General features: G+C 45.8%; 7 protein-coding genes, 1 long non-coding RNA gene and 1 pseudogene across 17 annotated transcripts; 4 read left to right on the top strand and 5 right to left on the bottom strand.

Annotated features, from left to right (window-relative positions):
- Window positions 1–33,210: 33,210 nt before the first annotated feature.
- On the top strand, window positions 33,211–49,676 carry LOC311597257 (primary cilium assembly protein FAM149B1-like; annotated as a pseudogene). Its single transcript has 4 exons — window positions 33,211–33,328; window positions 34,288–34,818; window positions 34,981–35,153; window positions 49,534–49,676. The product of its transcript is annotated as a primary cilium assembly protein FAM149B1-like (transcript).
- VANGL2 (VANGL planar cell polarity protein 2) lies at window positions 48,486–73,703 on the bottom strand. Of its 6 annotated transcripts, XM_084792312.1 has the most exons (10): window positions 73,403–73,703; window positions 68,630–68,746; window positions 59,617–59,728; window positions 59,231–59,493; window positions 58,984–59,104; window positions 55,479–56,086; window positions 54,342–54,478; window positions 53,714–53,849; window positions 52,096–52,327; window positions 48,486–51,059 (listed from the first exon to the last, which is right to left on the bottom strand). In XM_084792312.1, exons 4-10 carry the CDS (start codon window positions 59,299–59,301, stop codon window positions 50,799–50,801), a joined length of 1,566 nt encoding a protein of 521 aa, XP_084648438.1. In that variant the 5' UTR covers window positions 59,302–59,493; window positions 59,617–59,728; window positions 68,630–68,746; window positions 73,403–73,703; the 3' UTR covers window positions 48,486–50,798. The 6 variants fall into 6 exon arrangements, with proteins under 6 accessions (XP_084648438.1, XP_084648437.1, XP_084648442.1 ...); XM_084792311.1 differs by lacking the exon at window positions 59,617–59,728; XM_084792316.1 differs by lacking the exon at window positions 68,630–68,746.
- Window positions 73,704–102,670: 28,967 nt separating this feature from the next.
- NHLH1 (nescient helix-loop-helix 1) lies at window positions 102,671–106,725 on the bottom strand. Its single transcript, XM_084771694.1, has 2 exons — window positions 106,458–106,725; window positions 102,671–103,484 (listed from the first exon to the last, which is right to left on the bottom strand). Exon 2 carries the CDS (start codon window positions 103,310–103,312, stop codon window positions 102,911–102,913), a length of 402 nt encoding a protein of 133 aa, XP_084627820.1. The 5' UTR covers window positions 103,313–103,484; window positions 106,458–106,725; the 3' UTR covers window positions 102,671–102,910.
- A 7,926-nt stretch (window positions 106,726–114,651) lies between these two features.
- On the bottom strand, window positions 114,652–132,897 carry NCSTN (nicastrin). The gene is made up of 17 exons (XM_084782438.1): window positions 132,741–132,897; window positions 131,337–131,441; window positions 125,029–125,152; window positions 124,574–124,695; window positions 124,009–124,154; window positions 122,082–122,232; window positions 121,672–121,781; window positions 121,287–121,439; window positions 120,421–120,525; window positions 120,210–120,287; window positions 118,922–119,094; window positions 117,504–117,606; window positions 117,300–117,395; window positions 116,942–117,029; window positions 116,533–116,687; window positions 116,061–116,273; window positions 114,652–115,450 (listed from the first exon to the last, which is right to left on the bottom strand). The coding sequence occupies exons 1-17, from the start codon at window positions 132,820–132,822 to the stop codon at window positions 115,328–115,330; spliced, it is 2,127 nt and encodes a 708-aa protein (XP_084638564.1). The 5' UTR covers window positions 132,823–132,897; the 3' UTR covers window positions 114,652–115,327.
- A 32-nt stretch (window positions 132,898–132,929) lies between these two features.
- COPA (COPI coat complex subunit alpha) lies at window positions 132,930–183,860 on the top strand. 2 transcript variants are annotated; one of them, XM_084782404.1, is made up of 33 exons: window positions 132,930–133,087; window positions 138,361–138,474; window positions 140,552–140,625; window positions 142,887–142,967; window positions 144,747–144,823; window positions 146,001–146,110; window positions 151,267–151,376; window positions 153,458–153,557; window positions 154,597–154,732; window positions 156,656–156,738; window positions 162,373–162,523; window positions 163,430–163,496; window positions 164,555–164,630; window positions 166,508–166,590; window positions 168,274–168,413; window positions 169,182–169,267; window positions 169,371–169,509; window positions 170,382–170,544; window positions 170,643–170,789; window positions 171,360–171,549; window positions 171,669–171,764; window positions 175,268–175,356; window positions 175,548–175,671; window positions 178,417–178,506; window positions 178,658–178,767; window positions 179,328–179,405; window positions 179,568–179,636; window positions 180,163–180,299; window positions 180,567–180,753; window positions 180,834–180,944; window positions 181,201–181,362; window positions 182,743–182,937; window positions 183,228–183,860. In XM_084782404.1, the coding sequence occupies exons 1-33, from the start codon at window positions 133,048–133,050 to the stop codon at window positions 183,285–183,287; spliced, it is 3,675 nt and encodes a 1,224-aa protein (XP_084638530.1). In that variant the 5' UTR covers window positions 132,930–133,047; the 3' UTR covers window positions 183,288–183,860. The 2 variants fall into 2 exon arrangements, with proteins under 2 accessions (XP_084638530.1, XP_084638529.1); XM_084782403.1 differs by having other exon boundaries at window positions 169,344–169,509.
- A 5,775-nt stretch (window positions 183,861–189,635) lies between these two features.
- PEX19 (peroxisomal biogenesis factor 19) lies at window positions 189,636–197,540 on the top strand. The gene is made up of 8 exons (XM_084759209.1): window positions 189,636–189,778; window positions 191,287–191,396; window positions 191,815–191,980; window positions 192,968–193,053; window positions 193,254–193,415; window positions 195,839–196,015; window positions 196,238–196,282; window positions 196,443–197,540. Exons 1-8 carry the CDS (start codon window positions 189,709–189,711, stop codon window positions 196,524–196,526), a joined length of 900 nt encoding a protein of 299 aa, XP_084615335.1. The 5' UTR covers window positions 189,636–189,708; the 3' UTR covers window positions 196,527–197,540.
- Window positions 197,541–198,963: 1,423 nt separating this feature from the next.
- LOC311584836 lies at window positions 198,964–213,550 on the bottom strand. The gene is made up of 2 exons (XR_014775013.1): window positions 213,022–213,550; window positions 198,964–202,455 (listed from the first exon to the last, which is right to left on the bottom strand). It is a non-coding gene; the product is annotated as an uncharacterized lncRNA (long non-coding RNA).
- Window positions 212,335–261,791, top strand: DCAF8 (DDB1 and CUL4 associated factor 8). Of its 2 annotated transcripts, none has more exons than XM_084758987.1 (14): window positions 212,335–212,479; window positions 213,558–213,631; window positions 230,817–230,887; window positions 238,477–239,114; window positions 240,283–240,423; window positions 242,179–242,273; window positions 243,462–243,572; window positions 250,668–250,740; window positions 251,402–251,459; window positions 251,943–252,050; window positions 253,382–253,512; window positions 258,409–258,528; window positions 259,116–259,232; window positions 259,849–261,791. In XM_084758987.1, exons 3-14 carry the CDS (start codon window positions 230,839–230,841, stop codon window positions 259,963–259,965), a joined length of 1,758 nt encoding a protein of 585 aa, XP_084615113.1. In that variant the 5' UTR covers window positions 212,335–212,479; window positions 213,558–213,631; window positions 230,817–230,838; the 3' UTR covers window positions 259,966–261,791. The 2 variants fall into 2 exon arrangements, with proteins under 2 accessions (XP_084615113.1, XP_084615112.1); XM_084758986.1 differs by having other exon boundaries at window positions 212,415–212,649.
- A 493-nt stretch (window positions 261,792–262,284) lies between these two features.
- Window positions 262,285–272,230, bottom strand: PEA15 (proliferation and apoptosis adaptor protein 15). 2 transcript variants are annotated; one of them, XM_084759312.1, is made up of 5 exons: window positions 272,071–272,225; window positions 266,004–266,062; window positions 265,676–265,849; window positions 264,288–264,443; window positions 262,285–264,137 (listed from the first exon to the last, which is right to left on the bottom strand). In XM_084759312.1, exons 3-5 carry the CDS (start codon window positions 265,845–265,847, stop codon window positions 264,073–264,075), a joined length of 393 nt encoding a protein of 130 aa, XP_084615438.1. In that variant the 5' UTR covers window positions 265,848–265,849; window positions 266,004–266,062; window positions 272,071–272,225; the 3' UTR covers window positions 262,285–264,072. The 2 variants fall into 2 exon arrangements, with proteins under 2 accessions (XP_084615438.1, XP_084615437.1); XM_084759311.1 differs by lacking the exon at window positions 266,004–266,062 and having other exon boundaries at window positions 272,071–272,230.
- Window positions 272,231–275,018: the final 2,788 nt, after the last annotated feature.

The following is a 275,018-nucleotide window of genomic DNA, read 5'->3' as shown; positions in this document are numbered from 1 at the left end:
TTTTATGGTCCCGACTCCCACACTTCACACATGCAAACACAATCTGTTGGTTTCCTACTATTTGCTAAGACACAGAGCTGCCTTGTCTTTCTAATGTAAATAAATACAAACTCAATGACTTTATCATTATGAACCTATTAAGTGTCAGTTACTGATGTAATAGGCGAGTGTAATTATATTTCTCTTCTCACACAATCTTTTGTTTTTCTTAGAGTTAATAGTTACCTTATTTTTCATTGCTCGGTTTCCAGTAGACTTACATCTTTCTACATCCTCTATTAACTACATAAAATGGTCCTCAATGTAACTCTCCACTTAGTCAAGGGTATTAACTGTCTTACAGAGACACCCTCCTGGAACACGTCTTTCTAGTACATTCTAAGCTGGTTACTTTCTATGCCTGTAGTGTAACAACTACCTTGAGACTTTTTTTTGCATCGCCTTAGACAATCCATTAAGACTCTTTGACTCTAAGATATTCTAATTTTTATTTCTTCTACATGTGCATAAAATACTTAAATTATTACAATACAAAGCATTATTCTGTTGGTCTTTAAAAACAAATTTTCATTTTAAATCACTTTGCTTTTTATTTTTAATTGTTTAATGTTTGAAATTGAAATATGATTATATCACTTCCATGCATCCCCCACCATCATTTTCCTCCAAGACTTCCCAGCTAACCTCCTTCCAACCCTTCCCATGGCTTCCAACAATTCTTTTTCCTTTTCCGTCTTTCTTCTTTCTTTCTTTCTTTCTTTTTTCTTTCTTTCTTTCTTTCTTCTTTCTCTATCTCTCTCTCTTGTTTGTTTGTTTGTTTGTTTGTTTTTTGAGACAAGGTTTCTCTGTGTAGCCTTGACCGTCCTAAAACTTGCTTTACAGACCAAGCTGTCCTTGAACTCACATAGATCTGCCTGCTTCTCTCTCCCAAGTGGCGGGACTAAAGGCATGTGCCACCAAGCCCAGCTGCCCTCAACTCTCAGGTTGATAGCCTCTTTTTTTTTTTATTTGTTACATACATACATCTATATGTACTTATGAATGCTACATACATAATGTATATGAATACACAAATATATTTTTTTAATTAAGCATAAAAATTCAAATACCCCGGTGCTGTCAGAAGCAGCTCATGTAAAGAACAGATCTCAAGATGCCACGATTCAAGGATGGTGGATCAGAGTAGAAAGAACTAAAATGATGCCTGCAAACAACAGAAGGAGAAAACACAATTTATTAAAGTTAGGTCTTCTTTATTTTGGTTTTTAGATCATTTGAGACAAGGTCTCCTATAGCCTGGACTAGCCTTGAGTTCACTGTATGGACTGTTGATCCTCCTGCCTCCACCTCCCCAGGGCTAACGTTATAAATGTATCTTAAGTACTGGATACTAATGACATTGTCAGCTAAGACAATAGAGTAAGACAGAGAACAGTTTGTCAGGAAGAAAACGGGACCTCGGAAGTAGTCACGGAGGCTTCAAGGAAGAGAAAAGACAATCACTTCACTTGTAAGTCCTTACAAGGTGTCGTAAAGCATGGAAGATGTCCCACTGGACAGAGATAAGTGCTTGACTTTACCTTTTATATTTATGTGTGTACATAGGGTATGGGGGAGGGTGTGGTAAGAGGATGTCTTAGTTAGAGCTACTATTTCTGTGTGGGAACACTATAACCAAAGAGCAAGTTGGGGAGGAAAGGGTTTATTTGGCTCAAAGTTGAACATCAGTAGCTCATCACCAAAGTCAGGACAGGAACTCAAACAGGGCAGAAACCTGGAGGCAGGAGCTAATACAGAGGCTGTGGAGGGATGCTGCTTACTAGCTTACATCTCGTGGCTTGCTCAGCCTGCTTTGCTAAAGAACTCAGGACCACCAGCCCAGGCATGGAACAATGCAGAATAGACTGGGCCCTCCCCTGCCGATCACTAATTGAGAAAATGCCTTGCAGGTCTGCCTATAACCCTAGCCTATAACCCATTTCCTTAACTGAGGTTTCCTCCACTCATATGACTGCAGCTTGTGTCAAATTGGCATCAAACTCCCAGCACAGAAGACAACTGAAGGGAATTGGGTCTCTCCTCCCACCATGTGGATCACAGGAGCTGAGCTGCCGGGTGTGGCTGCAGGTGCCTCAGCCTGCTAGCCTTCCCACAGCCCCTGAAGTGTCCAAGTATTCAAAAAATAATACATCACAAGACATCCAGTGACCCTCACAGAGATAGAAGAAATCTATAAAGTTGGGGAAGCAACAGACTTAAGCCTATGTCTTGGAAAAGACCATCTAACCTTCTAGAACAGGCTATCACACCCTAGCTTAACGTCTAGACTAAACTGGCCAGATTGCAACTGAAACAAAAAGAAGAAACATCTCTACAAGTGTCTAAAGGCTAGGAAACTGTGTAAGAATGACTGAGGTTAGGTTTCACAAAAGACCAAGTAATGAAATGGGGCTTCCTGACCCAGCCCTTCCTTCCTTCTTACAAGCCTTCACCCACCTGCCGATGCCACAACCTCATCTACTGGCCTCCATGACGCTGCATTTTCTTGGCTTGCCTCCTTCGCTTCTGGCTCTTTCTCAGGCTCCTCACTGAGCTGCCTCTTCTATTGCAGAACTCACAAAGAAGGTTTGCACTCGGGCTAAGACTCAAGAGGTTCTCTTCGCCTCCATCTTCCTGTCCTGTTCTGGTGTGATCATAGCCATTGTCTTAACACCGCCTTGTCTGCTAATGGTCACAAACTAATGTCTTCATCCCTAGCCTCCCAGCTGATACCAAGTGCCTTTTGTCATCTCCACTCACATACTTAGTAATGTGTATCAAAGTATGTCTGAATCAAAACTCTTGATTTTTTTTTCTCCATCCAACTCTTTTCTTCTGTTCATCTTCACATCAGCCGATGATACTTCATTAGATCGCCTTGGCCATGCCTGAAGCTCACATGGAACTCCAAACATAATTCATCATTTTCTTTTCTTGGAAGAAACAAGTGGCTTTAACCAACTGTAACTTTGTCCTTAAGACCCAGGTGCTTTACTCCCAAAACACAAAGCAAGCATTACAAACAAGAAAGAAAACTCCATTGGTCACATGCTCCTATGGAAAAAAATAGTAATTTTAGCCTTTCCTGAGCAGCTATAGGCAGTTAAGGTCACAGGGGAGGGGAAGTCCTACTCCTCAGGGGTACAGCCACAGGCACATTCACGGATATTCTCAACATCTGCTCATGCAGATGACTCTAATTAAATCTCTCTCTCTCTCTCTCTCTCTCTCTCTCTCTCTCTCTCTCTCTCTCTCTCTCTCTCTCTCACACACACACACACACACACACACACACACACACACACACACACACACACCAGCTATGCCCCCAGCATACATTACTTGCCACCTCCTGTCCCCACAGAACTCACATCCAGCTCTCTCTCCCCCTTCCTTCCTCATTTATCATTGTTTTCTCTTCCCTCCTCATCCCCTGGCCCTGAGAGAAGTAGGCAGATGAGTGATGCTATATAAATGTGAGTGAGGAAAGAGGATGACTTTGTCCGCTGAGATTAAGGTTCCCAAGTCCACAAATACACCATCAATCTTCTTTTCAAGCAGTGAGGAACAAACACCAGCCCACCGGAAAGATTAATTTACTCTTATAGTACCCTTATCTACTCTATATGCAAAGGCAAATGTTCTTTTTTTTTCCCCTCTTAGGAATTACAGAATGCTGTCGCCCCAGCTCTGGCTTAGATGAATGAAATCAGTATGTCTCTGGAGATTGAACACTGCCATTTGCACTTTCGAAAGCTTCCTAGGTGGCTTTGAGATGCCAGGAGGCTGAGTCGTTATAATAGGGTGGGTTGATTAGGAATATGTAAGGTAGAGAGAAAGTCTGGAATAGTGAAAGTATCATTGAAGGGGATAATGGACCAAAGACAAGTAGAATAGGTTTGTGTCGTGCGGCACAGTTCTGTGATTTCTTTAGGATGGGGGTTGAAGGGGCCTCTAAGTTGGCACAGAACATACCCAGACACCAATTTCTCAACATATAGGAGATGTATTACCCTTGAGGAACAAACAGATTGGCTGAAGGGGGGCAGCGGGGGGGGGGATGGACAAAGACAGCAAAGACAGGAGATGTTTCTGGAGGAGTGGCTTTTAAGGAGAAAAGGGGGAATCTGCGCAAGGATGGCTTGATAAGTCTTGATTTGACTTGCTAATCAATGCAGCCAAATAATGACTTTCGATTGCTGGGCCTTGATGTTTTGGTAGCTGGACCTTGGAATTTTAGTCAGGAATAAGCAAATGGCCAAATAAGGAATGGATCTCAGGGGGCTAACTTTAGGACTGTAATCTAACGGTTTAGCAAGGGAGAGGAAACAGAGGAGGGCAAGACCTGCTGGTGCCATGTTTTCAATGCGTGGGAGTGTTAGAGAGTCCTTCCGGGGTAGGGAATCCTTTTGGGATTGGATATTGGCCCAGCGAGGATAAAGCTGAAGAAGAGTGTATATAGTGTGTCAATAATGGCTTTGCTGGTCTGCGAACAAGAAATGAAAGATGGCCAGATAGAGGCTATACCCAAGGGTACATACAGGGAGAGTGGAAGGAAGAAGGAAAGAGGTAGTTTCAAACTTGAGATTTCAGCAGCATGTCAGGTCGCTGTAGGAAAGGCCCGGGATTTGTCCTCCTGGCATTTAGCTCCCCAGTTGTTCTATTACTGGCATCAGGGGAAACTGGAAGAACTCACCTGGAGCTTCCGTCAAGCTGGAACCATGTTGCCACAGCGTGCCAATGACCTGAAAAGGACTGGTCCTATTCTAAATGGGACTCTGTCTCTCCATCCCTCCTATGGCCTTTCACTCATATCATATCTACCCAGTCCCTAAAACTATTTACATGCCCAATATCTATCTTTGCTGTACCTTTACCGGTCAAAAGAGTACACTAGCCGCTCTCAAAATAGCGGTGTCTAATCCCTTTGTTGCATGACATAATTTCTTAGCTGCACACCTTGGCAGAGGCCACCAAGGTACCCCTACCTTTGCAGTATTATCCTATCAGTCCGTATCTATCATGTTATGGTCATATTCAGCTTTTCCCTTTCCCTGGTCTTTTCCTTGCCCTTCCCTAAATTGTCCCTCTATTACTTTTAAGAGTATTATTCTTTTTTTATAAAATATAAATTACCTGGGTATAATAGCACGTATACCTATAACCCCAAAAACTTCAGAGACAGGGTCAGAGCAGATCAGAAGTTCAAGGCCACATTTGGTTATGTAACAAGTCCAAGCCAAACCTAGATTACAGGAGATCCTTGCTCAAGAAAGCCAAGTGAAGGGAGGAGACGTAAATTTTACCTTTTAAAAAACGAATCCCTATGGAGCTAGAGAGACAGCTGTATGCTTAAGAGTCCTTACTGCGCTTACAGAGAACCTGGGTTTGACTCCCAGAAGCCACCTGGCAATTCATGACTCTGTAACTTCAACCCCAGGGAATCCGGTGCCCTTTTCTAGTCTCCACAAGCACCAGGCCTGCATGTGATTGTGGGAGGCATGGCTTAAAGAAAGCACTGGAGAAACCAGACTTGTTAAACACATGAGCCTGTTTAATCAAAGGAAAAACCAATGGCTGACTCCTGATCTGCCGAAGGCTAGGAGTGAATGTTGCCGAACAAGCTGGAAACCTGTATGCTGTTGTATGAAGCCAGCCTTCCTCAATCCCCCAATATCCTGAGCATTGTTTAGGCCCTTATCCTAAGTATTTTGCATCTTCCATCAGTAGAATACATCCTTAAGCTTATTACAAATCCTTCTTCCTTAGGCCCTTGCCTTAAGCAAAGGGCTCCTTCTTACGGCAAATATCATGGGTGCTTTGCTGCTTGCCTAGGGGGGTTTGCTATGTAGCCATGCTTAAAGCCATGCTTAAATGTTGTGATCATTGTCATCTGGTAACCTTTGCCCAAACTCTTACTGTGTTCAAATAGGTAAGAGAAATAAAGCCTGAGATCAGAGCCTGGAAGTTTTGACCCAGCACCTGCAGATGTGGTGCTGACTCAAGTTTCATTCTTCACCTCCCAAGGATCATTTCCCTGCCGAGTGTGATAACTGAGTGTCTCTGGCATGTGGTGTGCAAGCATACATGTAGGTGGCATGTGGTGTGCAAGCATATGTGTAGGCAAAACACTCAAACACATAAAATTAAGAAAAACTCTTTCTAATCCATCCTACCAATATTTTATTTAACAAGTGCTTGTCGTATAAATATTTATACATTTACTTAACATGTAACTTCCACTACGGTTCAGCAAGTACTGAAGTGACCTTGAGTATCATGGACATGGCCCCAGTCATCAGGAATCTTCAAACAACATACAGCAAGCAAACATGCAAACCAGGCGATGTGGCTCATACCTGTAATCCCAGTACTTAGGATGCTAAGGCAAGAAGATTGCCATGATTTTGAGACCGATCTGGGTCACACAGTGAATTCCAGCACAAAACCAAACTAGTATGTAATAGCTATAAATCGGTAAATAGGTAAACAGAAATAACAGATAATTACCCCTATTGTAAGTCCTATAAATAATCCAGGGACGCTGATTGTGTCTTTGCACGAGCCAAGATTATACTACCTCAGGGCCCTCAGGCTTGCTGCTCTCATTTCATAGCTAGCTTCCTTCCATTGCTCACATACTAAATAATTCAACTTTTAAAAAAGGTGGGATGCTTTCCCTGACATCTCACCTGAAATGATTCCTTGCCTCCTGCGCCACCCCCCACCCCCGACTCATTCTTGGCCTTTGTTTCTTCATAGCACTGACCGCTACTGGAAAATACCTTTTGTTTCTTTTTTCCCCCTCAAAGGATGTGAATTTTATTTATGCAGCTTACATGGTTTAGAGGATGTAACTCAGAGTTTCCACCATACTGGGCAAGCTACATCCCAGTCACACTGTTCATTCCTGTAGAGTTTCTTACCTGCCATTCGCTGCTCCATCCCATCCCATCCCGTCCCCCCCCCACCCCACCCCCGACATACACACACACTGCAGTGCTTATCCTTGATTGTCAACTTGATGGAATCTAAACTCACCATGGAAACACATCTCTGGGCATGTCTGTGAAGGGTTATCCAGACTAGGGTCATCGAGGTGGGAAGACTAACCTCAAAGTATGTATGGTAATCATTCTATGGGCTGGGGATCCAGGCTAATGCAGAGCAGGAAGCAAGCTGAGCACAAGCATCTGTTGCCCTGGTTCCTGACTGCAGTGACGAGCCAGCCTCCTATTCCATTCTGTGATGCCATCATGACAGAATGTATCCCCTCCCCCAAGCCCCCAGAATAAACTGTTCTTTCCTTAGATTGCTTCTTGTCAGATTTCGTTACCATTACAAAGAACTGATGCACCCACTTTCCTCTAAGTTCAAGAAAGGGGGCATTTTGTCATTGCTACATTCCTAGAACACAGAATGTATTGCTTAACACAGATATTTCAACATCTATAAACAAAGACATGATTAATGCTACAAAGAAGCCTATGGGGACTACTTCTCTGAGATGGGGACTTCTTTATTGTTTCCATTTTTATTTACAGTGATAAACTACAGCTATAACCTTTTATTTCATTTGGAGTCATAGAGTGATTTTCAAACTATAACATGTCACATATCTGAATCATAGAGTATAGTGGGATGATACTTCACATCTGTACAATATTCTATTTACCTGATTTTATCTTTTCTTTTTTTAATTTTATGAGCCAGGGTCTTGTTATAAAGCTCAAGATAGCCTCACCATCCTGTAACAGCCTCCCAAGTGTGTCACCATACTCAAATCCATTGTGCTGCAGGAATTAATATAGGATAAAGTGTATTTTCTAGCTTTTTATGAAGCGAGATAAATGCCTCTTTGTTTTTTGTTTGTTTGTTTGTTTGTTACTTAACAGAGAAAAAGGGTTAGATTCGATGAGTGTTGTTGACATTTCAGAAATAGAATTCATATTTCTCAAGCAGAATCCACAAGCTTGGGAAATTACTTAGTGGGCAAAACACTGCATAGGCATAAAGACCTGACTCTACATCCCCAGAATCCAAGGCAAAGCCAAGAGCAGAAATGCACATCTGCCACCCAGCATCCTCCAGAGAGATGAGAGGGAAAGGCAGAAAAATAAATCCCTAGAAGTCTGTGGGCCAGCTAGCCTGGTGTGTGTGTGTGTGTGTGTGTGTGTGTGTGTGTGTGTGTACAGATGTATGGAAATGCCTATGGAGTCCAGAAGAGGGCACATGGTTTCTTAGAGCTGGAGTTATAGGTGCTTGTGAGTTGCCTGATGCAGGGACCAAACTTGGATCTTCTGGAAGAGCAGCAAGCGCTCTCAATCACCAAGTCATCTCTCCACCCTCTCTAAAACAAGGTGGAAGGCAAGGACCAACACCTTAGGGTGTCTTCCATCCTACATGCACTCAACAAGGCAAGTGCATGCCCAAACTCACACGTGCACGCACACATAGACACACAAAAAAATAGAATCCGCAGGAATCGGTGGCTGAGTGCATATGGGAGATGAGGATAGACTACGATAAGGCAAAACACCTTTGTGATTGGCTGAAATTTAAAAATGAAGAGAGGGAACTGGAAAACATAACTGAGCCCCAGTAACTGAGGTACCCGGAGGACATCTTAAGGCTGTTTGTGGAGCATTCACGAATACAGCAGGGGAACAAAGGAACTCAGAGGGGGGCTGGCAATGAAGATACGGGGGTCGTATGCATTTGAGTAGCACACGAAGAGAGGAAAGAAGATGTAGGAAACATGGGGTAACCTCAATGAGTAAAAAAAAAGTTCCCAAGTTGAAGGGAAAAAAAAAAAAAGACATTGTCCTGAAAGGTAGGAAAACAAACAGATCCCAGGACTGTAACTTTTCAAGAAAATACAAATAATTGAAGGTGAGAGTGCTATCCAGGATTAGACAATCATATGTGTACAACCGACAATCCCAGCACTCACTGAGGTAGGAGAACTGTAAGTTCGAGGCCAGCCTGAACTACATAGCAAGACTTGAATTTTTTTTTCAATAAGGAATTAAAAAGAAGGAAGGGTGAAAGCAAAGAACCAAAGAAAGAATAAGAGAAAAGGAGAAGTGATGACGAATTCTGAAGAAGACTTCAGATAAAACTTTAGTAAGAAGGCGATCGCGCATGGCCAAAGGGTGGGTGGTTTTAGACTGCCCCACCCTGCTCTTCCTGTTGTGGTCACCATTCCCCATCGACGGAAGTGCGCAACCCCCAGCTGACTTTCAGTGTTCTACACCTTTCGAGTAGTTGGCCATTGGCCTCCCCTCCAGTGACCCTGTCCTTCATTCCTTTACGAGCCTTTCACACATTCACTGCGCTCCTCCATAATCTTCATTTTGAGCACCCCAATGTCTCTAATCAACACCTTCTCAATCGTGTTCATTCTGTCTTACCCCCCAACACCAACAGACCTTTAACTTCCTCTGGAGTCTACAGGTCAGGTCACGCTCCCCGTCTTATCATTTTCCTCCTACACTCTTCTTTATCCAACTACCTCAACACTTCCACACTAAATCCTCTTTAATGTATTAATCAGTACAAGCAGACACCCACCAAGCCTCCCCACAACTTGTCTTGGCCACGGTGTTCCCCCGCTCGGTAAATTGCAACTCCACCTTTCCAGCTGCGGGACAAAAACACTGGAGTCGTCCTTTCTCCCCCCCCCCCCCCCCAATCTGTGGTCGCATGGTATTGGCTCTCCCTTTAATACAGATGTGTAACCAGCTGCTCCCCTGCTGTTCCCCCGGTCCAGAACACCATCAACACCAGAACTGTGCACCAGGGACTGTGCTAGCTTCCAGCTTTAAAACGGTCCATAAGGCCTACGTGGCTTGACCCCTCACAATTGCATCTCTGTCATCATTTGCTACTAATGTCCAACCTTTCAGCTCCATCCTCACTGACTTCCTTGTCATGCTTTGTATACGTAAGTACACTCCTACTTCTGAGAGAGAGAGAGAGAATAAATACAATTTTAAATTATTTTTAAAGATCTACAGTAAGTAAATAACAGAGGGAAACAATAAAACTAAGAACAGTTCTACATGCCTATATGATATTAAATGCCACTAATTTGGAGAAGCTATTGTCTCCAAGTTTGTGCCCTTTAGCTAACACTCTTTAAAATATGGAAAGATCTGTATAAATCAGAGGAATCTAAAGGCTTGCGAGTGAGGGGAAGAGATATAACCCAAGTTCCTAACTTGAGTTTTCACATTTCTAACTCTTTTTCCCTTTGCCTACCCCTAACAAGGAGACAGTAAAAACCCAAACATTCCACCCCCAGCTTCTCTGCAGCTGGAAGAAGCCATCCGATGCGCTTCTAGCCAATAAGGCACGCCATAGGTTTGAAAAATGCCATGACTTGTCTGTCCAGCTCTGGACCCGACCTGACTGGGATGATGAGGGGGTGAAGAGAGAGCAGACACGCACACGTTGAGAAGCTGGGACCGAGGGGCCATGCACTCTCTGTCAGAGACACAACAGCAGCAACCTGGAAACTCAACACATGTATGATGCAAGGCTGACACAAAGAGGTGAGCTTATTATATACAGCTGGTGAGAAGATAGGTGAGGAGGTAGGAGATACATCTCATCTCCGTAAAGGGTTGACTGTCTCGGGCAGTAGTTTCCTGGGAGGAGGAAGCTGTGGTTGATATCTTTTGTAGGCTCTTTCAACATACATACCCAGGCTAGGAGAAGGCTTTGCCATTCATGGGGCTGCCTGAGGCTTTGGAGCTCTTGATATGGCCAAACCCCTGTCAACAGCACACACTCACTAAGGATTTCATTCGTTTCCCATTTATCTCCCCTTTTTTCTGATTTTTTTATTGATAATATTCATATTACATCTCAATTGTTATCCCATCCCTTATATCCTCCATTCCTCCCTCCCTCCCGCTTTCACCCTATTCCCCTCCCCTATGACTGTGACTGAGGGGGACCTCCTCCCCCTGTATATGATCCTAGGGTATCAAGTCTCTTCTTGGCAGCCTGTTATCCTTCCTCTGAGTGCCACCAGGCCTCCCCATCAATGAGACGTGGTCAAATATGGGGCCCCAGAGTTCGGCCCAGGGGTTCTGCTCAAACTATGGCACCAACCAAGGATAATACGTGCAGTAAGCATCAAAACCCTACCCAGATCCAGCCAATGGACAGGACATTCTCCACAGTTAAGTGGAAAGTGGGGACTGACTTTCACGTGAACTCTGGTGCCCCATATCTCTCCGTTCTTATTTCTTCAATGTTCCTGATGCATCTTGGTTCCAGTCCTGCAAAGCTCTAGTCTCTGGAGCCCAACTGAGAAGAGCTGTGGCCTCAGGCCTGGGGAGTTTGGCTCATCCTGTCCAAAAGCACTAGAAAAACTAAAAACATAGTAAGATCCTCCCCCTCCAATGAGATTCCTCTGGGCTGCTGGAAGACCTGGGCCCCAAAGTCCAGTACAATTCTTCTAGACCTTGTCAAATCTCAGTTAGTGACAAAGTTTTTATTCCCCCTCTGTATGGCAATTCTCTGCATTTCTTCAATTTGTTGTAAGCTTGCCAGCCTCAAACAGTTGAGTGGAACCCACTGAAGCTTCAGGCAGTTAAAGAAATGGCCTCTAAAAGTAGAGGGAATTATTTGTATAAAAAGATATGAAGGATGTAACCAAGCCACTGAATGAAAAATAAAAAAGTATAGATTTTTTTGTCTCCCCTGACTGGATTTACCTGTATGGATACAATTATCAGACACACCAAAAATATAGCTTCCATGTTACTTCCCAAACCCAAGACTCATGCTCTCTCCTCTGTCATTTGCATCAGCCTCATTATCTGACCCCATGCTGGTGATGACATCTTCCTTGTAGTTTGTGCAAGAGTTGACCAGCTTCAAGGGCCACGCTTTCAATCTCTCTGTGGACTCTGGTCTCAGCCAGAGTCCTTCGTACCTGGAATCAGGCTCTTTACTGAATCAGTATATCTTTATCTGTTTTGAAGGTACCCAAAGTGGCAGTCCTGCACCTTCAGGGCCTTCATGCAATACACATGCATACCTTTACTCCCACATTATAATGAGAGATGGACCAAACCATTTTCTGCATTGGTATCATTTCATAAGACCTTATGTGTTACCCCCCTGTCCTTTGGCAACCAGTGCTGTTCTACAGTCCCTCAAAGTCTCCTTCAAAGCACTAACATACAGCTACTTAGATTCTGCTTGTCCCAGGTTTTGCACTCATTGCTTAGAAATGCCCTCCCATTCACCTTTATTTGAGAGTGTCTCGCTGAAGTATTCCCTCCCTGGACCAATGTGCACTCCCAGTAGTCAAGGTCCTTGTTCAGGTGCCACCTGCAGCAACCTGCACAGCTTTGGGCTTGACCTGACTGGTGTGATGGGAAAAGGAAGAAAGGAAAAACACGCAGACACAGACATGTAGGCATAAAATTACTGCGTATTTAAATGCTGATTTCCATATCTCTCATATCTGGTTGTAATCTTTGTTCTGATAATCTCCTGTTTTAATGCTGTGTGAACACAGCTCCCAGTTGTCCCCCAGTACGCCAATAAAGCATCTTACAGCCAATTGTTGAGCAGGGGAGAGAATAGGGCTTAACTTCCTGCCAGCCAGGGAATGAGGAGTTAGAGGAGGAAGTAGGGGATTCAGCCTTGGGGAGAGGTCCAAGGAAGATCAGGAGGAAGGAGCTGGAGCTGAGGAAAGCTACAAAGTGCAAGTAGTGCTGGGCGTAAGACAAAAATAGCATAGAGGGTGGAGAACAGACTTAAACGGCTCAGATTGTGTTCTGAAGCCTTGTATTATAAAAAGAGTCTCAATTATTTGTGTGATAGCCAGGTTAAGAAATAAGCTAAGAGAAACAAACACTGTTTTATAAAAATAACTTCAACACCGACACCTACAGAAAAGCTAGGATCAGGTAAACCGCGTAGTTTCTAATGGATCAGCAGCAACCTGGACAACCCAGAGAGCTTATTATATAGCACTGAACAAGGAGGCGGGTTTATTATATACAACTAAGTGGGGAGGTAGGTTATCTCCTCTTCACAGGGAGTCTTTGCAGGGGAGCATTCTCAGCTGTGGTTGACACTGTCTACAAGCTCTCCAGACCAGGAGAAGGCCTTGCCAGCCCCGAGGGTCATAGGCATTAGGGTCATCCACATGGTGTGGCTATGTCAGCCATGCACACTCATTGGTTGGTTGGTTGGTTGGTTGGTTGGTTGGTTTGGGTTTTTGGTTTTTGGTTTGTTTTGCTTTGTTGGCTTCTGTAACCTGCTTATGCAGACATTCAAGGACTATTTTGAAGTCACCTTGACTACCTATTCTCGACTTGCTTGTGCAGACACTCAAGGTCTTCTTGTGGTTTTAGCCTTTAAATATCTTTCCCTCATTTCCCTTTGAGATAGATAGATAGATAGATAGATAGATAGATAGATAGATAGGTCATGCTTAAGTTCAAAAACCTAGAAAGTACAACTAGAGTGTCACCAAGGTTTGGGAGGGAGAAACATGAGAAGAAAACACAAAGGGCCAGCCCAACCAACAGACCTTCATCAGGACTGCAAGGACTGTGCATGAGAATGGGAAAGCTTTCAAGCATCAATCCAGGGCACCTCACCTGAGAACTGTGAGACAAAAACAGAGGCTCAAAGCTGTGAACAGGAAGTAGACTTCAGCGAACTTGTGTTTTGGTTGTAAATAAATTGAAAATGAGATAAGAGCGGAGCAGTAAGCGGAAAAGTACAGCTAGAGACGCAGCACAGAGATGCTTTCGTTTATATTATTGTACAATAACATAAACAAATCTGGAAAATCAGAAGAGTGGCTACAGGAGTGTTTTAGAACTCAAATTATTTTTTAAAAAACGAATAGATCTGCCTTTATACAGTGCCCTTAAGGAACAACATGACTGATTCACAAATTGTTTTTCAGAACCTCTTCAGCAACTCCTTTGGTAGTCATGTCATGAAAACCATCAACAGACTGCCCTTTCACCATTTCCTGGTGAATCATGTTTGTCACTGTGGCTATTAATTACCACACTTTATCAGGGCTCTCTATCAGATCCTGCCCTATCGAGAGTATACTAATTACTTGTTTTACAAGAGCCTCTCACAACCCCCAGTGCCTTCCAACCAGCCATTTCACTTTTGCTGTGTTCCAAGGACACAGTTGCCACTGCTTCTCTGTGAACAAAGGGCCAAGAGACTGCCCAAGACCCTCTCTTACAGAGCTCTCTTTTTAGTACTTAAACTCTTCTTAACATTTCTCTAAGTCTGAGGATGTCTATGTAATAACTTGACTGCCATGGCTTTTGCGTCATACTTTCCATACGTATGCCCTGCCGTCCCTACAGTCCAGAAAGGAATCAGAATGGAAAGGTGGCACGTGCGTACATACGCGCTTCCGAATTAGCACGCTTCTTCCTTTACCTAATAATGGCAGGACCGGCAAGGTGGTTCAGTAGGTAAAGGCACCCATCACTAAGTTGGATGGCCTGAATTCAATCCCCAGGACCCACATGGTGCAAGGAGAGAACCAACTCCTAAAACCAATGACAATAGTGACCCAAAACTTCCTGTGCCACACTTGTTTACTTAAGCCACATTAATATAAATATTTCTTAAATATATAAATGAAATTTTCTGTATCTTTTGCCTTCTGAGGTAAAAGACTTTCCTTTCATCTGACGTCTAAATAAAATTCTCTCCAGGCCTTTGAGTACTCCATTGAGAGTCTGCGTTTCTGAAGCTTTCTCGGATTGGGAAGAGGTGGAGCTTACTTTCTCCTTGTGTCCTCTCCAAGCTTCTGTGACTGCCGACGTTCCCATCCCTGCTGCCATCTCACCTCCTACAGGTGTTCTCGCCTTGCTGTTCCATCTTAAACTCAGGCCCCTCCAAAGACCACTGATACAAGTCTGTGTGTCTGTGTGCCTGTCTCACTTTCACTTGAAGATTTCAGGGCGACGGCAGGAACCTAAAGCACCCTACAGGATAGGAAGCACGGGGCTGGGGAGACTGCCCTGGTGGTAAAGTGCTGGCCGAACAAGCATGAGGGCTTGAGCTCAGAGCCCCTGCATCCAGGCATGGCATAGCATGTGTGCATCTGTGACCCTAGTGCTGGGGACAGAGGAGTGAAGGGCAGATACTCAGAGCTTACTGGCTAGCCAGGCTAGTCAATTAATGAGCCCCAGACTCACGGAGAAACCCCATCTCAAAAAAAAAAAAATAGGGTAAGTAATAAAAGAAGACACTCTACATCAGCCTCTGGTCTCCATATAGATATAAAAAGTCAATAATTTTTTAAATAACAAGAAACATTAAAATTAAGTGCTCTGAGTTGCTGTGCTCAGAACTCCTTGGTCACTCCTGCACAGGGACATCCTTACTATCATTTCCTCAAGCCCCTAAAACCATTCTTTATTGACACCTACTGTCACTCTAGAAGTTATTTATATCTGTTTGCCTTATAATGAAATGCTATATACCAGTGGGCATCTTTTTCCTGTAACTTGGTACCAATGCTTCTACAGAAATTAGCAGCTGCTATGAATGAACCGAAGTTTTTATCTTTTTCTTTCTTTCTTTTTTTTTTAACCTAGCACAGCACCCTTTCACCTTACCCACCTTAGGAAACTGAAACACAATGATTACTCTAAAATTCAGAGCAATTCCAATGCTTTTTAAACAGCTGTTCCCATTTCAGAACAGGCTCCGGGGCCTACGTCTGAGCAAAAGCAGCCCACTGAGGCGTTCCTAAGACCAAGAGCCTTCTCCTTCTCAAAGCTAAGCAAGTGTGAACAGTTTCTGACCACTCTGTGAGCAGATCTTCCCCCTCGGTCACTGTTTTCATCAATAGCGATAAATACTAAACAACACATTCAGAACAAGGATGGCTCACCAGGAGTTAAAATGGAAGATAAGGTCAGGAGGTCTGTGGTGTCTTTGGAAAAGATGATGATGCTCCCTCACCAAGGGATTTGGGAGGCTAAAGGAAACTCTCTTCTCTGTGAGGAGGAGTTAATAAAAACGAGAGAGCAACCCCGGGGCCTCCTTTGTGAGTCATTTCCATCTTAGTGCTTCCTGTTTGTCCTCGGTTGTTCCTCAGACAATTGTTGAGCCTACCTTCCACCCTCAGCTCCCCTCCCCAGCATGGTTTTCACAGCTCAATGTTGAGTGAGTCTACTGCCCGCCTGTAAAGCCTTTGATGTTGAAAACTGTTAGGAAGCCAGAAACTTGACTTCTGAATTTGCAAACTTTCCAGCCACTGTGAGCCTGTCTTGATTAAGCAGGTAGATACGAGCTCCAAACCCAGTTCTGCTCATGTGTGTGTGTGTGTGTGTGTGTGCTCGCCCCCTCCCGCCCACCTCCCTCTCTCTCTCCCCCCCCACTTCCTTCCCTCCATCTCTCCTCCCCTCTTCACGATCTTCTTTCCCTCCTCCCCCTTTTTTTTTTTACTTTTCTTGGGTGTTGTTTTCGTAGCTTAAAGGCACTTGGACCAGGGATGCTATCACAAGGACAGGAAATAAAGCTTGGTTGTTTGTTTTGTTTTGGGAAAGGGCTTCTCTATAAGAGACACTACCTCTGTCAACCAGGCTGGCCTTGAACTCAGAAATCCCCTGCCTCTGCCTTCCAAGTGCCAAGATGAAAAGTGTGTGCCACCACATCTAACAGGAAGTAAAGCTTTAGAAATTTTTTGACGTTTCTACTTGAATTCTGAGTTGGTCTACTAGACACATAAGAAATAAAGTTTTTTTTTTCAAGGAGAAAAACCCAGATGTGTTTTTGAAAAGGTAGCCATAAGAGGATGGAGCAACCATCTCAAAGGTTAAAAGCACTGACTGCTCTTCCAGAGGATCAGGGTTCAATTCCCAGCACCCACTTGTCAGCTCACAAACATCTCTAACTACAGTTCCAGATTCCATGCCTTCTTATGACTTTAAGAGCACCAGGTACAAGGTACACACATGGTACACAGACATATATTCAGGGGAAACACTTATAAATATAAAATAAAAGTAAATAAATCTTTAAAAAGAAAGAAAGAGTAACCGTAGAGATGGAGCTTCTTAGCTTTGTTTTTCCTTGTCCAAGCGGCATCAACATGGCTGCTTCTGACAGTGCGAGCCTTTGTGTGTGGCTACTTTTTCTAAAGTGTTCAAGTAATCAGCAAGAGGACAGACTTAGCTGTGGGATGACTCTAAGAATAAAGGCTGGCCTTTCCCACTGACCAGCTTTGGGTAAGGCACTTGGCCTATCCCAGCAATCTTCATCAGCACAGCACTACTGTTAGGACCCTTAGTGGCCAGTGCCATCTTAATTGTGTACGATGACTACACTGTACCAGCTGCATATATTATAAGCTCTGAATAAATTAAGTATTGTGTGTAAAAACCTATCATAGAGCTTACCCAACACATAATTGTAGATGTTCAATAAATGGTAGTCCTTCTAATGTGGTTTTTTTTCCTACCCACCCATCTGCAAACCTCATCATCAATGCAGTTCTGTTGGGAAACAGATTGTTTTTTTAAGTATTAGTCTAATGTTCCACATCCTACAAAAAGGAAAACAGACACAGAGATGAATAGACTAAGGACACAATACTGAGTCAGAGGCTCCAATATAAGGCGGCGTATGCCAATTCAGAACATAAACCAAAGACTCCAGGTCCAGGACTCTACAGGAATCAGTTTATGGTTAGCAAGAGAAAAAGAGCTCAAACTTTGAAACCAAAGAGACCTGGGTTCAGTCTCTGTTCAGCCAGTTACTATTGTGTGATCTCAAACAAGCCACTTGACCTCAATTTTCCTGGGTGCAAAATGGCACCACCATACCTAAATGATTACGAGGGATAGTCCATGTGCAAGAGAAATTTGAAATGGGATTCTTTCTCATTTTGCTTGAACTGGTGCTCCAAAAACCAGAATCTAAGCTATAAATTTTCCCTGAATCCAAAGCTTGGGCATTCATTTGAGGATTTACAAAGGACAATTAAAATTGGTGTGACTGACCAGGTGTGGTGGCGCACGCCTTTAATCCCAGGACTCAGGAGGCAGAGGCAGGTGAATCTCTGTGAGTTTGAGGCTGGCCTGGTCTACAAAGCGAGTCTAAGACAGCCAGGACTCCAAGTGAAACCTTGTCTTAAAAAACAAAAGCAAGGGCTAGAGAGATGGCTCAGTTGTTAAGAGCAGTGGCTGCTCTTTCAGAGGTCCTGAGTTCAATTCCCAGCAACCACATGGCAGCTCACACCCATCTATAATGAGATCTGGTGCCCTATTCTGGCATGTAGGTGTACATGCAGCTAGAGCATTCATATACATAAAATAATAAAAATTTAAAAATTGTAAAAAGAAAAACAAAAACTGGTGTGACTGTTGGCACATCACCTACATCAGGAATTGAAGTTGACAAGAAGGGGGAAAGGATATCTTTGACAGGACATTTTGGAATGTTGTGTTATATTCCTCTTCCCTCTGGGCAAAGAAATCTCCCATCATCTCAAGTCAATAGACAGGCTTCAGCAGAAAAACCAGCAAGTCATTCAGAGAGGCATAGACAGAAGGAGAGAGACTGTGGTGGATGTGCTTGAGAGCACAGAGCTGAGAGATAGACCATCCACACACAGTAGAACGGGCATACACTACTGTTTTTACAGCTCAGTATAAGCATCCTGAGGTGGAATCAGTTTGGAAGTGCACCACTCTGTGGCAGTCTAGGAATAGTTCAATGCAAAGACTGCAGTTATATTTTTAAAAATTTTTAAAAACCCAGCCAGCAGGTAAGGGGCATCACCAATAATATCCAAGGTATCAGTTCCCAGCAGAGGAATCTTCGGAGAACCTAAAGTATATTCCATGGGAGAAATAGCCTTCCATTTCATATGTGATACATTTCACATCACAGTCAGATGTAAGATGTATTCCAGCTGTTACCAAAGTCCTAGGCTATAAAGGACCTGACTTTGGGGTGTCCCAACAGATTAGGCCTGACCACTCACTCCAGAAGCCAAAGAGAAAAAGTAATAGTACACGGGGGAAGGGTTGTCAATATACTTAGAAAACAAAAGAAGTTGATGCATTCCAACCCTAGCTTTTCAAGTACTTGACGAGCTTTAGGTTTGATGAAGGAATGACTGAGGCATAAGGGCAGGAGGAACGCATAAGTCAGTGGCCCGGGTCAAACCCTGGTCTTGTTGATCCTTATCTCAAGTCTTGCTCTATTAGGTGGGCCCAGAGAAGTCATTGTCATAGCAACCAAGGGCTCACTTCTGTTCCCATCGGAGATGATTGTACCTCTGCTTCTGGAGTAGGATACTTGCCTTTGCCTGGTGGGAGCAGTCTCATCAAGAAGTTGTCTGCCTCCCAGGTTCCCCTGTAGCGAGAATTCAACACGACTGCAGATTTAACTCAACATCAGAAACTTTCAGATACATTTTCAGGGGTCGGCAAGAGGTTTTGTAAAAAGCCAGCAGTAAAGTGCCTTAGTTGCTTTTGTTTTTCGATACCTTGCATGTTGAATGGTGGGACAGATTAGGTGACTGTGAAGCCAACCAAGAAAAACAAATAAAAATACAACATTTGAGGCTAAGCAGCCTCGTGTCACCAGCATTTGCATGGGCACTGCTTAAGTGATTGGCATGCCTGTATGCCGAGCAGAATAGAATCTGAATAAGGGCCAGACACAAAAGAAGCAAAGAGGCGTTAAGCTTTACTCTGCCTTTAACTACTCATCTGCAGGCCCAAGTGAGAAGTCATGTGCCTCTTCTGGTTTAGAAATGAAACTCCTCCAGAAAGATTCATATGTTGAAACTTTAGTGTCCAGTTTGTGGATCCAGTCATTGAGCAGGGATTGGATCATGATAACTCTAACCTGATCAACTGTCTAGTCTTTTTAGCGACTGACTGTTATTTATTATTGGGTATTTTCATACCTATATACTATATTTTGATCATATTGACACACATCCATGTTACCTTCTCTTATCTGTGTCCCATTTTCTCTGCACCTTCACCTCTTTTTTCCCCATCCTATCTTTATTTGTTGTTACTGTTGTTATTGTTGTTTTTAATGACTCACTAATTTTAATTAGTGTTGCTTCCATGAGCATACGTGTGTAGTTATTTACTAGAGCATGGGCAACTTACCAATAGCTTCATCATTGGGGAAAGATGACTTCTCCTTCTTTAGCCTCTATTAACTACCAAAAGCACCTAATCGGTAGGTATAAACATTTAAGAGACATTGTGATAATACATCCATTTGGCAAAGGCATCAGTAATTAGTGTTCCTTCCTCATCCATGGCCTTTTGACCAGATTTACAGTACCAGTCCTGAACTCCCTTCTGTGGGGCAGGTCTCTGACCTAAACCAAATGCAATTGATTGTCTTCATAACAAACATGCCACTAGCACACCAACAGGCACATCTCAGCTGGTAGGCTGGCACTGTAGTTCAAAGGGCTCACAGCTAAGAGTGTTGATGGCCGTTCTCCTTCAGCCGCCTGCCTAGCACCTTCCAGCTCTGTGAAAGCTAGCCAACAGGGAAGACGCTTCCAACTCAGTTCCTGTTTGATTTCTCCATGGCCTACAACCGAAGTGTGTGGTATCTTAGCAACACGGTCTGACCATCTAGTTCTTACGGGGGACTTAGCTCCCGATGGGATGGCTGGAGGTAGTGAGAAATGGAGCCGAGTTGGAGGAAGCAATAGGGAAATGTCTTTGAAAGGTATTTTGTTCCTCCTCTGCAGCCAACACACACACACACACACACACACACACACACACACACACACACACACACACACCTTTCCCTACATGGACTTCTACCTTGTCTCAGGACCACAGTGATGGATCCAACTACACTTTGGGCTACTGAGGCCTCTAAAATCATGATCTGAAAAAAAAACTTTCCTCTTTTAAGTTGTCTTTCTGAACTGTTTGCCACAGTTATGAAAAAAGTTGACTAATAACAGTGGTTCTTTTTTTTTTTTTTTCCAAAATCAGCTTTTGAGTTCTAGTCACACAGTTTCCATTCTCGACCTATGGTATTCCAATGTCTTCTTCCAGGGTGAAGTTCACGGTCACTCCAGCTCTAAATTCTTACTTCTGATTGATTACTTTAATTTATAAAACATTAGCGACCCACTTTATTTATTTGTTTGTTCATTTGTTTTTATTCTTCTGTGCATTGCAAGTATGTCTGGGTGAGGGTGTCATATCTTGGAGCTAACAGACAGTTGTGAGCTGCCATGTGGGTGCTGGGACTCGAACTCGGGTCCTCTGGAAGAGTTGTTGGTGCTTTTAACCTCTGAGCCATTTCTCCAGCCCCTAGCAACCCACTTTCATTTGCCTTCCCAAGCACCTTAAACGGGGTATTCTACCTCACACCTTGTGTCTCCTGATGGTTTCTGTTCCTTTGCTTTTCTTTGTTGTTGATGTTTTGTTTCTTCTTAAGGTCAAAACTAGATATTTTTTTTCCTTTTCCTGTACAGAAAAATCCAACCACATCTATTTTTTTTTTCCTCAGAGCTAGAAAGATGACTCAGAAGTTAAGAACACTGGCTGGTCTTCCAGAGGGCCTGAATTATTTCCAGCACCCACATGGCAGCTCACAAGCATGTAAATCTAGTTGCAGGGGATTGGATACCTTCTTCTTGCCTCTGCACACCTGTGGTGCACAGACATACATGCAGGCCAAGCACCCATGCACAAAATAAATTTAAAAAATAAAATAAAATTTTTACCTGACTATGTGGTTCCTAAATTCTTTGTCTTCGGGTCATTTCTTCCATCATGAGTGTTTTATTGGGTGTTTTCTTAATGACAGTTCAAGAAAAATGTCTTAGGAGTGGTAGTACACATGTATATAATCATAGCACTTGGGAAATAGAAACAGCAGAGTTAGGGGTTCAATATCAGCACCTGTACATGAAAGAAAGGGTACAGAGCAAGTTAGAGGACCGCCCAGGCCACCTGAACTTTTATTAAAAAGAAGGGGGAGAGCAAAGCAGTGGTGGTGCTCACTTTAATCCCAGTACTCAAGAGGCAGAGACAGGGGATCTCTGAGTCCAAGGCCAGCCTGGTCTATACGGGAAGTTCCAGGACAGCCAGGGCTACACAGAGAAACCCTGTCTCCAAAAAGGAGGGGGCAAAGGGAGCTGAAATAAAGCTCAGTGGCAGAGGGCTTATCAGCATATTTTAAATTCAGTTATAAACACTGTAGAGAGGGGTTGGGGGGATTCGAAACACTTGTTGCAACTTCAAGAAATAATTTAAACCCAGAGGCTTTCCCCCTAATAAATTTCTGGATAATTGGTCAGGTAAATTAATTTTCTTCATCTATAGACTTATAAATAGATGAGCTAGCCTGGCCTCTTTAATAAGGTTAAGGAAACCAAGTGGATTGCCTAACTTATAAAGAAGTTGGCAGTGATACAAAAATTGGGATTCTCAATTTTTGTGGAGATTCTTAGGTTTCCCTGAAATGACCCAAAACACACACACACACACACACACACACACACACACACACACACACACACACAAAGCCTTTATGGCTTGACTATTACCAAAATATAGGTTGTTTTAGGTGTAAAAGTCAGTTCACGAGGGACCCTGGCCTGCAGGGGGATGGGAATGGTAGAAGAATTACCATTCCATGAAAACAGAGTTGGGAAACAGTGGCGGCATCAAGGTTTAAACAAGGATGGGAGCAGAGGAAGAGAGCAGGTGCGGGAAAAGAGCTAAGCAAAACTAACATGTAGACAGGAATCATCTTGGAATGTGCTACTTTATACAACAATTTTTTTTAAAAAAAGACTTTGAGTAGAGAGGGAATGCTGGTTAAGTAGTGCCAATCCCGGAAACCACGAGTCTCACTGCCAGGTGCAGGCCACCCCCCCCCCAGGAGTTGCTGTCTAGGAAGCCTCCAGAGGCCCCCAAAACTATGCAGGCTACCGCCATTCATTGCCCTTGCTTGCCCACCAGGTCTGGATGGTGAGATCCTCCTGCTTAAAACCCCATACAGCTTAGTTACAGAACACAGAGAAACCGTGCTGGAACGGAGCAGGAAGCTGTCTCTGCCGGCTGGCCTGCGTAGGCCCAAAAGTTGTCAGGAAGGCTGTTGAGAAAGAAAGGCTATCAATAATAGCCTTTCTTAGCTTTAGACTTGGCAAGCTAGCATACCAACTCTCCAGGTAAGAAGTGCTTATTGGCACAGTAAGGGAATGACTGTTACAGGGTTTATCATTTGGGGTTGCGTCTGAGGCCCACGCCATAAAAGGGAGTTCATTCCCAATACTGTAGTTCTGGTCAAAGGCCCATGGCTGGGGAGGTCATAGACACTAGGAGTAAAGCTAGTATTTGTTTTGCCTCATAAACATGCTGTTGAGCTGCCCCCTAAATATTTATATCCTTGAACTAGCGGAAGCCTCAGCCTTCATCAAAGAAGCTTCTCTTTGCAATGAAGAGCAGTTAATACAGAGACCAGTGGCTGGTCGGAGTGCAGGGGGAGAGTGACAGTTGAGTGCCCAGTCTCAGATGGGACAACCACATCACTCCCTTCAAGCTTCTAGTAAAGTTGTAGAAAAGGGAGCCGAAGGCTATCAAACAATGTCTCATGTGCATGGCGTAGCCAGAGCTGTGTACTCACAACGTTGTAGTTTACAAAGGGCCCAGACAAGACTGAGCCATAAGCATGCAGTCAATGCTACAACCACCCCACCCAGGGGACCTAATGGCAATCTAGGGCTACTGAGGACAGAAGAAATTACTGTCTTCAATGAGGAAGCGACAGGACAATTACCCATATTCCTGTGGGTGGCTTCACACCTGGGATCATTTGCGTAGCCCTGGTTAAATGCAATGGGTCACCAAACAAGCACCGAAACAAAACAAAAGGATGTAGGAAGAACCAGTAAGGTGTCTCTGCCGTTGAAGGCGCTTGCTGCTAAGCACGCTGACCTGGGTTTGATCCCACGACCCACTGGGCAGAAGGAGAATTAACTCCTGAAAGTTGTTATCTCACACGCACAGTTGCTATACAAGCTTCTCCCGACACACATACAAAATTCATTAACTCATTAACTAATTAATGGATAAAGGCAAAACAAAAAGACATGAAAGTGAGGTGGGGACTTGGTAAAAGTGGGAAAATGGTGAGAAAACAATATAAGAGAGAGGAACAGAAATAGTGTGACCAGAATGTATTATATGAGTGAAACTGTCAAAGAATAAATTAACTTTAAAAGTTCATTAATTAAAAGGCCCTCTGCCGTGTACTCCCTCAACCTTAAAGCAATGAAAAGTAGATCACCAGTCTTCAAATACCAATCTGGAAACCCTTCTTCCGACTATAAGTAAAAACAAAATAATCACAATAATAAATAGATTAATTTGGGTCCTCCAGGAAGCAGATGCCAAAGATATGTTGAGAAAATGCCTGTGAAAGAAAAAGTAATCGGAGCTGGAGAGAGCAGGAGCCAGTGGCATAGCTCTGACCCCTGGGAAAAGGAGAGCAAAGAATTAGATTAGCTGGGTCTTACACTGCTGTGCCAGCCAGGCCACTGGAGAGTCATCCAGTCAAAGTCACCCATCAAAGGAGTCTGCATCTTGCAGGCAAAGGCCTGCATTAATATTCACTCCACACTCCATCACTGGCTAGGAAAGCCCATTAAAAATGCAAACACAATGGTGATTTCAGAGAACAGCTGCTAGGTCATCCATCACTTAGACTTTCTCAAAACAAAGGATTTGAGTAGTGTCCTTTTATTGAGCTGCCTCAATAAAAAGATTTTAAAAGCAGAAGTCACTTTTTTTGGGGGGGTGGTGTGTGTGTGTGTGTGTGTGTGTGTGTGTGTGTGTGTGTGTGTGTGTGTGTAATAATAATTATATACATAATTATATTTCTACATCCCTCCTCATTCCGTTTGTGGAAAACAAACTAAGCTGTACTGAAAATACAGCATCTGAAATACTGGGTTAACGGGCGCAGAAGATGAACAACAGTAGACTTGATGGCATTCAATACAACCCATCTAAATTATGAATAAAGAAAAAACACTATTAATGAAGTGAGGCACTGTTAACAGCATACTATAAATGGAATCAGAAACCACCACCCCCCAAAAAAGAGGAAGGAGCAAAAAAAGAATTGGAACTATTAATAGCTTCAAGTCGTTCAAATTTGATAAAGCTCCAAATGCAGAGATCCAAGGTGCTCAGTGAGCCTCAGATAAGGGAAACAAAATGTGAACTGCACCAAGTAATAAGACCAAGTTGAAAAAAAGAATGCCTAAAAAGAAAGTCATAAAAGTAATCTAAGAAAAGAGAAAACACAGGGAACAGAGAGGGGCTTGCTACAAAATTCTAGTAAAGTGCAATGGCCATCCAGAAGATAAACAGCATCTTTAAAGTCTTGAGAAGATGGTAAAAAAAATAAAACCACTAAATCTAAAGTTCTGTCCAAAGAAAACATGTCAGGAAAGCAAGTAAAGCTTTTGCATAGAAATCAAAAGAATTTGGCCAGAAGACATACATTATATGAAATGTTAAAGGAAGTTCTTAAGGCCAAAATTAAAGATTCTGGATATCAGTGCAGATAGATACAAACGAATTAAGAGCTCTGAGTCTACTCTCACCCAGCACAACTTAAAAACACACAAATCTCAAAGTGGTAAACAATTTCCAAGCAAATAAGTTTTACACACAACACTCAGAAGTATTAGGAGGAATGCAAAAACTTCAAATGTAAATATTGATATTGTCGCAGTATCTGATACCCAATACATGGGGCTGGCCAGGTGGCTCAGTGGTTAGGAGCACATACTGCTCCCCCAGAGGACTCTATTTCCCAGCACCCACATTAGGCAGCTCAGAACTGTCTATAACTCCAGCTCCAGGGGATCCAGTGCTCTCTTCTGGACTCTACAGGTGCCTACCTACAGCACTCACATGCAAATATCCTCACCCCCCTCATACACACACACATGCATACAATTAAAAATAAAATAAGGGTTTTTTTTTCCTTCTTAAAAAGAAAAATGTTTAGTGACTGTTAGGATTCCGCTTTAGCTTGCCTAACTACCTGTGATGTCATTGCCTATTTGCCTCAGGGGCATGGCCCTGTCCAAGGCCATATAAAAAGATAAAGCCTCCATGTGGCTCTCTCTCTTACTTATTTTCTCATTTTTTAAATCATTACAGTGGCCAGAGGGAAAAAGCATAGGAAGTACAAAGGAAGAAAAACAAGAGAGACAGCTGATTTCCCCCTGCCTAAAAATTTATTTATTTATGTATTTTTATATATGAGTGGAGTGCTCTATATCTGCACACATGCCTGCATGCCAGAAGAAGGCATCAGATCCCAGTATAGATGTGGTTTCTGGGAACTGAACTCAGAACCTCTGGAAGAGCAGACAATGCTCTTAACCACTGAGCCATCTCCCCAACCCTGGAGATAACTTTCAAAAAGAACTTTCATACATGCACAAAACCAAAGAGAACTCGTCATTAGCATATCAACACTATGAAGAATGTTATAGGAAACTCTTCAGATATGGAAGGATCCAGAGGGTCCTAGAAACCTACAAGAAGAACATCGTGATCGGTGGATGAGGGACCAGGGGGTTCTGCTCAAACTATTGCACTAACCAAGGACAACACAAGTAGTAAACATCGAACCCCTACTCTGATCTAGCCAGTGGACAGGACATTCTCCACAGTTATGTGGAGAGTGGGGACTGACTCTGACATGAACTCTGGTGCCCCATATTTGACCACCTTCCCTTGGTAGGGAGGCCTGATGGCACTCAGAGAAAGGATAAGCAGGCTACCAAGATGAGACTTGATAGCCTATGACCATATAGTGGGGGAGGAGGTCCCCTCCGTCATAGACCTAGGGGAGGGGAATAGGGTGAAAGCGGGAGGGAGGGAGGAATGGGAGGATACAAGTGATGGGATAACAATTTAGTTGTAATATGAATAAATTAATTAAATACAAAAAATAAATGTCAGAAAAAGAATGAAAATGGTAGCAGGTGCTTTCATCTCACCTTCCCCGAAGCACCCCAAGTAGGGACTTGGGGGGGGGGAGATACTTAAGGAATCTTCAGACCCACGTCCTTGGTCTCCCATTGGAAGCGCTGTTTGGAGAGGTTTAGGAGACTCCGCCTTGCTGGAGGGAGTGTGTCACTAGAGAGGGACTTTTCACTTCTAGCTGCTGCCTCTGCTTCGTGTGTTAGTCCAAGCTGCGAGTTCTCGGCTTCCTGCTGCAGTTGCCATGCCCCCCCCCCTTCATGATAGATTCCTATGCCTCCGGAGCCATAAGCCTAAAGGACCTTCTGGAAGTTGCTTCTGGTCTTAGCTTTTTATCACAGAAATAAAAACGCAACTAGGGCGATAATGAGTTATGGTTTTATGATGCAGATATTAACAAAAACTTAGTGAGATGATAATACAGAACTATTTTTTTCTAATACTCATGGTATATACCAAATGTTGTTAAAAATAAGTAGTAATTCAGGGATATTGTGAGGGAAGGAGAAGGAGGCAGAATTTTTGCAAGAACTTGGTCAGAGAAAAAAGATGACAAGGAAAATCTCAGCAGTAGTAGCCAAAAGCGTAATGAAGTCGACACCATGAGAAGGAGTGCTAGGGAATTCCCTTCTTGGCCAGTTATGTAAATTTGGGGCTCTTCTCCTCTGAATCTCAGTTTCTTTATATGTAGAGCTGGGGTGCGGCTGACTCTGAGGCCTGTGAGTCTATGAATCTGATGAAGGGGACTAATGCTCTCCTCTGACCACTTTATTCCCTTCTCAGTCTGAGGAGGTGACAGCAGAAAAATCCCCACAATCCCAAAATAGCCGTTACTTGTGTAATTCAAAAATTAAAACTCATGTCTTGCATTTGAAAATCTCCTCAAGACAAAGCATGGTGGTCCATGCCTTTTAATGCCAGTACTTGAGGAGCAGAGACAGGAGGATCTCCGTGAGTTCGAGGCCAGCTTGTTCTATATAGCAACTTCCGGGGCAGCCAAACCGACAAAGAGAGACCCTGCTTCAAAAAAAGAAAGAGAAGAAGAGGAGGAGGAAGAAGGAAGGAAGGAAGGAAGGAAGGAAGGAAGGAAGGAAGGAAAGAAGGAAGAAAAGAAAATCTCTTCAAAAGATGTGATGCCACACAAGCCTTGAGTGAGTGTGTAAAGAACCGATGAAGTTCTGAGTGAGTGTGTTTGACATGAGCACAATCATGTCAAGGACCCAGTGTCTTACACTTGTGGCAATGGCAAAGCCTTACCCCGAGTGTGAGTCTCAGAGGTATGGCACAACCTTCCTGTGGTCCAAGTGTGAATGTTGGCATTGGTCCAAGTGCGAATGTTGACAGTGTGTGCAAGCATGAGCATTTATAAATGATTGACCAGAGTGTGCAAAAAGGAGCAACTTGCAGGTTCCTCATCCCAGATGTTCACAGCCTGAAACTGCTGCCTGCAGAGACCTCCTCCCCAGAATAGCTAACTTCTCTCTCTGTGCTGTACACAACGAAAATGCTGAAGCCAGTTACAGGTTGATGGGGGCAGGGGGGGTTCCTCTCCATCTGCGTGTGCATGCCCCACCTCACCCCAACTTTTCTGTATCTGTGTCTGTCTGTCCTTCATTCTTTCCCTCACCACCCCTATTCCCAGGCCCAAGTCACACAGGATGCAGTAGCCAGATAAAAGTCTCAATGGGTAAAAGCACATGACGTCATGCAAGCTCAATGATGTGAGTTTGATGCCTATAACATACAGTGGAAAAGAGAACTAACTCTACAAAGATGTGTTCTAACCTCCACACATGCACACACATGGCACACATGTGTTTCTCTCTCCCCCTCTCCCTCCCTCCCTCTCTCTCCCTTTCTCCCTCTCTCTCTCTCTCTCTCTCTCTCTCTCTCTCTCTCTCTCTCTCACACACACACACACACACACACACACACACACACACACACACCAAAAAAATAAATGATAACAAATAAAAGAAAAAGACCACATTTTCAAAATGTACATATAATACATTGTCCTAGAACATACAAAATTATTGTTCAGAGAATTGAGTAGGGTTTAGGGATGAGAAAGGGGCTTAACTAAACATTGGTATCATGGAGAGCTTTTTTAAAATTTTTTTTAGGATATCACTCACTACGTAACCTGAGCTGACCTCAGGCTCACTACCCTCCTATCCGCCTGCTGAGTACTGGGATTCCCAGTGTGTAGCATCAGGGCAGGCCCGCGTGGGCACTTCTTAGTGTGGTAGAGTTGCTCTGTATCTTGATTATAAGAGTGGTTTTATAGCTGTATTCTTTTGTGAAAACTGGTAAAAACTACAACCTGGATTTCAATGGGTTGCAATTTCAAGTTAACAGTATTTTTGAACAAACAGAGTGGCAGTCCAGGGCTGACTCACAGTACACCCTAGATAACTCTCCAGGTAAGTTTCCAGAAGTAGGTTTAACTTCTACTTTAAACATTTAGTCTCTTAAGAGAATCTCAATTACTTTAAACATAAAAGTGTATGCTGTAAAATAAACACACTATTTTAAAAATATGATCGTGGTGGTTTTAAGAAGCACTATGGTACTGGAGAGAGGGCTCAGCGTTTGTTAGCACCGATTGCTCTTCCAGAAGAGGACCCACATGACAGCTCCCAACCATCTGTAAGTCCAGTTCCAGCGGATTTTAATGCCTTCTTCTGGTCTCTGCAGGCACCGTGCCCACATGAGATGCACAGACATACCTTCAGACAAGGCATTTGTACACAGAAAATAAAAAGAAATGCCTTTAAAAGTCACTATTAGAAGCACCTATTGAGTCATAAATTACATACCGTATAATTCACCACACAGAGTTGAGTGATTTTGTTTTTTGCTTTTTTAGAAAAGTTAGAGTTGTATTATCACCGTCTCAATTTAACTATTGGTCACTTCACCCTATACGGTCCGCATGCCCATTTTCAGTTTAACAGATTTTCAAAAAGAAAAAAAAAACAGAAAAAACAAGCAGGTAACTGCAACAGTAACATTTATTCGCCTGATACAATTGTCACAGAGGCTTACGGCTAGCTTGTTCTATCTCTGCAACCTGTCTCTGTACAACTGTCCTGGTAAAACTGCCTCCTCTCTTTCTCCTTTGTCTTCTTTCTCTTGTCCCTTCTGGTGAGAGTTGGATGTCTTCTATCTCTGACTCATTCTGTCAAATCTTTCTCTGAACATCACTTTGTCTGCCTCTCAATTAGACAACACCTTCAAGCATGGTTGCTTCCTTCTACAAACTAACTTTACCCTCATAGTTTGGGATTAAAGGTATGTGCGCTAAGGGCATGTCCGTATTCCAGCCAGAGCTGCCATGTTGCTGGATTGCCTGTAGAGACAGGTCACCCAATGACAAACTTGCTATCATGGGATGGCCCGATCCTAGTCCCAGACGACCCTAGGCAGCCAGCCTTGTGCTTCTTCTGCGCTATATCCGATGAGCTGTTACCAACCTTAGTTATACAACATTCAGTGATGAGTAAATGACCACATCATGTAACAGCTCGCTTCATAGCTGTCCGGGCCCATACATCACACAACTAATTTCTCTTCGCCTTAAAACACTGAAGCTTCCCTAGCCCCCCCTCATATGCCCCAACATCAAACAATCCCAAACCCCAGCACTCTTAAGACTTTTGTAAAACTCAAAAGTAGCTTTGTTCACAGGAAAGGGGGCGGGGTGGGGGTGGTGGATGCAGATGACAATTTCTAGGATTGAAGATTATGCTAGCAAGCAAGGAAAACAGAAAGTTGAGGCAAGTGGGGAAAAAAAAAAGCAGACAGCATTAAAGTAGCAGAGAAGCCAAAGAATAAAGCTTTGCTTTCAAGACAGCGGAAGCTGGAGTACAGCCAGGAGCATGTCAGGGTAGAAAACAAAGGACAGCCGAGTAAGGAGTTAGGTGACATTGGTGAGAATGTCCAGGAGACTGCTTAGAGCCACTTGAGGGAGGGGTGTGTGTGTGTGTGTGTGTGTGTGTGTGTGTGTGTGTGTGTGTGTGTGTGACCTGAGTCAAGATAAGCTAGCAGTGAAGTAAAGCAATGCTACTGCTGCGTAATTAAAAAGGAATATAAAACAAGGATTGCTTACGTAATCCCATCTAATGAAGGCCACACTTTTCTTACTAAGTGCCTAATAACTTGCTTGGCTGCCTCTTGTGTACTGCCTAGACGTATGAAAAAGACCAGGGCAAGTTCCTTCAATCCGCAAGCCGCCAAAGGCTTCAAGGAGAGCAGATACACTGGGTGTCGGGGAATTGCCGTCTGGGAACAAAATTGCTAGGTCTGGAATCATGGCCTTGAGACATATATTATTATTACATGGCGTCTGTTGTCACTCTCTCCTGAAGCCGACTGTGAGACCCATTCATGCTGGGGAGTCAGAGACAAGGACAGTAGCAATGGGCACGCACCACATTTGTACAGCCTCATCGGGTTTGAAAGTCGTTTCACACACCTCTCATTTGACCTTTACAATCGACTTCTTAAAAAAGAAAAAAAGACATTATCTTTCCCATGTGTGTCCAAGCTTATTGCTCTGTTGCTGCGATACAAACATCAACCAAAAGCAGCTTGGGGGAGGGAAAGGTTTCTCTGACCTACAGGTTAGAGGTTCCATCCAGGGAAACCAAGGCAGAAGCTCAAAGCAAGAACTGGAGCAGAGACCGTGGAGGAACGCTGCTTTCTGCCGTGCTCTCCATGGCTTGGTCAGCTTGCTTTGAACTCAGGACCACCTGCCTAGGGTTGGTGCTGCCTACAGTGGGTTGGGCCCTCCCACATCAATCATTAACCAAGAAAGTTCCCCACAGGCCAATGTGATGGAGGTAATTCCTCAGTTGAGGGCCCCATTTCCCAGCTTAGTCTAGATTGAGTCAAGTTGACAAACAAACAAACAACAACAGCAACAACAAAAACCTAGCCAGCTCACCATGCTTTATTTTACAAACACAAAAGCTCATGTTTGAAGAAACTCGGGAGACAGGCTTCTTGCTTGCAGTCCAGGGGCTCACTAGCCACCCCAGGCTTACCTCTAGGGAAGTTAAGAGCCCAACCGTGAGCTGCTTGAGGCTAACGTCATATGTTATATGGTATAGCACGACCAGAGCAGGTACCAAATGAGTGTCTATAAAATTGCTTCTGTTTTTTAAATACTCTTGTTTTAGGGGGTGGGGGCAGTAGTGAATATTAAACCCAGGGCCTCAGGACCTCACACTGCCAGGCGTGCCCTCTACTACTGAGCTGCTCTAGCACCCCACTTTATCATTTGCATAACTATTACCTCATTTGAACCTCCCAACAAATATAATAAACAAAACTGCTATTTTGCTGCCCTTATTTGCAAGTGAAAGAGTCGTGTTTGCAGCGGTCCTCGTCTTGGCCTCGGGCATCACAGTGACTCCTAAAGGAGACCACGTGGACAATCGCCCGTGCTTCTCCGCTCTCCGTTCATCCTATGCAGGAGGCTTCCTTTCCTGTTTCTCCTTAGGTGCTTTGGACAATTCTCCCCAAAGCAGAAAAAAAATAAAAATGAAACCTGGTTTGAGCACTCAGTCTAAACAGGTGCTACAAGAAAATCTGGAGCAATAGGGAAAAAAAAAACCAAAGAATGCTTAGATTCCTGTATCCACACAGAAAGATGGGAACACGGTCCTGTTGTATTTTAGAAGTCAGAAAGACACTGGAGTTCAGGTGGTCCAACACTTAAACAAAACTTGGTCACATACACACACACACACACACACACACACACACACACACACACACAAATATATATATATGTTAAAAAAGACCTGGCTTTTCATGTCTCTATGACCAGTAGTCAACTTCTAAAGGCACTACTCACTGGTTTGCTGTCACAATTCTTTGCATGGTGACCTAAATTATCCCTTCTAGTTCTTAAAATATCACAAAGCAGGTGACTGTCATTTGTTTGACTTGATGTCAGTTTGCAAACAGTATGAAAGGGAACTTTCAGGTCCTCGTGATCCCAATGATTTGCCTCAAGCTACCTCAAGGGAGTTCAGAAGTACTGGGTCCTGGGTGTGTGGAAGTGTCTTCACTGTGCCAGAACGGTAAAATCATCACACAGAGACAACAAATGGGGAAGAAGGAAGAGCAGACATCCCAAGTTCATAACTCCATTACTCTCACTTTTGGACGGGGAACACTGGTGATTCAGACTGGAAAAATCAACAGGAAACTAATAAACAGCAGAGGTAACAGTGAGGTGGCTATTTTTTTGTTTTGTTTTGTTTTGTTTAATAAATTATTTTAAAAGAATTAAATCTCCCTCTATGCTACTTGTCACCACCCATAACACTGAATTCCAGGAATTCTGACAAAACAATCACCTGAAAGACACTATATATGATCTTAAAAGACATTTTAAAGATGTGTCAATTAAAATAAAAAACACTAACTGTTCATTCAATTCTTAAAAATCTGCTCACCTAGGGGGGAAAAAAAAAACCAAAGAAAGTGAAAAAGCCAAGCTACAAACTGGGAGACAATTTTGACTACAAAAATGACTGACAAAGGACCACTATGCAGAAACATAGAATGAATTGAGAAAGAATAAAATAAAGGCAAGCATGCCAGGCATGGTAGCACACACCTTTAATCCCAGCACTCAGGAGGCAGAAGCAGGCAGATCTCTGAGAATCCGAGGCCAGCCTGGTCTACAAAGTGAGTCCAGAACAGCCAAGGCTACACAAACTCTGTCTCAAAAAAATAAAATAAGATAGGATAAGATAAAATAGACAAACAAGTGAACTGGCATTTCCAAAAGCACAAAGGGGAAATCCAGCTAATCACTCAAGACATGAAAAATGCTCAACTTCTTTAACAGTCTAGAAATGCAAATCAAAACTACCGAAATGCCATCATACACCCCAAATAACAAAACTACCGAGTCAGTAAAGATAAATATCAAATATAAGAGAGGACATGAGGTCCTTGTACTCCTGAGCAAGATGGAGGCAGGAAACAAGAGAACCCCCAAAAGTTGATTAGCTAGCAAGCCTGCTTACATAACAGCAAGCAACAAAGAGATCCTGCCCCAGCCAAGGAGGAGGAAAGGGACTAACATTCATGGCTGTCCTCTGTTCTCCAGATCCACCTGAAAAAAAAAATCCACCTGAAAGATGAGCATAGTGGGCTCGCCTCGGCCACGGAGGAGAAAAAAGGAAGATAATTTCCAGATATACTTGGAAGGCCATGCCACAGAGCATGGAGCTGAAAGGACTAACCAAGCATGTGGCCTTAACCATCATCCCCTTCCAGAACAGCTGGATGGCATTTCCTCAGGCACAAGTTCTCAAAGCAAGTCTGACATCACCCAAGAATCACCCTTTTAACATCGACTGACACTGGGAATTCGTGTTCTGCTTTTCCAAGCTGTGCAGGCACAGGGATCTCTACAGAAGGCAGCTCCGCCTTCTCTTGGCGATATGGTGAACTTGACCAACGTGCCACTGAGAAAGCCCGAGCAATGTCCACAGCCGTCGACGAGCTCCTGCGTGAGCAGAAGCTGAGCGTGTGCACACACACAGTCTGCAGGAGGAATGTCAGCAGTGGGCATCCGGCTTCTCTCACCTCAGGATTCTGACTCCGAGTGAAGGCTTCGGATGATACCCTAGGTCCCCTCCTCCTGTGCCAGCCTCACATGAAGCAACCTTGTCTCAAGAAAGAGATTCTACCATATTTGGTATAAGGGGAAAGAAGTGACATTTTTCATCTTCTTACAAAGCATCTCTCACCATCAAACCCTCCGGCTTGTCTGCCACGGGAGGAGAGGAGGCCGACTGTATGACCTCTTCTGAAGGAATAGTTGAGGGGTACCTGGCTTTTGACCACATCGATTTGGAAGAGGGATTTCATGGATAAGCAGCTACAGAGAAACAGAAAGTAGGGTACCCTCCCATTGCTCCATTTTACTGCATGAAGAGGATGTTCTTGCTTATGTGTTTGGTAACGTGTGGAGCAAGGTTGTGGGCTGTATGGAGCAGTTGACACATAGTCACCGGGAGGGATTTGCTTCTGGTAAGGATCCCCATGAAACCAATGTGAAAAATAATTACTTATGATTTACAAATCTAAAACAAAAAACAATGATGAGCCTAGTGGCACATGCCTGTAATTCTAGCTCTTAGTCAGCTGAGGTAGGAAATAGGGAGTTAACAGACAGTTTTGGATAATTATCAAAGTCCTGTCCAAAAGGGGATGCGAGAGGAAGAGAAGGAAGACAAGGAGGGAAGAGGGTAAGATAAGAAAGGAGGGGAGGGAAGGGTGAGAGGGAAGAAAAGAAAAAAGAAAAGAAGAGACATAAAGAGAGAAAAGAGAAAAATGTCACTTTCAAATCAGCCAATGCCACCTCCTGGATTCACAGATAAAGGCAAGGTGTGGCCACATGAGACTTCCTGGGCAACAGGAGCAGCAGCAGGAGTCATCAAGGTCCCTTTCCTGACACCTGCACACTGCTTTCTGCCAGCGGGGATTTCTGCCTCACCAGGGCTAGCAAATAGTTTGGTTGGTCTACTCTAAAACAACTAAAAACAGCAATAACAAACAAGCAAACAAAAACCCTCAACATTTCCCAAACTATTTCTGTAACATAGAGGAAATAGGAGGTACCTGCTAACAGGATGGGGTATAACAACAGTGCCCACGCCACCCCTGAAACTACCCCACCCCCACTACATTAGCAAGACACACAAAAGGCTGGAAGTACAGAAGAATAAGAAAAGTTACCATCCCTGGTCTCAACAAGCTTAATCTTAAAACAAAAGGAACAAAATATAAAGTATGTTTGAAAATGTTGCATTAAACCCCGTCACTTTGTATTCTGGCTAAAAGAAGAAAAAAAAAAGAGTTATGTTGCCAGGTGTGATGGTGGTTCTGTGAGACTGAGACCTCTAGAGAGATCTCCAGTCTATTCCCAGAGATGCCACTAAGAGACGGACTCCTTTGTCCATGCAAATGCATAGGAATAGGAATTTATTGAGCCATCTCAATGGGGTCCTCCAGCTCTTTCAAGCTGCAGACCCCAAGAAACAGAGGCATGGGCCTTTTATAGGTTTTAGACAAAGAAATGATTGTCTACAGTATGTGATTGGTTGGCATTTGGGCAGAAAAGCTGTGAGCAGGGAGTTAGAAGTCTTGGCATTTGGTTATTGGATAATGGGTGGATGGGCAAGTCAACCTATGGAAAAGATTGGTTGAAGCAGTCACAGGGGGCTTTTAGGAACTTTTTCAGTTGGGGAGGGGTAGTGGAAATTTTAAACACAGCTGGTTGTCCTTGAGTCCAGCTGGACCCTGAGCACAGACTGAGACCTTGAGTCAAGTTGGACTCTTCAAGGTTTTTCCTGTCCCTGCCACACACACACACAGTGATCTGATATCTGTCTGTCCTTGGTTCAAGCTGGACCCTCTAGAAATTTACATGCTTTGGCCTTAATGGGGATCTTTAAGGGAGGACTGAGTAGGCCAACTTTTACATTTTCCCAGACTTTGGCCTTAATGGGGGGTCCTTAAGGGGGCTGATTCCTTCAGTTCATGCCTTTAATTCTAGCACTGGAGGAGGCAGAGCCAGGTAGATCTCTGTGACTTCCAGACCAGCCAGTGTTTTAAGTCATCATTGTCCCAAAGGCAGTGGTTCTCAACCTTTAGTTCATGACCTGCTTTGGGGATAAATGACCTTTTCACAGGGGTCACCTGAGACCATCTGTATATCAGATGTTTATATTACAAATCATAATAGTACCAAATTATAATTATGAAGTAGCAACAAAATAATTTTATGGTTGGAGGTCACCACAATATAAATAACTGTATTAAAGAGTTGCAGCATTCGAAAGATTAGGAACCACTTACGGCCTAAGTTATAATGCCACAGATATCTAATCTAATTTCTGAATTTTGAGGGGTTACCCCTTTATTGATAAGAAAATTACCCCTGGAAGTTTCCACCATAAGTTCTGATCAAATATGGTTCTTCTTTCTTGAAACTCAAAATTAATAAAATGAGAACAAAATAAAAATAAATTCTAAAGGCCAGGAATGGTAGTGCATGCCTTTAATCCCAGCACTGGAGAGGCAGAGACAGGTGGATCTCTGTGAGTTCCAGGCCAGCCTGGTCTACAAAGTGAGTACCAGGACAGTTGGAGTTACATAGTGCGATCTTGGTTAAAAAGAAGGTAGAAGAGAGGGCTAGAGAGATGGTTCAGAGGCTAAGAGCACTGGCTGCTCTTCTAGAGGTCCTGAGTTCAATTCCTACCATCCACGTGGTAGCTTATAAACATCTATAATGAGATTTGGTGCCCTCTTCTGGCATGTGGGTGTATATGTAGGCAGAACACTATATGCATAATAAATAAATCTTTTTTTAAAGTCTATAAATAAATCCTAAAGCTGAGTGTGTACATTACTCTATTCTCGCTTAATTTCTATTTTCGTTTATGCAGAGGATCCTCCTTCCAGACTTCTGTGGAAATACATGTGACTCTCTATAAAGTGGCTTGACTTACCACAAATAATTACTGTCTTTTGTGGTAACTCAGGTGAGCTCTAGAAAGTGTGGTCCAGCAGGACAAACCTCTTAGTGTTCTGTCTACTGTTGACCAATAGTCATGACCCAGCCACAGACCCAGCCTCAATATCACATGAAGCACTCTTTTTGAACACAGGGTCTCATGTATCATAGGCTCACCCAGAATCATTACATTATGCAAGGACAACTTTGCATTTCTGATCCTCCTGCCCCACCTCTTCAGTGCCGGATGACAAGCGTGTGCCACCGAGACTGGCTTATATGGTGTTGGGGATCAAATCCAGAGTCTAGCTGTATTGGCTGGTTTTGTGTGTTCAACTTGACCTAAGTTAGAGTCATCAGAGAGAAAAGGAGCCTCAGATGAGGAACCACCTCCATGAGGTCCAGCTGGAAGGCATTTTGTCAATTAGTGATCTGTGAGGGAGGAGTCATCCCATTGTGGGCGGGGCCATCCCTGGGCTGGAGGTTCTGGGTTCTATAAGAAAACAAGCCACGGGAAACCAGCCAGTAAGCAGTACTCCTCCAAGATCTCTGCATCAGCTCCTGCCTTCAGGACCCTGCCCCGCTTGAGTTTGGTCCTGACATCCTTTGGGGATGAACAGCATTGTGAATGTGGAAGCTGAATAAACCCTTTCCTCCCCAACTTGCTTTTTTGTTACGATGTTTCATAGCAGTATTAGAAACCCTAACTAAGACACTAGGCGAGCACATTCTCATTTAGCAATCAAAAAATCCTAAATTTATTCTTAGATAGCAATAGTGAAGATAACTTTGAGACACATCACCCTATTAGTCACCTGAGAGGATCTAGCTGTGACCTTGGAGTAACAAGTTGTCAGCAATGGGAAACCTGAAAAACATTAATGATCGCTTGCTTGGTCCTCTTCAGGGATCTCATGGCTGCCTGCACTATTATTTTGACCTAATAATTACCCTGCAGTGGATGAGGGCCACAGTGGTAGTTAAGGTTTTAAACCATAATTATTAAATAAAACACCAACCTGCTCAGCCCTCCTGTCTGTGATGCATCGCTCCCCCATGGGGCTTACACTGTTGAATTCTTATACAGCAAAACTTACTGAGGTTCCCAGGAAAAACCCTGCCCCTTGCTGCAAGAACAAAGTTTTTCCTGAAGGAAGTCTTGGCCTTTTGTATCTCTTCCCTGAAAGCTAGCTTCAAGCTCCAGACTTCTGCATTTCTGCTGTGGCCTGATGGTGAAAGGGAAAGTCACAAACATCTCGCCTTAGCATCTCTCTCTTTCCAGCAGCGCATCAGCACAGGATGAGTACGCCATCTCTGCTCTTAATAACACCCCACTCTTAGTACTAACCCCAAGAAATCTTTAAGCAACTTTATAAGGCCCAGTGACTTCTATGATCACTCCTTAGCAACTCTCACAGTTACATCAAGGAACAGAAAGGATAAGGTCTCTTTGACCAAAGAGGGTGGGGTTTTTTTGGTTGTTTTGTTTTGTTTTGTTGAGACAGGGTTTCCCGGCTGTCCTGGCTTCACTATGTAGACCAGGCTGGCCTCGAACTCACAGAGATCTGCCTGCCTCATTTTGTTGTTTTAATCTCTCTCTCTCTCTCTCTCTCTCTCTCTCTCTCTCTCTCTCTCTCTCTTTCTCTCTCTCTCTGTGTGTGTGTGTGTGTGTGTGTGTCTGTGTGTCTGTGTCTATGTGTGTCTGTGTGTCTATGTGTGTGTCTGTGTGTGTTTCTGTGTGTGTCTGTGTGTGCGCATCTGTGCATACATTTATGTATATGAGTGCAAGTGTGCTCATACCAGGGTGCACACATGCCATGGTGCACATGTGATCACAGAAAATTTTCAGGAATCTGTCTTCACCTTCCATTTTGCTTATCTTGGTTAAGGCAAAGTCTCTTCTTGTTTGGTTGGTTGGAAGGGGGTGCAGTTTTGTGAGACAGGGTTTCTCTGTGTAGCCCTGGCTGTCCTGGAACCTCTTATGTAGATCAGCTTGACCTCAAACTCACAGATATCCACCTGCCTCTGCCTCCCAAGTGCTAGGATTAAATGCATGGGCCACCACTGCCCAGCAGCAAGGTCTTTTCTTGTTTTCCCACTATGTCTCTGTCTACTTTCACTCTATCCAGAGTGTGTCAAAGCGTCGTATCTGGGACTCTCTAAACATAGCAGAAGCTCTAAATATCCTTTGCTTTATCAGTAGTGTTGACAGGAACTTTCTAGCAGAAGATAATTAATTCATACAGTATGCAAGCTGCTGCTTTAATTTCTTGGCATTTTTTTAAGATTTATTTTTAACTTTTTAAAGTGTGTGTGTGTGTGTGTGTGTGTGTGTGTGTGTGTATACTTGGGTATGTGCATGTGAGTGCAGTGCCTATGGAAGCCAGAGGAAGATGTCAGATTCCCCTGGACTAGAGTTCTAGGTAGTTGTAAGCTGCTATATGTGGATGCTAATATCCTAACTCAGGTCCTTTGGAGGAGCAGGGGATTTTATTGATAAAGGTCAGCATCACCATGGCTCTTGCTTAGATCATTTATACCAAGAGGTCCACTGCTCTTGCATGTAAGGCCATCTCAGAATATACTATTTAAAAGTCTTGCAGAAACCACAATTTGATACATATACACAATCATTACACAAGTAACAATGACTTTAACAAGATATTTGTTTAGTCATGAAGTTTATTTCTAGTCATTTTTGTTGAGACGGGCTCTCACTGTGTAGACCAGGCTGTCCTGGAAGACATTGTGCAGTGTTGTTCCTGCCTCTCAGTGTCTCAAGAGCTGAGCTCACAGGTGTGTGCACCACCACACGCCACCGCAAACGATTTTGATCTCTTGCATCAAATAGTCTTTCTTGTTTCTTTTCTTGCTTTCTTCTTTCTTCCTTTCTTCAAGTGGGTAGTGCTTAGCACTGAATGTGCAGAGAGCATCCACAACATGCTGGAAGCAAGGAATTTCCCACAGGGAAGCTTCCTTTGGTTTTGGTTTTGATTTTCACTATGTGGCCTGGGCTGTCCTGGGACTCACTCTGTAGACCAGGCTGGCCTCGAACTCACAGCGATCTGCCTGCCTCTGCCTCTCAAGTGCTGGGATAAAAGGCATGTGCCACCCCTGCCCAGTTTAAGTATTATTTCTTGATAAGGCATGTATGGACACCTTAAACTTCATGGGTATATAAACTTTCTCGTAGGGGCTTGCTACTCCAAGTAGCTGATCAGTACCTGCAAGGACTCCTAGCACTGTAGACTGAATTATGTCCTCAGAACTCAGATGCTGAAGCCTCACTTAATTCCATGTGCCTTGAGAAGAAACTGGGGTAAGATGAGGGCATGAAAGCGGAGCCTCATCACGGCATTACTGACCTGGTTAGAAATCAGAAACCTAATTTATCTCTCTCCCTCTCCAGCCCCAATGTGATGTCACAGTAAGAGAGAAGCTGCCAGGGCTGGAGAGATGGCTCAGAGGTTAAGAGCACCAACTGCTCGTCCAGACGTCCTGAGTTCAATTCCCAACAAGCACATGGTGGGTCACAACCATCTATAATGAGATCTAATGTCCTCTTCTGGCATGCAGATGTACAGGTAGACAGAGCACTGTATACATAATAAATAAAATAATTTTTTAAAAAAATCCTTTCTTAAAACGGAAGTTGCCTCCACTCAAGAGTCTTCCCCAGATCCTAGCCATGTAAACCTTGGGTTTTAACTCCCAGAACAATAAAAAAATAAAAGTAAATAAAAAGAAGTTCTGTTAAGTCATCCAATCTGTGGTACTTTATCACCCCAAGCTACTAAGACACCAACCCTTCCAAACATATACTCTAAGCCTGACAGAGGTGACGCATGCCTTTAATCCCTGAGGCAGAGGCTTCTGGATCTCTGAGTTGGAGGCCAGCCTGGTCTACAGAGTGAGTTCCAGGACATCCAGGGTGACACAGAGATGCCCAGGGCTTATACCAGACCAGCCAAATCGGAATCTGCATTTCTAGAAAGTGCTTGAGTGACCGGCACACTTGTCATAAGCACAGTGACAGGTGAAGAAGCTCTATTTGGAGGGGGGGAATAAAATCACCTGAACATTCCAGTCCTAAAAAGAATGTCCAGTTAGTTAGCACACTCTGAACCAAGGGGTACTGGATTTCATAGCAGTCCTTGCAAATGAAATCTCACAGTTAGCTGTATCTGCTTTCTTTCCACCTCACACTCCATCTTTGTGGGGGAAGGTACTGTGTTAGGAGATCAGAGCAGAGACAGAAGCTAACAATTCTTCCAATAGAGTTTCATCTAGACTGTAAAAATTCCCCAGTCTATTCCACCCCAAAATTACACGTTAGGGCGTCAGTGGGAACTAACGTTAACAGATACTTGTAAGGAGCAAAACTCACCCCTAATCTATCTCCAGGCACAGTGAAACTCCTGCACATTTTTGGCATCTGTGATAGATCACAAAGCCCCTCCCTTTTCTCTTCAGATTTTTTTTTGGGGGGGGGGTCACAATTCCACCTTTTTAAAACCAAAACCTTAAGCACCACACTTGTGCTTTTATTGTTCAGTTTAATGTCTAAAACTACATATGGCTGTACTTGGTATTTGGCTTAAGGTTTTGTTTACTGTTTGTTTTATATATACAAACTTCATTTTTCTAAGTGTTGTGGTTTCCCAAGAAAACTGAATCTAATGCTTGGAGATTTTCCTTACTACCCACCATCCCCCACCGGATCCCTCACACGCACAGCCTCCTCCATTATCAGCACCCTGCGTGGAGTGGGACATTGGTCACAACTGCTAAACCCACGATCATGCACATTATCAAAGTCCACAACTGACATTAGGGTTCAGTCTTGGTAAGGTACATTGTGGCTTTGAACAAACTACGATACTATTCACTACCAGAGTAATACACATAGCTCCCTGCCCTCGCAGCCTACCTTTCCAGTTTAGAGCACATATTTGGCCAGGTTAAGCAACAAGTGGCACAGGCTAGTTTTGTCCAAAAGCAAGAGTGAATAAGACACAACTATATTCAAAAAAATTTTTTTCCAACCACAGATGGTCTTGCAGGATATCAGAGTACAGACAGCCTTTTGAGTAGTGGCTTGAAAAATAGTGTACTCACTCACAAGCTGCTCGCTTCAGCCTGTCCCTTGCCAATCCCATAGACCTCTAAGGGGAGTCTACATATTTCCTTAGGTGTCAACAGTAGGAGACACCTTATCCTGCCTGTCCTGCCCTTTGTACTGTGTGCCTTCAAGCATGTCTTTCCTTCTCTCCCTCCCTTCCTCCCTCCTTTCTGTCACTTTACAATGCACTAATGCTGCAATGGCTTTCTAAAAGCTGACTTCCCCCGACCCAAGTTTCCCAGCAACTGTAAGAGCCTGTCCACCACTTGCTTAGACTAATAAATAAAACCAGGATCTATTTTAAGTAGCCGGCTTTCTTTTTATTTTGGTTTTTCGAGACAGGGTCTCTCTGTGTTAGCCTTGGCTGTCCTGGACTCGCTTTGTAGACCAGGCTGGCCTTGAACTCAGTGATCTGCCTGCCTCTGCCTCCCGAGTGCTGGGATTAAAGGCGTGCGCCACCACGCCTGGCTTGGTAGCTGGCTTTCAATTCTGTAGATTGAACTGTCCATCTCTCCCAAAAAAAGCTAGTAACAAATCTCAAAGAACAGAGTGTAACAAACATTGTGTCACTTCGCCAAGAGCCACAGCCCGCAGTCACATTGCAAAGCCAAAGGCTAATCGCATTTGAGCAACAATGTCACGAAGTCTTAGTCATGACCCTGACAATCCACTAAGCTGAGTCCCTATCTTCCTCAGTGATAGGTGACTGTGCTTCCAACTGTACCTTCTCAGTCATAGGTTGCAAATACCCTTTGTTACATGGCAAAAGATTGTGAGGGGAACTGAAGACAACAAATAGAAGCCCTCTTCCACAAGCCTAAGCCTAACTACAAAGAGGACAGGGGTGTTGTTACAAGACAAGTATTTTTGTGCCCCCTCCAAAAAAAAAAAAAAAACAAAACAAAACTTTAAGATGAGCGTAGTGATGAGCCTGTAATCCCAGCACTAAGGGAGGCAGAGGCAGGTGGATCTCTGTGAGTCCAGCCTGGTCTACAAAGTGAGTACATAGTACTACACAGAGGAAACTATGGGCGTGCGGTGTGGGTGGGGAAGAAACAAAGAAAGCTTTAAAGGCAAAGCAAGGGGCTGTGCTGTAACTCAACTGGTAGAGTGCTTGCCTAGTATGCAGGAAAGCCCTGAGTTTAATCCCTAGCTCCACCTTCATTGACTGTGGTTGTGCAGGTTTATAAACACAGCACTTGGGAGGTTGAAGATCATCCCCAGGACAGCCTGGGATACGTGAGACCCTATCTCAAAACAAAACAACAAAAGCTAAGGGGTCTATGTGTCGTGTGTGTGTGTGTGTGTGTGTGTAGATGGTGTCTTCCTTGATTTATGCCTTTTTTTTTTTTGAGACAGGGTGGGGCTTGTTGATTTAGCTAACCTGGCTGGCCAATGAGCTCCAGGGATCTGTCTGTTTCCCTTCCTCCCATGCAAACCCACTGTGGCTACCCAGCTTTTATACAAGTGCTGGCGATTTCAACTCAGGTCCCCATGCTTGTGTAGCAGGCACTTTACTGACTGAGCCGCCTTTCCTGTCTTTATCATGTTAATCTAACCCATTATTCATTTAGGAAAAAAAATTGTTTTGTTTTTGGAGACAGGGTTTCTCTGTGTAGCCTTGGCTGTCCTGGACTCACTTTGTAGACCAGGTTGGCCTCGAACTCACAGAGATCCACCTGCCTCTGCCTCCTGAGTGCTGGGATTAAAGGCATGCACCACCACCACCACCCCACAGAGATTCTTTTTTTTTCTTTTTCTTTTTTTTTTAGATTTTTAGATTTTTATTTATTTATTACATATATACGCCAGAAGAGGGCACCAGATCTCATCATGGATGGCTGTGAGCTGAACTCAGGACCTCTGGAAGAATAGACAGAGCTCTTAACTTCTGAGCCATCTCTCCAGCCCCAGAGATTAATTTTTAATCCAGCACTCTGAATGCTGAGGGAGAAGAATCTCAGGAACCCAGGAATTCAAAGCCAGCTTGGGGTCCATACTAAGACTGCCTCCCTCTTAAGATTTTCTTTCGAACATTTATTTGTTTCTCAGCCATTTCAGATTCCTCTATCAAGAATTCTGTTTAAATCTGTACCCCATTTTTAATTGGATTATTTCGTGTATTTATGTCTAGTTTCTTGAGTTCTTTATATATATTTGGATATTAGCCCTCTATCAGATGTAGAATTGATGAAAATATTTTCCCATTCTATAGGCTCCCATTTTGAGCTATTGGCCGTGTTTTTTGCTTTATAGGTTTTCAGTTTCATGAGATACCATTTATTAATTGTTGATCTTAGTGACTGAGCTGTTGGTGTTCTGTTCAGAAAGTTGTCTCCTGTGCCAGAGAGTTCAAGGCTATTCCCTGCTTTCTGTTTGTTTGTTTGTTTGTTTGTTTGTTTTTTGAGACAGGGTCTCTCTGTGTTAGCTTTGGCTGTCCTGGACTCGTTTTGTAGACCAGGCTGACCTCGAACTCACAGCAATCCACCTGCCTCTGCCTCATGAGTGCTGAGATTAAAGGTGTGCGCCACCACGCCCAGCTTTCTACTTTCTCTTCTATGAGGCTCAGTGTATCTGGTTTTATGTTGAGGTCTTTGATCCACTTAGACTTGAGTTTTGTGTAGGGTGATAAATATGGGCCTATTGGTATTCTTCCCCATGTAGTTAGACCAGCACCATTTACTGAAGACGCTTTCTTTTTTTCCATTGTGTATTTCTGGCTCCTTTATCAAAAATCAGGTGTCCATAGATGTGTGGGTTTATGTATGGTTCTCTAATTCTATTCCATTGATCAATGTGTCTGTTTTTTAGGAAATGCAAATCAAAAACTACTTTGAGATTCCATTTTATACCCATCAGAACAGCTAAGATCAATAACACAAGTGACAGCTCATGCTGGCAAGGATGTGGACAAGGGGAATACTCCTCCACTGCTGGTGGGAGTGCAAATTTGTACAACCACTAGGGAAATCAATACAGCAGTTCCTCAGAAAATGGAATCGATCTACCTCAAGCTATACCCCCAGCTATACCACTCCTGGGCATACACCCAAAAGACACTCCATCCTACCACAAAGACACTTGCTCAACTATGTTCACAGCAGCTTTATTCATAATAGCCAGAAACTGGAAACAACCTAGATGTCCCTAAACCAAAGAATAGATAAAGAAAATGTAGTACATTTACACAATGGAGTATTACTCAACCGTTAAAAAAAATATAACATCATGAAGTTTGTAGGCAAATGAGCTGAACTAGGAAAAAAAAATCATCCTGAGTGAGGCAACCCAGACCCAGAACGGCAAACACAATCAGGGCGTAGCCCAAACGTCACCAGAGAGGCTTCCTCTGGCAGGTGATGGGAGCAGATGCAGAGACCCACAACCAAACATTAGGTGGAGCTTGAGGAAGCCCACAGAAGAGGCGAAGGATTCTAGGAGTCAGAGAATTATGCAAAGGAGAACACGGCATCAACCAAGCAGGGCTCATAGCCTGGAGCAGCAACTACAGAGCCTGCTTGGGTCTGTGTGACATCCTCTACATGAGTTAGGGTTTAGCTTGGTCTTCTTGTGGGACCCCGAACAGTGGAAGCGAGCGTGTCTCTGACTCTTTCGTCTGCTCTTGGGATCCATTTCCTCCTCCTCGGTTGCCTCAACCAGCCTTGACATGAGGGTTTGTACCAAGTCTTATTGCATCTTGTTACTATGCTCAGTCTATCTCTCTGAGAGGCCTGCTCTTTCTTGAAGGGAAACAGAAAAGCAGTGGAACTGGGGGTGGGGAAGGGGGAAGAGTAAAGGGAGGAAAACTGAGATCAGGATGTATTGTATGAGAGAGAAAGAAAAAAGAAAATATGCTTTTATATGAAATGTAGATTTCATAAAAAGTAAATATCCTTTTATATGAAATATATACTTCATATACATGAAATATAAATTTCATACACACACACACACATATATATATACATATATGAAAAATCTTCTTATATGCATGTGAATGTTGTTCCCAGAGGCCAGAAGAGGGCACCAGATCACCTGCAGCTGGAGTTTCAGGCCTTTATGAGTCACTGCCTATGTAAGCGCTGGGAACTGAACTGGGGTCCCCCGTAATGGCAACAAGTCCTTTTAACACTGAGCCACCTCTCCAGCCCCAGGACCCCATCTTTTAAAAATAAATGTAAAACCAGAAGTAAAGTTTGGGGATTTTTATAAATGAAACGTGACGAGCCAGTCATGTCAGCATTTTCTGGTCCAGAGAGCCCACTCCTGTCCTTTACTTGGAGGCCAGGCACACACAGGCTTACTAGGGAAGACACAGGCTGAAAGTAATCCTCCTGTCCCCCATCCTGATGATCACCCTGGAAGATTAACCATCACAGCTCTCTTGCTGCCTCAGAATCAGGGCTAACAGCAAACAGTCTCATTTTCCCACTGCCTGGAGCCAGTGGCATGGCAAGGCTCACACTGCCCCCTGCTGTCCAGTCACATATTGTCTCTTCCTTGACCATCTTTAGCTCCCACTATGAAAAAAGAAAAGCAACAGAATGCCCCCACAAAAGTCAAATGTCTTTATTTTATATAAAAAAAATTTTGTACAGTTTTAGTTCCTATGTTTAAGAAAAAAAAATCCCTAAAATTGCCATAATGTTTAATTCACTGCAAACTGTAAAAACAAGCTTTTTATATATTAAAAAAAATTTACATTTTACAATTTTCTACACGCATGCACAAGGTCTCAGCTCTGTAACAAAAAACAAAAGCCCAAAAATAAAAAGAAAGAAGATAAAAAATAAAAAGGACAAAAGAAGAAAAAGAAAAGGGGAAGAAAAAAAGGAATTAAAAAAAATCTAGATCCAATAATGGAAAATTCTACATTTACAATCTCACTTGGAAGAGATTTAAAAAGCTCCTTCCTTTTGGACACAGAAGAACATATTACAACAATCACACATCAGAACAGAATCCATCAGTAGATGCTGCCCCCCACAGGGAGAACAGAGGATAGAAAAGAGAAGGACAGACACCAGAAAGGGCCAAGGCAGAACTAGGCGCAACCACCAGGGAAAGCCCAGACCCTGGGAAACAGACACTGGGCAGGAGGCTGTTGCAAGATCTGGCCTCCTTACCTTTTAAGTCAGGGCTTACAGTGGGAATGCTGGGGCAACGGCAATGCTGGGAGCAAAAGCACAAGGGCAGAGACAGAAGGAAGCAGGAAGAAGCAAGAGGCTGGAGGGACATAAATAAAAACAGAACAAAAACACAAGCTTAGGAGAAAGTAGAAAGGGACCAATGGGGAGAGTGAGCATGGCGAGGTAGGTGAAGGACCGAGGCACGCTGTCCTGGTGTGGAGGGGAAAGAGCCAAGAGCTCCGAGGTCATGAAAACCAAGGCCAAGTTGTGCGGTGGGGATGAGGGATGAGCTGGGATGCCACATAGCCAGAGCAACAAGGGCCCTGAGTAGCCCAGCACAGCATCCCCTACGGAGACAGTGCTGACAGCGCTGAGCTGGGTAGCCACATTCCCACAGTGGAAGAATCAGAAAGCAAGTGAGTGGTGGGACAGAACTGGTTGGGGAAACTTCTCAGAGGGACCGAGTCAGCTGCCCACCCGTAGCAGTTCACAGCATGAAGACAACTTCCCGTCCTGGAGAAGCAAGACAGACAGACAGACAGACAGAAACAGACCCACACACGCACACAGGCGCACACACACACAAACACACAGCCATACACCTGGCAATTCAAAAAAAAAATAATAATAATAACAACCAAAGTAGACGAAGATACCACAGTTCTGACACAAAGGACCAAAATGTTACCATCCTTAGTCACAGCCCTTAGTGCTTTAGACAGAGTCGGGGAGACGTTTTCTTTTTCGTTTTAGGAAAAAGGAATGGAAATATCACAGTGATTAAAAAACATGGCAGGTTCTTAAAAATAAACGCTCCTGTGCCCCTAACCTAGGGCATCAACTAAGATCCCAAATATTTTCCTTCTGCCCACCCCACCCACGGCTAAAACCAACACCACACCCCATTCTTGCTCGCAAAGGCAACACCCCCAATCACCATCCAGGTCCTGCTTGCCAGGATAGTGAGGTGTTTATGTGACCCAAGAGGTTTTCTTCTGAAAGCTGATTTGTCATTGTTGTTGTTGTTGTTGTTTTAAAGAAAAGATACCATCCCATGACCCAGTGGCATTAATTTCACTGGAATCTAGCCAGGCACCTCTACCACAGCCCTAAGCTAAGCTTGAGGCCCTGCATTCAGTCAGCTCCAAACACCATTCCTATGGGAACAAAGCAAGCACTAATGGGCAAGCCCCTCAGCAAGTGATGGGCAGGCTCCTGCACAGCCGCACGGTGAGATCAGTGGGTACCTCATCTAGGAGTGGGCTTTGCACAGCAGATACCAGCAAAATTTCCAAGGAAGTGAAGGGCCTAAGCAGGGGCTCTGGGAGTTGTTTAGAGAAGTGGTCCAGGGGCATCGCTCCATCCCAGCCATAAACACCATCTCCACACGGATCCCGGAAGGATGTGTGGGTACGTCCTATTTCTATTCCTTATGGTATAAAAAAAATTTTTTTAGAAGTGTCTGATCTAAAGGCTCACATCTGCTCTGAAAATATCCATTAGGAGGGTTAGTGAATCCTGCTCAAAAATGAGCTTTAAATTACTGAGATTCAGATTTGGTGCAAAGGCTATGTTAGTTAAAGTAGGGTGAGGAGCTAATACCCACAAAAGGCAGTAATCCTTGGTCCCTCGCCCTGATAGAGAGCCCAGAAAGCGAGGCGGAAAGAGAAGAGGATGGGACCCTGGAAGAGGCCATGGGAAAGAGACCCCTGAGGCAAAGAACTGGACTTAAGGCAGGGGATGAGAAGGAGCTGCTGGCCCCTCCCCTGAAGAAGAAGAGATGAGGCCACAGGTCTCTGGAGCTAGAAGTCAGCAGGACTGGGGGTAGCTGGTGCAGAAAATGCCCTGGACCACAGGGTTGGGCGGGGTCTGCACACCATATAGTCCTTACAGAAGTCAACATGCATCCTTCACAGGTAAGGGTGAGAATGAATGGCTCAGAAGGACAGGGGTCAGTGGGTTCAGAGGGACAGGGGTCAGGGCAAGGGTCTCTCCAACCTCAGGGGTCTGTGTATCCTGCCTGTCTGTCTATCCTGTCTTTCAGGAGTTGTCCCAAGAAAGACACACTGGACCTCCCGCACAGCCCTGGTAGAGTGGTCAAAGAGGTTTCATCTCAGTTGGCCTATGACTGTGTGACCATACAAGTCAGAAACAGCAGTGAAGACTTCTGGGTAGAAGAAGAAAGCACTTCCCCGTGTGTGTGTGTGTGTGTGTGTGTGTGTGTGTGTGTGTGTGTGTGTACACCAGAGAGTACAGCTGTAACAGTGGAAAGCAAGCAACACTGCAGGGAGAATCCTAACTCTGAGACTGTTACAGGTGCTTCCTTGCCCAGGGACTCAGGGCTATAGCTGGGGACAGGGGATAGGGTTAGCTGCTGTCCCACAAGAATTTGGCACCATGGTTCTCTAGGATCAGAGCTGTGCCCTCCCCTAAAGAAACCCTATCGGGGCCACTAGAGAGAGTGGCACTAAGAACTTCGGTTTATAAGGGTACAATCAGAAAGGCCCTGCATCTCTCAGAAGGGACTCACATCCAGGAGACATTTGGGGAAAGAACGGGGTATGAGGCACTGTTTCCTGCAGGGCCTGCAGTGATAACAAAACTGGGGAGCAGGGTGGTTCCCAGGTATTGTTAAAGCAAGATGGTCTCTCCAGATTTACATGGGGGGAAACTGAGGAGGAGAGGCGGAGACCGGGTACAGGATAAGTTAATTCAAGTAAAAGAGAGAGAGAGAGAAAGAGAGAGAGAGAGAGAGAGAGAGAGAGAGAGAGAGAGAGAGAGAAACAAAGCAAAACAAAAACAAGAGCAAGAGCAAGTAGGATGGCAGAGATGTGACGGGCCCAGAGAACCCAGCCATTCCCACCTGCAGGAACTCCCACATGCCCCCTGCCCCTGCTGCCGGAAAGTCACACAGAGGTCTCCGACTGCAGCCGCATGACGAACTTGTGTGACTTGGGATCAACAAATTCCTCAGAAAGTTTGAAGAATGGCACCTTCTTGGTGCTCACGACCAGGCTGAAGTCCTGGCGTTTTAAGAGGAAAACGATGCCGTCCTTCAGCCCATTGGTCACCGGCTCCTCGCTCACCAAGGTCCACTGTTTGGCCAGCCAACGTTCCTTGTGGTACTGGATGGTGGGTCCAGCTGCCAAATATCGCTCCAGGAAGGCCTGAGGAAGAGAGAGAGAACTCTGTCTAGGCATCTCTCCCGCCCACCTCTCCTTCAGGCTCTGAGACACAGCTTTCAAAGATAGATGCTTCTGAGCTTATTATAGAATGAACTGGTGTCTTCAAACGTGAGAGCAGAGGAGAGTCTGAGAGACGCCTGACGTACATATGGCACGATGACACGCACAGAAGTGGCACAGCTCCAGTCAGCACCAGAATTCACCCCCCATCCTTCACTCTGTTCCTTGCACCAGGCCAACTCGGAACCTTAGTCTTTCTTTTTTCTTCCTTCCCTTCAATACAGCTGCTATGATTAGAGCCATGGAGGGCTGCCCCAAGAGGGAAGTGGGCCAAGCAAAGATTCATGTGCAACATTGTGTGTGTGTATGTGTGCGTACATGAGTATACAGGCATGTATGTGTGCATGTACATGTATGTGTGTGTGCATGTGTGCATATATGCATGTATGTGTGTGTGTATGTGTGCATGTACAGGTTTTGCTGGTAACTGAAATCAAGAACTCAGGCCTGATCTAGCACTGAGTTACTTTCCCAGCCTCAAAGTACAGCCTCTTTATCACTTGCTCACCAAGAAAGCTATACTAGGAAGCTGGCAGCTGGGGTGAGGTAAGCAATGGCTAAAAGTAAGCACAGGCAAAAAAGCTTTCTTTGGGGGTGAAAGGGGTCAGGAAGGCAAAGGTGAGACTTGGAATGTAGACATTGTAAAGATGAGAAACTGGCCTCTGACATCCCCCAAATAGTTCAGAAGCCTACGCTTGCCTCCTCCACTCCACACATGCATGCAAGACAGACAGAACAGGAAAAGAGATCTGAAAGAAGAGACGAAGAAGGGGTGAAGAGAAGGCAGAGGAGTGAGGTGAAAACAAAAGGGACTGGAAAGTGGACCCAGAGGAAGGCCTACGCAGCAGGACACGGCGGCAGGACACGGCGGCAGGACACGGCGGCAGGACACGGCGGCAGGACACGGTGGCAGGACACGGCGGCAGGACACGGCGGCAGGACACGGCAGCAGGCCTACCTTGGGCGTCATGTCGTGGGTGATGCAGAACTCCAGGTGCTGAAGGATGCTCTCCATGGTGTGGTAGGGCTGCTGTTTGGTGGTCCGAAGGTACTTCTGCATGGCACGGGCCATGGATGCGAAGATGGCTTGGGCTGCTTCCCGGGGGTCCATCACCTCCCTGGGGTTCTTCTGTTCCTCCTCCTGCAGCCGCTTAATGTGAGTGAAGGCCTCTTCCACGGCCACCACGAGCCTGGGAGACAGGCAGTATCTGCACCAGATGCCCACGGCTCATCCTACCCTCTACCCATGGGCTCTGACTGCTGCAGCCAGAGCGAGGTCAGGCCGCTAGGCTCTCCCTGAAGTAACAGAAGCCCGTGTGGAGCCAAGTGCCTGGGGATTAAGAGACAGGAGCTGCTTTCCTCACAGGCAGCAAGAACAGTTGTACTCAGTGGAATCGGATTAGGGACTTAACATAAATGAGCCTAGCATCAAATCCAGAAAGTCGCCTAGGAACTAAGCTACAGAAAACGCCAAGTAGCCCATCAGACCCTAGGAAAAGACTCCACATCACACTACACTATGTAAAAAAATCATAAGTATGACTAAAGGGACATGATTCATTACTACTACTACTATTTTTTTTTTAACTTATTGGGGGAGACATGCACACACCTTCTGTGGGGTTAGGTACAGTCTCTCCTTCTAACATATGGATTCTGAGGATTGAACTCAGGTCATCGGGCTTGGCAGGGCTCCTGGCCCTGAAAACAGCATTTCTATTCAGCCACAACAGCATATGCAATGTGACGCCTGACTGGTGTAGGAGCATATATGCAGCAGCTGAAGACCAGCCTGATCTCCATAGTGAGTTCCAGGCCAGCCAGGACCCTGTCTCAAAAAAATGGAAATGAAAAAATCCAAGTATAGTGGCCTGTACTTTTAATCCCAGCACTAGGGACGCAGAGACAGGCATATCCTTGGGACCTGGTGGCCGGCCAGCTGAGTCTAACCTACTTGGTGAGCTCCAGGGCAACAAAGTGAACGACACCCAAGAAACAATAGCAGAGACTGTCCTTTGGCCTACACACACACACACACACACACACACACACACACACACACACACACAAATTATCCCATTGGACCTGAAAACCAGTCTTTTCTGTAGGTGGAAAATGCCAGAAAGAGCTGCCTCCTGTCAGAAAAAGCCAACTAGCACGCTGAAAACTGTGGGGTAGCATGACGTGGAGGTGATCCCATCCAAAGCCAGGGAGCTTGAAAGGGAAACCCGGGCACAATGGGATTTGCACAGATTTTAGCCTACAGGGTCCAGGCAGACGGTCTAGCAAGCCTGAACCTGACTCACGGAACAGAGCAATAATAAGCGTGTTGTTTTACAGCTGTGGTAGTCAGTCGTGGCAGCACTAGGGAACGAATATACAAACTCTATTTCATGCCTGTTTTGTATCCTCGCCCCAGCTCATCCCACAGGCTCCCTCCCTGAGGTCTCCACTTAGCCCTGAACTCATGCAGCCAGCGCTCACCTGGCCCTGCGCCTGCGCACTCTGCGCTCATGCAGCCCATACCCACCTGGTCCTGCGCTTGCGCACTCTGCGCTCATGGAGCCCGTACCCACCTGGCCCTGCGCTTGCGCACTCTGCGCTCTTGCTCGGCTTCCTCATAGTAGTATTCATTGTGGCTGTTGTCCCGCCTCCGTGCCGCTGCCGCAATCACAGCCCTCGACTGGCCAGTGGAGTTATTGGTGCTGTTTTCTGCACAGGAGCAGGATAGAGGAGACGGTCAAAAATAAAAAAATAAAAAATAAAAAAAGCGCGTAGCCTCTGCACTCCGTTGGAGCTCTGGGAACATGGCCTGACACATCCAGAGGATGCGTCCCCCACCACCCAGCAGTGCCTCCCAGTCCCAACCCTCCTGGCCACCTCTCTGGGAGAAACTGTAGGAAAGCAACCAGAAAGGCATCGGAAAAGGCAGGAGTCCTGTATATATGCCTCGCGATGCAGGAGATTTTGCAGCACACGGCCAAAGGGTAGAGACCGGGGCTAAGAGCAGACCCAGGAGCTAAATCAAACATAAAAATCATAACGTAAGAAGGATCAGCAGCTAAGAGCAGCTACCTGAAGTCAAGGGAAATGACAGAACAGAAGGGGCTGGGACACAGGCCAGAGAAAGGAAAAGGCTAGGGAAGTAGCTTGGAGCCCCGCTCAGGAAGAGGCCGGGAGGGGTGGAGGAGCAGGGCCGCTCACCCTCTCCGAGAGAATACACCTTGAAGCCAGACACTTTCTTGGCCAGGACGGACTTGGGCAGGTTGAGGAGGGCGGGGTTGTAGACAGGGAAGTCATGGTAATACTTCTCCAGGATCCACACTGCCACTCGCTGGATGCTGTTGGGGGAGACGGCAGGAGGGGGTAGGGAGAAGGGACAGACAAGGGGGCGGGGGAAGGGACACATCAGGGCAGGTCGGCAGGGCTGGAGGGGACATACGACAGGGACAAGCTGCTTCCAGGAAGCCCGGCTCAAGCCTGAGGCCTATACTTAGCAGGCCCCTAACCTTTCCCACTGCTGGGTCTGTTAGCCGTTTTGCCTGCGCTACAGCCCAGGGGTAAATGGGCCCCAGCCAAAGGTCTCGTCCCCTATCGCACATTCTCCCAAGGTTTCTGATAGGACCTGGGAGGTGCCACTGACGCTCTTCACAGCCTGGGGGTAAGGAGGGACACATCCTGCCCACAAGCCCTTGGAGGCTGACTTTCTTTTCTTTTTTTCTTTTTTCTTTTTCTTTTTCTTTTCTTGTTTTGTTTTGTTTTGTTTTGTTCTGAGACAAGGTTTCTCTGTGTAGCTGTGGCTATCCTAGACTCGCTTTGTAGACCAGGCTGGCCTCGAACTCACAGTGATCCACGTGCCTCTGCCTCCCCAGTGCTGGGATTAAAGGCGTGCGCCACCACCGCCCGGCTGGGAGCTGACTTTCTATCTCTTCCTCAGGCTGTCCTTTCTCGGGCTGGCTCATCTCAGCATCATTCATTAACTACTCACAAGAAACTGGGCCTCTAAGAAAAGGCTAGAGACCTTCTGCTTACCCCCCATGCCTCGCTCCTCCTTGGTCCATCCTCCTCTAAGATTCCTGACTTCGAATTGTTTCTATCACCCCCAGTTCACAGCTCCCACTGACATCTTGCCCACAATCCTACCTTATGGCTTCGCACTTAGGCTGAGAACATCACCGAACTCTTTATTGTGTGCACACTTCCCTTCCACCCAGGCCCTCTAGCCCGTCCCTTATTAACCCCACCGTCAAACCCTTTCCTTCCCCTCCCCCCACCCCCAAACCCTTTCGGGTCTCATCTTTGCCCTGTGCAAGTCCCACTTACAGTCTCGCACGCCCATACCTGAGATGGCCGACATTGTAGAAGCGGCTGGCCCCATCTGTGGATCGCACGACCTTGAGTGTGAACTGGGGCTGGAGCTGCCGGAGCTCCAGCAGGACCACAGCCAGATAGTGTACAAAGAGGAGGGCATCCACTAACGAAACAGCAAACTGAACCACGCCCTGGTAGCTGCGCTCCCGGGCATCCAAGATGCGAACGCCGTAGAAGAGCCAGTAGGAGATAACGAGGAGGAAGACGAGCACCATGAGCAGGGCACGTAACACGAAGACTCGGGGCAGTGAGGCCTTGGGCCGGCGGAAGAACAGGGCCCAGCTGCCCAACAGGAGGATGAGCAGCTTGAAGGCCACAGAGATGAAGAGGCCCTCACAGGCTGTCCCACACGGTTCCAGCTCCTCGCGCCACAGGAGTGGGGGCAGCAGCAGGAAAGCCAGCGGGGTGAGGAAAGAGAGCAGTGCCAGAGTGGCCCCTGCTGCCACACCCAGGTGGCGTGAACAATCCAGAGGGACACTGTCCTCCATGTCCTTGGCGATGCGTGTGAGGTCATCGTGGGAGATGCTGTGCTCGGAAGTGCCTGTCACTACCGTGGTTGTTTCTCCCCAGTTGTCATCCTAAAGTCAGGAGGGGGGGGGGGAATGAAGAGGAAAGGATAAGCAGAGAAGACAGGAGGGCATGGGAAAGGAGACGGGGAGAAAGGGGACGTCGGCAAAGATGCAATCATCGGAGAAGTTACGGAGCTTCACCGCGTGCCCGTCTTAACGCTGCAGAAATTGCAATCTAAAAACCCAAGTCCCTGGGGAGCTAGCTGCACAGAGATTGGGGAGGGAAAACACCGTGTGGGCAGCGATGACCCTCAAGAAAACAGAGCACAGGACAATTGTCTAGGGAGCTGCTCGGGCAGTGACGATGACCCAAGGGCAGGCTTGCCAGGCAAAACAGGCAGCATGCAGAGAGTGACAGGGCCCAAGCTGACCCCCAGCGGCGGGTGACATGCAAAAGCTCATCTGAATTAGTGGTTCCCAACCCCAGCTGTGCACATTAGAATCACCTAGGGAGCTTGGAAAACATACCAATTATGCAAAGTGAGATCCGCTTGTCAACCTTTTTTTAAAAAAGCTCCCCAGATGATTATAATGTTCAGCCAAGATTGGGAACTCTGAACTGAGTGATCTCTAGGGGCCGCTAGTCAGAATGCGCCCCGAGGACCAGCAGTGTGGAAAATCACCTGGGAGCGTGTGAGAAACGCAGAACCACAGGCCCACCCCACATTTAACCAAGCCACAATCTGCACTTAAACAAGATGCCCGTCCACTGTCCCAACATTCAAGTTCTAGAAGGGGTCTCCCAGGTTTTTTCCAGTTTTTTGTGGAAGTCCGTGATCTCAGCAGAAGCTAGAGACAGACATTCAGGGCAGAGACTCATGAGCCAAGGCACCCACAAAAATGAGAGAGCTGGAGTGGGGGTGTCCAAGTGCAGAGTGGCTAGGAAAGGGAAGTAAAAGCCACCTAGGCAGGCCATGTGGCAATGCCAGGAGGATCGTGGGGGCAGTGGTATGTGCCTGTAATCCTAGCACTTAGGAGGTGGAGGAAGAAAGACCAGAGGTTCAAAACCATCCTCAGTTACATCAGTAACTTTAAGGCTAGCCTGAGCTACATGAGACCTTGCCTTTAAAAAAAAAAATCATCTAAGGCCGGGCATGGTGGCTCACGCCTTTAATCCCAGCACTTGGGAGGCAGAGGCAGATGGATCGATGTGAGTTCGAGGCCAGTCTGGTCTACAAAGCGAGTCTAGGACAGCCACAGCTACACAGAGAAACCCTGTCTCAAAAAAAAAAAAAAACAAAAAAACAAAAAAAAAATCATCTATCCTCCAACCATGAGGGGCTACTGTACTTTTCTCATTAAGGGAGAAGAGGGGACAGAGAGACCAAAATGAACGCTCTAATTAAAATACAGGAAACATGTTGCAGACTCAGGGTCACCGTAGGTCTCTGCAAAGCTACCTGTGCTGGGGTCCATCTCAACAACCACGGTACAGGGTATGTGGAAGGAAGCATGGGCAGGCTGGGCTCCCCCACTGCCCTTTCAGAGTGAGGTCTGCTCAACCCTGTTTACCTGCTGTGGCTCGAGAGAAGCCCCAAGACCACCAGCACTTTGAGTACCCACAATCCTCTTCCCGCCTGAACGTACGGAGTCCTACCCTAAAACCCAGAGGATGCAAGCTACAGGACTGAGCCACGCAGTGCATTGTGGGAGGCAGCCTAGAAGTGACTAGAGAGCTGAGGGATCTCCTCTCCCGGGGATGGGAGAAGAATCCCATCTGAATACAGAAGGCAGAAGAGCCGGCCACTGTCAGCTGTGGGACCGCAACCACACCCTCACCCAGTGACCCCAGATACACTGCCTACCCTCTCAAACATCAAGGCCTGGGGAACCCCACCAAACAGGACCTGAGTTAATCGTATCTCAAGGTCACTTCAAAAATCCACGAAGCCTGGTATCACAGAAAGGAGAGAGTTCCCAATGTCAGACTGGTCCCCTCCATCGCCGACCCACACCCCCGACCTCTAAACAAGAAATTAAAAATCTCCATTGCCTACCATACTCCCACAAAGAAAGAACAGGAATAATAAGGCTTGAGCGATCTTAGTGTCCTGGCAAATCCTGTCCCTCCTACATTCCAGGACTGTGTTCTGCCTACTGTCCTCTCTACCCAGGGAGGGAGTGCAAAGGACCAGAAGTTAAGAAAGAAGCAGCTGCTCACTCTGTCCTGAAGAATTCTTCTCTTTTACAAGGTGCCCCCTTTTAACTGCTCAAGCTCGCTTCTCTCAGGCCCTGAATGCTTGTGTCCATGGACACCTCCCAAACCTCTTTTCCCTAGGACCTAAGTGATGCTGTTCCATAAAATGACAGCAGAGGGCGTAGGTCTGCGACTGAAGGAAACCTGCAGCCTGCACCAGCCTGACTGGCTGACAGTAGCTTCCAAGTAGCAGGGACATTTCTCCTTACTCAGCTGAACTGCCTCTGCCTCTTGAGATCAGGTAGAAACTGGTACCTCCAAAGGGGTTTTCACTGGAATTCAGGGAATTCCAGTGCAACAAGGCCCCGCCTTGGGACACTAAATAAAGGAAAGACATAGCGCACAACTGTGCTTCCCTTCATGTGGGACTCAGAGACAGTCTGGCATAGTGGTGCACACCTTTTAAATCCAGCACTCAGTAGGCAGGGGTAGGCAGATCTCTGTGAGTTCGATGCTAATCGGGGCAACACTGTGAGACCCTGTCTCACAACAGAAACAAACAAGCAAAAAACAAAACAAAAAACAACCAACCAAACCCCACAAAACAAGTCTGGGCTACATAAGGAGATCCTGTCTCGAAAAACAAACAAAAGGATGCCCTTCTGTATGTTGGGGCTGTGCCCTTCCCTTGCCTAATGGTGACTTCCACCTGCTCCCCGCCCCCCAAGGGACCAGAAAATGTCTGACCTAAACCATCCCCAACGCTCACCCGCTCATCCCCTCTGGTGGACTCATTGTCCAGCAGGGGCTCTCCTGGAGCCTGGATCGTCACTGATTTATCTCCACGGCTCCCATCCCGGCTCTTAGAGCGGTGTCGGTCCCGGCGGTCCCTGCGGCAGGAAGCCAGAGAAACAGTAACAAAAGGTCAAAGAGGGGAGTTAAGGTCCCCTCAGCAGCCCCTACCCCACCACCTCGGCATACACCCGATCCCTCTCCACCGCTCCAGGCTTACCCACCTGTGCTTTCGGGAGCTTCGGGAGTGGCCCGACTTATAGGAATATCCCGAGTACTGGGACTCGGTGTCCATGGCGTCGGAACGCCGTGCCTTGTAGCGCTCCAGGGCCGCGGGCTGGGGCCTCTTGGGGGGCCCCACAGCCACCTCCTTCAGCACAGGCTTCTTTAGGCCAAGAGGCACCTTTAGGAAGTCAACCGTCACCCTGAGGGACTCTATTTTGCTGGACGAGTGGGCTTATCTCAGAGAAATTCAAGCGACAGCTCCCTGAGAGGACGAAACATTTGCTTAGGAGTAGCTCAGGATGCCCGTGGATCAGGACACAGGGGAAAAAAACATCCCCAAATGCCACTAGAACCTCATGTAAGCCCAGCCACTCTCTGAGAATACCTCGTTCTTGGTTCCTGTTCTGTCCAACGGGTTCAGCTCCTCCAGCTACAAAGACCCTCCACCCACAGTATGCCCAGTATTCAGGGCTGGGAAAGAAGCTGACACAGGCTCCCTGGGCAAGAAGGACATCCATTGGGTTCCCCCATTGGGAAGAATCAAGGCACTACTTTCTTATTCTCAGCCAGGAAAACAAGACTTGGAAACACAAGCACATCCAAACAAGCTTGGGAGCACAGTCAATCTCTCTCTCTTCCTCTCTTCCTCTCTTCCTCTCTTCCTCTCTCTCTCTCTCTCTCTCTCTCTCTCTCTCTCTCATATTAATAAGTGGATGGGGGTACAGCAAAAACACAAAGAAAAAGCATCCTCTGAAAGCCTAAAGCCCCTGGAGACAAGCAAGACGAAAGTCCCCCTCTACTCAGGGCTTCATCTACACTGCACATCTAACTCTGCAGCAGAGGACAGCATCTCCTCCCCGACTTTCCAAGTGCTAACCCATCATCCTTCAGAGGCCAGCCCCAGCTCGCACAGAAGCCCTGGCTACTCTAGCAACCAAGGGCATCTTCACTGATGCTGCCGACGTATCTCAAGTCATCACCATGCCCTGAGCACTTCCTGCCCTCAAATCTGTCTAACTCACCTACTTCACACCGTATACTTTACTCTGCCCTCCACAGTATGGTGTAACTGACTCTGAGTTTAGGGTCTGGGGGAGAGTGTACACTAAACAGCTAAGCCTGTAAATACAAGCAGCCAAAGTGTCAGTGTGGGGAAAGAAAAAAGAACAAGAGGTTACATGACCTGTACATTTATTACCGACATTGATACATTTGTTAACAGACAGATGAATCAGGGACTGAACGTTGTACTCTAAGCAAATGCTCTACCACTGAGCTAGCTACATCCCCACCCCCATGGAAGATACATTAAACAGAGTGTCTGGGAGCCTTGAATGTGCCCAAGAAAGGAAGAAAAAGCCCAGGGAAGGGAAGGAGTGACACCACACCAAGGAGGGCCATGTCAAGAAAAGGCTCCATGCATTTAAGGAACAAGAAACAAGGCTGGGGAGATGGCTCAGCAGTTCAGAACATCGCTTGTTCTTCCAGAGAACCCGAGTTTGATTCCCAGTGTCCACATGGTTCCTCACAACTATCTGTAACCCCAGTTTCAGTGGATCCAATCTCTCAGAAATTCAGGCAAAATACCACTGTACAGAAAATGAACAAAAAAATAATAATAATAATTAAAGAACAAGCAACAAAGCTGAGGCCAAGAGAGGGTGGCTGAAGCAGCGGGGAGCCAATTGAAGAGGTCTGGTTTTATTTGCAGGTTACCAAGAAGTCTATTTAGCTGTGCAGATACGGATTGGAAAAAAAGAAAAAGCAGAAATGGAGAGATCCATGAGAAGGTCCCACAGCTGGAAGACTTGGCCATTAGAACTCAAGGAAGAAGTAAGAAATGGACTCACAGAACCAACCAGGCCTGATGAGGGGGCTGACTAGGGGGTGCCGGGTGGGCTAGGGAACACCAAAAACACCCAGTCAAGCCCACAAAAACAAGCAAGTAAAGTGTAATCAAAATGAAAATGCCTAGGGGAGAAGATGCTGAGCCTCTGTAAGGCAAGGAACTTACGAAGGGAGGATCAAGTGTGTGAGGGAGCGTGTGTGGGGAAGAGGGAGCTTGTGGGAGCCAGCTCTGACTCCTGTTCTCCATTCACAAAGCTCACGGCTGTGAGGAACCAGCAGTTGGGCAGCCAAGGAGCTGGAGGCAAGAGGGAAGAGCAAGGGAAGAAACTAAGAAGGAGAGACCGGAAAGGCCTGTAGAGTGTAATCTCAAGACAGCCAATAAGACAAGTGGACTTCCCCAGATGAATAAACCCAACCAGGCCCAACACACACTGCTGAGAGGTTCATCTGTCAAGCGCTGAAACAGACTTGCTTTGTGAAGTTACTCCGGCTACTTTCAATCACCAGCAGCTGGAGAATGAGCGAGCGATACATATTTGCATCCATCTGCCCTCCTGTGGGTACAGGCCAAGTAACTGAGACCCACCTCGTAAATGAATACGCCTGTCTGTCAGAGAGAGAAACTGCCGTTGTGGGGGAGATAAGAATCGATGTGAAATCCATTCGTTTCTCCTCCTAACAGAGCCACGCAGAGGCAAGATCCACGAGCCAGTGATTTCAATACCCTCCCCCTCCCCCACCCCAATCAAAGCGACATGTGATAAGAGACATACTTTGGGGGGTAGGGGGCAGATATACTTCAACCCAAACCTGAACCTCGCTAAAACAGGGCCACAAACAGGGCCCGTCCCATGTTCACCCCTCTGTCTGCAAATTACATGTTGGGCTCCTCTTACCCGTGCCCTAGGAACCCACTCTACTGGTTTCCTCCTCCGTACGGCTCAGACGTCGCAGCTGCGCCACTTTTGATGTGGCTCCCATCTATCCTTTCTAGTTCTCCTCTTAAAAACTCAACTTTGCCAAGAGGTTCCGAGACCAACAGACTACAGGAGCAGGTGATGGAGTAAAAGGACAAAAAAAAAAGTGCTACGGATTTGATCCAGACAGACAGCAGTGCCCCCCTCTCCTACCTCATCCTCCACCCCAAATACCTGCAGAGAGCCAACAGCAAAGAGAGCCTGGGATTTACACCAAGATCCAGGTTTGAAACCTGGCTCTCCCACGGCTGAGCTGTGCCACTGTGGGCAAGGTACGGCCCCTGTTGTGCCTGTGGCCTGGTGGGCCTTCTGGTAAAACAAGAGGCGAGGATACCTCCTTCATGGAGTAGCTGCAAGGAAATGCAGGGATGAAAGAAGTGCTTTCATAGGCAGTACGGCTACTAATAGTTAAGCAATTAATAAGCTCTCAAACTCCAGCCCCCAACCACTTCCTCTGAAACCAGGGAAGGCGGTGGTATAAATACATTGTAGGACTAAATAAAGAACGAGCTCGTGCACACACACACAACACACACACACACACACACACACACCATCCTGACCCACTACTTCAAACACACCCGGATGTGAGGTGAAGCCATTCTGTTTCCCCTGCAGATAAATTTCAAGCCACACAGGGTGCCAGTCATCTCTCAACTCTTTGTTCCGAGCCTGGAACCCCCTGCCTTCCTCTTCCCCCCCTTTCCCCCCCCTTCCCCCCCCTCCCCCCCCCCCCCGGCAAAAGACAGACCCTGCAGCCCTGGCATAACACAGGGCTGCCCAAAAATGCAGCAAAACATGCTTCTCCCTCAGCCACCAAACACAGGGGGCACAGAGGACCACAACTTCTGAAGCCTTTGCCTTCTGTCCCTCTGGGTACCCAAGAGAGCTCAATCCCGGCCCTGGGAAGGGATAAAAGGTAGGCGAAGAGATGGGTAGAAGGTCCCCTTACATAATCAGTCTCAAGAATCAGGTTTGGAGGGGTCTCCCGGGTGGGCAGCGTTCCCAGGAAACGAGGTGGGGGAGGGGAGCAGTGGATGGAAATCAACAAGTAGAAATGAGACAGGAGGGAAGTCTGGGCTTGGCACAGGGCAGAGAGCTACACCCGGCTGAGGGGCAGAGGCAGAAGAAAGCAAGTGTGTCCCCACTGTTGTTCAACTCACCCCCACCCCTCAAGACACAACCACAGGCACGGAGTCCCCTTCCTCAAACCAGCCATGGATTATGTGGGGTTAAAAGGAGGCCAAAGAGGAGAGAGGGAGAGCAGAGAGAACCCGGCACAAAAAGGAGACCCTTCTCCCCTCCAAAGGCCTTTCAGAAATAAAATTAATGGAATGTGTCTCAGTATCATCCCAAGGGAATTGGGAGGAGGGCTGAAGGGAATGTGGGGGCTTTTGTCCCGGCTGCCCAGCTTCTCCCACATTGATCACCATAGCAACCAAAGCCCCCTGTTGCCTAGGTGATGGCAGCCAGGTCCTGGAACCCGTACCCAGCATCCAAAGCGAGAAAGGTTATAGAGGTGGGGGAATAGGATAGAGGGGGAAAGAATGGGGTTTCTCCTCTGGCAGCCCCAGCTTTTGTCTGAGCTTGGGATCAAGTTTCTTCAGGAAACAATTGGAGGCCTCTAGAAAATATAAACTGAAAACCTGGCAAGAGGCAGAGAGAGCAAGGCCCTGGGGTACGTGGTATGTGGGTGGGTAGGGGTGCCGGGGACCAGGGCCAACTGACCCTTCCTCATCCGCCACTCACAGGAGTAGCTGAGTGGATAGCCAAGTGCTGTGTGGTGCTGTGTGTGTGTGTGTGTGTGTGTGCGCACGCGCACGTGCATGCACCCATGCATGCGCGCACACACATGTGCGTACATAGCCACTTGCAGGTGTGCACACACATAGGCACCCCACATGTGGCAGGTGCTGAGGACAACAACCAGGCAATAGGAGTCCCTGGTCACCATCTTTTGCCACTGCTGTAGCCCTGCAGTGCAATTCAGGTCTTCAGACCTAGGGTGGAGACCTGAGACAGGACACGATGAGGTTGTACCTAGGAAAACAGAAGCCAGGGTGGCTCAGCTAGAGGAGAAAGTAGGGAAGGGACAGATCACATGTGCACACCTGGGGGGGGGGGCCCTAACTCTCCTTCATCTGCACCGTATGACAGGGTGACGGCAGCAGGCCTGTGGGGCAGAGGTGCCTGGGTTTCATGTGAGAGGCGACTTTGGCCAGAAAAAGATGAAGATGGGAAAATGGACAAGAAGCTAAAGTTTGGCTTGGACCGGGGTCTGCCTCTGTTAGGTCCCACTTCCTCTTCTCAGCTGAGGACCAGGAAGGGTAGTCGTGCCTGGGTGTGTGTTATTCCTCCAATGTGTGTTATAACTCCGAAGTTACTCCTTCCGAGCCCTCCTGAAGAGGCATCCATCTGCGGGCCTGTTACAACCCTCTGAATCCTACACAAGAACCAGGTCTCCCCACATCCGGCCTTCCCCCACATCTGCACCACAACCCATGGTTAGGTGACTCCTAGGTTGCTATCTCAACTGCTGAGTACCTACTTTGGGTCGGGGTGGGGGTTTGGGGAGCACCTAGTCATAAGGCTGATCACCAAGAAACAGAACAAAGGTTCAGAGGTTTAGCATTCGCCTACACTACACTGTTCCCTGAGTCCAATCAGGTAACCCTGTGAGGCAGCAACGGAGACTTGGAGCTGTAAAGAAAGTGGTGGAGCTCTCGGAAACTGCCCTTCACTCTCCTTCACTGGCCCACCCAACTCTCGGCAGCTGTGAGCCTTAGCTGAAAGGTAATTCAGCCATAAAAATCAACCCGGGTTTACAGATAATAAATGACTGGCCAGTGGTCACTACTTCCGGGACAGCCCATTCTGGCCTCTTACTGCTTGGAAAACCTTGCTAGCACTTGGGTTTGACGGGACCTCCTGAAAGGTGAGTAGACTCTTCCACAGACCACTCTCTGCCTCTGGTTCTTTCTGGACCCAACCAGCCACCACTCCAAAGAACTCGAACACTCCTTCATGTGTCCCCATCCAGCCTTGGACTCGGCCAAGCTACCCATGCCAAGAGGCTCACACTAGGTCCTTCCTATCACAGAAAGAACCAAGAATGGGCAAAGGACCACAACCACCCTAAGCCTATAAAAATGGGCTCCCTGACGCACTCTTTATACCCTCAAAAAAAAAAAAAACCACAAAACCCAGTGACTGTAGTGAGACCCAAGAGGCCAAAGAAGACAGCTGGACCTCAGGGGGCCCAGTGGGAAAGCTGCAGGACCAGGTGCCCAGGAGCTGGCACCGGGTGCCCCACCCCCATACTGCTAACCAAGCACTCTTCTTAGGAGGGCCAGACGTGAGCTCACCATCCTCACAGCCCCAGGGTGGGAGCAGGATCCTTCTCCTAGCAGGGGAGGGGCGGAGTAGCAGGGGAAGAGCCCACAAATGGCCTCCTGCCACCGGTACACGATACTAACTAGAAAGGAGCTAGAAAGCAGAGCCACACCCCTTTCCACCTTCTGTAAATTTTCCCTCAGTGTAAACCAGGGAGTGGGGAGGGTACCCTCCAATCCAGACACTGAAAGACTGATACACACACACACACACACACACACACACACACACACACACACGTGCATCTAGTTCCCCTTCTGAAACCTGGAATGGTTCCTACCCGCCCCACCCAGCTCCACCCACCCTGGCTAGGCAGGTTCTGTAGAGACCTGTTCTGCTCTCTCTGGCACCCCCACCCCCATCCGGGCTCTCAAAGTCCCTGCCCCCAATCTGGCACACGCACACATGCTCACACACAAACACATGCTCAACCCATTGCATCCCAACCTCTAGTTTTCTCTAGCCCCATCCCTGGTCAATCTCGGGCAGGATGCTGAGGGATGAATATTCCCTTTGGCATCTTTCCCAGGCGGAGGCTGTAGGGAGAGAGAGGACACAGAACTTAGGCAGAGGCAACCAGGACTGAAATGCCAGGATGCTCTATTTCATTTTCAGCACCCGCAGGGCTTTGAGCTACTGCCTCCCAGGCTGTGGCAGAAGAGGTCCCTCCCCCACATACCAGCTGAGGTATGGAAGGACTATGAAGGAAAATGGGAAAAGGACAATAGGAAGTAGGTGAGCTGTGCTGACCAACATGCCCACTTCCTGAACACACACAGTCAAACAGATCCGCCTCCCTGCCTTGCTGTGTTACGTGGGCCTCAACTGTCCCTGACCCCAAGGGACCTCAAAGCCTGCTCCTCAGCCAGGCCCTGCCTCAAGGCAAGGAAGAATTATTTAGGAAGAGGAAGTCAGCCAACCTCAGGCTGACAATGTGGACCAGGAGAGCTGAGATGTGGGGAAGGAGTGTGTGGGGGAAGAAAGACATATGGGACACTGTGGGTGAAGGCTGGATTGTATGAGGAAGCAATAGAGCAAGCCTCAAGGTGTGAGACGCAATGGGGGGGGTGAGGGGGGAGGGCAGCCAGAGTGGCAGGCCTGGGTTTCTCCATAAAAACTCCTTCTACCTCAGTCCAGGGCCACTCATATCGAGGAACACTGAGAAAGCCAAAAGGCCTTCCAATCAGCTCCTCCCTCCTGACAACACCCGCCTCCCTCGCCCTTTCAGCAAACTATCAACTCCCCCGGCCTTATATCTGCCACTTCCATTCCTGGAGTAAAGCAGGTGACAAAATACGCGTTTCTGTTCACACTTGCTGGGTTTTGAGTTACCATATCACACCTCAGGCTCAGCACCTGTTCCTGTCTGATCTCCACCCCCCCCCCTCCATTACCCTAAAAAGCCAGAGCCCCCATTCACAAACCCCCCTCTTGCCTTCTGTCCAGGCTAGGGGAGCCAGGCACTGGTGAGAGCAGAACCTGAAATACTACAGTTAAGACTGTGGGAAAATCCGATGACAGTGGCGGCCGGGTCCCTCTCCACACAAGACACAGCCGTGAGCTATGATGGTGAAGCTGTAGCTCCTTGTCCACACAGAAGGGAAGACCTCAGCTCCAACAGGAGCCCTGCCATGGCTTAGACAATGAGTTGCTCCTCTTGGGGAAGGACTGGGCTCCTCCATAAGACCCCCCATCTTGGAGCTGGAGAGATGGCTTAGTGGGTAAGAGCACTGTCTTGCTCTTCCAGAGGTCCTGAGTTCAATTCCCAGCAACCACATGGTGGCTCACAACCATCTATAACGAGATCTGATGCCCTCTTCTGTCATGCAGATATACATGCAGATAGAGCACTCATATACATTTACATAAGTAAATATTTTTTTAAAGACCCCATCTGGTTCTCATCCTTAAGAGCTAAACACATTAGCTTTCCAAGGGGAAAGAGGACTTAGTCACATTCAAGATTAAAGCCAAGAATGTACAACCACACAGAATTGGGGTGACAGAACGGAAAGATGAAGCAAGTATGAAGCAAGTACTCTGAAAAAAGGAAAACCAACAAGCAAAAAAAATCGCAGAGACCAAGAACAACGTTTAGAAGCTACACCATCTATGAAGACTTTCTTGCCTTCTCCAAGCTTATCTTCCTGTCTGTAAAATGGGGACAATAGTTTTCTATATAATAATGTATCCAAAAATCACAGAAGTTGTAACCTGCAAGATGCTTAATAGGACAGTGTGATGGCCACATGCCTTTGTGATCCCAGCACTTGGAAGGCATAGGCAGGCAGATCTCTGTGAGTTTGAGGCTAAGCTGGTCTACAGAGCACTTTGTTCTAGGCCAGTCAAAGCCACACAGTGAGACCATGTCTCAAAAATAAATAAATAAATAAAAAATAAAGGTAAGTAGGTAGATGAATAGATGGACAGATGAAAAACTGATGCTCAGTAAATGTTGGTTCCCCAGCTCTTTTAGGTACTGCACAGCCAATCCTTCTACTTCTTTTCCTATAGCTTCCTTCTAAAAAGGAGATTCCACTCAGAGTAAGGAGGAGTGCAGGGGTGGCTCCTCCCCAACAGGAGCATGGACCAGGAACTAATCCCACACTGATCATTTCCTCGGCAACTTGGGTCCACCGCACCCCCCACCCCCAACCTCACGTCTCTCTTCTTCCTCAGTGAGGTCAAGCCTAGGATCCAATGGCTTCCCCATCTTTTCCAGGCTCTCCCCCTAGCTATTCCATCAATGGGCAGGGAAAGAGGCCCCAAGCCTCCTGCCCCACCCCAGCCCCCAGACACTGCCCACTCTCCCCACTCAGGGCCCCACCCTGATTACCAGGATAGGCCCAGTGCTGCTGATTCTAAGCTGGCTTTTCCCAAACCCATTCCCAGCTGTCTTGTCTATAATTACCAACCTTGCCAGGGGCAGAAGACTGGCACCACAACAGCTCATTTCCAAAGGGCCCCACCGGAGAAGCCTCTGCCTCCCACTCGGTACCAAGCAGAGGGGGTTAAAAAAAAAAAAAAGGGAGATGCAAAGATTCTGCCTGACACACTGGGGTTCTAGCCAGATCCCAGCAGAGAAGCTGAGAGCGGGCTACCAAAGGCCAAACAGGATAGAGAGAGTCTGTCTATCTGCACCTCTGCCATGAGCATCACATGGCACAGAGGATTACCCACCTGTGGAGAGAGAGAGGTTTCTGGTCAACTCAGAGTGAGAGAAAGTTGATTGGAGGCAAAGCAGGAAGATGAATCACACAAGGATGAGAGGAGAGGCACACAGCACACAGGTGGGAGCTGCAAGAGAAAGGAGAAAAGGGGAGGATTTAAAAAAAAAATATATATATATATATATACATACACAAACGACAATACTATCCCAGCCTCTCCTCTCCCTGATGCCTCCACAAACACCACAGGACAGGACAGAAAAAAAGATCATTAATTTTGTTTTACAGCTAGGGAAACTGAAGCCAAATCTCCACTTCATGTTTTAAGGTCCCTCAGTAGCACACACCCCACACTTTTTCTTGCTCATGCTCAGCAGCCTCAAGCAACAACCCCTCGATTGCCTCCCCGTCTTCCTGTCCTTTAAGAATGGTTAAGAAGAGTCAGGCAGCAAACGTAGCTAGAGGCGCATACCTTTAATCCCAGCACTCGGGAAGCAGAGGCAGGCGGATCGCTGTGAGTTCGAGGCCAGCCTGGTCTACAAAGTAAGTCTAGGACAGCCAAGGCTACACAGAGAAACCTTGTCTCGGAAAGAAAAAAACAAAACAAAAAAAAAAAAAAAAACAAAGAAGAAGAAGGGCCAGGTGTGATGGAACAGAACGTTAATCCCAAAGTTCTAGGCCAGCCTAGTCTACACAGCAAGTTCCAAAGATAAAAAGCAAATCCTTGTCCCAAAATAACTATATTTATTGGCACACGAAGAAGTAGGATCAGCTAAGGAATATGCATGTAGTAGAATATTACTAGGCCGTAAAAAAGGGGTGAAGTACATACATGAATGCGCCTTGCAAACATTCTGAGAGGAAGCTGGACATAAAATGATGGAATTTAGAGGAAAGAGCCAGAACAGGTAACTTCACATAGACAGAATACAGGCTGGCAGTGACACGGTGGGAGGGATCGGACACAACACGGACACACACGACACACACACACACACGTGACGACACACACCGAGGATGAACAAGGACCAAACAAGAGAGCACTGGAAACAACAGCTTAATGTGTCTACAGTTCCTTCAGGGCTAGCGAAAATGCTCCAAAACTAGGCAGACGTGGCCAAACGGTATTGTGTGCGCACTAAACTCCATTCTCTTTAAGGAAATTCACTTCATGTTCACTTCTTTAAAAAAAAAAAAATCCAGTGGCCAACACATCTCCTTCAGGATCCTCGCCCAATGCTCTACCTCAGAACCAAAGTCTATGCTTCACGGGCCTCCAGAATACACCTCCGTACGGCGCTGGGGGGTTACGGGGATAGACGTGTCCAAGCACGTTTCACCTGTGAACAGTATCTTCCCCCCCCCCCCACCCATCCCCCGTGTTTCACACAGCACCTGGCAGGAAGTGGACTGTGATGAATGTGGTCTCCCTCACTCGCCTGCCCTACTGCCCAGCCCTCGGGCCCTTACTACATCCTCGGATTAAAATCCAAGCCACAAAAACCAAGAGTTACTAAGTCATTTCCCCTGTGCCAGGCACTGAGGAACACGCTCTTCCCAGATTATTTCACTTGGTCCTCATAAACCTAAGAGGTGCGGCCCAGCGCCAACTCCATGTAACAGGTGAGGCTTTCAAAAGCCATCCCGTTTCGTCTGAGGTCACAGAACTTGGACGTTCAGACCAAACTGTTAACAAAGGGGACCGGTCTCAGTGCGGGGTGGGGGACCTGGGGATTCCTTGCGGATGGGTCTGGTGTAGGCTTGGCTTGGCTTCAAACACCCAGAAGGCTGCGGGAGCGGAGCTGTACGACACGCATCAGGTCACACTGCACTCAGCACTAAGCGAATCTGTCTGAGTCTTCCTCGTGGCCTCATGATGGAAGAGCCAGCAAAGGAGCAAACTGGAGTCCCTAAGACTCAGAGGGAATGCAGGTCCGGGGAAGAAGAAGATCTCCCTCCTCAAGACCTACAGGGAGGTGAGGGGAGCAGAAGACATCAAGGAAGGAAGGCCGTGGGGAACTGAGAGAAAGTAGAAAGCAGGACCAACACAATAGAGAAGGAGGGGCCAATGTGGCCAATGGCTCCCAGTCTGGAAGTACTCTTTGAAATGGTACCTCCTATTGTCTGGCAGCAATTCCTTCTCCTAGGAGGGTAACTCCTCCTGATAGGTATACCAGAAAACCAGAGCACTGACAGAGGGGACCTGCAGGCCCTGGGAAGAACCATCTGATAGGTGTCCGATTTGAAGGAATGAAAACACTGGGTGGGGAAAAAAAGAATCTAGCCTACTCCTACCCTGTTCCTATTCCTACTCTGACATTTTCTAAAGCTCTCCCCTCCTCTCCCCAGGCTTTATGAAGGGTAGGGAGCTCTGAGGGCTAAAGATGGAACATTCCAACTGCACATGCCCATTGGAGACCGACATTCCAGCTGCAATTACCCAGGACCCTAATGGGCATGTGCAACTACAGCCTCTGCCTTAAAGCCAGTGGCTCCACCTAACTAACCTCTGGCAGCAACAGGAAAATAGTTGAGAACCTGCAGCTGGGTCCCACAGGAGGAGGACCACCCCTCTCTCTTCCCATCACCCCAAAAAGAGAACAAACAAGAGCAAAGAGAGAAAGAAGGTAGCTGCTACTTCTCAGAGAGGAAGAAATGTCTTTTTTGTTTTGTTTTTGTTTTTGTTTTGTTTTTTGAAACAGGGCTTGACTGTCCTGGACTCACTTTGTAGACCAGGCTAGCCTCAAACTCAGAGCATTCCGTCTGCCTCTGCCTCAAGAGTGCTGGGATTAAAGGTGTGCTCCACCGAGCTCGACTGCCCAGCCACTCTCATGAAGATAAATACAGACCCTTTCTCCACCATGTGCACATCTGGCCTCTCCACTACACACACACACACACACACACACACACACACACACACACGCACGCACAAATTCACACACACAGAAACACAGTCACACGCGCTTGAGCACGAGCACACCCACAAATTTATGCACAAACGACACACATGCACACAAAAACACACTCACGTACACAAGTTGGAACACAAGCATACTCGCACATGCAAACTCACACAAGCACACATTCATGAACACACACATAAACACACCCTCCATCCAAAGAGTGCCGCCTCTCATCTAGAAACTGTAGGGTAAACTACCTGGACACACTTGCAGAAACTCCCAGAGAAGCACTCCGCGTCACTTTCTCAATCCCACGGCTCCCTACCAGGTAACTGGGGCAGAGAACCAAGCGCAAAGCATCAAAGAGCACCGAAGCCCACTGAGAAAGGGTCACTACTCTCACTGTGTCCTTGACTCCGCCAACCCTCAAAACCCATGAGTGCCCTTCCACCTCCCCTGAACCTATTCCCCATTCTCCACACAGCCATCTTCCAGAAAAGTCCATCTCCCCAAATAAGCACCTCCTAAGACAACTCACTACATCCGCCCCGCCCCACCCCCCTTCAGCCCGTGCCCAGATGCACAATCCCCATTAGGAGGGTCTCAGATACCCAAGACACTGCCATTCAAATCCTGCAGACAGCCTTCCCTGTGGGCCTGCTGCCAGGAAAATCTGCCTGTAGAGACAAGAGTACCCCCCCCCCAATAACCACTCAAAAATACCCACCCATCAGTACAGGTTACTCACAAGGCAATAGCTTCACACACACACACACACACACACACACACACACACACACACACATTCCCACCACGCAGGTGCACACACCTATCCATATATACCCACCACCCATTCTGCTCTTGTAAACCCACCTTCTCTAATACCTTACTCATCTCTTTCCCATAAGCCCCTCTCTCAGCACAGACACACACAGACACACACCCCTTCCCTTGAGTATACCCGCAAATACATACCCAAACACACAGCAGATGTATGGTCAGCTGGGGCGCTCCCCCCCCCTCTCCTTACACACACACACCTACACATCCCACGGCCCACCTGCAGGAACACGCAGCACGTCAAGGCGTGCACACATACACACACACACACACACACACACACACACACACACACACACAAAGAATCACGCATACTGATCCCCCAACTAACCCTTTAAAACTCACTGTGACCAGGTCCTTCGAGGAGTAAATAGGACGAGGGAAAGAGAAGATGTCGTCGGTTAGTCGGTTACCCCCCCACACCCACCCCGACACACATTCCCCGGTATCGCCGCAAGTCTCATCCTTGGGCTACACATACACACACACACACACACACACACACACACACACACACACACACACACACACACTCAGAACCATCTCTCAGGGATCCGCTCTACACCCCAAACATATACCTGCCCCTTCCCTCCGCACTCTCCAGGGGTGTGTATGCATCCCTACATACCTTCAGCTTCCAACAGCTCCAGCCTCCGATCCTTCCACGGCCTCTCCCACCACCTCCAACACACGCTTCCCAATCCCCGGCTTCAATGGGTTCCCTTGGGATCGTTCAGGCGCCCGCCCCGGGCCCCCTGGCCCAGGAAAGTCCCCGGCTCTTAAGGCCTGGGCTCCGCCCCTTGCCCAAGCGCCCCTTCCCCTCCCCAAAGTTGGGGGTACTCTGCTGTGCAGTGGAGAACAGACCGGAAGGGGGTTTCCTCAAGCCCCCCTTCCCCCAGAAGCCACCCCGCTTTCTCCAGGGCCGGGCGCTCCCTGGTCCTTTACATGATTTCCTTCTTTTTTTCTGCTGCTTTCTTTCTTTCCTTTTTTTTTTTTTTTTTCAAACTTTGCCCGCGCCCCCGCGGCCCGCCACTCACCCGCCGCTGCGAACAGCCGGGTGGACTAGGCGCACGCCCCGCTCCGCGCCTTTGTATCCGCAGCGCACCGGGTCGTTCCGAACTCCGCGCTCTAGGACGGGCAGCGCGGGCGATGGGGGTTGGCGAGGGGGACTCCTGAGGTCGCTCACCCCGGCTCCGTCCCAGACCACTCGCCTCTTTTCCCCCTCGAGGCCCCGGGGGCAGGGGGCCGGGGGGACTGCAGGGCACTCAGGCTCCCATGGCGGGACCGGAGGACCAAGCAATCGGGGATCAGGAATCAGATCTGGAGCCGGCGGCGGAGGGGGGGGAGGGGACAGAGGGGGAGGGGACCGGAGGGGGGCAGGGGGCGGGGAGCGAGCTCCCAGGTGCCGCCTCCCGGCTGTTCCCGCAGCCACCGCCCCTCCCGCTGCTGCGTCCATTGTCTGCGGCCCGGCTCTTCCCCGAGTCGCGGCACCCCCAGCCCTGCGCCTGGCCATGCCCTGCGCCCTCGGGATCCTGGGAATCCGCGCCCGGTTTGCGGACCTGTCCAGGAAGGTGTGCTTGATGCTGCCTCGGTTCTTGGCGTTGGTCCATTGGAGCTGTCCTCTTCGACTCCCTGTTGAAGACCTTTCCCCTAGGCCCTGATGCTGGCCATATTCTCTTCTTTGGGACCACAAACCCTGCCACACAAAATCCAATGGAATCTGAGATGTGGAAAGGTTGATTCCGCCCCCTACCCCACCCCACTCCGGCCCAGAGCTGCAAAAAGGGTCATCCTGATATTAATTAGTGACAAGAGACCGGCCCCTCTCTTATGTATACGGGAGTTCCCTGACACTATACCCCCCTTCTTCCAAAAATAATTTAATTACTCAGTGTTCTAGCTGTGAGCGAAGACCGCCTAGTCAGACTGGGACGCTCACTCATTAACACGTTTTCCTCCCCTCTGGTTTGAGTGTTGGGATTAATTACAAAGGGAATCCTGCCCTAGGGGAAGGGGAGGGGGGAGAAGACTAGGACGGGGCGGGGTGAGGATGGGGGCTGCGACTTTGGGCGGCGGAGGAGAAGAGAGCTTCTCCCAGGAAGCCTAGGGTATTTTTTTTTTTTTAATAAATAAAAATGCCTGGGTCGGGGCGGAACTACTAGCTCTCCACCCTGGCTAGGACTTTGGGGTAGTTTAGCTTTGCAGACAGGACCTAGGGAGTGTAGGTTAGCACAAAATATCTGGCACATTTAAGGCATTTTCACTTCAGAGCACACTAGGAAACAAACCAGCTAGAGTCCCTAAAGTGACTAGGAATCCAACAGGGGTAAGCCCACCATAAAGTAGCTGTGGGAAGGCTGAGTTGCCCTCATAGTGAGTGAAAAGCAAAGTATTATTACGCCGCTGCTAGTAGTGTTTACCCTGTAACCTGCCACTTACCTAGAACAGTCCCGCTTCAAAAGCATCTTCACACACACGTCTCAACACCCCCACGGTCTCCACCTTTCAATTCTGATACCTACCCTCCAAACCCTGTGATTAAGAAATCCCAGAGAAGGCGACTCCCAGCCTCCGTTCCTTTCTCTGACGGAGTCTTCGCTAAAACGCAGCCTCATCTCTGCTATACGTTCTAACCTGTCCCCAAATGAGGACAGACTGTCTTTGTTAGTGTCCAAACAAACGCTTCCCTTCTGCTTTGCCCAGACCCTTGCGTTTCCTCAGTCACCGTTCCCACGTGGGTTAGCTAAGAACCTAGCACCAAGACTGCATGAAATACAGTCATATTTCAAGTACCACAGACTGTGCAAACATACTGACCCTCAGTCACCTACGACGATCATGTGCCAGGCACGGGGCTGCTTTAGGGGTCCCGTGACCACACCAGAGATGTGAGGGAAGGACAAGGAGGGCAGGAGACAGTAAAAGGAGATAGGAAAGACATCAGAGTCCCCTGTCCTGCCCAAAGCACGCCTCCAACGTTGAGCCCATGTCACTGGCAGGTTCTCTTTTATGTTTAGTGTACAGTATAGTCGCATTCTGCCAGCTTGTTTCCCAGACCCGAGGAGGCCCCCAAAGAATTGGAAATGAGTTTCTGACGTCAGAATTACAAATGATTTTTGTAGACTGGCCCCAGCTAAAGCTTGAATTGTAAGTCAAGATGTGTAAATAGAGGCTTTAGGGTTAATGGCTGTTAAGCATGGGACTGGGATACACTCCATTCTTCCTGTCCTCTGAGGATGAGATGTAGTTTCTCAACGACATCTGCAATGAAAGTAGTCTTACAGAGGTATTCGACATTAAATGTAATTGTTCCAGTGTGTCCTATCCAACGGCCCTCTGGACAGCCCTCCGCTCTCACCCTTACGATGAATTTCACACATCCTCAAATCGCAGAGTAGAGAAGCCAGGACCTAAAGACAAGGGTGATTCTATGCCTTTGGGAGGCCAAAGGACTTAGCCTAATTCTTTAGAAAGAAGAGGACTGAGGAAGGTGACATCTAACCTGGGAGGACAGCCTGCAGAGGTAGAAGACGGCTAGAAACGTGTGAGGCCAGGGACCTGAAGGAATACGTACTGGGACAAATTGAACTTTGGGATGGGGGGGGGGGAGGACAGGTTGTTTGTTTATTTGTTTGTTTCATCATATAGTCCAGATCCCTCTTTGTTGTTGTTGTTGTTGTTGTTTTGGCTTTGGGTTTTTGTTTGTTTGTTTGTTTTCGAGACAGGGTTTCTCTGTGTAGCCTTGGCTGTCCTGGACTCACTTTGTAGACAAGGCTGGCCTCCAACTCGCAGAGGTCCCACCTGCCTCTGCCTCCCCTGAGTGCTGGGATAAAAGTCATGTGTCACCATATCCAGCTTAGTCCGGGTTTTTTTTTTTAATGGTCAGGCTGCCTTGCAATATAAGACCCTCCTGTCTCAGGCTCCCAAACACCACTGTGTCTGGCTTACCATTCTTGGATGTTGAATGCACAGACAACTTACTTATTTCTTCGAACCTCACTTCTACTCATGTAAAACGTAGTAACGAGGTCACAGAAGCAGACCCTCCTCATATCCACAGTAAATTTCCAGTCAAGCTTCCTGTCTTTCCCTGCTCCATGCTTCTTTCAGGAAGTGTTCAGGGAGGGAGGCTCCTAGTCCAAGGAGCCAAGGCCTTCAGAAAAGACTCGCTGAACTCCTCGCTAGTTCATGGACTTGGGCAGCAAGGATGGAGCAGGAAGACATCCCAGAGGTACCTTAGAAATCATGGGTGGTTTTGTCTATCAGGGAAGATTAACAAGCTCTACAATTGAGTGGAACTTCTTGTCTTAGGGTTTTATTGTTGTGAAGAGACACCATGAGTATGGCAACTCTTATACAAGAGCACATGTGATTGGGGCAAGCTTTCAGTTCAGAGGCTTAGTCCATCATCGTTGTTGTGGGAAATACGGCAGGCAGACGCGGTGCTGGAGGAGCTGAGAGTTCTACAGCGCCATCTGCAGGCAGCAGGCAGAGAACAGGCTTGAGCTTCTCAGACCTCAAAACCTACTTCTCAGTGACAAACTTCCTCCAACGAGGCCACACCTACTCCAACAAGACCACACCTACTCCAACAAGGCCACACCTCTCTTTTTCTTTTTCTTTTTTCTTTTTTTCTTTTTTCTTTTTTCTTTTCTAAGGATTTATTTTTTTATTTTATGAGTGTTCTATCTGCATGTACATCCGCATGCCAGAAGGGGGCATCAGATCTCATTATATATAGATGGTTGTGAGCCACCATGTGAGTTGCTAGGAATTGAACTCAGGACCTCTGGAAGAACAGTCAGTGCCCTTAACCTCTGAGCCATCTCTCCAGCCACAAAGCCACACCTCTTAATAGTGCCACTCCCTATAGATCAAGTATTCAAACACATAAATCTACGGGAGCCAGTCTTATTCAAATCACCACACTTCTCATTAAGAGGACAGACAGTACAGGCTATAGAAAACTCCCTGCTTCCTGTGTCAGTAAAGCTGTTCCTGGATATTATGGTCCTTGTCCTCATGGTAAAGACTAGGTCTTCTGCTTTAATGAAAAATAGGATTTTTTTTTAAAAAATAGTATTGCTCTTTAAAAAAAGATGTATGATTTTTATTTTATGTGCATGAGTGTTTTGCCTGCATATGTGTATGTGTACAACATGTGTGCCTGATGTCCAAGGAGGCCAGGAGAAAGTGTCAGATCCCCTGTAACTAAAGTTAGAGGCAGTTATGGGCCACCATTAAATACTAGAAAAACAAAGTGTTTTCAATGTGACTGCCTAGAAAGTTCAGTTACCTATCAAGTGTGGTGACCACAATAAGGTACCCACAGGCCAGGCTGTAGCCACCACCTTCTTCCTATTCTGTGGATAAATCTAGGGGCAAGATAATTAGAGCTCCTCCCAGCCCTTGCCCACCTTCCTGGAAGGGCTGTTCTTAACCCTTACACAAGTATTTGTAAACCGGAATGATGACACACTCGGCGTTCCAGAGGTAGAAGCAGAAGGACGGAGACATTTCGAGGCTCGCTTGAGCCACACACCAAGCTCCAGGTGACCTTGACTTACATGACGGGATCCCATCTCAGAAAAAACCAGGGCTTAGGGCCACGGCGCCATGATTGACACAACCTATGTGGGGCTCTCTGTTGGACCCACCATATATGTGGGGATTTCCAAATCCAACCTACACTGCAGAATTTCTAATGCCTTGTCTTTTAATGAAAAGGAGGAGGAGGAGGAAGAGGAGGAGGAGGAGGAAGAGAGAACAACAAAACCATTAACTGGTCAAGAACAATTCTACAGCTCCGTAGCACAGGTGCGAAGTGCCTCTCTCACAGAAGAGCCTGATCTCTTTAAGATGAAGGGCTCAGCTGGAATGTGCCAGGACACATCTTTAGCTCCAGTGGACCTCCATGATTTCAGAGTCAGCCTGGTCTACATAGAGAGCTCTTGGCAAGCCAGGGCTACATGATGAAACTCAGTCTCAAACAAAACAAAACAAAAGCGGAAGAGGAAGGAGGGAAGGAGGCAGCGAGAAGGACTGAGCGGCATCGTTTCTAGACCTCTGAAGTAAGAAAGCTATTAGGTTGCTAACTGGTCCCTTCCTTCTAACTTTTTCTTTCTCCATTTCTGATCCATCTCGAACTTTTGTGGCTCTCTGCTCCTTCAGCGTTCCTTAATTGTATGTTTCCTTGAATCCAATTCCATTATCGCCAATCTAAAAACGTTACCTACAAATTAAACCGATGGTTCTCAACCTTAATCCCAGATTACAATCTCTCATGAGACTTTGAAAATATAGCAATGCCCAAGGCTCATCCCAGACCAATTAAACCAGAAACTTCCAAGGTGTTGTCCAACTATTGACTTTTTTTTTTTTTTAAGCTACCTCAGTGATGATTCTAATGCAAGAATCACTGAATCACTACATAACTTCCATTTGGTTTCTTTTCTGTTCCTGTGATAAAACACCATGACCAAAGCAATTTATAGGAAGAAGGGTTTATTTGGCTTACGGTTCCAGAAGGATGGGAGTCCATCATGGTGGCGCCATGGGGCAGGAAACAGCGGACAAGGTGGCTGGAGCAGAAGCTGGGGCTCACATCACAGTAGGAAGAAGAAAAAGTGGAGTTGAAATGGTACCAGGATATAGAATCTTAAAGCCCACCTCCAGCGACATTCCTTCTCCAATAAGGCCGTATCCAGAGCCTCTCCAAAGAGCGCCACCTACTGGGGACAAATACATTCAAATGCCAGAGGGTAAGAGACCATCCCACTCCCCACCACTAACTTTTTGATTTCCTGTCTCCTCTCTGGGAAAAGAAAAGACTGCCCTACCTCTCTTGGGACTAACCCCTCGGGAGGCTTTTTACCACTTCTCTGTTACCCCTAGTCTCTCCCAAACCTGATTTTGACCTCTTCACTCACCCGCATCTCACATATCAAACTCAAATACTTCCCTCCTCCCCTCAGGACCCATGTTTGCCTCAATTTTCCCTTCCTTCTCATTCTACCTTCTTCCCTGACCCAACACAACTGTGTAGAAGTTCAAGGATGACCTTGAACTTCTGACCTTCCTGCTCCACCTCTGAAGTGCTAAGTGCTGGGATTGCTGCTATGTGCCATGACGTCCAGGTTAGATGGTGACGGGGACTGAGCTCAGGGTGTCATGCACGCTCGGTGAGCTAAGGCACAGTCTCACCTGACCTTCTTAAAGGAATAGATTCCTCACCCGTATCCTTCCTTCTACCTTCACTATGAAGCTCCCTGAGATACCCTTCCGCCTCTTAAATGCCTAGAGTCCATCCCTGTGCTATTTACTCTTCACCTTGATCTCTCAAAACAATGTCATTCTCTCCTGTCAATTCACTCAGTGCTCACTTGCTGATGCTGCAGACTCCAAGTCTCTCATCTAAGCATCACATTCACGTGTCCAACTTCCTACTAGGCATTTAGATGTGGATATTCTTTGGGTGCCTGTACTAGTTAAGGTTACTATTGCTGTAATGGAACACCGTGACCAAAAGCAGGTTGAGGAAAAAAAAAAGAAAAAAGGTTTATCTGGCTTACGCATCCACAGCACTGTTCATCATCAAAGGAATTCAGGACAGAAACTCAAGTAGGGAAGGCACCTGGAGGCAGGGGCTGCTACAGAGGTCATGGAGGAGTGCTGCTCATTGGCTTGATCTCCATGGCTTGCCCAGCCTGTTGTTTTGTTTTGTTTTTGTTTGTTTGTTTGCTTGCTTTTCATGACAGGCTTTCTCTGTGTAGCCTTGGCTTTCCTAGACTCACTTTGTAGACCAGGCTGGCCTCGAACTCATTAGCAAGCTGCCTGCCTCTGCCTCCTGAATGCTGGGATTAAAGGCGTGCGCCACCACACCCGGCCCTGATTTCTTATAGAACCCAGGAATAGCAGTTCAGGGGTGGCTCCACCCACAACTGGCTGGGCCTCCTGTGTCAATGACTGCATAAGAAAATTAAGCTATAAGTTTGCCTGCAGCTCAATTTCATAGAGGCATTTTCTCCACTGAGGCTCCCTCCTCTCCAGTGACTCGATCCTGTGTCAAGTTGACATAAGACTAGCCAGCACAGGAACTAAAATGTAAACATTTCCAAAGAAATGCATAATCCTCCTCCACTGCCCATGCCCAACTTGATGTACTCAGAACTTTGCCACGCGCAACCCCATCTCATCCCCTCCAGCCTGTCCTGCTATTCCTTGCCAATGTGATTTTTCTTTCCTTAAGAAAAGATTTATTTTTAGTTTTTTTATGTGCATTATGTGTGTGCATGTATGAGGGTATGCCGTGAGTGTGCAAGTGCCCGCAGAGGCAAGACGAGAGTGTTGGATCTTCTAGAGTTGGTCACAGTGCCCAGTGTGAATGCTGAGAACCAAACTCCAGTGCTCTGGGAGAGCAGCAAGCACTCTTAAGCCAGGAGACGTCTCTCTAGACCCTCCATGTAAACTCTTCTACAAACATGAGGCAGGAGAAATAATTCCTAGCTCATTTTATGAAGACAGACCAATTCAGAGAAACCAAATTTGGCCAGGCTCAGTAGTACAAGCCTGTTATCTTAGCTCTTCTGGAAGCTGAAGCAGAAGGATTTCTAGTTCAGGCTATAGAGTGGTCTCAAGGCCAGTTTGGGCAACTTAGCAAAACCTTGTCTCACAATAAAAAGTAAAAACAAGTGGGGCATGCATATTCAGACATCACACAGAGTGACAATGGCAGAGTACTTGTGTAATATGTGCAAAGCCCTTCATTAAAATCCCAAAGATGGAGGGGAGTCAATTATTTCTACACTAAGACATTACTTATCTTAGTGTCCTATGGTGGCAATCCTAAAAATTACCACAGACTGTGATGTCAAGGAGCCTGTTTCCAAGCAAGGTCAAATTTACAAACACCAAAGGTTAGAACTTCAATGGAGTTCTCTCTGTCTCTCTGCCTCTCTCTCTCTCTCTCTCTCTCTCTCTCTCTCTCTCTCTCTCTCTCTGTCTCTGTCTGTCTGTCTGTCTCTCTCTCTCTCTCTTTCTCTCTCTCTGTTTATATGTATACACACACACACACATATGAGTGTTTTGCCTACATGCATGTCTGTACCTCTTATTTGATGTTTAAAGAGGTCAACAGAGGGCATCAAATAACCCAGAAGTGAAGTTACAAACAGTTGCAAACTGCCATGTAGGTGCTAGAATCAAATCCAGAACTTCCCATGCTCTTAATCTGAGCCATCTCTCTAACCCCCAAGAGATCTCTCCTCTCTCTCTCTCTCTTTTTTTTTAAGATTTATTTATTATTATGTATGCAATGTTGTCTGCTTGTACACCTGCAGGCCAGAAGAGGGCATCAAGTTAAATTACATGGTGAGCCAACATGTGGTTGCTGGAAATTGAACTCAGGAACTTTGGAAGAGCAGGTGGTGCTCTTAACCACTGAGCCATCTCTCCAGCCCAGAACACAACACAACCCTTAACATTAGCAATGAATGTATGCACAATGAAAGAATACAGTTTCGTTGGGTACAATGTTGCAAGCCTGTGTTCCCAACCACTTCAGAGACTATGTCAAAAGGATGGCTGGAGTCTAGGAGTGCAAGACCAGCCTAGAGGCCATAACAGCAAGACCTCGACTCAAAAGCAGGAAGGTAAGGAGGTTTGAAGATGTAACCCAGTGGCAGAGGTCATGAGGCCTTGGAATAGGTCACAATACTATAAACAAATACTATTTATAAGAGCATAAAACATATACAATGTGAACACAATAACATGTTTAGAGCCACATCTAACAAAAGGTGTTCAAGTTCACTGAAAACTGCAAACACTGATCAGAATAATCGAGGGGGATCTAAATGAATGGAATGGTGGACACACTCATGGCTTGAAAGGCTCAGTAATATTAAGATTTCCATTTTCAGCTGAGTGTGATGGAGCACACTGGAAATCCCAGCATGTGGGCGGCCAAAGAAAGAGGACCACAGCAAGTTCAAGGCCAGCCAGGGGTAGAGTGAGAACTTGTCTCAAAGTATTACAGAGAGAGAGAGAGGGAGGGAGGGAGGGAGGGAGGGAGAGAGAGAGAGAGAGAGAGAGAGAGAGAGAGAGAGAGAGAGAGAGATTTTCATTCTCCCCAAATTGGATCTATAGATTAAATTCAATACAAATAAAATCATAACACTCCTTTAAAACAAATAGAAATTGTAGAGAGAAGGGAAACTTCAGTTGGGATGTAATATATGAGAGAAGAATAGAAAGAAAGAAAGAAAGAAAGAAAGAAAGAAAGAAAGAAAGAAAGAAAGAAAGATTGCCCAGCATGGTGGCACACACCTTTAACCTTGGGAGGCAGAGGCAGGTGGATCCCTGTGAGTTCAAGGTCAGTCTGATCTACAAAACAAGTTCAGGAAAACCAAGGCTACACAAAGAAACCCTGTCTTGAGAGAGAGAGAAAAAAAGACAGGAAGATTGCCATAAGTTCAGGACTACATAGTAAGTTCCAGGCTAGCCTGGGCTATAAAGTGAGACTCTGTTTCAGAAGGGCAGGGTTGGGGGAAGCTGGGGAGGGGTAGGTGGTTCAGTAGTTAAGAGAACTGACTGTTCTTCCAGAAGATTTGGGGTTTAATTCTCAGCAGCTCACAACCGTCTGTAAATCCAGTTCCAGGGGATCTGATGTCCTCTGCGGGCACTAGGCACACAGATGGCACAGAGGCATGCATGTAAGCCGAACAACTACACACATAAAATATGTTGGCTGGAGAGATGGCTCAGAAGAGCACTGGCTGACCTTCCAGAAGTTGTGGATTCCATTCCCAGTACCCACATAGCAACTCACAACTGCCTGTAACTCCTGTTCCAGAAAATCTAAGAACACCTGTACATACATGTGCAGAGCCGCACAAACACCCACAAATAGTTGAAAACTAAAAATAGTTTGTACACACAATTGACAAATAGTCTAAAAATAAATAAATATAAACAAAGCAGGACAAGGGGGAAGGAAGATATCGGCAAGATGATTCTAAACATCACATAGAAATTCAAAGGACCCTAGTGGCTCACGTCTTTAGTGCCAGCACTAGGGAGGCAGAGGTAGGCAGACCTCTGTCAGTTTGAGGCTAACCTGGTCTACAAAATGAGTCCAGATCAGCCAGGGCTATTACACAGAGAAACCCTGTCTCAAAAAAACCAAAAAAAAAAAAAAAAAACCAAACAAACAAACAAAAAGATTTTTGAGCCAGGCGTAGTGGCCTTTAGTCCCAGCACTCAGGAAGGTAGATGCAGGCAAATCTCTGTGAGTTCAAGGCCAGCCTGGTCTACAAAGGGAGTCCAGGACAGCCAAGGTTGCATAGAGAAACCTTGTCTCAGGGTAACCAGAAAAGAAAAGAGAAGGAAAGATTTTCTATTTTCAAGCTGGCCAATGGTAGCACTCAAGAGGGAGAGACAGGCAGATCTCTGAGTTCAAGGCTAGCCTGTACAGATGGAGTTCCAGGACAGCCAGGGCTACACAGAGAAATTCTGTCTTGAAAAACAACAATAACAAAATATTTTCTCAAGATATTTGTTTTGTTTGTTTATCTTGAGACACTATGTGTCCTTAACTGGCCTGGAACTCCCTTTGTGGATCAGGCTGCCTTCAAACTCTTAGAGATCCATCTGCCTTTGCCTCATGAGTGCTGAGATTGAGACACTTTTAATTAACTGCAGGTGAGGGAGAAAATAAGTGAAGAGTATATATTTAATAAAGAGTTTGTTACTGAGTTATTAAAAATAATTCTTAATGACCAGTGAAATGGCTCAGCAAGTAAGGGTGCTAAGTTACTGTTTCTGTTGCTGTGATGAAACACCATGACCAAAGCAACTTGGGGAGGAAAGGGAGTTTATTTAATTTATGCTTCCACATCACTACTCATCATCAAAGGAAGTCAGGGAAGAATAAAAATCATTGTAACTTTGGGAACCTAGAGGCAAGAACTGACCCAGAGGCCATGGAGGGGTGCTGCTTACTGGCTTGCTCAGCATGCTTTCTCATAGACCCCAGGACCACTAGCCTAGGCAAGGATGGCCCCACCCACAATGGGCTGGGCCATACGCCATCAATCACTAATTAAGAAAATGCCCTATCTTAGAAAGGCATTTTAGTGAATGCTTACAGCTGCATCTCTTAGTGAAGCATTTTCTTAATTGAGATCCCCTCCTCTCAGATGACTTTAGCTTATGTCAAGTTGACACAAAACCATCCAGCACAGGAGCTTACTACAAAGCCTGATGACCTGCATTTGATGGAACCTACGTGAAGAAAGTGAGGAGAATGGACCCTAAGTTGTCTGATCACAACTCTGGGTTTGGCCTCCAGTATGAAAGGACAAAAAAAAAAAAAAAAAAAACAGAATAACTATTAGAACATACAGGGTTTGGGGTTTATTTTTGTTTGTTTTTGGTTTTTTCTGTTATAAATTTAGAGCAGAGAAGACTAAAACCCAAGATGCAAACATTCTCTTCATAAACTGGGACTGGTAACTCTAGCCTGTCACCCAGCTGCTCAGGCAGGTGGGTCTCCTGTTCAAGTCCTAGCTGGCCTCCTAAGTCCCATCCGGGGAAAGTGGTAAGACCTTGTCTCAAAATACAAAGTGAAAACAGGACTGGATAGCTACTTCAGTGACAGAGCACTTGTCTATCCCTGGTTTAATCCCTAGCAACACAAAAATTAGTTAACTAGCTAAACCTAGCATGGCAAAAGTTATCATCTATAGCCCCATGGCTGCTGCAATCGTGTCTAAAGATCTTAGAGTGAGTTAGAACATTCCAGACAATCAAACAGAAAATTAATATCTTTCCCATTACATCACTTTGCCCAAGTAGTACAATTTAACAGTTGGATAATATAAAATGTTAATGAAGTCTTCCTACCAAGGAAATGGAACTCAACATGAGCTACTGGTGTGGATATAAATCTGTGTGTTTTATAGGACACTTTAGCAGTCTCTACTAAAACTGAGTATGTGTATAGTCTATGATCCAGTTCCATTTTTAGGAATATATTATCAACTAACCCTGCAAACGATACACAAAATAGCATAATCAAGGATGTTTATTGTAGAATAGAGGGGACTCTTACATGACAGGTTGCAGAGTATTCACATAGCATGTGTAGAAATAAAAGATGAATTATATGCCATACCTTGCATTTGAGATTACACCCTCTGTACAAAAGTAGAACAGTTGGGCTAAGACTGCTCTCCTCAAGATCTGTAGACTATGTAATAAAAACCCCAACACCAGATGTGAGAAGCCTCTCAGAGGTGAAAGGTAAGTCCCTATTGCTGAAGACACATAGGCTTCTTTGGACACAGGACTCAGAGGACCTGGGCTGGATCTGACCTGAAAGTCTATTCCTTGAGGAACAGCTTTCATGGCTCCCAAAGGTATCATGTAAGCTTCCAAGAGAGGGAAGCAACCAACAGTCCTGCCCAGCTATGATGCCTGTGATCCAACATGTCAGAATAAGAGTGCAATAGTGGCACACATACCTTAGAGGTAACCAACAGCCCTCTAATTGGATTTAGGGACTCATCAGAAAGAGGAAAAATCATAGCCAACAACCCAGGGCTAGAGAAATCGTGGATCTTGGAAGAGAACCTAAAAACGGCTTTACTAAACCAACATAATCCCTAACTGTAGCCTAAATATTTACCCTTATACCCACAGATAAATGTAGTTCTCACCCCTTGCCAATTAAGCTTCTGCTTGCGTCAGAAAAGCCCCACAACTGATCAAAATGTAAAGAAGAAGAACCCATGTGGTACCCAGGCCCGGCTGATACACCTTCAGCACAATTCTGGCATCTAAGACTTTGGGGATCATTGCAAAAGAAGGGTCAGAAAGACTGTAAGAGCCAAATGAACAGAAAGTTGGCTGTGAGATTATGTCCCCTAGAAATGTCCGCGAGGTTACACTCATGAAATCTCACCAACATGGCCGCCTAAACAGGATCTGAACAATGGCACCAAATAGACACGCTAACATGGAAGGGGAAAGCTCAAGAGGCCTCCACTCCAGACAAAGAACAGCAGGCAAACTAAGGAATGCTAGGAGCTGGAGAAAGACTCATTCCAAGGAGGAGCACACCAATTTGTTAACCAATACCAAGCAGTCAGCCCTGAAATAATATACATGCAAGTAACATTATATGGACCGAGTAAGATATATATGTATATCAGCAATTAAAGAAAATGAGGCCATGAGTTTGAAAGAGAGAAAAGGGTGGTTATGGGATGGTTAGAGAAGGAAAGTTAAGGGAGGGAGTGATGTAATTATAATTCCAGAAGCTAAAAATTAATATAATTATTAAGCCGGGCGTGGTGGCACACGCCTTTAATCCCAGCACTCGGGAGGCAGAGGCAGGTGGATCGATGTGAGTTCAAGGCCAACCTGGTCTACAAAGTGAGTCCAGGACAGCCAAGGCTTCACAGAGAAACCCTGTCTTGAAAAACCAAAAAATAAAAAAATAAAAATAAAAAATAAAAATTAATATAATTATTAAAAGAATAAAATGTTGGGGGGGGGAGAGATGCCTTAGTGGTTAAGAACTCTGACTGCTCTTCCAGAGGACCGGGGTTCAAATCCCAGCACCCACATGGCAGCTCACAACTGTCTGTAACTCCAAGATCTGACACCCTCATACAGACACACATGCAAGCAAAGCACAGTGTACATAAAATAAAAATAAATGTTAAAAAAGAATAAAACATTAAAAATAAGAATGTTCATGTTCAATAAGAAGAAAAAAGGAAGGAGAAGAAAGTCATTATGAAATGTACAATATAATATTGTTTGAAATGTAAGATTACAGACTAATGCATTTACTATTGGTATATATAAATAGAGAAAGGAAAAGACTTAAAAGCATGCACTAAATAAATGTGTAGATGTTTATGGGAAGGTGACTAGGGTCAGAGATGGGACAGAGAAAGCAAAAAAAAAAGTGTGAGATGTAAGAGATATATGTCATTTATAGCAGTTACATTATAAACAAGAAATTTTTATACTATAAATTTTAAAAATGGAGCTGGCAAGATGGCTCTATTGCCTGAGGACTTGAGTTTCATCCTAGGGACTCATGTGAAATTAAAAGAGAGGACTGTGTTGGGTGTGGTGGTGTACACCTTTAATCCCAGTGCTCCAGAGGCAAAGGCAGGCCAGCCTGGTCTACAAAGTGAATCCAAGACAGCCAAGGCTACACAGAGAAAACCTGTCTCAAAAACCCAAGAGAGAGAGAGACAGAGAGAGAGAGAGAGAGAGGGAGAGAGGGAGGGAGGGAGGGAGGGAGGGAAAGAGACAGACAGAGACAGAGACACAGAGACACAGAGACAGAGACAGAGACGGGGACCAACTTCACAAGGTTGTCTTCTGGCTTCCATGTGCACACCATGGCGCATGTGCATCAACATCCACGCACACCCAGCACACACTCACACACACACAATAACATCAAACCTAAAAGGGATTTAGGAGCCAGTGAGATGACTTAGCCACCAAACCCTGATGACCCAAGGGTGCCATCCTGGGATCTACATATAGAAAGGAAGAACCAGCTACGGGACACTGTCCTCTGACGTCTACACATGTGCAGTGGCATGTGCATGTGTTCTCATGCCTACACACACAATGCAGAGATAGTAGCAAATGAATAGATATAATAAGTATATACACAGGGATAATACTACATGAATAAATGTAATTTTTTAACTCTCAAAAAAAAATTATATGTAGGGATCAACCCCAGGACCTGGTACATACTGTGCAAGCGCTCTACCATTGTGCTATATCCCAAGTCGTTTAAAACCATGTTCATTCTAATCTTTATTTATGTGTGTGAGTGAGTGTATGTTCACAAGCCTGTGAAGGCCAGAAGAGGGCATTGGATCCCTCAGAGCTGGAGTTATAGGTGCTTGTGAGCCACCTAATGTGGGTGATAGGATCTAGACTTCAGTCTTCCTGACAGAGCAGTGAGTGCTCTTCACACTGACTGAACAACATCTCCAGCCCCTCTGCAGGCCTTTGTAAATTATTACTTTGAGACAGGGTCTTGTTAAATTGAGCCATCTGGCTTGAACTCACTCTACAACCCAACCAGGCCTTAGACTTGCACTCCTTTTTCCTCAGCCATCTGAGTAGCTAGAACTACGGACCTATGGCATTAGGCCTGACTACACTGTTTGTCTGTCTGTCTGTCTATTTGTTTGTTTGAAGACAGAGTCTCACTGTGTAGACTCCTTGGCTGGCCTGGAACTTCCTTTGTAAACCAGGCTGGACTCATAGGTAGAGCTCCATCTGCCTCTGCCTCTCTGCCTCTGCCTCTGCTTTCAAAGTGCTAGGACTAAAGTTAGACTAAACTTCGTTTTAAAAGACTGAAACAAAAATTTCATCAAGCCAAGGATACATAGAAGAAATAAAAATATGCATAAATACATCAACTTCAAACAAAATTTTCAGCAAGCCAGGGATATATAGAAAAAAAATTTTAAATGCACACCAACTTCAAATAACAAGAAAAACAAATCTGTTATTTTTTCTTGCAAATTGGCAATATAAAAAAGAATGACAGTATTTGTAGGATGAACATATAGAGGAATTTCAACCTTCACCTGTGGTTCAAAGTAGAAGACATATAAGCTGGCATGGTGGCACATGCCTGTGATCTCAGCACGTGGGAGGCAGAGGCAAGAAGCAACACTGCAAGTCCGAAGCTGTCCAGTGCTAGATAGTGAGACCCTGACTCAGAAAAAAATAATAATAAATAATATTGTCCTTTCTAATGAACAATTGTCAGTACCTATCAAAATGCTAAATGTGGGATCAGGAAATTGGCCAACAAAATGTAGGAAGTGCAGAGTACCAATGAAATCTACAAATATGACAAAACAAAACAAAAAAGAAAGACAGTGAGAGATCCTGGTGGCGAAACCCTGGACTAAGGATCACTGTTACTTTAAATATTGCAAAATCTCAGCATTGGCTCTACTGAAAATGGTGATGCTTGCCAGATCAGGAGGCAACTTGGAAGGATGGATGGGTCCGATGCTGGGGAAAGTGGATGGTGAGGCCATGACACTGAAGCCCGAGTAATTGGCTGGTACCAGAGCCACCCTGGTAATGGCTGCTGGCTCTCTGGGATTGACGTCAGTACACAGATGCTTAGCCAGTAATTCCAGGAACCATTTGTAGCAGTGGAGATTGACCCAGCCAGAACAATATCTACAGGAAAAGTGGAACTTGGTGCCTTCAGGACACACGCAAAGGGCTACAAACCTCCATATGAAGAACCTTTTGGTGTGCACTGCAGACAGTATTATGCATTAGAAGTCTCATATTTCAACTCCTCTGGTTCATAAACTGCTTGAGCTCTTGTGGAGTAAATGCTGGGTGAACACCCCTGAGTTCCTCCAGCTGACTAACTGATGCACACCATATCACTGGTCAGGTGCTTGATTTGTCTGAAAAGCTAGAGCAGTTGGAAGCCCATGGGAGATTCACGTCGGGTTTAGAAGCACGTGACCAGAAGTCAGAAGACAAACTTGCCAGAGCTCCTAGAGACAGCTGTAACACTACCATAGAAGCCATCCATGGACTGACATCTCCGGCTATAAAGGATAAACCATTCAATCAAATTAATTTCGCTTAGTTACCACTGACTACTTTTTCCTGAAAGTTGGTATGTGGAAGGAAAAAAAGCTCAAGTAACGCTTTAACCCAGTTACCAAAACTCATATTAGAAGACTAAGTGCTGTCTCCAGTGTCCTGAGCATGGCCATAAAACTAGTGTGTGCCTGTGTGTGTGCGTGTGTGTGTGCGTGTGAGACACACACACACACACACACACACACACAAGATAAGTAACCTGTAGATTCCAGTCAAGTGGAAAAAACTAGACACAGCTTTGGAGGAAATAACTTGTGAAAGGCCCATCTGAAACGTGCATTGGAAAAGAAACAAACCCATGCCTGGCGTTGGTGGCGCACACCTTTAATCCCAGCACTTGGGAGGCAGAGGTAGGCGTATTACTATGAGTTGAGGCCAGCCTGGTCTTCTCAAAGTGGATGGCAACAGGCAGGTGAGGAGCCAACTCAATAATTAGAGAAAGCATTAATTACAGCTGGGTGTGGTGGCACTTGTCTTTAATCATTCAGGGAGGCTGAGACAGGCGGACTCCGTGCGTTGCCTGGTCTACAAAGTGAGTCCAAGACAGCCAAGGCAGCACAAAGAAAGCCTGTCTCAAAAAACAAAACAAAAATAAAAGACATTAATTAGCACTTATTGAGCACTGTTGTACACCAGCATAGGGCTGTATGTGTCACCTCTGATAAGGAAATAGACGCTCAGAGATTTTTTTTTTAATGATTTATTCCAGTTCACACAGAAATCCATGTGAGAGTACAGAGTGCAATAAAACTCCACGCAGAGAGGGTTACCATGAGACAAGCATGCACAGAGAAGGAGCACAGTGGAGCGGGCTCTGGCTTGGGGCTATCAGAGGAACATGCCACATCTAAGAGGGTTCTGTAAGACCTACTCAGATGAGCAGAGCGCGGGAGGTCTCAGGCAAAGACAGAGCACCTAGGCTCCCAGGTAAGGGCTGGAGAGAAATGCACATGCGCGTGTGACACAAAAAAACGTAGAAAATGTTTAGAGCATGCCAGAGAGTGCTGAGCTCATGAGAACTGCCAGATCATAAAATACAAGGATGGAACGCCATCTAAGCCTGGGCAGAGTGGCAGGAGAGGCGTCATCAAGGAATTTTCATCCTAAGTTAAGGAATGTGAGTTTTAGTCTGGAAATAATGAGGAACCATGAAAAGACCTGGTCACAGAAGTACCCTGGTTAGATTTTGCATTGTGGTTGGGTACGTCTGACGTCAGACTGCACAGTGGACTAGAGCAGAGGGGCCCCAGGAAGTAAGGGAGGCGTCTAAGCAACTGCTAGGGCTCTGTGGAAAGAAAACAGAGGCACTGGTGGCCATACAGGACGACAGTTCAACCTCTTTTAGGAGGTAACAGGCTTCTGGTGGGAGGAGAGAGAAGCAAGGTGGATAGCCAGGGCAACGGAAGGCTGGCGGGGCACTGTCCGCACCCGTGGGGGACATCGAGAGACGTGCAGGGGTGGCGGGGGAGCAGGAAGAAGATGAGATAGCCTCGTCAGGATATGTAGAGTTGGAGATTTCTGGAATGGTCTCTCGTAAAGAGACAGAGTTCTTCAGCTACAAACCAAGAGGCAAGTCTCCTTCTAGACAGCGCTATATAAGGAGCCTCCGAGGTTGGTTGGTTGTCCAGCTTGCTCTCCAGCCGTCACTACTGCCACCATGCCTGTCACAAAGCTTCTCCTCCTTTCTGATCTACTTTCCAAAGTGGAAAACCTGGGCTGGAGAGATGGCTCAGAAGTTTAGAGCACTGACTGGTCTTCCAGAGGGTCCTGAGTTCAATTCCCAGCAACCATACAGCGGCTCACAATCATCTATAATGTGATCTGATGCCCTCTTCTGGCCTGCAGGTGTACATACAGGCAGAGCACTCTGCATAATAATAAATAAATAAATCTTTAAAAACAAAAAAGAAAAGAAAAGAAAAAGAAAAAGAAAGAAAGAAAAGAAAAGTGAAAACCTACTTCCTCCAGCTGCCCTTGCTAGAAGTCTGGGAGTTCTCTTCCACCATACCTGTAGACTAAGTTACCAAAACCTGTTGATTCGCCATTTACAGAGCTTTCTTAAACCTGTTTCCTCTTCCCCATAGCCACTGCCCAAATACCAACCCTTACACAATTGTAACAGCTGCCTAAAACCGCTCCCTACCTAAGTGTAACCCCTATAGCTGTGTGTGTTCATGTGTGCATCTGTATGTGTCATATATCACAATATTTTGCAATATTTCTCTACATTTCATTTTATACGTAATACATAGAACTATATATGTGATATAAATGGATGAATAAGTATCCATTTTCTTATATACAAACTTTTATGTTTAATAATAAGAGACAAGGCAGTAAGATAATATGACACCAGGCAGCAGATATTAGATTATATGAGGTTTATTAAATGAGCCTGGGGAGAGAAGGAAATGGGGGGAGGGGTGCCCCAGAGACAGAGACAGAGGAAGAGGAAGAGAGAGTAAAAGTAAGAGAGAGAGAGGGGTGAGGTAGGCCCGTCTGAGACACCCCATCCTTTTCAGGCTTTCTCTGACCTGACCACCCTCTGGCAGAGTTTCTTTCCTTCTTTGCTCCTGCAGGAAAATTCCACCCTCTCACCAGGCACAGCGACTGAGCCCTTTTGTTCTCCCTGGTCTGGTGTTCCTCGCCTTCCAGGCACTTCTACTTCCACCTGATATTTTTCCAACTGCTCCGTCTTGATTGAGACAGATTATAGGAAGAAGAAAAAGAAAAACCAGAAAAAAAAAAAAAAAACCCTGGGGGAGCAAAGCAGAGGGCAGCCCAGTGGAAGCAATTGCAATAAGTTTTTTTGCTGGCATCTTGGGGGAAAAAAAAAGATTCATTCCTTCTTCCTCTGCCATTTTCTCTATGGCATTTGAAGTCAGGTCTCCCGTTCCGCCTAACCCTATGCCTGGGCACCACTTGTAGCTGGCGTTTGCTACTTTGTGGGCTGCTTTCTCTCTGCCACCCCTTTACTTCTTCCCTTTCAGCCTCCTAACACTAGATAGGACAAAAAGGATAGAGGGGACAGGGGCATCATTGTCATTAGATGACTTCCTGCTGATTAGATTGACTTCCTGTCAAGTTCTTTAAGGCCAGTTTGAGTTTCACTCTGGATATCTATTTTTTTTTCTTTTTCTTTTTTCTTTCTTTCTTTCTTTTTTTTCCTTCTTATTTCCTTGTGCTCAACTACCTGACAAAGTGCAACCAACAGCAAACAACCACCAACCAGCCACACAGCTATCAGGGCTCTAGCACATATAGAGCCACATAAAAGTCCCCAGAATTCCAAATGTCACACACTCACAGAAACTATTGGCAGCTGGCACAACCACACCCCTACTAGAGCACAAGGCGAACCATAGTCAGCTGCTGCAAAGCAGCCCTGTGTCCCGACACCTAGGATTAAAATGAAGGTATTTCCATAGCATGTCTGTGGTTTTCAGAGAAACCAATTTTTCCACTATAACTCTGACCAAAGCAACTCATAAAAGAAACCATTTCGTTGGGGGCTGGCTTACAGTTTCAGACAGTAGAGTCCATGACCATCATGGGATGGGGGTGAGGTGGAGCATGGCAGCAGCCAGGCAGGCATGGTACTGGAACGGTAACTGAGAGATTACATCTGAGTCATAAATAAGAGGTTGAGAAAGAAAAAGCCAACTGGAATGGCATAAGCTTTTTGGATACCTCAAAACTCCACCCCGCCAGCCCCCCCCCCCCCCCCCGCCGTGTACATCTCCAAGAAGGCCACACCTTCTAATCCTTCCCAAACAGTTCCACCAACTAGGGACCAAACATTCAAACATACGAGCTAAGGAGCCCACTCGCATTCAAATCACCATACTTGCTATGTATCCCAGGCCAGCCTTAAACTCAAACCCAAGATCTTTTGAGTACCAGGGTTACAGGAGTGCATCAGTATGCTTGCCCTAAAAGTGATATATTTTTTTAATTTTTTTACTTTATTTTTAACTGTGTGTATGTGCATACAAATGCAGTGCCTTTGGAGGTCAGCAGAGGACATCAAATCCCCCGGAGCTGCTTTCTCTTCTCTGAAGGGCTCTTCTTACAGGCAGTTGTGAGCCTGGGTGGGTGCTGGGAACAGAATTTGGGTTCCTCTGCAAGAGCGGTATGTACTCTTAACTGTTGAACCATCTTTCCAGACCCTTAAAGTGACATTTTTAACATGCAAAGTGATGATGACACCTGTGTGCTCTGTGATAGCTTGTCCACTGGTTTCCCATCGGTGCGTAGCAAAGAACTGGATACTATCTGCCTTACCTGACCATCCTGCATCCCTCCCCTGTCCATCCTGCATCCCTCCCCTGTCCACCAGCCCCTGGCATTTCTGTGTCCGTAATACCAAACTGCTCAGTAAGCCTTCTCAGAGCTCCACACCCTCACATCAATAAGGCCTGGAATATTGCTGTTGCAGGGAGAATTCCCCGGGAATCTGTGTTGTTTGTTTGGGTTTTTTTTGTTTTTGTTTTGTTGTTGTTGTTGTTGTTCGTTTGTTTGTTTCCCTTAGCTTCAGAAGAAGTTGTCCACATCCTGCTAAAATACTGCTTTATTTTGGTTTTGCTCTGTGTTTTCTGCCTGTTATCTTCATTTCTGGAGATGGGACCCAGAGCCTCGCACAGACGTGGTGAGTGAGCGTTCTATTACTGAGCCACATCCACAGAGGGAACTGGATTCTCTGATCCTGACACTGGACTCAGACTAGTGCTCCCAGCCAGGAGTGAACTTGTTAGGCATATGAGGTAATCACAGGATTAGTTCAGAGCCTCTGGTGCTCCCACGAGGATGCTCAGGCTGCGATAGCCCACATCAACCAGTCACTGCATGCAGATGCCTCTGGGAGAGAGCTTTCTCCCTCCCAAGGCAAGTCCGGAGAGAACGCTCTGTGAGTCAGCCCTCCCACACATGGAAAGAGAGTGCCTTTGTCCAGGGAAGAAGGGAACCTGTGAAGAGGTTTCTTGGCAGCATGCTACAGCAGTCACTATAATCACCTTGCTGACCTTGGGAGCCCAGGCGCCTTCAGAATCCAGCTTGGATCTTACCAGTTCCTGCCCTCACCAGCCTTTCCTTGTACCACTTATATTCCTGACAGGCAACTCACATGTTAGCGTATCTTTGCCCCCACGTCCCATCCTAAGTAGATTTGAGAGCAGTGGGGCTGAGCCTGTATTAGGACCTGTGGCAGTGCTGGACGCACATGAGTTTTCCATAGATATGTATTCCATCGAATGGACTATAATCCTCTAAGATTATAAAAGGGAAGGCTGGCAGCTGGAGAGGTGGCTCAGCGGTTAAGAGCACTGACTGCTCTTCCAGAGGTCATGAGTTCAATTCCCAGCAACCACATGGTGGCTCACCGCCATCTATAATGTGATCTGATGCCCTCTTCAGCGCTGTATACATAATAAGTAAATAAATAAATCTTTAAAAAAAATAAGTCAAAGGGGAGGCTGGACTTGACTGTTGTTGAAAATAAAAGGAAAAAAAAAAGGTAGATGGCAGACAGGCTGTGACCTCGGACACTTACCTTTCTTTCCCCTTGCTTTTCTTGGAAGACCCAACTGTTCCATGTTAGAGACAAGCATGTATCTGGGCTGAGAATGAAGTGGGGCGGTAACCAGAAGACACGAAAAACTGCAACACGCAAACAACCATGTGCTGATGGAGCTGAAAGGAAAATTTAAAACTCAGAGGGAAAGAAGAGCCCTTCAGAGAAGAGAAAGCAGCTCCTTGTTCTTGCTGCCTATTGGAAGCTGCCACCCGGACTCCTACATAAAGAAGGGCACGAGGGACAGTGGCCCAGAGGGCAGAGTTTGGTTTCCAACACTCACATCAGGCGGCTCACCATCACCTGTGACTCTAGCTCCAGGACATCACCTGCACCTGTGTGTGTGTGTGTGTGTGTGTGTGTGTGTGTGTGTGTGTGTGTGTGTGTGTGTGCACAATTAAAAATGAAATAAATCTTTGTATGGAGCACAAGAAGCAAGCATCAAGGTACAGTTGCATACACACATCAAATGAAACAGCCACAGGCAAAAAAGATTTGAAAATATCAAAGTCTGGTCTATGTACCTAGTCTGCACCCCACCGTCCCTCATCTTCCAGGAACAGAATTCTGGCCTGCACTCCCCACCAGCAATTCCTCTGCCCTTTTTGTCCTGAGACTGGAGAATTCTTCCCCCGACTTTTTAGTCTCTCAGAGGCTCCACCATGAAAATTGAAGACCATCTCTGCTAGTGGCCAGCAGGGGGCGGTGTTCAACAAGCAATGATCAGGATTTACAGAAAGGGAGGGACTAAAGAAGGAAGCCAAAGAAAACCGTCCTTACTCTCCTGATTCCCTACTCGGTTTTTCAAGCCCCACCCACTCCTTAGCTATAATTTCTCCAGTCTTAGTTTAGTATATCTCACAGACTCCTTATGGCCAACTCTCCAAAGATGATTGACTCCTGACCAGTTTTAAGGAACCCATAGGAGAGGCTTGAATCCAGGGCCTTTTCTCTGAGGATGTATACATCCTCCTTAGAGCATAGCTGGTCTGGTGGGAGAGGAGTTGAATGTCAGGCCCTTTTGCTGCTGTTACCTTGTACAGTGAACAAGCAGGTTGGCCCTGCTACTGGCCACCCCGAGGTTTCATTTGATGAACATTCTCTTTCTCCCTCTCTCTCTCTCTCTCTCTCTCTCTCTCTCTCTCTCTCTCTCTCTCTCCCACACACACACACCTTTCTTTCTTTCTTTTATTGAGACACGGTTTCTTTGTGTAGCCCTAGCTGTCCTAGGATGTCCTCTCTATAAACCAGGCTGGCCTCGAACTCAGAGATCTGCCTGCCTCTGCCTTCCGAATGAATGCTGGGATTAAAGACCAGCAGCACCACCACTGGCCGGCATGTGGAACGTGGTCAAGTAAATCTCATTTAATCCTTCTAGGACTCCAACAGGTCTTAATTCTCTTCCCGCTTTATGGATGAAGAAGTTGACAGCAGAGCAGGCAGTGTGTTTGCTGGATAAGGAGTAAAAGTCAAGCAGGTGTGATGGCCCACACCTGTATGTAATCCCCGCACTCAGAAGGCTGAGGCAGCAGGATTGCAGCAAACTCACGTTAGCCTGGGCTGAATAGTGAGAGGCTCTGTCTCAAAAATACCAATAGAAAGAGGAGAAAAAGGAGGAGGAAGAGGAGGAGGAGGAGGGAGGGAGGGAGGGAATAAGGGGGGGAGGAAACTGGGTCACCACCAGTCTCTGGCTGCAAGGTACGGGCTAGGCTTCTCTTCCTCTAGTACAATGCTGCTGCTGCTGCTGCTGCTGCTGCTGCTGCTGCTGCTGCTGCTGCTGCTGTTGTTGCCTGAGCCTGCTTCTTCCCCCACCCCATACCTTCCAATCTTACAGAGCAATGGGTTTCTGTGTTCTTCTCCTGTGTTAATGACCTGTGGTGGAAACTTTCTTGTTAGCTCAGCTTTGGCACCTGGTCAAATTAAAAGCATGGGAAAGGTCAGTAGAAAGAAGTAGAAAGGTAAAGGATGGGCACTTCCTGGAAGAGGAAGAAGAGGAGGCAAGGAAGAGAAGTCCTCCACGGGACATGGAGAAGGAAGGGGTGGGTGAGCTGAGCGGGAGAGAAACACCCGCATTCTATGCCCAGGCTGGAAAGGGGCACAAATAGGGGCCCATTGTGTGGGCACAAAGGAACCATATGTCTGCCAGGCTACTGCAGTGTGTGTATGTGTGTGTGTGTGTGTGTGTGTGTGTGTGTGTGTGTGTGTGTAGGGAGGACTAGCTTAGAGACCCATTTGGAAGCCTTTGAGGCCTTGCCTTCTGGGGTCACTGAGTTAAAGCTGTCTCCGATAGAAGGCAGAGGAGCAATTATTGTAGCAGACAGGACTAGAAGATCAGGGGCTGAGGTCACCATGGCATGTGCAGCTGAAAAAGGCGGCACTCTATGCACGGGAGCTAGAAGAGGACGGAAGGGATGATGTGACACATCACCTCTCACCTGGGTCCCTAATTTAACCTCGCCTCCTACCCGACATCCCCTTCCACTCACACCCTGCTGGCTCTGGATTTAGGATTTTTCAGTCTTTGTCTTGTCATGTCTTTCACTGTTTCTTCTTTTGGTTTTTTGAGACAGGGTCTTGCTATGTGACCCCGGTTGGCCCAGAACTCTCTACATAACTAAGCCTGGCCTCGAACTTAGAGGCATCCTCTCAGCTCTGCCTTCTTAGTGCTGGGACTCCAGGCACGTGTCCCCATGCTCTGGTTTGGAGCTGGGTTCTGGAGCCTTGTGAAATGAACTGCGGTGTTCCGTGCCTTTCCTCTCCCCCTGCCTGTATGCACCCCCACTTTTCTCTCCTTCCTTCAGCAGGAAGACTGACATCTCCCTCATTGCTCCACTTTGGCCCCTCCCCCTCCCTGTCTCCATGCCCTTCCCCCCTCTCATTTTCTGCCTCCTTCCCTGTCCTGCCATGCAGAGCAGAGCGGCAGCGAGGCCAATTGATTATCTGAAGAAATTTGGAGTTAGCAACAGAACAGCTGCAGCCGTCCTGCTCACCACCCTCAGGCCCTGAGGGACCGGTGAGGGGAGGGGCCCCTAACCCTTCTGCTCCCCAGCCTGGGAGGGGCAGAGATGGTCCCCAAGCACAGAGGCATAGTGCACTTAGAATCACACCCAGGACCCTGAGACTTGGGTTATAAACCCAGTCATCATCATAATGGGTCACGTCACCTTTCTGGCTAGTCACCTGGCTTTAAAACAAAGGTTGTTAGTAGGCACGGTGGCACACACATGTAATCCAAGCTGTCTGGAAGCAGAAACAGGTAGATGGCAAGTTAAAGGCTGGCCTGAGCTATTTGGTGTGATTTTTGTCTCAAAATAATAAATAGATATATAGCGGCTGGGTGGTGGCGCACGCCTTTAATCCCAGCACTCAGGAGGCAGAGGCAGGTGGATCTCTGTGAGTTGAAGGCCTGGTCTACAGAAAGAGCTCCAGGACAGCCAAGGTTACACAGAGAAACCCTGTCTCGAACCTCCCCCACAAAAGATAGATAGATAGATAGATAGATAGATAGATAGACAGACAGACAGATGGATAATCAAAGGCGTTAGCCATAGACAATGGTGCACCCTTGTAATTCTAGCACTGGGGAGACTGGGGCAGGAGAATGGTGAGTCAGATCCTCACCAATGATACCTGGTCTTGAATTTTTTATAAAATTTAAAAAAGGAATGGAAAGAGGAAGAGGAAGAGAGGCAGGGGCCAAGGCCAGGGAAGCTGGGCGCAGTGATCTTCCAGAGTCCTTCCAACACTGGTCTCCAGCAGTTCTCAGACTTCTGGCCTCGGTTCAGCTCACTCTTTTGCCAGGCTGTAGGCCCAGGATATCTCATTTAACTCACGCGCAGGAGAGACAGCATCACATCCTGGGAGTTCCTTTCCAGCTCTCCAGCAAGCTCCTCTTGCTGACGGCAGGCTGTAGTCATCCTTCAAGCAGACTCTTTCCACTGCTTTTACCTTCAACTATTTTACACAGCCTTACCCAAGGTCCCAAGCCAGAGTTCCAACTGAAGTGGCAATGTCCTCCAAATGTCTCTGTATAGACTAGATTCTCCAGCCCCTCTGCTTGAATTCCTCTCTGTTGGGGCAAGTGTTTCTAAGGCTGAACAGTTCCAGGTACTGAAGACCATGAAGTTTTTCTTGCAATTAAAAATCTATTATCGGGGCTGGAGAGATGGCTCAGAGGTTAAGAGCACTGACTGCTCTTCCAGAGGTCCTGAGTTCAATTCCCAGCAACCACATGGTGGCTCACAACCATCTATGATGAAGCCTGATGCCCCCTTCTGGCCTGCAGGTGTATATGTGTACCACTGTATAAACAATAAATAAATCTTTTTTTAAAAAAATCTATTATCTTACAGCCTCGACTCAGTGACTGTGATTGTAACATCTGGCGCCAAACAGGACGTCCAGTTTTGTTTCCTCGACTAGTGTTTGAAGATGCAGATGCCTTGACTTCTAAATCTACTCTTTGCTTACTTTGTTTTTGAGGTGGGCTCTCACATTTCTTCCCAGGGTGGCCTCAACTGTAGCTGAGAATAACTTTGATCCAACTGCCTCCACCTTAGGGTGGGTCATTTTAGGGAGGCCAGAAACAGTGGTAAATGCCTGTGATTCCAACACTTGGGAGGTTATCATTTGGGAAGATCTCAAATTTAAGATCACTCTTAGCAGACCCAGACTGGCCGTTGCACACCCAAGAGAGACGCAGGCGGAGGAGAGAGGAGAAGGCTGCAGTTTTTGGAGCAGGATCGCACGTGGATTTGGGGAGAGACCAGCTTACAGGCCAGACCAGCGTGAAGGCCAGAGACACCTGGGGATCCATCCCATGGAACAGATACAGGAAGGTTTATTCTTGGTTCCCTTTAACCCTTTTTCCTTCTTGTATAGGATTGTTGGATTGTATAATAAAGTCTAATTGTTAAGAAGCAGAGCCAACAGGACTAGAGCCCCTGTTGCCTTTTAACATTAAAAGAAAAATCACTGTTAGCTTTATGTCAAGTTTAAGGACAGCCTGAGTACCTGAGACCCTATCTTCAATCCAACCTACCCACCCACCCCCAAGAAGAAACTGTATCTGATTCTGAGTCTTAACTGTGTCCCTAATAGCTGTGTGACCTTGGGCAAGGTGTTCTCTGGGCTTAAATGTCTTTATAAAATATGATTTGGAGGGCTTTTCTAGAACCTGGTGCCAGTTTAGCACCTTTCTCCCTTTGGTGGTTTTGGGCTGGATCTCTGGCTAGATTAAGTTCTAGTCCAGACTTGAATCCACGACTGCCTGACTCAGCCTTACAGGCCAGGTCACTTAGCACCCCCCACGCCACCTTACTTTCTCCTTCTCTCAGTAGCATGTCCTCCACCAGGGCAGGAGTTGCTGTTTCAAGTAATTTTGACCTAGCCTGGAGATGATAAAAGAAAAGGCAATGCCTCAATTTTCTCAATTTTATGTCATGGCTTTCTCCAGCAGCATGGACCCACAGACACAGGTTTGTTTAACGTGGGTTCTGTTAGGACACTCACTGCCTTCTCTCCAAACCAGGAGGAGGAGGGTCTGAGAAATGGCACGTGTCACTCAGTGAATGCCAAGGTGGATGCACGGGACCGCTTTTTCTCTGTAGCCTCTCTTCTCTGTCTTTATTTATTTACCACAGGAAGCCCTGATGTAGCAGACATTCCGAAGAGGCTTCAACACCTAGGGCCCGAGAGAGATCCATCCTACATGACCTTCCGGCCAGCTTCCCAACACAAAGGAGCCACAGCCATATCTGGTACTAGATCGAGGTCACTTTAATTTTTCTTTCTTGTAGGAAATTAGGAATGCAACCAGAAAGAGACTTGCACACAGGACACCAGACACAGACCCTGAGGGCTGTTCTTGGTGGTATTGGGAAAGGCCGGTAAGAGGGAGGCAGTAGATAGGCCTGGAGTGGGATTGTCTCGGGGGAGGGGGAGGGTTAGGAGGGCACCCAGAAGCTAGGAGGCTGGGGAGGGGGGCACTGTTCCAGAGGAAAAGGGATGGGGGCAGATGAAGCTGAGGGAGAGGTATGGTATGGTGGGGGAAGGGATCCCCACACATACCTGCATTGGAGAAGGAACAAGAAAAGGAAAGAAGAAACCAGGAAGAAAGCAAGAGGCTCCCAGTAGGGAGCCCCCCCCCCTCGCCCTACCGCAAAGTGCATAACTCGGTAATAAATAGTAATGTTTATAAATAAATAAATAAACGAATAAATACATAAATAAATACATAAATAAATATTCTTGTAGAGCTAGGAGTTTGGTGTGGGGTATACGGAGCATGGAAAAGCAGTGAGTTTGGTTCCTCTATCGGGATTCTAAGGCCCATCCACTCCCGTGGCACAGGCTACAATGGGCAGGTTGGGCTCAGCAGCATGGGCGGGGCACCTTCCTTTCCACGACAGTTTAAAAAAGGGAAAAAAAAAAGGTAATAAGAGGGCCCTAGAGCATTCATAGAGGGCAGTAGCAGGCATCCCCTTGCTTCTGAGGGAGGAGCTCATGAGGCTTGCATGTTTGCAGGGTCCTCTGGGATGGAAGCAGCTGCTGTTGGGCTGCCCCACCCAGGTCCCCAGCCTTCTGCAAGGTGCCCTAGGCTATTTGGAGATGTCGTCCTTATGGCAGGACTGAAGTTTTCCTCTTTCTAGCTGGCACAGGGAAACGGAGAAGGCTGGGGTGGCAGAAGCAGGAAAGGACAGCCAGACAGCTCCAAAAAGGCACTCACTACCAAGATAGATCTGAGGTCTGTATATGCTAAGCCTCAAGAACAAGATAGACAAAAGAAAGGCAAGATTTTGCGATAATCCCTGGCGACCCAGGAGTCGCCTCACTCACATCTCTGTGTTCTAAGATCCCATCCCTCCCCCCTGGGCATGGGTAGATAACCCACTCCCCACTCTACCGCTAGCCGTTTCCGAGAGTCGGGGTCTGGGGTCTCTGAAAACTTGAACATAGGGCAGGAGAGGTGGCAGCTGAGTAAGCTACTCGTAGTAACAGCCCCACCCCCACCCCCCCACACACACACACACAAGGACTCCATTCTGACCACTCTGACAAGCAACTCTGACCAGTGAGGCCTGACCAATTCTCTGAAGGAACCCGCGAGAACATCCCCCTTATGCCTGGGCCAATGAGAAGAAGGTGGCCTTCGGGACTAGCAGTGTGTGCCGGGTCCTCTGGGATGGGAAAGAGCCGGCCATTTTAAGTAATGTGTGGTGACTGGGGGCCCGGGACAGGCCCCGAGAGAAGGGGAGAATCCAGGGCGGGAGGCGGGCTCAGTTCAGACGTCCAGCACATGGTTCAGGTACGAGATATAACAGATGGCCAGACGTAGAATTTCAATCTTGGATAGCTTCTTGTCCGGGGGCAGAGTGGGCAGCAGCTTGCGCAGCTCGGCGAAGGCCAGATTAAACGCCTCGACGCGGATGCGCTCCCGCGTGGCGTGTGCCGTGCGGTACTTGGCGGTGGCGCGGCGCCGGCGCCGGCGCTCCTCACGGCTCAGGTGCTGCAGGTCTTTGCGGCCAGACTCTCCGAGCTCTGAGCTCCGGACCTGGCCCACTCCGGGATCCCCCGACCCAGCACCATCCGGGCCCAGCCCGCCCCCACAGTCGCTAAAGCCCGACTCAGTCTCCGAGTGGGTGGGAGGCAGGTCCAGCTCCATAGTGTCGGAGTTGAGCATCATGGTGGAAACCCCACTGCCTAGTGAAATCCGTATCTCCTCCCCACCCCTCCCTCTTGGAGCTTGAAAGTGGCCTGTGGGAGAGGCAGGAAGGGCTTGGGAGGGCTAGGGTCTGCCACTGAGCTCTGGAAAGCAGTCACTTCAAGGTTCCATGGTCAAGATTCCAGCCTGGAGCCTGAAATACAGAAAGGAGAATTATTGACCGCTGAAGGGGTGGGCAGCTCGGGGCGGGGAAGTGAGTTGGGCGGTCTGGTAAAGAAGAGCTGAAACTTGGCGTGAGAGCTGGAGGGATTTGCAGGTGTGGGAGCTAAAATAGAGGAAGAGACAGTGCTAGGAAGGACAGAGCAGGCAAGTGCTGAACAAGAGACTGAAGACCTACAACAGCGGAACTCCTAGAAGAAAACGGAGGGCAAGTCCTTCACGACATTGAACTTGGCAGTCATTTCTTGATAAGAGAACAGAAGCAAAAGTCTACACCAAACTTAACTGTAGTGCACTAAAGAGAACAGCCACCACGGTGAAAATTCAACCTATGCAACGAGGAAGCAATCACAAACCATATATCTGATAATAGGTTAATAACCAAAGCATATGAAGTTCTCAGCCAGGTGTGGCAGCATATGCCCGTGAAGCCCTAGCACTCAGAAGGCTGAGGCAGGAGGATTGTGGATTTGAGACTATCCTGGATACATAGCGACACTTAATCTCAAAAAAAAAAAAAGAATGTCTGAAATAACTAAAAATATCGGGAAAAAAAAACTTGAACAGACATTTCTCCAAAGATAATGCACAAATGGCCAGCATACATATGAAAATACATGGCATATCACAGATACTAAACATGCAAATTAAAACCACAGTGAAACATGACCCCACATCCACTAGAGACAGTTTATTAAAAAAAAAAAAAAAACAACCTAAATCAGTATTGGCAAGAATGTGAAGAAATAGAAACCCTTGTTTGTAGTATTATAAAGTGGTACGGCCACCGTAGAAGATAGCCTGGATGGGCCTCAAAAAAACTAACTCTGAACCAGGCATGATGGCGCACGCCTTTAATCCCAGAACTCGAGAGGCAGAGGCAGGTGGATTGCTGTGAGTTCGAGGCCATCCTGGTCTACAAAGCAAGTCCAGAACAGGAAAGATAACATAGAGAAACCCTGTCTCCGGAAAACAAAAACAAAAACAAAAAACAAAAAACCAAAAAAACCTAACTGGAAATACAGTATGTTCCAGCACTTGTGAGACATTGGCACACCAATGTCCCTAGCAGTGGCAGAAGCAACTCAAATATTCACCAGGATGTAAATACTATGTATACATAATAATAAACTGAGAGTCTGGAACAGGAAGGGGCTCCTGCCACACTGCAACATAGATGAAGCCTTGCGAACATTATTCTACATGAAGTAAGTCATCACACACACACACACACACACACACACACACACACACACACACACAAAATACTATGACTCCATTTACTTAAGCTTCTAAAGTAGTCTAATTCATAAAAACAGAAACTGGAATGGTGGTTGCCAGAGGCTGGAAGAAAGAGTATAGAATTTCACATTCGCAAGATGAAAAAGTTCTGGAGATCAATTTCACATAACGAGAATATACGTAATACTCTCCGGCTCTCCCCTTATTTGTTGTGGTAGCATATTTTGTTATGTGGTGGGTTTGGGTTTTTTTTTTTTTGCATATTAATAATTAAGAGTGAAGGCAGAGCAACAGCCCCAAGGGAGCGAGGGAGAACTGCAAGCCTCAGCTTTGGGACTTTCTGCACCCTTATTTCTTACAGGGACAGAGGGCCAAGGACAGAGATGGCCGTTGTTGAGTGGACTAGGATATATGGAGCTTGGCACAGGTACCTTAGTTCAGTCCCTCAGGATCCCTCAACTTCCTCAGCATCATCACTGTAGACATTAGGCCCTATATCCCTGCCCATGAGAACCAAAGAAAGGTATTTCTCCCTGCTCAGGACCACCAGCTCCCTCAGCTCTGTCTTTAGCCCTTGCTATTCCCTGCCCCTCCTGGTGATTCTGCAAGGTCGAATTGAGAAACTCACCCAGGGCCTATGACATACCCTGCAGAGGAAGACATAACAGCTTCTCAGAGCTAGCTGCCTTTCTGGAGCTCAGTTAAGTTTGCCAGTCTCAGAATCACTGTGTGTGTGTGTGTGTGTGTGTGTGTGTGTGTGTGTGTGTGTGTGTGTGTTTTCTCCCCCAGTGAGCTCAGCCTTGATAGAGACAGAAACAGCGAGGCTTCTTCCCAGTCATCATCCCCTTTATCCCCAGCCCGGGCTCTCCAGCTGACAGCTGACAGACCCTCTCACAGGAGCCACCCTTTCTCCTAGCCTTGCCCCACCCTACCTCACAGAACACAGGGTTCAGACCAGAGCAGCTCCTAAGCTCTTAAGGGATCGAACAATCACCAGCATCTGATGGTGGAGAGACATTTACACATGGACCGAGACATGAAACAGGAGCTGGTTAATGCTGAAGTGATGAACTTCCTTCATATTCTAGGGACCAAAGGAAGAGAAGAGGGCAGCAATGGTGTGGGGTGCTGCGGGGGGGGGGGGGGCATTTCCAGGTACATGTTCAGGGTCCCTAACTCCCCACTGCCAAGGTGGACTACAACCAAGAGTTCAGCCTTAGGGTTCCCCGGACATCGATCACAACTGGATTCCCTCTCCGTCCAGTCCCCATGTTCCTGCATCCTCCATCACTCTCTGGTGTCCTCCCTTTCTCTCTCCTGCTCCCCATCTGTCACGACCCATCTCCACCTGCCCCTCCCTCCCTCTCCCCACTCCTGGGCAGCAGCTTTTATTTTCACAAGGAGAGTCTTTCCTCCATCCCCATCTGGTCTGAAAGTCTCAGGCAAGCAACAATTCCAAGCATCCGAGATAGAAAGTCCTACCTAACTTCCTCCAGCTCCAGCTAACAGAGGTTGCCCAAAGAATCTGAAAGAAGTGGGCAAGAGAGAAGAGGGGCAGAGATGGAGAGAGAGAGAGAGAGAGAGAGAGAGAGAGAGAGAGAGAGAGAGAGAGAGCACTAGAGGAAGGTTCTGGGAGGAGACTCCAGCCAGAGATGAGGAGGAGCAGAGCGGGCCCACCCTTCTGCAGCCCATGGTGTCCCCTTACCTAGAAGGACTCTGCCAAGGGATCCAAGCTGGCAGTCGAGGGGGACAGCGTAGAGAGCCCCAGTCTCTTCTTGCTGCTCAAGGGTCATCTGTCTGCAAAGTTAGGGACAGTTTCTAGAGCTCTTGGGGGCAGCTTGTCGTGGCTGAACAGGCTCCAGGACAGATAAGAGGGGTACACATGGTGAAGAGGTAAGGCCTAGGCGGAAGAGGTGGTCTTAGTCCAATACCTGGGTTACTCACACTCACACTCATACATACACACACACATACACTCACAGATACATACACACACCTGAGCTGGCCCGGCCTTATGTGTGTATATATATGGAGACACACATACACACACCCCCAGCTCTCTATTGGCTGGCCCAGGCACCCCCGCCCCTCATCAATATTAAACAGCCAGGCCAGGCAGCCATTGGCAGAGGGATGTGGGAACCCCTTGGGAGCTGGGGGGCGGGGGCTGGCCCTGAGGGGGGGCAGGGAGTGGGGGAGCCGGGACATCTGTTCTCCATGCATATTTCATAAGCAAGAAATAGAGAGCTGGGGAAGGGGTGGGGCTGGGGCGAGAGCCAGGGCGGGACCACAGATGAACCCCCCTCAGTCTCCCACACTAGAGGTAGCCGGGCAGAGACTCCAAAGAAGCCGGATTTAAACATCATAGTTCCATTCTGAGTCCTAGAGTGGCCTTCACAGCCCTTTCTCCATAGCTCTCTTCTCCCGGAAGAAGGCTCTCCAAAGTACCAACAGCAAAAACTATGAAAAGATAAAGTGACCAGCACTAAAACGTGGAAGAAAACCCAACTGTCCTTTCCTTAAGTAAGTTCTCATACAAATAGTATCCCCAGCTTAACTGGCTGCCTCTCGCTACTGTTCAGGTCCTAGCCCCTGTTCATCCTGGGACTCAAGCACCCGATAGTCTCTCTTACACTCTCCATTTTCCTGCCTTCCCCATCACCAGACTAGGAGTGGGATCAGATTCTGGATGGAGACCCCCCCACAGACATGGAGTTTTTCTAGGCTGGCCAGCCCATGCTGATCCATGGGGAGGGGTGGGGGCAAAGTTGGGGGTGGGGTAGGGGCTTGGGAGGAAAGAGGTGACAGGAAAGGAAGGAGGAGATCCAAGAAAGGCGGAGCAGAGGTCGGAAAGACTCTGGGAGAAAAGGGCAGAGCAGGCCAGGCCGCCTTGAGTGTGCAGGCCATCAAATGAGCAACAAGAAAAGTAAGACACAAAATTATGTGCAAATGAGCGCTGATTACGTCCACATCACTAACTCCACCGCCTCCAGGGTCTGTGCCTGTGCATATGCGTGTGTCTGTGTCTGTGTGGGTGTGTCGCAGGGTGGCCTGAGAGGGAAGTGAGTTTCTGGGGCTAAGGGAAGCACACGACGCGGAGTAGCAGACGGCTGGTTTCCTGCAAGGAAATTCTCCCGTTTATTCAGATGCATGGCGTGTTCATTGAGCCTCAGCAAGTATCAGAAACAAACTATGGCTGGAGAGACTCCAGCCAGGCACAGCGAGCTACAGCGAAAGGGCTCTGCTTACTGTACGGCCTTGGATGAGTCCTGACCTTTGAGCCTCAGTGTCTTTTTTCTTTAAAATGGCATAAGTTATAACTGTTTGGGTTGCCGTGGGGACCAAGTGTGATAATGCTGGTAATAAGTGCAGACCCTAGTAGGAGCACAGGCTGTGGGAGGGCTTTGCCACTTCACTGGGCCTTCTCAACCTTTTCTGGGCTTTCTCCAGGGCGAGGCTTTCCCTAAAGGGAGTCCTATAATTCCTCCCCAAGCTCACCCTTCTCTCCCCACCCCCAGGCCTGGGAGGTGCCAACTCCCACCTGGGCAGGCCCAGACAGGTGCCCAGGCGCCAGCAGATGGGCTGAGCTGGAGGGGAAAGAAGGCCTGAGGAGGGGGTGGGGGGGGGCGGGGGATCAGGTGGCGCCTTGGTTCTTGCATCATCATTGCCATGGTGCTGATTAAAAAGCAATCTCCACCTAATGAGCCCCCAGCAACAACAGTCCTGCTTCCCCCACCCTCCTGCCCTTCAACCCATCCAAGAAACTGGAAGACTGAGACTTGGGAGAAAGTGCCATGGGGGGGGGGGGGGATGAGAGAACAGTAGGGAGACACAGGAAAATGGTGGTGGTGGTGGGGACAAGAGGAGACGCTGGGTCATGGAGGAGACACGGAGAAGTGGGAAGATGTGGTCACAGAGTGACAGAGACATAGGGGAGACAGAGATGAGATAGAGGAGGAGGAGGGCGGGGCCAGGATGCAGGTGCAGGTGTGGAGGAACTCAGGGACTGGGGGGTGGTGTTGATATGAGGAAATCTGAGAGAAATCTGAGAGAAGGCCCAAGGCAGAAGGGAGATGGAAACAGGAAGGAAGCAGAGAACAGGCAGCTCTCATGAAGAGAAAAATTCTGGCCGCTAAGGTGGGGAGACAGGAGAATCAACTATAAGGTATCACCAAAACGGGGGACCAGATGCCAAAGTCACTGAGGAACACGGAAGAACCTCGAGAGACCACAGAGCAGAAAGGAATGGCAGAGGAGGTTGGACACTGGGAACCGGAAGTAAACTCCTGCTGCCTGCCTCTCCCCTTACAGGCTGTTTGGTTCAGATTCTTTCAGCCCTGCGAGCCCTGTGCCTGAAGCATCCAGCCTTAGCTGTCCCATGTACTCTAGGGACCATTTCTTCCTCCTCCGCATCTGTCATCCCAAGATCTTAGGCTCTGGGGATTCCCTAGTCCCCGGCCTCACTCAGGGATTCAGTTTTTACGTCTCAGGGCAGTAGCTGAAAAGACCACACACAAGTCACAAACAAGAGCTAACAGCACAGAACTGTAAAAAAAATAAAACGCTGTATCTACTGAACCCAGAGTCAACTGGTCCTGGGTCCCGGTCCTGGTGACCTTGGACAAGTCATGTAACATTCACTGGCTTCCTTTTGCCATCTGTGATGTGGGCATAGTGTTACCCAAGCACAGGGCTCTTGTGACACCCAGTGAAACAGTCTGTGGGAGACTGCTGAGCGAACTGCAGAGTGTTCACCCTCAACTGCCTACATCTGCAGGGTAGTTAAAAGGGCACAGGCAGTTTTATCCATATATGTATGGTAGGAAATATGACCGAAGGATGCTGAGGAGAGAGGTCTTCGTATTGGGAACTGTGTGTGTGTGTGTGTGTGTGTGTGTGTGTGTACGCACACACGCCATCTTCCCTGCAAGGAAGACAAGAGGAGCAAGCCTTAGGGATAGAGAAAATGATTATGCCTCTGTGGTTGTTATTTTGTATTTTATAGGCATTCACTTCTTCAGATGTGGCTCACAAGTTTCTATCCTCGAGCAGCCTGTGAGGTTCTGGGGCTGGGCGGGACATTGGAGGGTAGGTAGGTTAGACACAGGGGCTGGGAGTAGTCCTTGAGGGTAAGGGGAGGGCCTGGAGAAACTGGGAAGCAGTGGGCTTGGCAGGAGAGGGGGTGACATATGTGGGGAGCCCTGGGGACCCAACCAGGCAAACAGGCTGGCAGGGAGAGCAGGCAGTGTTAACTCTTGCTGTGCCACGCCGCCTGACCCTTCTCTAAGTGTGGCTGTGGTTGAGGGGCTAGATTGTCAGGAATTGGAGATGTGTTAGGTCACAGCAGGCAAGGCAGGCAAGAGAAGCCTGTGCAGGAGCTACCATCACTTAGAAATGGTAGCAGCACATTAGTGTCTTCCTTGCTTTCCATATGGTCTCTTGTCAGTCTGTCTTTCTCTGTCTCTACCCCTCTGTGCCTCTAGGAGGTGACAGCGGGGTCTCCACTCTGGCTAACTACGCAATCTGTCACTCTTGATGCTGCCAGCCCAGCTGGATGCCCCTCCCCCCCCCACCCCTCTCAGCACCCAGCCCAAGCCCTCTGCCCCTGGCCCCCTAGGCCTTCTCCCCTTTGTCTCCTATGGCGGCCTCCCCTTTCTTCTTCCTCTTCACTCACCTCTCCTCAGTTCAGAGCCCATTTCCAATCTCATTACAGCCTGGGCCTTGCAACCCCTGCACCACCCCCGCCCCTCCCCCACCCATCTGTCTTCCCTGAAGCTCTCCTCTTTGTACCCTCCCATCTGTCACCACCAGCACTGGGCCTACTCCCCTCCGGGCCACACCCGCCAGCCTGGCCTTTCTCCCCTTGGGCTCAGTTCCCTCCCTTTCCCCTTCCTCCTTCAGGCCCGGCTAAGAACCCTACTTCCTCTGTTTCCTTTCACAGTCTTGGTTTTTCAGGATGTTCTCCCTCACTTCCGTTTTTTAATCCTACCCCTCTAGGATCTCTGGCCATTCCTCACTTGTGAGTTGGGGGGCAAAGAGCGAGGACTCCAGGGTCCCAGCCCCTAACCCCCTGAGCAACCACTTAGGCTGGTAATGTTGGCTCAGGGTTGCATCACCTCAGGGGAGTGACTTCTCCTCAGGCTCCTGAGATGGCCTTCCACTTTTGCTCACGTGTCCCTGTTTGGGGCCCAGGGCTTCCTCTGCCCTTTTCCACCAAGTAAGTGTGAGAGGCTCCTGTACCTTCTGAGTTTCCATTCATGGAGACTTTACCCAGAAGCCCATTGGGATCGCTGGCCTTCCACAGCTCCAGCTTTCCCCAGCCTCTGCCTCTCTACCTCCTTCCTTCCCTTCCCCTTCCTTTCTTTGGAGGAAATGATGGTATTTTCCCCTCAATCTCTACTGTTCCTGGGCTAGGGGACAATAGTGTCCCTTTGAAGAGTTGATCCTTGCGCTGTCTCTGAGAGTTCATGAATTGATCATCTTTTCAAACGGCCCCTGCCTGGAGCGAGCTAGGGAGACGAAGAGGCTAGGAGCCCTAGTTGTTCCTTCATAGAACCAGACATAGCCAGTGTGGAGCAGCGAGAGCAGCCCCTCCTCAGAGTCCCCACTCTACAGAGAACACTGCCCTCCCCACGCGAGGCTCTTCTCCATTGGCCTTTGCCTGAAGCAAACCCATTGTCCTCTGAACATGGGTAGAACTCGTCTAGGTCTGGCTTGGTGCGGAGCATGCGCACAGCTTTGCTGGGTCATCTTGTGTCATGTCGCTGGCCTCTATCCAAACTTTGGAGTCTTAAAGAAAAGATGCCATCTCTCTCTTATGCTTTTACCATACACGGACAAAGCTCTTCCCCTGTAGCCATGCTCAGCAAATGTCTATTACTGCTATGGCTGTTGGCACAGATATGAGACATGGTCTAGTCTCACCTCAGGCTCTCCCTTATTGTATGTGTCTGGGCCAGCAGCATCACTCCTCTGTGCTGATTTTCCCCATTTCCCAAATCAAATGAGTTGAGGATCTGTAGTTCCAGTATTCAGGACACGGGGGGGGGGGGGGGGCAGGAATGATTGAGCTTGAGGCTAACCTGGGCTACCCAGAAAAACCTTGTCTCAAAAAAGAAAAGAAAAAATGCACATGATTTCTAAGGTTTTAGCTATTATTATAAGTCCCTGGATACAGGGCCTATGGGAAAAAGTAATGGGTGAAGAGAAAGATAACACATATATATGAAAATGACACAATCAAGTTGCTTTGTATGCTAGCTTAAAAAAAAAAATTGGCTGTGGCATACTCCTTAAATCCTACCATTCAGAATGTAGAGGTAAATGGGTCTCTGCGAGTTTGAAGTCTGCCTATTCTACATAATAAATGCCAGGCCAGCCAGGGCTACATAGTGAAACTCTGCCCGAAAATTATTTAAATAAGGTGGAATTTATATAGAGCTAAAAGGTTCTTAGACTGGGCTGGAGCGATGGCTCAGCGGTTAAGGGCACTGACTGCTTTCCCAGAGGCAGTTCATAGCTGTCTGTAACTCCAAGATCTGACACTCTCACATAGGCAGACACACAGGCACAACACCAATGCACATAAAATAAAGGTAAATAAAATTTAAAAGTTCTATTAATTAAAAAAAAAAAAGAATCTTGGGGAGTGGGCTCGAAAGATAGCTCAGAGGTTAAGAGTACTGGCTGCTCTTGCAGAGGTCCTGAGTTCAATTCCCAGCAACCACATGGTGACTCACAACCATCTATAATGTGATCTCATGCCCTCTTCAGGCGTGCAGGCATACATGCAGGCAGAGTACTGTATAATAAATAAATAAATAAATAAATAAATAAATAAATAAAAAATCTCTGACCATTTGATTCCTGGGTCCCATGATAGGAAAGAATTGCCTGCCCAAAGCTGTCCTCTGATCATACACACACTGTGGCACACACACACATTCACACACACACACACACATTCACACACACACACACACACACACACACACACACTGTGGCACACAGATTCACACACACACACACACACACACACACACACACACAGAGAGAGAGAGAGAGAGAGAGAGAGAGAGAGAGAGAGAGAGAGAGAGATACGTAAATGTCTCTTCCTAGCACATACCTTTGGACAGCAACCCAAGACGTTAAAATGAGAAAATAGTAACCTTCTTTATTCAATAGACTGGTAAAGACATCAGGTGGAGCAAAGCCTTCCGGTTACTTGAGGGAGGAGGTATCGCAGTGGGCAGTGACGCTGGTACTGAGGAAGGGGGCCATTCCTTCAACTTTCTACCAGAGTTGGAAGAGGAGAGCCAATATGAACTGGCAAGAGTAGGGAAGGAGGAAAGCCCTTAGGGAAGGAGAAGGGACAGGCAATGACGGTTTCAGAAGGCACAGGGAGAATGAGGTCTAGCTAGGGGACAAAGGAAAGCTAAGAGATTACAAGGTATGTGGCCCCTAAGATGCTGCAGGCCACAAGGGGGTACCTTTTGAGGGGCCAGCATACTGGTCTGAGAGGAGTGTCTGGGAGTCCCTGAAGGTCAGTCTGGGTGGCTGTGGTCCTTCTACAGAGCCAGGCCTCTGCAAAACCGTGAAGAGCTGGGTTCTGCTGTAGTTGGCACAGGGCTTGGGTGGGTAGGGAGCAGGGCAATACAGAGTAAGGGAGCACGGAAGACAGAAGACCAGCTTGTATTCTGTGTTCTTCTCTAAGAACAGGAGACATCCTGTCCCCTTCTGTCCGCCCCTCCACCCCCACCCGAATCCCTGACTCTGCCCAAGCCCCTGTTTCTCTGTTTAGCCCCCTCTCTGGTACCCAGCCACGTCCCCGCTTCCGGAAACTGCCAGCAGGATGAGGGAGTTTACTGCTCTGTCCGCTGGGAGACCTGTTGGCCAAGGGAGGCATGGAGCCGGCCCAGATGATGGTGGCAGCTGTGCTCGGCTCCCACCAGTGCCAGCACAACACACAGCGTTTCCAGCTCCAACTGGGGGCTGGCAGGAGGGGAGCAGCGGGGTATGTTTCCTATCTCAGAACCCTCAACATGCCTCCTTCAGGGAGCCCGGAGAGAAAGCTGGAGGAAAACCATCTCCTCTCAGCAGGATTCTCAGAAAGGTAGAACGCGGCTCAACCAAGGAACACGGAGTGTTTAAACTGTGAAAACAGCCAGTTTTCCATCTCTCTGGTCTTTAGGCTTGTGTGAGCAACAGCCTCCAGGCTCCTGCTGAGGACTCCACCCCTGCCGGTCTCTTCTCCCACCCTGTCTCAGCCGCTGCCCACTTTCACTTGCAGCTCTGCTCTGCCCTACAGTCTGGACTCCGTGGAGATGCAGGGCAGGTTTTTTTCCCCAATAGCCACGCTTCCTTCTGAAGAAGTCCCAGACCACTCTTGTGCTGACTTACAAAAAAGCCCACAGTTTATGGAGGGCTCAAACTCCTTAGCATGCCCTCCAAGAAGCTTCGGGTGTGACCCCATCCTCACCACTTCCTGCTTCTCCTCAGGGTGTAACTTAGGGCCTTTGCTTGCTGTGCTTCTTCTCCACGTGGCGAATCCTAAACCCTAACCCTGTCACTTCCGTTGCCCCAGCTGGAGCACAGGGCAGCGCTTCTGTCTGTTACACTAGGTATTACACCTAGTTGTGCGTCTTTTTCACTCATGCCAACCCTGAGCTCCCCGAGGCTAAGGGTTGCGACTGTTTCATCTCTGTACCAGCTTGGAGTGAATAAAGGGCGGAAGCTATGCTGGGGCTGTTGTGAGAGGGGCGGTAGGGCTGTCAGGCCCTTCTTCGTTTCACCTGCGTTTTTACAGGATCTCCCTTCTGGAGAGCGAGGCAGCATACACTGGGGTCTAGTCCAGGGTCACTGGACATGGTGACCTGGGACGAATACCAAACAAGTACAAGTTGTATGGGATAATTTTAATGAAACTTCTATTTATATAATTTACAAAAAAAGAAAAAGAAAAAGAAAAGAAGGAAAAAAAAACCCCAACAAAAATAGATATTATAGTTTAATAATAAAAAGTACGACTGAGCACTGTGGGCTAGAGGTGGGATACCCACCTAACAGCATGCCCACCCTAACATGCCATCTGGAGACCTGGAGAAAGGACAGTGGGAAAGAGACTGCTGGCTCAGCCAGAGACCCACTCTTTCCCTACGGGTCTGGAGTAGTTTGATCCCAACGCTCAATCCTTCCCATCCTTCTTCCTGGTCCAGCAGGTGGTTGGGTGCAGGGGTGGGGATAAGGTGACAGTGGGATCAGACAGAGGGACAGGGCAGGATGGAAAGACCCGAGAAAGGGCAGGTGAGGACGGGCAGCGGGGGCGTTAAGCAGGAGTAGGAAGCTTCTATCATAATGCCTGGTATCAGAGAAGGAGAAACAAACGGGAAAGGGGGAGCTGAGAAGGGGAGGCGACTCATTCATGTCTCCCTGTCTCCACTCAGTTCCAGTCCATGGGTCATCCCGGTCTAAGACAGGCCCAGAGACAGTCCAGTGACAAATCAGTGGTTTGTTCCCAGCGAGACAACCGGCCTGGGAAGTAACATCCGAAGCTGGCAGGAAAAGCTGCCGTCCTCTTCAGTAAGACACAGCTCCTGGCTCTCGGGGAGTGACGAAGAGGATGTCAGCTTTGGCGTTGATGCAGTAAGTGACGATGAGAGAGAAGACGAGGATGCCGAAGCCCACAATCAGGGTGATAAACTGCAGGGAAGAAGGTGTAGGCAGTGAAGAAAAATGTTCTCAGAATACCACAGCCTTAGGCAACCCAGGAAGAAACCCCCCTCAGAATTCTGGCACTAGATTCAAGCACCAAGAACAAGCAACAGCCACGGGCAGCATCTTCCCAATTAGCAGACTGGGCTCTCCTCAGGGGAAAGGTGTCTGTGTATCTTTGCTTAAGTGATTTGCAGACAGGCAGGACCCGCAGCTTTGGTTCTCTGGTGTCTTGGTAAGTCATGGTATGCTCATAACTTACTTATAACACGGGCTCAATAACTATTTGACTGAATCCTCCAGCTGAGTCAGAGAGTAGACGCTGGGTAGGAGCGGGAAACACAGAAGACCTTTTCAGGTCCCAACGGGTCTCTCCTAAGTAACTGTGCATTCAAATCATCAGCACAGAGAGACCTCCTAATGGGATACAATGCACTGGCAGACCAGGGACAGATTTGCACTGGTTTTGCTATGGATCTGGGACAAATGAGAAACAGCCAAAAGGAGCCTAACAGAACTGAGGCAAGAGATACTGAAAAGAGCGTGTGCCCACCCCAACCAACAGAACCGTATCACCTCCCTTTCAGTCCAGTCTTACCTCAAGCTCTTTGCTGGCGATTAGGAATATCCGAGCTTGGATGTCTTTCCAGCGGCTCTCAGCCCACGTGGAATATTCCGTGGAGCTCCACTGACTCAGTTCAAAGGCAGGGGACAAGGCCCTGGCCAGCCGTACTGTGGAGCGCACACACCGTGGGAGCCGCTCTGTCTTGTTGGAATTCAAAGGACCCTGCACCCATGAGTACTCATACAGCTGCACAGGAAGACAGGTAGCAGCACAAGGCTGAGGTGACATTCGTCTCACTTGCTCCCTGTGCCCTAGTGGCACCGTATCCCAGCCAACCTCATCAACTGCTTGACGACACTTCATCCCACGGGTGGGCTGATTTCTCTCAGGCCACTACTTCCTCAATACTCGGGTTCCTAGGACTAAACCCCATGCCAATCCTCACATCTGCCCAGGAGATCCCCAACTTCTCCAGGGGACACCTCCAACACCCATCGCCACTCACATCCTTGCTTTCACTTGGGACCTGACTGGGATCCTGGCATTGCTCTCGGGTGAGGTTGGTCACCTTGCCGGTCAGGTTTGCCAAGGCATGCTGCACAACATAAGTCGTGTTGGTAGGGCTGGAGACAGCGATGTAGTGTTGAAGGGGCCCATCATCTGGTTGCAGGCCAAAGGGAAAGGGGGATTTAGAAGGTGAGGTCAAGGGGGGCGGGGCAGAAACAGAAAGAACGCAGCACTGGCAGGAGCCAGAAGGGAGCATGGTAAGAGAAGAGGGTCCAGCGATGAAAGCACGGGGGTGGGGTGGGGGGTGGGGTGGGGTGGGGGGAAGAGTAAGGATTAAGGCAAACTGACGCTCTTTTCTCTACACATTTTGTCAGGTAGGGTTCCCCCTCCTCACAGCCGATGCTTACCCAGATAGGACCTTAGGTCATGTCTGAGGATAGACTGAAACCACGAGTTGTTGGCTCTAACCAGGAACCCATAGAGCAGACGCGTAACCTAGGGTTGGGACACAGAGAAGACGACCAGGGAAACAAAAGGCAGAGACCAGTTTATAAGACAGGAACTCTACTGGGGCTGGGAGACTGTAGCCAATGCACACAAATGTAGAGGACACCCACTCAAGAATTCCCAGGGCTATCATCCTCACAGGCAGGAAGAGGCATGCTAAATTCCACAGTTTAGGAAGCTGGCAAAGACCACTGAGGAGGGGGTGAGAGGGGCAGTATTAACAGAAACAGGAAGGACCAGGGGCTCATCTTTTCTTACTGTCTGAGGATCAGCCTGAATGGAGTCTTGGAACTTGACTCCTCCTGCAAGCTCATACAGCGCCCGTGCCAGCACCGTGGCCACATTCGCCAGTGCCTGCAGCAGATGAGGAGAAGGCCTGGCTGGCTCAGCTGCCTCTCAGCCTTCGCTTGTATCATTTCTGATGCGTTTCCCACGCTCCCACCCAGCCCAGGTCAGTGCTACCTTGGCAGTGTCTGTCACAAAGTTCAGATCCTCTTCTGGGCTCTGCCACTCAGGATAGGTGACGTTAATGTTCTCAGCAGTGTCATAAATGCTCTGGTAATACCTGCCCGGAAAGTCAGCGTGAGGCCTAGCTGTACAGAGTCACGTCCTTGTCCCCTCTCCTACCTAAACTTCCTTCATGTGGGAACTTGCTATCTTATTTTTCATCATCCAGTGGGAAAAGAGGAAAGAAAATTGGAGTCCATTATTAAAGAGGTCCAGGAAGCGGGCAAGTAGGAATGTGGGTGGGGTAAAGAAATTTGAAGCCACTGCTGATGGACAGAGTATTAAAGGAAGGCAAACCCTAAGCACTGCAGACTAATTGTTCGGGCTGCACACACAGACAACTGCCACGAATGGATGCTTACAGTGAGAGAGGGGAAACGGTGAGGTACTAAGGTCAGACACACACACACAGACACACACACACAGACACACACACACACACACACACACACGCACGCACACACGCACGCACGCACGCACGCACGCACGCACACACACACACACACAGATACTTTGGATCAAATCACCGTGATGGTCCCCAAGATTTTAAAAGAGCACCCTTAGCTTTCCTACTCAAATGTCGCTTGTGCAGGAATAGATTGTTGTCCCATACAGCGCCAATGCCAAGTCAGCTAACAATCAGGTGAATTATCTCTTACCTCAAAGTACCACAAAAGATTTAGAAAGCTGACAGTAATTGACAACTGCCACTCCCTTGAATGAGGGAGAAACGATCTTTGCTAGGGTCAGAGAATCAGTTTAGGGATTTTATTTTAAAAGCTCATTTGGCCCCAAGCTGAAGAGAGAGCCATCTAGCCTGAGTGAGAGTCCCCTGTTGTCCCTGCCTGAGTGAGAGTCCCCTGTTGTCCCTGGCCTCAGGTTAGGAGCAGCACAAGGGCCTCAGAACCAGGACAGGGGTAACTAACAGTGCCTTCTTGTCTTCAGCCTTCCCTGGTACACATGGCCACATGTACCTACCATGGGATGGGAACGTGTCACATTGTACAAAGTAAGAACACTGCTTGTGGACCCAGAAAGGGACCACTCTTGTCCTCCAGCCAAGAAACTACCCTCTACCGTCCTATGCTTTGTCTTGAGACGATGCCCTCTGTGGCAGCCCTTGGGAACTCAGGTACCAGGCAAACCTGGGAGAAGTGGAGCTGCAGCAGAGGACAGTTGTAGTAGGCGGTGCTGAGTAAGGGTTGAGAACCAGGGTTCCAGGCCTCCTGTGAATAGGCCCCTGGGTAAAGAAGCTGAACGTTCTGGAGTTTCTGGAGGCAGCGTGTGGGGTGGGAGATGAGAGTGATCTGCCTCCTAGGCTACAGAATAGTCTGCCTCTGAGAACGAAGAGGGCACAGGGCCAGGTGACTCACCGGTTATGGAAGGAACCGGAGTGGTCAGCCAGAACTACGCCAGAGACGTTTCGAGCCCGAAGAAATCGTTGTAGAGATGATGGTGGAAGGGCCTGGGACTGATTCTGTCTCCTCAGGACAACTTCCGGGACCGAAGCACCAGTCTTCTCCAGAGTGGCCAGAAGGTCCTGCACCTGAGGAAGCCAAGCAGCAGACTGACGGGAGGCAGGAGTGTGGGCAGGAGGGCTCTCTCAGCCTTGTGCTCTCCTAGACAGAGCCTGCTGCCAGTCTGGACCAAGACTCTGACTTCCCTACAGTCCCCATGGTTCTTCCTACAGTCAGAAGATTAAAGCACAAAGAGGCCGGGTTTCGCCACATTTATAGGCTAGCTCTGTCCTCAGGGTCCAGCCTTATCCTCGGTGGCTCTTTCACTATCATCTGTTGTGCGGAATTGGAGGGGGCCCATCAACAATGGATGGCAGCTAAGGAATTCTCTAAGTACCACAGGAGTCCCAGGCAGGGATAACAGCAAAGGCTGCTGGGGCAGCAAGAGCACTCCAAGGACAAAGGCAGGCTTAGAGCTGCACTTGGTAGGGAGGAAGAACCTTGAATAAACATTAAGAAAGTGGAGGGCAGGGCCTGGCGAGATGGCTCAGTGGTTAAGAACACTTTTTGCTCTTGCAGAAGACCCAGGTTCGTTCCTCAGTGCCCACATGGTGGTTTACAAACATCTGTATTGCCAGTTCTAAGGGATCTGCCTCTTCCAACCTCCTTGGGCACCAGGCACAAAAATGTGGGCAAATACTTAGACATATAAGATAAAATAAATCTATGCTACCCCGCCCCCCCCCCCCACCAATAAAGTGGAAGGCAGTTTGGGCAGGAGCCTGATACAGGCAGGACTCTGGCAAGCAGCCTTGACAACTGGGTCCATGGGACAGCAAAACTAGAAGGAGCAAGTCATGCTGGGAGTGGTGGCGCATGCCTTTAATCCCAGCCCTCAGGAGGCAGGGCCTGGTGGATCTCTGAGTTCAGGATGGACTGGTTTACAGAGCGAGTCCTAAGAAAGCCAAGGCTACACAGAAACTCTGTCACACACATACACACACAAAACCCAAAAAACAAACAAAAAAGAAAGAAGCAACCAGTTCCCGTCGTTAATGAGTAGTGGCAGTATTTAAGTGCTACAGGATCACTGAGAACTACTTATTCCAGGGAACCCCCGGGAGGTTATGATTCTTCTCACAAAGCAGTGGTGCTCATCTCTAGCCAATACCTAAGTCTATTCTTTCTCTTGTCTGTAGGTTACCTGGTTCTTCACAGATTCGTTTTTCTGAGACATGGGATCTGTGTGCATCCAGAGCTCCAGTGATGTTCTTAAGGCCACCTGGGAGGGATGAGGAACAACACGTAGGACCTGTCTCCGGCTGTGACCCATGCCGGAGAGACGGATGTCAAGGGGAGAGCCGGGCGGGACTGCAGCACAGGCCGCCGAGCAGGAAGGGGAGAGAGGCTCGCACCTGCCCCAGCTCCACGAATGAGTCGATGTTCTCCAGGCGCACCGGGAACTTGCCGTTCTCCATGTCATAGACCATTCTTGAGCTGCCAATGTAGTCAAAGGTTTCCTGAGGGGTGGAGACAGGAGAAGCCCCCAAGGACCAGGGCAGTTTGAGGGCAACAAAATGGGCTGCTTTCTTGAGTCATCTCAGCCGCTAGTCAGCTAGTCAACTTATAGCCACGTGATCTACCAGCCCCTCCCCCCCCCAACAACCTATCCAGCTGTTTCTCACATGCATGCATCATGGGATTTCTTGAGCCTAGAAATGGGGAGAGCAGCCTTTGTAAGGGCTCAAAGCAAACACCGGCCATTACACACTTGCTTCTTGGCTCTTCCTCTTTCTGTACAGCTCTGGCCGCTCTTACCTTACACTACAGCCAGGCTGTCGCAACACAGGGACCAGGCCAATAAATATGAAAGGAAGCCTCAAATAGATCTTATCAATGGGGGAGGGAAGGAGACATCTTTTTAGGGAATAGAAGCTTCCTTAAAAACATAAAAATAAAAAAATAAAATAAAATAAAATAAAGACTGGGTGTGGTGGCACACGCCTTTAATCCTAGCACTTGGGAGGCAGAGGCAGGTGGATCGCTGTGAGTTCAAGGCCAGCCTGGTCTACAAAGCAAGTCCAGGACAGGCAAGATAACATAGAGAAACCCTGTCTTGAAAAAAATAAAAACAAAAAACAACAAAAACAAAAGGATTCTAAAGGGGAAACAGACACATGCAGAAACTCTGAGTGGCAGCTCAGGTCAGTGATTCCTCTCCTGCCATTGCCCCTCCCCTCCCCCACTCCTTGCCACCGTTCCCTGGGGAAAAAGCCCTTACCCCCTGGAAGAAGACAAACATCACATTTTGGGGTAGTTCGGTCACATTAGGTGCCTTGTGCAAAGCTTCGGCTGCAGCCAGCTGAGTGACAAAGGAGGCTACAGCACTCTCTGCCCCTGGAGCCACATTCCAGAAGAAGGACCGGCTATCCATCTGGAATAGCAGAATGCAGGATGGGGTGGTGCACTTGAAAACTGGACCAGCAGAGCCAAGCCCAGGCGCCCTCTCTCCTGCTCCAGGAGGACCCACGTATGTTGGGACCAGGACAGGAGCCAAGGAGTCCAACAGCCCAGCTCCCTCTCCACTTAGGGCTCCCCAGCATGTTCACTCTGAAGTCAGACACGTCTAAAGAGCCCCGCCCATGCTGCAGGGGGGCAACACTCACCCGGGTGGCCACAACCACAACCCTGTCCTCAGGATCTAATGCCCCGGATGTATTTATGGGCTTAAGCATGCTCCATACGTTGAAGTCGGATAAGGGGTCACAGACGATTTCTGAGTAGGACACAAACAATGAGCGAGCAATAGGACTAAGGGAGAGGGTAGTAAGAGAGCCTTCAAGACCATTCGGACTCTGTCCCCACACACCCCAGGACCATTCCTCCACCTTCAACTGTTCTAGCTCTGGCTCTCTGGCACCATCCACTTCAGGGGGCAGGCTGCCTCATCTCTTCAGAATTCTCTCATCCAGTGCTTGCTGCCTGGGCCCACACCCTCCCTGGGTATCACACCGACCTCCCTGACTGGGTCCACCTCCTTCGGCGCAGCCCACCTGCATGGACTGGCTCTGCCTACCTGGGTTGATGCTGAAGGTGCTCTGGATGAAGCTGCGCCGCATGCAGGTGGCAGTGCTGATGACAGCATGCATGTGTGAGAAGAGCTGCATGGCGCACAGTGGGAAGCTTGGCGCAGAGCCATTGTGACCCAGGTTGTGATCTTGATAGCACTGGAAAGGAGACGGACCCTACTGAGAGAGCTAGCTGTGGAGGCCCTCTCTCGCTTTCCAGGAAGGGGAAGGCCCAGCTTCATTCTTAAGCCACTCCCTTTTGGGGAGACATAAGTCCCCAAGCTACAGGTGTCCTGGGATAACCATATAAAGTCAAAGAGAAAAATTCCTCCATCGGTACAAATGGCATGGACTCAACAGACTGGCTAGAGCAGATGAACTCATCCAATTCGGCCACCATAGGGTCTTGCTACGCAGTTTACAATGGCCTCAAACTCATAATCCTGTTTCAGCCTTCCAAGCATTGGCAGTACAGGTGTGTGTTACCATGCCTGCCTTCAGCCACTGTTCTGAGTGTGACTTGCTATAAGGAGCACTGGCTAGAAATTAAAAAATAAAAATGACGACAGCTTGGCAAGTCTGTCAATTGATCTTAAAACGAAGATGCTAGACCAGACAGAGTCAGGATAAATTAGAGCTGTAAACAACTGATCCAAGGGGCCGTAGAGATGGCTCAGTGGGTAAGAGTGTTTGCTGTGCAGATTATGATGAGCCATGTTCCAACCTCAGCACCCACATAAAAAGCAGAGCATGGATCTGTAACCCCAGTGATGCTGGGAGAAAAGGCAAGAGGATTGTGGGTGCTGGCTGGCTGCCAGCCTAGCTCCAGGATTCCTGTCTCAAGGGAGTAAGGTAGACAGTGCTAGAATAGGATGTCCTTCTCTGGTCTTTACATCATATACCCAAGCACACACATGTGTACACACACAGACAGACAGACACACACACACACAGAGACAGACAGACAAGACACACAGACACAGAGACAGACAGACAGACAGACAGACAGACAGACAGACACAGACACAGACAGACACACACACACACACACTCAGGGATTTACTGAACTCTACCTCTCAACTCCTAGTGATCTCACTCTGTCGCTCAGGCTGGCCTACAACAACAGCCTTAAATGTCTGGCAATCTTCCTGCCTGTGCCTAGGACTGAGCATGAGGCATCATGCTTGTTCCAATGTTCCCTACCACAAGCCTTGGCTTTTTCAAAATAGGGTTTCTCTATATACCCTGGCTGCCCTAGAACTTGATTTGTAGACCAGGCTGGCCTCAAACTCACAGAGATCTGCCTGCCTCTGCCTCCTCAGTGCTGGGATTAAAGATGTGCACCACCATGCCCAGCCCACTGTTCTTTTTATCTGGTTCTTTTTGTTGTTGTTCTTTTTTTTTTTTGCTTTTGAGACAGGGTTTCTCTGTGTAGCCTTGGCTGTCCTGGACTCGCTTTGTAGACCAGGCTGGCCTCGAACTCACAGCAATCTGCCTGCCTCTGCTTCCCAAGTGCTGGGATTAAAGGCGTGAGCCACCACACCTGGCTTCTTTTTATCTGGTTCTTAACCATATTTTATATCATAACATCTTGTTTTATATTCTTCTTCCATGTATTTCTGCCCAGCCTAATGCTTTCATTTCCGTATCAGACAGGAAAGAAACGGTCGAGGGAAATGTCAGGGCACTGGATGATAAACTTCTGCGTTCTTGTTTTGTTTGTGAGACAGGGCCTTGCTATGTCACCCTGGTTGGTCTGGAACATGCTGTCTCTACCTCCTGAGTCCTGGGATTCAAGCACGCACCATCACACTTGACCAAACTCCTTGGTGGTTGTTTTAGGAAGCCATTTTTCAAGATGTGAACAAACAGGATGAGAGCATGAAAACAATCCTGTTTCTCAGTGGAATTGCCAGGAGCTGGCCGAGGCAGTACCTGCTTGATGACCTTGGTTTCGTTCTCATCTTCAAGAAGAAAGATGGGGAAACTAAAGTCTTCATAAGCCAAGCCGTTGCCCAGTTCATTCCACAGCGTTTTTTTGCAATGGGCAAACTCTGACCCGTAGGAGTTGGAGTAAATACCTGGAGGGAGGAAGCAGGGAGGGGAGCAGGGGACCGTTTAATGAGGCACCAAGCAGGCAGGGAGCAGGGGAAGTAGGAAGGTTAGGGTATCAGGGTCCGGGGCCAAGAGTACGAAAAGAGGCAGTGACTCTAAGAAGCATCATGGGTCTATCGCCAGCCCTGCTAAAGCAGAGAAACTGGTACGGAGGAAGTCTAGGCGGGCAGATTTGGTGTCTGGGCTTGTGACAAGAACGGACGGTAGAAGAGGAAGGGGAAAAGAAGATGAAGTGCAGTGGGCTGGCGTGCGGGGAGTGGGAAGGAATCAGTTGTTCACAGTCCACACAGACACACGCCAGGCCCCCTGCCCTTGAAACCTGGCACTGGAGCAACAATTAGCCTCATACAGTAAGAAGGTTCTCGTGAACTTCTGAGGCTCTTACCAAACCCATCATTTGGGCACTGCACACTAGGAGAGAAGCTTGAGGTCGAATCGGGCTTGGCTGGAGTCACGGCAAGACCGGCAATTCTGCTGGCTCTCCCCTTCAGCTTTTCCATTATATCCCTGGAATGGAGAGAGGGACACGAGAGAAGACAGGACGACATCAGACAGATTACTAGCCGGGGTGGAAACAAGCGGAGGGCCAGCCACGCAGAACCAGCACTCAGCTCTCTATGGGGGCTGACCTTCTGAGTCTGGACCACGGTCCGACCTGAGCTCAGGGTGTCATCTGCCTTGTCCCTGAGTGATTTGGGAACCAGTCCCTCTTCCCTGAAGATAGTGTCTCCTCTTCTCTGAATACAAACCCTGCTCCCTATTCTCCAGGAGACTCATCAGTGTAAGACCCAAATCTTTCTTTCTCACACATAGTTCCAGGAAGACACACCCAGTTCTTACCTCGTGAAGAGCTTGCCCTCCAGTAGAACCATGTAAGGGGGGTTGGGGCCGTCGGTCAACACCCACTGCAGATCTTCTTCTTTCTCCACTACGTGGATAACCCCTGTATCCCCACTAATTGAAGCTGCCGGGACAGAATGGGTCAAATTAAAGCTCCCACAGTTGACAATTCTGCAGGGTTTTTTTTGTTTGTTTTTGTTTTTTAAAAACAGGATCTCACTATGTAACCCTGGCTGACCTGAACTGACTGTGTAGACCAGGCTGGCCTTGAATTTGCAGTGATCCTCCTGCCTCTGCTTTCCAAGTGCTGTGATTCAAGGCCACCACATCCAGCTTCGGCAGATCTTTTATCTCTAAAGATGTCACAAAATATTAGGGTAAACACTGCCACTTCTAGACTTGAAGAGCTGCATTACCCCAGCTCCATTATAGGAGGAAAAGGAGAAGAGCCCAAGCGGACTCATTAGAGGTCTTTCTGATTTTATTTTATTTACTTATTTATTTTGTCAAGTTTGAACTTGCGTCATCAGGTTTGTTGTTGTTGTTGTTTTGTTTTGTTTCTGTTTTTCCAGACAGGGTTTCTAGGTATAGCCTTGGCTGTCCTGGACTCCCTTCATAGACCAGACTGGCCTTCAACTCATCATCTGCCTCTGCCTCCCAAGTGCTGGGATTAAAGACGTGAGCTGCCACGCCCAGCCACGCCCAGCCAGGATCATCAGGGTTTTTGTTTTGTTTTGTTTTGTTTTTTTAGTTTTTCAAGACAGGGTCTCTCTGTGTCGCCTTGGCTGTCCTGGACCCGCTTTGTAGACCAGGCTGGCCTCAAACTCACAGCGATCCGCCTGCCTCTGCCTCCCGAGTGCTGGGATTAAAGGCGTGCGCCACCACGCCTGGCTGATCATCAGGTTTTTATAGCAAGCACTTTTACCCTTTGAGTCATCTTGCTGGCTTTTATGGCCTTTTAAATTATATGCTGGAAAGGCTCTGCAATTTTCAATTTGTTTTGCCAATTCCAACGACCCCATCTACCCATATACGCAAGATTCTAGAACACTAGACCCTCATGTTTTGAAGTCTGCATTTTCCTCTAGAAAATGCCAGACTCTACATTCCCAGCTCAAATGCCTAGCTTTGATCTGCCTTTGAAAAGACACAGATTGTGTGGCTTCACTAGCCTTCTTGGCTCACCACTCTCCAGCCTCATTTGGGAATGCTTTTATTTGCTCCTGGACAGTTTTAGGTGATTTTAATCTAGAACTCTGAGCTCTCTAGATCAGAGCTTGCCAGCTGGTAGGCCTGGAATGCACTGAAGGTGCACTGATAATCATTGACTCCTTCCTGGGAATCTAGGATTTCGAGACCCTCAGTTGTCCAAACATAAGAGTAGACTCCTCATTCACCTAGGATGGTCCCCATTTTTATATGTGTTAGGATGCTAAGGTATAATATTTCCATGCATCTCATGATGTGACAAAGACTGGGGAGTACCGCTTCAGAGGAAGGATGATCCACAGTCTCGAATTTGATACAACATCCTGATCCTCAAGGAATCGATGTGGAAACATCCTAGGATCTTCCTGAGAATTTTTTCCTCCCTAAAGACTGGATGTGCTTAATCAAGACTTATGTTAGATACTAGACCTCAACATGGACTGGCGGAGAATCACAATGGCAGGTCTTCTTTGCTTTGCTTTTTTGGTGCTAGGGATTCAGTCCAAGGCCCCGTGTACAATATCCACTCTACCAGTGAGCTGTAGTCCAGGCACCAGACCTTTAGGAAATACAAATGCTCAGACCTTTTCTCCATGGGACCTGGACCATGTATTTCCTAAGCGCGCCATATGTAATTCTTGGCTATGCACAATCAGACATGAGAACTAGGCTTCTAGATCATAGAACTGAAATACTTGTAACCCGGAGATTAAAAAACATCCAGTACTTCCCAACTGCTAACCAAACCAGGAGATCTAAGAAAAGTAAATACAGGGGGGAGCGGAGGACTGCTTCAGACAAGATCTCTGGTGCCCGGGATTTGATCACTGCACCTTGGTGGAGAGGCCCTGGGGAAACACAAAGGAGGGGGGCGCAGACTGTCTATTAGGGTGAGGCTGTGGTCAGATGGTGGAGGAGGAGGACCCCACCTGTCAGAGGTCTAGGGGAGGGAACAGACTGGTGGTGGTGGTGGGAGGTGAGTGTGGGGACAGGAAGAAAAAAAGAAAAAAAAATGATTTAAAAATTTTGCATAGGTGGGCTGGAGACATGGCTCAGTGGTTAAGAGCCCTGTCTGCTCTCCCAAAGGTCTTGAGTTCAATTCTCAGCAACCACATGGTGGCTCACAACCACCTATACTGAGATCTGGTGCCCTCTTCTGGTGCGTAAGCTCACATGCAGGCAGACACTGTATGAATAATAAATAAATAAATAAATAAATAAATAAATAAATCTTTAAAAACTTTGCATAGGCAAAAAGAAAAAAGTAAATACAGCAGAAGGGTCTATAACATCTGCCTATGGCTTATATATAGTAAATACTTAACAGGATCATCTCTATGGTAATAATAAAATATGGAAGAATAGTGGAGCCTGATACAGCTTTAGTTAAGATCCAGATGCTAACAAAGGTTTTGCATTTATATTTACATTTCCTAAAGGTCAAAAAAAAATCAAAGCAAAGAAGACCTTCTACTGTGACTCTACTCCATTGTCCATGTTATAAAACAACAACGGGGGAGGGGAACTTTCTAGAGCTCGTAAGACCTGAGAAAAAGCTTGGCATAGTGGCACAAGCCTATAATACCAGCACTCTGGGAGGCAGAGGCAGGAGGATTTCTGTGAATTCAAAGCCAGCCTGGTTTACACAGTGAGTCCAGGAGAGCCAAGAGAAACCCTAGCTCCAAACACCAGAAAACAAGAACAAGAAACAAAACTAAAAACAAAAGAAAAAAGAAAGAACAAGAAAATTAAAAATAAAGAAAGCTGGGCAGAGTGAGGCATGCCTGTAATCCTAGCACTCAGGGAGGCAGAGGCAGAGGCAGGCAGATCTCTGTGCATTCGAAGCCAGCCTGGTCTACAAAGGGAGTCTAGGACAACCAAGGCTATACAGAAAAGTCCTGTATCGAAAAACCAATAAAAATAAATAAATAAGTGAAGAAAGAAAGAAGGAAAGGTAACCAGTTCTAGGGAGGACAGAGAAGAAACAAACTGTAACTCTGGACTAAGGAAACCTGGATTTCCAGCTGGGTCTTAACTGGTAGTCGCATGGTTTTAAGTAACATGTTAGCTTTCTCTGGACCTTCAGCAAGAAACAGCTTTCTTATCCCTTCTCATCTTACATGGTGGGGACGGAGGGAAAAGCAAGGTACATGGTGCTCTCTTTGAGCACATGAAAGATCCATAGAAGTAGGTCATTATAATCAGAAAATCAAACCCGAGCGCCACTTTTTCCCTTAGTTTCACGATGCTCACAACCATAATTAAAAGGGGTGTTGCCTGTAAAGGAATGGACAGATATGATGAAGCAAGACTCAGAAGCAGGGTGAGAAGGAAACTAGAGCCTCTTGAGGAAATGGCCAGAGTCCAGCCCCTCCCCTCATGTCTCTGCACCGCCCTTGGCTTTATTGCTAGGGGCTACGGCTTTGCTTCCCACAGGGCTGCTTGAAGAACAGCCAGCATAATGAATGAATGACTCCAGGAGGATTTAGAGCCCAGCTTCAGGAGGATGGGCTCCCAGCAGTCAGGTCTGACCTCAGCCTATCCTGGATCAGGTTCTCTCATCCACAGCTCAGATAAAAAAAAAAAACCAAATCCAAGCCAGGCAAGGTGGTGCACACCTTTGATCCTAGCACTTGAGTCCAGGACAGCAAGGGCTACTACACAGAGAAACCTTGTCTCGAAAAAACCCAACAAAACAAAAGCAAAACAAACAAACAAATAAACAAAAAACCAAAAAGAAGAAAGAGAAAGAAACCAAACCCAACAAAAACCTTAAGGCTACTTGAAACCAATGCATCTGCTCGCAATGCTTCCTGTATGGGGTACGGGACAATTAGTTTATAGTATAGCTCATGGAAGCATAGGCGGAAAAGTATTAGCTACCTCCCTGAGCAAATGCCTTACCTTCTGGTAACTGAGTTTCTTTTTGCCAAGATGGAAGGTACCTAGCAATCACATGATACAGTTTGACAGTTTACTCCACACCAGTAACAAATATTTACTTAAAAAGTGTTTGGAACAGAGAACGGAGGACCATGCCTACAATTTCAGCATTAGGGGGTCTCAGGCAAAAAGATTAGAAGTTCAAGACCAGCCTGGGCTATGTAATGAGATCTTGTCTTAATAAACAGAAAAAGACAGAGGCAGGCAGATCACTGTGAGTTTGAGGCCAGCCTGGTCAACAAAGCAAGTCCAGACAGCCAAGGCTACACAGAGAAACCCTGTCTTGAAAGATAATACAAAACAAACAGAAACAGGAACAGGAAAAAAAATTTAAAAGGATAATTTGACTTCTAGCTTTGTGCATCTCTATTCCAGCCATTATTAAAAGGATAAACTAAAATTCAGAAGTGATGGGTTTGATAATAAAAACCAAGATCAGACCCTGCTTATCCACAAAATTATATCCTGACAGTCCATGGAAAACTAAGCTCTGACGACAATAGATGGTTTATACAGAAAACAAGCTGTGATTTTTATTTTCTTTTCTTATTATGTGTAGTACCCAGAGATTTAACTCAGGGCCTTGTGCACATTAGGCAAGTGCCCTACCACTGAGCTACACTTCTGGCAATTTATACAGTATTGAGAATGGCAGTGTTGTCAATGGCAGTGTTGTAACGCCATTCTGTTTTGCAACACATTTACAAAGCACAAGGATACGTCCAAATACTTCACTTTTTCCCTTTGCAACTACTTGGCAGACCGGAGGATCAATAGGGCCTCTAGTCCTGGCTGACTTCGGCAACCTACTTCCTGAGTGCTATGATTACGGTGGCGCTACTCTGTATAATTGATACGATGCTGGAGACCGAAACCAGGACTTTGTATTTACTAGGAAAGCACTCTAACAACTAGTTACTCCCCCAGCCCTTATTTGGCATTTATTTGTATGCATGTGCACATTCCTATGGGCAAATATCCGATAGAAGACAACCTCAGATATTTGTCCTTGGCTTCTACCTTGCGTCAGACAGGATCTCCTTGTTTTTCGGTTGTACACAACAGACGACCTGGCCTGAAACTGTACAAGGAACCTTCTGCCACTGCCTCCCATCTCTCTGTAGGACTATAAGCAGGCACGTTATGCCTTAGCTTTTTTTTTTTTTTTTAATGTGAGTTCTAGAGATTCAGGTTCCAGTTGTCACGCATGCCCAAGAGCTTTCACCCACTGAGCTACGTCCCCAGCCCCGAGTCAGCATAAACAATAAATAGGCACGAGTGTCTTGCCTACACGTATGAAAGTGTACCCACAACATGTGGGCCTGGTGCCAGTGGAGATGAGAAACATCGGGTCTCCTAAAACTGGAGTGATGAACAGATGGCTAAAAGCTGTCGTGTGGTGCTACACATCAAAAAGCAGCCCTCAGCAAGAGCATCAAGCCCATCTCTCCAGCTCCTACTTAGTATGCTTTTTCTCCAACTACTGCACTGCCATTGAAGAAGCTGATTTGGAGTTTTGGAGATACTAGCTTAATGGTAGGGATTCAATCAACAGCATCACAAAACAATGACAACAGCAAATAGTGGCACACTTGGCACCAAAGTCAGCAAACAGTGGCACATGTCTGCAGTTCTAGAACTCAGCACAAGGCCAAAGCCAGCCTGGGGTACACAGCCAGACTCTGTCTCAAAGGGGGGAAAAAAAGAGGTCATTTTGGTTTTAAAAAAAAATCACCCAGAGTGACAAAGCAATGGTTAGACTCCATAGAGCATGGAGTTTCTTTTCCCTTGGAGGACGGTATGGTAAGATAGTTGAGGGTCCCACCAAGGTTCAGATTCTAGCTTGATTTCTTACTATCATGATGATACTGGGAAAGTTAAGCAATTTTTCTAAGTTTTAGTTTCATCATTTGCACAATGTTAGTAACAATGATTGTTGTAGGGGTAAAAACAAAATGCACCCATTAAAACAGCATTTCCTAAATCTTAGCTCTCATTAATTATCTTGTCTGATGTGACAGATGCTAATCAACTCCTAGAGCCACATTCCAATTTGAATGCCAAGATTTTTAAAGCAGGACGTGAGGAGTTCCGAGTATCCCGGATACAAACTGAATTATTGATTGCCACAAATTCAAATCCCGATTTCAACTTACACTGGCAGCCAATCTGATGGGTGGCATTGAGCAGGCGGACACAGGGAGCTGTTCTGTTTAAGGGGATGTAGATCTTCCTCTCCACCGAGTTTCCCGCACACAATCCTGACCGGAAGATAAAAAGTATTAGGAAAAAGGGAAGAGAATTTGACATTAACCTCTATCATCATCAGCTTGATTCATGGGTTAGGTAAATCATTCACTTTCATACTTTCTAACATAAGGTAAAATGATCGTTCTTTTCCCTTCTTGGCCACATTATTGGAGCGCAGGTATTGTAAAGAGCACCTAGTTGCATACCTTAGAAAGTTATTAAACTCCATGAAGGTCAATTAGTAATAATAATGCTAAAGGATGATGTGTCAGATGGTGGTTGTGTTTAGGTGTACCGCGTCTAGCTGCACAGGTTAGCACGTCTGCTTCTCTGTCTTGTGTGCACATTACTAATTAGTTAGCAAAGGAGTTTCTGGTGTAAGAATATAGACTACCAAAACCAAACAAAGGAAAGCATTAACAGCAACAAAATCCATCTAAGAATCTGAGCAGCCCTAGGAGAAACCTTATGCCACACACCTGTTCCATTAATCAAACAGCAAGCCGTTTGTGTGCACACCTAGAGTACGGGGCAGCTACAGTTTCTTCCTTGAAGATGGTCAAAAGCAACGTGAATGTAGGGGGAAATATACTCGTGGTTATTTACAGAAACGTTTTCTATTTTAGGGCTTAACTAGAAAGCCATGTACATATAAGAAAACACTTATAGCTTTGTTTAATTCTTAATTGGCCACACGATAATTACAGGTGTGCTATTAATTATAATTCATAATTGCAAAATCACTAAATATATTGAAAAATTAAAATATTCATAAACATTAAACGTCTAAAATTTCTTCAATCCTTACTGCCCTCTTAAGAGTTTAAAGCAGCTAAGCCCACGTTAGTGTCACTTCAGTAAGTAAAAGAAAATAAGGAACACAAATCTAGGATAGAACCAACGGGAGCAAATGAGGTCTGTCGTTTTTAAACGTTGCACAGCGCCCACAAAACAATGTGGTGTCAAAAACAGTAAACCAGAGGATGGAGCCTGAGCTTTTTTACACTTGTCCCTTTCGAATGCTGGTAGGGTGGCTGGGCTTTAAAGAAAACAGGGCATGCGAGTAGGGTAAAAGAGAATCAAACTGGAAACCCAGCAAAAGGCCGGAGAGAAACGACGTGCCTCAGGAGAGAAGAAATGAAGGACCAGGTAAAGGGGGAACTTATGTCATGGGAACGAAAGACAGAAGGATTTACAGGGTGGGCGGACCTAGGGGCAATGGGAACCAGAAGGGCAATGCCTGCATTAGCGATAGGCCGATCCGGACGGTTCCTCTTACAGAGCGGAGCTCCGGGATCGGGTGGCCTCACCTGCCAGCACCATGGAAAAACACAGAAGGAGAAGACCCCGACTTCCTGGGTCAGGCCCAGAGCCGCCCCTAGTCGTAGCCATCTTGCTTCTCCGCTGGGCGGAAGCATCAGGTCCCTTCCAGTGTCGTATCGGCCTCTCTAGGCTTCCGCTGTCTCCGTCTCTATGGTCTAGAGCGCCCTAAACCGGAAGTTCGTATCGGGGAGCTTCCGGGAGCCGCGACCTAGGGTAGCTGACGTGGAAGGTTTGGGAAGGCAACGGAGGGCTGCGGGACCGGTTAATCGGACCAGGGAGCCGGAGCCCTGAAGGATGCTAACCAAATTCGAGACCAAGAGCGCGCGGGTCAAAGGTAGTGAAGAAGAAAGGGGGGGAAACGGAGGGTGGATATGGTAGGGGAAGTGCAGTCACCAAGGAAGAGAGAATGGGCGGATTCGCTGACGGAACTGGGCCCGTTGGAAGAAGCCAGCGGAGCATCCGAGGGAGGCGAGTTAGGGTTAGTGGAGTCTCCGCAGTCCGTGCTGGGCAATGCGTCCTTTTACTTTGACTCGTGAGATGGTTTGGGCTTGCATTGCAGGAGCTCCCTTAGCCCCGTCTCCTCTTCTTTCCCTCCACCCCTTTCTGTCCTTAAGGCCTTGTGACTTGTATGTTTTTCGAGGACCATGTTCTGTGGAGTACCTCTGGGGGTTGACTCCTAGCCTCTGTCCCTGTAGCCTTTTCGGATTCAGTCGCTGACTAACTCCTTTCGCCTGTCTGCACCATCCCAATTGTCCATGGCTTCCGTTGGACTTTATTGCCTACTTGGAGTTAGGGCCTACAGCCCCCTAAAGCCCCGAGACTGGCAAGAATATCCGATGAAATTCAAGATTTGTATTAGACTTGAGTATCAGATGAGCAATTAATATCTGGGGGGCGGCGGCTGGTGAGATGGCCCAGCGGTTAAGAGCTCCATCTTCTTTTCCAAAGGACCCGGGTTTGAGTTCCAGCACCCACATGGCAGCCCACAACTGTCTGTAACTCCATTTCCAGGGCTTCTGACACCTTCATACCAATGCATATAGAATAAAAAATAAATTAAAAAAGAAAAACATTTTGGTAATAAGTTTTGAAGGACAAAGGCCTGAGATAACACTCATTCAAAATATTAGAAAAGCAGGAAGCTAAATCTGTGGTAAAAAATATAACTGGAATATTTCATAGTATGCATTATAGCAAAATGGTTTAGAATTTGTTCTTTGGAGTCAATTGGACTGACTTGTCTAGGAATTCTGAAACATCCACTAGCAAGCTGTATGACTTTCGGTGGCCCACTTACTATTGTTAAAGCTCTATATTCTTATCTTTAGAAATAAGGGTAATTAACATTCTATAAAGAGAATTAAAATCAAAAGTAGAAATGGGTTTATAATAGTGCCTAGTCAGACTTAGTAACTCAGAAACTGGAGGCTATATAATGTGCGGCTGTATTCTGCGTAGTTGCTAAGTCTCATGGAAGATTTGATCATGAAGGGTACCATTAAGAATTCCTAGTGCCCCTAGGGTTACCTAGAGAGACCCTGTCTCAAAATGACAAAGGAGAAAGAAAAGAATCATCGTCTCTGGTGCTAGTCATGGTGGCTTTAATCCCAGCATTCTGAAGCCAGATGCACGCGGATCTCTGTGAGTTCGAGGCCAGCCTGGTCTACATAGTGAATGCCAGGCCAGTCAAAGCTGTACATTGAGACCCTATTCCAAAACAACAACAACAACAAATGGTCTGGGGCTGGAGAGATGGCTCAGTTAACAAGGTTGACTGCTCTTGCAGAGGGCCTGAGTTCAGTTCCCAGTTCCCATGTCTGGCAACTCGCATTCACCTGGAACTTCAGCTCCCGGTGATTTGACCTGTTCTCTTGGGCCCTGTGGGCATCTGCACTCACATGTGCACATACGTAATTAAAAGACCTAAACACAGTTTCTGGTACTTGAATAGTCGAAATCAGTCTTCATTTTCTCTGAATTCTTTTCAGATTTTGTCTTGGGTAGTAGAAAGGGGTAGAAATCAGTATTTGAGAATTCTTTTAAGAGTGCTTAATCAAGTTAAGAGTGCATACTGTCCGTACAGAGTTTGGTTCCCGTCACTCATAGCATGTGGCTCACAACTGCCTGTAACTCCAGCTCCACAGGATCTGGTGCCCTCTTCTGTCCCTTCAGGCACTTGCACTAATGTGCACATAATCCCCACACAGACATGCATAATTTTAAAAAAAGTTAAGTGCTAAATTGGATGTAGTGGTTCATGTCTATAAGTCCTAGCACATGAGAGGCTGAGGCAGGAGAATTGCTATGAATTGGATGGTACATCGTGAGACCTGTTCAAAAAAACAAAGGGAGTTAACAGTATATCATAAAAATAAAAGAAATATTATGCAAAGTAGGTGTCTTCATAAGCTTGCTATTAGCGTATGTTCATATAATGGTTTTACAACTAAGTAATAGCTACCAGACTTGAATGTAGTGGCTCATTCCTATAAATCCCAGCACATGTGAGGCCAAGGCCAGAGGGGTTGCTGCAGGTTTGAGGCCAGCCTAGACTACAAAGTGAAACCGTGTTGTAAAAACCGAAACATTCTGGGTGTAGTGGCCCAGAGGTAGGCAGAGATCTGAGTTTGAGGCCAGCCTGGTCTATAGAGTTCCAGGACAGCTATGCTACACAGAGAAACCTTAGCTCTGAAAAACTTTTCAAAAAAATTATCAGAACATTAAATGTAGACGTTCTAAGCCAGAGTGATATGGTTCGGTGGGTAAAGGTGCCTGTCAAGCCTTGATTCCCAATGACCCACATGGTGAAAGGAGAGAGCTGGTTCTCAAACGGGTGTGCCATGGCATGTGTGCATGTGCACACAAACACATGCTCACAAATATACATAATACAGAATTTTTAATGTACATATTAAACACTATTAAGGCAATTGGCTAGGATTATATGTAGAAGTATCTTCAATAGACCTTCTGTTTGTCTGTCCTGGAACTTACTATGTAAACCAGGCTGGCCTCAAACTCAGAGATCTGCCTGCCTCTGCCTCCCAAGTGCTGGGAATAAAGGCATGTGCCACCACTGCGTGACTTCAGTAGATCTTTTTTATTTTTTATTATTTTTTTAAAGATTTATTTATTATGTTTACACTGTTCTGCCTGCATGTAACACCTGCAGGCCAGAAGAGGGCACCAGATCTCATTGTAGATGGTGGTGAGCCACTGTGTGGTTGCTAGGAATTGAACTCAGGACCTTTAGAAGTACAGGCAGTTCTCTTAACCTCTGAGCCATCTTTCCAGCCCCAGTAGATCTTTTTTATAGCCAGAAACTAAAGGTTACATTTTTCTAAGAGTAAGGGGTTTTTTGTTTTGGTTTTTTTGTTGTTGCTGTTTGTTTTGTTTGTATTGTTTTAAGACAATGTCTCACTATATAGCCCACCTGGGCCTCAAACTCATGGTTTTTCTGCCTCCCAGATTCAGGATTACAGGTGTGTGATACCTCACCCATCTTGTGAGTGTGTGTGGGGGGGAGGGGGGAGACGGACTAGTAAGATGACTCAGTGGTTAAAGTGCTTACGGCCAAGCCTAATGACCTGAGTTCAGTCTCCAGGACCCAGGTAGTAGAAGGAGGGAACTGACACCTGCAAGGTATCCTCAGATCTCCACACTGCACTATGGCATGTGTGTGCCCATGGGAAAACGTATGTGCACACACAGAATATAAATAAGTGTAATTTAAACATTTTAAGAGTGGTGCCTTTGTTCCTTACAGTTAAAAAAAAAAAAGAATTAGTTTCTATTAAATGAAGTGTAAAACTTTTTATGTCATTTATTTAAGTAAGAAAGGTTTGTAAAAATAGCATCATATTTCATGTTCATAAAATAATAAGGCATGCATTTATATGTAGCTTCATTAAAAACCTGAAAGACAAACTTCAAACTATTAACAGTTCTTTCTTTTAGTATTTCCTTTTGACATCCTGGTGGACTAACAAGGATTGGATTTATTTTACTGCCTCAAGTTGCTAAACAACTAAACAAAACTACATTGATCAGTAAAGAATATAGGAAATTATTTCTTGAGGGAAGAAAATAACAGGGTAAATACTATGTCTGTTGAGATTAGTGCTTGAAGAAAGAGTCCAGGCTGCAGCAAAGGAAGATGGAAGAAGCCTGTGTCTAGCTAAAGAACAGAGCTCAGCATTTGGAGCAACAAAGATGATTGAAATATACTTGGGGAATACCAGGAAGGGGAGAGCATTGGAGGGCTGTGTAGGCTCTCTTGGGCTTTTGTCAGAGTATTGATAGGTATGTGCATGTGAGAAAAATATCCCGAATTTAGAAGAAAAAAATCAAGGAGGTAGTTGTAGGATTGGAGAGCTGGCTTTGTGGTTAAGAACACTTGTTGCTCTTGTGAGGACCCAGGTTTGGTTCTCGTCATCCACGTGGTGGCTCATAACCATTTGTATCTCCACTTCCAGGGGACCTAACACCCTCTTCTGACTTCTGCAGGCACTAGGCATGTATGTGGTACACATGGACACAAAATGCTTAAAAATTACATTAAAAATTTTAAGAGGATTACATACCTGTAATCCTAGCACTGGGAGGCTGAAGTGGGAAGATTGTGATTTTTGAGGCCAGCCTAGACATAAGAATCTGTCTTTTTTAAAAAGAAAAATTAATGGTTAAGGACTAGAGAGATTGGCTCAGTGGTTGAGAGCACTTGCTGCTCTCCCAGAGGACCCAAGTTCAGTTCCCAGCACCCATGCCAGGTGGCTTACAGTCACTTTTAATTCCAGTTCCAGGGACCCAAAACCTCTGGCCTTCATAGGAACCTGCACTCGTGTGTACACACCTGCACACAGGCACACACCTACAGATAATTAAAAATAATTTTAAAGTAAAGAATAAAACAAGAAAGCAGAATAGTTATCGCAGAGCTCTGGAAATAGTCTGTGCTCCCATAAGACAAGCAGGAGTTTCTCGACATTGCTCAGTATCCTATAGAGACCCCCTGGGGGTGTTCCTTAGTAGTGGGCCCAAAGTAGACCTAGACTGCAGGCAGCCGTAGAGCCACAGGGACAAAACAAGGTCATATCTGTCTGTGGAGCCGACTGCACCTCAGAACAAAGCTTAGCGACAGTTAGAGGAATACCTAACAGCAGAGTTGATTGTGTTTGGTGTCCGATAAAAAGCCAGCTTTCAGCCAGGTGGAGATGCTGCACACCTTTACTCCCAGCACTGAATTCTAGGGCGGCCAGGGATGCACAAAGATGCAACTTTAAAAATTATGGCTTTGGTTTTGTTTTCCCCGAAGACGGGGTTTCTCTGTGTAGCCTTACCTGTCCTAGACTTGCTTTGTAGACCAGGCTGCTCTCAAACTCACAGAGATCCGTCTGCCTCTGCCTCCCCAGGTGCTGGGATTACAGGTGTGCACCACTGTTTGCCATAGAGCCCAGCTAAAATTATGGGAAAAGTTATCAAGCATGTTGAAGGAATAGATTACCTCTGGCTAATCTCGTTGTTCCTTTTTTATCAGACTTGACAAAAGAAGACATCAGGGACCTTACTTCATTGTATAATTTTCTGCTTTTTTCCCCCTTTCCCCAGGCCTTAGTTTTCATCCTAAAAGACCCTGGATCCTGACCAGTTTACACAATGGAGTCATCCAGTTATGGGACTATCGGATGTGCACCCTCATTGACAAGTTTGATGAACATGATGGTAAGTTAATTTCTAAGGGGAAATTAAAAGAGATGGTCCAGTGGTGAAAAGTGCTATCTGTTCTTGTAGAGGACTTCAGGTGAGTTCCCTGCATGCACATCAATCCAGGGCTCACAACCGGCTGACACTCTAGCTCTCTGTATCTGATAGTCTCTTTTGGCCTCCACTGGCACTTGAACACATGTGCACACATACATACACATGATAAAAGTGAGTATTTTTTTTAAAGGGCAAGTATTTCTCATCCCCCTAATAAGAATTCTAGTTTGACAAGGATTCCCCCTAAAAGTAAAGTGTGTGGAAGTGAAAAAGGGGTACAAACAAACCAACGAAAACCTCAAATCAGAATCTTAAAGGGTTGGGAACTTAACTTAGTGGTAGAGTCCTGGGTTCAGTCCTCCACTCTCAAAACAAAAACAAAAAAAAAAACCCAAAATTTCTTTAGCCAGCAGTGGTGGCGCACGCCTTTAATCCCAGCACTTGGGAGGCAGAGGCAGGTGGATCGCTGTGAGTTCAAGGCCAGCCTGGTCTACAAAGCAAGTCCAGGACAGCCAAGGCTACACAGAGAAACCCTGTCTCGAAAAAACAAAAACAAAAAAAACAAAAAAAAAAGAAGAAGAAGAAGAATCTTATACCTGGGTGTGGTGGCTCATGCCTTTGATCCTAGCACTTGGGGAAGCAGAGGCAGGAGGATCTCTGTAAGTTTGAGGCCAGCCTAGTCTACAAAGAGAGTCTAGGATAGTCAGGACTCTGTGTAAAAGAGAAACCCTGTCTCAAAACATGCCCACCCCCTACCCCCCCCAAAAGAAATCTTATTAGGACTCCAAGGCAGAGACAGGCAGATCTCTTGAGTTCCAGGACAGCCAGAGCTACATAGAGAAACCCTGTCTTGAAAATGCCAAAAACCAAAAACTCCAGCAACTGTTTGGAGGACTGCGGTGCAAAGCCATTTTTTGCTGGTTAGGAGTAAGGTCTCTGAAACCAAAGAGAGCACATGGCTCTTCTTAAAATTGAAGTTGTTATGCCAGAAATGAAATTAAATTCTACTTGGGCAAGAGATGTGCTCATGTAAATAAAAAGACAGCACAGTGAGGCCGGGTGTGGTGGCGCACGCCTTTAATCCCAGCACTTGGGAGGCAGAGGCAGGCGGATCGCTGTGAGTTCGAGGCCAGCCTGGTCTACAAAGTGAGTCTAGGACAGTCAAGACTACACAGAGAAACCCTGTCTAGAAAAAACAAAACAAAACAAAACAAAACAAAAGACAGCGCAGTGACTCCTAGAGGCAAACCAAACAAGACCAGAGTAATCTGGGGAGAGTAGCTAGGGCCAGAAAAACAGTGCCATGGTTCATGCCAAATTCTAAAGCAACCTTCCTACAAAGACCATTGGACACAGAGTCTACATAATGCTGTCCCCCTTACAGATTTAAACTAATGAAATTTAAATACATAAAGAAGCTCTGTGCTTTGTTTGTTTGTTTTTCTAGACAGGGTTTCTCTCTGTAGCCCTGGCTGTCCTGGATTCGCTTTGTAGACCAGGCTGGCCTTGAACTCATAGAGATCCACCTGCCTCTGCCTCCCAAGTGCTGGGATTAAAAGCAGGCACCACCACACTCGGCCCTGTGCTTTTGTTTAAAAGACAAAGAATCGGAATAGGGACGGGTGAGATGGTTCAGAGGGTAAAACAAATGCTGCCAGGCCTGAGGCCCTGAGCTCCATGCCCAGGCCACACGGTAGACAGAGAGGACTGACTCTCCAGCTTCTCCTCTGACCTCTGCATGTGCACCCACTCACGTACACACAAATAAATCATTTTTTTTAAAGCCTTTTACAGATACATTCAAGGATAACTTTCCTTTTTTTTTTTTAACATTTATTTATTATTATGTATACATTGCTCTGCCTGCACGCCAGAAGAGAGCACTAGATCACCTTATAGATGGTTGTGAGCCACCATATGGTTGCTGGGAATTGAACTCAGGTCCTCTGGAAGTGCAGCTAGTGCTCTTAACCACTGAGCCATCTCTCCAGCCCAAGGGTAACTTTCCTTAACATACATTGCCTGCCTTTTTCCCTAGGTCCAGTGCGTGGCATTGACTTCCATAAGCAGCAGCCACTGTTTGTCTCTGGAGGAGATGACTATAAGATTAAGGTACAAGGGTCTGTCATGGTGGGAAATGATGAATAAGAGAATATGGTAAGGTTTGAGAAATAAGGGAGGAACTGAAAGACAGGAGAATTCCTTCATAGAGAACTTAGACTTCTAACATTAGCCAAAGCCCGTGTCCAGCAAACACTTTCTGAGTACTCACTGTTATCAGAAACTTGTTTTGTGTGGGAACTGAAAGATCAACAGGAAGTAACTTGTCTTCTCAAAGAGCCGTTGTTCTAATACAAGAGATAAATGTACACTTGAATAACAGCATGCATCGTTTGGTGAATGGTATAATAAATACTCAAAATAGGAAGGAGCAGTCCAGGTACAGAAAGGGATGGGGCATAGCTGGATGTGTTTGCGACTCTCCAGTTGGTTTTAGAGAGTTAAAATCTGGAGAAAGTAAGAAGGGGGAGGGGGAGGGGCAGAAGGGAGAGAGGGGTGAGATCATGACTGTTAGTTTGCAGTACTTAGATTTTATTTAGTTGTTTCTTTGTTTTTGTTTTTTTGAGACAGTGTTTCTCTATGTGCCTTGGCTGTCCTAGAACTGACTCTGTTGACCAGGCTGTCCTCGAACTCACAGAGATCTGCCTGCAGCTGCCTCCTAACTGTTGTCAGATTTTGCTTTTTTGTTTGTTTGTGTTTGTTTGTTTGTTTGTTTGTTTCAGACAGGGTTTCTCTGTGTAACAGCCCAGGCTGTCTTAGACTCACTTTATAGACCAGGCTGGCCTCGAACTCACAGAGATCCACCTGCCTCTGCCTCCCAAGTGCTGGGATTACAGGTGTAGGACACCACCGCCCGGCCTTAGGCAGTACTGTTTGAGTTAGAGAAGGAGATGGATTTGAGAACTTAAGGAACAGCACTTGTTTGTGATGAATGTTGGAGGGATGATAAAGAAAGAGAAGGGGATGAGGTACCACTGCTGTGCTTTGCCCCTCAGTGCTGGGGATTGATCTTGCAGGCCTCTTGTGTGCTTGGCAAATACTCTGCCACTGAGTTAACACCCTCAGCCCTAAGGGGAGGTCATTAACTTGGAAAAACAAATTTGGAGTAGATAAAGTTTCCTGGATTTGGAAGAATGGGTAATTCAGTATTGGCTCTGGTGTGTTTGAGGTACCTAAGAGACTCACTGAGGATACTTGGGATTTATCAACAGGAAGGAGGAGGTAAAGCCGTAGTGTAGACGATGCTGCACGGGGCATATAGCTTGAATGATGGACAAGTGATAATCTAAAGGGAGAAGGGCAGCTTCCCCTGAGGAGCCCAGAGCACGTGGGTCTGTCTTACATCCTGTGACTTTCCTTTGAGAAGACTGTCTTCATGTTTGTGAGAGTGTCTTCCTTTCCTCTGAGCACCTCTCTGTCTCTTAACCCTGTGCCGGTGCATAAGTCTGCGTTACTAAAAGGGCAGAGAAGTATTGGTATAGGAAAGAACAATGTTATAATTTGGAGATAAATGAAGGAAAAGTAGAACCTTCTGAGATGCCAAGGAAGAAGGAAGTTTGAGAAAGATGAAGTGGTCAGAAGGAGAGCCAGACTAAGAGGAAACCTTTAGATTGCCAAGTTAGGAACTTATTAGTAATCTTAGCACCTTAATGTTAGGTGAGATGTTACACACAGCATGGAGGCAGTTCATAAAGATTGCATTCTCGCATGCAGGCACACATGTGGGCAGAGCACTGTATAAGGAATAAATAAATAAATCTTTGTTTTTTTTCCCCCCTTCCACACACCCCCATCTTTGTTTTTTTTTTTTTAAAGATTTATTTTATTATGTATACAGTGCTCTGTCTGCATGTACACCTGCAGGCCAGAAGAGGGCATCAGATCACATTAGAGATGGTTGTGAGCCACCATGTGGTTGCTCGGAATTGAACTCAGGACCTCTGGAAGAACAGTCAGAGCTCTTAACCACTAAGCCATTTCTCCAGCCCATAAATAAATCTTTTAAAAAGGAAAAGGAAAAAAGATAGTGCAGCACCTTTGGACCTCTAAAGACAGATGGTTGCGGCTCATATAAGTGAGCTGTTTATCTGGTGTTCATGAAGCTCAGTCCAATACCTGTAACTCTCAACACTCAGGAATTGGAGGTGGAGGATTAGCATTTCAAGGTCATTGTTGGCTGTATAGCAAGTGTGCGGACCACGGGCTATGTGAAGCCCCTGTGTCAAACAAACAAGCAAACAGAAATAAGCCTTTCAGAAGTCCAAGACATTTTTTTTGCATCCTATTCCTTGGTCAAATGTCTGTCTTTGCAGGTTTGGAATTACAAACTTCGGCGCTGCCTCTTCACATTGCTTGGGCATTTGGATTATATTCGTACCACATTTTTTCATCATGTAAGTGGCTGTTGACCTTCACTATACAGTGTTTCATAATTTCTCCATAGTAATCTATATGCCTTACCTGACCAGCCTCCTTCCTTCCTTCCCTCCTCCCTCTCTCTGTTCCTTTTTTTCCTTTTTTCTTTTGCTATGCTGGCATTGAACCCGATATCTTAGGGATACCAGCAGAACACTGCCATTGCTCTATTCCCCAGCAGCAGTCTCCTTATCCTCAGGAGCCCATGCTTTAGGACTGAGGGCGGGGTTCAGCTGGTAAGCACTTCCACACAGGCATGCAGATGCGACTCAATCCCCAAAGCCAGCCATGGTGGCACGGGGTTCTAATTCCAGTGTTGGGGAAATGGAGCCAAATTACATTATACTCAGTTTAATTGGATCCAGTGGGTTCTAAGAGGAACTCATTGCTTTTCTATAGAGAAATAGAGGAATTTTATTTTGTCTCCTGAGCTGCCAAACAAAAGTTGGTATGCTAGTCCCATGTGTGGTATTGTTATTAAGCAGTAGATATGCCAGAAGGTCAAATTGACACACCATTTGTATAAGCTAATAAACATTTTCAAGTATTAACAATCAGGTTTCTCCGTCCAAGGAGTTTTTGAGTCTAGTGGAGCCTGATCCCTTAGCCAGCCTCAGACTCCCTGCAGTCTCTCTCAGAGTTCGTTCATATTCATATTCATATTCATATTCATTCATTCATTCATTCATTCATTCATTCATATTCTCTCTCTCTCTCAATAAGATCTTACTATGTAGCCATGTCTGGCCTGGATCTCACTATGTAGACCAGGTTAGCCTCAAAGTCACAGGGGTCCACTGACTTGTCTCCCAAGTGCTGTGTTAAGGGTGAGAACCACCATGCCTGGCCATTTGTCCAATTTCATATGTAGATTGGAGCATGAGTTAAGCAGACTCCTGGCCTCCTGTTGAATCCTGTCATGACAAGATCTCCCCATATATAGTGCTATAATTCAAGTAAGCAAGTACTTACTGACTGGGTTTACTTATTTCCTTTAAAAAATTAAAATATGGCCAACTGTTAGATGGGGATGAGGGACATGGATTTTTTTGGTTTTTTGGTTTTTTTTTTTGAAACATGAACTCACTATGTAGCTCTCCCTGTCCTGGAACTCACTGTATAAACCAGGCTTCCTAAGTGTTGGGATTAAAGGTGTATGCCACCATACCTGGCTATGGTGTAGATTTTTTTTTTTTACTTCAATATAAAAATTTTACCATAGGATAGAATGATTGCAAAAATTACAACTAAAACTTGTAATATTAAATACTCAGATGGGGCTGGAGAGATGTCTCAGAGGTTAAGAGCACTGCCTGCTCTTCTAAAGGTCCTGAGTTCAATTCCCAGCAACCACATAGTGGCTCAAAACCATTTGTAATGAGATCTGGTGCCCTCTTCTGGAGTTCAGGTATACATGCAGGCAAAACAGTATGCTAAATAAATAAATAAAATACTCAGATAATGTATAGATATTTGTTATTGTCATTAAAGACTTGCTGAGGAGCCTTGCCTAGAGTAAGCTGCTGTCTACCTGGAAAGTTAAGAAAGACGTTCTTTCTGGGCACCTTTGAACTCCTAGCGCCCTCAAGCATTTGTATTATGTAGCTTCAAGGCTAGTCTAAGCTACATAGTGAGACCCTGCCTGAGGAAACAAGAGCTAGGGATGTAGCCAGGTGACAGAACACTTGTGAAGCATGCACAGGGCTCTGGCCTGACAGAGCAAGATTGTTCAGAGCCTTGTCTGCAATGTCTTTCAGGAATATCCTTGGATTCTGAGCGCCTCAGATGATCAGACCATCCGAGTGTGGAACTGGCAGTCTAGAACCTGTGTCTGGTAAACCAAGAGGCAGTAGCCTCAAAAGAGGGTTTTAGTTCTTAGATTTTTATAATCAGCTTCTTTTCAGGTCAGTTGTCTTCCTTCCCAGGTGGACCATATCTGCTGATTAATTACTAGTCATATTTGTAGAATTTTTTTAATGTAATAGTATCAATCTGGGTTTCTTTGGTTTTTGTTTTTCTTTTCTTTTCTTTTCTTTTTTTTTCTCAAGACAGGGTTTCTCTGTGTAGCCTTGGCTGTCCTAGACTCTCTTTGTAGACCAGGCTGGCCTCAAACTCACAGAGATCCACCTGCCTCTGCCTCCTTAGTGCTGGGATTAAAGGCATGTGCTACCACATGAGGCTGGATTTTATAATATCTTAATAAGAAGAATAAGTCATATCACTAGGCTTTTGGCATGAATAGAACATTTAATTACTTTTCAGTTCTATTCCCATAAAACTCCAGTGGGGACAATGAACCTTGCTTAGTGTTTAGATTGGTCCTCTAGTATAATTTTCACAAGATGTAGGGACTGTTTAGAGCCACAGCCTTTAAAGGTAACCTGCTAAATTTCATCAAATATATTTCCTATGTAAATTACTAATACTTCATTTATTTTCATGTTTTTATATGTCTTTTGTCTGAGAGAGTTGTGTAATCTCAGTTCCATGAAATTAATATTTAAATATTAAATAATTAGTGAGAGAAAGAGCATTACTTGAGCAGGCAAAGATGGCTCAGTGGAAAGGCACCGCTCAAGCCTGGTGACCTGAGTCTGATCCATGTAAACATGGAAGGAGAGAACCACTGACTCTACATGGTACCCACTCCTGCCGCACCCCTAAGGGGCGGGGAATAATAATAATCCATTTTGTTTTGGTTTTCAAGACAGGGTTTCTCTGTGTAGCCCTGGCTATCTTAGAACTTGCTCTGCAGACCAGGCTGTCCTTTAACTCAAAAATCCACCTCCCTTTGTCTCTGGTGTGCTGCGCCACCACTGCCTGGCCAAAAAAGAAATACTTATTTTTAAAAGGAGCTATTGTTAACACAGGTGGCATTGCTTACTTATTACTAGTTCAGAATTGTGAGGATGACTTACCGCCACAAAAATATTACCATCTATTGAATATGAAGAAATAGTTTAGGGGCTGTTGGGTTTTGCCTTGAATTTAATATGTGTTTTCCCTTGCAGTGTGTTAACAGGGCACAACCATTATGTAATGTGTGCTCAGTTCCACCCTTCTGAAGACCTGGTTGTATCAGCCAGCCTGGACCAGACTGTTCGCGTTTGGGATATTTCTGGTGAGCTGCCCAAGTTCAGGGAACAATCTAGTCATGTCTGGCGCAAAACTGCAATTGCTTAAAATAGCAATGATATTTAGCTTAGAACAACAAAAATTAGAATATTCCATTCCTGTATAATATCATCCTTGTTTTTGAAGATCTTAAATCTACATTGAAGGTTCTTCATATAAGAAGTGTATTTATGAAAGTGGCTTACTCTAGGAAGCTAATTTGATGTAAATAATTTTTGATTTCTTTATTGCCTCAGATTTTCATTAAAATGTGTAGATCTGAGTTATTTGATTAAGAACCACTTTCCCACTCAAATAAAATACCTATTTTACCAAAAAAAAAAAAAAAAGAAAAAGAGAGAGAGAGAGAGAGAGACTATGCAGGTAAATGGGATTCGTGAACCCCATTGCCTTATATATAAATGCAAAGTCTTCCTATTAGATGTCTTCTATAGTAAGGAGCATAGAGTGGAAAGGAGTTACAACTTTTTTATCCAGAATACTTTTTAATAAGCTTTCTAAGACCTTAGAGACTTTGGATAATTAGGCTAGTTCCCCCTGTCATAATTTATATTTAATGATATTGAAATTTGAGTGTCATACGGAGACTCTCTAAAATGAGAATTTAAATACTGAGAAAGCTGTCTACAGCATGCGAGGAGGCTTTGCCCTGCGATGGGGGCTGAGACTAGGATATGTATGCACTTACAGTATTGTAAAGTCACTCAGTGACTTACCTTGTTTGCCACTGCAGAAATTCTTAGAGATCGAGCTTTCTGGAAAGTTGGTGGTGATAACTACAAAACAGTGTTTCTTTCCACAACAAGAAGGAAGGCCCTTTAGCTGCTTCTTTGTGGAATAAAGGAGATAGCTTTCTGCACTGTGCTGCTAAGGTGGTAACTACCCAGCTTCCCTGTGGTACTGCTCGAGCTACAGCACTTTAGTATTTGCTGTTTTTATAAACCATTAGTGAACAGCAAGTAAAAATTTGGATTCCTGAATATAGCATTTGGAGCATTGTAATAGCAATTACAATTTATGTATTGTAGAAATAAACCAAGGGGATGGGCATGGTCTTGCATGCTATAATCCCAGTACTTGGGAGGTAGAAGCAGGAGGATCAGGAGGAATTCAAAGTCATTCTTGACTACATAATGAGTTCAAGGCCAGCCTGACCTACCCTGTCTCATAGAACCAAACCAAAGAAAAAACACACATCAGAGGAGAAAGGAGGGCAGTCAGAGAGTGGAGGCATTGTATCATGCTGTCTCTGCAGTTTTCAAAACCTGAGAGTTGCCAGGCAGGGTATAAACAAGATTGTTTTGCAGATAGGTTTGTGTTCATCCTCGAGGGCTTTGCCATTGTAGTTTTCCGTCAGACCGACTAGGCTATTTGAAGTACACCCAGATGTGACCAGCCATGCCAACAGGAGGAGCTCGGTACAGGCACCATGAGCCTGTGCCCTCTCCTCACTGCCAGTCCTGGGGAGCTTAGCGCTCACTCTGCCGTAACCTAGCTGTGGCTTTCCATAGAGCTTCACATGCACACATTCAAGACCCCCTCTCTGTCTCAGGAGATACTGGCCTAATGAGGGTCGATCCCAGCTCCTGCTGTCCCAGTTGATCAGGGACAGTTATGTAGAATAGTCCAAGTTCCCTGAGAAAGTTGCTGTAGGAAGTACCTTGAGTCACTTTTCTCAGTTCTCCCAGGAATGGAATATAACTAATTCCATCCTAGAGGGTATGTTAACTTCATGCCTAGACTGTGGTTTTAAGGTGCTAGGGGTTCATCCCCAGAGCACCGGGTTAGGAAGGCCCTTATAATGCCCCACTTTAAATTACTGCTGTGCCACCTGCTATTAGCACACCATGTTCCCTCTGGTCTAGCTAAAGAGATCTGGGAAATTAATTTTTAAAAATCTGTTAATTAAAATAAGAAAGCAATTTGGAGAAGTAAGGTGGCCAGGTTATCATTTGTGACCATGAAGTGTCCTTCTTTACCTTTGAAGGCAGAAAACGTGTTTACATCAAAATTAAGGGCCTTAGATTAGAGAAGTGAGGGAGAGTATGACCTTAGTGGGGTTTGTGCTGCTCTTGAATGTGTGAATTGCATGGATTGTTATGTGGCATTGTGGCTGCTATAATTTATAGATGTCATAGTGGGAATGTTGTGCTAATCTGCTATACTAATGGGAATGTTCTTTATCATGTCTCTGCTGACTCTGTTGACTTTAAATAATCCTTTAACCAGAGTGGAAGGAGAATCCTTGTTCTTTACAGAAGTGGAAGAGCCTACACTTACATTTTCCTTTCCGCAAAATTAGCATATTCTCAGGTCTCCACTTTACTTTAGTTCAGATTAAGTCTGAACACAGGAAGAGAAACCAGCTTTCTGGCCGCTTAGGGGCTGATGCTAACCCTTTCAAAGTATATTTTAAATAAGAGATAAATGCTCCCAAATTTAGGGGACTGGTGTCATTCTGATAATTTTGGCTCTCTCTCTTTTGATAATGCTCTGAGCTAGTGGGTAACACCAAGAGAATGCGGACCTCTTTAAAAGCAAAGCAATCCCTAACACTTCTCCTTGTGGGTTTAGCCCCTGGAGCTCACTGTGACCTGAATATTCTGTTAGCCTGGCAAAAATCTTTTGTTTAAAGGAAAAGAGTTTTCAAAACTAGCTGTGGAAGATGGGTTACTGTTTTAGCTTGTGTTTCCAAGTAAACTGTCCGTTAAATTATTTTAATATGCTTACACCTTTGCATGTCAAGACCATGTAATTCAGGCTCACTCTTTTAAATATCCACTAAAATATATTAATATGCTGCCAAATCCTTTTCTCACCTCTCTCTCTATACTGCTTCCCCTGGCCCCTGCTGGGAGGCATACATAACTGGTCCGTCCTGAGAGTGTGCTCTTCTCCCTCTGGATTTGGGTAGCTGCTGTAGAAATTTTCCATCTGTCGCTCAGTCCTAGTGAGTGGCTTGTCAAAGGCTCAAATATTTCTTCTCTAAGTATCTTTTCACTGCCTGTCACTATTCATCTGTTTCGCCCTTCCCCTTTCCTGGATCATTGCAGGCAAGTGCACAAAGGCTTCAATTCTGTCACACAGCTTTCCTTTTAATGTGTTTGTTGAAGCTTATAGGAGGTGAAGTTCCTCACAGCTGTCTGGTTTTGTATTGTTTTTTGACCTATTACATAGACTACCTCAATAGAAAAAGTTGACAGACCCTATTGAAGGGACAAATGAAATAAATAGAAGACATCCTTGTGATCATGTATTGATGAAGCTTGGGGAGAGGGGTTTTATTACTATTGTTGTTGTTGTTTTTCAGTTTTATGTCTCTATACCTATGGCTAAGTGTCTCTTGAATTGGGCATAAAGTAATTAGAAGTGTTGCTCCAGGGCTGACGTTAGGCGCTGTTGGAACAGAAGAAGCGCAGAGTAGCTTACAACAGTGGCAGGGAGTGCACTCATTGAACTTAACTGATTTCCATTTCCTACACATTTTAGTTTGAAGCTTCTTAGGTTTTTTTTTTTTCAATATGTTTTATTCAGTCCCTGCTTTTTAAAAAAAATTTAACAACTTTTAGGTAACTTTATCTTACCATTTTCTTTCCCAAGTATTTTAAAAGGTAGGATTGAAGTCTTAATTTTGTTTTGCTATGTATAATTTGGTATAATTATATATGATTGTTACCTATCTCTAAGGGCTTGTTATCAGAATCAAATCTGATATTAGTACTTTGTACTATAATTTTGGCTCTGGTTTTAACACAGTCAGCTTTCCCCTACACGCCTTGCTTTTTGAATTAGGGCTTTGCTCTGTAGGCCAGGCTCAACCTGTGGCACTCCCCCTGCTTCTACCTCCTGAGTGCTGACAGTGCATGTATGAGCCACCAGACCTTACCTCAAGTAGCAGCTTTGAAAAATGTGTAGACGGACTATCCATAAATAAGACGCTTGTCCTGGGGCTGGAGAGATGGCTCACTGGTTAAGAGCATTCACTCTCTGCTCTTCCAGAGGTCCTGAGTTCCATTTCTAGCCACCACGTGGTAGCTCACAACCATCTATAATGGGATCTGATGCCCTCTTCTGGCATGCAGATGTACATGCAGAGAGAGCACTCATATACATAAAATAAACTAATAAATCTTAAAAAAAAGACACTTGTCCTGGTGTCTTTTGCCTATTATTTAAAATTATGGGCTAATAATTCCTCTGAGTGAAACTAGCCTCTGTAGGTTTTAATGGAAAAATACATATGTTCACATCTATGGCCAGCCTTTAATGCAAGAATATGAAAAAAAGCATAACAGTTTTAATTATTTGATGTCCTGTTCAAGAGGCAAGTGGAAGGTGTGAGTACACTTTTTGTTAGCACCTTATTGCTGTATCTTCTCATAGTATTTGTACTAGCTCTTCCAGACTAAATAGCTGTTTTGTTTAATATGTCTAGTTCTGCAGTGCACCTGGATATTTCCTGTAAGTGGCTTCCAGCTTGGAAAAAACACTGAAATGTGATCTCCACCAAGAGTATTTCTTTAATTTTTTTTTTATCATGAAGATTAGAGATATGGCTTAGTAGCTCAGAGCACTGACCACTGCTCTGGAAGGCCTGAGTTCAGCTCCCAGCACCCATTTGGCAGCTTACAACCACCTGTAACCCTAGTCCCAGCCTTTGCAGGTCCCAGCATGCATATGGTATGCAGATGTGCATGCAGACAGACATCCGCACACAGCAACTAATAAAATACATTAAAACATTTAAGGTAAAAATAAAATTTTAAGATGATAAGAGAAGATTACTATAGATTTTATGAACCTGAAAGTGGACATCAAATGATTACCATTTGAGGCCACATTTGGGAAAAATTGCAAGTGCTATTAACCTGAAGTAGATCGCTCTTGGATGTAGATGTTATGAACTTAGTTGTGTCAGAATTTGGGTTGGCTCCCAATAAGGGTCCTCTAAGTGTTAAGGCAGGAGCTAGTAAAGAATAAATAGGTAGGTGCTTGTGAGGGTCTTTCTTCCTTCCGTCTAACTTTGTTTTCCTGTTTCATTTTATCTTAGTCCTTCAACATACCTTCCTGTGTTTCTGCTACTTTGCTTTTCCTGATAACATTATATTTGCATCTTTCATCCCACTCCTTAACCCTCCAAAGGTCTAAGGAAAAAAAACTTGTCTCCTGGTGCGGTGGAGTCCGATGTGAGAGGAATAACTGGGGTTGATCTGTTTGGAACGACAGATGCAGTGGTGAAGCACGTACTAGAGGTATTTATCTCTGTCGTCGTTGGTGAGTATGTGCTACCCCCTAGGGAAAGCTCTCAGATGCTGTTCATTTCATTCTCATCCCTGGATGAGTGTGTGTGTGTGTGTGTGTGTGTGATGTGTGTGGGCATGTGTGTCACAGCACATGTGTGGGGTCCAGAGAACAATTTGTGGAGTCAGTTCTCTACCAATTTTTTCCACTGAGCCATCTCACTGCCCCACATTTTTTTTTTCTTTTTATACTTTCAATAAATATTTAAGTGCCAGACATCATTTGAGGTTTGGGGAATACAGTTATAACTAAGCCAACAAAGGAAGGACGGTTACATGTCATCTCAGAGAGAGTTACATCATCTTATAAATCTAGGCGGGACAAAGGAAGACAGCTGGACATGGGCTCCATTACTATCACAAAGCAGAGCCCATGCTAGGCCGGGTGGAAGCAGGGTTCCCAAAGAAAACCAGTGAGTACCAAGAACTGACCATGTGTAAGAAACTTTGTTCGCGGTGGAAAATAGAAAAGCATAAGAAAAGGAACTGGGTTTTCTAAAATTACAAAGGTTTAAAGCATAAAACTACTCACTGAAATGTAGACTGTGTCTCTCACAGATGGAGAGAGAGACAGAGACAGAGAGAGACAGAGAGAGGGGGGGATTGATTTAGAGAAATTCTGTAGCCCCCAAAGTGCAGATGTATGCAGTGAATGCTGGGCTCCAGCTGTGGCTCTGACTTCAAAACCCAGCTGCTTTTACAAACACATCTTACCCTTAAAACTTGTGAATCATAACTGCCTCGTGTATAATCTTGTCAAAGGAGCGAAGTATGACCTGTAAATAAAATAGAGGCTCTCTTGAACTCACAGTCCTTAAACTTTTTTGTCTTTATACTTTTAAATTTTCATAAGCATTCCAAAGAGTTTATTTGTATATGTGTTATACCTGTCCATTTTAGCCATATTAAATGAAACCTTTTTTAAAAATTTAGTTTATTTTTATGTATAGAAGTGTTTTACTTTCATTTAAATCAGTATACCATGTGAATGTCTAGTGCCTTCAGAGGCCATGAGAGACCACCAGATCCCTTGGGACTGAAGTTAGAGATAGTTATGAGCAGTCATACCTGGGTGCTGGGAGCCAAACCTGATTCCTTTGTAAGAATAGTCAATACACTTAGCCGGTGAGTCATCTCTGCAGCCCCTTGGTTTTGTCTCTTGTGCTAGGAGTGGAACCCAGTACCTTGCACATGCTCTCCTGCCATGTTACACCTCTAGCCTGACCGAGAGCCTTTAAACACATGGCCTTTGTCAGCGTTCAGTTCATTAGCTGTCAGAGCAATGGTGTCATCACCTATCATGTATCCTGTGCAGAACTCCATTGTATGAACAATAAAGGAAAGTAAAAATCTTAGTATGATTTGAAAAATAACTTTTTAACTTGCAGACTTTCCAGTGGTATCTTGGGACTCTTTCAAGGGATTCCAGATACTTTGAGAGTATCTGCATTAACTTCTAAAATAGGTCTTTGTACTTAAGATGCTGCAGTTACTTGTAGAAATAAAACACATGGAGACAAGTAAAAAGGAAGTAAAACATCCTAAATACATATAGGTAAAGCTGAATTTCCTGGTGGAAATGTTTGGAACATCAATGAGAATTTGAAGTAATATTGGACAGATTGACATGGTTATTCTAATGTTTAAAGCTTTGCAATAAGCCAGGTGTAATGACATACCTGTACTCCAAGTATGTTGAAACAGAAAGGGTTGGAGTTCAAAGCCAGTTCCATGTATACAGCAAGACCCTGTCTCAAAAAAAAAAAAACAAAAAAAAACAAAAACCAAACTAGATGAAATCAAACGAGAAATGAACTTTACAGTGGCACAGCCCCTTGAATCCTTTTACTTGAAGAGCTTTTCAGAGGGCAGGGGAAAGAGATGAGTGTTAGAGTGCTGGTTTCGCACATTGCAAGGGCCTGAGTCACAGATAAAGAAACAGACAAATGTTGTTATAAACACCAGCAAGATTTGCTTTGAATTGTGTTTTTAACGCTGTTTTGGAAGACCTACTTTTTCTTCCTATTTAACAGGGCCATGATCGTGGCGTAAACTGGGCTGCCTTCCACCCCACTATGCCCCTTATTGTCTCTGGGGCGGATGACCGACAAGTGAAGATCTGGCGTATGAATGGTGAGTAAGGCAGTGGTGGTATTGCCATAGCCAGGAAAATGACTGCTGGCCAGCGTGGAAAGAAGCCGGGTTTTTTAGACTTTATCCTTGTTTTTCTGCCTTAGTTGATTATTTACTGCCAGTCTAAGTGCATAGCCATGGTCTCTTCCTTGTTACCCCTATGGCAGTGTCTTGATTTTGAGAGACATGAGCAAACTTGAGTAAAAATTCATGCCATCATTTGACTAATAGTGAATAACTACTCTGTTTATATTTACTCCAAAATGTCAGCTAGTAATATATACTATGAGGATAAAATAGGATAAAAGCATAATGATTTAATATAGGTGTTATAGGTAATATAGGTCAGAAGGCACTCATAATAAGAGAACAGACGTGTACAGAAAAACTTGGGCACTTGGAGCTGAGGTCACATGTGATGGTAGCTCCTGCTACTCAAGGGGCCGAAGCAGAAGGATCATTTGTTCCTAGGAGTCCAAAGCTAGCCTTGGCAACATAGCAAAGCCTCGTCTCACCTCAACGAAAGAGGGTTTGGGGGGCTAGAGTAGCTAAAGTAAAACATAAAAGAGGAAGAGACACAAAAAATGTTCCCTAATTTGGGGAAACAATTGATTTAGTGTTTCGCAATAGTACTTAATACTTGATTAAAAGAGTGTCAGAGATGTACATGGCACTTTACCCTAACAGCCTCAGCATGCATGGGTTTTAGGCAGGAGGATCCCAGGTATAAGGTCAGCCTGAGCCACATAGCAAAACCTATCAAGAAATTGGGGCTCAGTGGACCCAGAGAAGGCCTGTGTTTGGTTCCTAGCACCCACGTCAGACAGCTCAGTCACTCTGTGACTGCAGCTCCAGGGCATCCAGTGCTGCCTTCTGGCCTCCACAGGTACTACACCCAGGTGCGCAAACCCACACGCAGATAGACATACACGTAATGAAAAATATAAATAAGATCTTTTTTATTTTTTTAAGGATGTTGGCTTTATAGATCCCAGAGTTATTTTAGTGAATTGTGGTAACAATTCCTTTTGTTCTTCAGAATCAAAAGCATGGGAGGTTGACACCTGCCGGGGCCATTACAACAATGTGTCATGTGCTGTCTTCCACCCTCGCCAAGAGTTGATCCTCAGCAATTCTGAGGACAAGAGTATTCGAGTCTGGGATATGTCTAAGCGGTAAGGGAATTATGTTTGATATATGACTAAGCCAGGAGAAGGTCCCTTTATCTTATTCTTTGACTTTGACAATTATATTAGAAACCAGGGTCAGTAGCACATAACTGTAATGCCAGTACTCGGGTGTTGGCTGGGGGATCATAGGGAGTTGGAGGCCAGCCTAGACTATGCGAGACCCTATCTCAAAAATTTAAAAAACAAACAAACAAAAAACAGAAACAGTGAGATGGCTTAGCCTGTTTTAAAAAAGTCACTTTTCCACTCAAGTCCGATGACCTGCTTTAATTCTCTTAACCACTAGAAAAAGAGAGACATCACCCACAAGTTGTCCTTCAACTTCCACACATGTGTAGGCTCTGTCTCTGTCTCTAACTCTCCCTCCCTCTTTCTCTCATACACAAATACACACACACACACACACACACACACACACACACATCTTATACAATAATATTTTTAAAAAGGAAAGAAACATGGAGTATTTTTTTCTCATCATGAAGAAGAATCAAGTCCTATATTTTGAAATTTGAAGGGTATAGTGCTTAGTGATAAAAATGTTTGCCTATCATGCACAAGGCCCTCCGTTTAATCCCACTACTGTAAAAAATAATTAAACGAAAACCTTAGAGACTGAGATATCAACAAATATTTATTAGATAGAAATTTCCATATATCCTTTTCTCCTCTAAATTTGAGTGGTTTTTTTCTTCCTTTCATTGTTTATCTAAGGAGATAAGAAATGTAAAATGAAAGTAGAGTAGGAAATTATGAAGGAGAAACTGACGGCTTGAAGCCCTCTCACTTTGTTCCTTACAGACTTCATCCTGATGTGGTGCTTCGCTTACACTGCTTGCTGCCCCTACTGCACTAAGGCCATCTTATAGGCTTCCTCTTCACCCCTCTTGTGCACAGTGTACTCAAGGTTGTTGCTGTTAGTTTAATGGTATGGCCTAATAAATGTTTATTATTAGGCTTGTAATTATTATTACCTACTATCATAATCAAAAAGACACAGATACCTGTTGTATTTTAGAATACGCTATTTTACCTGGTGCTGGGTAGTTTAGCCCCCTAAACTACCTTTCAATGTCTCTCATCCTCTATCCCATGCCATCTGTTCTAACATCTATATGTTAGAACATCTATATGTGGGCTACCTCCCATCCATAATCCCAAAATACTTGCTAAGGTTGTTAATCTAGGCCATTTCTTTTATGTGGAATTTCAGAGTTCCTCCTCTAGACCCACATGGCTCTTTTCTATCCCATGGCTATTCTCCTCCTTCCTCCTTGTCTGTCTGCTGCTTTCTCCCAAGGCGCTCTCTGTCCCCAAAAGTCCCCAACCTTTGCCACACCTACCTTCCGCCCTGCCCACATGTCAGCTTTCTTTATTAGTCAAACAGAGAGGCAAGGTTAAACAACAATAAGGGTGTGTCAGTGTGCTCATAAGCAGTGAGAATCTCAGAAGGGGGCAAGCAGTTAACAAATACAAAGCACTAGACCATGCTCCACCAAAGCCCATTTTTATATATAATAACATACAGTAAGAATAATTATGAAATAGTTACAAAAACCAACTAGATAGATAGATATAGTGTCAAAGATAATCTTAAACTTGAATTCTGTACCAGTGTATTAAAAATAACTTCATCTATTAAAAAAATAACCTTAGGCCAGGTGGTGGTGGCGCACGCTTTTAATCCCAGCACTTGGGAGGCAGAGGCAGGTGGATCTCTGTGAATTCGATGCCAGCCTGGTCTACAAAGTGAGTACAGGACAGCTAAGGCTACATAGAGAAACCCTGTCTCGAAAAAAAATAAAAACAAAAAACCTTATTTGAGAGTAATAATTAAAATCTTGAGGAGTAGAGTCAATAGAAGACTTTTAATTAATAGTTTTCTTTGTGTACCTTCTGGTTTCCTAGGACTGGGGTTCAGACTTTCCGCAGGGATCATGATCGTTTCTGGGTCCTAGCTGCCCATCCCAACCTTAACCTCTTCGCAGCAGGTAAGGACCTTTTCTTTGTGGTTCCTCCCTCAGGTGTATGGGCACCACCATATACCAAGCAAGAAGAATGAAGTGTAGTCCAGAACAGGTGGGGTCTGCAAGGATCCTGGTCTGGCAGGGAGTACTGGAGGAAGAGACCTCCACAGGTTTTTAGTGTTAGAGCTCTTTTAGCTTGGTGGACAATTATAGGCCTTCTCTGAGAGGAACTAGATGGAAAGAAGCAGAACAGTTCCCTAGGCCAATGCTGTAAGAACAGCTGGGTGCCAGTGGGAGCTTGAGCTCCAGTGCTGGGCTGGGCAGTGAGAGCTGAGATAGGCAGGAGCCGCAAGATTGGTGAGCACAAGAGGTGAGCCGCGAGTGCTGTAAGAGCGACGAGAGTGGCGTGGCGAGTGGCGAGTGGCCCTTGCTTCGATGTTAGGCCAAGCAGCAGCAGTCTAGCGGTGAATGTCCAGAGAGAGAAAGCCCTCTCCAAAGCAGCTCCCTAAGTGTTACAGCGCAGTGAAAACAGCCACTCTTGGACGATCGTCAGTGAATCAGCTTATGTACATGATAAGTGCTTCATGAACCTTGGAGAGTGAGGAGGAGCTTTTGGGGTGAATGCATTTCATTGGCTGTGGCTGGCATGCTGGTGATGCCTATTGGCATCCAGGTGCCTGCTGTATGAATACCTGTGACTACCTTGAGAGTTGGGGGGTGTTGGCCTACGATCCCTGGGCCATGTAGTTACAGAATCAGGGAGGGAGCAGTCCTATTCCTACCAGTCACTGAGTGAGATTTTTGTCTCAAGTTTGAGATTTCCAACGTTTGAGCAGGGTCCCCCTCGCCGGTTCAGTGCCAGTTCCCCAGGTTGCATGGTCCATATGCCCCACATTTCTTCCACCTCTCTGATTTAGTTAGAAGTTTTTAAGATTTAAAAGTGATTCTTCATTAGCTTTGTCTCCAGTAAGTCATATTAGGATGACAAAGAGAAGCAGAGTTCTCAGAGCCACCTTTATCTCTCTTACTTTTGGAAGGTAGTGATCTTTAGTGGTCTTCTCTACCCAGATCTGTTTAAACTTAGCTCGCTCCCTTTGATGTGCTTTTAGGAGCTTATAGGGGACTAATATTGAACATTTAGAGTTCTCAGATTGAGGGACTAGAAGCCAAGTCCAGTTCATTCGTTTGTCAAATACATAATAAATATTAGGCCTTAGTCTGGGTGCTGTTGTCAAAGCAATGTGTAAAATAATTGCTGTGTTGGTGGAGCTTTAAGAGAAATGGACTGTAAACATTAAGCATATAAAGTGATATGTGTTTGAAAATGCCTTGAACAAAAATCAAGTGAAAAGAAGGGAGATAAACAGTGTGTGGACTACTGGCTTATATTGAGTACTCAGAAAAATGAAAATGAGTGAGAAGGGGATATCATAGGCAAAGGACATGGAATGGGTTAAAAAGAGAAGTTCAGACTCAAATGGTATATACTCACTTATATCTGCACATTAGCCCAAGGGGCATGCCCCACGAAAGCCTTCACTTACCAGGAAACTGAGACAGAGGGGAGGACATTCTAGTGGGACTCTAGATGAGAGAATCAGGGAGAATGGCAAAGTAGAAGGATCCAGAGGGTCCTAGAAGCTTACAAGTAGAACATTATGATAGGCAGATTTGGGCACAGGGGTCCCACTCAAACTAAGGCACCAGCCAAGGACGATACAGGCGGTAAACCTTAAACCCCTACCCAGATCTAGCCAATGGACAGAACACTCTCCACAGTAGAGTGGAGAGTGGGATATTACGTTCTCACATACTCTGGTGCCTCACCTTTGACCATGTCCCCTGGACGGGGAGACCTGGTGGCACTCAGAGGAAGGACAGCAGGTTACCAAGAAGAGACTTGATACCCTATGAGCATATACAGGGGGAGGTAATCCCCCTCAGGAACAGTCATAGGGGAGGGGAATAAGGGGAAAATGGGAGGGAAGGAAGAATGGGAGGATACAAGGGATGGGATAACCATTGAGATGTAACAAGAATAAATTAATAAAGGAGAAAAAAAAAGAAAAAATAAATAATTAATTAAAAAAAAAAAGAGAGAAGTTCTTGGCATGGTAAGGGAGCATCAGATCTGCCATGAGAATGTAGTAAGGCATTAGGTATTGGAAAGATTTTGCTTGGTCTTTGTAGGCTATGGCTAGAATTGAATATTCTGAATAAATTATAAGCCACTGGAAAGGGACTAGAGAGATGGCTTGATGGTGAAGAGCCCTTATGGCTTCTAGTGAGGGCCTGGATCTTTCTGCCAGCATCCACATAGTGACTCACAGCCATCCATGGTTCCATTGGGTCAGATGCCCTTTTCTCTCCTCCGCAGGCAAAATACTAAATACACATAAAAATCAATCAATCAATATAAATAGATAGTGGGGGAAAGCCACTGGAAGACTTTGAGTAGGAAAGTGAACCTGGTTTATATGTGAGGAGTAGGTACTAGGAATGTAGAAATGAGATTATTTAAGGAGTGGATGATGCTAATTGGGAAAGCACAAAACATTTTTGTTACTGTTTTGGGGTGTTTTTTGTTTGTTTGTTTAGTTTTGTTTGGTAATTTTTGTTGTTGTTGTTTTGGTTTTGGGTTTGGTTTGGTTTTTCAAGACAGGCTATAGTCCTAGTTGTCCTGGAACTTTCTTTGTAGGCCAGGCTGCCTAGAACTCAGAGAGATCCACCTGCCTTTACTTCTCTAGTGCAGGAATTAAAGGTGTGCACCACCATGCCCAGCACAAAACATTTTCTTAGTAACAATCATAAAAGCTTTTTTATTGGCTAGGTGTGGTGACGCATGCCTTTAATTGCAGGACTTGGGAGGCAGAGGCAGGAGGAGTTTGAGACTAGCCCGGGTCTACATAGTGATTTCTAAACTAGCCAATACTATATAGAGATACCCTGTCTCAAAAAAAAAAAAAGGTTGTTGATTTTACATATTTCATGAATACCTTTTAAGCTAACATTTCTGTGCAGGTGAGATGGCTCAGCTGATAAAGATGTTTGCCAGTAAGCCTGACCATCTGAGTTCAGTATCTAGAACACACATTATAAAAGAAGAAAACTGACTCTCACAAGTTGCCCTCTGACCTCCCACATAATCATGATGTGCCCTCTCCCATAAACAAATATATATAGAAAAAATTTAATATTCCTTTTTTTTTTTTAATGTTTGAGGAGAAGGATTTTATTGTAGGTATGAGGGAAAGTACAGCCACATGCATCTGGAACAGTCTAGACTGAACTGAAAGTACAGCCACATGCATCTGGAACAGTCTAGACTGAACTGAAAGTACAACCACATGCATCTGGAACAGTCTAGACTGAACTGAAAGGAGTGAGACAGGAAAAGAGGAGAGTGGAGGCAAGCAAAGAGAAAACCAAGGGAGCTCATGGCCAAAATGACAGGGTTATATAAGAATCAACATTCTTTTTTTCTTTTCTTTCTTTTTTAAAAGAGAGATTTATTTATTATTTATTATGTATATAGTGCTCTGCCTGCTTGCACCACTGCAGGCCAGAAAGGGCATCAGATCACATTATAGATGGTTGTGAGCCACCATGTGGTTGCTGGGAGTTGAACTCAGGACCTTTGGAAGAACAGACTGTGCTCTTAGCCACTGAGCTATCTCTCCAGCGCCCTCCCCACCCTCACCCCCATCTCCCACCCCTTCACCCCCACCCCCTCTTTTCTTTCTCTCCCCCCCTCTTAAAGATTTACTTATTTATTTTATTTATGAGTGCTCTATTTGTGTACACCTGCATGCCAGAAGAGGGCACCAGATCTCATTGTAGATGGTTATGAGCCACCATGTGGTTGTTGGGAATTGAACTCAGGACCTCTGGAAGAACAGACAGTGCTCTTAACCACAGAGCCATCTCTCCAGCCCTCAACATTGATTTTTTTAAGCAGATAGATGTTATGATTTTCTTATTTGCTAAGAGCTGAGGAAAAATGAAAGATAATGTAAATTCTGCTTTCAGAGAAAACATGGAGTAGTGGAGACGAGAGGCTTGAGTGTTAGTGGAGGTCCATACAAAGTGTTCAGGGAGTACACAGAAAGCTGTCTTTAAATACAGTGGTGTAAAATAGTATTAAGATTTGCAGGGGTAAGGGGCTGGAGAGATGACTACCATATAAATAATAAAAATAAATAAGTCTTTAAAAAAGAAGAGCTGGGTGGTGGTGGCACATGCCTTTAATCCAGCACTCAGGAGGCAAAGGCAAGCAGATTTCTGTAAGTTCAAGGCCAGTCTGGTCTACAGAGTGAATCCAGGGTAGCCAAGGATACACAGAGAAACCCTGTCTCAAAAAGCCAAGAGAGAGAAGGAGAAGATTCGCACAGGGCTGGGAATATAGTTCATTGGTAGAATGCTGTCTTAGTTTGTTTGAGGTCCTAGGCTCAATAAAAAGAAAGCAGGAAGATGAGTAACAGAAAATTATTTGGAAAAGGGTTCTAAGAATTGTGAGAGTTTTAAGAATGCATTTAGATATGGTAGTATTCTGTTTTCTATAGCTGTAGCAAAAGAATCTCACGCTACATATGTTTTTAAAAGCATCTTGGCCCCTATTCGGATTCTAGCCAATGGACAGCACATTCTCCACAGCTGTGTGGAGAGCAGAGACTAACTCTGACATGAACTCTGGTGCACCATATTTGACCACTTCCCCTTGGTGGGGAGGCCTGGTGGCACTCAGAGGAAGGATAAGCAGGCTACCAGGATGAGACCTGGTAGGCTGTGACCATATGGTAGGGGAGGCGGTCCTCTTCTGTCACAGACCTAGGGAAGGGGAATGGGGTGAAAGAGGAAGAGAGGGGGGAACAGGAAAATACAAGTGATTGGATAACAATTTAGATATAATCTGAATAAATTACTTAAATTTTTTTTAAAGAGTCTTTGGTTGGAGAGATGGCTCAGTAGTTAAGAGCGCTTGCTACTCGTAGCAGAGGACTAAGGCTCCATCCCCAGCACCCACATGGTGGCCCACCATTGCCTTTAGCTCTAGTTCCAGGGCATCTGACACACCCCCATTTTGTCCCAGGCACCAAACGTACGCAATGTGCACATAACATGAATGCAGACACTCACATGTAGACATTAAATAAATAAGTAAATAAATCTGGAGAGGAAAGGGGCAGTTGTTTATTTGCCATTTTGGAGGTTGAAAATCCAAGGTTGAGCAGTCCCAAGGTTGTTTGTCCTTTGGTCATGGTTCCTTTGGTTCAGTCACAGTATGACACAGAGCGTCCTGATAGGAGTGTTCTAGAGAGCGATCACAGGAGAGAGGATCACAGACAGAACTCAGGATACTCTCTGTGTAGCACCATTCTCCCCAGGTCACCAACCAGTATCCTAAGAGAACGTAAGTCCCAGGTGTTTCTCTAGTGACCTAAGGACATTCCACTAAGCGTCATCTCTTCAAGATTCTATCACTGTAGCCTCACACACCAAGCTCCTCCATGGGAGTCCTGAAACAGTCCATCTCTAGCCATGGTAGATGCTCTTTACCCTTTTAGCATGTGACTATAATCATCCTGTGTGTCTCCTGTTTCTAGCCGTGAGTGCTTTTTGCTACAGCTGATTATTTTTTCTCTTCCCTCTGTTCTCTAGGCCATGATGGTGGAATGATTGTATTTAAGCTAGAACGTGAGCGGCCAGCCTATGCTGTCCATGGCAATATGCTGCACTATGTAAAGGACCGATTCCTCCGTCAGCTGGATTTCAACAGCTCCAAAGATGTAGCTGTGATGCAGTTGCGGAGGCAAGTCTGACTTATTTCTCCTTTCCAAGCCTCTTCATCTGTTGTCATAATGTACTTCTTTCCTCAAGCAGAGCTCTCTTTACCAACATTTTGGATCTCAGCTATCGAATAAGAACTCCCCTCTGAATAACTCTCCTCAGTTTAAATCCCTTTATGGTAGACACAGAGGTGTCCATGGAGAGATTGTGAGGTTCCCCTCTCTGGCCTGCTGGTGACCCTATGGTGAAGCATCCACTGCTGATGCCTGCAAAATCTCTTGCAGATTACAGACAATTCCTCAGTAGAGAGTAGCCCAATTTGGTAATATAACTTTTTGCCTTTGTCATTTATGCCTTGAGGAATCTTTTGGGCTGTTAGACCTAAGTGACTACAGTACAGAATAGTAAGAAAATAATGAAGATTTTTAGAAGAATTGCAGTTTATCCGAACTCTACCTTTACAGCAAAACAACCATGTCTCCAGAACTGTCAGCTCTGAAGATATGATAACCCCTGGGATGCCTGGCTGAGCGAGCTGTGCTCCGGAATGCCAGCTGCAGCATTCTGAAACATTCATGGTAGCAAGCACTGGCATTCGGGGTTGGTAACCACCCGCTAGCTCCACTGTGACAGAAAGATGTGAACAATCCCAGGGACAGAAAAGACAGAGAAACCACATGTGGTGTCCACTGCAGTTATGTGGAGAGATGTGTACCATGCAGAACCATCACCACTCACCAGCTCTGATGAAAATACGCCTTCTGCAGTATTTTGCTCTTTGAACTATTAAGTAGTCGAGTTTTAATGGAGGGAGGAAAAAATGCAGAATTTTATTCCTTGGTACAGAAGTTGTGAGTGTATGTGCACCAAGTGGTTAGGTAGACGTTGAAGGAATAATTCTCTTCCTCTCTTACTCCTGCTTATGTAGTGGTTCCAAATTTCCAGTGTTCAACATGTCCTACAATCCAGCAGAAAATGCCGTGCTGCTGTGCACCGTAAGTAGCTATGAAGTGTGTGGGTTCTCCTCAGATTTTGTAACTCTAATAGCCTCTTAAAAGAATTTCCCCCCAGTACTGAAAATTAAACATGTGGGCATATGCTAGGCAAGTTGTCCGCTTTGCCATTGGAGCTATTAGTGGACATTTTGTAAGGACTAAACAGTGAACATTCAGAATCCTGTTATGGGTGTGAAGTGACCAGAGGGCATTTGGATTTGTGTGTCGTGCAGAGGAGTTCCGTTCCGTCCTTGTGCGTTGCTGAACATATGAGGCCTGTGTTGGAAAGCGGGTTCTTTTCAATGAAGCCACCTTCAGAATTATCTGAGCCCTCCCAGTTTTCTGCCACACAATTTACAAAAAATGAAGAAACAACGTTCTACCTTTAGTATTCTACCTGTAGTATCCTGGTGTCTGAATGAAAACTGTTTGCCCTAAATAACCTCTCGCATGTAATCTCGGCCCTTTAGTATATCTAACACCACCATATTCTCATGACGAAGTTCCTGAATGTCTCCTTAGATCTGTTTTTGTTGTGTTTTCCCTTTCTTTTTTCAAGTAGACTTTTACCTTGACCATTATAATCAGGTGAGGCACCAGGTTCATCATCTTTTAATTTGTGGAATAGAGAGAAATCTTTGTTTTTATTCAGATAATATCTGCATTTTTAGAGGATAGAGAAAAATAGTGCCATAGCTATGAGCATTATAATTCTTTTTTCTTTCTTTCTTTCTTTTTCTTTTTCTGGTTTTGTTTTGTTTTGTTTTTGAGACAGGGTTTCCCTATGTAGCCTTGGGTGTCCTCGATTCACTTTGTAGACTAGGCTGGCCTAACTCAAAGAGATCCACCTGCCTCTGCCTCTCTGAGTGCTGGGATTACATGTGAAGGTCACCACACCCAGCTGAGCACTATAATTCTTACATATGGAAATAACTCAAATACCCTCTGGGTGCAGGTAAATATACATTCAGTGTTGTCTAGCAGGAGTGTTTTCTCTGTCAGAAAAAACAGTGTCTTCGGTGCCGCTCACTAAACATGTTTTCTCCTTTCCGCTACAGAGAGCAAGCAATTTAGAGAATAGCACCTATGATCTATACACCATCCCCAAAGATGCAGACTCCCAGAATCCTGACGGTAGGTGCTCTTCGTCTCCTCCACTCTGCTTCCAGCTCTCCTCGCCCATATCATCACTTCTTTTCAAGTTTTGCACTTCCCATCCCCAGACTGTGGCTATATCACTCTTGTTTGTTGGCAGGTGCTGCTGACAGTTGCACCAGAGGCAATTGTGGTGTGAAATATTCATGTTGTGCCTCCATTTTATTACCCCAGCTAGATATATATATTTTATAATTTGGTTATTAGAAACTCTCCATTTTCTCCTTCAGCACAGCATGTTGTCCTAGATTATTGTCAGCTGATATGACTTGCACCCTGGTAGTTTCATTTATTTAAAAATGTGGCTCCAGTCTTGCAATGTCTCATCCTGGGACTGGGGATTTATACTCTCCTTTCTATATCCAGATCCGATTTGCTTCCTTTTGCATGTCAAAAAGATGAGGCTGCTAACAGCCCCATGACCCACCTGGGATCCCCGGATCCAGCTGAGACCCCTGCCTGCCTCTTTCATCACCACCATCCCTTGCTGATGTCCTTACTATTAGAACTTGCTGACAAAACATTCTGTAAATGAGTTGGAATCTCATTTGTGCTCTTTTCAGTGCAGTTCTTCTGGTGGATTTACAGGCCTTACCCAGTCTGAAGTTTATTCCACTGGCCCTCTCTTTTACTAGTACATTTTGGTATTTTATACCCTCCAAAATTCTGAGAAATATTTTGTTAGCTGTATTCCTTTTGTGAGAGCCAACAGGTCATTATTATTGTAATACTCTTGTTTGGTTTTTGCAGGAGTATGTATGTGTATGAGACAGAGTCTCACTGTATAACCCAGATTAGCCTAGAACCCATGGTTCCTCTTCGTACAGGAATTACACAGTATGGCAGCTCATTTTACCCTTTTAAATGTGCTTACAGTGAGATGATGAGAGAATCAGGACACCTGGATATATTTGGGATCTGTAAAGCAAAGTCTTCCTCACAAATTAGTCAGTTAAGCTTTCCTAACTAAGCTGTGATTTGGTGCCTCCCACCCCACCTTAGTAGTTGTTGTGGTGGTGGTGGTGGTTCCATATCTGTTAACAGTTAGTAAAACTTGTGCTCTCCATCCTCTGAGAAGGATAATAATTAAAAGGTGTGGTCCAGTGGTGGGCACCAGAGAGGTGAAAGCAGCAGCTGGAGTAGTATGTGTTGTGGTAAAATTGTGTTTTGTAAATTCTTTGGCACTTGAGCTACCAGAGAAGTACCTCTGCAAGGCTGGCCAGTATGTTCTGTTTTCCATTGGCTTTACAGGTTTCTCAGAGAGTATTCATTTCAACATTCTAATCAGCTGCAAACTGAAGAACACTTTATAGCTCTCCTCAGGGTGATAATGGTGAATTGACATTCACAGAGCAACAGCTTGATGCTGCATTGCCCAGCACGCCTGTCAAGATTTAGCTGGAAGTGCTGTGTCCCTCCCTGCCCGAATCTGAGGCCTGCATTAGCATGTCAAAAGCAGCGGAGCAGCTGCGGCCTGGGGTGGGGTTCTGTCACTTCTCCAGCCTGTGTGGATAGGAGGTCTCAGACTTTGACAAGCTGCTTGCTGTGCCTCCACTTGGCTGGGAAGGCCCTGCTCGTTAGCTTGATGGAGTATGCTGTCTCCTAAGATGGGCAGCAATTCTGCCAGTATGTGGTGCTGGCTGAAATGCAGCCACTTGGCCTAGAGATAAGAGGTTTGGCAGGGGTGGAGGCTGGAGTTTGGTGGGGAAAAGTCACTGACAATAGCCTGAGGTTATGGCTGAATTAGTTAGGAAGCAGCTGAGTTGGCGAAGCCAAAATGGCAGCTCATGGCACCTGACTCTGTCACCTGCTAGTGGCTCACCACACGCTCCCACACTTTGGTTTTGTCTCCTCAGCCCCTGAAGGGAAACGATCCTCAGGACTGACAGCGGTGTGGGTTGCTCGGAACCGGTTTGCTGTCCTAGATCGCATGCATTCAGTAAGTTAAGATTAAAAGTGGAAGCGGGGCATGTGCAAGCCTTTAATCCCAGCACTTGGGAGGCAGAGGCGGGTGGATCCTTGTGAGTTCAAGGCCAGCCTCTGGTCTACAAAGCAGGTCCAGGACAGCCAAGATAGCAGAGAGAAACCCTGCCTGTAAAAACCAAAAAAAAAAAAAAAAAAAAAAAAAAAAAAAAAGACTAAAAGTGGAAACCAATGTAGGGAGTACAGTAGCAGTGGCCCATATACTGCATGATAAAGAGCTCTGTCTCCAGAGCAGGGTGATCCTGGGTACTAGGGCTCTAGTCCTAGCCCCACACTAATCCCTTGGGAAGGAAAAGTTACTTTGATTAGGTTGATGTTACTGGGCCTCTGGGCTTTTGAATTTGGAGGGGCTAAAGCCATGAGATTTTAAGTATATGGTTTGGATGAGTGGGAGGTTTTCCTCCTTGTCCCACTCCCCTAACAGGTACTTCAAGTGTAATAGATTTAGAGAGCCAGGTACGGTGGCATACGCCTGTATTCCCAGCACTTGGAGGCTGAGGCAGGTATATTTCTTTGAGTTTGTGGCCAGCCTGTTCTGCAGAATGAGTTCCAGGACTGCCAGGGCTACACAGAGAAGCCCTGTCTCAAAATATATAAATGTGTACATGCATGCATGACTAAAATGTAACTGGCCCAGCACAGGATAAACAAAGGTCTTCCAATAAACTACTCAACAAAAGCTTAAGCCCTGGCTAATTTCTTTTAGTTGACTAAGAAACTGATTAAGGTAACTATGTTTTTGTTGTTGTTGTTTGCTTGTTTTTAAGTATTGAGATTGAATTTAGGGCCCTGTTCATGCAAGGTAAGGGTTCTGCCATTGAACTATATGCCCAGCTTTCATTTTAACCTTTCTGTTTGTTTGTTGTATAATTTTAGAATCTTACTGAGACCAGTGAGGCTCTGCCTAAACTAGGGCTGACTTACTCTGCAGCCAAGACAGAGCTTGAATTCACAACCCTACCTCAGCCTCCCAAATGCCTTCAGAGTACAGGCTGTACCATGAGGCCCAGCCTCTTAGGATTTCTTTTATTTTCATTTTATGGGAATTGGTGTTTTGCCGGTATACATGTCTATGTGAGGGTATCAGATTCCCTGAAGCTGGAAGTATAGACAGTTGCCATGTGGGTTCCTTGAATTGAACCTGGGTTCTCTGGAAGAATAGCCAGTGCTCTTAACCATTGAGCTGCCTCTCCAGCCCTTTTTCTTTTTCTTTTTAAAGAGAGGGATTAGAAGCCAATGAAATGCTTCAGTGGGTAAGAACCCTTGCCAAGGAAGATGACCTAAATTAGTCCCTGAGACCTATGTGTAGAAGGAGAGAACTGACTTACTTGATTTGTCCTCTGACCCCTACACATAGGCACAAGGATGCATATGTACCCACACTTTCGTGCCTATGTGCCCACACGGGCACGCGCATGCACAGATACATGAATGAGTGGGTGAGTCAATACATATATTAAGAGACCTGATGAGGGAGGAAGAGAGGAAAGTCAGGGGTTAATGGTCAGGTCCTGGAGAGAAGCTTGGATTGACCAACTTGATGGATAAATGACTGGGACGGGGGGAAAGTTCTTTATTAAAGGAACAATTGCCAAGGGACATCATTAGCTTCTTGTAACTCCACCTGTACTCATTTCAGCTTCTGATAAAGAATCTAAAGAATGAGATCACCAAAAAAATCCAAGTGCCCAACTGTGAGGAGATCTTCTACGCTGGCACAGGCAGCCTCCTGCTTCGGGATGCAGATTCCATCACACTCTTTGACGTCCAGCAGAAGCGGTAACATGGCAGGCCCCTGACAGGCAGCCTGTAAGGAGGGAGGGTGGCGGTAACATGGCAGACGCCCCTGACAGACTGACATGAGGTGGGGTGGAAGTCTTAAATAGGAGCCTGTTCTGTACGCTTGCTATATGGCCTAGCTGTTTCTTGTACACTTAACTCCTAGACTGTTTGCTGTCCTTTTTCTCTTTTCATGGCCATCTGCCACCATATGCACACATTCCGGCAGTATAGCATGGTGCTGTGTATTTAGGTATTTTTATAGTACATACCTGAACAAAGAATGCTTTCAGGTCTTGGAGTGAGAAGAGCACAAAGTTGAATAGCACTGCTGCTGTTCTTAAAGAACTTAGTAAGCCAGGCGTGGTGGCACACACCTTTAATCCCAGCACTCGGGAAGCAGAGGCAGGCGGATCGCTGTGAGTTCGAGGCCAGCCTGGTCTACAAAGCAGGTCCAGGACAGCCAAGGCTACACAGAGACCCTGTCTCGAAAAACTAAAAAAAAAAGAACTTAGTAAGTCTAGTGGTGAAAATAGATAGATGTAAATGCCTAATAATAGGAGGTAATTGGAGGCAACAAATGAGGAAGGGGCAGTGCAGACTGTGAGCCAAAACATTTAGCTCATTGACCCACAGCACAGGCAATGTTTCCTTGGTGTTACATTGACAAGTTGAGTTTTACATTAAATAAAGATGAAAAGACATAGGTCATAGCTTAAGACAAGGAAATTAGGCCCATTCATGATTACCTTTCTCTTGCTATGCCAGGACTCTAGCATCAGTGAAGATTTCCAAGGTGAAATACGTTATCTGGTCAGCAGATATGTCTCACGTAGCACTACTGGCCAAACATGGTAAGGCTTCATTATATCCACTGTCTTAGAGCCCACGTCCTTCCTGCCAGTTTACTGCACTCACCCTGTCCAGCAGAGCACTCATCCCCTTTGCCTCTTACAGCCATTGTGATCTGTAACCGCAAGCTGGATGCTCTATGTAACATTCATGAGAACATTCGAGTCAAGAGTGGGGCCTGGGATGAAAGTGGGGTGTTTATCTATACCACAAGCAACCACATCAAATATGCTGTCACCACTGGGTAAGTGAATCATCTGGGACAGAGTGGGAGAAAGTGGCTTCATGCAATCACTGTGCTAGCACTGGGGATATAACTGCAGTTCCCTGTTAACATTCTCCATGAAAAAGCTAACAGTGCACATATGTACTCAAGGGGTATATGTGTGCGTGCGTGTGTGTGTGTACTCAGTGGGTAGTGACAGTTTCTTCAATGTCAGACAACCTGAGTTCAATCCCCAGATTCCTCAAAGTGGCAGGAGAGAACCAGATCCTAGAGCTGTCCTCCGGCCCCCACACACCTGCACTGTGTACACACAAACACATACACATAAAAGAAAAATGTTCAAAATTTAGGGGAAAAATTCTAAAGGACTGAGGAAGGACCAGTGAAATAGCTCACCAGGTTTAAAAAAAATATATGCTTTATGTGTGAGCCTGGCAATCTGAGCTTGACCCCTAGAACACCTGTATAGGTGGAAGGAGAGAACTGACTCCACAGAGCCGTCCTCTGACTTCCACACATGCCCTGCAGCATGCATTTCTACCCCACATAATGCACACGCATACATAATAATGACTTTATTTTTGAAGGGAGGCTAGTCATTGGTGGTGTGCCTTCCTAGTATGCCCAAAGCTCTAGGCTCAATCCCTCATACTGTAAAAAGTTCGTAGCATCTATTCTGTCATAGAAAATAATAAAATCAAAAAAAATTTAAAAATTAAAATAAAAAGAAAATAATAAAATCAATTTGAAACACTTCCTGTCTGTACCATTGTTTAAGTAGCACTTGATGAAAGGGTAACAAGAAAATACTGTCCTAACTTTTGTTCATTGTTCGCAAGCTGAACTTCCTCTCACTTCTGAAAATTGTGCCTTTCATCCCCTCTTCCTAGGGACCATGGGATCATCCGCACTCTGGACTTACCCATTTATGTCACGAGAGTGAGGGGCAACAATGTTTACTGCCTGGACAGGGAGTGCCGTCCTCGGGTACTCACCATCGATCCCACCGAGTTCAAGTTCAAACTGGCCCTGATCAACAGAAAGTATGATGAGGTATGAAGCAGGGACACCTAGCAAAGTGTTAAATGACGCAGTACTCCTTTTACCTTATGAGTAATCTCTGCTCCTTGCCTACCAAACTCAATGTCTAGGTCCTGCACATGGTGAGGAACGCCAAACTAGTAGGCCAGTCAATCATTGCTTATCTCCAGAAGAAGGGTTACCCTGAAGTGGCGCTGCACTTTGTAAAGGATGAGAAAACTCGTTTCAGCCTGGCTCTGGAGTGCGGGAACATTGAGGTGAGAGGGACCTAATAAGTCCTAGAGGCTGGACTCCGGAAGGCCTTAGCTGGGCTTCATCTTAGCTGGCGTGGAATTCAGGATTTTAGTTAAATTGAGCAATTTTCCTGTTGCTGTTTCTGCTTCTTCTTGTCTCTTCTGCCCAGTGTTTTCAATCGTTACCATCTCAAACTGAATTTAAGAACGTCTAGGATAAAAGTTAGATAGCAGGAAGTCCAAAGAATCGGCTTATTTTCCGTGACACTTGATCTTGCTGGATGAAGTACTTACAAGATGGTGAGGCCCAGAGAGCACAGACATTGTTTCAAGGAAGAAAGGGCTTAGGAAGCTTGCTTTTCCAGTTCTGCATTTTATTCCTTCTTTTATTACTTCCTCTGCCTTTCCCTAAAGCCCCTGTGCACAGAGCACTATGCTGTGACTCTATTTATGATTCAAATCACGTTTGTAAATAGAATTCTCCATAGAGTGAAGATCGTGATTGCAAGTATAGAGAATTCCTTGGGAAATTTTAGAGGCAAATGCTTTGATGGAGCCCCTGGTTTTGCATCACTGACCGTGGGAACTCTTTAGATTGCCCTAGAAGCAGCCAAAGCCCTGGATGACAAGAACTGCTGGGAGAAGCTGGGGGAAGTGGCCCTGCTACAGGGCAATCACCAGATTGTAGAAATGTGCTATCAGCGCACCAAAAACTTTGACAAGCTGTCCTTCCTGTACCTTATTACCGGCAACTTGGAGAAACTTCGCAAGATGATGAAGATTGGTGAGTTCACTAAAACTCAGGTTGGAAAGTGTGGGCCTTGTGGGGAAGGAGGAAGAGAAATAGAGGAGAGAATGCTTTAGAGAGAAGGCTTAAGTTGGTTTCTCATTGACTTGATGCAGCTGAGATCCGGAAGGACATGAGTGGCCATTATCAGAATGCCCTCTACCTGGGTGATGTGTCGGAGAGAGTGCGAATCCTGAAGAACTGTGGCCAGAGTAAGTATCTAGCCAGGACTCACCAGCTCCCTTGAGGCCTGCGGAAGGAGCTTCTGGGAATTGCCCTTTATTGTAGTGTGTGTGTGTGTGTTTGTGTTTATATTACACTTAAAATTTTTCTTCTAAACCAAATGGTGAAGCCAGACAAGGAAGGAGTCTTGGTGCTTCTTGAACTTCTACTGTAGAGTTTGCACTCAGTTTACAAGACTTGAGTCATTGTTGCCGTTTGTTTGTTGATGTCTCCCTATATACCAAACTCTATGCTAGAGTTCGAGGTCCATTAAGGAACAAGTTCTAGGCATGGTGACTCACATCTTACCCTAACACTCAGGAAACAGGCAAGAAGATTTCCCTAAGTTTGAGGCCAGCCTGGGTTACAGATTAGGACTCTGTCCCAAAAAATAAAGGGCTGGAGAGATGGGCTGTTAAGAGCACGTTTTGCTGTTGCTGAGGACCTAGGTCTGGTTCCCAGCCACCCAAATGAGGGCTCACAACTATACTCAACTCTAGTTCCAGGGGACCCACTGCCGTCTTCTGACTCTTTGTTTTGTTTTGTTTTTTGAGACAGGGTTTCTCTATGTAGCCTCAGCTGTCCTAGACTCACTTTGTAGACCAGGCTGGCCTCGAACTCAAAGAGATCCACCTCCTTCTTCTTCTGACTCTTAATGGGCACCAAGCATGCACATGATGTCCACATATGCAAGCAGGCAAAACACTCATACATAAAATAAAATGAGGGGGCTTGAGAGATGGCTCAGAAGTTAAGAGCCCTGGCAGCTCTTCCAGAGGTCCTGAGTTCAATTCCCAGCAGCCACATGGTGGCTCACAACTATCTATAATGAGATCTGATGCCCTCTTCTGGCGGGCAAGCAGAACATTGTATACATAATAAATAAATAAATCTTTTTAAAAAATAAAAAATAACTCTAGTCAAAAATTATAAGTGCAAGATGTAGATGTAGGCTGTGATGGAGAGGAGTCAAGCATAAATCCAAGGTGGTTGTTAGCATTGATGATAGTGCTTAAAGAAAAGTAACTGGGCTGGGCGTGGTGGTGCACGCCTTTAATCCCAGCACTTGGGAGGCAGAGGTGGGTGGATCGCTGTGAGTTTGAGCCCAGCCTGGACTACAAAGTGAGTCCAGGACAGTCAAGGCTACACAGAGAAACCCTGTCTCGAAAAAAAAAAAAAAAGAAAGAAAGAAAGAAAGAAAGAAAAGAAAAGAAAAGTAACTGGGGGGCTGGAGAGATGAGTTAGCTTTAAGAGCAGTGGCTGCTCTTCCAGAGGACACAGGTTCAATTCCCCAGCACCCGCATGACAGCTCACAACTGTCTGTAACTTCTGTTCCCGGGAACCCAATACCCTCACTCAGACCTACATACGGTCGAAATACCAATGTACATAAAATAAAAATAAATTTAAAAAGAAAAGTAACTATTAATTATAAACAAATTTCTTTGCACAAAATTATCATCTGAGAACTGGATGTTGTGGTTCTTGCCTTTAATCCAAGCACTCGAGAGATAGAGGCAGGTGGATCTCTTGAGTTGGAGGCCAGCCTGATCTACAGGAGTTCCATGTCAGCCAAGGCTACACAGAAAAACCTTCTCTCAAAAATTGTTTTAAAATAAGAAAAAGCCTCATGGTGACGACATATGTCTAACATGCCCTCCCCCCCAAAAAAATTACCTTAAAACTTAGCATAGGTTAAATATTCCTAAATGAAATCCAACATTTGAAATGCTCCAAAATCCAAATACTATGTAGCCCTGGCTGCTCTGGAACTCACTAGCTAAAATCCAACTTCTCAAATGGTAATACAATGCTCTGAATTTCTGAATTTAAATTTCAATTTTTTTCCAAGATTTTTATTATACTTACTTGTTTATTGGGTGGGTAGGTATGATCCTGTCACTCTGCATTGGGTGTGTTGGGGTGGGGATGAGTTAAAGGAGGACTTGGGGAGTTGGTTCTCCTTTCACTTACTGTGTTTCTGGGATAGGACTCAGACTGCCAGGCTTGGTGGTGAGAGCCCTTACCTATTGAGCCGTCTTGAGGGTCCAGATTGCCTATTTCCAGATGAGGTAATATAACACTTTAGCTATAAGTGGCAAAACATGTTTTGACAATGAACTCAGATGTTTAAATAAGAATAGAATCAAGTGTCACTGTCATCAAGCACAACAAACAGGTTTCTTTTTACCAGATTTTTTTTTTCCAGATAGCCTTGGCTATCCTGGACTCACTTTGTAAACCAGGCTAGCCTAGACCTCACACAGTCCACCTGCCTCTGCCTTTTTTATTTTCTTAATTTTAATTTATTATAATTTATTCAGATTACATCCCAAATGTTATCCCCTCCCTTGTATCTTCCCGTTCCCACCCTTCCTCCCTCTTCTACCCTATTCCCCTCCCCTAGACCTCTGACAGAAGGGGACCTCCTCCCCCACCATATGACCACAGCCTGTCAAGTCTTGTCTGGATAGCCTGAAGATATTTGCTTTAAGACATGGTCTCATTTTGAAGCTGTGGCTAGCCAGGAACCCACTGGAGAAACCAGATTTTCTTACTTCCCCTTGGCCTTTTCGTCTAGCTCCTCAAGTTCCTTCTTTGTGTATATTTGAAAACCTTACCTATGCATCCATCTTGTTGGCATACTTCTTGGGCTGTGTCAGGCTTATTGCAACATTTGTGGTGTGTATTTCTCCTTCCATGTTATATTTTAAAGCAACTAAGGGAATGAACTCTTTAACAGGTTGTCCTCTGACCTCATCATGTGTGCTGTGAGAGTCACATACAAACATGCACACACAATAAACATAGAAAACGTTTTAATAAAACAAACACCCCCTTGCATTTAGAGTATGATTAAGTGTATCTACTAAAGCTGCATTCAAAGTGTTGCTCAAGATGACAGACATACAGCGACTCAACAGGAGAGGAAGGCATTTCCACACTCACTTGTATGGCTGTGGCCATCCTTGGGTCTTTGCTCCCCTTTCTTTGAGAGATAGCATCATCTTGCCCTATTTACCTCCTCCACCACAACAACATGGCACCTGGTTTCCCTCAGAACAGGTTAAAAAAAGATGACACTGAAAATACAGTCCACATGCTGGGTGTGGTGGCACATGCCTTTAATCCCAGCATTTGGGAGGCAGAGGCAGGAGGAACACTGTGAGTTTCAGGACAGCCTGGTCTACAGAGTGACTTCCAAGACAGTCAAGGCTACACAGTGAACCGTGTCGGGGGGAGGGGGATAGAAGAAAAGAAAATACAGTGCGCAGTTACTGTAAGCTAGCCTCCAGTGTGACATTTCATCACTTCTGACATTCTCTCCATTGGAAGCTGCTTAACAACTTCAGCCTACATGTGTGGTTGGATATTATGCAAGCGTTTGAACACTAGGAGATGAGGGTCAGCCTTCCCTCAGGAGTCTACCAAACACCTAAATGACATTCTCTTAGCAGTGTACCTATACACAAAGCCTGGTTTTTTTCTGTAGAGTCCCTGGCCTATCTCACAGCGGCTACACATGGCTTAGATGAAGAAGCTGAGAGTCTGAAGGAAACATTTGACCCTGAGAAGGAGACAGTGAGTATTTACACAAGTGCCTCTCATAGCGGGATTCATTCTCATCTTGGGATAATTTAAAATATAAATTTTACTCTGCCACCTAATTATAGAGAGGGGCTTAGAGATAAGTCGAGAAGCAGAGCATAGCCTTTTCTGTGTGACTCTTGAGAGCTATTCATGTTTAACGTCTTTATTATTCCACCTCTCAGATCCCAGACATTGATCCTAATGCCAAACTGCTGCAGCCACCTGCTCCTATCATGCCGCTGGATACCAACTGGCCCTTGTTGACTGTGTCCAAAGGGTTCTTTGAAGGCTCCATTGCCAGCAAGGGTAGGTGCCCATTTCTCCTATAGCACTTTTTAAATGTGTTTTATAGAGAACTATCCTGAGTAAGTCTGAGTATGTCTCAGTTACTAGATCACTTTCCTAGCACGTACAGAGCTACGGATTCCATCCCTAGCATTAAGCACATAACTTACATGTGCCTGTAGTACCAGCTACAGACATGGAGATAAGAGAAACAAAAGTTCAAGGTTTTTCTTGGCCACATAGTTCAGGACAGCCTGGACTTACATGAGACCATGTCTTAAAAACAAACAAAAAAGGGGCTGGAAAGGTGGCTCAGTGACTAAGAGCACTGGCTGCTCTTCCAGAGGACCCGGGTTCAGTTCCCAGCAACTACATGGCAGCTCACAGCTGTCTGTAACTCCAGTTCTAGGGGATCTGACCCCCTCACCCATGGAGGCAGAATACCAAAGTACATTCTAAAAAAACAAAACAAAACACCCCAGCAGGGTGGTACATGCCTTTATTCTCAGCACTTAGGAGGCAGAGGCAGACAGGTCTCTGTTAGTTCCTGGGCGGACAGATCTCTGTGAGTTCCTGGATAGCCTGGTCTACAGAGTGAGTTCCAGGATAGCCAAGGCTACACAGAGAAACCTTATCTTGAAAAACAAAAGCCAAAGGAAAAAAAATCTTAGAAAGTATCACTAACCATTTCATCTTTTTTTTTTTTTTTTTTGGTTTTTCGAGACAGGGTTTCTCTGTGTAGCCTTGGCTGTCCTGGACTCGCTTTGTAGACCAGGCTGGCCTCGAACTCACAGCGATCCGCCTGCCTCTGCCTCCCGAGTGCTGGGATTAAAGGCGTGCGCCACCACGCCCGGCTTCATCTGTTCTTTTTTCTGTGTGAAGTTTGACAGGGTATTGAGATGCTAGCCAGGGCTGGGATGTAGTCTCAAAAACTGAGGAAAACTACTTGAGACCCTTTTAGAGAATTTAACCCAGATGTGGCACATACTGTAATCTTAGCAATTAAGAAGTAGACGAAGGAGGAACAAGAGTTCAAAGCCATCACAGAGAGGACATAGCTAGTTTAAGGTTAGGCTGGCCCACGAAGTGGGTGCTTGTGTTGCCACCAACATCTGTAAACACTTTGCTGCGTTTCTCTAGTTCACCATACATGGAGTTATCTCCTCTTAGTGTTTCCTGCTCATCATGTGCTGTAGATGTATTTGTGGACAACCACTTCTCACTGCCACCTGTGCCCTCCTGTTTGGACTTTTTCACCAGTTCACCTCTACGTAAGAGACTAAGCAAAGGGGCTGGAGAGATGGCTCAGAGGTTAAGAGCACTGACTGCTCTTTCAGAGGTCCTGAGTTCAATTCCCAGCAACCACACGGTGGCTCATAGCCATCTATTATAATGAGATCTGGTACCCTCTTCTGACCTGCAGATATACATGCAGGCAAAGCACTGTATCCATAATAATAAATAAATAAATCTTTTTTAAAAAGAGCCTAAGCAAAGCCAGGCATAGTGCACATAGTTTTAAGCCCAACACTTGGAATACAAAGGCAGGAGGATCGATGTGACTTCAAGGCCAGCCTGGTCTACAAAGTGAGTCCAGGATAGCCAGGGCTACACAGAAAAACCCTGTCTCGAAAAACCAAAAACAAGCCAAAAAAGCCTAAGTAGATTTCAGGCATTTTGTGTCTGGGTTACTCTTTCCTCAGCCTCCTGGACCCACCCATGCCCTCATTCTCTGCATAGACTGTAGTAATGGTGACTATTAAAGATTTCAAGAAGAAGCTTCGAGAGTGGGAAGCCAGAGACAGCCAGCTGTTGGTGAGAGGGAGCTAGTTCTCTCCTGCCTCCACAGGGGCTGAACCCAGGCCTCATGCATACTAGACAAGCTCTCTACCACCAAACCATAGCTGCTGCCACACCCAGCCCCCGCCAAAAAAAAAAAAACCAACTCTGTTGATTCTCTTCTATTTCTTCTCTGTGGAACCTTTTGCAAGTTGGCATAACATATATATGACAAAAACAATAACTCAAAATATATGGTCAGGAACTTTTTGAGATGGCTCAGTCAGTAAAGTGCTGCCATGTATGAATGAGGGCCTGAGTTTGGATCCCCAAACTGGAAGTGTAGTCACTGACACATTAAAAAATAGAATAAAATAAAATAAAGAAAAAATATAGCCGAGCGTGGTAGCACACACCTTTAATCTCAGTACTCAAGAGGCAGAGGCAGGTCAATCTCTGTGAGTTTGAGGCCAGCCTGGTCTACAAAGTGAGTCCAGGACAGTAAAGGCTACACAGAGAAACCCTGTCTTGAAACCGCCCACCCACCCCCCGCAAAAAAAAAGAAAGAAAGAAAGAAAGGAAAAAGAAAAAAAAATATATTCATGGACAAAGCAAAACAGGTCAAAACCTCGGCAATTATTTTTGTCTTTTGTTTGTTTTTTGTTTTTTTTAGATTCAACTACACAATAAAACATTTCCGAGGCAGGGTTTCTCTTGTAGTCCTGGCTGTCCTGGGCTCACTTTGTACACCAGGCTGGCCTCGAACTTAACAGAGATCCATCTGTCTCTGCCTCTTAAGTGCTGGAATTAAAGGCATGTGCCACCGTGACTGGCTTCCAGTTTTCTAATCTACCAGTTAGCAGCCCATAGTTCTGAGGTCACAGCCCTGAGCAACTGCTTTTGAGAGCATGCCCCTTGTCTGTAGAGGAGGGTACACTTGAGACTTGGCAGATTCTAACTAGCTCTCTTCTGTCCCTCCCTTGGTAGGGAAGGGAGGAGCATTGGCTGCTGACATTGACATTGACACTGTTGGTACTGAAGGCTGGGGAGAGGATGCGGAACTGCAGCTCGATGAAGGTAAGGATGCTGCTTTAGGATAGAAATAATCTGTGGAACAATCTATGAGCTAACTCATAGAGCCAATAGGATCCTAATATTTCAACATAGGAGTAGGGGTGGGGGTTATGCTACCACCCAAGTCTAATTTGGTCCTGGATTTTCCTTGCAGATGGGTTTGTAGAAGCTCCAGAAGGTTTGGGAGAGGATGCTCTTGGCAAGGGACAAGAAGAAGGAGGTGGCTGGGATGTAGAGGAAGATCTGGAGCTCCCACCTGAGCTGGTATGTGAACTTCCTGCTCTGGAGCATCTCTCCTTGTCACCCTGTAAAAACTAGTGGGGGTGATCTCCCTCCCTCCCTCCCTCTCCCTCTTCCGTTTGTGTCTATTCTGAAGCTCCACAAAGGATGCTCCTAATCTGATTCATATCTCCCATTTGAAGGAGTAGAGCCCAAGTTTGTTGCCTTGTTCCATTCTTAGGGAGCATAGGAGAAGAGATGTATAGCTTCCCTCTAATATGACACTTGTCTTTTCATTTGAAGGGGGAGGTGTTTAATATTTGAATTGCAGCTTTTGGTATGTCACCTCCTTTCTTGATCTAAGCATCTAAATGTGTGTCTTGAATTCATCAGAACACAGTATCTGGACCTAGCTCAGTTGATAGGGTGTTTGCCTAGCATGTACAAAGCCCTTAGTTTGGCCCACACAATACATAAATCAAGCATGGTGCCGTAAGACTGTGCTCCTAGCACTTTAGATAGAGGCAGGAAGATTCGGTCCTTGCTACATAGGGAGTCAGACTCTGTTTAAACAAATAAATAAAGCCTTAGTTTCTTTCTTTTAGGACGTACCCTCTGGGGTAACTGGTGGTGCTGAAGATGGGTTCTTTGTGCCCCCAACCAAGGGAACAAGCCCAACTCAGGTAAGCCGGCAAACCCAATTACACAGGGATGAGTGCTTCTAAGCTGGCTAATGTTTGATTGCTGTGTAAAAAGTATTGGCTGATTTTATCAGTCATGGAGGAGGAGAATTGGAAAGAGACAGGAAGTTTTTCATTTGGCTTAGGTGTTTTGTTTCTTCCTAGATATGGTGCAATAACTCCCAGCTTCCAGTTGATCACATCCTGGCAGGTTCTTTTGAAACAGCCATGCGGGTAAGTCTTCTTTAAAAACCTAGGCCCTTCTTCTTGCATGTCTATTCCACAGTCCTAGGGTGAATGGTGGACTCATCTCTTAACCACATGAAAATGATCTGGCCCACAGGGCCAAGGTATGTGCTTCATGGCAGTTGTTGGCCTTGCTAAAGGAATTTGCTTCCTGAAGCCCTCTTATCTGCTCTCCCCTGGTCTGTAGTCATGCTTGCCAGTAAGCCATATCCGCTGTGTTATAGCCTGCTTTCTGGCTTACATTTGTAAAATGTGCACCTCTTCCTGAGTAGCTGTGTATTATGACAGTGACTAGATGTTATGATGATATTAACACCTGCAACAACCGTCAGCATTTATTACCACTCTGTTGATTATTCTAAAATACTCTATATAGATGCTTAAAAGATCCTGTAATTGACTGTATTTTAGTAGTGAGAAAGCAATACAAAGAAGTAAAATACCTTGCCCGAGTCTGATTTAATTTTTCGTTGGTAGAAAACAAATCCTATGTTCTTTTTTTCTTGTGTTCTAGCTTCTTCATGACCAGGTGGGAGTCATCCAGTTTGGCCCCTATAAGCAGCTGTTCCTGCAGACATATGCTCGAGGCCGCACCACCTACCAAGCACTGCCCTGCTTGCCCTCCATGTACAGTTACCCTAACCGTAACTGGTAAGTACCCTTGCTCCTTGCTGCCTGTTCCAAATTGGAGTAGATACTTCAGATGGTAGCCACAGTGACATGGAATTGCCCCAGAGCTAAGGTTTCCAGGAGAAGAGATCTGTGGCTTGTTTCTTTGGGGTTTGGTTTACACCAGTTGCCATCCTATCCCCAGCTCCTTTCACAATAAGGTGTGGGTGATTGTCTTAGCTAGCAACAGAGCATAAGTCTTAGGTTGCTATTGACTATCCCGTTTTCTTCATAATTTACCCTTTCCAGGAAGGACGCAGGGCTAAAGAACGGGGTACCAGCTGTGGGCCTAAAGCTTAATGACCTGATCCAACGATTGCAGCTGTGCTACCAGCTCACCACAGTTGGCAAGTTTGAGGAAGCTGTGGAAAAATTCCGTTCCATCCTACTCAGTGTGCCTCTTCTTGTTGTGGACAATAAACAGGAGATTGCAGAGGTAGGAGTCCAGCCACTTACTTGACCCTCGGCACCTCCATGTTCAGTCTATGTCGTGACTGTCTTCTGCAACCTCTTCAGGCCCAGCAGCTCATCACCATTTGCCGAGAATACATTGTGGGTTTGTGCATGGAGATAGAGAGGAAGAAGCTACCTAAGGAGACTCTAGACCAGCAGAAGCGCATCTGTGAGGTAAGATGTGTGAGGCCAGCTCTGCAGAGGCACCGTTCCCGTAACCCTCAATTACATCTGAATGGTTTGGTTTGGAACTTTCTTGGCTTTGAGGAGGAAGAGAAATTAGAGGAATTGAGGAATAAAACTCATTCCTCAGATCAGGAGTTCATATATTTTAACTAATTTGTCTCACAGCCAATCAGGTGGGCTTTGTATTGTTTTGTCTTTTATGTTTCTGAACATCAGCCTGCTCTGTGTCCTTTCTGTCCACTAGATGGCAGCCTATTTCACACACTCAAACCTGCAGCCTGTGCATATGATCCTGGTGCTGCGGACAGCACTCAACCTTTTCTTCAAGCTCAAGAACTTCAAGACAGCTGCAGCCTTTGCCCGGCGCCTGCTGGAACTTGGGCCCAAGCCTGAAGTAGCCCAACAGGTAGAGGGGATTCCATCAGTGACTTTAGGGATCCCAGGCCTTAAGTGAAAGGAGCAGAAGCTCAGTATCCTTGTCTCTCAAACAAGACAGTGTACCAGCATCCAACCCTGAAAAACCCACGGAGTGCTGCCATCTGGTCACTTACTGACCTTGGGCTTCTTTTTTCCCTTGATACCAGAGTAATAATTTATACAGACATGGCATTGAGTAAGTGGCACTCCCACATACTTTATACAGCTGTTTAAATGGAGTGGATCCCACAGTTACCCATGTTGTAGTAGTGAGAAAATAATACCTTGCCCAAGTTTGATTTTTTTTTTTTTCCTTTCTGTGTAGCCTTGGCTGTCCTGAAACTCACTATGTAGATCAGGCTGCCCTTGAACTCACAGAGATTTGCCTGCCTCTGTCTCACAAGTGCTGGGATTAAAAGTGTACACCACCACACCCAGCTTGATTTAATTTTGGGGGGGTGTGGGGGTTGCTGTTTCAAGACAAAGCTTTCTCTGTGTAGCCCTAGTTGTTCTGAAACTCTCTCTATAGAAAAGGCTGGCCTCAAACTCACAGCAATCCACCTGCCTCTGCCTCACAAGTGCTGGGATTAAAAATGTACACCACCACTGCCTGGCGATGCATCTGTTCTTAATCTCCAGGTGACCCATCTTGACTCTTACGCTTTTTGGTTTTTTGTTTTGTTTTGTTTTGTTTTGTTTTGTTTTGTTTTTTGAGGCAGGGTTTCTCTGTGTAGCCTTGGCTGTCCTGGACTCGCTTTGTAGACCAAGCTGGCCTCGAACTCACAGCGATCTGCCTGCCTCTGCCTCCCGAGTGCTGGGATTAAAGGCGTGCGCCACCACGCCCGGCTTGACTCTTACGCTTTTTATTCATATTCCAGTATATATGCCATCCAAAAACATTCTTCTAGCACAATAGAAACTGTTTCAACTCTTTCTGGGGCCCAACCCTGATAATCAGATCCGCAGATTGGTCAGGACTGTGGTTTTAGAGCAGTGGAGCACGGCTGGGGTCAGAGAAAGAGTTCCCTGTGTATCCCAAACTGGCCCTCACACTCCTGACCCTCCTGCGTCTGCCTGCTGAGTTCCTGATGCACCACTACAGCCGGCAGCAATGGCAACTGTTAGTTTTTCATAAGCATCCTGTGCAAAGGGTGAGACTTGTCTGCATTCCTGTAGTTTAGCTACTTTTGTTCTGTTTTTGAGACTGGGTCTTAGTATGTAACTCAGGCTGGCCTGGAACGTGCGATCCTCTGCTCCTGAGGGCTGGGATTATAGAGATAGACCAGTATGCAGCAAATAGTTACATCTTGTATCAGAGATTATTTGTGTTGCTTTCTGTCCTCTTAAATAAAATGTTCCTTCTCTCTAGACCAGAAAAATCCTGTCTGCCTGTGAGAAAAACCCCACAGATGCCTGCCAGCTTAATTATGACATGCACAACCCCTTTGACATTTGTGCTGCATCTTACCGGCCCATCTACCGTGGAAAACCCGTGGAGAAGTGTCCACTCAGTGGGGCCTGCTATTCCCCTGAGTTCAAGGGGCAAATCTGCAGGGTCACTACAGTAAGTACTGTCCTCAAGAATGTGTCTAAGGGTGTTGGGGTGAGGATCCAATTACAAAACAAAAGAATGTATGTAGGCTGTTGAGGGAAGGGGCAGGAGAAGGAAGCATGGTGGTTGTTCTCTGGCCTGTGTTTGCCCAGCTCCTGAGGCAGCAACACGGGGAAAGCTAGAGCTTCAACCCACTGTTCACTTGTCAGCACCAAGCACCCATCTGAGAGTCTGGGGCATAAGCTTTCTGGGGTTCTCAGTCTTTTTGCTCTGTAACTTGATCCTGTTTGCCACTTCTGCAGGTGACAGAGATTGGCAAAGACGTGATTGGCCTGAGGATCAGTCCTCTTCAGTTTCGCTGAGGCCCTCGTGTGCAAGGTTGAGCACACACTGATCCGTCAGTCTCTAGCTGCCCTGCCCGTACAGCCGACTTCAGCTTGTTGATACTGGTCCCCCCTAAAACTTCCTGTCCTCTCTCTTCCATGGCAAATCAGAAGCTTCACGCTTGACTTGCCTCCTCCTGCAGACCTCTCTCCTGAAGGTTACTGTGGTTGTGATCATAAATGACTTTGCCTTTCCGCTGAGGTCTTCCAAGGAACGAATGAAAGCTTTGTGCTGCTTATTTGTTTAGCAAATTCTTTCAGTACTTATTCCTCCCTTACGCACCACCTTGTTTCAATTCCACCTAGAAAGCAGCGAGATGTAATAAATGCCATTTTTCCTCAGCCACATGAAATTCATAACTATCATGCACTTAATGTCATAAATAGATTCCTTCCTTCTGTGGGCCCAGACACTTCCAGGCTGAGAAGAAGTCATTTGGTTTTGGAAAATGTGTACCATTTTCCACTGATTTGTTTCTCTCCTTTCTAACCATTGTTCTTGTATTTTGTGTCTCACACTAAATAAAGTAAAGCTCCCTGGCTTACCACTTACTTCTTGGACTATTACTTTCACATCGCTGCTTAGATTCTTTGCTTCAGAATCATTTTTTAAAATTACTATATGCATTACATATATTTTTAAATTAAGCTGTAAGGAGGAAATCACTTTTTTTTTTCTCGAGAGAGAGAGAGAGAGAGTTTCTCTATGTAGCCTTGGCTGTCCTAGACTCACTTTGTGGACCAGGCTGGCTTTGAACTCACATCTATCCACCTGCCTCTGCCTCCCTGGTGCTGGGATTAAAGGCGTGTGCCACCACGTCCGGCGACATTGTTTTCTTAAGAAACATGTGCAACAGACCTGCATTGTTGGAGAATGGTATAAAGTTTCTTTTTTTTTTTTTTACTGCAACTTCCTATTCACTGCTAATTACAGCCAATATTTGCTGAGCACCTATCAGTGTCCATCACTGTTCTATGTAGTTTGCATAGTTTATTCACATAGAAGAGAATTAGTATTCAGTAAGTCATATGTTTACACTAAGTACATAGTTGTCTTAGCTTCTTTTCCTGTTACTGTGATAAAACAGCCTGACAAAAGCAGCTTAAGGGAGAAAGGGCTTATTGGGCTCACAGTGCCAGGTTACAGTCATCCATTGGTGCAGTGCAGTGAAGGTGGCGGGAACTTGAAGCAGCTGGTCACATGTCCACAGTCTAGAGCAGAGAGCACTAAGCTGGAGGGTTCCTACCAGCACTCAGCTAGAGCTGAGTATGTATGTGTGTGTGCGTGCGTGTGTCTGTGTGCACGCCACGCCTGTGTGTGTGTCCATGTGTGCATGCCTGTGCATGTGTGTCCGTGTGTGCACGCCACGCCTGTGTGTGTGTCCATGTGTGCATGCCTGTGCATGTGTGTGTGTGTCCGTGTGTGCACGCCTGTGCGTGTGTCCATGTGTGCACGCCTGTGCATGTGTGTGTGTGTGTGCGGGCGTGCTTGGCTGGTCTGCAACTTGATATGTAGAGCTAGCTAACTGGTCCTGAGCTGACAGGACTGGAGAGAGAAGTCTACCTCTTTTTAGGACCAGTGCAGAGGCTTTCCCTTTAAATGCAGGATCCCAGGCCCGGCAAATGCTGCTGCCCACAGTGGGCAAGTCCTTCCATATCAATTAACAAATAGTCATTCTTCACAGACGTTCTCTGAGGTCCTTTACCAGGTGAGTCTAGGTTATGTTGTCAGCAAGTGGGCAAATGATGCTTTTATTATTCCTATGATTTAAAATACGTAATTTCAGGCCCAGCCTTGTGGCTCCTTCTGTTCTAGCACTTATGAGGTGGAAACAACATCAAGGGTTCAAGACCAGCAAGGCATGGTGGAACATGCCTTTAATCCCAGGAGTTGGGAGGCCGAGACAAGTCTCTATGAATTTAAGACCAACCAACCTGGTCATTCACATACTGAATTCTGGCCAGCCAAGAACTACACAGTCAGTCACTTTAAAAAAAAAAAAAAAAAAAAAAAAGTTCCAGACTAGCAGTTAAGAGCATTGCTGCTCAAGCAGGGCATGGTACACGCCTGTCATCCCAGCACTCAGGGAGGTGGGTGCTCTACCTCCCTCTTCTGGTAGCCACAGGTACTGCATGCACATCGTGCACAGACTACAGAGTCAAAACATTTGTGCACAAATTTTTTGTTTTCATTTGGTTTGGTTTTTTGAGACAGGGTTTCTCTGTGTAGCCTTGGCTGTCCTGGACTCGTATCCCTGAGCAGACCAAGCTGGCCTCTGCCTCCCTGAGTGGTGGGATTACAGGCATGCGCCACCACACCTGGCTCACAATTTTTTTTTTTAAAGTCCAGGATAACCCCAGCAAGTTCAGGGCCAGTCTAGACTACCCTATCTCAAAAACAACAGTACAGGCTAGAGTGGTGGCTCTGCAGCTAAGAGCAACTATTGTTCTTCCAGAGAATCTGAGTTCAGTTGCTATCACCCAGGCGAGGTGGCTCACAAGCTCCTGTAACTCCAGCTCCAGATCCATTGTTTTCTGTTGGCCTTCATGAGCACCTGCACTTGTGCACAAACCCACATCCAGATGTACATGAACACACAGCTGGAGATGTAGTCCCATTGGTATGTGCAGGGTGCTGGCTTCATTCCCAGCACTGCTACATAGGCCAACACACACCTTTCTCAAAAATAATAAGCGCAGAAATTGTATTTAGTTACTGGGTATTGAGCCCATGGTTTTACATGATAAGGGACTATGCTAATACTGAGTTATCTATACCCACAGGAGAAAGGGTGTACAAAGCACACAGGGTTTCTTTGTGCTTCTTGAAATAGTTTCTCCTACAGCCCAAATTGGCCTTGAACTATGTAGTCAAAGACGACCTTTAAATTTTATTTCTTAAAATACTTGTTTTATGTATATGAGTGCTCTGTCCAAGTACATCTGCATGGCAGAAGAGGGCATCAGATCCCAGTATAAATGGTTCTGAGTCACCGTGTGGATGCTGGGAACTGAACTCAGGACCTCTGGAAGAGCAGTCGGTGTTCTTAACCCATCAAGCCATCTCTCCAGCTTGACCTTTTCATTTTAATCTTCTAGTCTTCTCCTGAGTGCTTAACTTTTTCATTTTAACTCATTTTTTCCAGTTAACAATATATCCTTGTAGTTTAACCGTCCATCTTTGGAACAATGCTGTCAGGCCAGTGAAATGGCCTAGGGAGTAAGGACACTTGAGGTCAAGACTGACAAGCTGAGTTTGATCCCAGAGTTCCACATGGCGGAAGGGGAGAACCTGCTCTCCCACGCTGCCGTATAGCCATCACACAAGCATCATGGTCGTGCATGCACCATCCGACCTACATACACACTCACAAGATACACTTTTTAAAATTTTATAAAAACAACTATACTGCCAGGCGTTGGTGGCACATGCCTTTCATCCCAGCATTAGAGAGTCAGAGACGGGTGGATCTCTGAGTTCAAGTCCAGCCTAGTCTCTAGCAAGTTCCAGGACAGCCAGGGCCACAAAAAAAGAAGTCCTGTCTCAGGAAAAACAAAACAACTCTACTATGACAAGTTTGCCTTGTGTACCTTTTCCCTGACCCATTCAGTTCCTATTACTATTCCCTAAACAAGTAACTAGTTACCAGTTTCCTTAAAACATTCAATATATATATGAGCAGATAAAACTGTTCTTTCCCACCTCCCTTTTATAAATGACATGGAACATAATTTTCTTTTTTATTCAATGCATTTTAAAGTTCTTCCATATATATCTATTCTCATTATATATTTTATGGTATAAAAGTGCCTTATGACTTCTGGGTTATTTGCAACCTTTTGCAATTATCAGCATTGTTGCAATAAGTAAACTTGAGCATACATTGTGTGGGTTGGGGAGGTGTGCCCGAGGCTGGACTGCAAGAGGAATACCTGCTTCAAAGACAGAACTTTCTTTTTTTATATATATATTTTCAGATTTAAGAAATGTTTTCTTAAATATAATCTTCAAACTAAGACTGCTTTCTCAAAAATTTGTATGTTATGAAAATATTTTCTCAAGTTTTATACATTCTTCCTGCAAGTACAGGCAAGAATCAGGCATGGCAGTTCACACCTAGAATTCAAATTCTCGGAAGGTGGTAGCAGAACAATTGCCTGAAGTTCAAAGCTAAAATTGCCTAAAGAGAGTCTTAAGGGCTGGAGAGTTGGCTCAGTGGTTAAGAGCACTGACTGCTCTTCCAAAGGTCCCGGGTTCAATTCCCAGCACCCATATACATGGCAGCTCACAACTGTCTGTAACTCCAAGATCTAACACCCTCACACCAATGCACATAAATCTAAAAATTAAATAAAGATATTTTAAAAAAGAGTGAGTCTTAAGAAATGGGCATCTTGGGCATTAGAGAGATGGCTTAGCAGTTAAGAACAAATACTGCTCTTGCAGAGAACTCAGGTTCACTTCCCAGCATGCACATCGGGTGGCTCATAACTGTAGCTCCAGATTTGTCACCTCTTGACCCTGAGAGCATGTGTACTCATGAACACATACACTCAAATGCATGCCCACGCACTCACATACACACATGCACACGATTTTAAATCATTAAAAACATTTTTGTTTAATCTTAGCAAGCAGATCTCTGTGAGTTCTAGGCCAGCCAGTGCTACATTGTGAGACCTTGTCTCAAAAGTCTTTTTTTATAAGTTTACAAGTTAAATTACAAGGTTGTACACAAGCATTATAAAGTGAACTTTGTCAACAAAGGTGACAATCCCTGCTTTTTGAAGCATATCTAACTGGGGGAAAATAGATATATGTGAAATAATTTTGAGTATCAATCAAGAATCTGAAGTTAATCAAGCAGGGGAGAGCTAGTAAGTCCTTAACCCTGATATTGGAAGAAAAATGCTGTGAGCAGGCTAGCGCAGGGCGGTGCACATCTGGAACCCTACTGCTTGGGAGGAGTAGGCAACAGGATGAGGAGTTCTAAGCTAGCCTGGGCTAACGGAGCCCCTGCTTCAGGCAAGCAAGAACGGGGAGGCGGGAGGCCGTAAAATATTGTCCTGTCTGTATTCACCATATAATAGGAAGGCAGACAGAGCAGTTAGGGTAAATAAAAGCATTGAAGTAGGAAGCTAGCAATTCAGTAGTAAGAAGAGCAAAGCCAGGTGTAGTGGCATACCCATTTCGTCCCAGAAATCTGGAGGCAGAGGCAGGGGTATTCTGAATTTGAGAACAGCTTGGTCTACCGAGTGAGTTCCAGGACAGCCAGGGCTACGCGCAGAAACTGTCTTGACAAAATAAAAACAACACATACATGAGTGCGCGCGCGCGCGCGCGCGCGCGCACACACACACACACACACACACACACACACACACACACACACACACACACACGAGAAAGAATAGAGAGGCTCATTTGTTATTTAGTCTTAGTTCTAGTAACTACCATCTGTGTTTCCAATTGTATCTCCAGTCAGGCTTTACAGATCGGACCAACTCTGATTTATTTGCAGATTTCACTGTGCCCAACATAAGACTGTATACAGCAGTAGATGCTGGCTTCGTGCTAAAAATAATCTTTTGTTTGTTTATCCGTTTGGGGTATGTATCAAGAAGCATGCATTAAGGTCAGAGTACAGTGCATGGTAGAAATCTCTCCTACCACGTGGGCTCTGGGGAATGAAACCAAAATTGCCTCAATTTGGCAATCCTGTCTCAGTCTAAAAAGTATACATCACTGACCAGGCAAGGTGGCCCACGCCTGTAATCACAGCACTCCGGAAGGCAAGGGACAGGCGGATCTCTGTGAGCTCGAGGCCAGTGTAGTCTGTAAGTACAGGACAGACGAAGTTATACGGAGAGGAACAAAACAATCCAAAACAAACAACAACAAAAATACACGTTACCAAGAGGAGTTTAATAGCTTCACATTTACTTGAGTCTTGTGGGGTAACCTCTGCCCTTGGGAGATGTAGACAGTAGGATGAAAACAAAACCTCTCCAGATGAAATGTTCCAGATTAAAGGGAAAGTAAACAAACAAAACGAAAGAAAATAAATCCTTCCCACCTCTTCGGCCCACCCTTCTTCCGCCCCGCCCCGCCCCCCGCCAAAAAAAAAAAAAATCAAGCTCGGCCTGGTGGGTCAAAACCAACTGCCGTGCTGTGTAGCTCTGGTGGTGGAGTGCTTGCTTAATTAGGGTAAGAACGTAAGTTTAAGACCCAGCACCAGATAAAAAACAAAAACAAACCCAGTTTCCTGTCCCTTTAAAAATGGCGGTCCTGCACAGTAGAACAATATTATTGGCTGCACGAGTCGTGGGACGTGGCTGGGGGGGGGGGATTTGGTGGCGCCAGTGGTCCCGCCTCCTACGGCAAGTCGGAGGTAGCAAGATGGCGGCCGCTGAGGAAGGTTGCGATGTTGGGGTCGAAGCGGACCGGGAACTGGAAGAGCTTCTGGAAAGTAAGAGCCCCTGATGGAAAAGGCCAGAGGTGTCGGGGGACGGGGGGGGCCACGAGGACCCATCGAGGGGTTAAATGAGCGTGAGGTTTCTGGGCGAGGCGGGAGGATGTCTCCAATAGTTGGAGGGGGGAGGTGGTCTGAGTTCGACCCCGGCCTTCATTAGCTGGCGGTGGGTGTTCACCTTGGTCACTGATTTGGCCAAACTGCAAATCTCCCTGCGGAGGGGAAACTAACTGATAAGATGTTTCACGACCCCCCCCCCCCAGCCCTCCCCTCCAACCTTCTCCTACTTTAGATTGTTGTTGAGGCAAGGATCTCACCCTGTATCTTAGGCTGGCCAGGAACTGGTCTTTCCGCCAGTGCTGAGATTCCAGGCTGGAGCCACCACGATCGGCTTTAGTATAAACTTTTGAAATCACCTCTCCTGTCAGTAGCCCTGTTCACAGAGCAAAATAACCTTTAAGCTCCAAGGGTCCTTATCCCTGTGATCGTATCTTTCTTAACCAGAAAGACATTTCTTTTACCTCATAATCTTTCCTCATTCTTTTACGAGGCCCTTAGTTCTTTTGTGTCAGTAGTTCAGGGAGATGCTTTTTAAGTTCACTGTTGTTTTGAGAGACTCGGACTCACTAAGTACTGCAGGATGGCCTTGAACTTGTGATTTTCCAATCCTCTGCCTCCCCGTTCCAGCGTGGCACCACCGTGCCTGACATCCTTTTTCATCCTTGGGAGAAACTGAGAGTGAGCCAGTCCCAGGGGAAAACATCTCAGCTCCCTGAAAACATGGTGGATGATGGTTTACTTCTTGGCCTTGCCCTCCACTCTGGTTTCCTGCCCGGAGTGAGGCCAGTACCCTTTGCCTAATCCTAGCAAGCGGAGTGGTGGTGGCGACACCCGCTTTTCAGGGCAAAGGTGAACCTTTTATCTGTTGTTTAGTCACCCGATGTGGGCGGGAAGAAAATGAACAGATTCAGTGAGGAGTGCCAATTTCACCGGATCGGCTCAGGATTACTTCATGTAAGACCAAGCAGAGCTTTAGGTACCTGGTGAGAGAAAACTAAATTGGAGCCTAATGTAAGAGGTTAATACCCTCCTGCAGAATGTGTGGAGTTTGTAGGAGTAGTAGGACCCTTGGACCGCTGGGTAGGATATTCTGTGTTTTCTTGTAGAAGGTTATTGCCTATAGGGCCTCAGAGTGGGCTCACAGAGATAAGGGAATTTCACAGTATGTATGTAGAGATTTCTCTGCACAAGTTATTTAATCCTTCCCTTCGAGTTCTGACATGAACACTGGTTCTATATAAAGGGTTTTCTTCTCCATCGGTCACAGGGAATTAGATGATTCCCAAGGAAGGTGGGAAGCCAGTGTGACCAGATCAAGAAAAGAGAGAGAAGTCCAGGAAAAGTGCCACTTCATATGATTGTTTTCCTAACAGTTTGCTCAGAATCACACTGCTTTCTAGCCTTACCCATGCCCAACATACCCGCCGTGTCTCTTGTCTCCGAAGGTGCTCTTGATGATTTCGATAAAGCCAAACCCTCCCCAGCACCCCCTCCTACCACCTCGGCCCCCGATGCTTCAGGGTCCCAGAAGAGATCGCCAGGAGACACTGCCAAAGTATAAAACCCACCCCCTTCAGGGAGGGGGAGGGTGGGCATACAGCTCAGAGCAGGGGTGGGGTTAGGCCCCCGTGGGCCAGAGGTGGGTGGAAGGATGGCTTCGCCTCACAGCGCACAGTGGTCTTCCAGGCCTCAGCTCCTGTGAAACAGGAACCTGTGGTTGTACGGAGGGACAGCAAGAAAGTGTCTTGAGAAAAAAGCAGTTTGAAGCGATGGGGTTTGTGTGCTACCTCATATTAATTACTCCTTCAGTGGCCAGATCCTTTGCTTGCTGCCCCAAGAGCAGGAGGGTTGCTCAGTGGAGGTGCTTGTGGGGAAGACGTTCTACTTCCCAGAACCACGACCTGAGCTCCTGTTCGAAGCTAGACCCACAGTGGGGCTGTGGGAGGTGACTTTTGCCCACCTCTGCCCTGCAGGATGCTCTCTTTGCCTCCCAAGAGAAATTCTTCCAGGAACTGTTCGACAGCGAGCTGGCTTCCCAGGCCACTGCCGAGTTTGAGAAGGCGATGAAGGAGCTGGCTGAAGAGGAGCCCCACCTGGTGGAGCAGTTCCAGAAGCTCTCGGAGGCAGCTGAGAGAGTGGGTGAGGAAACCCCAAACAAAACGTACTGGACAGAGAACACCAGGACTGTAAAATTGATAAAAGTCATGATGTCACAGCCATGGAGTGGAGCAAGGCAAGAGAAAGAGGAATGGAAACTTTGCTTCTGAAAGAAAAGGTTAAGATATTTTGGAAAGTAATAAAAAAGATTATTCCAGCAAGGCATAGTAGGATATTCATTCAGTCCAGCACTTAGGGGGCAAAGGCAGACGGATCTCTTGAGTTCAAGGCCAGCTTGGTCTACATAGTGAGTTCCAGGACAGCTAGAACTACACAGTGAGACCCTGCCTCAAAAATAAATAAGTAATAAAAATAAGATTATCAAAATAAATAAAATAAGATTATCCCAAAGCAAGCCTTTCTAAAAAAAATTTTTTTTAAAGATTTCTTAATTACATATACAGTGTTCTGCCTGCATGTATGCCTACACTACAGAAGAGGGCACCAGATCTCATCATAGATGGTTATGAGCCACCATGTGGTTGCTGGGAATTGAACTAAGGACCTCTGGAAAAGCAGCCAGTGCTCCTGTCCTCCAAACCAAGACCCCCCCTTTTTGGGGGGGTGGTTTTGAGACAGGGTCTCTCTGTGTAGCCTTGGCTGTCCTGGACTCGCTTTATAGACCAGGCTGGCCTCGAACTCACAGTGATCCACCTGCCTCTGCCTCCCATGTGCTGGGATTAAAGGCGTGCGCCACCACACCCGCCCCGCCCCCCCCCCCTTTTTTTTTTAAACGTACAAACCAAGCCTTTTAAAGGACAGTGTCGTGAGTGTTACTGTGGAGAACAACTAGCACATTAGCTATTTAGATTTCTGGCACAAGCGTGAAGGTAACTACAGAACAAATAAGATTTTGAAGTAGTAGCAGTTTGCTAGTAGATATGTTCTATCCAGGCTGGTGACTGCATCAGTCTAGACAAACTGACAGCTAAGAGCCTAGGTAACCCTGGTCCTTTTCTTCTCTCCTAGGCAGTGATGCAAACTCTCAACAAGAATTTACTTCTTGCCTAAAGGAAACATTAAGTGGGCTAGCCAAAAATGCCACCGACCTTCAGGTAAAGGAAAGGGGACAAGAGTCTGCTCTCAGATGCTTCCTGAGCAGTCTCACAAAATAGATGCTCTAGGGTATCTCCCAAATCTGGCCCTGCCTTGACTTTTGTTACAGGCAAATTTAGATAGTTCTTTTCCACCTGAAAGTGTGGTAAGCACTCCAGGAAAGCAGTGTTCTTGTTCACTTCTCTCTTGTCTTGTCTAGAACTCAGGCATGTCTGAAGAGGAACTGACCAAAGCCATGGAAGGGCTGGGCATGGATGCAGGTGATGGGGAGGGGAACATTCTCCCCATCATGCAGAGCATCATGCAGAACCTACTGTCTAAGGATGTACTGTACCCATCCTTGAAGGAGATCACCGAAAAGGTTTGTCAATTCCCATTTCTGCCTGTTCTCCTCACTTTGTTGTATCACCTCATGGACCACTTTGCTTGGACTGTGCATAGTAAAAGGGTAATTTGAGTAGGCAAGCACTTTTTTTGGGGGGGATTCTCGAGACAGGGTTGCTCTGTGTAGCCTTGGCTGTCCTGGACTCCCTTTGTAGACCAGACTGTCCTCAACTCACGGCACTCCCTCGGTCCTCCTGCCTCTGCCTCCTGAGTGCTGGGATTAAAGTCATGCGCCACCACTCCCGCTGGGCGAGCACATTTTTAAGATTCCTTCTTGTTGGAGGTAGAAGAAATTGTTAGTGAGAGAATAAAATTACATAGGTGATTGGATGATTTGTCCACATGGGAATGTCTGAGCTAGACAGGCAAGTTCTTCAGCTCTACGTTTTCTGTAAATTAGTTCACGACTCTGAGTTTGCCTGCTCCATTCGTTCCTGTGTTTCTAACTTTATTAGATGCTCCAGTAAGGACTCGCAGGAATCCGTGGTGGCCGTGAGCAGCTTGAGAGCAGTTTAAATGATGCTCCCCGCTTGAAAGAGCTTACAGTTCCGCTAGTGAAATCAAGTAGAGGAATAGCAGCTCTTCAGCAGTACGGGACACTGTGTGACCGAGTGAGAAATGCACAGCTAGACCAGGAGTCTGCAGGCCCCGGTTAAACAGCCTGAGTCCAGCTCTCAGGCTAAGAGTAGTTCTCGTTGTTTTTAGAAGATTTATTTTTATTACTATTTTTAAGTTAGTTTGTGTGTGTGTGTGTGTGTGTGTGTGTGTGTGTGTGTGTGTGTACACATGAGTGTATATACATGTGGCCTGTGGAGGCCACAGGCATCAAACCACCCTTGAGCTGGAGTTAGAGCTGGCAGTGAGCCACCTGTCATTGCTGGGAGTTGAACTCGAACTCAGGTCCTCTGCAAAAGCAGTTTGTACTCTTATCTGCTGAGCCGTCTCTCCAACCCTGGTTTTTTTTTTTTTTTTTTATTTTTATTTTTAAGTTTAAAAACAACAGGGCTGGAGAGAGATGGTTTATCAATTAAGAACACTTGATTGCCCACCAGGCATGGTGGCATACACCTTTAATCCCAGCACTCGAGAGGCAGAGGCAGGCAGATCTCTGAGTTCGAGGCCAGCCTGGTCTACCAAAAAAGTGCCTGGACAGGCAGGGCTATACAGAGAAACCCTGTCTTGAAAAACCAAACCAAACAAACAGTGGCTACTCTTCCAGAGGACCTGGGTTCAGTTCCCAGCACCCACATAGCAGCTCACAGTGGTCTGTGGCTCCAGTTCCAGGGGACTTGATGCTCTCTTCAAGCTTCTGAGAGCACCACACACACATATGGTACAGAGGTACATATACAGACAAAACATTCATACAAATAAAATAATAGAATGTTTAAATAACAACAGGGAGTGTGTTAGCTGCTCTTGGGAAGGACCTGGGTTTGGTTCCCGGCACCGACAATCCAGTTCTAAGGGTTCTGCCACTCCTCCCTGACCTCCAAGTGCACGAGGCATGCACAATACAGACATGCAGACAAAACACTAATGCATGCAAAATTTAAAAAATCAATCTTGACGGGTGTGGTGGCACATGGCTGTAATCCCAGCACTCAGGGAGGCAGAGGCAGGTGGATATCTGTGAGTTCGAGGCCAGCTTGGTGTACAAAGCAAGTCCAGGACAGCCAAGGCTACACAGAAACCCTGTCTCATAAGACCAAAATTAAGTAAGTAAGTAAAGTAAATACATCTTTAAAAAGCAACAGAGAACAACAGTGTTCAATGGAGACCATATGTGACCCTGGTCCTAGTTAGCTGCAGCTGTCAACTTTGACAGCCCAGAGTCATCTGAGGGAGCCTCAGTTGGAATTGCCCAGATCACACTGGACTATGGCCATGTGTGTGAGCAATTGTCTTGATTGATGGTTGCTGTGGGAGGGCATAGCCCACCGTGGGTGGCACCAATACTAGGCAGGTGGGCCTAGACTATATAAGAAATCTAAAAAAAACAAGCAAGAAAGTCAGCCAGTATGCAGTATTCCTCCGTGGTGTTTGCTTGAGTCCCTGCCCTCGGTGATGGACTGTTATCTGGAAGTGCCAGGTGAAATAAATCCTTTCCTCCCCCAAGGTGTTTTTGATGTTTTAATCTCAGGAACAGGAATGAAATGAAATAAGCCTCAGAGCCTAAAGTGTTTACTTTCTTCTTTCTCACAGATATAGTTTATTAATCTGCAGTTACCGTAAATGCCAGTATATCTAGAGGATCTGTTGGAGTCAACAGGACTTTTGCTTTTCATGATGAGCTTGCTTATTTAGCCTTGCTTTCTTCTTGGGCCTCTTCTCTTCCCATTTGAAGTCCCCTTCCCTCCTGGTTCACTTCATTCTTTCCCACCCTCCCCCTTTCCACAGTATCCAGAATGGCTGCAGAGTCACCGGGACTCTATTCCTCCAGAGCAGTTTGAAAAGTATCAGGAGCAGCACAATGTCATGGGCAAAATATGTGAGCAGTTTGAGGCCGAGACGCCCACAGACAGTGAGGCCACTCACAGGGCTCGTTTTGAGGCGGTGCTAGATCTTATGCAGCAGGTAAGGCCTCCTTTCTCTGCCTTCCCACTGGTGCTGTCCTCTTGGGTGTTGAATGAAGCTGTCTCGGAAGGCGCTACATTACTGAGCCTGGGTGGGGGAGGGAGCACAAGAAAGACCACATGCCATGGTCAGAAGAGACCAGATCACTAATCAGATGCCTTTTGTTGCTTTTGTGTCATTTTCTGTGATTTTTAATTTTTATTTCCTGTTCTTATTTTCTAGTTACAGGACTTGGGCCATCCTCCAAAAGAGCTTGCTGGGGAGATGGTGAGTATGTCTTCTCTGTTTTAACCCTGTTCCTAGTTTACAGACGCCAGCAGTCCATAGTTGATCCATGGAAGGTGGTCACTGTGGCTAGGGATGGACCTTGAGAAGCTGTAACCTGAAACAGGAGTGCTTTTCCTCAGTCCCTTCATCTCTTCTCCAGCCTCCTGGCCTCAACTTTGACCTGGATACCCTCAATCTGTCAGGCCCACCAGGTGCCAACGGCGAACAGTGTTTGATCATGTGAAACACAGCGCATTTTCTTCCCTGAGTCCCAGCCATGGGGAGCACCTGGAGTCAGCAGAGCCGCTGAGAACTGAGGCAGGAGCATCGTGTCTGGGAGCTGGGTGCCCCGCGTTCTGTATATCCCATTCGAGACCGTGCCATACCAGCTGAGGATCTGTTCTGTAGGCCGTTTCTATGAGTCCTACTCCAGCATGGTTTCTGCTGTTAAGAAACAAGCCAATTATTTGCCAGGTGAAGGAAGGCATTCCTTTTGGGGCATTTCACTTCTTCCTGCTCCCAAAATTCATGTTGCATAGGCTGCGCTCATGTTCCCCGTTATTCCCAGGGACTTCGTGCCTTGTTTCCACTCCCTCTCTTGGGTCTGGAGAGCAGGAGTTGAGTCCTGAGACTCTGTGCTTCTATTAGGGGCCTCTAGGGAATGAGGAGGAACGTAGCCTGGGCAGGGGTTAGAGGCTTGTCACCACATCTCGTCACCACATCTCGTCTTCGTTCTGAATTCTCTAAAGGGAAAGGAATTTTGCACTTATCCATGGTCAGGTTGGAAGCAAAGCCTTGGGCTTTTCCTGTACCTAGGTGCTGCGCCCTAATTTCCCTTTTCTCCTGAGAACTTAAGTTGCAACCCTGGCTCTTTGTACAACTCTGTGATTTGGGGGACTCCAGCTCTTGACCTTCCTTTGCCCCCTGACTATCCTCTTATCTCCTCTCTTTAGATTCTTATTTATTCTGGCCCATTTTAACATATGCTCTGATAGATGAAGGCCAGTCTTGTTTCCTTCCATCAATCACCTGTACCATTCTCACTAGACCCTTCTCTTTTCCCTGGCCAACACATAATTGTAGATTCAGACCTGGTAAATGCATGGCATTTCTGCCCAGATAAATTCTGGCTTCTTTGAGACATCAGATTTCCCTAGACTCCTTGGTTCAGGAAGGTGCTTGGGAAAGGGGTGTAGCCTGAGTCTTTTTTTTTCCTGCAAGCCCCATGGGGCAGTATCTAATAAATATTCTGAGCGAGTGTGTGGGTTATTTTTCATCCAGGTCTGTTTCTGATCTTCCTTGTCTTCTGTAAGCTGTAAGTGGGAAGTGTTAGGGGACAGTTGTGTGGAGTGTTGTGCTAGGCTCCACTGTGACCCAGACCCAGCCCAGGCTGCACTTCTTTGGCAAAAGAATACATATGTCTTCATCTCCTTGGTGGTTCAGTCTTCACTTTTTACATTATAATTGATCCTAATGATATATTGTTAACATGTTTTCTAAATTACCTAACTTTGAGTTGACCTTCTTCTCAATGGGTCTAAGGACCATGGCTGCCATATATATTTTATGGATATTCTTTTTGGCCCACATAGCACATAGCTGTCCTGGTTCACTTGGAAAGTAACTTTTTTGTTTGTTTTTTTGTTTTGTTTTGTTTTTCGAGACAGGGTTTCTCCGTGTATCCTTAGCTGTCCTGACTCGTATTGTAGACCAGGCTGTCCTCGAACTCACAGGGATCCACCTGCCTCTGCCTCCCGAATGCTGGGAGAAAAGTAACTTTTTAAAAATATATTTTTTATTTATTCTTTGGAATTTTATACACGGATACAATGTATTCTGATCATATCTACCACCACCACCCCTGGAAAATAACTTTTGCAAGAGCAAATTCATATTTATCATTTGAGTTTTCAAGCTCATGAATACATCATTTCCCCCAGACTAAACTCACTCAAAAAGTGCCACATATGGGGCTGGAGAGATGGCTCAGTGCTTAAGAGCACTGTCTGTTCTTCCAGAGATCCTGAGTTCAATTCCTGGCAACCACATGGTGGCTCACAACCATCTATACCCTCTTAACGCCCTCTTGTGGTATGCAGGTATACATGCAGATAGAGCACTCATATACATAAAATAAATTAAAATCTTTTTTTTTTTAAATGCCACACATCCTATGGAAGGAAATGTGCTTGAGGCCTCAGACTGTGGAGACTACACAGCTGTCACAGCTCACAGAAGACTCGGGGTCTGAATTTGAGACTCCTCCATGCTCAGAGAAAGGGAGAAAGTACAAGATGATTTGTGATGACAAATGGGGCCTAAATTGCCAATATTTTATTGATGCTCCTGGAAAATGCTTGACAAAGACAGGTGAGGACACAGGAGCAGTTGGAATTGTGCTACTGCCATTCTAGCTGGCCTTTATTCTCATTTTTAGTGGTGATGCCATGATCCACCATGGCTTTATTTAGTAGTGATGCCATGATCCACCATGGCTTTATTTAGTGGTGAAGCCATGATCCACCATGGCTTTATTTAGTGGTGATGCCATGATCCACCATGGCTTTATTTAGTGGTGATGCCATGATCTACCATGGCTTTATTTTCAAGCCTTTTTTTCATTTTTATTTTGCTTGAACATGAGCAAGCTGACCTTGGATTGGCCCTTTTTCCTAAATACCATTTGAATTACTCTGGGACTTATAACAATAAAACCCAATACCCTAGAGAGGTCCTCCTCAAACTATGTGTGGTGAAGGATCAGAGTTTTTGCCTTTAAACATGTCGTTCCTCAAGCGTCAGTGTGTGGATCTCCTGCCCATGACAAGTATGCAGTTGAGACTGTATACAACCTGTCCTGCAAATTTGAAAATACCTGAAGTGTCTAGACTCCATTAACAGGTTAAGCCCACAAGTCGTGTAATTGGATTTCACAGCAGTATCAAATACTAAAGTTTTTAGACACTGTTATTTCTGATTCCTAATGTCACAAGTTGATATAGTCATCAAAACAAAGCACCTTCGTGGCAGTAATGCTGTCGGGCTTTCCTTGGCCCCTCTAGTCCTAAGCAAGTGTGTACCTGCTTGAAGTCCTCTCTGTGTGTCACCTGTGGAGAACTTGGTCTTAGCAAAAAACAAAGTGTCACTATGTGGTTATCTAGCACTTTTTCCAGCTTGGTTCTCTTTCTGGATAACTAAAAATACCATTGCATAGCTCAAGTTTAGTGAAGCATTTAAGCTGTTCTCAAAATTTAGAAGACCTGCCCATATAAAATTCTGTGTGTCCAGGTAACAAATTTGTGACTGGATAGATGGCTTTGTGAAATAATGAAATTCATACAAGATGTATAGTGTTGTTTTTCCTGTGACATTAGAACATCCTCTCAAGGCCCCATAGGCTAGAACTAGGCCATTGGAATGGCTTTGTGAAGCTTGGGGAAAATGGCCCACATTTAGAAAAAAAATTTAACTGTCTTACATTAAATTTTAAAAAGTTTTACTAATCTGTATGTGTATGTGTCTGTATGTGTGTGCTGGGCATCTGACTCCCTGCACTCGAGTTACAGGTGGTTGTGAGGCACCAGCTGTAGATGCTGGGAACTGAACTTCGATTCTCTAAAAGAGCACCACTGAGCCTCCCTCCGACCCCGTCCCACATTAGTAGACATGGCAGGTAATACAGAAATGTACAAAAGAGTTCAGAAAGTGGACATGCAATGTTTGTTTTATAATTGAAAAACTTGCTGACTATACTCCTCTAGAGGGCCAAGGCAGCACTTCACTGTTGGAAGCTGAGTGGCAGCTTTTCTGCAGATTAACAGCATGAGTGGAGATTGCTAATACCACACAGGTGGTTTTAGGAGCAGAACAGGCAGGCAGCCAAGATTTATATAAAAGACCTTCAAACTTGAGGTCAAAGAAAAGTCGTTTAAGTTTGGATCAGCATCTAAGTCACAAACCAGCAACTGCAAACTCCATTTAGTTACCCACACACGCAGGAAAGAACACCCAACGGAGGTGGAATACAGTGCTCGGGGTTTTTTAGAGGGATGGGATTTATCAGACGGCTTTACATGGCACGGGATAAGTAGTCCAGCAGGAGCTATTAGCTGATGGAGAGGCTGAGAACTAGGGAGCTCATTCAAGTGAGCCTAGATGCTGGATCCTGGTGCTGAAGGCCTACTTAGAAGATTTCTTGAGAGCCTTGGACTTCAGTGCATGCTGGGATGCTAAAGGAACTGAATTCTGATGGCAGCACCAATGATGGATAGACATAGTAATACGAATCAAGACAGGCAGGCAATACTGTTGGTGCTGGAAGGTGTTTCCCATTCTGGTGAGGGCCTTCCCCTCTTAATTAGTCCTTCCCACTAAAGAAATGCCCTCCTTCACAGGCCTGCCCACAAGTGTGTCTCTTGGTTGATTCTAGACCCAGTTAACATCAGAATAAACCATCATGGCGATGGAAAGGTAGCTCAATGGTTAATCGTGCTTGCTCCTCTGCAAAAGACTGAATGTGGGTTCCAGTACCCACATGGTGGCCCACAACAGTATGTAACTCCAGTGCCAGGCCATCTGGTGCCCTGTTCTGGCCTTTGGGGGCATTGCATGCATGTGGTAAATTTTTTTAAAGATTTATTTATTATGTACAGTGTTTTGCCTGCATGTACTCTTGCTTGCCAGAAGAGGGCACCAGATCTCATTTTAGATGGTTGTGACCCACCGTGTGGTTGCCGGAGAAATTAACTCAGAACCTTGGGAAGAGCAGCCAGTGCGCTTTACCTCTGAGCATCTCTCCAGCCTGCATGCGGTACACAGGCAAAACACTCAACACCCACAAATTAATCCGCACACACAGATTGAAGGTCTGTGTTGACATTGATGTCTCTAGATCCAGAGCATTGTGGCAAAGTCTCCTCTTCAAACGTTCCCCGATTAGGGAAATACAGGATGCATAAGAAGTGCAGTGCTGTACCAGCCCCGCCTTATCCTGGCTCTACAGATTCCATCTTGATCATTCTCCTGATAGCCAAATGTATATCTGTTTGTGTGACCTGCCAACGAAGGTGCCCAGTATTTGACAGAAAGACCAAGTAGAAACTCATGGAACTGCACCCCCAACTCTGTCAAGATAAAAATAATGCTTGGGGGGGGGGGTTTATTCACTCTTAAAGGGTGCATCAGATCCTCATTTAGTTACAGTCTTCCTGGCTTTTGCAAAAACTGGTGAGTGCATTACAGTGAACAGCTTGCAAGCCAGAGCAAGTAGTAGTCCCCAGAGCACTGCTGTGTCAGATGGAAAGAATAGCACATCTGGTTTAAGTTATGTGACAGGCGCATAGGGGTCAGCAAATCACGGCTTATAAGTCAAATGTGGCCAGTTGTCCAGTTTTTAAAATGTGTGTGTGTGTGAGAGAGAGAGAGAGAGAGATGGGGTGAGGCCATGACCATGTGGAAGTCAGAGAACAACTTGTGGCATCAGTTCTCCACTTCCACCTCTATTAGCCCGTGTATCCCGCTGAGCCATCATGGGCCCAATTGCCTGGGGTTTGTAAAGGTTTAGTGACATCCTTGATCGTATACATAGTGTCTTTGAATCCTTTTGTGCTACTTTGGCCTAGTAAAGTCATGATAGACTTGTAAGGCCTAAACTATTTAGTAACTGAAGTTCACAAACCCCCAGTTTACTGTGTATACTCTCAGTTCCCATCAGAAAGTATCAGAAGTACTTTGTATTCATAACCTTGAATATGTACATTCTTATTCTAGGCTGCAGTATAATTTCAAAGGAATCTGGACATTCTGTGGAATGTATTTGTTGGTTCTAGTAAGATTATGCTAATTAGGTCTTTAGGATATGTTTGTCAAACCAGGAGTGGTGGCACACGCCTTTAATCCCAAGCCAGCCTGCTCTACAAAGTGAGTCCAGGACAGCCAAGGCTCCACATAGAGAAACCCTGTCTCAAAATAAATAAATTAATTTTTAAAAAAAAACACCGACAACAAAAGGATATGTTTGTCAAATGATGGCCTAGTGGTGCAGCTGCTTTTTCAATTCTTGTTGAAACAGGATGAGGAGATGATACATTCTGCAAAAAGCTTCAAGATCTGCCCCGTTGGTGAAAGTTTAGGCAGTGGTGATTCTGAAGCCTGCTGGGGCATGCCTCCTTCCTCTAAAGTGAGAAAGGTCAGTTAGAATAAGCCTTCAAGGTTTTGGAGACAGCATTGTCTGCACTTAGGAATTCAAAGTTTCTGTAAGCCAAGGGATAGTGGCACCCATCTTTAATCCCAGCACTCAAGAGGCAGAGACAGGTGGAAAGCTGTGAGTTCAAGACAAGCCTGGTCCACACAGTGAGTTCTAGTACAGCCAAGGCTAAAACAGAAAAACCTGTCTCAAGAAAAAAAAAATGTTTTTGCAATAAGTTCTCAGGGATGGAAGTGGAAGATATGACCTAAAAAAATATGGTAATAGAGATGTCTGTATGGAATCTAAACATTTAAATTTAAAATTTTTTTATTTTATTTTTTGGTTTTCGAGACAAGGTTTCTCTGTACAACAGCCAAGGCTGTCCTAGATTTCCTTTGTAGACCAGGCTGGGCTCATCAAGCTCACAGAGATCCACCTGCCTCTGCCTCCAGAGTGCTAGGATTAAAGGTGTGTGCCACCATGCCTTGCCAACATCTGTAATTTTTAAAAAATTATTTATTTATTATTTATACAGTATTCTGCCTGCATGTATGCCTGCAAACCAGAAGAGAACACCAGATCTCATTATATATGGTTGTGAGCCACCATGTGGTTACTGGGAACCAAATTCAGGATCTTTGGAAGAACAGACAGTGCTCTGAGCCATCTCTCTAGCCCAGCATCTGTAATTTTTTAGTGAGTCTGTGTCTTCAGCAAAGAAAGCTACTGTTTGAATAGGATCTCTTGACATGCTGTTGAGCCTCAGTAAAATTCAGTACCTAACTGTACAATATTAGGTGACTCTGGGTGTATCAACCACATCCTAGGGCAGACCCATGCCCAGGAGTAGGTGGCCAACACAAAATTTTGGGTTTTTGTGGATTTTGTTTTGATTTACTTTGTCTTTTATTTTCCCTCTTTCTTTTGTCTTATTGGTCTTTCGACTGTTTTGATGTTCATTTTGTGGGGTTTGTGCAGTTTTTGTTAACCCTGAGCTTCTTTTTTTTGAATTGGGAGGGGGATATAAAGTTGGCTGGGGAGACAGGTGGGCAGGACCTGGGAGGGGTTGGGAAGGGAAAACTTAATCAAAATATATGAAAAATGTTCATTAAAAATACCTTAGGGGGGGACTGGAGAGATGACTCAGCACTTAAAAGTACTGCCTACTCTTCCAGTAGTCCTGAGTTCAATTCCCAGCGACCACATGGTGGCTCACAACCATCTAGAATGGAATCTAGTGCCCTCTTCTACCCTGCAGGTGTACATTCAGGCAGAACACTGCATACATAATTAATAAATCTTTAAAAAATACTTCAGGGGTTAATAAAATACGAAAGCGTTTCAGAAACAGACCTGAGGATCTGGTGTAATCAGTGGAGTTTTCACTTAATATATTCTTATTGGGAGGTGACAAAAGGTAGGAGGAGTAGGGCTTAGCTGGAGGAAGTGCATCACTGCCTGTCCTTGAGGCTATCTATCTACTTGGCTTCTTCCTACATGATCCCATTTCTCTGCTTCTTGTTTGCCAAGCAGCCAGGAACATCGTCCGCCCCACCTCCAGCTGTGATGGTCTGACCAAGCACATGGAGCCAGGCAGCCATGCACTGAATCCTCTGAAATCATGAGCCAAAAGAAACCTTCCCTCTAGAAAAACAAGTTAGGTGACTAACTGTACAGATGCCTGTTTAACCAGCTGGCTATTGTCACACCAGCCAAGTCCTAAGGTCGGGTAGACAGAGGTGAGGTCCAAAAGGAGCTGCGGTGGAACAGGTGGCTGCAAAGAGAACTGTGGTTTTAGACAGTCAATTTTAAATCACTGTAACTAGGCTCAAACACGTTAACCAAAACAGGAATCATTACAATCAACATGCCTTTGCCAGTAAGAAGTAAGATTGTGAGCCCGGACAGGTGGTGGTGCACGCCTTTAGTCCCAGCACTTGGGAGGTAGAGGCAGGGGGATCTCTAAGTTCAAGGCCAGCCTGGTCTATGGAGTGAGTTCCAGGACAGCCAAGGTAACACAGAGAAACCCTGTCTTGAAAAACAAGAAGAGGACGAAGGAAAAGGGAAAAAAGAGGAGGAAGAAGGAAAAAGGAAGAAGAAAGAAGAGGAAGAAGAAGAAAGATTATTTCTATAGCTTTGGGATTTGACAAACAGAACTGAGTGTTTCCTCTCACAAAACCTATGTCTACTTCCCCACATGTACCTCAGTAAAAGGCATTGCTGTTTATTTAATCAAGATAACCCAATACATCCTTGCTTTTTCCTTTTATTGCATGCAATGTAGCAAGTTCACCTCTCTGCCATTTTGAGAGCATATCCTCAGTGCAGCCACTTCCTGCCACTTGCACAGCGAGACCAGAACTGCAGGTCTTTCACAATTCCTTCCTAATGAGTCTGCCCGCTTCTGTTTTGCCTCCCTAAAGGCAGTTAAATAAGTCAGCTAGAGTGAATTTCTTCAGTTATAAATCGGTCACGCCACCTGTATTCAGAATCCTTTATGACTTCATAGCCTACTCTTAGAAGAAAATCAGCTCTGTCCTTGCTCCACACATCTGCAATGGATCTGAACTTCTTTCTCTTGCACTGCCTGGCTTCATCTGTAAGACAGTCCATCCTCCGTCCTCGTGGCCTCTGCTGACCCTTCTTGCCTGGAACCCTTTTCCCCAGGTAAGTAGGGCTCACTTTCTCACTTCAAGCCCTTATTCAGAGGGCACCTCAGCAAAGGCCTTCTCCAAACTCCCAGGGTGAAAGAGCATACCCACATTACCCTGGTACCCCAGCGACCTGCTTTTACCTTGTTTCCTTTCACAATAATAGTCATAACTTTATATTATTTTCTGTCTCTTTCCTCCCCCTGCATTCCCAACTCCTGCGCTATAACGCTCTGTAAACCAAAGAATCTTAGTTTCTTTTATTCACTGCTGGAGTGCCAAGATGAAGGGCTCTCAAGCCAGGCACAGTTGCACATGCCTATAATCCCAGCGCTCTGGGAGGTGGAGGCAGGAGAATCTCTGTCAAGGCCAGCCTGGTCTACGGAATCCAGGACAGCCAGGACTACACAGAGAAACCCTCGGTCAAAAACCAAAAACAAACAAAAAAAAAACCCCAAACAAGAAAGATCAAGGCCTCTCGTGTAGTAGGGATACAATAAGTAGTTGTGGACTGAATGAAAAGAAGGAAGTGCTGGGCGTGGTGGCGCACGCCTTTAAGCCCAGCACTCGGGAGGCAGAGGCAGGCGGGTCGCTGTGAGTTCGAGGCCAGCCTGGTCTACAAAGGGAGTTCAGGACAGCCACGGCTACACAGAGAGACCCTGTCTTGAAGAAGAAGAAGAAAAAAAAAAGAATGGAGTGGGATGACAAGACTTTAACTACTTGGCTCATTAGTCCTCTTCTAGTTGTTAAGGTTGCAAAGATGAAAAAAGAATAGTTCCTGACTTGAATAACTTACATTCTAATAATATAGTTAGAATTAAAATATATAACTGAAGCCCACAGAGATGGCCTGGTGGTTAAGAGCGTTGGCTGCTCTTCTAGAAGACTGGGTTTGAGTCCTAGCATCCACATGGCAGTTCTCAATTGGCTCTAACTCTCATTCCTGGGGATCTGATGGCCTCTTCCGGCTTCCACAGACACTGTATTTACACAAGTGGTGCAGGGACATAAACTCAGGCAAAATGCCTATATATATTAAGTTAAATATATAATTATAGGTTAAGTGTTATAAAGTGAAACATGTTATAAAAAATTGATGTTGGGGTGGAGGGGCTGGGGAGATGGCTTGGTGGTTAAGAGCACTGATTGCTCTTCCATAGGTCCTGAGTTCAATTCCCAGCAACCACATGGTGGCTCACAACCATCTATAATGAGATCTGATGTCCTCTTCTGGCCTGCAGGGGTACAAGCAGGCAGAGCACTGTCTTATTATTATACATAATAAATAAATTTTTAAAAAACATCTGATGTCAAGCCTGACATGACACGGGCATATGCACACATGAATGCACACACAATAAATAGGTAGTTTTAAAAAACTGATGCAGACTGGAAACAGAAGTGTGTATCTATACTCCTGCTTCAGTGGCTGAGGCTGGAAGATCACTGGAGCCCAAGAGTTCGAGGCCTGCCCCCTCCCTGCCTCTCTTCTTGTTTGTTATTGAGACGGGTCTGTATAGCCCAGGGTGTCCTTGAAAAGTAGTTCATGTCTCTGCTTCCACCTCTCCAGTGCTGGGATTACAGATGTGGGCCACCATACTTATCCTGTGAGACCTCATATCTTGGGTTTTTTTGTTTTTTTTTTTTTGTTTGGTTTGGTTTTTTGGTTTTTCAAGACAGGGTTTCTCTGTGTAGCGTTGACTGTCCCGGACTTGCATTGTAGACCAGGCTGGCCTTGAACTCACAGGTATCCACCTGCCTTTGCCTCCAGAGTGCTGGGATTAAAGCTGTGCACCATCATCGTCTGGCTGAGACTTCATATCTTAAGAATGAAAGCAGAGTGGCTGGAGAGATGGCCCAGAGGATAAGAGTACTATTTGCTCTTCCAAAGGTCCTGAGTTCAATTCCCAGCAACCACATGGTGGCTCATGACCATCTGTAATGAGATCTGGCGGGCAGGCACACATGCGGGCAGAATACTGTATAAATAATAAATACATTAAAACATGAATGAATGAAAAAAAACCCATGAATGAATGAAAGCAGAGCCAGGTATAGTGGTGCATGGCTTTAATTTCAGCACTCCCAAGGCAGAGGCAGGCAGATCTCTGTGAGTTCAAGGCCAGCCAGAACGACACAGTGAGACCCTGCCTTAAAAAGAAATACATAAGGGCTGGAGAGATGGCTTAGAGGTTAAGCTCACTGTCTGCTCTTCCAAAGGTCCTGAGTCCAATTCCCAGCAAGCACATGATGGCTCATAACCAGCTATGATAAGATCTGGTGCCCTCTCCTAGCATGCAGGAACACTATATACATAATAAACAAATCTTTAAAAATACATACATACATACAATGAAAATCAGTAAAGACGTGGATATGGGTGTGTTATTCTTTTTTGTTTTTTGTTTGTTTGTTTGTTTGTTTTTGTTTGTTTTTTTGTTTTGTTTTGTTTTTCAAGACAGGGTTTCTCTGTGTAGCCTTGGCTGTCCTGGACTCGCTTTGTAGACCAGGCTGGCCTTGAACTCACAGCGATCCGCCTGCCTTTGCCTCCCGAGTGCTGGGATTAAAGGCGTGCCACCACACCTGGCAGGTGTGTTATTCTTAAGAGGTGTTTCTCTTCAGAAGTACCATTTGTACAGAGACCTGACTTAGGAGAGACACAGTCTAATAAATGTAGCTAAACATTCCAAGGCAAAACACCAAGCTGGAGCTGTAACTACTGTGGTGTTTGTGATAGCAAGACAGTTAAGGCTAGAGCAGATCCAGGTAGCCAGGTAGTGTGGGGAGAAATAAAATCAGAAACGAGATAGGGACCAGATCATGTAGAACCTTGGAGGCTACTGTGATAATTTTGGTTTAAAAAACAAACAAACAATTAACGAAGGGCATGGTGGCACACCCCTTTAGTCCCAGCACTCAGAAGGCAGAGGCAGGTGGATTGCTGTGAGTTTGAGGCCAGCCTGGTTTATAAAGTGAGTTCAAGTCAGCCAGGGCTATTACACTGAGAAACCTTGTCTTGAAAAAAATTTTTGGCCAGGTGGTGGTGGCACATGCCTTTAATCCCAGTACTTGGCAGAGGCAAGTTAATCTCTATGAGTTCAAGGCCAGCCTGGACTACAGAGCGAGTTCCAGGACAGCCAGAGCTGTTAACACAGAGAAACTCTGTCTTGAAAAACCGAAAAAAAGAAAGAAAAAAAAAATCAAGTGCATGGTGTTTTGTCTCCATGGATGTCCATGTACCCTTTGTGTGCAATACCTACAGAGCCAGAAGAGGGCATCAGACCCCCTGGAACTGGAGTTTGTTAGCCAGTGTTCGGGTGTTGGGACTTGAAATGGAATCCTCTGGAAGAGCCTTCAGTGCTCCTAACGGCTGAGCCATCCATCTGGATCTCTTCGACTTTATTTCATGATAAGGAAGTATTGGGTGTTTGGGGTAGGGAACTATGACCTGACTTACAGTTTAAGACACCGTGGGTGTCTTATGTTTAATTGCAGCAGGACACCCGTGGAAATAGACAAACCATCTGTCTTAGTTTCTTTCCTAATTGCTGAACAAATTCTGTGACCAGAGCAGTTTATTTCAGCTTATAGTTTGAAAGGAAGTTCAACATGATGAGGAAGGCATGGTGCCTGGAGTATGAGGCTGCTGGTCACATTGTGTTCAGAATGATGAGCGCTGGTACCCAGTTCCCTTTCTCCAGCCCATGGAATGATGTCACCCACAGTTAAGGTAGGTCTCCCCACCTCAATTAGCCTAATCTAGGTAATCCCTCACAGGCATGCCTGGAGGCTCATCTCCTAACTAACTATAGATCTTGTCAAGTTAACAGTATTAATCCCCACCTGCCTGCTGCAGCAAGTAGTCAAGCAAGAGACAGCTTGGGATAGAACGTGACTGGAGCTGGAGCTCAGTGGGTAGAGAGAGTGCTTGCCTAGTGTGCGTGAAGCCCTTGGTTTGATTCCCAGCACGGAATAAAGTCACACATGGTGGTTCATGCCCAGCCCTCAGGAGATGGAGGCAGTAGTTCTAGAAATGAATTTGAAGCTAATCTGGGCTACTTAAATGCTGGTCTTAAAAAACAGAACTGAAGGGCTGGAGAGATGGCTCAGAGGTTAAGAGCACCAGCTGCTCTTCCAGAGGTCCTGAGTTCAATTCCCAGCATGCACATGGTGGAGCATAACCATGTATAATGAGATCTGGTGCCCTCTTCTGGTGCTCATGCAGAACATTGTATACTAATAAATAAAACAAATCTTTAAAAAACAACAACAAAAACAGAACTGGAGGGGGAGGAGGAGGAGTCTGAACCCAGCACCTTGACCTAAAAGAGAGAGAGAGGCTGAGGATGTGGTTCAGTTGATAGAGCACTTGCTCCACATACCCAAAAGCCCTGTGGCTCAACTCCAGCACTGCATAAGCTAAGAATGGTGATGCTCACCTGTAATCCCTACTCTGGAGGTAAAGGCAGGAGGTTCTGTAGTGTAAGGTCATCATCCTCAGGTACTTAGTGAGTTGGAATGCAGCCTAGGATGCAGGAGACCCTATCTAAAACAACAACATCCTCAATATCTGTTGGTGTTCTGAGTCTCCCTGGTCAGTCAGAGAACGACAGACAGACACTGTAGGATGAGATATGGTCCTACAGACAATGAGGGGATCCAGCCTTTGTGGACTGTGGACTGCATATTGAACAGCTGCCCAAAAGTATATTTATTTATTGTTAAACAAAAGTTACTTTTTTGGGTACAACAAGTTCCTTATACCAAAGCCCCTAATCTAAGTTATATGTTTCCTGTATGCAACTTTAGTCTTTACTGTGTACTGTTTGTAGTACTCAATAATGCAAGACATTCTAGGTGTGCCAGGACCAAAGCCATGCTACTAAAGGACTGTAAAGCTCCTTTAGAAAAACAACTCTAGAGATAACAGCAGGTGGTGCATGCCTGGTCTACAGAGTGAGTCCAGGACAGCCAAGGCTACACAGAAAACAAGGAAAGTGCTTCTAGGAAACAACTATTCATTCTCATGTCTGCCCTAATGGTGAGAAGCAAATATTTTATCCTAACGTTTACATTTCCTGCTACAAATAACAACTAAGGGTGCTGCCGCCTGCTGGCTGGGGGTAATCTGGGATTCTAGAACCCTGTGTGGCTCTCCTTCAGGTGGTAGCACAAAGCAATGCACAACAGTCACCTGAAACCATCAGCCCACAGACTTATGCTGCATGTCCATATTTTTACTGCATTTTCACAACAGCTAACTTATGAATAAACCTAGATGAGTAGAAAGAGAAAATATGGAATATATACACAATGAAATCATTCAGCTATGAAGAGTGAAATAGTTGCAGAAATACAAATATAACATGTTTTCTCTCATATCCAGCATCTGGATTTAAATTTATGTGTGTACACATATATTAATTACACATACTTACTCATACTTAACAAAGAAGTAGAAAGGATACTGAGAGACAAGGAAGAGATACAATGCAAAGAGCAGATAAGAAACAGGAATGGGGAGGTGGGGCCAGGCGGTGGAGCACACCTTTAATCCCAGCACTTGGGAGGCAGAGGCAGAAGGATCTCTGTGAGTTCCAGGCCAGCTTGGTCTACAAAGCGTGTCTAGGACAGCCAGGGCTATTACACAGAGAAACTCTGTCTAAAAACAAAACAAAAAACTTAAAACAAAACAAAGAACCAGGAACGAGACATGTGTATGAAAATGCCACAAGGGAACCTATTATTTTGTTTTTGTGTAAGCTATGTATGTATGTTGGGGGTGGGGGTGGGGGACTCACTTGAGCCCAGGACTTACTTTTGATTGGTTTTGTTTAGGTCTGCTCCTTTTTTGGGTAGCATAACTATAGATGTTTTTATTTCAGGCTCACCAGCTACCATGTCAGCTGGTTGCTGATGTAAAAGAATCTCTATACAGGGTCAGGTTGACCATAAACTATTTTTTATGATCAGCATACCCTAAAGCCTTATTAGTAAGCAAAAACTCCCCAACCACAAGCCCAGCTGCCCCCAGCCACCAGGCACACATTCAAGGTTAGCTAGAATTTCTTGTTAACAAAATAACGAATCAGAGCTGACCACCCTGTTTCAACATCCATCCCCCCCCCCCCCCCCCCCCGCATATGAACAAATTGCGGCTTTCATCTTTAAATATACAACTTCCTCTCCGATCTCAAACTGGCCTGAGTTCAGAAAATAAAGCTTTCTTTTTTTTTTTTTTAAATGATTTATTTTTTATTTGATGTGCATGTATGTCTGTGTGAGGGTGTCAGATCTTGGAGTTATAGACAGTTGTGAGCTGCCATGTGGGTGCTGGGAATTGAACCTGGGTCCTTCGGTAGAGCAGTCAGTGCTCTTAACCGCTGAGCCATCTCTCCAGCCCCTAAAGCTTTCTTTTTAAGCTTCCATGTCTAAGGTAAATTTTCTCGGCTTCCATCCCGGAACCCAACAATCCAGGTTAACCTCCAACTTGTGTAGAGCCTGCCTCAGCCTCCTGAGCGCTAGGTGTGCACCACTATGCCCAGCTTGAAACTTGTTAGTTCGTATGCCAATTTAAAAAGTTAAAGTCTGCAGTGTCGCATGCCTTTAATCCCAGCACCTGGGAGGCAGAAGCAGGTGGGTGATCGCTACAAGATCTACATTGTGCGTTCCAGGACAGCCAGGATCATGGAGAAAGACTCTGTCAAACAAACAAATACTGTCCCTAAGCCTTCTGACCCGCCCAGGTCTGGGGAATCAAACTTTTAGACCCTTAGGAAGCATCCCAACACTTGAGCAATATCCCCAGTCTTTAGTGGTTCTTTGAAACAAGGGGACAAATGAGTGGTGTCAGGCGTGACCCTCGCTAGAAGGCCTCTTAACTAGCCACTGGAGGAAATGCAGTCTTGAGCCTCTAAGAAGACGCGGGGGTAGGGTGTTTTGTTGTTTGATTTTTCTTTAAACAAGAAAAAAATCCGTTTGTGTCAAGAATTAGAACCTCAGGACTGGAGGAGATCTAGTAATTTGCCTGACAGTCCCTTTGAAATGAGGTTCATCTTCCGTCACGACGCCGAAGAGCCCTTAAATCGCTTGTGATTTGAACACCAAGAGACAAGCCACCACTCTGAAACTACAAAAACAACTTGATTCCTCCGCTGCGCGCACGCGCCCCTCGCTGCTTCGGTTGGCCTGAGGCTCCGCCCCTTGTGCGGCCACCGGGAGGGTTGGGAGCCGAGAGCTCGCGCGACCGCTCTCGCTTAGTCTCTTCCAGCGCAGCGTCGCAAACCCGGCCGGAAAGCGGGACGGCGCAGGCGCAGGCGCAGGCACCCGAGGCGGCGGTGGTGGCTGCCGCTGGCCAGTGTAAGATGGCGGCGGCGTTGGTGGCGGCAGTGGACGGGGCGGCTGGGCCTGGAACAGTCGGAGCATCCGCTGGCAGAAGGATGACCCAAGACGGGAAGCGGGCTGCAGAGCCTCGCCGGCTCCCGTGTTTGTAACTGCCCCAGCTGGACGCCCTCCCCTTGACCTACCCGGTCCGTGTTTCCCCCGGCTCGGCCTCTTCCCCCTCTCCCTGACCGCTTCCCCGCAGGATGGGCCCGATCCCTTTCCTAAGCTCCCAGGGTTTAGGTCTTACTCCCCTCACCCGAGTCACTGCTGGGAGGACTGCTTGTCCTTTGCCCAGGTCAGTCCCGGGCTTTGCTCCCTTGAGCCATCCCCATAATTCACAGGGGCTTATTAGTTCGGTGACCCGTTTAATATGCTCTCATCTCTCCCTTTATAATGTGAAGACCCGGCTCTGTCTGCGTCTCCTTGTCACTTTAGGGCCCGCGCAATGTGTCCCCCTCCCCCATCCCAAGTTCTCAGGCCCAGCACCTTGTACGGAAGGCCGAGGTCCAAGAACCTACCAGTATGCTCTTGAGCGCGGATCTTGTACGCTTTGTGATAGAATTCTTTTAGTGGACCTCTTCCCTGACCGGAAAGCTTTTAGGACACTTTAGAGAGGTCCCGCTTGGTTCTTATTAGTTGGAAAGCATCTGGTGGCTTGAATTTCTGACTCATATGATTGTTGGTGGAGTCTGTAAACAAACCGGCACTAGCGCTATCACATTCTCCCCCGGATTCCCCCCCCCCCTCCCCCCGCCTGCTCTGTAGCCTCTTAAGGAGAGGGGTGGTTTGGTTTAGAGCTGAAAAGATGCAGGTTTTCCTCATAAGTGACTTTTTAGTATTGGGGAAGCTGGGAAGTGACTTGCCTGGCGTTTAAATCTTGTGTTAATTCTTTGTATTTACGTTACGGGTATGGGTTTGTTCGTTAGTCAGAATTAGGTAAGTTATTTTGGTTTTAAGTAATAAGGAGGACTGGAAATATTAAAGTGTGGTCATAAATATTTTTGGATACGTTCAGAAGATACACCTTTGCCATGTAAACTTTAACTCTTCTCAGCTCATCAGTGACCCTCCAGAGCAATTTTCTCAGGAGCTCAGCCTGGCCTTACATCAGTGATAAAAGGAAGAAAGGTGAGTGGAAATTGAAGGCTTTTAATTCCTCAATTCAACCCAGACTCTTTCCTGATGCTCCAGTGCAGACCACGAAACTCATAACAACTTTACCTCTATTCCCAAAAGTTTGACTACTATTCGTAGCTTTGTCCCAGCCTTGGCTAAATTACTTACACATTTAATTGGCTGTGTTTTGACTTGCTGCCCTAAGCTACTGCTGTGTGTCTTCAAATGATTTGAGTTAAGCCTAGAGTGAACGCTCTGTGCCTCTTTTTTTTTTTCTTTCTCCTTCATTCATATGCATTGTGTTTTGTCTTTGTGTGGATTGTCTTAGACTTTTAAAAACTGAGACTTGGTTTGCCTGAATTCTGTTTAGCCTTTTGTCAAATCAGATCTCCCAGACCCAAAAGTTACCACGCATGCCTTTTGGAGAGGATTTAACTACTCATGACTAAGTCAGGAGCGATGAGTGATTCTAAGTCCAGTTAGTCTCAGAGGGCCAACTTTTCAGAACACAGTGGGAAATTTTTGGTTTAAAAAAAAAAAGTAGTTCCTTTTGTAGCTAGATTGCAGACTTTTTGGTTAGTAGAATTATCATGTGCTTTCATTAACATGATTCAAGCCAAATCGGGAGATCGCAGCTGTCTGTGTAGTGTTTGTAGGGCTTTTAGGTTTCTGGTAGCAGAGGGCAGAGAGCTGTGCTTGAGATTTGTAAGACTTAATAGAAGAGCTAAGTGGCTCTGGAAGGTAGGTTTTGACCAGTTCTTACGATTTGTAGTTGGAAAAGTTTGATAGTTACTGTGTTGTTTCATTTCATGTGGTGCCCATACTAGAAAATGCTTGTTATGAACTAAAATAAAAACTTACATATATATATATATATATATATATATATATATATATATATGTAAGCTCTAAGCATACAAATACAGCTTTTAAAGTTTAATTTAGTTTTAATGTTTATGGGTGTTTTACCTGCATGGCTGTCTGTCCGCCATTTGCACGACTGATGCTGGAGATCAGAAGAGGGTGTCAGATCCCTGGAACTGGAAGGTAAAGGTTGTGAGCTGAATTGTGGGTGCTGTGAACTGAATCTGGGTTCTTTGCAAGAACAGCCAGTACTCGTAACCACTGAACCATTTCTTCAGCCCATTTTATTTGATTTTTGAGACAGGGACTCACTTTATCCCAGGCTGGCCTGAAATTCACTATACAGATCAGGTTGGTCTTGCAAATTTCTCCAACCTCCCAAGCTCTGGATGTGCAAGCTGAGGCTCCATGCACAGGCAGCACAGACAATACTTATACGTGTACAAGCTGAGGCTCCATGCACAGGCAGCACAGACAATACTTATACGTGTACAAGCTGAGGCTCATGCACAGGCAAAAACATGCACGTGTTTGTTTTGCACCCAGCTTTCTAAGTTTTTTGTTTTCTTTTAAGAACTGGGGCCTAAGCTGGTGATGTTGGTGCACATCTTTGATCCCAGCACTTGGAGGCAGATGCAGGTGGATCTCTGCTGAGTTTAAGGCCAGCCTTGTTTACAAAGGACAACCAGAGGACATAGTGAGATTTTATCTCAAAAAAAGAACAAAAATGGGGCCTACCTTTCAGGTATACTAATCAAGCCATCTGTCGCTGAGCCACAGCATCAGTCCCTCTGACTCCTAAGGTTTCTGTCCCCGTGTGGGAATTTATGCATGTAAGCACAGTGCCTGTGGAGGCTAGAACAGAAGGCGGCATCAGATCTCTTGGATTTGGGGTTACCGCCTATTGTGAATTGTCATGAGGGCTCCAGAAACCGAGCTGAGGTCTTCTTTAAGAGCAGTAAGCACTTTCATTGTAAGCACAAGCCACCATTAGTCCCCTTAAATTAAATTTTGATTGTTCATATTAGATGTTTGCTTTGTAAATACTGTGTAGGGTGTCTTAAACCTGATTTCTGAAGCCAGGCGTAGTGGCACACACCTTTAATCTCAGCAGTAGGGGAGGCAGAGGCAGGCAGATCTCTATAAGTTTGAACCTAGCCTGGTCTACAAAGTGAGTCCAGGACAGCCAGGGCTACACAGAGAAACTATGTCTTGAAAAACAAACAAACAAATAGTGAAGAAGAAGAAGAAGAAGAAGAAGAAGAAGAAGAACAACAACAACAACAACAACAACAACAACAACAACAACGCTCTTGGATTAAAGGCTAGGGCTTAGCCACACTACAATTAGAAACAGATCCCCCCCCCTCCCCCCCTGGGGAGGTGCTCATGCCTGTAATCCTAGATGGATCTCCGAGTTTGAGGCCAGCCTGGTCTACATAGCCAATGCTACACAGAGAACTCCTTGGGGCTTAGGGTGGGAAGGAAACTTTTCTGGCATACGATCTTGGGACTCAGTGTGATCTGATATCCTGCAGCAATCCCCTGTGTATTTCACTTTTGCTCCCAAGAGAGCTACATTTTCTCCAAGAGTATGCGTTCTGTCCTCAGCCTCAGCAACAGATGATTAAGAATGTGACAAGGAAATGCTGTGTCTCTCCTAAAGTGAATCAGAGCTTGGTTGAGAATACATATTCATCTTTTCAGCTCACAGCTACACAATCTTTTTGTTTTTGTTGCTGTTGTTGGTTTTTTGTTTTGTTTTGTCTTGTTTTTTTGAGACAGGGTTTTTCTGTGTGTAGCCCTGCCTGTCCCGGACTCAATTTGTAGACCAGTCTGGCCTAGAACTCAAAGCGATCCACCTGCCTCTGCTTCCTGAGTACTACCTAGCTCAGCTACACCATCTTAAGGCAGCGCAGATAAAGATTTTTTTTTTTAATTTTTTTTTCTTTAATGTGCATTGATGCTTTGCCTGCATGTATCTGTGTGAGGGTGTCAGATCTTGGAATTACAGACAGTTGTGAGCTGCCATGTGGGTGCTGGGAATTGAACCCGGATCCTCTGGAAGAGCAGCCAGTGCCCTTAACCTCTGAGCCATCTCCCCAGCCCCCCCAGATAAAGATTTTAAACCTTTCTGTTCTGTTTTTCTTCTACATCTGTTTTGGATGAATGAAGGTTTCAGAAAGTTGAAGTTTTAATGACAGTAGAATATAAAGGCAACTTCATTCAGACCAGTGATTTTTAGAGCTGGTCAACTTTTTATCACCACTGTCCTGGGGCTAGGTTCCCTATTGTAATGTCAGGACTCTTGGCAGTGGTCATGAGTTAGGCATTTGTATTTTATGAGATCTGGGAGTTTGTGTTGCATGACGAGGGCGGAGGAGAGAAGGAAATGTGTTGCCAGGGTAACTTGACTGTCCCTTACTGCCTGTGTCCTGGGTAAGGGCACCCACCCCCTAACACTGCAGGGAAGACTTCAGGTGACATCTCTGTATACATTGAATCATATTCTTTTTTTTTTTTTAAAGATTTATTTATTTATTATTTACATAGTATTCTGCCCACACGTGTGCCTTCCCATTACAAGAAGGCACCAGATCTCATTACAGGTGGTTGTGAGCCACCATGTGGTTGCTGGGAGTTGAACTCGGGACCTTCAGAAGAACAGACGGTGCTCTTAACCTCTGAGCCATCTCTCCAGCCCCTGAATCATATTCTTAGGCTGTGTGTTAAACAGCTGTAAAATTCTGTCTCTCTCAGGATATTTCAGCATTCTAAATATTGCCAAAGAACAGGGATATTTGTTGTTGTTTCTTTCTCTATAAAAGAATCCCACGTAGCCCAAATTGGTCCCAAACTCAGCATGTAACTGAGGATGGCCTTGAACTTCTAGTCTTTCTGCCTCCACCTTCCTAATGGCATCACAAGCATATACCACTATCCTGGTATCTCACTCCTTCTAGCCAGGCCTCATCTTGAGCTCACTGTGTAACTCAGAGGGGCCTTGAGCTCAGACTGCTACCCGGGTCTCCTGAGAGCTAGGATAATCACAACTGACTCCATAGTACAGGCTTTTAAAATCATATGACTGTGCTTTCCGTAGATATACTACTGTAAAAGTTACTCTAAGCCAGGTGTGGTGGCACATGCCTTTACTCCCAGCATTTGGGAGGCAGAGGCAGGTGCAGGCAGATGACTGGGAGTTTAAGGCCAGCCTGGTCTACAAAGTGAGTCCGGGACAGCCAAGGCTACACAGAGAAACCCTCTCTCAAAAAAAAATTTTTTTTTTACTCTAAGCATATCCAGGAAATATCTAGATTATAGAAAAGCAACAAGGATCCAAGTTACTGATTGTGGTGGTGCACACCTAAATCCCAGCACTCCAGAGACAGGCAGGCAGATCTCTGAGTTCCAGGACAATCAGAGCTATGAAGAGAAACCTGTCTGAAAAAGAATCCAAACTGAAGTGTTTATATTATAACATTGTGTTAGAGTGGTTTTAAATTTATTTATTTATGGAGTTAGCTTTTAAGTCTTTGAGATTGAATTTGCCGGGGTGTGTGTGTGTGTGTGTGTGTGTGTGTGTGTGTGTGTGTGTGTGTGTGTTTTTCGAGACAGAGTCTCTTCTGTCTTAACCTTAGTTGTCCTGGACTCACTTAGTAGACCAGGCTGGCCTAGAACTCACAGCAATCCACCTGAGTGCTGGGATTAAAGACTTGTGTCACCACGCCTGGCTTCTTCTTCTTCTTCTTCTTCTTTTTTTTTCCTAAGTAGATTATCAGTAAGACAAGATGATTTGTTACTCACTCTCCCTATTTAGAACTCAAGCACCCAGGTGAAGGAAAATCAGCAACAGGCATGGATGTCTGGTAACCATGTGTACCCAGCCCCATTATTTGTAGTTTGGATTTTTGGGGGACCAACCATGGGATAAAAATATTAATTGGCAAAGTATGGAGTTAAACAATTCATAAGTTTAAATTGAATGCTTTTCTGAGTAGCAAGATAGAATCTACCCTAGCCTTCCTGAGACCTGAACCATCTCTTCAGATAATGTGTCAAAGGTGTACTTAGTCAGTTATTACCTGTTATCAGCACCCAGGCTGCATTAGTGTCTGTGTTCAAGTGAGTGCCATCCAAACGCAAGACCAATGATGCCAGCAACTCAGGTTACAAAGAGCAGTTGTGAGTGCTTCCTTTCAGTGAAAAGGCCAACATTCTCAGTAAGGGAAAGGTAGGTATATGCTTGGAGTACCAGATACTTGGAAGGCCGAGGCAAGACAGTCTTGAGTTCAAGGCCAATCAGTGCACAGACCCTGAGTACTGCCCCAAGTCCCCCACTCCCAAAAAAAGAACAAGAATCTTATGCTGTATTTTTTAAGATATGTAATAAAGTATCCTCAGAGAGACATCTCAGTGAATTTACATTGGTGGAATTTTTTTAGAAATTTGTTTGTAACTGGACTGTGGCTATGTACACCTTTACATCCTGTTTTGAGAAACAAAAAGATTTATTTTGTTATTATTTTATGCTTATATGTGTTGTGCAACAAAAGTTTTCCTGGCGAGAGACAACATAGGTCTGCTCACTCAGCACAGGGACCTACTAGATAGGAAGCCCAGTCTGGCCTCAGTGGGGTTAAGCACAATCTTGGGTTTCTATTCTTGCCCTTAGCTACTGAGTGCTGGAGGTAGGAGTGAGCCACCAGTGCAGACTCACTGAGTTAACTGAATTCTAGTGCTTTACAGGCTGCTGGGGTTGGCTCTGGTGCTGTGTATTCTAATGCTAATTACTGGCCCCTCGTACACCAGTCTTTGTTGTGTAAACTTTGCTCTACCTAATTTAGTTAATTGGTTAGTAAAATAGCTAAAAGCCTGTAATTGGGCAGAAGAGAAGTAAGGCAGAGAGTAGGTTCCTGGGTTTGGGGTCAAAGAGGCCGAGAGGAGGAGAGAGAGGAAGCAGCAGATACAGCAGGAGGGACGGAAGTTGCCGTAGGGCAGTGTGGACCGTGAGCACCAGGCCAAGGGAAGTTTGTCCTGAGAACTGACTGGCCTGGTAGAGCAGAAGCAGCCCAGACAGGAGTGACTAAGGCAAGTAACATGGGTGTATAGCTGGGAAATAGCAACATGGAGGGTTGATACTGCCCAGTTACTGTGCTTTACAGCTTTTATAATACAAGCTCTCTCTCTTCTGTCTCAATTATGTGGGAACTGGCCGGGGTAGAGAAGCCCTCTAGCGTCTAATACACCATTCATCAACAATGATCCTTGCATGGGAAAAGAAATAGTTGGGTTCTTGAATAAGAGAGTCACTTAGCTGGGCATGGTGGCACTTGTTGTCCTAGCACCCAGGACGCTGAGATAGGAGGGTCACTTTAAGTTGAGACAACCTGGGATACATAGGAAGTTCAGGTCAGTATATGTAACATAAGGTCTTGTCTCAGAGGGTTGGAGAGATGGCTCAGAGGTTAAGCGCGATGGCTGTTTTTCCAGAGGTCATGGGTTCAATTCCCAGCAACCACATGGTGGCTCATAACCATCTATGATAAGATCTGGTGCCCTCTTCTGGCCTGCTGGCTCACAGACAGGCAGGCAGAATACTGTGTAAATAATAAATAAATATTAAAAAAAAAAAAGATCATGTCTTAACCCTCTTCCTCCCTCCCCCGCCCAAGAAAATGGCTCCCTAAGACATTCCGTGAGAATAGCTTTTCACTCTTTCTTTCTTTCTTTTTTGGTTTTTCAAGACAGGGTTTCTCTGTGTAGCACTGGCTGTTCTGGCCTCACTGTGTAGACCAGGTTGACCTTGAACTCACAGAGGTTCCACGTCTGTTGCATTGGTTCTCACTACCTTTGTAATATGTCAGCTTGGATTTAACTGTATTAGAAATTAGTCCTCCAGGTGCCATCTTGCCATTGGTGGCATTTGATTTCTGTACTCAGAATTTGTCTTATCAGTTTATAACTGTTTATAAAGCCAAATGCTGCCTGTCCTACAGTGTTGGTCACGTCCATTCTCCTTTATCTCCGTGTGCCACCAGTCTAAGCCAGGCTCTTGCAGGCAACTATAACAGCTTTATTTATTTAGTTAGTTATTATTTTTTGGTTTTTTTTCAAGACAGGGTTTCTCTGTGTAGCCTTGGCTATCCTGGACTCACTTTGTAGACCAGGCTGGCCTCGAACTCACAGAGATCTGCCTGCCTCTGCCTCCTGAGTGCTGGGATTAAAGGCGTCACCACCTCCACCCGGCTATAACAGTTTTTCAGACAGTCTTTTTGTTGTTTTTTGAGACAGGTTTCTCTGTGTAGCCTTGACTGTCCTGGACTCTCTTTATAGACCTTGAGCTCACGGTGATCCACCTGCCTCTACCTCCTGAGTGCTGGGATTAAAGGTGTGCGTACCACGCCTGGTTTAATTCATTTTCTTTTTGAGACAAGTTCTTACTGCGTTGCCCAGGCCGGTTTTAAACTTGTGATTTAGGATAGCCAGCCTCAGGCTCTTGTATTTATTTTTAATTATCTTTTTTTTTTAAAAATAATTTATTTTTATTGTATGTGCATTGTTGTTTTGCGTACATGTATGTCTGTGTGAGGGTGTCAGATCTTGGAGTTACAGGCAGTTGTGAGCTACCATGTGGGTGCTGGGAATTGAACCTTGGTCCTTTGGAAGAGCAGTCAGTACTCTTAACCGCTGAGCCATCTCTCCATCCTCTTATTTTTAATTATCTTGATATTTGTATCTTTTGTATTATAATTGTATAATTATTCTTCGCAGTTGATTAGTTGACTATACAAGGGATTGTAGAGTCATTGTTTATATTTGTAGCTTCTGCAACATGTGGTGTTGCATGCCTTTAATCCCAGTACTGGGGAGGCTGAGGTAGAAGGAACTCTTGAGCCCAGCCAGAATTACATGTGAGATTATTTTTAAAAAAATTTTTTTTTCAGCTTCTTACACCTAGTTCATTGTTGTATATACCGGCTTGTTTGTATGCAGGAGAATTATTGTGCTGTGCAAAGGCTTATCATTTGACTGGGTTGCCCAGTACTTCTGTACAATTGGGTTGCCTTGTTTTGTCAGATTTTGGCACAGTAGGAAATAGAGGTTAATTTAACATTTTATACACTACAAATCTCCTGCTTTGAATTTCATTGCTGTTGGTTCTCTGGATAGAAAATACTGAACTGTTAGAATGTAACTGGCATTATGAGAAAATTGGCTTGGAGCTGGGCATGGTGGCACACGCTTTAAATTCCAGCGTTTGGGAGGCAGAGGCAGGTAAACTGCTGTGAGTTCGAAGTGTGCAGGACAGCCAAGATAACACAGAGAAACCCTGCCTCTAAAAACAAACAAACAAACAAAAACAACCCACCCCCCCCCCTATGAAAATTGGCTTGGAGAATTATTTGTTATGGAGACTAAATTATTAAATGTTTTTAAAACTATTTTTTGGGGGGGTTGGGTTTTTGAGACAAGGTTTCTCTGTGTAGCCTTGTTTGTCCTGAACTGGTTTTGTAGACCAGGCTGGCTTTGAACTCAAAGAGATCTACCTGCCTCTGCTTCCCCAAGTGTTGGGACTAAAAGTGTGTGCCACCATCCTGGATTAATATTAAAATATTAAAGTGAAAGTATTTTGAGCCATGGTAGCATTAAAGCACACGCCTTTAATCCCAGCACCTAGGAGGCAGAGGCAGACAGATCGCTGTGAGTTTGAGACCAGCATGATCTACAAAGTGAGTCCAGGACAGACAGGCCTACACAAAAAACCCTGTCTCGAGAAAACAAAAACAAACAAAAGAAAAAGTATATTTTCATTTTTATTTTATTTACTTTCAGATTATTCAGGACAATTGAGTCCAGGACAGACAAGCCTACACAAAAAACTCTGTCTCGAGAAAACAAAAACAAACAAAAGAAAACAAAAGAAAAAGTATATTTTCATTTTTATTTTATTTACTTTCAGATTATTCAGGACAATATTTTTCTGTATAGCTGTAGCTGTCTTAGAACTCGCTCTGTAGAGCAGACTGGCCTCAAACTCTCAGAGATCCACCTGCCTCTGCCTCCAGAGTTTTGTGATTAAAGTGTATGCCACCACTGCTCAGCTAGTATGTTTATTTTTTTAAGAATTAAAATATAATTACATAATATTCTCCCTTCCCTTTCCTCCCTTCAACCCCTCCCTGTACTCCTCTTCTCAAATGGCCTCTTTGTAATTATTGTTTTACACATGTACGTTTCTAAATATATAAATATAACCTGTTCAGTCTGTTTAATATCACTTGTATTTATATGATTTCAGGTCTGATTACTTGGTATTAGGTAATGAATTAGGGGCTTTTCCCTGGGGAAGACTGTCCCGCTGTCCTCTCCTCCTCTCAGCATTCTTTTGTTTCCTGTTCTTTGAGTAGGGCTGGGGACTGGTGAGGTTCCCGTTCCATGGTAGCATGTCTGTTGCTATCATCCTTGTTTGGGTCTTGTTTAGGCAGCCACATTGATGAGACTTCATGTGTGTAGCTTCTGATATTTCTAGACTTAATCTGGTTGTAGAGAACAAGTGATCATGTGGTGCCCAGTTCCAGCTGATGCAAGTACAACACAGTTCCTGCACCTAACACTTAAGGATCCTCTCAGAGGGAGGGCTGGTGGTGGAAAGATTGTAAGAGCCAGAGAAAAGTGAGCTTTAAGTGAGCTGCTTTTGTTTGAGATGAAGTATTGGTAATAAGGAGAGGAGCACTGCTTCCAGATGACAGTGGGATCTAGAAGAGCAAGTCTGCTGTGGGTGGAGCTGTGCAGTGTAAGCTGTATGGGCCCTCTGTCTTCTCTCTGGGAACTGTGAGCCCTGCGGCTTACAAATGGCTCTGAGGGATAATTGAACTTTTGGAAGATCATCTTTCAGTTTTAGAAGAAAGTCTGGAACTTTACCTCATTTAAATATAGATGCTTATATAGGAGAGTTACCAGCTGCATAGCAGAATGAGACATGAACTGGCTTGAGAGAATGCAGGGAACATGTGAGCCATAAGGACTGACTAAAGAGCTGGGCGTGGTGGCGCCCTCCTATAAAAATCCCAGCTCTCGGAAGGCAGAGGCAGGCGGATCTCTGTGAGTTCAAGTCCAGCCTGCTCTACAAAGAGAGTTAGTTCCAGGGCAGCCAGGGCTATTACACAGAGAAATCCTGTCTCAAAATAACCCCCCCCTCCAAAAAAAAATTTGACTAAAGTGCTGAAGAGATAGCTCAGTGGTTAAGAGCACCACCTGCTCTTCCAGAGGTCCAGAGTTCAATTCCCAGCAACCATATGTTAGCTCACAACCTCTATAATGTGATCTGATGCCCTCTTCTGCAGATAGAACACTCATATACAATAAATAAGTAAATCTTTAAAAGAAAAAAAAAAAGAATTCACTAAAACTGAGTCAGTCCATCCGTTCCATAGATGGCTTAGTGATTAAGAGCACTATTTGTGCTTCAAAAGGACTTGGGTTCCATTCACAGCACCCACGTCATGGCAGCTCACAACTGTCTGTAACTCCAGTGAGTGGTCTGATACCCTCACACCAATGCAAGGGTTACTCTGTATAGCTGAAACCGAATTCTTTCTTAGTTAAAGGACTCTTTATCCTTGCCCACTATAATAATATTTAGACATTGATATTCTATCAGGCCCAAGGTAAAGTCATGTTATCAGAGTAGTTTTTATAAGCCCTAGACACCAAAGGATTAAAACTAGCCTTGAAGTCCCAGAAGTCTGCCTTCCTAGTAATTAAAGCTATGTACCATCATGCCAGGCTTTTGTAAGAATTTTAAAATATATTTAGTTACAGTACTTTGTCTTCCATTTGTTTCATAGATATTTCCCTAACAGTCTGTAGCTTATCTTTTCATTGTCTAGTCTTTTGGAGAGACTTTTTGATAACTCCAAATATTTGTTAATTTTAAAGTTTTATGATTGTTTCTTATCTTTTATAGCTATATCTTTTTTTAAAAAGATTTATTATTATGTATATAGTATTCTGACCACATGTGTGCCTGCCTGCCACAAGAAGGCACTGGATTACATTACATATGGTCATGAGCCACCATGTGGTTGCTGGGAATTGAACTCGGGTCCTTTGGAAGAACAGACAGTGCTCTTAATCTCTGAGCCATCTCTCCAGCTCTGTTATACAGATTATCTTTCATCAGCAGGGAAGCCCTGACTTTTCTTTCTTTTTCCTTTTTCTTTTTTCCCAAGACAGGGTTTCTCTGTGTAGCTGTGGCTGCCCTAGAACAAGACATACAGACCAGGCTGCCCTTAGCTTCACAGAGATCCGCCTGCTTCTGCTTCCCGAGTGCTAGGGTAAAAGGCATGCATGCCCCTGACAATTTTTAAATAAGAAAGTCTTGGTTGTTTTTCTGCCTGATTTTTAGTTAGTTAGTCTGTTGTATATTTAGGTGAAATTCTAAGTGCTTATTATTACTAAAACAAAAAAACCAAAGAAACAGACTTGATCACTGAGACTGACTGACACCTGGATCTCTCCCCCACATCCTCAGATAGTTTACTCTTTAACCTTCAGTTTGGCAGGAGTCATGGTTATTTTTAGAATATAGGCAGTAGAGCTAATCTAAACTCCTTGCTACCTGAGACAGTGACCTCATCAGCTCTTTCAGTTCAGCACGGTTTGTTCTGGATCAGATTTTACATGTTAGTTGATCAGAGTGGAAACAGTGGAGTTTCAGGCTATGTAAAGCATTGAAAAAATGAAAATGATGTTTTGAGCTTCACTCAAAATGGTACTTACTTTGTTGAATGGAAAAGCAGAGGCAGTGGTTATGGCATTTAAGTTGTAAGGCGCAGTAGAGTGTGTCTGCCTGCTTTAGTGTGGATAGTGTTTTAAGATGGCTCAGACTGCCGGGCAGTGGTGGCACACGCCTTTAATCCCAGCACTCAGGAGGCAAAGGCAAGTGGATCTCTGTGAGTTTGAGGCCAGCCTGGTCTACAAAGTGAGTCCAGGACAGCCCAGGCTACACAGAGAAACCCTGTCTCAAGAGACCAGAAACAAACAAACAAACAAAACCAGAACTTTCTTTTCCTGTAATTCTAGAGGGCAAACTCTAAGCATAGCAGTGCAGGTGGTTTCTGGTCATGGCTGTCTTCCAGCTTGTAGATGTCTGCCTCTTCACTGTGCCTGAGAGAAGGGAGAAGCAAATTCTTGACACAGGCACCAAGACCTGTGAGGATGTCCACTTTTTTTTTTCTTTTCTTTTTTCTTTTTTGACTTTTCAGGACAAGCTTTCTCTGTAACAGAGCACTAGCTGTCCTGGACTCAATTTGTAGACCAGGCTGGGCTCGAACTCAGATTTGTCTGCCTCTACCTCCCTGAGTGCTGGGACTAAAAGCAAATGCCACCATGCCTGGCTTATGTTTTCAATATATGACTTTCAGGCGCTTGCTATAGCTTCTGCACTAGAGTTGAATGGTTCTGTTTCATTTTGACTGAAACTTAGGAAAATTACAGCTTCTCTTATAAGTAGTTGTATTAGTCTCATATAATGTGTGTGTGTGTGTGTGAGAGAGAGAGAGAGAGAGAGAGAGAGAACACTTGCATGTGCAAATATGCCACCGCATGCGTGTTGGGGGCAGAGGCAAGGCAACCTCAGGTGGCAGTCCTCGCTTTCACCTTGTTTGTGGTAGGGTCTTTGTAGTTTGCACCTGTGTACGTGAGGATAACTAGACTGCAAAGCTTCTGGGAATTCTCTAGTCTCACGTTCCCATATCTCCTAGGAACACTGACTGCCCTGACAGATGTGAGCTATCATATTTTGCTTTTCCTGTGGGGCCTGAGGATTTGAACTCACCCTTTACACATTTGTGGCAAGCACTTTACCCACTAAACCTCTTCTCAGCCCATAATTTCTTGGTTCTCTACAGTTAGTTCCCAAAATGAGATTTATATACTCACTAAAGGATATGTAAGAGGGTCCAGTGGTTTACAGAAAAAGAACACTTAAATATTTGTTTGCTATATAGTCTAGAAAAATATTGCATACCTTTTAAAAATTATTATTACATTTTTCTTATTTTGTGTGTATGCCATGGTGAATGTGTGGAAGTCTGAGGACAATTGTGGAAGTTCCACCATAGGAGTCCTAGGCATGACACTCAGATTTGCAGACTTAGTGCTAGGGCAGGTACATTACTGAGCTATCTTGCTAGCTCTATTTTGTATTTTTAAAATTTATTTTTATTTTATTATTTTGTGTATGAGTGCTTTTCCTGCCTATGTACTACTGTGTGCCTGGTGCTTGTAGAGGCCAGAAGAGGGCATCCTGTTCCTTAGAACTAGAGTTACAGACTATAGTGAGCTACTGTGCGTGTGTGTGTGTGTGTGTGTGTGTGTGTGTGTGTGTGTGTGTGTATGTGTTGTTAGGGAATTGAACCTAGGTCCTCTGAAAGAGCAGCTGATGCTCTTAAACTCTGAGCTATCTTTCCAGCTCCCTGTTTTTTTGGTTTTGTTTTTGTTTTGTTTTGTTTTGAGATAGAGTTGTTTGTATTTATGTAGCGTTGGATGGCTATTACTCAGTGTATAACCCAGGCTCACCTCTAACTCTTGGAAATCCTCTTGCCTTAGCCTCTCAAGTGCTGGGATTACCAAGGTGTGCTTCCATATTTGGCAAATCTTAATATTTTATGCAATCCAATTGTGTGTGTGTGTGTGTGTGTGTGTGTATGTGTATATATATATATTGGGGTTAGATGGTCAAATTTTATACTGAAGTTCATTAATAAAATTTTTATCACTGCTCCTGTCTGCATAGGTCTTAACTTAAAATTCTACTAATGTATAACATCCGTGGAATAGGTAAACGTTGAATATCCTTTACCTAAACTGTTTGGGACCAGAAGTATTTTACTTTTTAAAAAGTTTTATTTTTATTTATTTATTTATTTCTTTATTTTGGTTTTTTGAGACAAGGTCTCTTTGTGTAGCCTTGGTTGTCCTGTATTTACTTTGTAGACCAGTCTGGCCTTGAACTTACCGATCTACTTGCCTCTGCCTCCCAAGTGCTGTCATTAAAGGAATGCACCACCACGCCACCTGGTCACATTATGGTTTTTCATGTTGGTATTTGTTGCTGTAGTATTGGGCATTGAGCCCAGGGCCTCATGCGTGTTGGCCAAGCACTCTACTATTAATCGATATTTCAAGCCTAGATTTGGGAATGTTTGCATATAAATAATACGAACATCTGAAATGGTCTAAAATTGAAAACTAATTGAGGATTGTGTTAATTCTCAGAAAGCTTCACAATTTGGGTCGTTTGGATACCTAAGCTAGGGGCACTTAGTCTTCTAGTTGTCTTTTTGAGGCCAGGGTCTCATGTAGGCTATACCGACTTTGAACTTGTGATGTGTCTGAGGATAGCCGTGAGCTCATAGGCCTGCCTTCACCTCCTAAGCACTGGGATAGCATGTGCTGCCATGTCCAGCTTTCAGTCTTCTGCTTTATAGATGAAGAAAGCAAAGACTAATAATGATCATGAGCTCATCAGGGTTCAGTATACTAACTGCTTCACTCGTTTGCTGAATTCTAGAACTTGTACTTTTTATAGTCTGGGACTGACTTTGCTAAAATTTAATCTTTAAGAACTATCTGCTGGGGTTTACATGAGCCTTCACAACATTTTCCGTTTTTGAATTTAGTAATGAGGTCTATCAACTTTACTTCAAAGAGAAGATCCTTTTAAAAATGAACCTTAAGCCATTTTCTCTCCCAAAAGACTAGCTGGTGAACATCATGGCTCCCTCTTCCCCACGTCTCAGAGCAGGTCATAGAGCAAGCAGGTGCCCCTTTAAGAGCAGTATGACAGGTCACCCACTGCCAACCTTCTGGAGAGGGAGGTATTTAGTTATGACAGTGGTTTTGGGGAACTGCTATTTTATCGTCTGGAAATGGATAACAATGGGGTGGGAATGTGATATGGTAGACAGTTTAATTCTAGAAGTGGAAAAAAATCTCATCTGCTCCTCATCCACCATGATATAGCAGTTTTCTTTATAACCAATGATGGAATTACTTTCCTTGTTTCTTAGGACTTTTACAATAATCTCATTAATTTAAGAACTGTAAATTCAATGTGGGGAGATTTCTGAGATGCTAAAAAATATATAGTGACTACTGAGAGACAAAGCCAAGTGCTGTGTGGGAAATGCTTTACCAAAGTACATGCACATAGGCCAGGAGAGATGACCCGGGTCAAGAACACGTTTTCCACCTGCAGATGACCTGGGTTCATTCCGCAGCACCCACACGGTGGCTCACGAACCATCCATAACTGTAGTCCCAGGGGATCTAACGCCATCTTTGGACCTTTTCAGGCACCAGGCACATATGTGCTGCCCATAAATACATACATATATATGCATACAGGCAAAAAGCCCTCATACATAAAATACACATCAAAAGGAAAAGAAGCCAGTTGTGGTGGCTCACAGCTGTTACCCAGCTCTGGGGAATCTGAAGCAGAAGTGTCCCCGTGAATTTGAAGCCAGCGTGGGGTACAGAATGAGACCCCGTCTGTCTCAAACAAAATAAAACCAGACAAACAAAGTGAGAGGAAGAAAGCTGTCTGCTCCAGACGTAGCTAGTTTCTGTGTACGGCAGCTGTTGACCTACTGTGTCAGCACTGTGCTTCATCACTGCTCTCCCAGGTGTTTTCTCAGATTTAGTCGTCTTTTTTTTTCCTTCAGTGTTTTTGTTTCCCTACTGTGGCCCTGCTGCAAGTAGTTTTTGGGCAATTGTCCCTACAGAGCACAATTTTTCTGAAACACCACAGGAGTCTGTGAAGGGGAGAAGTAGCGGGTGAGGGTAAGGATGGGCTTCTGTGAGAATTGTTAGTGGAATGAAAAGGGCTGTTGAGCGATCGGAGGACAGTGCCTGGGCACTTGCTCATGGCTCATAATCATACTTTGTCTTTTACCACTGCCTTTTGTTCAAGACACTGAAAGGGCTAAACAAAACTCTGGCCTGAATAATATTATTCTTTGCTCTTTGGAATTTGCTGGAGGTGGCAGTTAGGCCCTAGACAGGGTGAGAAAGTCTAGCAGCATTAAAGACAGAAGATACATTCCCTAGTTCTAGTTAGGACTTTGCTACAGAGGTCAGCCTGGTGACAGTTAGTAGAATTAGCTGAAGTAATGTTCGCCACTATATAAAATGAGCCAGGAGGTTTCATGGGAGTGCTTCCTTACACTTTTGTATGGCACGCATTGGAGGATCTGCCTGCCTCTGTGTCCTGAGTCTAGGCTTGAAGTTTTTTCTTCTTTCTTTCTTTCTTTCTTTCTTTCTTTCTTTCTTTCTTTCTTTCTTTCTTTCTTTCTTTCTTTCTTTTTCTTGGTTTTTTGAGACAGAGTTTTTCTGTGTAGCCTTGGCTGTCCTGGACTCGCTTTGTAGACCAGGCTGGCCTTGAACTCACAGTGATCCACCTGCCTCTGCCTCCCACGTGCTGGGATTAAAAGTATGCACCACCTACCATGCCTGGCTTGAAGTTTTTTCTTAATGGTAAGATCATTCCTGGGTTCAAATTCCATCTTTGCTTATTATCTTTTTTGTTTTTGTTTTTTGAGTCATGGTTTTTCTGTGTAACCTTCCCTCGCTGTCCTAGAACTCACTCTGTAGACCAGATGTCCTCGAGCTCACAGAGATCTGCTTGCCTCTGCCTCCCAAGTGCTGAGATCAAAGATGTGCTCCGTGACCACCCAGCTCTGCTTATATCTGTGTGTCTTTGCTTATAATAGGCTTGACACTGTGCATCTGAGTAACCAAAGGTCAGGTTTCTTTGCAAGAGCTTGATTTATTCAATCAATTTGTGTGTGAAACGAGATTAAGAATCTTGACTTGTGTGTTCATTTTGTGACAACAAATGCTTCACAGCATTTGTGCAAACACATCTGTCCTTACAGTGGGAGGAGGTCCTTGTTCAGAGGGCGGTGCTGAGTGGCCATCTGCTAATTCCAGGGTCTTAGCTAGCAGCGTGTTACCAGATTCGCACCTACACTTCAGTTCCTTCGTGCCCATCTGAAAACAAAACCCAAAACCCACTGTCCATTGCTCAGTAAGGAAGAACAAGGTTGGCAGTTGACTGCCCCACACCTATGTCTCTTTATGGGATTACATCCCAGGAGGCTTGGGAGGGCTGTAGTAACTGAATAGCTATATTAAGTATACATACAAAAAAGGGTAATTCTTATGAAAATGGTAAAATCTATGAACTGTTAAATCTCTTGTCTATTTATTTACTTTCCCAGGGGCTTTTCTAATTATTTTATTTTGTTTTTCCCAAATCCAGGCTGGCAAGTATCGTTTTCAAGATGTCCAGCAAAGGGAGCAGCACAGATGGCCGAACAGATTTAGCTAATGGTAAGGCACTGAAAACAGGTGAAGCTCTTCACTGTCAGCTGAGGGCTCCCCACTTCCCTAAGGGAGAGTGGAGACCTGAATTTTAGTGGGACAAAGGAGCCTTTGTGTGTTGTTCAAATAGGGGAAAGTCCACAGGAATCATCTTGTGTTGCCTCCTACTTTTGCTACTTCAAATTTTATCTGATTGTTTTTAGAAGATCAATACAGAGATATATTTCTGTCCTTTTTAAATAGTTTTAATATGTATGGTCATTTTGCCTGCATGTATGTTTGTGTATTACTTTTGTGCCTGATGCCTGCAGAGGCAGAAGAGAATGTTAGATTCCTTGGAACCTGAGTTACAGACAGTTGTGAGCTGCCATGTGGTGCTCGGAATTGAATCTGGGTCCTCTGAAAGAGCAGCCTGTGCTCTTAACTTCTGGGCCTTCTCTACCCCAGAGATACATTTCTTTTTCATTTGTTTTGTTTTTGTTTTTGAGACAGGGTTCCTCTGTATAAGAGCCCCTGGCTGTCCTGGACTCGCTTTGTAGATCAGGCTGGCCTCGAACTCAGACTGATCTCCTGCCTCTGCCTCTCTGAATGCTGGAATTACGGGCGTGTGCCACCATACCCAGCTCAGAGATATATTTCTAAAAGGTTATGTGGTTTGGATTTTTGAAAGCCTGTTCACAGAGGGGCAGATTTATGAAATACTACTAAGAAGAAAAGGAAAATGGAGGGAGTCTGAGGGTCCTCTGCTAATTGTCTGTTGATACGTTAGGTACTAGGTTCAGAGAACGATAAGCGTAACCAGTGTGGGAATGTGTCGCAGTGTAGAGGGCATGAGGCTCTTGGGTCAGTCGCCAGGGCCACCAAGAGGGAGAAAGCCGAGAGAAAAAAGTTAAAACCAAAACTTCTAGAATCAGGTCTTCCTTCCATCCCTTTACACTGGGCTTAGTTAAAAAGGACAGGATTCTAAAATCTTAGGTTATTAGTCTCTGTCTGTCTCTCTCTTTGTGTTTGTCTCTCTGTCTGTCTGTCTGTCTGTCTCTCTCTCCCCGTGTGTGTGTGTGTGTGTGTGTGTGTGTGTGAGAGAGAGAGAGAGAGAGAGAGAGAGAGAGAGAGAGAGAGAGAGAGAGAGAGAGAGAGCGAGCACGCACATGTGCTCACACATCCTGAGGATCAAACCCAGAGCCTTGGACATGGTCGGCAACTACTCTGCTACAGGTCTGTATCTCCGGCTCATAGGTATATTTTTGAATCGCAGCTTCTCTGTCAGCTACATCAGGGATTGACAAACTAGTCTTTAAACCCAAGCCAGCCTGTCACTTGTTTTTGTAAAAAGTTTTATTGGGGACAGGGAAACTGACTCAATGGATAAAGCACTTGCTACCCAAGCTGGAGGACTGGAGATCAGAGCCCCATGTGATCACAGTGCTCAGGAAGTGCAGACAGGAGAGATGCTGAACAAGAAAGCTAGCGTGCCTGGGTCACCAAGCTCTGGGTTCAGTTGAGAGACTTTCAGTAAGGTGGAAAGTGAACACGAGTCCTGATGTCAACCTTAGATCTCTGCACACGTGTGACCCCCTCTATACATGTCGTATACACACACATGTACAAAAAGGCTTGCTAAAACACAGTCAAACCCATTTATGTAATCTCTTTGAGTTGCTTTTGTACAAGTGAGATTCAGTAGTTTAAGACACTGATAAGTGGTCTTCTATACTTAAATTTTTACCATCTGGGCTTGTACAGAAAAAAAAATGCCAGATTTTAAGCTAGATTTTGAACTTCAAAATCTGCATTTGTTAACCACAACTTTTTCCATTTCAAGCTTTACATTTATTTATTTAATGTTCATGTGTGCCCTGGTACTTTAGTAGAATCAGGTTCTTCTATCCTGTGGGTGTTTTTGTTTTTGTTTTTGTTTGAAGATTTCTTTATTTATTATGTATACAATATCCTGCCTGCAAGCCAGAAGAGGGCACCAGATCTCATTATAGATGGTTGTGAGCCGCCATGTGGTTGCTGGGAATTGAACTCATGACCTTTGGAAGAGCAGTCAGAGCTCTCAACCTTCAAGCCATCTCTCCAGCCCCCATATCCTGTGGGTTTTAAAGATCAAAATTTGTGTTGTCAGGCTTGATGACAAGTGCCTTTCTTTACCTTCTGGGCCATCTTGCTGGTCCTAATTTATCATAATTTTAACAGTAAATTCCAGGAGTTTACTTTTCTGTGTATCTAGGGCTCTGTTCGGTATCATGTGCAGGGAGTACAGTGCCAGGCATCTAACCCAGAACCTCGTACATCCTACGCAGACACTCTTCCATTGAGCTGTACCCTCAGCCCTGGCTGTGGTGTTTTTATCCCTTCTTACCAACCCCAAGCTTAAACCCAACTGCACTTAAACACTTTATTATACCATTTCAGCACATGTAATTCTCAGCAAATCTGCTTCTTGAGTTCAGATTTCTGTGGGTCTCCCCCACCCCCTTTTCTTGTATCGCTTAGCTCAGTTTTCCTACCATTATGCTCTTTGGTGGGGTGCTTTTGTGTTGTCTGCCTTCTCTTGTTACTTCAAATAAGCCACTTTTATCTGTTTTCTGTGTTCAGCTTTCCTAAGAGTTCGTTGAAAAGAGATTTGTTTCTTTAACATTCTGCACAAAAGCCTGGCATGGTGGCGCATGCCTGTAATCCCAGTACTTGGGAGGCAGAGGCAGGTGGATCAATGTGAGTTCAAGGCCAGCCTGGTCTACAAAGTTAGTCCAGGACAGCCAAGGCTACACAGAGAAACCCTGTCTTGAAAAACAAAAACAAACAAAAAGTCTTCACAAATCACTCTTCCAGTCCAGACAACCAGACAGTATCAGGTGCTCTAGCTAGCGGTAAATCACTAAAACGTCAGAACTAGACTCCTTGAGTAGCTTATACCGGAGTCACACAATTGGTTTACCTTTCTTTGATGACTTTTACTTGTAGCAGAATAAAATTTGTCCTCAGAGACTGCAGCAGGCAGCAGGGCTATGGGGTTTTAAAGCCTCTTTTCCCAAACCTTGACCTTAGGTTGGATGTTGTGCTTGTATTGGGTGTGAACATTGCTCAAGTGTGTGTTGCAGTGATTTCTTCACTAGACAAGAGTACAGCATTTAGTTGTATGCACTGAAAAACCACTCAGTTACATAACTGCCAAGATAGCAGCCGAAGACTAAACTGAGCCACTCAAGAACCACTTACAGTAGCCCTGCTTTTTATCAGTTTCATGTATGCTTCTCAGTAGAACCATTTCAGGCCTCAATAAAGAGACTGAAAATATGTGTTTAAATTGTATGAGAATGTTAAACTAGGCTTGGGCACATAGCTTCAGTGGTAGACCTCTTGCCAAACAAGTGCAAGGTGTTAAGTTTGATCCCTGACATCATGGAAGAAAAGAAAAAAATATTTACTAAGATCGATTTAGTGGTTTGTGCCTGTAATCCTAACAGTCAAGAAGCTGAGACAGGAGACTCTTCGTGAGTTTGAGGCCACTGTGGCTACATAAAAACTAATTAATGTAAGTTAAAATACATTTGCTAAAAAGAGGTGAGAACCTGTGTAAATGATCATAATGACCAGCTTAAAGTCTTTCAACTCCCTTTCTGTAGGTTTTCAGAACTGATAGGTTGCCTACCAAGATAGCTCAGTAGCTAAGGCTGTTTGCCACTTGTTGATGGCTGAGTTTGATCCTGGAACCCACATAGTAGCAGGGAGAACTCAGTACAAGTTGTCTTTTTATGGCTAGATGCTTATTGTGGCACACCCACCCCACCACACCCCCCAATAAATAAATGCCACAGTAGTAAAAAAAAAAACTTTATGAAAGAAAGTTAGCTAAGCAGTCGGAGGCATGTGCTTTCCTGACATGGGAAACTGCAAAAGTAACTTTTATTAGCCTATTTTAATTGTTGTCTCAGATGATTATTGCTTCCATCTGCTATACTAGCCTCTGAGAATTACTGCTAAATAATCTCACCCTTACTTGTTCTTTCTGAGCTCTGGGATGGCTGGTTCAACTCAGCTGTTCTGGCTCAAACTCTTCTCCCAGCTGACTTACACAATCTTCCTTCTCTCTTAGCCCAGGAGTTGCTCTGCTTGGCCTCATACTAATTCCAGCAGTCTTTTCTTCATCTGGCTCCTTCTCATTCTCTGGCTCCCTCAATCTTCACCTGAGTTCTCTCTCTGTAACCTGCCTCCTCTCCTCTCTGCATTGTTCCTTAAGTAGCTTCCCTTTCCTCTCTCTTTTCCTGAGAGTTGGACACATCCTATTCTGTCATATCTTCTCTGATTCATCATGTTTTCTGTCAGTTAGGCATCACTTTCAAACATGGGTGCTTCTACAAACTAACTTTACCTTCCTTATTTGGGATTAAAGGCTTGCGTTACCTAGGCTTTTCTTTACTTGAAACTTGTTCTATATCAGGATGGCCTTGAACTCAGATCTGCTTGCCTCTGTCTTCTGGGTTAAAGGAGTGTTTGTATTCCAGCCCAGTCACACAGACCTAGGATCTTTGGGTATGATCTCTTGCTAGACAGCCATGTTCTGAATGAACATTCCTCTACAGGAAATGGCATAAGCTAATCTATTATTGCTACAGAGCCTCTCTCTCTCTCTCTCTTTCTCTCTCTCTCTCTCTCTCTCTCTCTCTCTCTCTCTCTCTCGCGCGCGCGCGCGCGCGCGCACACACACATGCGCGCACACTCTCGCTCTCTCATCATTTTTTCGAGGCAGGGTTTCTCTGTGTAGCCTTGGCTGTCCTGGACTCTCATTGTAGACCAGGCTGGCCTCAAACTCGAGATTTCCCCCTGTCTCCCCAAGTGCTGGAGATTTTTTTAATGGATAGTTTTAATTATTTGCTGTAACCAATAGATTCTGTTAAACAGAACATAGCCTAAAGCCAGGTGTGGTGATGCACACCTGTGATCCCAGCACTCAGGAAGTAAAAAAGAAAGATTACCACATTTGGAAGTCAGTCTGGTCTACATTATGAGTTTTAGGCTAGCCAGGGTTGTATTAGAGACCCTGTCTCAAAGAGAGGACAGAATCTAAGGTAGCTGCATCAGACATACTTTTTTTTTAAAGGAATATTAATTTTTTAAAAACAATTTCTTTTTCTTGAGGTTTATTTATGCATTATTTATACAATATTCTTCCTGCATTTATGTCTACACGACAGAAGAGGGCACCAGATCTTATTATAAATGGCTATGAGCCACCGTGTGGTTGCTGGGAATTGAACTCAGGACCTTGGAAAGATCAGCCAGTGCTCTTAACCTCTGAGCCCTCTCTCCAACCCCATTTTTTAAAAATTTCATGCATGTATGAAATATATCTTGATCTTATCCATTCCTATTTCCACCTTCCCATCTGAACCTCCTACGTGTCCTCTCTAACCTTCATCTTGTCATTGCCCCTCTCTCTCTCTCTCTCTCTCTCTCTCTCTCTCTCTCTCTCTTTAAACTAACCCATTAAGTTTAGTTTCTGCTTCCAGCAGTCACATGGGCGTGGGACTATCCACGTGAGCAGAACAGTCTACCAGTAGCCATATCCCTGAAAGAAAAAATGACTCCTTTCCCCAGCACCCATCATTTGCCAGTAGTTCCTTGGCCAGGGATAGGGCCTCCTAAGCCCTCCCCCATTTCTGCTTGATCTTCTGCAGATCACGCGCAGGTAATGGGCAGGCATAGCTCCGGGCAGGCATTTCCAAAGGACAGCAATGCTCAGCAGTCCTCCAGCTCCTGTCTTCTTCCTGCCCCTTTTGTGATATTTCCTCAGCCTTGGTAAGGGATTGAACTAAATGTCCTATTTATGATTGAGCACTGAATAGTCCTTTATTCTTAGTGCTTTGACCAGTTATACGTCTCTGTGTTCACCACTGCTCACTGAAAAAAGAAGGAATACATAGCTATGAATATAACGTGTCCATTTTTTCAGCAAAATAACAAGCATCGGTTTCCTCCTAGGGCCCGTGGGCCTCTGTAGCCAGGAGCTTTTGGCTAGGTTTACAAAGTGTAAATTCCCTCCTATGAGGAATTCCCTTCTAAGCAACCTCAGAAATCAGTTGTTTATCCCTGTGACAGCTGTGTCACTATTGTACCAGTGAACCTGCGGTCAGTGTTGTAGCATCCAAGTTCCAGCATTGAGTAAAAGTATTAGTGGTTTTTTGTTTTGTTTTTGAGACAGGGTCTCACTATGTACCTTAGCCTGGCCTGGAACTGACTATCTGTAGGTCCACCTGCCTCTGCCTCCCAAATGCTGAGATTAAAGGCCTGTGCCACCATGCCTGGCTATTGATATATTTTTAAAATTTGGGGAGGGAGGATTTATTTATTTGTGTTTTATGTATATGGGTGTTTTGCCTTCTTATATGTCTGTGCATCATGTGCATGCAGTGCCTGGAGAGGCAAGAGAGCATTGGGTCTTCTGGGACTGAGTTACAGATGGTTGCTAGTTACCATGTTGATGCTGGGAATCAAACACAGGTCCTGTGGGAGAGTAGTTAGTGCAGGGCATATCCATTCAAAACCTTTTATTTTAATTAGCTCACAAAACAGTTTCTACAAGACTCTCTGTATTCTTAGTGTTAGTTAACATACCTCCACCTCCTCCCCAGCCCCCATCTTTCCTTAAGTCTTTAATCCTCAGTATTTTCCACCCCTCTACTTTCATTATAGCATGTGTTTAGCTCTTAGCCCCCCTCTCAAGAGCTCTTTTCCTATCTTAGGAACTCTTTCTAGCTTCCTGATCTCTATAGATATTCCAAACTAAACACCTAGATCCAAAATTTTGAAGCTAGGATCCACAATCCACATAAAGAAAGAGTACATGAGATTTTTTTTTCTTTTTCTTTTAAATGGCCCTAAGTTACCTCACAGTCACACTTTTCATATAGTTTTCCAGTGCCTCATTTTTTTTTTTAAAGATTTCTTTATTTTTTATTATGTATACAGTGCTCTGGCTGCACATACTCCTGCAGGCCAGGAGAGGACAGCAGATCACATTACAGATGGTTATAAGCCACCATGTGGTTGCTGGGAATTGAACTCAGGACCTCTGGAGAAGCAGTCAGTGCCCTTAACCTCTGAGCCATCTCTCCAGCCCCTCCAGGGCCTCTTTTATTAGATCTTTTTGTGTAGTCCTGGCTGGCCTTGAACTTGGTGATCCTCTTGCCTCTGCCTTCTGAGTATGATAATTACCAGTGTATGTCTCCGTGCCTGGTGCTTGCATGCAGCTTTGATCTTAGTCTTTTGTGTAAAACTAACCAAGATTTCCTCTCAGAATTTCCCCCGTTCTCCTTTTTTGAGACATATAGCCCAGGCTGATCTTAAATTTGCTAAAGATGACCTTGAAATCTTAGCTCCTCCTACCACTATCAACCACGTACTTGGATTACAGGCATGCATTGGCATGCCTGGCTAGAAATTATTTTTTATAAGCATTTGGAACATAAACACATTTACTAAAATTTGTTTCTTGGTCTTTGGTGTAGTTTTTTAGGCCAAGGTGGAGACTCTTTCTGATGACTGTCCTGATTGTTCTTCCTTACTTTTCCTTGCATGTGCCCATTAATGTTCAGGAAGCCTGTCTAGCAGTCCAGAGGAGATGTCTGGAGCTGAAGAGGGCAGGGAAACATCCTCAGGTATTGAAGCAGAGGCCTCAGACCTGAGTTTGAGCTTGACTGGGGACGATGGTGGCCCCAACCGCACCAGCACAGAAAGTCATGGCACAGACACAGAGAGCTCAGGTGACAGCATGGAGGACACTGGCCATTATTCCATCAATGATGAAAACCGACTTCATGACCACTCAGAGGAAGAGGAGGAGGAACAGCCGCGGCACCGTGTACAGCGCAAACGGGCCAGCTGTGACCAGGACTCATCAGATGATGAGCGAGCCCTAGAAGACTGGGTATCCTCAGAGACAACAGCTTTGCCCCGACCTCGCTGGCAAGCCCTTCCTGCGCTGCGGGAGCGGGAGCTGGGTTCAAGTGCCCGCTTTGTGTATGAGGCTTGCGGGGCAAGAGTCTTCGTACAGCGTTTCCGCCTGCAACACGGGCTTGAGGGCCATACCGGTTGTGTCAATACCTTGCACTTTAACCAGCGTGGCACCTGGCTGGCCAGTGGCAGTGATGACCTCAAGGTGGTGGTATGGGATTGGGTGCGGCGGCAGCCAGTACTGGACTTCGAGAGTGGCCACAAAAGTAATGTCTTCCAGGTAAGGCAAAGAGCTGTAATAGCAACTGAGAGATCAAACGTTGGTAGACAAATTTGAGTTGCTACCTAGAGCAGATGCTAGTAGCAAGTTGTGATTTGAAGTAGTTACCAGGATGTGATCCAGTCTTGACTCTGTAATAATATACTGAGAGACATATGGCAGCTTTTTGTTTCCTTGCACATAAGGACTTTTGTTAAGTCCGATGTGGATAGGATTCTTGAAACTCATAACGGTGTGTCGATACAGAGTGGTAGAGAGCACAGGCTCCTGAACCACACTGCCTAGTTTTCAGATCCTGGCCCTGTGTGAGTTCGGACAGTTATTTAATTTGTGCTTCTTGCGTATGTATGAAATAGAGCCTGTAGCACATCTCAGCAGCAGCACATGGCCTAGGAGTGTAGCTCAGTGGTAAAGCACGTGCTAAGACTCTTGGATTCTATCCCTAGGACCAAGAAAAAAAAAGCAAAGGAAGCTAAGCACTTAGAGTGATGGCTAGTATTTAATTACAGTTGGTAAAAATCTGGATAATAATGAGTCTGTGGAGTTGCTACTCTTCAGCCCTGCCCTCCACACTGATAACTAGCCACTCTTCCCCACATGTGATCTTTTCCTTCCCTCAGCATTCTTTTTTTTTTAATATTTATTTATTTATTATGTATACAATGGTCTGCCTGCATGCACACTTGCTTTACAGTAGAGGCACCAGATCTCATTATAGATGGTTGTGAGCCACCATGTGGTTGCTGGGAATTGAACTCAGGACCTCTGGAGGAGCAGTCAGTGCTGTTAACTTCTGAGCCATCTCTCCAGCCCCCTCGGCATTCTTTCCAGGTTCCTTTGTAGCAACTTCACATTTGTTTGTCAGATGAAGATTTGCCCTTGTTTGCTCCTTGCTCTTCTCCCCTGTAAGGCAGGGTTGTAGTTTGCCTTTGTATTTAATGCTGTAGTGTCCGGGCTTCCAGAACCCTCCAGGATGCATTCCATGTCAGAAGTGCTTTCCTTTCCCTTCCTCTTACTTATGAAAGATTTGTGGCCCAGCTGTCTGTAGGAAAGGCACATCCAGCTGTACAAGGAAAGAGGGCGACAAGGGGTTGTGGACACAATTATTCTCTTTAATTAACCTCTTTAATTTCTTTTGTGTGTCTCATTTTCATCCTTAATACTCCAGGCCAAGTTCCTTCCTAACAGTGGTGACTCCACCCTGGCTATGTGTGCCCGGGATGGGCAGGTCCGAGTTGCAGAACTGTCTGCCACACAGTGTTGCAAGAACACAAAGCGTGTGGCCCAGCACAAGGGAGCATCCCACAAGGTAAGCAGTAGTTAGTTCCCATGACTGTGATCCAGGTCCTCCACGGACCTCAGCCAGTGTTTTCTCTTCTCTACCTGTTGAGTCCCCTAATTGTGTTCTTCTGCCTTAACCTCATTCAGCCCCTAGATTTGTTACGAAGGGAGCAAAAACAGCTGCTCTCAAGTTCCTGAACAAGTATTTGAGAGACCCTTAGCTCATATACTTAGAACATTTGGTTGATTATTCCTAGCCCCTGGCTGGGCACGGTAGTTTACACCCGTAATCCTAGTACTTGGGAGCAGAGGCAGGACCGCTGTGAGATCAAAGCTGTAGAGTGAGGCTGCCTTGAAACCTCAGAATAAAAATAAACATATTCAGCCCCAAGCTAGAGCCATGGTTCGTTTAGAGATCCTTGAGTTCCTGTTTCTTTTTTTTAAACCCCTGACTTTTTAAAAGATCATTTTAATGGCTCCAAGGTGCTGTTGGTTGGTTCTTTTGAGGTGAAAATTCCTGACTTTCCTGCTCACAGCTAGTAGCCTAAAAATAGTGATGTTATTGGACACTTGAACGCTGTGACTTCAGAATGGACAGTCATGGTGGCAGCCAGTAAGGCTCTCAGAGCTTTCTAGTTGCACGGTAGACATTGTTATTCCATGCCGTGCAAAGGAAGGCTTAAAAAATATTTTTAATAAACTACCCACTTCGTTAATTTTTTTTGTAAAGATTTATTTACTTATTATTATGTATACAGTGCTCTGCCTGCATGAACACCTGAAGGCCAGAAGAGGGCATCAGATCACATTCTAGATGGTTGTGAGCCACCATGTGGTTGCTGGGAAGCGAACTCATGGCCTGGAAGAGCACTCAGTACCTTTAACCACCGAGCCATCGCTCCAGCCTTACTTCTTTGATTTTCAAGTCTTATTAGGAGCTAAATTTCAGAGTTAAGATACAGGCACTGAAAAAGAAAAAAACCTCTATATTGTTGGTCTGTACTCCTGAATGTGTGGGTTTTGTTTTAGAATGAACTCCTTTTTGTTTTTTGAGACAGGGTTTCTCTAGCCCTGTCTGTCCTGGCACTCACTCGGTATACCAGGGTGGCCCTGAACTCAGAGATCCATCTGCCTCTAGAGTACTGGGACTAAAGGTATATGCACCACCTTCTGGTTTAGAATAAACTCTTTCTCCCCCCCCCCCCCCAAGACAGGGTTTCTTTCTGTAGCCCTGCCTGTCCTGGACTCACTTTGTAAACCAGGCTGGCCCCAAACTCACAGAGATCCACTGCCTCTATCTCCCAAGCGCTGGGATTAAAGGCGTGCACCATGGTGCCCGGCTAAAGTGAACTCTTAATAGTTGATAGTTTTCCTTCACTGTCCGTTCAGATCCTTTGGTACTTGGTTAAAATAGCAAATTACCTGTCCTTGGACCTGTATAGAATACATAGACTATTAATTCATACAATAAAAGTAAGTGAAGCTTAAATTATTTCCCTTAGAAATTTATAACAAAATAAAAAAGGTGGACAGTTCATTTGGTAAGACTTGTGGTTTGGTTTGGTTTGGTTTTTTTGAGACATAGTCTCACTATGTAGCTCAGGCTGCCCTTGAACTCATAAAGATCCTCCTGCCTCAGTCTCTCCAGTGCTGGGATTAAAGGTATATACCAACCACTCCTGACCCGCTAAGGCATTTTAATTGCTTCCCTTGTTAAAGGTAAGTGAATGAACTAGATTCCCTCTAACTTTTAGAATGCATCCTTTCCCTCTCTCTCCTTCAGTTGGCCCTAGAACCAGACTCTCCCTGTACGTTCCTGTCAGCTGGTGAAGATGCTGTTGTTTTCACCATTGACCTGAGACAAGACCGGCCAGCTTCGTAAGTTTAACCATAATACCTCTTTTAAAAATAAGATTTGTTCACTGGACAGTGGCAGTACACACCTTTGATCCCAGCACTTGTGAGGCAGTGGCAGGCAGATTTCTGAGTTCCAGGCCAGACTGGTCTACAGAGTAAGTTCTAGGGGTACATGGAGAAACCCTGTCAAAAAAAGATTTGTTTTATTTTTATACTTTTTTGTTTGTTTGTTTTTTTGAGACAGGGTTTCTCTGTGTAGCCGTGGCTGTCTGGGACTCACTTGCAGACCAGGCTGGCCTCAAACTCAAAAAGATCCTCCTGCCTCTGCCTCCCAAGTGCTGGGATTAAAGGCGTGCGCCACCACACCCAGCTTTATTTTTATACTTAATCTAAGCCAAAAAGCCTAGAATTGATGACTTAATTTATTTTCAATTTTGTGCATGTGTGTATCTGTGTGGCGATATGCACACATGAGTATAGACGTCCACAGAGACCAGAGGTATCAGGTCCCCTAGCAGCTAGAGTTGCAGATAGTTATGAACCACCCAGCATCAGTGTTGGGAGCCAAATTCTGCTTCTCTGCAAAAGTAATACGTGCTTTTAACCTCTGAGCCATCTTTCCAGCCCAGTCATGTTTTCTTCACAAACCTGTATTCCTTGGCCTTGAAAATACTTTACATGTCATTGTAATGTTGAACTCCTATGTTCATCAAAGTATAGTACTTTAAAGCCTGTGTATTATAAGAGATAGCTTACAGTTTTGGCGAGGTCCCTGTTTCCTGTGCCTTTTTTTTTTAACTGGTGAAATGCTTAATCTACGTTTATTTCTCCAAGGAAGTTCACTTTTTATAGGTAGACTTTAATAATTTGATGGTCTTCTCTTCAAAATGGCGTAGTTCCATTTTTTTATTTTGTTATTCAGAATAGAACAAAGCAAAAAAAAATCTTGGTACACATTAGAATTTGATGTATTAGTCATGTCTGTATTTGCTCCGTTGATTTCTTCCCTTTTTATGACCATCTTGGATCTTTTAGGTTTTGTGGTTGGTTGGCTGGTTTTGTTTTGTTTTGAGACTTCACTGTATGCCAGGCTGGTCCTGAACTCAGATAGTCATCCTCTTGAGTGCTGAGATAGCAGATCTGAACTGCCATGCTGAGCTCCATCTGGGTCTTAGGAAAATATAACTGTGCTTTTTCTACTCTTTGAAGGAAACTAGTGGTGACAAAAGAGAAGGAGAAGAAAGTGGGGCTGTATACAATCTATGTGAACCCTGCTAATACGCACCAGTTTGCAGTGGGTGGACGAGATCAGTTTGTAAGGTGAGTTTGTCAGTCTTTTGTACATCTGAGAGTTTGGGACTTATGCTCCCCAGGGTGAAGTTAGCAACTGTGTTCATTAACCACCAGCCCTTTGTCCTCTTGGAAGAGCTTCAGGACCTTCTGAGGCATTCTGTGCCCTATTACAGGAACCTGAGGAGTTCCATGTTATGGGGATTATCATCTTTCAAAATTAATCTACTTTATGTGTATGGGTGTTTTGTCTGCATGTGTATAACTGGGCAACATGTTCCTGGTGGGACCTGAGGAAAGCAGGAGGGAGCATCTCTGTTTTGCCATCTTTTCAGTTCTGAGATTTATCATGTTTTAAAGAAGACTGATGAACCTGGTGTGGTGGTGCACACCTGTAACCCCAGCACTCGGAGGCAGAGATAGGAGGGATCTCTGAGTTTGAGGTCAGCCTGGTCTACAAAGAGAGTTCCAGGGCTACATAGAAAAACTCTGTCTTGAGGGGGAAAAAACCCAACACCTAGAGAAGACTGATAAATTTGTCCCACATAGTGGCTAAGACATAAACACATATGTGTCGTCCACTATTTTCCTGTATAAATTAGCATTTTACTAGCAATCTTTTCAAATAATTTTTAAACTTAATTTTAGTATTGTCTGTGTGGGTATGATAAAATAGATGAGATCTGTACATTAGCGTAGTGCACACCATATTGCACATTAGCGTGCATGTGGAAGCAGAGGACTACTTGATGGCGTTGGTTCTGTCCTTTACACTTGTTTGGGAATCACACTCAGGTTAGGAGGCTTGCATCATTGAGCAGCAAGTCTGTTTACCCAGTTAATCATCTCGACAGCTCTGCACCAGCAGTTTTGAACACTGGTTGGATTTAGAAAGAATTTGCCTTGGGAACACTCTGTAACTGAGAATTTTTGCTTCTGTTGTTCTCAACCACTTTTCTTTATCTGTAGTTAATAACTTTGTTACTGTGAACATCTGTTTTTAACACTGGCTATTGAGACACATCCTAAGGGAACACAGACATCATTCCTTCAGTCCCCATTGTGCCAGTTGTTTTCCTTTTGACCCTTATTCCTTAGCTAGCCAGCTGCTGTATTTTAACTACATTTCTTTGAGATTGTCAGTTGAAAAAGGAGGGCCAGCATAATTAGAAAAATAGTGGTTTGTTTTTCTATTCCGCTGGTAGAAATTCTTCTTTTGGAATGAAAGCACATTTTTGTAACTACTTGAAATTACTTGTACTAATTAGAATTGTGATACAGTTTTCAGAAAATATATGGCTTATCCTTTTCAAGAGTTCTGGACAATTTGTTAACTCTTTTTCAAAACTTGTTTCTTTTAGCCAGTAGTCTTTAAATATGTAGCAGTATTTTATTTTGTGTATGAGTCTTTTGCCTTCATGTATGTGTGTACCTCATCTGTGTGCCCGGTGCCCATAGAGGCTAGAAGAGGCTGTGGGTGCCCTGCAAGTGAAGTTGTAGATGGGTGTGAGCAGCCATGTGGGTGCTGGGAACCAAGCCCGTGTCTTCTACAAGAGCAGCCAGTGTTCTCAGCTGCTGGCCCATCTCTCCAGCCCCCTTATTATTTTTATATAAGATGCTGTTGATCAAAAAAGCTGTTGTCAGAGCTTTCCTGGTTAAGCTCCAAGCATTCACTGAACTTCTAGTTGGGGTTTTTTCTTAAAGAAATTGATTGCTTAAAAAATCTCTCTCAGCTGGGTGGTGGTGGCACACGCCTTTAATCCCGACACTCAGGAGGCAGAGGCAGGCGGATCGCTGTGAGTTCGAGGCCAGCCTGATCTACAAAGTGAGTCCAGGACAGCCAAGGCTAACACAGAGAGACCTTGTCTCGAAAAACAAAAAAACAAAACAAAACAAACAAACAAAAAATCTCTCTCATAGAGAATTTAACCACAAAGACCAAGATGTTTAAAGAGGAGTAGATGAGTTAGCTGTATTTACTTATTGGAAGATCTTAATTAAGTTCCAGTGCCCTGCTGCACAGCTTATAATTTCCGAAGGTTAAAGTAGGGCTGAGGCTTGCCCTTAGCATTTCAGCACACAGAGGAATAAGATACTCGGCTCTTCTCTTTTATCAGCGTCAGTGTTCCCAGTCCCTTTGAGCACCCTAATCTCTTAGCAGATGGCAGTCTATTTATTGTCAGGAGTGCATGTGGATTTGAGCCACACTGATTCTCCCTGAGTGGAGAGACCCTTTGTCACCAGATCTTCTCTGGCATTATACTCGCCTTGGCTTCTCTGATGCTTCCTCAGTTTGCCTAACTGTCATACACCAAACACTTCATGGAATAACACCATTGCTCTTCCTACTGGCCTAAAGGACTCCTGCAGAAAGAAGCAAGGAATACAGAGAAATAGCCTGCTTAGCCACATAGTACTACATTTTATTTTAGGGTTGTGAAAAAGCATTTAAAGGAAGGTTTAGAAAGATAGACTTTTTGATCTAAAGCCAAAACAAACAAAAATAAGGAAGGAAAGAAATTACCAAATGGAACAAAGAAACTAGCAAATGGAGGTCATGTGAGTGTAAGTTCCTACTACTACACTCTGCATAGATTGCTTTAAGAGTTTAGAAAAAGCCGAGCTGGGCGTGGTGGCCCACGCCATTAATCCCAGCACTTGGGAGGCAGAGGCAGGCAAGTTGCTGTGAGTTCGAGGCCAGCCTGGTCTACAAAGCGAGTCCAGCCCAGCCACGGCTACACACAAAAAAACCTTGTCTGGAAAAACAAAAAACAAAAAAAAAAAAAGAAAAAAGAAAGAAAGGTTTAGAAGAGTGCAGGGATAGAGCATCTGCCTAGTGTGACTGGATTCCTAGCCCTGGAAAGAAGACGGGTATCGGGGTGAGTCTTTTGGTGGTAAATCGGTAGTTTAGTTGGTTGACTTGTAAACTTAACTGCTGTAAGATTTGGGATAGGCCTTGGTTTATAAGACCCTCCCCCCCATCCTCAGATTGAGAATAACACCTTGGAAGAATATCAGATTAAGGTCAGATGGGGGGGGGGGCAGTCTAGGGTAGCAAGTCAGTAGTTGCCTGAAAGCTTACAGAGAGAGTAGCACTGTAGACTTTGAGAGGGGTTCTAGGGAGGTGGCTTAGTTGATCAAAACACTAGCCACACAAGTGTGGGGACAGAGTGTAGACCTCAGAGCTCCCATGAAGACAGCTGTGCATTGTGGCACACACCTGTAACCTCAGCACTGCAGGGGATGCCAGGCAGAAAATCCTGGGGCTTGGCCCAGGTTCAGAAAAGAAAGGGAAATTTTATATTCATCTTTTTAAATTCCAATATCTTGAATAGAGCCGGGAAAAGGCATATGCTATCATGTGTAGCTGTTTCCTGAGTTTTTAAAATGGGTTAGTTAAATTTGAGCTCTGTTGATTTAAATTTAGTTAAGAGAAAAAAAAAACCTAGCAGTTAATAAATTTACTTAGGAATAATACAACCATTTTCCTTTGTTGGTACCTGTGGCCTCATGTAGTAAACATGTCCTGGCTATTCTCTCTATGCAGAGTCTTTACATAGTGCCTGGAATACATTGACTCATTTATTTCACATGACTGTGTAGGAAAACGTGTAAGGTCTGTGTAACTCACCCAGTGCTATTCAAGTGAGTGAGTAGTAGGTAATATTTGAACTCAAACCAAAATACACTGAAAACCATTTTGGGTAATTAGTATTTTAGGTAAAAGGAACAATATAGGTAGAGGTATGGTCATAAGTTGTGACAACATATGTTGCAGGAAACATGGAAGATGCTTTCCTTTTTCTAATTTTGAGACAGTATCTTATATAGCTCAGGCTAGCCTTGTATTCTGTGTGGCTGTTACTGGCCTTAAACTCTTATTCCTGCCTTAATCTCCCCAGTGGTAGGATAACACGTATAGGCCACACCCTAGCTCGGCCATAGGCTTGTTCTTGTTGCCTTTGACTTATCTGGGGTGTAATTTTTTTTTAAAATATTTATTTATTTATTATGTATACAGCGCTCTACTTTCATGTACTCCTGCAAGCCAGAAGAGGGCGCCATATCACATTACAGATGGTTATGAGCCACCATGTGGTTGCTGGGAATTGAACTCAGGACCTTTGGGAGAGCAGGCGGCGCTCTTAACCACTGAGCCATCTCTTCAGCCCCTGGGGTGTAATTTATAGGGCCTTGAGGAAGCTGTAGGTAGCCATCTTAACAAGTTTGAATTTTGTTTTCCACTAAAGTGTTCAGAAATTACTAAAGAGAGGTAAGTGGGGAACTTACGTAAGGTTTTGCATTTTCGTTAAAATTCTGATGGCAACATGAGCAGGAAAATCAGAAGGACTATCACAGTAGTGTAAGCAAACTGTGATGTAGGGAAGTGGAAAGAGCAGGTCTAACCAGAGCAGTAGACCCAGGGAAAGGAACTGACGAGAAGTAAATACATGGGAGGAGTAGATGAATATGATAGAAAACACATTGACTACATGTATGAAATTGTCAATTAATAATAATAGGCTTTTTAAATGAGAGGGAGAGTGTGTGCACAAGCGAACTGATATGTGACTTGGCCATTTGTGTTAAGGCTAGTGCTGTTAACAGGGATAGGAATAGATTTAGAAAGAGTTGAGTTTTGGAAGGAAAATGAGTTTGCCTTTGGGCAACCTATTATTACAATGTCTGATCGTTAAGTAGAAGTACGTCTAGAGCTCAGAGTAAGAGACAGAGATTTAAAGTAGGTTCCCAGATATCAGGAGGTAGTGGTAGAGGTGAAAGCTTGACAATGGAATTTCATCATCAAAAGAAAGTACAAACTAGGGTGTGGTGACACACCTGAATCCCAGCACTTGGGAGGCAGAGGCAGGTGGATCTCTGCAGCCTGGTCTACTAAGTGAGTCTAGAACAGTCAAGGTTACACAGAGAAACCCTGTCTCAAAAAAACCAAAACCAACCAAAAACAAAAAGAAATAAAGTATAGTAACTTCCCTTAATTGGATGTATTCCCTTCCCTGGTTAGCTTTGAACCCCTGCATACTATTGAACCTGAAAGGTACTGTTTTGGGTTTTGTAATTGTTTTTTCTCATATAAACCTATGGTACTTTATAAATTAGGCGTATTCATTAGCAGCAATGACTAATAGTAAAGAATGGTAAAAACACTGTGGGGTCATGGGCTGCACCAACGGGAATTGGCCTGGAACTTGTGAGGTGGAGTGTTCAAACGCAGGAAATCTCAAACTTGAGATGGCAGGAGTAAGAACCACACCCTTCCTGAGCCTGCATGCCCCGCCCTCCTATCCTGGTGACCCTCAGCTCTCCAGGTACTCACATAGCTGGCATCTAGGTGGAAGTAGAGCATCACCAGCATGCCAGCCACAACCACTGACATGCATTCACTCCAAAAACCGCTCCCCAATCCCGAGGTTCATAAAATAGTAGTTCACCATAAAACAAACAGGCATAAGCTGCTTCACCAATAAATGGGAACAAGTGGATTCACTGATTGTTTAACAGTTTTGCCAGGTGGGGTGGCGCACACCTTTGATCCCAGCACTTGGTGAGGCAGAGGCAGGCGGATCTGTGAGTTGGAGGCCAGCCTGGTCTACAAAGCAAGTCCAGGACAGCCAAAGCTACACAGAGAAGCCCTGTCTCAGAAAAAAAAATAAAAACAGCAAAACAAAGAGTTGCTGCTTCGCTTGAGCTGTGACACTTGAAGGACTGTTTTGGAGAAGGCCTTCTGGTCTCCGGACATTTACCCCTGGATCCTTGTACCTGACCACACACTGGCCTTGCCAGAGGGACCCGAGCTCGGCTTCTTGTCCCTTTTGGCCAAGGGCTGTAATTGCCTGAAAGAGCTGTAGCACTCTTTGGAAAAGTCTTTCCTGGATCCTGCAGGCCCCACCCGCCCCAAGCTCTGCCTCATTCTTCCCTGCTCAGTGTGCGGCCTGTGCCCAAACACCCCAAGGGACGCAGAACCACAAAATACTCTAATGAGCATTACTTAAAACTAGGGAATTGTTTCGTTGTTGTTGTGTTTTGTTTTCTGGACTTTTCCATTCAGTATTTTGGCTGTAGTTGGCTATAGGTTACTTCTGTGAATTGGTGATTTGGTGGCAGTTCTTGTGGCTTATGAGAGGGAGAACTAGCCAAATAAAAGTTAAAGGAAGGAGAGATGGCTCAGCAGTTATGAACCTTTGCTGTTCTTCTAGACAACCTGGGTTCAATTTCTCGGACCCGCATGGTGGCTCACAGCCCTCTATAGCTCCAGCTTGAGAGCATTTGGGTGTCTTCTGGGCTCTGCAGCACTGCACGTATACCAGTGATCCATTCATGCTGGCAAAATATTCATACAAAAGATCAAAATAAATCTTACCGACATACCGGAAAGCATTTTCTCTGCCCGTGAGTGTTAATAAAATGCTTTGGGATAATTAACATACATATAAAAGGTATTAGTTGCTTCAGTGAAAGTAAACTATAAATGGGGCTTGAGAGATAGTTGAGCCATAAAGTTCTCTCCTCACAGACATGGGGTCTGAGTTTGATCCTCAGAGCACACTTAAAAATACGGGTGTTGCCAGGCAGTGATGGCACATGACTTCAATCTCAGCATTTGGGAGGCAGAGGCAAGCGGATCTCTCTGAGTTCGAGTCCAGCCTGGTCTACAGAGCAAGTTCCAGGACAACTGGAGCTGTTACACAGAGAAACCCCGGGGTGGGGGGGTAGGGAAATATATAGTATGATACTTGCAGCCAGTGATGGAGAGGTAGAGACGGGAGGATCCCTAGGACTTGATTGCCAGCCAGTCTAGTCTAATTGGAGAGCTCCAGGGTAGTGAGAAAACCTGTTGGCAAGGGATGCAGACAGTGTTCCAAAGGTTGACACCCAAGGTTGTCCTCTGGCTTTCACATACATGAAACATACCCCTACTAAAATAAACAGGAAGTACATGACACTTGAGAGATAAGCCACTTCAAATGGATATAACTGAGGATTACTGCTGTGTGGAAAATATCTAGATAAGGTAGAGCATGAAAATGGGTTAGAGAGGGGAACAGCTTTGCTAAGGAAAGAGTCCTCACTCTGTAAGTTTTGACACTTGCATTGCTTCTTTCCTAGGATCTATGACCAGAGGAAGATTGATGAGAATGAGAACAATGGAGTCCTGAAAAAATTCTGTCCTCATCACTTGGTAAGATTCACGAAGGGCCAGTGGCTCCTGCCTGCCTTAGCTCCATCCTGAGCCTGAGCTGCCTCCAAACTCGTTGGCATAGTGTGAAGAGTTTGGAGTTTGAAGTCAGACAGATTTTAATCCTGGCTCTCTCACTTAAAGGTGTTCTGATCTTAGGCAGCCAGTTGGCCTTTACTAGTCTAAGTGTTCTCAACAACAAGATGGAGGTTTGCACCAATGGTGTGGCCTAATGAGACAGTACAGCTGCAGTGGCTGCCATACACAAGAGAACCAAGAGAGGGCCTTGTTAAGACTGCTCACTGAGCCCGGTGTGGTGGTGCACACCTTTAATCCCAGCACTTGGGAGCGAGAGCAAGGTAGATCACTGGGAGTTCGAGGCCAGCTTGGTCTACAAGGAGAGTCCAGGACAGCCATGGCTAACACAGAGAAACCCTGTCTCGAAAAACACAAAACAAAACAAAACAAAACAGACTGCTCATTGAGGTGGATGTGTTTCCTCAGTTATATACTTCACTCCCACCCCTCCCGCCACCACTTTCTTTCTATCTGTTTATCTCTGGGAAAAGATACAGGGGATTTTCTAGAAAAACCTGTTCCTGAAGGTTGTATACCAAATGGAGTGGGGCTAGGGGCATCAGTCGGTATCTGCTCCTTATTGCAGGTGAACAGTGAGTCCAAAGCAAACATCACCTGTCTTGTGTACAGCCACGACGGCACAGGTACGTGAGCAAGGCCCAGCTCCTAGGGTGGCATGCCTCCTCTGTCTAGGGAGCTGCTGAGCCAGTGAGGCATGTGCCTTCCAGTGTAGCTCCAAGTGGAACAGCTGGGATAGTTGCTGATGGGGACCATGTAGTGGGAGCAATATAGCAGATGACCCTTGGAAATGCTGCAGGTGACATTTCAGGGGCTTGCCCTGAAGCCTAGGCTACTAGCCTAAGCAAGTTCTTTAATTCCTTAGTAAGTTAAAGAGTGTGATCTCCTGTGTGTCTGCTGCCCCTGGGCTGATCATGTGTTCATCTAGACCCTATATGACCTTACTTGCTGTGCTTCCAAACTAGGAAAGATGGATGCTATATCTGGGTGCTAAGAGGATGCACGACCAGCAAGAAGCCCCATCCTAGACAATCTCCCATCCCCGCAAATCTCCTGGTTCTTGCATTTTTCAGCCTTTACCTTCACTGCTGTGTTCTTATTCTTGGCAGAGCTTCTGGCCAGTTACAATGATGAAGACATTTACCTTTTCAACTCTTCTCACAGCGATGGGGCCCAGTATATTAAGAGATATAAAGGTCACAGAAATAATGCGACAGGTCAGTCTCCTTTTTGTGTTTTCCATGACCAAAGGCACATGAGAGCCCACATCATCTTATTCCCATTGTGTAAGTGGGAGTAACTTAAGGACTAGGCTGCCTGTGTCAATTTGGGCAGTGAGAGATTATCGCAAGTTGGACTGGAGTCCTCTCCTCAGAGTGCTTGGGCAGAACTCGGTAGCATCTTCACTGCAGTGATGGTGCCTCCAGCTGCTTTCAGTGTGAAGCTCGACTTCCTTGCTTTCTGTACTTTCAGGTGCCTTAGAGTAGGCACAAACGTCCTTGCAGAAAGTCAGGGAAGCTGTAGTGCCAAAGTACATATAATGTGGTGGGATTGTGTCTTTAAAGGGAGACAAGGGAATGCTGCTATTGAGTAAAGCAAAGGAGGAGGAATAGTAGTGGTATCTAGCCGAAGTTGCCAGTGGAGTTCAGCATTTAGTTCTGTGTCTGGTTCCCATTGGTGCTCACTGCACTCACCTCAGTCTTTTAACAAAAGACCACTGATGCCCACCTCCCGCTCCCCCCACTCTGAGTGCAGCTGGGACATTGGGAGTTTTTAAAGTCTCTTAACTGATTCTAATACAGAGAAGGCAGAGAGTTACCTCACTTTGTTGGGACCACTCCTCTCAGCTCGTGTCATCATTTGACTTGAGACAGTAGTAGTAACCTTTACTACTTCTCTTGAACTGGTAAGCAGGAAAGGGGGGTAGGGCCCTGTGCTTGGATTTCATTACATGGGCAAGCAAGAGAAAAGGTGTGGCTTAGATCAGCTGATGACCTAAGAAGCTGATTGAGTACCAATAAAATTCTTTTTTTTTTTTGAGACAAGGTTTCTCTGTGTAGCCTTGGCTGTCTTGGACTCACTTTGTAGACCAGGCTGACCTTGAACTCACAGCGACCGGCCTGCCTCTGCCTCCCGAGTGCTGGGATTAAAGGCATGCGCCACCACCGCCCGGCTCCAAGAAATTCTTATCAACAGTAACCTTGTGGCCCAAGGTGGGCAGAGCAGAAATGAGTCAGGTTGGGACAGATAGGCCATTAGTTTGAGACCTGTACCTAGTAGAGTATAAATTGAAGCAGACGGTTGCGTAGGGACAGCAGACTCCTGCACTGATAGAGCGTTTTGGGAAAATACAGTCTGGACCTGGTGTGATTCTTATAATAATTACCTATCACACACACAGTCTCTTCACTTGTTTTGTAGAATTGCAAAGAATTATTTGGCATTTGGCTGACTCAGAGTTTGTGAATTACTAACTTCTCGGTGAGGTAAATAAATACCGGCTCAGTGCCAACCCTTATGTGGTTTCTTCCCTCATTTATCATTTCAGTAAAAGGCGTCAATTTCTATGGCCCCAAGAGTGAGTTTGTGGTGAGCGGTAGTGACTGTGGGCACATCTTCCTCTGGGAGAAGTCATCCTGCCAGATCATTCAGTTCATGGAGGGGGACAAGGGAGGTGTGGTGAGTATGCTGTGCTGGACTGGCTGCCCCTAGTTTCTCAGGTCAATAAGGTAGGTCTTGCATGGGCCACTGAATTTTCACTAATTATATGGTACAGTGTTTCAGAGTTCCACACAGCTAAATTAAACATACTCTACTTTGGGGGTGCTAAGATTTTGATGGAATATTTTCTTCTATTCCTTCCTTCTGCCTTTAAAAGGTATAGTTTCTTGAAAAGAGGAAAGGTTTTAGGGGGGAAATTTTTTTTAAAGATTTATTTATTTATACAGTATTTGGTCTGCAATTGCACTAGCATGCCAGAAGAGGGCGTCAGATCACATTATAGATGGCTGTGAGCCACCATGTGGCTGCTGGGAATTGAACTCAGGACCTCTGAAAGAGCAGACAGTGACCTCTGAGCCATCTCTCCAGCCCCTTAGGAAGAATTTATAGCCTGAGTAAACTCTTTCTTGTGTCTGTGTGTGTTTTTGTTTTTGTTTTTTGAGACAGGGTTTCTCTGTGTCACCCTGGCTGTCCTACTCAATTTGTAGACTAGGCTGGCCTCAAACTCAGAGATCAGCCTGCCTCTGCCTCCCAGGTGCCAGCTATCAGCCTGATTCTTAAGCATGGGCTTTTTTGAAGGGGGACAAAAAACATATTTCAGGACAAACCTTCCTATATAATGTCAAAACAAGATGTATCTGTGCCTTATCTCTTAAGTAAACCAACCAGTGGTTTAAGCTGATTTCTGGATTGGCAGAAAAAGCTAGATGCACATTTATTTTTTGTTTATTTATTTTAGAAACATTTTTGAACATTTTGGGAAACAAGAGTATGGTTTGTAATTTAGATAACACGGATTTCAGTATAATTTATCTGTAAAGTACTATTTAGGAGAATATCCATGCATTTACAGTTGTATGCATGTTGTATTTAGGGATAAAGTGCCATCCTATTAAACAAACACAGATATACATAATGTATCTCTATAGATGTAGATAGAAAAGTAAACATTAAAAAAAAGTAAATGTAATAAAATACATATTTTTCTTGAAAAGAACAGCTGAGCAGCCTGCTAGATAATGTGGTCATATCATTGTCTGCCTGTCCTTTGAGTTTTCCAAGCATCTTCTATGTGAAAGGGTCAAGAAAGATTTTGAGACAGTCACAATGGTGCACACCTGTAATCCCAGCACTTTGGGAGGCAGAGGCAGGTGGATTTCTGTGAGTTCGAGGCCAGCCTGGTCTACAAAGTGAGACCAGGACAGCCAAGGCTACACAGAAAAACCCTGTCTTGATAAAAGAAAGAAAGAAGGAAGGAAAGAAAGGAAGAAAAAAAAATGTGAAAATCAAGCAAGGAGTGAAGGACGGCCAGCTGTTACGTGTTTGCCTTACTAAACTCACAGGGACCCTCCTGCCTCTGTGTCCCAAATAGTGCTTGGATTAAAGGGGTGCGCCACCATGCCTGGCCCTTTTTCTTCCTTTTTTGAGACCTAGCATTAGGGAAGAGTTAAACAGCCTTCTACTTAAACAAGGTTTTTGAGCCACTGATGAAAGGGAAGAGATAGTTTGAAAGATTACGCTTTACTGATTACCTAGGGCAGTTTGGTTACCTGAGTCCTCTCAGGAATGACTCGGCCTGCGTGGGCCCTCATCCTTCTCACTCTTCTAACCTGTGGAGAACCTCAGAGTCCAGCTCGGACTTGATGAGGCTTACCAGAGAGCGCTTTTAGAGTAGAAAGTGCTTTCTTGGCAGTCAGGATCCCAGCCCTTCTTACAGATTTCTTGGTATGCTAGTGAGGATGTTTCATATTTTATTCTGGTTTCCTCTAAATGTTGTGGACCAAGGACATACAGACTAAGTCTTGTATCGCCTGAATGTACGAGGAGAGGGGTCTCTAAGTTCAAGGTGTGTCTTACTCTTCGCTACTTCTGTTTCCTTCCCTTCAAAGGTCCCTCCTCTGTCACCTGTAGTTAACAAGTTGAAAGCACTGGAATCTTAATGAAAATTCTGCAGTAGGCACATAGTCAGTAAGTCATAAAGGACTGGTGACTGCTTTCCTGACCATAAACTGTCGTCTTGGCATTCTGTTCCAGAAGGTCGCAGGATGCGTGCCCTCTCCCAAGTCAGCACTCGTCTGTTCGGCAAAAGCCTTCTGCTGACCAGTTTGCTTTCAGCCCAGCCAGTACCAGGCTTTGCGGATTAAGCCAATGTTTGGGAAGAGCATCGACTTGGGATGGGTGGGCCCCAGGCCAGAGCTTTCCCGGTTCTAAGAAACGCAGTGACTGCCCCTGAAGACTTTCTTCACGCGTTCTTGCCTTTGTGTGAGCGGAACGATCCTGTGGTTCTTCTGTGGTTCCCTCTGAGATAGTGTTGTTCTTGTTACAACCTTCCAGCGGTGGGGTCAGCAGCTCCAGCCCAGGCGAAGCACTTTGTATCATACAGTAGGCTGTTAGCGTCAGAGGAGCGCAGATGCTGCTGCCCACCTGATTCTTGTTTTGGGATCCTTTCTTTGTTCCCACTCAACTTCACAGAGACAAGAGTGGGAGATGATACCAAGGAACAACTTCTTACTCTCCCAAGAGCACTTTGATGCTCTGTTCCATCCCTATTTGCATGCGTGCCTGTGTACACACACACACACACACACACACACACACACACACACACACACACACACACACGTCTTCTAAGGTCAGGGTTCTTTTCTCGGCTCAGGCATTATTGACAGGATAAGTCCTGGCTTTCAGACAGGCCCAGACGTTCTCTGTCGGCTCCCCCTGCCTGCTCCAGCTCATGTATTGTATGTGTCGGCTCCCCCTGCCCGCTCCAGCTCATGTATTGTATGTGTCGGCTCCCCCTGCCCGCTCCAGCTCATGTATTGTATGTGTCGGTTCCCCCTGCCTGCTCCAGCTCATGTATTGTATGTGTCGGCTCCCCCTGCCTGCTCCAGCTCATGTATTGTATGTGTCGGTTCCCCCTGCCTGCTCCAGCTCATGTATTGTATGTGTCGGCTCCCCCTGCCTGCTCCAGCTCATGTATTGTATGTGTCGGCTCCCCCTGCCTGCTCCAGCTCATGTATTGTATGTGTCGGCTCCCCCTGCCTGCTCCAGCTCATGTATTGTATGTGTCGGTTCCCCCTGCCTGCTCCAGCTCATGTATTGTATGTGTCGGCTCCCCCTGCCTGCTCCAGCTCATGTATTGTATGTGTCGGCTCCCCCTGCCTGCTCCAGCTCATGTATTGTATGTGTCGGCTCCCCCTGCCTGCTCCAGCTCATGTATTGTATGTGTCGGCTCCCCCTGCCTGCTCCAGCTCATGTATTGTATGTGTCCTCTTGTCCTCTGGCCATTGGCTTTGTCCTTAGCTTAGGGCTCAAGGAATTGTTCCCTTATGTGTTTAGATTTGACCCACTTGGTGATAGAGCAGAGGTAGCGCAAGAGTGCAGGTCTTTAGCAAGATTTGATGAGGAAATGGCTGGCTGGCTGCGGTCAGCTTTGTCTGTGATTGTCACGTCTCTGTCCTGGAGTTTGTTCTCTAGTGCTTCCTTGGGCTTCCAAGCACACAGCCCAAGAGTCTGCAGTGAGCTTACCTGGGAAGCAGGAGCAGGGGACATGGGCTTTCTGGTTTACTGTTAAGCTTAGACTTAGATTTGCCCTTCTCTAGCTTGTTTGAGTTTACAAATAAAACTCAAAGAAAATGAAGTCATCTTTATTCTCTGTGCCTGCCTTACGGTTTCCTTAGCTGCTGTCTCAGTGCAGGCACAGCAGTGAAGGTTGGTCCAGAGAAAACTAGAAGAGGCTTTCTGCCAGGGTTTATTTTCTTGGCTACAGAGCAGCTGCAAGGCGGGGTGCTTTTCCTATCAGTTCCTCATCTGACTAAAAGCCTAAAAATGCTTTAGCAGCTAGATCTGGGACTGGCTCTTCCGGTGGGGATGGGAACTGCTCTGTTCTGCCCCATCCTGCCCTGCCTTGCCCTGCCCTGTTAAGGAAGCTCATGTTTTCAAGTCAGACAGCAGAGGGCACGGGTGCTTTCAGACAAAAGGAAACTGTCTGAGACCAAATGTCTGCCATCTACTGTTTTTTTCTACTGCTCAGTGAATGAGGTGGCTGAAACAGATTGAGTGGAGGATCTGCAGGTACAGTGTGCTCTCCTGTAGCTGAGTTTACTATGCCCTTAGGGTAGGTAGTGATCCAGAGTTCTTAAACACACACAGACCTCCCCTGCTACCCCCACCCCTGGGCTCCTTCCTCCTCTCCTCAGTGTCTGACATTCTCCAGTTAGAAACAGTGCCATGTGCATACATCTTCTCTGGAAGTGCAGTGACAGCTGCTGCTTTCCTAAGTTTTTTGTCTTTGTTTTTGTTTTTTTTTAAATGTCACTGATGAAGCCACTGGAAGAATTTTTTCAGCCTTGGCCAAGTTGGAGCTTTAGCTTCTGGAGTGAAGGAGGCCGTTGGTGTACTACACCTTACTTTACGAAGCCAGCCATAGGCATGGCCAGTCACCACCTGTGCCCGGGGCCATGACTAGGCGTGCAGCCTCCCCTCATCTACAGACTGCAAATTGTTGTTGTTGTTGTTGTTGTTGTTTGGTTTTTCAAGACAGGGTTTCTCTGTGTAGCCTTGGCTGTCCTGGACTCACTTTGTAGACCAGGCTGGCCTCGAACTCATAGAGATCCTCCTGCCTCTGTCTCCCAAGTGCTGGGGTTAAAGGCTTACGCCACCACGGCCCAGCTGTCAGGCTGATTTTGTATCCAGTTTGTATTTCCTCTATTGCCAGGGGTATTTGGTGTAGGCTCAGGTAGGTGGGCCTGATTTAGCCCAGGTCACGGGCAACTATTTGGCTCAAGGTGGCCCTGGTTTTGAGACTCTACTCCTATATACTCCTGAGCTTGTGCTCTCTTTCCTCCCTACCAGGTAAACTGTCTTGAGCCCCATCCACACCTACCTGTTTTGGCAACCAGTGGCCTAGACCATGATGTGAAGATCTGGGCACCCACAGCTGAAGCTTCCACTGAGCTGACAGGGTTAAAGGATGTGAGTGGCTTAGCTGAAGGCATTCATTTCTTTCTACTTACGCATGTAACTGCTTAACCGTTCCTCATCGTCATATGGAGTGAATAATTTGTTGATCAGTTCTTTAAAGGCATTGCTCTACCACCCTCCTCCACCTTCTCCCTGCCTCTGTGGGGACAGTCCTGAGCCAGAGGGCAGCTCTGAAGTGCTGCTCCAGGAAAAGCTGCCTTATAGTAAATTATCCAACCTGGCAGACCTTGAGCACCATTTCCTCATCTAATCTAGCTCTATATTAGTTTTGTGGTATCTGAAAGGATTGGTTGGGGTGGAAGACACAGTCTGCTTGTGTGTGTGTGTGTGTGTGTGTGTGTGTGTGTGTGTGTGTGTGTGTGTGTGTGTTGCACATGCCCTATTACTGAACTGCATTCTAGACATTCTAGCCCTTGGTTTTCACATTTTCAGTGATTAGCTCAGGCTGGCCTTGAATTTGTAATCCTCCTAATTCCACCTTCAAGTGCTGGGTCACAGTCATGCAAACAGCAACTCCAGTCTTGTTGTCCAAGCCCAGCGATTGTTACTATCCCTTCTCCCAACCCTTTTGGTTCCAGGTGATTAAGAAGAACAAGCGAGAAAGGGATGAAGACAGCTTGCATCACACTGACCTGTTCGATAGTCACATGCTTTGGTTCCTTATGCATCACCTGAGACAGAGACGCCATCACCGGGTAAGCCTCTGTTGGAAGTGAGCTCCCAAGGACTCCTTTAATGAAGGCTAAAACATTTAACTGCAGCACACTTCCTAACTACTTGGAGGAGGCATGGAGTAGTCTTGGTTGGGTGTCTTATCCACTGGCCTTTATGCAGTTAGAGCAACTAGAGAAATGGGATGTGTGTGGTTTTGTCCTCTGTCACCATAAATGCAGAGAGCTATCTCTGCAGCGGCTGAGGGTGGGGGAGAGTAGAGAAGACATAGCTGCTCTGGGTGGCCTGTGGTAACTGTCACGCTAAAAGAGATCTAGAGCGTGGGTCAACAGACACATTTTTATTAAAATGCAGCCACATTGGCTTTCTGTATTGCTGTGGCTGCTTTCATGGTGCAGAGGCAGACACCATATGGCCTACACATCTAAAACATTTCCTGCCTGGACTTTTAAGAAAAATTCTGAGCCAGGTAAGGTACAGTAGTTACCAGGGAGGCTGAGGTAGGATAGTGGGGAGTAAGCAGGTTGCTTATGTTATTTAATGTAACTGGGGGAATCCTGCTTTCCCTGGCTCAGTCTAGATCTAGCAGTCCTCTCCTTGGATCAGGGATGTTACTAACTAGGATTTCCCATCCTACAGCGCTGGCGAGAACCTGGGGTTGGGGCCACAGATGCTGACTCTGATGAGTCTCCCAGCTCCTCAGACACATCCGACGAGGAGGAGGGCCCTGACCGGGTGCAGTGCATGCCTTCCTGAGACCCCAAACTTAGGAGGGATGGGCTGGGGCTGCCAACCCGACCCTGCCTGGGCTGCTCTTTCTCGGTCCCAGGCCCTTACATTCAACAGAAATGCACTTTGGACGTTTTGTTATAATAAAAGAAAGATATCTGAGGAGGACAGACCACAGGAAACTGAACCAGCAGAGAGCCCCTAGAAGTGAGAGATGAGGCCCAGCTCATGAGGGTCCATGGAAAGGTGCAAAGGACTCAGCAGAACCGCGCCTCTCCCTGAAGCCTTTTGTTTATGGGGAGAGAAACAAAGCCTTTTGTTAACTGGCTTGGGTAGGAAATGGGGCTTATTTTTCTTTAACCTCCCTTGGGTTTTATTTTGTTTTTTGTTTTGTTTTGTTGTTTTGGTGGGGGGAGGGGGGGGGCTGGCTGTTCAGTACCAGCAGGCCAGAGAGAAGGGTAGGAATCTTTGATTTAGGTTTTTCACCCCTCCCCCTTCCCCCTCCCCCACCCCACACCCCTTTTTTAAAAAGAAGTCTGAGAGTTCCATTGTTTTTGTTTTGTTTTATTTTTGGGTTTTTTTTTTTTTGCCCCCGAGCAACCACATCCTAGGATCCTGTTTTTTCTGGAAAATCCTTAAGATCCCTAACCATCCCAGTACTCTTCCCTTTCCACAATATTCTCTGTATGCATCACAGTGTTTTGCACTTGATTGTGTATCCTTCACTTTCTCATCTTCATCCCATTACCCTCTAAACGGGGGCTTGGGATGGAGGTTGTGGAGAAGTGGAAGGGGCAAGAGGTGGAAGAACAGGAAGAAGTTACCTCTTTGTTTTGTTTTTTGTGTTCAGTGGCAGCAACCTCCCTGTCCCTATCACTGTTAGAGGCCTAATTTTATACCTACAAATATATTAAAAAGCAAGTTAAACTTGGATGTATCAAGTTAAAATTATTGTCAAAAAGTTTAAATACCTATATATTCTCTATGAATACAATGCAATAAAGGGACTTAAAGGAAGAGCGAGAGTGGTGATATAGCGGTGACTGTGGGGTCAGCGTGTCATCTGTGTATGGCTATCAAAGCCTCAGTTTAAAAAAACTTGAGGTTTTACAAGGCTCAAGAATGGGAGGATATTGAGCTGTGCCCTTCTCTGCATCGGTGCAGAGGTTTGGAAAAAACAAGAAATTCTTTCAACTTTGCCTCAGGTCTCCTAATTCTCTTCAGTTTTGTAGGGGCTCCCAAGATTGCTCTTCTCATTAGAGGCTGGCATGTATTTAAAACAGGACTGAAGTGTGCCTTCAGGAAGGGCGGGCATCACTGCTACAGACTGTGCCCCAGCTCTGTGTATGACAGAAAGCACACTTGCCCCTCGCCTTTAGCTGCTTGATTGTTTAAGCATTCGCCTCCACACCAGCTCCCTTCCTAGTGGAAGGATGGAGGGAAGCCTTCCTGGGAACCGAGGGACAAGCCAGTAATTGGAGGATCTATTCTGGTGACTGCGGCTTAAGACCCTGTCTTGACCACTGGCCACTGAGTATGAAAGTCCCTGTAGAGTTCTTGCCCATAAATGCTTTTGCTGCTATTCCTTTGCCCCTAGTTTTCACAAGTTCCAATCAGGAATCCTGAATCCTGGGACAGCTTGATTTGACCACACTGGGCCAGGAAGGAGAGGGGAAAAGAAAGACACTCTTTCCTCCTGTTCCCAGGCTAGCAGCTAGGACCAGATGCCAGCTACTGGGCTTCGTTCCTGTCTTATGTCCTCACTGCTAGAGGGATGATGAGGTGGGCTTAAAACCATGCACTCTGGAATTCGTTGTATTTTTTCCTCAGTAAAGCTTTCCCCCCTGACTGCCTCTTTGTGTGGTATGTGGTCCATTTATTTGTGATATAGTACTTCTGTTCCTTCTGATGTACATACATGCTTGATTTCTGCCCAGTCTGGAATGTCACTGTTTCTAGTGCTTGAGCTACAGGAGAACACTAAGTGGAATAGGCTTATTTATGTCAGTGGTACTTAGAGATGAGGGACACACCATTTGGGGGTGGTTTCCAGGCCCCTGTTCCATACTCAGTGAATCACAATAGGAAAACATCACTACACATCCCCACTCAGTCATTCAGAGGTTCCCAGACTTTTTTTGTTTGTTTTTTGTTTGTTTTTCGAGACAGGGTTTCTCTGTGGAGCCTTGGCTCTCCTGAACTCACTTTGTAGACCAGGCTGGCCTCGAACTCACAGCGATCCACCTGCCTCTGCCTCCCGAGTGCTGGGATTAAAGGCGTGCATCACCACGCCCGGCCCGGTTCCCAGACTCTTAGTGACCCACAGAAATTCTGGAATCAGTCAGGTACAGTACAGTCAGTCACCTTTATTCCAGGGTTAGAACAAGGCCGTGCACGCTGCAGACAGAGGAGCACAGGCTAGGGGCGACCTCACAGCAGCACGAGGGTCGCGGGGCAGGTCAGTCTGTTAGGACAGGTTAGTCTAGTCAAGGGCTATGGTTTTTTGCCTTACAGTGAAACTGCTGAAAAGCACCCTCACTTCTCTTTTTTTCTTCCATAAAGCCCATCTCACCCTTGGTCTCAAAGAACAACCCAGATGGAAGGATGATTTATGCTTATTTCCTTTCTCCCAGTTTTACAAGTATCTTTTCTTAAAGGAGAAGCCAGGCAAGACTAGGGAGACTTAGAAGGACCTTTAAGGCAAAACTGGAGTCTTCGAGGTGTGTGTGTTAAGGCAGGTGTCTGCAGCAGTGGCCAGAGGAGATGGGCAGGCTGGGTTCTCTAGAGTCGAGGGTGCTCTAGCCAGTCTGGCTTCCCGTCAGCCCATCCTCCCCTCCCTGTGAGGTTTTGCTCCCACATCCTGAAGGCTCCTACCTTCAGCTTTCTCTAATAGTCTCTAAGCTTGCGTGTAAATTTAACGGTTGTGGTTGGTTTGGGTGCTTTCTTTTCTGTCTGGGCTATGTGACAGTTTAGCTCTCCCACTCCCTTTATCGTGGCATTCCCCTCCCACTCTGGCCTAGACGATAAGTTAATGCTAAAAACCACAAAAAAGGGCAGACATGGCAGTGCGGGTTTAATATACATATATGTAGAATATATATGTACACACAGTTAGCACGGTCCAGATGGGGAAGGGCATCTTGGGACGGGTAGGAGGCTGGGTTCACTCACTGTGCTCTAGTGACTTGGCTGTGAGGCATCCACAAACCAAATGAGAAATGCCACCGAGTCCCTTCCTGGATTGAACTGGGGTGGTAATCAGTGCAAAGGAAACCACTGGAGCTACTGCTTTCTTGCTTGGGGAATTATCAACTGGAGAGTGGGAAGGTCGCCTACAATATCCATATTGGTAACCCTGTAGGAGTGGGCTGGTCGGGGTAAAACCTAAGGATCTCATTCCCCAACCTCACTAGGCTCAGGGTCTGCATTGGGGAACAGAGCTGTAGAAAGTAGGCGTGTCTCTGCCTGCATGCCCATCTCAGGCTCAGCAGCGCATGGTCCCAGCGTAGTCTGTTCAGAGCCCAAGTCACGGGACATCAAATACTGGCTTCTCCATGGAGGAAAGGATCTGGTGGTCTTCTCACTAAGATCTCTGGCTCATGCCCTTCCCAGGCCTGTGGCAAGGGCATAACGGAGGGCCCACGGGGGGCACTGGACTCCGGCCCTCCCGGGTGGGGGTTGAGCAGCCTCTTTGCCTCCCTTCCCCGCTGCTTCTCTTTAGATCTAACCATCTTTCCCATACCTCATCTCCACCTTAGCTCCTCAGTGTAGGAAAATGCAGGTCCTTTCTGCTTCCGTACTTTAAAGATGTAGGGGAGGAGTGGAGGAAAGGGGAGGAGGAGGAATGTTCCAATTTCTATTTACATAGAAATAGCTTCCACCTCCCCCTGGAGTGGGGAAATTAAGTTCCCCCTCCCCTGACTCCAATCCCCTCATGAGGAGGAGGAACTAGATGAGCTAGACAGACAGACAGCCAGAGCGTGCGCACACGCACACACACGCGCATAGTAAGGGGGTTAGGACCAAGTTAGTAAGTGGGTACAGGGCAGGGGGTGGCCCTAGCCCCTCCCATTGAGGATGGGGAAGGCAGTGGTCTGGTGAGGATCCAACCTTCCTCCTCTTCCTCCCCCTTGCTCAGGCCTTCTTTGGTGGGGGAGCCAATTTGATGATTTCTTCCTCAGAGGGCTGCCGGATAATGTCTGGGAAAACAAAGATGGGTTGTGTCTAGGGATGGAAGTTGTCAGGCCGGCTCAGAGAGCATCAACCTCCGCTCCCCAAGTTCAGGATGACTCGACTCTAAGTTACAGTCAGGGGAACGGCAGAGGTATAAAGTCTGGCCTCTTTCTTACCTTTGTACTTCTTGGCACTGGGGATACGGGTTAGCTTGGTGTCCAGCTCATCCTCCTCAGAGATCTTTAACACACGGGTTCTGTAGTCGACCACCATAGTGAGTAGGTCAGGACGACGGGAGATCTCGAAGATGTGCTCGATGTAGGAGAGGTTGTCTGGAGGAAGGCAGCTTGAGTCAGCTAGACTAGAGGCCAACTGCTACCCTGTCACATTGGTATTCTTAAACCAAGACTGAGCGGCTGACGTTGGTTATTGGAGGGGACAAGAACAACGAAAGGAGGAGCTGCAAAGCTTGGAGCAGCCAGCCAGACCGTTCAGAGGGCCATGATGTTTAGTTCAATGAAAATTTCTAGGGTATAAATGGAAAAGAAGGACTTTGGGCTAGCTATCAGGTCCATCCTGGGGGTGCAGGGGTGGGGCAATAGCAAAGCCGCTTTAAAAATCACCCCACACTCACCCAGTCCTATTTCCACTTTCCTTCCAAATGAGTATCAGAGAGAATTCCCAGACACCACATGTGGAACAGGAAGGTGAGATTTATAGCCAATCAAAGAGGTTCTGAGCCTAGTAAGAAAAGTCACTTAAGTGAAAGAAAACACTGACAATCAGGATGGCTTGAGAAGACTGTATATGCTGTCAGGTCACCGGGCTCCTGTCCTCTAATTGTTGCAACAGTCTTAAATCATAACAGGTCCTCCCTCACCTTTCCGCCCTACAATCATACCCTAGCCAGAACAGTTGAGATGAAGGACCCTGGGGTGACTTCGCCTTCACACACCTGTAACTCGGCCACCTCTACTCAGTCAGACCCAGTATCTGTAGCGTGGCTAAGCTAGACCGTGTTCCTTTACTTTAACAGGTTCTCTGGGTTCTCCCTTAGAAATCCCACTTGCCTTTGGGGCAGTCTGTTATGTGTTTTCTGTGTATGTTGGCAGGGGGGGGGGTCAGAGGACAACTTGGGGACCTGCTCTCCCCTTTCACTGTTGGCCCTGGACCCTCCTGTTAGGCACGCAAGGCAAGTACTTTGACCTGCTATCCTGCCAGCACTTGGGACTGTCTTACACACCAGTTCACCCTGCAAGTCTCGGCTGCAGGGTACTGCTCTACTCCAGTGTCTGCCTCCCACCTCTAAAAGGAGGTAAGAAAACGTAGCTTACGTTTTCGTGTGCCGGCATGCATGCTGTGGTAGCACAGGAGTACCAGAAACACTGAACTCATAAGGGCCATAAAAGAAACACCACGGGCTACTACTAACAGCTACTGCCCTAGAACCCTGGGCATTCTCAGAGTGCGTATCGTTTCCCCTGCCTCGTCACAGGGTTTCAACTGTGTGTACGAGGCTTGTGTTCATTTCTATTTGCCGAACGTGCAGAGCCCCCTCCACAACCTTTGTCCAGCTTGTTGTGGCTCTCCAGGAAGCTAAACCAGGCACCGCCTGTAGTGATCTCCTCACTCTTCTCGCTGGGGATGTCCTCCTTGCAGGCTGACTTGAGCTGTTCCAGATCCTCAAGGGTGATGTTGTTGGTCAGGTCCTGAAGGAGAGTCCCGTACTCTGCCATGACTGGAGGGGAAGGTAGTAAGGGAGAGGTTACTGTATGGGGTCTGGCTCACTTGCTACCGTGCTTATCTGCGCCTCACCCGCCCCCGCCCCCAGCAACACACACACACGCGCGCGCGCACACACACACACTTTGTCCTGCCAGCGTGATATGTACCTCAAATGTGGAAGTTTAGAAGAGTGAGCAGGTCTGGATGGAGGGAGAAGAGGAAAACCCTGGACAGACAGGAAGAAACTTAAGAAAGCTGGGAGCCAGCACAGAGTGTAGAGCGACAAGTCATAACCCACCCCCCAATACACACATTATCTTTTTTTCTTGTTTTTCCCTCCCTTAACAGTAACCCTGGAAACGGCTCCCCTGACTGAGGAGGCGGTTACCATGGCAACATTCTCCAGACTTTCTTGCAGTCTCCAAGTCCCCCTCCCCAATTGCCCCACCTACCTATAACTCCTCCCCCTGTCACAGGCTTGCCTGACAGCGAGAAGCTAAAAAGGAGCTGGTTGAAGCCCATGTGTCCTATCTTCCACTCTTCCCCAGAAGCAAAGGGGGTCCCTCATTTCATGTCCCACCACCTCACTGATGACTCATCTTGGATGGATGCCTAGTTCCTTGGCCTGATGGATCTCTGGCCCCTCCAATGCTTACCCCTGCATTAGACTATTAGGTCTTAGGAGTGCAGGGAGCAGCGGGCCACCCCCACCTCTGTGGAGCCCATTTTCTCCCTTGATAGTTTACTGGGCCCCAACTCAGCCTTCTCGCCTAGCCTTTGTGCTGTGCCTGCAGCCCCCGCGCCCAAGAATACCAAGCGGCTGGCTCTGGCCCCCTGCCCAGTTCCCAGGCAGGCTGGGTGATGGGGGAGGGGAGCTCAGATGCAGCTTTCAGAATCTGGCAGGAAGGGGGCTGCCAACCTTTTATCAGCATCCTCTGATACTACCTTCAGCCGGGCCTCCCACAGGCAGGGCTAGATCTGACCAAGTCACAGCGCGCCTCTCCCGATCCTTAGGCGAGGAAGAGCGCTCAAGGGCATCCTTCACTAAAGTAGGAACTATGACTAAAATAAAAACGTCACACCTGGGGGTGAGAGATGCCTCAGAGGTTAAGAGCACTGGCTGCTCTTCCAGAGGTCCTGAGTTCAGTTCCCAGAACCAACGTGGCAGCTCACAACTGTCTCAACTGAGTTCCAGGGGACCTGACACACCTTTATATAGACATACATGCAGGCAAAAACACCAATGTACATTTAGAAAAAGGTTAGACCTTAGAATATGTATTTGATAAAATGTAAAACTAGTGGTAAGCTAAAATCAGGGACCTAACAGCATAGTGACTTAAGCCTGTAATCCCAGCTTTCAGGAGCCTTAAGGCAGATAGACTGCTATAAGTTTAAGGTAAGCCTAGACTACATAGCAAAACCTTGTTTCAAATAAGGGCCTGTTTTCTGCAATGAATATATATTGTACACAAACTAGTCATAAAAGTAAAGCACTAAAAAAGCAAACTACATCATAAAGTAGTTTCTGGGCAAGAAGCTTACTGACCAAACTGCTCAGGCATCTCCCAACACTGAGCTAAAACTGGCAATTGACAAACTAGTTTTCCTCACCTCTAGCCTCTGTTGTAGGGAAACTGAGGCAGAGCCATGGGCATTGCATAGTAAGTGTGGACCCAGAAGTCCCTATTCCCAACCCCCTACTTTGACCAAAATAAACAAACCTCCCTAGGAGGCAGGCACTGTGACCCACACAAACAATAAGCCGGACAGCAGGCCTAGCACGACCCCCAGAAGAATCGGCAGGAAAGATTTTTTACTTGCACACGCAGGTGCCACCAGACAGAAGGGCCCAGCGGTGGTCCTGCCAGGCAGGGCCAGGGACAATGCTCTCTGACTGTCAGCACCAGGAACCATCTCTGCCTTGAAATCTAGGTCACAGCAGCAGGCTCTGAAGCCCAGCCCCGCCTCCACTGATAATCCTAGGGCAAAAAAAGGGGGTGTGGGGGAGGGGGCTGGAAAAGCTGCATAGAACGGAAACACGAAGACCCTCCCTACCTTAAATGAGGCACTTGGACCAAACCCCTCATTGGAAAGGGGGCCACACTGCCTTGATTTCCCCAGGCAAGGAGAGTTTGTAAATGAGAGCTGCTGTGGGAGAAAAGTGTCTAGCGCAGTGTGTGAATCTCTCGGGAGGAGTTAAGATTTAGGGCTCTGGATCTAAAACACAGATCTAGTGGGGAGGTAGGCGGGAAGAGATTAATGTCTGTAACACACACACACCCACAAAGGTTGGGGGCAGTGGGTAGAAGCTTTCCAAGAGTAAAACATACAAGGAGGCCCTTAAGAGGAATGTGGGCAGCACTGTACAAAGTGGCTAAGGAAAGGTGGTGTGTACACGTGTGTGCGCGTGTACTAGTTCTCCTGGGTGAGAATGGGTATATGAAAGATACAGTAGGTGTATTTGGATGTTCTGGTAATGGAGACAGGTGCAGCACTAGCTGTGAGCTTATGTGGGGGTGTATGTTCATGTTTAAACCAGTTAAAAGAGTATCAAGAAAATTTAAGTACAGACTCACATCCAGAGGGGTGAAGCAAAAGGGAACCCACAGTATGACAGAGAGCTGGCCTTGGGAAAGAAAGGCTGCACATGAGGAATTGGTGGTGGTGAGGTTGACCATGAAGCTGAGTCCACAAAGCTGCAGCCTCAACCAGCTGTTACCATAGCAACCTCAGCTCAGGCCCCCCCCCACACACACACCCAGTCTTCAGTCCAGTGACACCACCGAAGTGTGAGGAGTGCTAAGGGACAGAAAGAAAGGAATAGTGGCTCTTCACAGAGCAGCAAAGGCAAATCTGGGGTTACCATTTGCCCATGGCCAGGTGTGGCAGAGGCAAGGGCAGAGAAGTTGGGGAGCATTTTTCAGGGTGCAGAGTCTCCTCTACATGACTTTCAGGTTTCTAATCAGCTAGCATCCCTGGCTGGTCAGTCTGGTTGTGGTGAGGCTTGGCAGAGCTTGCCTCTTTTATCCTCACCAGAGAGGCCTGTGGAGTAGTCTGCCCTCCTGGCTCCGAGCACTGCAGAGGGCTGCCTGCCTCAGGAACAGCCGGCCCAGGCCATTCTTGGGACAGGATACCAGGGCAGGAACTGGGAACCGGGAGCTGAGGCTGCCAGGAAGTGAGTTCCCTTCCCTCCCAGCTCATTCTGTGTTCTGTTCACTGCTTCCTCACTCACACCTTCCTTCCTTCCTTCCTCCCAATCTCTCCTAAGCTGGCTCTAGGCATACCCTTGCCCACTGAGGGAGGATGCTGGGGAAGAAGGGGGCCTTTCAAGTAGGGGTTGGGAGGATGGCATCAGCCCAAAAGAAGCAAGCCCCGAGGGTGCTCAGAGAAGCCTAGCCAATGGATAGCCACCTGTGCTGGAGGTGGCAGCACTGAAATAATTTGAGCATTTTGACACTAATTTATGGTAGATTATCCCCTTTCCCGAGCATTTGGTTCCAGATAGGAAATGCAAAAAGGAAGCCTGCGGGTTAGAAGTTACCCTTTCCTCCACAGCTGCTACAGCTGCTGAAGGCTGAGGGGAGGGGCAGTCCTACACTGACGCCAGGACCTGGAGGCCCCTTTAGTGGGCAGGAGGTGATTCCTAAGCACTCATTTCAGTCAGTCAGTCTCACTGGAGGAAGTAATCACCGGAAACAGGTGGGAAGGGAGAGACTGTGGTTGTAGCTGTTGTAATTTAAATGATACCTGGTCCTCAAATCCAAGCAATACAGCGATTTCTTTCTTTCAGTTTCTTAACTGACTTCTCTCAACCTTTTTTTCCCCTGTTACTCTCCACCCCACCCCCCACCCCCCACCCCCGCAACCTTTTTTGATCCAGCTTTGGACAGCTCACCACATACTCTTGTTTTCTTCCTGTAACAAGGTTTTACAGCTCCGAGGTCAACCTGGGAGTAGGGCTCCAAACTGTACATTTAAAAAGAAAAACAGATTGCCTCCTGGCACTGGAAGGGGCCATGCCCAAGATGGAGGCAGACAGAGATGGCTAGCATTAGATTAGGCAGGGCAGAAGAGGGCTTCATGACCATGAACAGGGAATGGCCTGTGGCTGTCCCTGCACTGGCCTGTGGCTGTCCCCGCACTGGCCTGTGGCTGTCCCCGCACTGGCCTGTGGCTGCCCCTGCACTGGCCTGTGGCTGTCCCTGCACTGTCCTGTGGCTGCCCCTGCACTGTCCTGTGGCTGTCCCTGCACTGGCCTGTGGCTGCCCCTGCACTGGCCTGTGGCTGCCCCTGCACTGGCCTGTGGCTGCCCCTGCACTGGCCTGTGGCTGTCCCTGCACTGGCCTGTGGCTGTCCCTGCACTGACCTGTGGCTGTCCCTACACTGGCCGTATATGCTTTTCACAGCTTTGTACCTACGGCTCTCATCTATTTCATCTCTCCCTAGTCATTTTTAGTTCTTTTTTCTACCTCTTTCAGCTACCTTTTTTTTTGGGGGGGTGTCTTTTTTGTAACTTTTGTCTCCCACAAACCCCTCCCACCTTGGAGGACCAAACCTAGGGCTAGCACTCTACCATGGAGCTAAATTCCCACCCCCACCCCCTTTACCCTTTCAGTGTGCATTCATACCTTCAGGCTCTTCTATTCAGCCATTCCACTTGGCGGTAGCCATGGATACATGTGAACTTCCTAAGACTCTGTGTCCCCACCTAAATACCCAACACTACCATAAGGAAGGGATGAGCCTCGCTGTTGAAAAGTTTGATGGAAGGGGCTGAATATATAAATGGTCGGCTACTGACTGGCTGGTGCAGACGGCTGTCCTGACGTTGTACATGAAGAGCTGTGTGTGAGGTATAGGTACACCTGCTGAGCACAGGTGTCATAGAAGTAGGAGGCCACAGGGAAGCTGGCAGCCTAGGGCATGCTGGCAGCTTCCCCACTGGAGTGTTTAACCGCAGAGGGAAGGGCAATTAACACTATTCGCCCTTACAGCCTGGGGGCCGGACACAGAACTAGAGAAACAAGACACAAATGCTCACATGCTCCTTCTATCTCGCCGCTGTCAGCCTCCTCACCAGCATTCTTCCTGTTTCTCTGGCCACTGCTTTCCTTTTTCTCTCTGTGGTCCCCTCAGCAGAGCTCCGTCCCTTTTCTCCACGTCTGTTTTCTCACACATTCCTCTCATTCTCTCTCCCTCTGACTTGGGTTCCATCCTTGGCTGACTCATTCTTTTCACCCTCTCCCTGGCTTCTGCTTCCTCCTCCATCCTCGAGCCATATTGATGTCCAGGATCTAGCCACTCCCGGGTACCCCATGCTCTAAACTTGCAGTCAGCAAGAAAGGTGACAAGAAACCACCCCACCAGGTCAGAGCGCAGGCTCACCAGCCCTTGAGGTATACTGTCTACTACTAAAGCTGTCCAAAAGCCGGGTGCGTTTGTGGACAGTGGCCCCTTTCAGCGACTACTCAACATCCCTATTAAGACGGATGTCTTAGAGGCGCTGGTCAAGGAGACTCCATATGGGAGGCAGCGGGTTGTGGTAGGTGGGTGGATGCGTAGTGCAGAGATGTTGTGATTTGGTTTGTATGAGAGGATGTGTGTAAGTCACATGGGTGTGTGTCACTGTGTGGTTGGCTGTCTTTTTTCCTTACAGGTGTGTTTGTGTCCCTGTCGGTTTTGACACGGATTTTTTTTTTTAATTAATTAGGGTCTTAACGTTTGCTGCATCATTCCTCAGCACCCCAGAAGCCCCTTCCCCGTTTCCTCTCGGCAAGCTTCCACCAGTCCCGGTCTCCCTAGATGCAGTAGGCTGGGTGTGAGAGCACGCGAACCAGTTGCCGGCTGCCGTGGGGAACTGAGGCAGGGCTGGGCTGAGCCTGGAAACCGCCCGCAGAGAGTCCGAGGCTAAAGAGAGGAGGGAGGGGCGGGAGCTGGCCTGGCCCTGCCGGCTGGGCGGGAAGCAGGCTACATCCTAATCCCCAGGCCCCATCGGACTCCCAAACTGCTGTTCAGCATGGAATGGGCGGACGAAGCCACGCTGCCTGCAGCACACTCCAGTCTCTGGATGCACCAACAGAGATAGACCCCACGGAGCCTGATACCTTGGACCTGTCTGGATTCTCAAGCTCCCTTATTTGTCCCCTACGTCCGGGATCGTGACCCCTCCAAACCCAGACCCCCCCCAATCTACCTCCTCCCCACGTCACATTTCCCCTCTGCCCCTCTCACCGCCTCCGGAGCTGAGAGCTCAGGGTGCGGGCACTCCCGGGTCCCCGGTTCCTAAGCAGCGTCTGGAGCCTGCTCCTTGGCTCCTGCCGCCGCTGCTGCCGCTCCTGCCGCCGCCGCCGCCTCTTCCGCCCGCGGAGCAGAGCCTGAGCCCAGCACCGCCTCACCCCACCCGACTGGCCGGTGATGTCAGAGCCGGGGAGGGGCGGGGGGCGGGGAGCGGCTGGAGAAGGGGGAGGGGGAGGAAGGAGGGGGACAAGGGACTGGAGGCCGGGGTTCTGGAAGGCTCCTAGGATGGGGACAGGACTGGGATGGAGTATGGACTCTTCCTCTTCCCCTTAAACTGTGCAACAACCGTGAGATAAAAAATTTCCCCCAGTGGGTCACTTTCCTGCCCTCTGACCTTTGGATGATTGCTGTGGCCGACCCCGGAAGGCAGAAGCAGTTTGGTTTGGAGGATTTGGAAGACTTGTGGCCTCTGGGTTCTCTTAGCTACATTGCTCTGGTATTTAGAAAAACCTCCTTTCCTAGCCTTATAGATCAGAGGATCAGTAGAAAATGATGAAGTTTTATCCACGCTAGGAACAGAAATGAGGATGGGGCAAGCAGCAACGGGGGTGGGGTGGGCGTGGGGGCCTGTTTTTACTTGGCCCAGAGCCATGATCTCTTCTGGATGATAGCAGCTGGACCCCTGTGCGCCTCCTACCTTTCCCAATTATACCCCCACACACTCACACCCTCCTCCTGACACACACACACACACACACACACACACACACACACACACACTATGATGTAATTTTATTTTCTGGGGAAAAAAAGCCATGAGCTCAGCATGCAAATATAGACAACTAACAAAGCCACACTTAGCTGTCTCCTAGCTCTGTCCCTCTGCCTAGGCCGAGTGTGATAATTCTCACTTCCCTTCCACCTCAGGGACTTTCCTCCCCCAGATACTCAGCCATGCTGAAGGAGGGAAGGGAGAAGTGAAGAAGCATCGTTTTTACTCTGTCTCCAGCACAAGGGGTCCCAGCTCAACTCTGGAGGTGTCTGACCCAGAGGAGCATGAACACCTTTAGTGTTGGCATAGCACCAGGAACACCCCATGCTGCCTCAGTCCCAGCTTGGCAGAGACCCTTCCACACGCCTCAGAAGAGTCCTGTCTTGGAGCCACACTTCCGGGAGAAGCAGGTGCTGTTTCAGCCACCTTGGGTTTTGTAGTGCTTCTGTGTGTGCTTCCCCCCAGGGTGGCTGGCCGTTGTCACTCTGAGGGTAACACACCCTCAGAATTTGCTTTTGCTTCTGACTCCCTCTGTGCTGTCTCTTGTTGACCGGTCTTTGAGATTCAGAGCAACTGCACAACTTGTGCACAGATGCACAGTATTTAACCAAAACAAAGCAGGCAGCGAGACACGGGGCACGGATTTCTGCTTACTGTTTCCTTAGACAAATTAAGATGGTAAGTGTCAGGATGCCAGTGCCTACTTCATAGGGTTCTTCTGAGAATCAGAAATAGTAAGTCTTTAGGGGCTGATACCAGATAGCGCCCCCCCCAAAAAAAAGAGAAAAGAAAAGGAAGTCATTCAGTTTTCACTAGTCTATAAGCAAACCCCATAATATTTCTATGATGTAACCTAATGTCCAATTACTTTTTAGTTATCTGTTATGTGTGAACAGTTTGAATATTTGGTTTCTGTTCTGTACACTTCTGCCATTTTCTCTAAGAGTACTCCCTGGATTTGATTGTGGAGACTGGAAACTTCTCTAATCTCAGGGCTCATTTTTCCATATAATAGACACCCACTAACTTTATGCTGCCTTAAGAAAAACTAATGTGGAGCCAGGTGTGGTGACACACACCCACAACACCCAGGGCTATATGGAGAAACCCTGTCTCGAAAAACCAAAAAAGAAAGACTAGTGTCATACATAATACAGTGGTACACACCAGCTATCTCAAGACTTAGAATGTTGAAGCAGGGGGATTCCCATCTTGGGCTACATAGCGACACCGTATCTAAAAATACATCAAACTGTGCCCCTTTATTTGGAAGCTTGACTCCCGCCTGACCCTATCCTGGGGAGCCGATGAGTTCTTTTCACAAATGTCCAGCAGGTCCAAGTCTAAGGGATGCTCTGCTCAAAAATCAGTGCCTCCTCACCGTGACCACTGCACAGGCCCAGCTTCTTGCAAAGGCATTCTGATTGTAACAGCTTCTGACTAGGAACGGGCCTTCTTGCCTCTGCCTTTACATCCCCTCCCTCCCCAAGTCTATCCCGGCTCTTGCTCCCAGATGGAATGTTGCCTTTCTACCCCCTTTCTACCCCTTTCATAGGATTCAGTTTAGATACCTCTACATCAAACCAACTCCACTGCACCTACCCAACCTCATGACCACAGCTTGAAGTTCTTTTCACTTTTCTGCTGACCTCTGGTGTTGCCAAAATGCTAAACACACCCTGCTAATGCTTGGGGGACAGGGGTGTCTTTGACTGGAATGTCCCTGTCCCAATTCCTTTGCCTCCAGGCAAATCCAGTTCTTCAGTTGAAGACCGTGAGATTTGTTTCCATTGTGGAAGTCATCAAGCCCTTTGATTTATTTTTATTAATTTTATTTTTCCTGAGACAGGGTTTCTTTGTGTAGCCCTTGGTGTCCTGGAACTTGCTGTATAGACCAGGCGACCTCGAACTCACAGAGATATGCCTGCCTCTGCCTCCCAAGTGCTGGGATTAAAGGTGTGTGCCGCCGCAGACGGTTTACCAAGTCCATTGCTACCAGTCTTTTCTACCTTGTGTTTTCATTCGTCCTAGAAACAAACATGGCAGGCCAGTTCTTTATGTACCAGGCCCTATGGAAATAAACAGCCTGGGCTCCTGCCCTCAGTACTCAGTGTCGTGGCCATGTAACTGAGATGTGCACAGAAAGGGCAGTGGGGACCACCAGAGTCAA

Source organism: Acomys minous (assembly GCF_964271855.1).
Source record: "Acomys minous genome assembly, chromosome: 1".
NCBI classification, from domain to species: Eukaryota; Metazoa; Chordata; class Mammalia; order Rodentia; family Muridae; genus Acomys; species Acomys minous.
Note: the sequence above shows the minus strand (reverse complement) of the source record. Positions and strands in the feature narration are given on the sequence as shown.

Excerpts from the sequence above, each read along its gene's own strand:
- VANGL2 (XM_084792312.1), bottom strand. The coding sequence starts at position 59,301 with ATGGACACCGAGTCCCAGTACTCGGGATATTCCTATAAGTCGGGCCAC. Across the intron at positions 59,105-59,230 it reads CGAAGCTCCCGAAAGCACAG|GGACCGCCGGGACCGACACC; the intron begins GTGGGTAAGCCT and ends TTCCTGCCGCAG. Across the intron at positions 54,479-55,478 it reads TACAATGTCGGCCATCTCAG|CATCCAGCGAGTGGCAGTGT; the intron begins GTATGGGCGTGC and ends CTCCCCCAACAG.
- NHLH1 (XM_084771694.1), bottom strand. The coding sequence starts at position 103,312 with ATGATGCTCAACTCCGACACTATGGAGCTGGACCTGCCTCCCACCCAC.
- NCSTN (XM_084782438.1), bottom strand. The coding sequence starts at position 132,822 with ATGGCTACGACTAGGGGCGGCTCTGGGCCTGACCCAGGAAGTCGGGGT. Across the intron at positions 116,688-116,941 it reads TGACCTAAGGTCCTATCTGG|ATGATGGGCCCCTTCAACAC; the intron begins GTAAGCATCGGC and ends GCCTGCAACCAG. Across the intron at positions 116,274-116,532 it reads TCCCAAGTGAAAGCAAGGAT|CTGTATGAGTACTCATGGGT; the intron begins GTGAGTGGCGAT and ends CTTCCTGTGCAG.
- COPA (XM_084782403.1), top strand. The coding sequence starts at position 133,048 with ATGCTAACCAAATTCGAGACCAAGAGCGCGCGGGTCAAAG. Across the intron at positions 171,765-175,267 it reads CCTGAAGAACTGTGGCCAGA|AGTCCCTGGCCTATCTCACA; the intron begins GTAAGTATCTAG and ends TTTTTTCTGTAG. Across the intron at positions 180,754-180,833 it reads ATAAACAGGAGATTGCAGAG|GCCCAGCAGCTCATCACCAT; the intron begins GTAGGAGTCCAG and ends CAACCTCTTCAG.
- PEX19 (XM_084759209.1), top strand. The coding sequence starts at position 189,709 with ATGGCGGCCGCTGAGGAAGGTTGCGATGTTGGGGTCGAAGCGGACCGG. Across the intron at positions 191,981-192,967 it reads GGAGGCAGCTGAGAGAGTGG|GCAGTGATGCAAACTCTCAA; the intron begins GTGAGGAAACCC and ends CTTCTCTCCTAG. Across the intron at positions 193,416-195,838 it reads TGAAGGAGATCACCGAAAAG|TATCCAGAATGGCTGCAGAG; the intron begins GTTTGTCAATTC and ends CCCTTTCCACAG.
- DCAF8 (XM_084758987.1), top strand. The coding sequence starts at position 230,839 with ATGTCCAGCAAAGGGAGCAGCACAGATGGCCGAACAGATTTAGCTAAT. Across the intron at positions 230,888-238,476 it reads CCGAACAGATTTAGCTAATG|GAAGCCTGTCTAGCAGTCCA; the intron begins GTAAGGCACTGA and ends ATTAATGTTCAG. Across the intron at positions 239,115-240,282 it reads ACAAAAGTAATGTCTTCCAG|GCCAAGTTCCTTCCTAACAG; the intron begins GTAAGGCAAAGA and ends TTAATACTCCAG.
- PEA15 (XM_084759311.1), bottom strand. The coding sequence starts at position 265,847 with ATGGCAGAGTACGGGACTCTCCTTCAGGACCTGACCAACAACATCACC. Across the intron at positions 264,444-265,675 it reads CCACAACAAGCTGGACAAAG|ACAACCTCTCCTACATCGAG; the intron begins GTTGTGGAGGGG and ends GCCTTCCTCCAG. Across the intron at positions 264,138-264,287 it reads CAGTGCCAAGAAGTACAAAG|ACATTATCCGGCAGCCCTCT; the intron begins GTAAGAAAGAGG and ends TTGTTTTCCCAG.